At 39.2% G+C, this 242,577-nt stretch overlaps 10 protein-coding genes and 1 pseudogene across 16 annotated transcripts; 5 read left to right on the forward strand and 6 right to left on the reverse strand.

Moving 5' to 3' along the window:
• Positions 1–19,587: 19,587 nt before the first annotated feature.
• On the forward strand, positions 19,588–29,370 carry LOC311619040 (uncharacterized protein). The gene is made up of 5 exons (XM_084876947.1): positions 19,588–19,712; positions 20,538–20,633; positions 21,431–21,514; positions 27,763–27,849; positions 29,174–29,370. The coding sequence occupies exons 1-4, from the start codon at positions 19,631–19,633 to the stop codon at positions 27,828–27,830; spliced, it is 330 nt and encodes a 109-aa protein (XP_084733073.1). The 5' UTR covers positions 19,588–19,630; the 3' UTR covers positions 27,831–27,849; positions 29,174–29,370.
• A 15,990-nt stretch (positions 29,371–45,360) lies between these two features.
• On the reverse strand, positions 45,361–54,347 carry GABARAPL1 (GABA type A receptor associated protein like 1). The gene is made up of 4 exons (XM_084879073.1): positions 53,936–54,347; positions 48,931–49,009; positions 47,771–47,889; positions 45,361–46,632 (listed from the first exon to the last, which is right to left on the reverse strand). The coding sequence occupies exons 1-4, from the start codon at positions 54,023–54,025 to the stop codon at positions 46,567–46,569; spliced, it is 354 nt and encodes a 117-aa protein (XP_084735199.1). The 5' UTR covers positions 54,026–54,347; the 3' UTR covers positions 45,361–46,566.
• An 8,193-nt stretch (positions 54,348–62,540) lies between these two features.
• Positions 62,541–73,661, reverse strand: TMEM52B (transmembrane protein 52B). Its single transcript, XM_084876449.1, has 5 exons — positions 73,030–73,661; positions 70,515–70,558; positions 68,209–68,247; positions 67,356–67,522; positions 62,541–64,624 (listed from the first exon to the last, which is right to left on the reverse strand). The coding sequence occupies exons 1-5, from the start codon at positions 73,306–73,308 to the stop codon at positions 64,380–64,382; spliced, it is 774 nt and encodes a 257-aa protein (XP_084732575.1). The 5' UTR covers positions 73,309–73,661; the 3' UTR covers positions 62,541–64,379.
• A 6,085-nt stretch (positions 73,662–79,746) lies between these two features.
• On the forward strand, positions 79,747–96,368 carry OLR1 (oxidized low density lipoprotein receptor 1). Of its 2 annotated transcripts, none has more exons than XM_084876153.1 (6): positions 79,747–79,948; positions 86,641–86,742; positions 88,214–88,459; positions 93,372–93,511; positions 93,811–93,926; positions 94,165–96,368. In XM_084876153.1, exons 1-6 carry the CDS (start codon positions 79,861–79,863, stop codon positions 94,307–94,309), a joined length of 837 nt encoding a protein of 278 aa, XP_084732279.1. In that variant the 5' UTR covers positions 79,747–79,860; the 3' UTR covers positions 94,310–96,368. The 2 variants fall into 2 exon arrangements, with proteins under 2 accessions (XP_084732279.1, XP_084732278.1); XM_084876152.1 differs by lacking the exon at positions 79,747–79,948 and adding an exon at positions 84,733–85,072.
• A 988-nt stretch (positions 96,369–97,356) lies between these two features.
• Positions 97,357–103,754, reverse strand: LOC311619764 (four and a half LIM domains protein 1-like; annotated as a pseudogene). The gene is made up of 3 exons: positions 103,653–103,754; positions 97,522–98,336; positions 97,357–97,434 (listed from the first exon to the last, which is right to left on the reverse strand). The product of its transcript is annotated as a four and a half LIM domains protein 1-like (transcript).
• An 8,349-nt stretch (positions 103,755–112,103) lies between these two features.
• CLEC7A (C-type lectin domain containing 7A) lies at positions 112,104–128,927 on the forward strand. Of its 2 annotated transcripts, XM_084876695.1 has the most exons (6): positions 112,135–112,345; positions 114,440–114,535; positions 116,461–116,598; positions 117,644–117,795; positions 120,040–120,158; positions 127,795–128,927. In XM_084876695.1, exons 1-6 carry the CDS (start codon positions 112,258–112,260, stop codon positions 127,925–127,927), a joined length of 726 nt encoding a protein of 241 aa, XP_084732821.1. In that variant the 5' UTR covers positions 112,135–112,257; the 3' UTR covers positions 127,928–128,927. The 2 variants fall into 2 exon arrangements, with proteins under 2 accessions (XP_084732822.1, XP_084732821.1); XM_084876696.1 differs by lacking the exon at positions 116,461–116,598 and having other exon boundaries at positions 112,104–112,345.
• Positions 128,928–133,556: 4,629 nt separating this feature from the next.
• CLEC1A (C-type lectin domain family 1 member A) lies at positions 133,557–150,749 on the forward strand. Of its 2 annotated transcripts, none has more exons than XM_084876693.1 (6): positions 133,557–133,880; positions 143,299–143,397; positions 144,741–144,917; positions 146,679–146,830; positions 148,746–148,864; positions 149,614–150,749. In XM_084876693.1, exons 1-6 carry the CDS (start codon positions 133,766–133,768, stop codon positions 149,762–149,764), a joined length of 813 nt encoding a protein of 270 aa, XP_084732819.1. In that variant the 5' UTR covers positions 133,557–133,765; the 3' UTR covers positions 149,765–150,749. The 2 variants fall into 2 exon arrangements, with proteins under 2 accessions (XP_084732819.1, XP_084732820.1); XM_084876694.1 differs by having other exon boundaries at positions 133,566–133,880; positions 148,798–148,864.
• A 6,030-nt stretch (positions 150,750–156,779) lies between these two features.
• On the reverse strand, positions 156,780–169,225 carry CLEC9A (C-type lectin domain containing 9A). Its single transcript, XM_084880182.1, has 6 exons — positions 169,110–169,225; positions 167,050–167,130; positions 161,085–161,231; positions 159,861–160,000; positions 158,517–158,638; positions 156,780–157,257 (listed from the first exon to the last, which is right to left on the reverse strand). Exons 1-6 carry the CDS (start codon positions 169,198–169,200, stop codon positions 157,125–157,127), a joined length of 714 nt encoding a protein of 237 aa, XP_084736308.1. The 5' UTR covers positions 169,201–169,225; the 3' UTR covers positions 156,780–157,124.
• A 4,159-nt stretch (positions 169,226–173,384) lies between these two features.
• CLEC1B (C-type lectin domain family 1 member B) lies at positions 173,385–180,785 on the reverse strand. Of its 2 annotated transcripts, XM_084878462.1 has the most exons (6): positions 180,603–180,785; positions 179,888–179,986; positions 178,580–178,702; positions 178,292–178,443; positions 175,125–175,231; positions 173,388–173,631 (listed from the first exon to the last, which is right to left on the reverse strand). In XM_084878462.1, exons 1-6 carry the CDS (start codon positions 180,664–180,666, stop codon positions 173,487–173,489), a joined length of 690 nt encoding a protein of 229 aa, XP_084734588.1. In that variant the 5' UTR covers positions 180,667–180,785; the 3' UTR covers positions 173,388–173,486. The 2 variants fall into 2 exon arrangements, with proteins under 2 accessions (XP_084734589.1, XP_084734588.1); XM_084878463.1 differs by lacking the exon at positions 179,888–179,986 and having other exon boundaries at positions 173,385–173,631.
• Positions 180,786–187,320: 6,535 nt separating this feature from the next.
• On the forward strand, positions 187,321–194,043 carry CLEC12B (C-type lectin domain family 12 member B). Of its 2 annotated transcripts, XM_084878464.1 has the most exons (7): positions 187,391–187,417; positions 188,623–188,761; positions 189,400–189,489; positions 191,659–191,877; positions 192,380–192,534; positions 192,733–192,848; positions 193,752–194,043. In XM_084878464.1, the coding sequence occupies exons 3-7, from the start codon at positions 189,486–189,488 to the stop codon at positions 193,900–193,902; spliced, it is 645 nt and encodes a 214-aa protein (XP_084734590.1). In that variant the 5' UTR covers positions 187,391–187,417; positions 188,623–188,761; positions 189,400–189,485; the 3' UTR covers positions 193,903–194,043. The 2 variants fall into 2 exon arrangements, with proteins under 2 accessions (XP_084734591.1, XP_084734590.1); XM_084878465.1 differs by lacking the exon at positions 188,623–188,761 and having other exon boundaries at positions 187,321–187,417.
• A 23,526-nt stretch (positions 194,044–217,569) lies between these two features.
• Positions 217,570–232,639, reverse strand: LOC311620642 (uncharacterized protein). The gene is made up of 7 exons (XM_084880183.1): positions 232,483–232,639; positions 231,133–231,234; positions 228,802–228,912; positions 227,112–227,330; positions 225,466–225,572; positions 222,660–222,762; positions 217,570–217,879 (listed from the first exon to the last, which is right to left on the reverse strand). Exons 1-6 carry the CDS (start codon positions 232,571–232,573, stop codon positions 222,682–222,684), a joined length of 711 nt encoding a protein of 236 aa, XP_084736309.1. The 5' UTR covers positions 232,574–232,639; the 3' UTR covers positions 217,570–217,879; positions 222,660–222,681.
• Positions 232,640–242,577: the final 9,938 nt, after the last annotated feature.

A 242,577-nucleotide genomic window follows, 5' to 3' on the forward strand; every position in this document is an offset into this window, starting at 1 on the left:
TACAATTACATGTAAAGTAAGGATATCTCTCCAAGCCCTAGCCTGTTTGGCTCAGTGAATAGAGTGTTGACCTGCAGTCCAAAGGGACCCAGGTTCAGTTCTGGTCAAGGGCACGTTCCTCAGCTGCAGGCTCCCCCTGGCCTGGGCCCTGATCAAGGTGCATGCAGGAAGCAACTAATTGATGTTTTTCTCTCACATTGATATTTCTCTCTTCCACTCTCAAAAAATCAATGGAAAAATATCTTCAGGTAGAATTTAAAAAATATCTCTAAGTCTTCTTAATATATCTATCTGTATAGCATCATCATCAAAGTGAGTTTTATATGACACATAATGTTTAGAGAAAGTGTTTTCCAGATTAGTCAGGGGGGAAAAGGACAAATGAGTGACTCCTTTATTGAGATTTATAAGCAAAAATACCCAAGAAAAAATAAAAAGTGATGAATTAAAGTAACCAGAGTATAGATTATGTTTCTTTGGGGGAAATCTGTGAACATGGTTTCAAAGCAAAAGGTTCAAATTATATTTAATAAAATACAATAAAATCAGAAAATTTAAAAATATGTTTTATTCTTTATATTTCAAGTAAGCACACAAATTAAATAAGTAACAATATAAGTGGTTTAAAATTTATGTGTGTAATGTTTTTTAAATAAAATAAGATAACAACAATACATTTAAACATGCTTTCTTCTGTTAACCTCTTCTTTCTTTTTTTTTTTCTTTTTCTTTTTGAAATGAATATAGATTGACAGAAAGTTACAAAAATAATGCAGCATAGAGAGCTAGCTACCTTGTACCTTTCACTCAGTTTTCCCCAATCATATCTTAGGTAGATTACAATATCAAACCCAAGACATTGACATTACTATAATTCACAGACTTTACCAATTTTATACGCATCCATTTGCTTTTAAATTCTTGTAATCACTACCACATTGAACTATTTTTATATTCTAGAAAATAATTACTAATAATTATTTTGTTACTCAGAAGTATGTTTGTTGAGGAAAAGGCAAGGTATATAATGAAATTTTTTCTGTGTTTACCAACTTTCATTTTATTGAGTTGGTTCCGTAGAGGAGAATTTTAACCTTTATTGAGTACATCATTACATGCCTATTTTAGTCCTTAATGTAAATCTCTTACTAAGCATAGGAGCACACATTAAGTGTATCAGTACATTTAATCCTAGTGAAGTATTTTGGCATGTCACTATTTCACTGACAAAGAAATGTATTAATGCACAGAAATTCTCTTCTGTGCAATACTTTACTTTGAAGATGACAAGGAATACTTAGCAACAGGAAATTCTTTACATGTCTCCCACATCTGAATATTCTTGTCCTACAGACAAAGATCCTGACATTCTCCTAAACTGAGTAACCAGTTTCTTCTTGGTCATTCAGTCCCACGGATGGGCCTTTTCTAAGTCTCAATTAGGATTTTTCTTTATGGGTCTTGCTCTGGCTCTCTAAGGAATAGAGGTAATCACCTTGCAGCTCTAGACAAGTGAGAGAAAATTTGCTATTGGTAGGTGCTGATTTTCAGTCCTTATTCAACACATTATCTTAATTGACCTCTGACATGTTACCCAATATCTTTGCAAGTATAATATGGGATTTAGGTACTGCATTGTTTGTTTTACATGTATGGTAGCATTTCACAGTGGCCGTTTTAACTGACATTTACAAATTCACTCATGGATATTGACCAGAGACATTACACAAAAGGCATGAAATGTACCAAGGGAACTGCTTTCCATCAAAAGAAATAAGCTGACAAAAAGAAATAAAACAGAAGCAGCACCAATTCTGACTGCGGTTCAGGAACAGTTCAATCAGAATCAAATGAAAGAAACAAATGTGAAAGTTTGGGGTGAATTTAGATCTTTCTCAGCACTTGACTCTGCCTAATAGCTACTTTATAAAATGAAATGTCCTCACAGAAAAAGAAGCATTCAAATAATAGTGATCTAATTGGTAATGCACATTTTGGAAAAAAACATTGGCATTCTGAGATTGTTTAGGGCATTGATTTTCAACTTTTTCATCTCCTGACACACAAAAGCTAATTACTAAAATTCTGTGGTGCGCCAATATATATATATATATATATATATATATATATATATATAGGCACTCTGACAAAAAAAAATGGTGTCATTTTGATTCATTCACACCAGACAAGTGTTGTGTTGGATGTTATCATTTAAAAAAAAAAAAAAATATATATATATATATATATATATATATATATATATATATATATATATAAAATTGATTTTTTACAGAGAGGAAGGGAGAGACGGAGAGTTAGAAACGTTGATGAGAGAGAAACATTGATCAGCTGCCTCCTGCACACCCCCCACTGGAGATGTGCCCACAAACAAAGTTCATGCCTTTGACTGGAATCAAACCTGGGACCCTTCAGTACTCAAGCCAACGCTCTATCCACTGAGCCAGTCATTTTTTTATTTTTATTTGACAATCTAAAGTAGGGGTGTCGAACTCAATCAGAGAAGGGGCCAAAATCTAAAATCCAGCCTAAATCGTGGGCCGAATGGTTTACTGAACAGTCATAAACTGACAATGTCATAAACTGACAGCGGAGTGCAGTGATGACAGCACGGTGCGGGCCACATTGCAAGGCCTGGCGGGCTGGATTTGGCCCGCGGGCCGTGTGTTTGACACATGTGATCTAAAGGGAAGGAGGTCAGTGCCCCCTAATTGTCATGTATTGCATGTTTAAAAGTCTTGTGGCACAGGTTGAAAATCGCTGGTTTCGGGTAAGGAGAAGTTTATGAAACCAGAGTGAAGAAAACGTACAATTTGTTTAAAAATGTCTTAATTTCAGCCCTTAAAGCTCCTCTCCTATTTAATGAGTACCAGAATGTGAGACTTGGGTGTAGAAATCTTACCCAAGAGCTTTCTGGCTGCAGCTGCGGCTTGTTGATTGTCACGTAGCTGGAAACATTGTCTCTGTGGTGAGTTATTAGGCTGCTGGGTTCTCACTCTCAACACACAAAATGTGACAACTTTAAAACTCAACTATTTTTAAAATGGCACTGAGCCTCTTTCTTGGCCTGTATGCAAAAATAGCTACTGTACGTTGTAAAGCTCAAGGGTCAATATCTGCTGATGAAATTTGGGCGTAAAGAAGAAACCAGGGAAGTTAAAGGATTCTGAAAGAGGAGTAAGTCGCATCAAAGCCCAAGAAGCAGGGTATTCAGATCAGTAAAAATCTTTCAGTCCAGAGAACTCACTTTTTAACATTTGTACTTAGCTCTTATCTGGTGAGTGTCAATCAATTTACACATTACCAAGTTCCAGTATCCTGAAATAAACCCGAGAAAAAAGAAACAGAAAGGATTGTTGTTCAAATTTTATAGGTTTTCTCCTTATTTAGTAGAAAAGTAGTCTATCATTTATTATACTCAAACATTATGTATAAACCAGTAAGACAATTTTGGGGGGTTACATATACCAGTTTTGTGTTGGAAATTTTAAGCTTCATAACCTATGTTATTAATACTATTGTTTCTTAAATTTCATAGTTGAAGACAGAATATTATAGAGGAAATATAATTAAAGTTAAGTAGCTAGCAGTGGATGAGCCTCACTAAGGTTATCTACCTCTAGAGAACAATATGTAGGGAGATATCTTGGTAATTTTTAGTACTTGTTTATATGTATACTAGAGGCCTTGTGCACGAAATTCATGCATCGGGGGAGGGGATTCCTCAGCTTGGTCTGCACCCTCTGCAATCCAGGACTCTTGGGGGATGTCTGGCTGCCAGCAGTAAGGCATCCCCTTGCAGTGCATGACCGCTGACTCCATAACCACAGATGTATTACATCAAGCATGTCAAACTCCAAGGCCAACATAGTTTATGCAAAACACAAAAGCTTCAATTTTCATAGAAATGTAGGTTTACTTTGATAGAGACATGCTGAATACAAAGGGCTGAAATAAATGAGCGATCGTTAACATAAAATAATAGAACATTTTAATTAAAATTAATATTTTGAACATTAACTTGCCAGACACTGAATAACTACAAATTAATAAGCGGAATGCAAATAAAGATATTTTTCTTGTTCTCTGAAAGTGAAATATTTCTTGTTGCACACACCAAACAAGTCAGTCCAAGATTAATGACATGGCAATCCGCTGCTAAAATATCCCCTGCTAGTATTAGTAGAGAGAAGGTGTGTAAGGGAAATGAATGCAAATGATTATAGTAATCATTTATTAGTGAATGTTGTAGTAATTATTAATAATTATGTAAAGAGGATATTGTAAAAATTAAGTTATGAAATTTTTATTAAAACGTTTCTTACATACTGTTACATTGGCTGGGCCACAAATAATACATATTGTGGGCTGTATACAGCCCAGGGGCCATGAGTTTGACATGCTTGTATTAGATGTATATCATATGACAGTTACATATGTCCAGCAATATACCTATGTCAATGCATACACATTTGATTAGGTACTGCCAGATTGTCTTATGGAGGTAAAACACAGATATGGATAATTAAACCAAGTTGTCACCCTAATGTTATAAAGGAGTGGCTTTTTTACATCTTAGCAAGCTTTTAGTTATATGCTTTATTCCTGGTTTCCCTATTTTCATGTCTCCTGGCTTTGATGAATTATACTTTAATTTTTTAAATATCTATTTATAAACACTAATATCAATTTGTGACTTTTATGATGCTTTCAGATATAAAATAATTGATGTGAATAGGATATTGACAACGAGGTTGATGATCCTTTTAACAATTTATTTGGATTTCTTTAAAGTTAGATTTGAGGAGGGGGTGATTTTATCTTGCCATCTCCTTCTGTTGTTTGTGTGTTTTATATGTGTGTGAGGATGTGTGTGGTGTGTGTGGTGGGAGAGGTGAGAAATCTTTGACCAGGGAGATGTAAATGGAAAATAAGCATTGTAATTCGGCCATAGCAATATTTACTATTCACTGTAAGTGAGCATTATTCTTTAGTAGGTAGGATAAGGGTCTCAAGGTCTCAACAATTCTTACTAAATTATACTTTGCCATATTGTGAGAATAAACAAGTCATCTTTTCTGTCAAAGAACAATTTAGATAGCTGCCATTTTGGACTGTATGACTTGGCAGCCGCATGGCTTGCAGCTTCCCTGGGAGCTGCCATCTTGAAACTGCAAAAGCCAACCCTTCCCTTTGAATTAGCCAATCGTGAAAGACTTTGCGCCTGAGCTCCAATCAAGAGCAAAGGAAACCTCATGGTATTATAAACCCAAGCAGCTCACCTGCTTGGTGTGCACACACTTCCAGACCATGTGTGTGCACCCTTCTAAGTAGAAGTAAATATGTGTGCATTGCTGCCTGTTTCCTGAGTGCTTTGTATTCTACCAGAACCCCTGACTTGGGGGGCTCACCTTATTTCTAACAATGTTAACATGTGGCATAGTATTTTACAGATCAGATGTAGACAGGAGGAACCAAAACTGGGATAAATGTAGCCAACAGCAAACTTTACTATTATAAAGATGTTTATAATTAAATTATTAAGATTACCCCACTATTATGGTAACAAAGATTAATACTGGCTTTGAAAATATTTCAGACTAAAATTAATTTATTTAAGAAATGATTGCTGGTTATCTACTAAGTGCAAGACACACACAAAAAAGAAGAAAAACCTTTTTTGTGGTGGTTTTACTCTATTACCAGAGTATATGTAAAAGAGTTTATCAGGAGAAATATAAAAAAGGAGGATTTGAAAAACTTGGAACGTATGATGTGTAATAAAATTTTAAGTCTGATGGTGAAGCCTCATTGTGAAAAAGAGAATCGCATGCGGGCGTGAAGGGTGACTGGCGGGGAGAGAAGCACTGAGTGCTCTGTGGCTTTCACACGGAGGATCAAGACTCACCTGGCTTCTTTTGAAAAAAAATCTCAAATGTTACTGAAGATTGTATATTCCAATCCTAGACGGGCTTTCTTACGCTAACCCTAGCTAAACCAAGACCACCGAATGGCCAAAAATTTGCCAAGAATCCTGAAATATTTTATTTTTATTAGCTATTATAAGGTAGATTTTTAGTTTGTTTCCAAATCTGATAGACCTACTTTTAATGAGAACTATCCAACATCTGTACACTGTTACAGATGTCCCCATTTTCCACTCTTTGCTCCCCTCCACCCAGTCCTCGCTGTACTTTCCCTCTGGCCATCACCACACTGTTGTCTGTGTCTATGTGTTATGCATATATTGTATGTTTTTTGGCTAATTCACCTTATTTCATCCAGTCCACCATCCACCGTCCCCTCTGACAACAAGTGCTGGCAAGGATGTGCCGAAATGGGAACCCTATTGCACTATTGGTGGGAAAGCAGACTGGTGCAACCACTGTGGAAAACAGTATGGAGTTTCTCGAAGAGAATCTCAAAACACTAATTCGAAAGAATAAATGCACCCCAGTGTTTACAGCAGTGTTATTAAAATAACAAAGATCTGAAAATAGCCCACATGCCATCAACAGAGGAGTGGATAAATAATCTGTGTTGCATTTACACAATAGAATACTACATAGCCATACAAAAGAAGGAACTCTTCCCTTTACAACAGCATGGATGGACCCGAAGATTATTATGTAAAGTGAAATAAGGCAAAGACAAATACCATATTTTCTTCTTATAAGGATATTGAATTTGTATGTTTAGCTTAATGTGAAGTAAAAATTGACAAAAGTTTAGAAATAATTATGATGATAAATGTGAAGGTTTTTTCGGTTGGCTGGGATGCTTGTTCCCCTCAGACCTTTCCTTGTCTAGCATTAGACATTTTCTATTCCTAATCAGTGTCATTGGTTTAGTATTGTTACTTTTGTTTCTGATATGTAAATGTTATATTATTGATAGATGCAGAAAGACAAAACTTAAGTTAATATTGTTCACTCATATGTGAAATCTTATGAACAAAATAAACTGTGCTCAATTTTTTTGACAGGAAATACATTCAACAACTTTCTAATAACAAAATATCACAAGCAAAATAAAGAATGATTGTGGAGGAGTTGTAAACTACAATTGATATATTTCTAAACTAAAAAAAAAATTTTTTTTGGTGAGTTTATTTGAGCCAAACTGACGACAATTGTCAAAAAGCAAAATCTCAATAGATTAGGATACTGCTTTGGAAAATGGTGGGTATGTACCTTGTTTTTATAAGTTATCATCAAAGGGGAAGATGTAAGTGAGTTACTTGAAATCCATTGGTGATAGATTAAGAAGATGGGACACAGAAAAGGGGAAAAACCTCTGGGATTGGATAAAAATGAAATGATGGAAATATGCTTCTTTTACATAGTTTGATACAGGATAGTCAACATAGTTTACAGTTGATGATTAACATGATAACAATAACAATGAAGGAATAGCCAGACATTTCACAGGTATGTTATCTTAGCTGCAAGAAGACAATAGGCTCAGTAAAGTTCGAAATTGATCTACAATATGTCGGGAAAAATACTGGCCTAGGACATGACTACCAATATAAACTGATTTTAGTTAAATATTTAATTTAAGACCATCCTTTGTGGTTACTTTAGGTCTTTGAGTTTGTACAACCACCGTGCTGGCCTTCCCTAAACTAGTCAGATTAGCATGTGGACTTTTTCTCTCTCATCCATATATCCCTCTTTTGGTCATAAATCAATCCAGAAGATACATTGATGACCAACCTTTCTGTTGGATAATGGAGTCACATGGTTCAAGCAAGATTCATTCCTAGGAAGTCTGGTGTTAACATTTGTCTTGCTGAAAAGGGTGGACCACTGTGGGTGGGGCAAGGCCATAACCACAGATGGCATTCAAGGTCAAAAATTTTTTTTAAAGGAAGGTAAATGGGAGGCAATCAGATCCTATATGTCCTTGTTAAAAAAATATTCTGGATCATTTATAATTTTTGAGCCACCATGATCCGAGTCTTTTTGCTGTTAGTCTTAAGTTTTTTTCTTTCTGCATCTAATATAACATTTACATATCAGGAACAAAAGTAACAATACTAAACCAATGACACTGATTAGGAATAGAAAATGTCAAATGCTAGACACGGAAAGGTCTGAGGGGAACAAGCATCCCAGCCAACCGAAAAATCCTTTACATGTATCGTCATAATTATTTCTAAACTTTAGTCAATTTTTACTTCACATTAAGCTAACCATACAAATACAATATCCTTATGAGAAGAAAAGTTCATAGCCACAGGATGATAAAGTTTCACTCAGGAGTATTGCCTACAAAAGTGGTAAAGGATGGAGTAGGGCAGCCTATCCATACCTGAAGTACAAAGAAAGGGAAGTTTATTCCCCTGTTAACCCCCTTTCTACTTCCCAGAATAGATATCTTCATATATCCCTGATGGAGGTCCAGCATGCCTCTCAGGGAGACCCGGGCTACTTGTCCTTTATTCTGCCTGAAGCACCGATTGGGAACCTAGGAGTCACTATTCTAGCACTAAAGGAAATTTCAGGAGATATAAGAGAGTGGCTGCCCATGAATAAGAACTAGGTCCATGTTCTCTAATTTCAGGGCTGAAATACAAAGAAAACACAGACATACATGAACAAAGGTAAGAGTGGCCTTCCTGGTCTGAACACCCCATGCCTTCTTGAAGCACAAAAGTGATTCTAAATTGGAGCTCATACAGTTGTGTGCCGTGTCCACCCACCGTGGTGAGCTTGGGAAGTATTCTGTGAAACACAAGCAAGGTCTGTAGTGGCCACTGTTACATGCATTTGCATGCTGGCAGGGACAGCAATGCACTGGGGTCGGGTGACAATGTCTAGCAGAACTGGGAGCTTCAGTGGTCCCTTTCTCATTAAGGACATGGTGTCTTCAGTCTGGTGACAAATGGAATCTTGAAATAAATTTTCAGGTCTCCTTTGTTCTTCTTCCTCCCTTAAGACATGTCATTTTGGAAGGACTAATCTTTCCTCTTGGAGTCATGGTATTGGCTCTTCCAACTGTTTCACTAGCTGAGATTTTAAACAAATATATTACCTCAAATTTCTATTTTTCAGACATCCTCTGGTCCATGATTCTGTAGTCTCAAGATAATGATTCCTATGATCACCTATCACTGACCATCCCATTCTGCTGAATGCTCTACCAAAAGGAAATGCCTCTCATTTTCAAACAGGATGCAAACAAAACAAAACAAAAAAACATAAAACAAACAAACCAAAAACCAAGTTTATTTTCACATATCAGTTTACATCATTTTGAATATTTTTCAGCTCCAAATTTAACCTTTGATATATAAAATCACTATTTTGTGTTTTGTTTTTTGAAAACTCCTAAGTTATGAGAGAAATTATCTATTATAATTTATACATTTAAAGAAATGTTTATTCTTAGGGTAAGAATAACTTGTGAGACTAGTTTAATGTACAATCATGCAAAGTATATAATACCTAATTAGTTATCAGAAAATCTATGGTGTGTGTGTGTGTTTATATATACACACAAACATGAGTTCATATGTTAGAGACTATTAATTATAGTATATCTGAAGATTAAACTTTACTGGAAATGTCATCTGAATTCTGATATGGCCCCGGCTCCTTTGGTCAGACCTCATCAACACTCAATGCACTCGGTGTGGGTAAAAGGTCTACTGCACAGAACAAAATATTTCCAACCGCAGGCCTACTCAATGCTGCTTGAAATAACCTTAACACCTACAGTAGCCTTGATATGACCATACGATTTGAGGGATGAGGTGAATTGGTATGGGCAGAGAAAATAGCATGCGTGACAAAACAAATACAAAACAAAACAAAAAAGACCAAGAAGCTACCTCGAAACAATTTACCTGGTCAAGGAATGAAAGCTAAAGACTAAGAAAGACCAAAAGGGAGGTGTACACCCTAGATGTGGGTGGTCGTTATCGCTTTAACAATCATTGTCTGCATCCTTATTGTTCAGACAAACATGACCACAGGAAGTCACACTAAATTAGAAGTCCTAACAGCTTTTACCCCTGAGAGAGGAAAGCAAAGAGAAAAGCTTGTCAAACAAAGAAAAACAACATGAGGAGCATAGAGCATTGGCTAGACTGTAAAGACTGGAGTTATATTCATATGAGGATTTCTTTTACCCTCACACCTACAATGCGACCTTACATCTCACAGCCTTGGCACCGTTTGTACGGCTTCTCTCCCAAATAACTTTGAGTCTGGTTCCTTCATTTCATTCAGGCTTTCAAAGGTCACCCCCATGACTACTTCTCTGATCACTCTTTTTAAATGTGAAATGATGCCCATATCATTCCATATGACCTACAATATTTCCTACTAGGTTTCCTCATAAAATCAACAACTAAAGTTTCCTTATAAAATCAACAACTAAAACTCAAAGTCTAAAATGACACAGTATTATAAATATACTGCTATTTGTGGACTTTATAGTAAGTGTATTTTTATTTGGTATTTTTGACTTTATGGAGAACATACCGCTTGTTACATAATGCTAAGATTTACCAAGATTATCAACAATGTTAAAGGAGTTAGAAAATTAGATTTTAATAAATGCAGTGAAGAATAACAACATATAATCATCAGAGGGCTTGATTCTCAAATCAACAAGAATACTAAATAATCAGAAAGATGAAAACTAAAAGAGGTTATAGATTACTGATATTTTTAAGTGAATTCAGGTAAAAGAGATATATTTGTGTGGTAATAATTGTTACTCAGGATTCCAAAATCCTATTCATATAACCAAAACAATTAAAATAATTCAGATAGTTTGTTGTATTAATTTAGATTCAAGGTTTCTCTGAATTTCCCTTTAAACCTGAATGCAATTTTGTCCTTTACCTGCTTTCCTCGCATCCACAATAATGTATGCAAATTTTCATATAATTCTATTTTTTCAATCAGACTCAGTCACAAGACCATGTCATTTCAGCAATTCAAATTTCCAATTTGACTATATTTCAAGGCCACGTGGAAAACCCAACCTATTCTTTTTACCTCAAGATTCTTACCCTCATCACTTCTGCAAAGTCCTTTTGCCATACAAGGCCCTATTTACAGTATCTAGTGATTGTGACCTGGATATTAGAGGAAGGGGGCATTATCCAGCCTACCACAGAATCCAGGAGGCCTCCAGCTTGCCCCCTGCCCTCGTGGGCCCCTGTTAGCCCACAAGAAATACTCAGACATAGTTGATCCCAGCGTTGCAGACATGTGATATGTTCCCCATGGAGCTTTCACTACTCTGTCACCATAGGCTATGCTGGTGGGTATGGCCATGGTAACTTTTATTATAAAGTCACTCCCACACCCATCCTCCATGCTTCTTGGCTACATTCCATGGTCTTGGAAGCTAAACTCTGATAACTGCTTCCCTCAAGCTTCCTTGCCCTCTGGCTTCTGGCTGGTGTCAGCCATTGGGAGACATTGGCAGGAGATCAGAAGGTAAGAGGAGAAAGCAGCCTGTTTACTTCTCCAGATCCCGGCAGTGACTAGAATCTCTCCTATGAGTTCTTGGCATCTTCTGACACTCACAGTGGATCACAATGTGGTCATTATCTTGTGATGTCCTATACAACAGTGCCCAGAGTATGTGTAGTTTAAAATCTATTTGCCTTATTGTATTTCATAAGAAATTTTTTTTAAAAAATGTGTTCTGAGAAAGTTTACTGTGGTATTTTTCTAGAATATTGGCTGCTAAAAATATATAAACAAACCATCTATCTTTTGACATGGCTAATGTTGTTGTTGTTGTTTTCAGAAAGAATATTAGATTTTTTAAGCATCATGCATCTGGTCAACACACTAGGTAAGCAAAGGTGTTGCTGACATATCTGCTCTCTGTGCACTCCTCTGTGTAGTACATTTCCAACCACAGTGTTGCCAGCACTTGAAATGGCATTTAGTACCTAGACCTCTCGATATTATTGTAATAATTCTTGGAATCTAAGAGGGGGTGGAGTGGTTATTGGAAAGGAGAATTAAATTCCTAATGAAAAAATAAGTTTCTACTGTAAAAGATACTAGAAGCAAAACCTCTGTAGCTGGCTAACAAACAGTAGGTTTAGATTAAAGGAAGATAATGAAATAAAAACTGAGACTTACAAACTTGGATGTGGGGATCACTACCACTTTATCTGTGACATTAGTGTAATTTATCCATTGGACATGCAGAGTCACAGTTAATAGAAACACTTAACCATGTAGGATAACATGAGGCTGAAGAATCTTTTATGTAATAAGAACAAGAAATAAGAACAGGATGAAAAATTCACTGACTGTATAAATATCAGAGTCCTGTTCTAAATATGTATTTCTTGGAACCTTTTCTCTTGCTCAGCTATTTTTAAGTAACATATTTTGTAAACAGAAATAATGGGCCAGTAAGTGCATATTTGAACCTCTATCATACAGCCTTTATATGTAAAACAGAATCTTTTTAAAATCTTGAACTACTTAAAAAATAAAATATGATGGGGTGAGAAAGTCTACAAAAATCACATTCAGTCACTCATATTAGAGACACAGAAATCTAGATCATGAAAAAAATAATTTCTGAAGTAATAAGTGAATATACCATGATTTGAAGAATGTATCGAAAAAACAATTTATTTTTATCACTCAGTAGCAAAAACTCTATGTGTTTAGTGGTAATTTTAATGAGAACATAATTCAAAACTAATGAATTATTTTTCAAATAGTACCAAGTGTTATTAAATCTATAGTTATAATGAAACACAGCCTATATGGAATAAACAAGAGAAGCAACAATGCCAGAAAATGAAGAGAAATCAAGATAGCTCTGGTTCAGAGATTGTTCATATATATATAGTATGGACCAAAAGAAGCCAATCAGAGAAAAACAAATACCTATGGTCTTACTTATAGTATGTGGAATCTAATGAACAACAACAAAAAAAAAGCAAACAAACAAAATAGAAACAGAGTCATAGATAGATACAGAAAACAGACTGACAATAATTAGAGGAGAAGGTTGTTGGGGTGCTGGGTAAAAAAGGTGAAGGGATTAACAAAAAAAAAAAAAAGAACACCAATACCCCAAAACTCATAGAGACAGACACAGTACGTGTGGTGATTACTAGAGGGAAAGGGCTGGTGGTGGCAGGTAGAAAAGGATAAAGGGGAGATCAACGGTAACAGAGGGAGACTTAACTTTGGATGATGAGCACACAATGCAATACACAGATGATGTATTATAGAATTGTACATCTGAAACTTATGCAATTTTTCTTTCTAAAAAAATATATTTTATTGAGTTTTTACAGAGAGAAAGGGAGAGAGATAGAGAGTTAGAAACATCAATGAGAGAGAAACATCGATCAGCTGCCTCCTGTATACCCCCTACTGGGGATGTGCCCACAACCAAGGTACATGCCATTGACCAGAATCGAACCTGGGACCCTTGAGTCTGCAGGCCAATGCTCTATCCACTGAGCCAAACCAGTTTTGGCCTGAAACTTATGTAATTTTATTAACCAATGTCACCTCAATAAATTCAATAAAAATTATAAATAAATAAATAAATAAATAAATAAATAAATAAATAAGGAAGTGAGCAAGAAAGAGTCAGACATTTATTTTGTGTATTTTTGAGAAGACTATACCAAAGTTCAACAATACCAATACCTGTGGATAGTAGAGAGCATGGAGATCTATCAAATGCCTTAATTTTAGCCATTTTGAGTGGCCTTACAATAAAATGTGCACCATTATTAGACTGAAAATGCTCTGGAAATCTAAAACCTGACACTGCCAAAGAGACGGGTGCTACTTTTTCAGGTAAAGAAAATGCATTGCTAAAACCAGGCCATCTCTGCTCTTGAATATAACAATCCTATTTAACCAAGAAAGCTTGTTGTGTCCTCACACTGTTGCTGGTTCCAAGTTATGTCACCTCATAATGGAAATGTCAGGCCAAGGAGTCCAAGGCTCCATTGTTCATGTTCTGTTTTTAAAAGAAAACTTGATTTAGAGCCAATTGGTAACTGTCTAGCCAAAGAAACATCACAGGTTGCCATATTAAGGAGACAACCAATCTCTGTCCGTAAGAGACACTTCCAGGTGGAGGCTTCCTTCCTTTGTCAGAAGACTCCTTCATAAAATAATCCATTGCAGAAAGTTGTATTCCCAGAGGATAGTAAGATTATCAAGCCACAAAGGTGGAAAACATGCTACACCTTGCCAGACTATTACCAACAACCACCCAAAGTACTCCGACTTGCAGGTTAACCCATCAAAGAGTACATATGCCCAATATTTTCTCCAACACCCAGTAAGATCCTAGGCTTTCTTGTTGGAGATGGAAGATGAAGGTGAAGAGACAGCAGAATTTATTTGACTTCTGGAAAAGTTAAGTATTATGAATCAACCCCATGTAGCCCCAGGAGACTTTCCTTGGAGAACAAACTCCTGAATTCTGTAAGGATTCATCTCCTCCTGCCTTTCCTGGCTGAGGTATAATACCATAGGTAGCCAGGCCTGATGAGACCAAGGGTTCTGACTTTCCCAACTAAATAGAGCATTTTCTATGTAGTGAGTGCTTTGGACATTGGTGGGGAGAGCAATCCCTATAAATCCTGACACTTGCCTCCCCACCCACACACACTGGTGGCAGATACCAGGGAGTTTGTACTTCTATATGGTACTGCTCTATGTGGGTCTCTTCTGATCCATTAAATCCTTCTGGTACACATGGAATGAATAAATATAAGATGGGTCTCTCTCATCTAGAAGATATGTAAATTTTGGCTAGCAGGGATCAATGTGGGGAAAGAGAGACGTATATAACACTTTCAGCAATAAAAATTTAATTTAAAAAAAATAAAAGAGCTTTGCTTTTCTGCTACGGAGATTGCCAACTCCATCCGCTAAATCTAGGACCTATCTTTTCTCTATGAGATTGGATAAAAATATGACATGGATGACTGTATCAAACAGAGCCTTGTTATATTTTAGAAGCCAGGTGCATGAATTCTGGCACAGGTGGGGGCCAGCCCACCACGATGGGGGCTCATTAGGTCAGGCTGGCAGGATGGAGGGGCAGTGGGTGGTTGGCTGGCTGGTCCCACCCCCAATCGGGGTGGGTCTTGGGGGTCCATCAAGGCCCAGATAAGGCCGGTTGACTGCTGCAGTGTAGGTCATAGCCACCAGTCATTCTGGTCATTCTGATTGTTCTGCTGTTCTGGTCACTGGGCTTTTATAGATAGATAGATAGATAGATAGATAGATAGATAGATAGATAGATAGATTATAGCTAGATAGATAATTGACTATAAACGAAGACTATTTTATTTGTTTTTTGTGTTAATGAATTTCATTAAGAGACTTTCTTTGGAAAAGGGAGGATATTTACTACTAGAGGTCCGATGCACAAAGATTTGTGCAAGAATGGGCTTTCCTTCCTCTGGCTGCCAACACTGCCTTTGTTTAAGCTTGGAGCTGCCTTTCTGCCTTCCCATGCTATCCAGAGACCCAGAGCAGCTGGAGTGGTGCAGATTAACCCAATATCTTTGTTGAGTTAATTTGCATGCTCATTCCTGATTGGCTGGTGGGTGTCACAAAGGTATGGCATCGTTCTCTTTTATTAGTGTAGATTATGTCTTTCAAACTAAAGCCACTCATATTAAATAAACTCTGAAAATTTGAAGATTCTGATTTTTTATACATGTAGGAATCCACAATGAGTAGGCATTTGCTATGGCTATGCAGAGATATGTGAGTTTTTTGTTAATTTACATTTTGTCTATTTTTTATTTTTATTTGATTTTGGTTTTAGTAGGAATACAAAGAATTTTGCTTAAATTAGTATTGTAAATTAGGCAGAAAATGCTTCCAATTGGCATTATTTAACAAAAAGAAGAAATGGATGAGTGAACATAAAAATCAGAGTTAAAAGTCTAAAGCCATAATATTGAATATTTGTTTAAGGCATATTTTGATACATCAAACTACATTTCTGTCAATGCTAAAGGACCTGAGATGTGGCTAAGGAGTGCTTAGCAGTATTTCTGCTCGTCTGGATTTGATGTACCATTGGCAAAGTGAAGGTGATGGTCAAAGATATGTGCTCTTGAATATAGAAATATCCCAATCAGTGTGAACTATGTAAAACCAATGAATTGTGTGTCATAGACATCACCAAGAGAATAAGGATTAAAATTGACAATCTATAATATATGAAACTCTGGACAATTCCCTTCTCTGTAACCCTAGCTTTCTTGGGGAGTGATCAGTAAAACACATATCTCAGTTATCATCTATTATACTTGCTTATGCTACAAATTTCTTTACCTTCCCTCAGATTTAATTGATTCACAATTTTTGTGGCGGAACATGGGAATCTAAATTTGGGACATGCACCCCAGGAAATTCTTAAGAATAATTAATATTGAGAAGCACGCCTCTGCTTCTGTAAAAATTCAATTACATTCAATGAATGTTAACATGATTTTCTAACATGAAACCATTTAGTCCACACAGATTAAGCACCATCTTTTTTTTTTTTTTTTTGAATAGATATTTATTTTCTAAATCTGGATACCCTAATTTACTATTTTAGGATAAAGGCAAATTTAAGCCAAATCAACTTCCTTCAGATTACTGGAAGGAAAATGTTCTTCCTGAAATAGCTCCCTTGAAGACAGGCTTCATAGGAACTTTTCAAACTGCGTTAACACCTCTCTGGTTAAAAAGATCACCAAGCGTCCAGCAGGCCTGGCTCAATGGTTGAATGTTGACCTAAGAAGCAGGAAGTCATAGTTTGACTGGTCAGGGCATATTTGTGGGCTCAATCCCCAGTTGGGGGCTTGTAGGAGGTAATGGATCAATGATTCTCCATTATAATTGACTAGAGGCCCAATGCATAAAGATTCATGTTAGAGTGGGCCTTCCTTCCCCTAAATGCTGGCACCACCTTTGCTCTGGCCAGAGGGCTGCCTTTTTACTCCAGCCCAGAGCCACCTTTCCGCTTTCCCATGCTGCCCAGAGGCCTGGAGCGGCTGGGGTGGTGAGGAACGCCCCCCAGCTGCTCAACGCCTGCAAATGCAAATAAACCCTCCATCTTTGTTGGGTTAATTTGCATACTCACACCTGATTGGCTACTGGGTGTTGCGCAGTTATGGTCAATAGCATGTTACTCTTTTATTAGTGTAGATGTTACTATCTCTCTCTCCCTTTCCCTTCCTCTCTGAAATCAATAAAAATATATTTTTTAAGTTATGTAGAGAGAATTAATTGGAAGACAGCTTTGAAATCTTTCTTCAAAATACAGTATATAAAGACAGATAGAAATTAAACATGAAGAGATTTATATAAATACTTAAAGGCAGCAGATGTGGTCTCTGTTAAATTAATAACAAAGACTTTTTTAATCCATTGGTAATGAGACATCAACCCACAGATTTATGAAGACTACCGTAACATTAATCAGGGGAGCAGTGGAAAGAAAGAAAAGTACGCAGTATAGTAAAAACCAAAGAACACCAAGAACAATAATAAATTTCCCAAATCAGCACTAGGGAAATGGTAATTACTACAAAGAAGCATCTGATTTTTTCTTTATTTTGGGTTTGTTTGTTCTTTGTGTATGTGTGTTTTTTGTTGTTGTTTTGTTTTTTTGTCTGGTTAATATATCAGAGCTATGTTAAAATTTTCACAAATAAGCCTAACTGGTTTGGCTCAGTGAATAGACCATTGGTCCCAGGTTCAATTCTGGTCAGCTGCATGTACCTTGGTTGTGGGCACATCCCAAAAGGGGATGTGCAGGAGACAGCTGATTGATATTTCTCTCTCATCCATGTTTCTAATTCTCTATCCCTTTCCCTTCCTTTCTGTAAAAAATTGATAAAATATATTTTTTTAAAAGAAAAAAAGTTGCTGAGTATAGAATAAATAACAATAATAAAAAATTTCCACAAATATTTGTTTTGTTATTTCTCCTTTTACATATACCATTTATCCTTACTATATGTTAAAGTTATAGTAAAAGATTATATTAAAATGTTGATAAATTCCTGTTGAATTAAAACCTTTATTATTAGTAGTAAACCCACCTAAATACTACATTTTATGTGAAAGTGCATTTTGTCATATATTAAGGCCTGTTTTCTTTGATTTCATGCATTTGCATTATATCACATATTTTAATCTTTTATTTTAAGCATTTCACATCCTTATCTATTAGATGTCACTATGATAAATAACACTTAACATTTAAACCTGTGTGATAATTATCTTTTTACTGGTACATTTTGAGGGTTCATATATTTTGTAGATATCTTTTACTTCTAATTAATATCATAATTCTGTGCTTTCTATTTGTCCTACCTCTTGTTGGTTTTTCCTCCCTCCTTCCTTGTTTCTTTTGGATTTATTTATTTTCCTCAATTTATGTTTTCCTCTAAAATTTTTGAAGTTATACTTTTTACCTCTTAGCATTTACTTTGAAATTATTGTAGGTGCACTAAAATTATCTGAAATTTACCAGTGACTTTACCCTTTTCCTAAACAATATGAGACCCAATAGCACTATAGTCTCTCACTCACTCAAATTATGTATTTTTGGTTTGAGTATTTTTATTCCTATTGATCAAAGACAAAGTGTGGAGCCCTGAAGTCACTGTGAGGTTTATATCTCATAGCACACATTAGATTGAAGATAAAAATAGTCATTAAAAATAGTAATACAAAAATACGTAAACCACATCTGTAAAGTAAAAATTTATCAAGTTGGTCACTTAAACATTTTTACATTGCAATCTTAAAATACCAGATTATATGCATCTTATATTACAAGTGCATCCAAAACAGCATTTTTCTACCAAATATAATATAAAATCATAGTATACAATAATTTGTACCCTTTTTCTACTTAATATATTATGGAAAATTACCCACCAAGACTTGTTGAGCTCTCTCATCTATATTTAATGACAATATAAATTTTATTTTAAGAACCCATTATAATTTATTTGATCAACTAATTTTTTGATAGTTGAATTGTTTCATTTACTTTTCTATAGAAAACATCCATTGGTCACTTGGACAAGTTAAAACGTTATGGATAATTATGTTAACAGTAGCTATATTGAGGAAAAAGGGTTATATACCATTTTTATTTTCTACAGGGTAAGTTATTGTTTGAATGATTTATAACTGACATGGATTTTTAAAACAACAAATTTCTAAAAATTAGTATCTGTTATAATCTTATCACTTATGATCTGATCTTATAAATAAATAGATCATTTATTTGCATAAAAATATTCAAGCCTTCATTTTTTATTTATTGTTTTTGAAAAATGGCAAGGCAGAGAAGAAGTCATGGGTATAATTTTAAAGTATAACTTTGGAAATAAAGAAGTATTTCATTATATATAGATGACTAACATTTAATCTGTAGGTGATAAATTACATTGCCTTTTATTTTCTTAAGTGGAAACAGTAGTTTACATATTAAACTCAGGGGTAACATCCTGTCTGATGTTTCAATATTAAGAGATCTGCTTCTTTGATCCTGTCTCACTCTGGGCCTCTGCTAATCACCTGATCTACACAACCTAACCTACTGGTAAACTATGGAACCAAAGTCGCCGGCACTGTGCAGCTCCAGTCTTGATCTTTATCCTTTGCCAATGGAATTTTATGAAATAACCCCAGGTAAAATCAAATACTGCTGTTATTACTAATCCCTTTATGTGATGGTAAAAATAAGGCGATAAGCAACAAAGTTCATGGCCAGATACTTTTAGGAGATGAAAATATTTTGTCTCCAGAGATGAATTTAAGATTTTCATTAATAAATTGAAGGGGATTTAAATTTCAGACAATCATTACTTAGTGCAAAAATATTTACAATGAGCTTGGATTTACCATTTTTTGGGAAAATGTTACAGATTGGGTGGCTATGACTTCTGCTTCACTTGCACTGAAGAAATGCATGCAATATGTTTGCAAAGAGAATGTACCTACCTAATGAGAGTTAGATTATTTTTGTTACGCTCCTTTAATTAAGATTAGATTCAACTATAGAAGAAACATGAGAGGTGTTCAAAATAAGTTTATATCTTTACTCTTGCTTCTACAACCAACGTTACTTCTCATACTATTTGGGCAATCTATTTTTATAACTAGTGTTCCACACTGCTACTATTACTGATATTGCAAAAATAACTTATTGTATGATTATTGTTTTAAGCACTATGTTTTTGATTTTATATACATTAATATAATCTTCAGAGAACATCTATGAGTGAATATAGTTGTTATCCTTATTTTATAGATGAAGAAACTAAGAATTATTTTTTTAAACCTGCTACATTTTACAAAGCAACTACTTGATTGACCCAATCCTAAAACTTTCCTATAACCATAAAATATAGCAATTTTAGATAATTTCTAAGATGATTTTCAATTATACATTATTTATCATGTACATATATATTGATTATAGATATTGCCTGCAATTTTTTATATATTTCCTAGAGTCTTATGAGGAAAGGATAACATATGCAGAATTCAAAAGTGATGGTTCTTCAAATAGCCAGAAGAACAAAATAACTAGGATTTTGAAGACAAAAGGTAAAAAACCTTTAAAACTCTACATTCCCTTTTTTTGCTTGAATATTTTAATGAACTAATCATAAAAACAAATATTCCTGGACTAATCTCAGTATCAAAATTCATCTCTTATTCCTGCACTACTTGACTGGTCATATTGAGCTAAAGTGCTGTGCTAATAACAAATGAGAATGAACAACAAACCACAGACGGCTAGAGTGGCTTAGAATAATATATCATGGATATAGAACAAAGACTGTTTCATATCTAATTTCACTGTTTGATATTTTAATCTTACAAAATGTAAATGTTCCTTTAATGCCTTTGCATTTCTAAGAACAACATGGAGCTAATGAGGTATTTCATGGTAAATGAACTTTTATCAAGACTGTCACAGAATATTTGTCTGGGCCAATACTTAATATAGGTGTTTTATTTTTACATAATTCTGCTACAAAATAGAGGAAATCATTCCTTAAAATTTGGGAGAAGGTGATAAATTAAATTCCTAGTAAGATTTCTGAAGTGTTCTTTTGTAGTATTTGAAAGATTTCTTTAATAGTACCATTTGATAGTTCACAAATAACCCAGTTTTACATAAAAAATATTTGTATCTTCCCTGGCTGTAGCCAAATCTGCAAAATATTTGTTAGAGTTCCCCTCATAGGCAAGGTCTATTTCCCCACAATGTGTTGCTCCCATAAGCTCAGTCCAATTCAAGTGGGTTGAATATTCCTGACCAAAGTTTGTTCTAATTCCAATTTCTAAACCTTGCTTCCATTGATCATTTTAGTAGCCACTTCTTTCTCTTTGGACAGAGTCTCCATGGTGCCTTGCTGCAATAGCATTTGCCTTCCTTTATTTAATTGTTCTGGTAATAGCTGCGATCATGATAGCTAAGGGTAAGTATTTTTCAGAGCTATTGAATTCATTTGTTTAAATTACTAGATTATAATTTTTAAAAGCCTTCCAAATTTATGCTGGGGATTTCCTCAAGGTTTTCTTTTTTCTCATTTGTTATTTTAATTATACAAGAGTAATTTTATCAGATGGGACCTGGAAGGGGTTAATGGTGGGAAAATGGAGGAGCTTCCTTTATTGTTGTAATACTTTCAACAATAAAGATTTTTTTAAGGAGAAATTTTATCAATACAATTTTTTTTACTTGAATTTTCAATACTAGCTTTGGCCCAGGTGGTCCCATCAAAGAAATCAGTAGATAACTGGATGTTTTGAATTTTAAAAAAAGGAAAATAATAGCAGCATTCTATATTTTATCATAGTGTTATTGACCTTAGATTCACCAACTTTGGGATGTAACAAAACATGAAAGTATTTATAGAATTCATTGATGGGTCAAGTAAAAATTAAGTGTTTGGGGATTAAGTCAAATAATTTGAAAGAGAGAATTTAATAGACGAAAGAAAAGCAGGAAAGATGGAGGGCATGTATTTATCAAAAATGAAACAAAATAATCAGGATATTAGACTGTGTATATACATTGTTTGTGCTATATTCTGTAGAAAAATAAACTAATAAAAATGTTCACCTAAATAGATACTTGACTAATAATTTTTAAATATGTTTTTATTGAATTTCAGAGAGAGGAAGGGAGAGAGAAGTATTAATGTGGGAAAACATAGATCAATTGCCTTCTATATCTCGACCAGAAATTGAACACACAACCTGGGTATGTACCCCAACCGGGAATTGAACCAGTGACTTTTTTTGGTGCATGGGACAATGCTCAACCAACTGAACCACACCAGCAAGGACTTGACTGATAATTTTTAAAGAATGAACTTTAAAGTGTCTTAGTAACAAAAAATTGACCCCTAGATAAATTGTTTAATAGCTAGCAAAAGATTGACGATTCCTACCCAAATCAGTAAGATGAGCATAGTATTATTCCAAATTATCCCCATATACAGGAAAACACTTTAGGACAATATCACTTACAAATATAGAAGCAAAAATCCTTTAGAAAAGAGGTAACATAATACATACTGTACTAAAAGAATGCTATGTGATAACCAAATACTGATTAAAATCGGGGATGGGTTTGGACATTTATCAAGAGATTTGTCAATATAGAGGAGAAAAAGAAATAGCTACAAGTAAAAGAAAACATTTAACCTGATTAAGACTATTCATGAGAACTTTCAACAAATATTATCTTTCATAGTGAAAACAGAATCATTTTTCAATAGAATCAGGAAGACAAAAATGAGTGATGTAACTCCTGTAATTCAACATTTCTGTGGATGCCCTAGCCAAAGAAAAGGAATAATACAAGAAAACCTCTTTAGATATAACATAAATATTACAAAATAAACACTGAAATTATCCACAGATGGTGTGCTTTCTTATCCAGATATTATAAGAAAATATGCTGGGGGGAAAAAACCATTAGAATAAAAGCACTTTAATAAGGAAGCTTTAAAAAAGTCAACAGTTTTAATATACACCAGTGAGTTATATATTAACATCCAATATTTAAGTGCATATTTAAGTCTATTGGCAGTTCTTCTTAGGCAGCTTAAAAAACACCTAGCACACAACGTTTCCAAACAGATTCTATCCTTACCAATATCAAGAAAAAATCAGATATGTTAATATGGTTTTCTTTCTTGGAACTTGATGTCTAGTGAAATGAACCTAGGGGTCATCTGTGATATCAGTCGCTATCTCAACTTAGTGACTTACTACACTTCTCTATTGCAACCCATCTAATACAAGACAATAAACTCACCTTTCCTCACTATATTAACTATATTCACCTTTGGCTTCTTCAAATCAATTTCCAGAGAAACATCTTCAAAATAGAAATTTGGTAAACTCACTATACCTTTTCAGGCAGCTTCCTAATACTCTAAATTTAATACATTTAAAAATCCTTAGCATGGTTTATGTATGAGGTCCTTCCTTGCTTGGTCCATGGCTCTCCACCCAGCGGATACCACACACTTTCTCACTCTCTATGTCCCCCTCACAGTTGTTCTTCAGTTCCCTGGGGCTCATGATTAGTCACCATATAACATCATAACTTTAAGAATGAGAGTAGACAGTATTAATAATTATTCTGGGACAGCAAGCACAAGTCTGGACTCCTCTGGGCAGACTGGTATAAATTGTAAGATCCCCCTTGAGTATATGCATAGACTACTCCTCTTACCTGAAGCACCTTCCCTTCTACTTTTCCCAGGTAACTAAGTCCTAGAGTAATCAATAAACACAGAATAATTAATATTATGTTATGATTAGGCCAAATTTCTCTGTTACAATGTCTTACCTTCATTTATAGCATTTGTCAATGTCCTCTGTTTAATCATTTGGTGGTTATTTACTCAATATTGTCTCTCCCACTAGGTTGCTAGCTTCAGTAGAACAGAGTTCATGTCTGTATTTGCTCTACATTTTATCTTTTCCCTTTGAATACTGTATAGACACATTATAGGTACTTAATGAATATTTTGAATAAACAAATTCATACACCTAACAATACGCCTAATAATGTTTATGGTTTATATGAAGGAGATTATAATACATAGTTTGTTAAAAGGCAGAGAGAAGAGCATTAATAATAATAATAAAAAAAAGAGCACTAAGGAATTAAATATATATTAGATGTGCCTTGGTGGGAAGACTAATACTGTGAAAATGATAACACTATTCTGTATTCATCTAAGATTTACGTAATAACCAGCACAAGTATATTTCATAATAAATAAATTCATTATCAATTATTCATAAATTATACTTAAAAGTAAAAACTTATAAAATTAAGAAAATACATATGAAAATTCAGTATATTAACAAGAGAAGTAGGGATCTAGCCTTTTCAGGTATCTAAATAGTTTATAAAGCTACAAGTACTTTCTTATTATAGTACTGGTGTAATATCAACAAAAATAAAACAGACTGTCTGGCTGGCATGGCTTAATTGGTTGAGTGTCAGCCCATGCACAGAGATCACTGGTTGGATTCCCAGTAAGGGCACATGCCTGTGTTTCAAGCACAATCCCCAGTAGGGGACATGCAGGAGGCAGCAGATCAGTGATTCTCTATCGTCGTTGATATTTCTATCTCTATTTGGTGTTTCTCTCTCCCTTCCTCTCTCTCAAAAAAATCAGTAAAAATATATTTTTTAAAAATAATAATAAAACAAACTAATAATAACACTATATGTATGTGTGTATCCACAGCATATATATACTTAGTATGTAATATAGTAGTCTTCTTAAAATGACAGATATTTAAGAATACGTTTGGATTAAAATGTGGAAATTGGGCACTCATATACAATTGATATATGAAATTATTCAATTTATTTAAAAAAATATATATATACACACATACATGTATATACACATATAAATCCACACAAAGAAGTAAAATCAAAAACAAAACACAATGTGTGCTCATGTGGCAACAAGTGTCAATATCTGTAATGTGGAAGATGGTAGAAATAAAGAGAATTTACACAAGAATATAGTAATTTGAAAACAATAAAAAATGCTTAATAGTAATTTTCTTTGCTAAAGTAAATGATATTAAAGAGACTATGAATGGGAGTGGGAATCTTTTCTACCTTTTATATATGGCTATAATAATAAAAGGGTACTATGCTAATTAGACCACACATCATTCAGGACATCATTCTAAACCAAGGCCAGCAGCTGGGGGAAGAAAGGCCTACTCTTGCACAAATTTTGTGCATTGGGTCTCTAATATATATATTAGAGACCCAATGCACAAAATTTAAATTTTTAAATAAACAAATTTATGTATTAGTTGTTTAAAAGAAGACAGCATTATATTCTAGAAATAAAGAAGCTATATTTGGATATGACACATAGGATAGTAATATCAAAATCAAATATAGCCCTAGTGGATGGAGCATCGAACTGTGGACTGAAAGGTCCCAGGTTCAATTCTGGTCAAGGGCACATCCCCAGGTTGCAGGCTAGATCCCCCGTAGGGGTGTGCAGGAGGCAGCTAATCAATGATTTTCTATCATCAATGAAGTTTCTACCTCTCTTTCCTCTCCCTTCCTCTCTGAAATCAATAAAAATATATTTTTAAAATTCATTTAAAAAAATAAAATAATAGGCTCTACTCAGTTTGGCTCAGTGGATGGAGCATTAGCCTGCAGATTCAAGGGTTCCAGGTTCGATTCCAGTCAAGGGCATGTACCATGGTGGGGTGTGCAGGAGGCAACTGATTGATGATTCTCTCTCATCAATGTTTCTGGCTCTCTCATACTCTCCCTTCCTCTCTGTAAAAAAATCAATAAAATATATTTAAAAATAAAATAAAATATAGCTTAGAATTCTAATGGATATTCCTCTATGATGTTGTGCTGTTACAACCTATTTTAAAAGTATTACTACTAAGTGGCCGAAACCGGTTTGGCTCAGTGGATAGAGTGACAGCCTGCGGACTGAAAAGTCCCAGGTTCAATTCTGGTCAAGAGCACGTACTTTGGTTGCGGGCACATCCCCAGTAGGGGGTGTGCAAGAGGCTGTTGATTGATGATTCTCTCTCATCGATGTTTCTAACACTGTACCCCTCTCTCTTCCTCTCTGTAAAAAATCAATATTTTTTTTAAAAAGTATTAGTAAGTAGAGAAGACTATTTTATTGTGAAGAACAAGCTGTGTTGTAGGGCTGCCCGTATTATTTTTATCAGCACACCTTGGTAAAGTCTTGAGCACACCAATATAATTTAAAGTGTAGAACACTTACTTGTTAATAAAATAAATCAGTGCAATATCCTAATCAACTGTTAGCAAACCTTGTCTAAGTAAGTGAGAGAGGAAAGAGAAGCAATTGAACAAACAGAAGTATTTCCTGTGTCAAGTAAGCTAACCTTATTGTAAATTACCCATTAGAGGAGAGAGCTTCCTGGTTAGTATGGCCATGGTATATATGAACCAGGAATGAGTAAACAAGTGGCGGAAAAGGAGGAGATATTCCATAAATAAACAAAACAGTTTTGAGGTAATAATTTTAGTCAGACACGACTTGCTTATCTAATAATGCTTTTAGATTTAGCTGGATTATTTAGCTTCTCATTGTAAGGACAAAACACTGTGAACATCACTCACTCATAGGGTTGCAAGAACTTAATGTCATGGTGAGAGGTGTATACACTTGACCAAATTGAAATCCTTTGTCCAACAACAAATTACATGACTTTGTAGTTGGACTGGGATCAGGTTTTGATAAAGCAGGCATGCAGACAGATTTTCTCTTCAATGTGTGTAAGGTCTCCAAAATCCCTAAGGGGTAACCATAGACCATTCAGATTAAAATAAATGCATGAACATTCCATTTACTCTTTACTTGAAAATTCTACTTGTGCTACCTGGAATTCCAGATCCTTCCAAATAAAACAGAACATGTCCATGTGAAAGGATGTGGGCTAAAGGTTTCATATTTGAAGGAAGTTAGAAATAGAGCTGTTAGAAAAAAAAGTGGTAATTTTGTAATCTTTCAATTTTAATGAGTTTGTATTTTAGCATATAGACAGTTGATAGCTCTGAAGATAGTTGAAAGGGTAGCATTTTCCAAGCTGTGCACTGGAGCTATTAACTCTATAGGCATTTTGAGGAAAATGTTGGCAAGTAAGAATGAGACAACTTTTTCCTCAAACGGACAGAGAGCTGGTAGAATATTAAAACAGCTCAACATAAAAATAATAAAATCTGAAATGGGGGAAAGGTTATGTTATTGTGAAGAAGGGAACAGATATAGGAAGTATTGCAGTGATAGAATAAATTCTTTTTGATTGATTGGATGTGTGCTATATCAAAGATGTTTGTGTCAAAGGTATATTCAGTCATTATGTCCTAACTTTTCAGGTTTACTAATTGCTTAGATTGGCATCAATCAGATATGGAAACTTGAAATTATTAAAGCACCAATTTTAAATTCATAAATATCCATCATCAATAAAAGCTAAATACTTTAATATCAGCTAGATGTAAATGAAAATTTATAATTCATTCCCCAACTAATAATAAAAATGATAAATACATTTGTATTTTTAAAAATTTAGAATTCTATTTTATTTAAACTCCCAAATGCTTGAAAGAGCTAATATCCTTAAAATATGTTTTCTTTTGCAAATTTTATTTGACTTTCAGTTAACTATCTAAAAGAGATTCTGGAGGTACAGAAAATCAATGAGCAAAATGAGACTGCATGTCACTAAATGCTATAGCAAAACAGAGGTACGTATTGAATTGTAACGAGAATCTTATATCATATATAAGCTATTTAAATATAGATGCATATATACAATTAATAGATATGAGATCAAAGTTATATAACTATGGTGTACTTATCAGGAACATTTACTTAGAAAAATTCTGATGTATAAGGTTTTCTCTTGAAGTTATGAAGGATAATTGAAAATAATAATGCAAAAATTATAATACATTGAGTAATCATGGGTGATAGGTTGTCTTTATGCATGTAATTTTCAAAATGTTTCTTATTAAATTTGTGCACTGGGGTAGGGGGGTGTCCCTCAGCCCAGCCTGCACCCTTTCCAATCTGGGACCCCTCAAGGAATGTCCGACTGCCTGTTTAGGTCTGATCCCACTGGGCCCACTGGGATCGGGCCTAAACAGGCAGTAGGACATCCCTCTGACAATCCAAGACTGCTGGCTTCCAACTGTTTGCCTGCTGCCTTCCTGATTGCCTCTAACCTCTTCTGCCTGCCAGCCTGATCAGCCCCTAACCACTCTACTGCCAGCCTGATGGATGCCTAACTGCTCCCCTGCCAGCCTGTTTGCCCCCAGCTTCCCTCCTCTGCCAGCTTGGTCATCCCTAACTGCCCTCCCCTGCAGGCCTGGTCACCCCTAATTGCCCTCCCCTGAAGACTTGATCACTCCCAACAGCCCTCCCTTGCAGGCCTGGTCCCTCCCAACTGCCCTCCCTTGCAGGTCTGATCCCTGTCAACTGCCCTCCCTTGCAGGCCTGATGCCTCCCAACTGCCCTCTCCTGCTGGCCATCTTGTGTCCACATAGGGGCAGGATCTTTGACCACATGGGGGCAGCCATATTGTGTGTTGGAGTGATGGTCAATGTGCATATTACTCTTTTAGGGGCAGGATCTTTGACCACATGGGGGCAGCCATATTGTGTGTTGGAGTGATGGTCAATGTGCATATTACTCTTTTATTAGATAGGATGGTTCACATACAATATTATATAAGTTTCAAGTATACAACATAATGATTTGACATTTATATATCTTATGTGTGAGCCCCATATGTCTACTATCCATCTGTCACCATACAAAGTCATTACAATATTATTGACTATATTTCTGGTGCATTATGCCCCCATGGCTTGTTAATTTTATAACTAGAAGTTTGAAACTCCTCTTCCCCTTCACTTCACTTTTTTCACTCACCCCCGTCCTCTTCCCTTCTGGCAATCATTCACTTTTGTCTGATTCTTAGTCTGTTTCTGTTATGTTTTATTTGTTTAGTTTGTTTAGATTCCACATATAAGTTAAATCATATGACCTTTTTGTTTGTTTGTCAAGGTAACTGGTTCTTCTTTGAATAAAATTGATATAATGCTTCTGCTGAAAATAAAATCTTGGCAGCAAGAAAATTCTTCTGAACCACTGAGCTCCAGTCTTTCAAGACAAATAGCAAGGAAGAATTGGAAGCTTATGGCATGCTATTCATTTCTATTGTATATTTTCTTATACAGAAGATAATCATTGAGATGTTTTAATATCTGTGCTCCTTCAATCATGTAAAGATCAACATGTAATTGGAGATCTCTTAATAAAACAAAAATTATGGGCTTAAAATGATTTTTAAATGTGTTTACATATAGATATAACTACTAATACATAAAAAATTTCAGACTTTGGTAAATGGAGGAAAATATCACATAGGACATACATATGAAGGGGAATCTGGTCATATTTGGCACCTAAGATATAGTTACTATTTATTAATTGATTCTAATATTGTTAGCACCAGTACTGCAGTGATTGCATGCATTAAAGAATATACTGCCCCAGTATCCTATGAGACAGTAATATCATTATTGTTTTCATAATACTAAAGAATCTAAGGCCCAGAGAGGTTGAGAAAGTTTGCCAAGGTTGTATAGCTAGTAAGGATTAGAATCAAGATTTAAGCCAATGTAGTCTTTCTCTACAGACCAGGAGCATCACCATTATGGTACGCGGACCCCAGAACAATAAACTGTATCAAACCCAGTTGTAAGAACATTGCTTCTTTGGAAACAGTCAGGGTTGTTTGTACAAACAGGTTCACATTTTTCTCCCCTGAATGTACCTTTTAGAGAAGAATAAATGAGAAGAAACTTTAGAGACTCAGATTTCATAACAGCTCTGAATAAGAGGTTACTATTTTTATACTAATTCTTCTTTGGAATATGTAGAAAAGAGATTAATAGAAATGTTGCCCAATAGACTCTTGCAATCATAAAGAATACATGTCTTCTTTATGGTTTAGTTCTCCACTACATGGCTGCTGCCTCTATATTGTTTCTCTTTCTTCACTGCATTCAAGTTCTGTTATTCCCCTCAATAAAGACTTCACACTGTACCTGTGATGGTAAATTTATGGCATATATGCCAGCAATTTCCCTTTGGTGCTCTTGCAAGGCATTCCTCATAATTCAACATTCTTCTCCGCTGAGCCCAGACTCCACTTTGAATAAGTTTCAACAAAGTACATTTGAGCCCTAACTAGTTTGGCTCAGTGAATAGAGCGTCAGCCTGTGGACTCAGGGGTCCCAGGTTTGATTCCGGTCAAGGGCATGTACCTTGGTTGTGGGCATATCCCCAGTAGGGGGTGTGAAGGAGGCAGCTGATCTGTGTTTCTCATCAATGTTTCTTTCTCTCTCTCTCTCTCTCTCTCTCTCTCTCTCTCTCTCTCTCTCTCTCTCTCTCTCTCTCTCTGCCTCTCTGTAAAAATCAATAAAATATATTTTTAAAAAGCACATCTGAAAGTCTTCCCCAGTTGCATTGCTGTCTACGTACTATGCTTCAAACTGAAGCTGAATATATGGATCATCAGTGAACTCATTCAGAAAGAGCAAGTCAAAATGAAAATATATAAAAATAAAGTTTAAAATATCATATAGTCACACTGTTTATTTAAAGAAATAGAACTAGAAATGGGTGCCAAATGTCTGCTATATATTATTTTAAAATTAAATGTATTGTGGTAGCATTGGTTAACCACATTATAATAATTTACTTTTCTAGTGCCCTAACCTGGAATTGAACCATGACCTCCTGGTTTGTAGGTCAATGCTCAACCACTGAGCCTTGCTGGTCAGGCAACAATTGAGTTTTAAAGCAAAGCTCTCTGTACTGCATGTGCACCTGTGAGTCTAAGTAGTTGTCTCAGAGTCATCGTGTTATGGAATAAGTTGGACTTTTTAATAGTAATCAAGTTGAAAATTAATTTTCAAACGTTAAGGAACAACTTTATTTATTGTGAGGTCACAGATAGCCTTGCCCATTGGCCAACAATCTCCTAATGTTGTCCAGTAATTTTTTACTAGATCACCCCAGCTCTTAAGAACTTTTCCACCTTGTTTTTCCTGAGCTGAATTCAGTATTTCTCCCTTATTACAATCGTTTTGAATAAAGTCTTTCCGGCCTGTTTAATTCTGTCCAGTTAAAATTTGAGGTATCTGGGTTAAGATACCACTGGGACTACCCATTAATTCTTTGCACCATTCTTTCAACTTTTCTATAAGTCTGAAATTATTTTTAATGAGCTTACTCGTTACTTTAAAAACTAGTAAAGAAAAGAATCAAATATTTCTCCAGCAAACTGTTTCCTGTATAAACTATAGCATAGAGTAACCTAATAATTTGTGTTAACTAGTTATAAAAATATCTCAGCAAATAAATGGAAAAGAGAAGGCTGGAATTAAAATACCACTATTTTTCCATGTGCTATGAATTAATGGATGTCATTAATGATCACCAATTGCTGCTAAAATTATAAAAATGAAGCACTAAAATACAAAAAAAAATTATACACTAGACATTAAATATCTCTGAATACAAGTACACAGCCCTTATTATAAAACAGCAGGGCTTTATTTCCTAAAATGAATCCAATTTGTATCATATTAAGTATCTTATAATAGTATCAATAAACAATAAAAATAAAAAAACAAAAGAACATGTCCAATAGCATTACAGTGGTGCCATTAGCAACCCAGGAACCATAGAAAATCCTAAGGACAAACAATTGAGTTCACAATAATGAAAATGTGAACACTGATAAAATAGCTGATGACATGAAGGAATAATTGAGGTTATGTACTAAAAATGCATTTGCCTTGCAGAGACTTACACTAAAAGTTCACAGAAGAAATCATATGGTATCTGGAATTCCAAACTCATCTGGACTGGAGAAATTATGTTTGTTAAGCTGGGTGATGGGCACAGGGTAATTCATTAAACTATTGTCTTAATGTTTTAAATTTTTCCATTAACAGAAAGTTAATGAATATAAAAACACTTTTCTCTCCATTAATCACTGGGTACTATGGGATTGGAGACTTGTTCAATTGAGCTAGTCATCGTAAGAAGTAAGATCATGACATGAAGCTAAACAACAAACAGAGAAGAAAAAAAGAGACATTTATGAAGTAGAAATAAGCATCCCAGAACACATTGATGGTCCATTGTACTTTTTCTCCTAAAGAAGATTACTATGGTGAAGGCAAGCAAGGAATTTAGCGTTGGGCATTATGTTTTAAGAAAGAAAAGAGGGACAAAGAGATCCCATTGAAAATGAAATATATATAATAATAGAAGTGTAATATGCTAATTAGACCAGATAGCCTAAAGATCTTCCAGACGACATTCTGGACGACCTTCTGGATGAAGCCACAGTGGCAGGGGCCATAGCAGAGGCAGTTAGGGGCAATCAGGCAGGCAGGCAGAGTAGTTAGGGGTGATTAGCCAGGCAGGTGAGCAGTTAGGGGTGATCAGGCAGGCAGGCAAGCAGTTAGGAGCTATCAGGCAGGCAGGCAGGCCAACGGTTAGGAGCCAGTGGTCCTGGATTGTGAGAGGATGTCCGACTGCCGGTTTAGGCCCATCTTCCTGTGGGATCGGCCTAAACCGGTAGTCGGACATCCCCAAGGTTGTTCCAGATTATGATAGGGTGCAGGCCAGGCTGAGAGACTCGCCCCCTGCACAAATTTTGTACACCAGCCCTGTGGTTTAGTAATAATTAGGTGAGTAAACAAGACTACACTCTCAAAGTTTTGAAGGCTTGAATAAGTGGATGAACTAAAAAACACAATCTTTGATTTTTATACATGCTAATGTAAGGAAATGTCACTATCCTATATAATAAAGAGCTAATATGCTAATTGGACCTGTCAGCAGAATGACCTTCTGGATGACCTTCTAGAATGACCGGTGGGTGAGGGGCAAGGCCATGAGGCAGCTGGGGCTCTGAGGGCCAAGGCAGCAGCTGCGGCTGCTGTGAGGGCTGAGCCCCTTGCATGAATTTCATGCATCGGGCCTCTAGTAATAAAATATTAAGGTTAGCCTAACCTGTTTGGCTCAGTGGATAGAGCGTCAGCCTGCAGACTCAAGGGTCCCAAGTTCGATTACAGTGATAGTCGATCAATAAATTTCAGCTTTCATAGAAACACTCTCAGAGACGTAAAGGCTAAGATAAAACATCAAGCGTTTTCCTTTTTTCTTCCTATAAATTTTTATTGGGTCTCCCCCCTCCTTTTTTCTTAAAAACCTCATCTGGGTTTTAAGAACTAATATTTTTCTCGTTGATTTTTCAGTGAGAGTGAAAGGGAAGGAGAAAGGGATAGAGAGAGAAAAACATCCATGAGAGACACCAGTCACGTGTTGCCTCCTGCGCATGCCCTGACCAGGGCCAGGGCTCGAATCTGCAACCAAGGCACATGCCCTGGACCAGAAATTGAACCCACAATGCTTTAGCGCATGAGGCCAACTCTCTAACCACTGAGTGAAACTGGCCAGGGGTTTTTGTTTGTTTGTTTGTTTGTTTGTGTGTTTTTTTTTAACCTGTCAATTAAGGAAACAGATCTGCTTTATTCTTTTTTTTTTTTTTTAATATGCTCTTACACCTTTATTGGATATGCCTTACTGTTAATTTTTTTAACAGAAGGATTTCCATGTGTCTGAGATGTGTTAGAATTTTATCTAGATTATGAGACGCTAGAAAAATCAGACAATTAAAAATGTGTAATGCATCTCCCCACTTTTAGAAGATTTTAAAAAATGACAATCAATGAAGATATTCTCTCGTATTTCCCGCTAGTTGTAAGATTCTGTGGTCTTTGTTTACAGAAAGGTGACACCTTTATTAGTGGCAAATGGGAAAATGATAGTTATAGCCATATATGAAGTTGCATTGTTATTAAATGGATTGGACCGCCACCTTGTGGCCATAGTGTAATGAGCATAATTGTTTGAAACATCTAGCTGTGACAGAGATGGAGGGGAAGAGTCAGGTTTGAGGGCTACCTTGTAAATTAGCTCATCAAAGACTTTCAGTCAGACTAAAATAGCATCAAAGTCATTTTGGACAGCAGATAGATGGCTATTAAACATGTGCAAGATGCTGGTCTAGCAGAAATCTAATCCAGCAACTGGGATTATTTTAGATTCCACAGCAGTGCAAGAGTTGATGAAGAATGAACTGTGGATCTGGGAAGACTTATTCTAGGTCTGTTACTTAATAGGAAAAAATGCAGTAAATTCAGAAGAGAAGCTCCTATTTCCAGCACTGGAACAACGAGCATACAGTGGAGTTCTTTACAACCCTGACTCCAGAAACCACTTGAGAAGTTTGTAAAAAGTCAAGATGCTTAGCCCCTCTCTCATGTCCTTCCCAAGAGTGATTCTGTGGTTTTCAAAAGCTAGCCACTGATGCTACTGTGCAGCCAGTATTAGAAACAACACATAGCTGAATACCATTCCATAGGCTAGATGGTGACTTTAAAGTGACTATAGTTATAAAGACGCAGGCTATCTTGTTGAAGAATAAACAAAACCCTCTTACATTACAGTAGTAGTATGCACAGTATAACACACCAATATTATCCAGCTTTAAAAATGATTAGAAAATTAAGTGAAATCCAAAAGATGATTTTGATTTTTTTCCTTGCATAAGTCTCAAAAAAAATGTGCTCTCCAAAAATACCCCAAATGACAGTCTTCTGGTCTTTATTTCTTCTTAGGACTAGATACACTCTATTGCAGACATTGTTAAACTCATTGCGAAGTTCTCTCATTATTTGGCAAATGTAAAACGTTACTTAGTGGTCTTTTTCCATTATGAACAACTGTAAACCTACTTTTGCCCATCCATGTATTTATGTCTTTCTCCATAATTTTATTGGTTCTGTTTCTTTGGAGAATCTTGACTAATATAGAGTGACAAATATTCTAGATAAATTCTTAGAAGGTTTTGAGTTTATAAAAGTCTTGGTGAGTTGGAGGAACTTACAGAAGCTACAGCATAGAGAGCAAAGGGCACAGTGACGTTAATTGAAGCTGCATAGATTATTATTGTTTTTTTTAAAATAAATTTATTGATTTTTCACAGAGAGGAAGAGAGAGAGATGGAGAGTTAGAAACATCAATGAGAGAGAATCATCGATCAGCTGCCTCTTGCCCACCCCCTACTGGGGATGTGCCTGCAACCAAGGTATCGGGTCTAGTAATAATTAATGTCGTTTTTAAACATTCGTTTAAAATCTTGCTTGGCGTTGACTTGTATTGACATAACCTTCAAACACGTGGTATCTACAGAACGTGGGAAGTGCAATTAACAAGTTTTGCTTGAAAAAGTTTGTGTTTGGTTTGGTTTTTGTTGCAAAACTAGGGCTAAGAAGATGGCGGATGAAGAGCATATTCGGCACTGCATGCTTTACGAGTTCCAATTAGGAAGAAAAGCAAGTGAGGCTGCAAAAAACATCTGTAGTGCTCTTGGTCAAGATGCAGTTAGCGCCAGAAAATGCCAGCGTTGGTTTGAGAAATTTCGCGAGAGAAATTTTTCATTAGATGACAAGAGTGGTCGAGGCCGTGTGTCCAATTTTGATCAAGAAGCTCTTCAAGCTCTTTTGGTGCAAAATCCTCAAATTACCCAACAAGAGCTTGCGACAACCTTAAATTGTTCACAAAAAACAATTTCCAATCAATTGCGTGCACTTGGCAAAGTCCAAAAGTTTGGAAAATGGGTTCCTCATGAGTTGACCGACAACAACCGTAATCAAAGAGTCACAATTTGCAGTTCGCTCCTCTCTCGTCAAAACCGTTTGCCGTTTTTAGAGCAAATTGTTACCGGAGATGAAGAATGGGTGCTGTATGTTAATTTGAAAAGGCGGCCTCAATGGTTGGACAAAAATGAGGCTCCGCAGCCCACGCCAAAACCTGACTTGCATGCGAAAAAAGTGATGTTGTGTGTTTGGTGGAATTTTAAAGGAATTCTTCATTATGAACTTTTACCATCTAACCAAACCATTGCAAGTGCAGTGTATAGTGCCCAATTGGAAAGGTTAGCCCAAGCTTTAAGAGAAAAAGAACCCGCGCTGATTAATCGGAAGGGCGTAATTCTTCACCACGATAACGCACGACCGCATACTGCAAGAATCACTGCTGAAAAACTGCGCCAGTTGGAATAGGAAGTTCTCCCTCAACCTGCACATTCTCCTGATATTGCCCCTTCTGATTACCATTTGTTTCATTCTTTGCAAAACTTTCTTCTTGGAAAAAAATTTAATAATGAAGAATGCCTCAAAAATGCATTGACCGAATTTTTTGCATCAAAATCACAAGAATTTTACAACAGAGGGATTAAAATGCTTCCTGAGCGTTGGGCACAAGTAGTAGAAAACAATGGCAACTATATTGTTGATTAAATTTTGTTGTATTGTTTAAATAAATTCGATTTTAAAAAGTATTAGAAAACAACATTAATTATTACTAGACCTAATACATGCCTTTGACCAGAATCGAACCTGGGACCTTTCAGTCCACAGGCTGATGCTCTATCCACTGAGCCAAACCGGTTTCGGCAGATTATTGTTATTTAAAATATATATTTATTGATTTCAGAGGAGAAGGGAAAGGAGAGATAGAAACATCCATGATGAGAAAGAATCATTGATTGCCTCACTCCTGCATGTCCCTATTGGGGATCACATGCCCCTGTTGGGAATCAAGCCCGTAGCCCAAGCATGTGCCCTTGACTGGAATGGAATCTGGGGCCCTTCAGTCCACAGACTGATGCTCTATCCACTGAGCCAAACCAGCTAGGTCTGAAGCTGCATAGATTATGAAAGCAAGTAGGAAACAATAAGGGAGTTACTTATCAAGTTACATTATATTCTAGTTGACTTTGAAGGCTCAGTTTTGCTTCCAAGGATGTCTTTCCTGCCAAGTAGAGAAGCTTGAGATTTGCACTTAATATGACAGGTATGAAAAATGTCCTGTCTGCTTTAGTCTTTATTGCTGCATTGTACTGCACAGTTGTTTTAGAGTCAATAAAAATGTACTGAGAGCTGGACACAGGGATACAAATATGAATTAAACATAATCTAGGTCTTACAGAATTCAAGATAATGTAGAGAAATTTCTAAATGAAAGGTTATAGTATTTTAGGATTAATACACACACTAATAGAATTATGTACAAAATGATGTCATTCTGAGAGGCAGACATTATTATTTGTAATGTTCCAATGAGGAAACTGAAATTCAAAGAGGTTAAGAAACTGGTATATTGATACAGAGTTGCAAGTAGAGCAGGAAAATCTAGTGTTTATTTTGGATGGCCATGTGCCTGGCTATTACAATGGGAGAAGAGAAAACTGGGTTCTGGGGAACAAGCCATCTCTCAAGACTCAACTCTTAAAATAATAAATACTTGTAAGATCCTTCCAACCTTTAATTACTTGTGCTAGTTCCTGTGGTAGTTTTCTAAAAACAAATAAATATAATTGCCTTTTTAAGAGAACTTTTACAAATATACTCACAAAGTATAAATCCTATATAATAAAGAGGTCATATGCAAATTGACCCTCATGCCCTCACACAAGATGGCCACCCCCATGTGGTCAAAGATGGCTGCCACATGATGGCTGGCAGGCGATGGCAATTGGGAGTGACCGGGCTGGCAAGAGAGGGCCATTGGGGGCGACCAGGCCTTCAGGGGAGGGCAGTTAGGGGCTAGCAGGCCAGCAGGAGAGAAGTTAGGTGTTGATCAGGCAGGCAAGAGAGTGATTAGAGGGTGATCAGGCTGGCAGGTTGGGAGCCAGCAGTCCAGGATTGTGAGAGGGATGTCTGACTGCCGGTGTAGGCCCAATCCCACAGGTATCCGGCCTAAACTGGCTGTCAGACATCCCGTGAGGGGTCCCAGGTTGGAGACACCTCCCGCCGCCTTAGTGCATGGATTTCGTGCACTGGGCCTCTAGTACACCAATAATTAACTTTCCAAAATAGGTTGAAAATTAAAACTGGGAGCATTGTGCAGATCACTTAACCTCTATCTCAAACACTTTAGAAGCAAAAGGAAGGATCAAGATTGAGATTCAAGCTACTCATTATACTTAATACCCACCCATCTCAGGTCTGTTGTGACTCTTTCTGGTTGAGGTAGAAAATGAAAGCAGGGCAATAGCCTTATATTCATTAAAACAAATCAATCTCTTTTTATTCTAGTAATAAAATTGGTCCTGGGAATTTAAGAATGTTAATGGTGTTTTATTACTGTGCAACTATAAATTAAACCCACTCATTAATTTATAATTACATCACAAATACATTTTAAATTTATTTTATAGTAATATTTCCCATATTACGTTACTGAAAACGATATCATTAATGAGATAAAGGGATGCCTAGTTGCTTGGGTAAGCAATTAATGCCAGAAATTTCTAGATTAAGCTAAAGAGCTCAGGTTCTAAGAGTTAATAGTGTCTACTAAAAAATAATATCAACTAGGCATTTGGTCATCAAAAAAGGATTTACTCAGGGGAAAAACCAAGGATTGCAACTCAATGCATGCAGGAATCTCAAGCCAAGTGCATATTCTGGCCTGTGTGCCAAGATGAAGGAGTGTTTTTTAAGGAAGGGGTGGGGAACCTTTTTTCTGCCAAGAGCCATTAGGCTATTTTTAGCAGCATTCACTTAATATAAATTTATGTTGCTATGTGAAAAGCTTCCAGATTTATTGAATTTCCAGTTCCAAGGACAGTTTCCTTGGCAGGGCCAGACCAGATGGTTTCCCGGGCCTTACCCAGCCTGCTGGCCGGATATCCCCCACCCTGGTAGAAGGGAAAGGAAGTTAATGGAAGGGGAAGTTAGAACCACAGAGCTTTATTATAAACATGAGTTCTTCCTGTAAGGTCCTAGAGTGTCGTGTACTCATGATTAGAGTACAGGAATTTCCATAAATTCTAGCTCCTCCCATAGGGCCCTCACAACTGATTGTTCCCTTAAAGTTCCAGTTAGGCTTCATCAACAGATAAATCCCATGTTTTAGTATAAGCATCCAGATGCTTATTTCTTCATCCCTTCATTCAGTAATCATTTGCTCCTGCTGGCTATCAGGGATATAGAGACAATTAAAATATGGTTCTAGCACTTGAGACACCTAAAATATAATTTGGGAAGCAAGATCTGTTTAAAACAAAATAAACAATACAAAAAATAATAGTGAAATGTACGGATATTTCCACGGAAGCACAGAGATACAGAACATGGTACTTGCACCGAGGATTATGTTGCCAAATTTCTGAGAATCAAAGCAGTGTTTGGGAGGTGGTTCACAGAAGAGCATCTTTGTATGTTCTGCTTCCATAGCAATGAAGTTTTGAGCCGGGCAGATGCCCATCTAGGATAAAGACTAAATTTCACAATTTCATTTAAAATGAGGCATGGCCAGGTTAATAAGCTGCAGTCAGCAAAAAATAAGTGTCACTGTTCTGAGTGCCTAAGGGAACCTTCCTTAAGAGAGAGCTGAACTTAAATGTAAGAGATAAAAATAAAATAAAAACAGAGAGTGAGCTGACTTGTATGCTGTCCTCTTCTGGATCTCTTCCTCCATCTGATTCCACGAACAGATGATGCCTTTGAAGGATGACGACCACACCCAATGTGAGAGTAGCCTGGGCCTGGGCAGACTGAGCCAGGATACCAAACCTGAACGTTTTACGAGGACAGAATACATATCTTCCTTAAGCCACTGTTGTTTTACAGTTACTGGTTCTTGTACCTAATCCTCACAAAGGTGCCATTCCCGGAGAGTGCTCAGCCAGGCAGGTAGGACAGGGAAGGGCATTACAAATAAGCGATGTAAGGTGAGGCTTGGAATGTAAAATTAGCTAGTACATTTGTAAGTAGTAACAAGCAGAAACAACGCAGTTATAGGACAGGGGACTATTACAAAGAGAAATTGAAATATTTTGCAGCTTCAGCCTTCAGTCTGATCAAACTACACATGGAATTCCCAAAGGTTCTGACCTGCTTTTGTTATAATGCTAGAAGCCTGGTGCACAAATTCATGCACAAGTGGGGTCCCTCCTAGTGGCTTGCAAGGATCAGGCCCCAGTTTGCTCCCAGCCTCACAGCCCTGTCTGGCACCCTGCCTTGGCCTAATGCCACCCCACCTGCTCCACCATCCCGCCTGTGAGGCCATCAATTGGGGCCGAGGCCCCCACCTGGCTCCCTCAGTGCCTAGGAGCCAAATGGTGGCCCCACCCCTGCTGCTGCCACTGGTGGCCATCTGCGGGTTGATCGGCTGGTCTATTGGGCCCTGACTCACAGCCGCCTTGGCCTGCTGCTGCCCGCTCACCTGCTCCACCATCCTGCTGCGATCCCACTCTCCTCAGGGCCCATCAGGGCCAGCAGCGCCTCCACTGCTGCCCACTGCCAGATCCACATTGCCAACGCCCTCCATGTTCTGTGTCAGTGCCTGGTGGTCAGCACACATCAAGGCGAGCAGTCAAACTCCCAATCAAACTCCCAAGGGGACAATTTGCATGTGAGACTTTTATTATATAGGATAGTACAAGCTAGGAAAACTACAGGACAAGCTGCACAAAGAAACTGAGACAGAGAGTTTGCAGCCACCTAGTAAATCCTATCTTCCCCAAACCAAGGAAACTTAAGAGTAAACGGTTGCACTGCTCCCCAACCAGAGGGTAAACAGCTTAAAACATCCTATTCAGGGAGACAAATAGAAATCCAATCAGTGCCATTTCCCAACCACACCAAAGGACAGACAAATTAAGAGAATGAATCTCACTTTGGTACATCAGCATAAGGCCGATGAAAATTCTATTGATCTGTCCCTAAAACCTCCCAAACACCCAGATTTTAAAATCCCTGAAAACAAAAGTCCCAGTACCATCCGATCTCCCTCTGGGGAGCATACCTATGCCATTCCCTTCCCCTATCCTTCCCACACAGGCTGGTCTCCCCTGATCTCTAAGCGACTCCATAAGACTTGCAGCCAGGGGCAGCAGCAGCTCATCCCAGGCTCTCCCCGAACCTGTCTCCATGGCCCCCTGGTCTCTGACTTCCTGGTGAGCCAAGGCCGCCCAGCCGAGGCTCTCCTGGTGCTTCTTCTATGCCCTCCTCGTTTCCTCTCCTGAGCATGTTTTTGCTGAGGTCAATGAATGCTTGCTTGCTTTTCTATGCTTTGTCTCTTGATTGAAACCTTTCCCTCAGGAAGACACGAACCAAGGTCTCATGGTCTCCCTGGTAACACTTTGACCTCAGGGAAGGCCCAGCTAGACCTGGGCTTGAATCTTAACTATGCAGAGCTCAATATTGGCCATTTCATCTTGAAAAAAATTAACCTTTCTTTTCCCTATTCAGCAGCCAAATTGGATGAAAATATTCACTACGGAGTTTATTTTCCAAGATTCGGTGAGACAACCATAAGAACCCAGCCCAATGATTTATATACATAATGGGCCAAGGACGGTTTGTTGTCTGCCCTGCCCTTTTTTCACTGCTTTCATTCATTTTCTTGCTCACTTGTGAGTAATTAAGAAGTGTGGGTCCTTGAGGGATTGTCATTTGGGGATTAGAAAGTTGACTAAAAGAAGGCAAAGGGAAAAAGAGGCCTAACTTGCCACCAGCACCAGTCGTCCCCAGCCTGGGCTGCCCTCAGGAGGGAGAAAGCACTTCCGGCCACAGAGCTGTCTGGGCTGCAGAGGCCTGAGCCCAGCATGTCCTCTTTGGAAGGCAGTTTTACACACTTCATTCTGCTCGGGGTGGTACAAATGGAGGGGAGTTGTATTTGTTAATGTGTGTAGAGCACAGCTTTTGACACAGGGTCTCTAATGTGTGTTTTGTTGTTACTGTTGATTTGTTTATGGGTTTTTTGGTTGTTTTTGCTTTTAAAGCATATATCAAAACAGCTGAGAAAAGCAAGGTCTGCAGCCTGAGTCATTCCCCTGACACTACGCCTCCGGCTGTGTTGACCGAGTAGCCCTGGCACTGTGAAGCCAGGGAAACACAGCGGTGGGTGGGGCGCTGGGCTGCAGGCAAGCTCTCTCAGGGACTCGGGGACTCTCAAGGACGAAATGGGCCGGTTCCTGAAAATGACTGGTGGCTTCATGCAGCACAAACAAAACCAAACAAATATTGATGAATGTTTGGGGCTCGTTCAAATCTCTGAGTAAAATTATATCTGAAAGAAAACACAGCTAGTAATAGTGGGTTACCAGTCTTCTCTAGAGTGAAAACTGGCTGAAACTGGTTTGTCAGCTAGTTTATTTTCCAGAAATGATTGCATTTATTTTAACAGTTAACTTGGTGCTATACTCAAGGGCAAGTGGACAGTATGCCTCAGCCCACACACAAAACCTCAAAGGTATACCATTTGGTGGTTAATGACACGAATACAACAAATAACAGTGTGCTTACTGACGGTAACATTTCCACAGCAACTGGTACATGGACAGTATTTGTAACCAAGAGGGGCAGAGGGGGGACTGTGACAGCCAGAGGCCTGTGCCCATGCTGGGAACACCTTCCACGCTGCAAAGCCGTGTGCAGCCCCTGGAGCTCTGCCAGGCAGTGCACCTGCCTAGTCACCTCTCTTCAGGAGTTAACCACCATTTGCTTTGCTCTTTTGCAATCTTGACCTCTGATTTCACAACACAGTCTATGAACTTTTTTAAATGCAGAGCTTTATAGGAAACCAGTTCTACAATACATTGGGGAAAACACAGCAAGCAGTCTGCTATTCAAGGGTGGCCTTTTTCTTGTTTCCACCCACAGGGTTAACAGCTGTGGAGAAGGATGTATCTGGATGGCAGACATTCTCTCTCTCTCTCTCTCTCTCTCTCTCTCTCTCTCTCTCTCTCCCTCCCTCTCTCTCTCACTCCCCTCCAAGGTGGTAATAAGCTTCTCACTCCCCTCCAAGGTGGTAATAAGCTAAACTAGAGGCCCACTGCATGAATTCGTGCATGGGTGGAGTCTGGCCAGCCCGCTCAGATGGGGACCCATTGGGCCAGGCTGGCAGGAGGGAGGAGCAACTGGTGTTTAGCCAGCTGGCCTCACCCCCAATCTGGGTGTTGTGGACCAATGGGGGGAGAGGAGGTTGGCCAATCGGGGCCCAGAAAGGTTGGTTGGCTGCTGCAGTGCACGTCGGTCATCCCAGTCATCTGGTTGTTGGGCTTTTACATAGATATAGATATGACAGTGAACTTCTGTTTGCCCATTGGGGAACTCGTGACAGTGAAATAAGAATAAATAAGCCAATCAGGGCAATAGGAATAAATCAAGATGCTCCTTGCAAAACTAGATGTGCCCTCTCCCTCTAGAGATATGAGATCTACCAAAATATCTGGTAAAAACTAAAAACTCACTCATCTCTGATAGTGACTTCAGACTGGATTCTATGGGGCAAATTGGACTATTTGACACACCATTCACAGTTGATTCCCCGGAAGAAGTATCAGGATGTCAATCAACCTTCCATGGAACAAGAGGCCCCCAATAGTGAAAAGACATTCCCTGAGCTACTTTTACTCAGAGACTTAATTACACAATAGCCACAGGGCACCGAGAGGCTTTGGAGCTGGTTCAGCAGGAAGCATGGGAGTGGCTCTGAGATACTACTGATTGGGAAGAAGCATCTGAATCGGAGCCCTCAAACACCCAGCCTGCCTTTGCCCCTGAACTGAGCTGTTATTTAACTTTAGGGATTTAAGACAGTGGAGAGCTGGTCTAAGGCAATACGCAATGTCCCATCCAAGTATCAATTCTCTCCAACAGAAAGACCCAGAGACAGGTCAGGCTGAACTAAGCAAAGGTCTCCCAGGGAGACAGAGGTTCTCAAAGTACCTCTAAGATTTAGTGATGGGCCGCTGTCCCATGCACTCCAGGGACGGCTCATCATGTACAGGGAACTGGGATCTGCCATATACTTGTTTCTATTTTTACCTTTTTTTGCTAATCCACACTCCAGGTTATTTTTTCTATTGGTTTTTTAGAGAGTGGGAGGGAGGGACAGAGTGCGGTAGAAACATACATTTGTTGCCTCCTTCATGCACCCTGGCCAGGGCCAGGGGATTCAAACCTGCAACCCAGCTATGTGCCCTTGACTAGGAATCGAACCTGTGATCCATAGTGCACAATCTGACACTAACCACTGAGCAAAACCAGCCTGGGTTGTTTTAAACGTTTATCCCATCTCATTCTTAGGCAGTGACTAAGTCCACTATCTTAAAAATATAACTCATATCTTAATTCAAATATTAGCTTCCATTTGGTTTTATCAGAAACACCTAAATATTGTTCTGCCAGTAGTGACAGGTGTCTATTCCCAGCGCTTTGATGTCAACATCAAAATTCCTTGCAGCTTTTAATTTTCCTCATGTGGTGCTTGCTGGGTTTGGGCTCCCTCCTTCCCTCAATCCTGCCTGAACTTTCTCAGCACACTGGGTGTGGTTTGGTGGTGGGTGGAGTTGTGCCATGGATCTTTCATAACCACCTAAAACTGCAGAGGTAGACACCACTTGGGGATACAGATGCAAGATAAGAATATCAGAGACAAGTTCTGGAGTTCTTTAAGGAATCATGGTCTACTAATCTTTTTTTCATTGTCTCCTAACTCGCACCCCAACTGCTCACTCGTATATTAGTCCCTGACAGAGTGGACTCAAATGGTCAGAAGATCCAAGCGTGTGTGACCGAGCAGCCTTACCTATGTGCCTTTTCTGATTTAGCCTCACTCTGACCAAGATGTGGAGAGAATATGTTTAGCTGGGACTTAAGAGCAAAACCAGGTATACAGAGCAACGCCTCTCCAGCTTCAGTGCACAGCAGAATCATGGGATTAAAAATGCAGGCGCCTACGCAGAGATTCTGAGTGGGTACAATTTGGAACAAGGCTTAGGCATTGCACATCCCCAATTCCACCTACATTCTGATGTAGGCGGTCTTCCCCCTTCAGTTTAGAAAAATCACATAAAACAGTGACAAAGCATTCACCACACACACACACACACACACACACACACCTTTGCACCGCACTGCCCCACATTTGGACGGTAACTCCTGGTCAGCAAACTTGTACACGTCTGACGACATGTGAGCAAACTGTCAACAGTCACCCACTCAGATGTTCTGCTCAGAGACTCCACCTGCCATCCATTGTTAATGCATACCAAGCAAAGGCAACAGTTCTGAACTCACGGTGAGTTGAAGGTATACAATGACTTTATTTCCTTGGCCTGACAGCATAAACATTACACAAGGACCTGCAGCTGACAGAATCAACACCCAGATTCCCCCCCAGGAAGAACCCTTTTCATGAGCAGAGATGAGCTGAAATGTCATGACTGAGTGCTCCCCACCCCCACCCAGAAGAACCCCTAAAGTGAAAATAATCAGAATCAACAGAAGCCCCACGAATTACTACAAGTCACCCTCTCCAACTTTCCTAACTAGCAGCTGCGGTAAATGGAAACCCCAGGAGGGAAGCAGCTGGCCATCACTTAGCATCACTGTCTTAGAAGAAACAGCAGGGAGGGAGGAAATCCATGGAGTCTGTTAATTGGAAATGGCTGAGGCTCATTAAAGTCCACGGCAGGGGTGGGATGAGGGGCACTAGAGAGAGAGAGCAGGTTAGGCAGAGATGTTCAATACTTCATCAATTCCAGTTAATGCTATCAAAACTACCTTCATTGTCACGTCCTTCATGATTGGCTCTTATTTTCCTAAAGTGAGCTCCATCTAAATTTCTATCTGACATCTATCCCCATCACTGGGGTGGTGCTTGATGTCTTTGAGATTATGACTGGGATGGGGGAGATGTGGCAAGGAGGAGGAAGAGGAGAAGGAGGAGGGGAAGGGGGAGGGGGAAGAGAAGGAGGAGGAGAGATGGGGCACAATGTTTGAATTACAATGTGTCTCCTTTGGTCCTCAGGAATGGTCCACTACCAGTAATTCTAAATCATTCCCTTCCCTTCCCACCTTCCCGGCTGTCCTGTGCAAATGTCAAAGAGAAGGGAGAGCTGAAAGGTGATGCTACTCCACAATCATCTCTGCCCCCAACTTGCCCACCTCCCGACTCTTCTAAAAAAACAAAGAAGCAAAGAAATCACACAAAAATTAATTCGCAGCAACGCTATGAAATTATATCCTCTCCATTCCTGGAGTAAAGCTAATCCAACAGCTCAGTCCTGACATGCTTTCTCCCTGGGCCGAGGAAGCAGCAAAAAATATCAATTGAGCAGGTGAAAATATGACGACGACGATGACGAAGTGTACGGTTGTAGTGTTTCCAGATGTCTTCACCTTCTGTCTCCTCTCCATGGTGGGAGCTATCGATCTCTTCCCCACATCCCACACATATCCCTCCCCCTACCCCCGAGTCCAGGCTCCCATCGGCTGGGCTGCCGCCACTCACTTCCCGTACACACTCTCGTCGCTGTAGGCCACATACAGAAAGTAGTCTTCCTCGTGGTTGTCCTAGGGGAAGAGATGAGGACCGGTTAGAAAACATCGTCCCATTCATTATCTCCACGACCAGGGCATAATCCTTATCTTTTAAAGCTCATTCTCTCTAGCATGGAAAACACAGATACAACAAAACACGAACACTGAGATACATACTAATAGGGAATATATGCTATGGGGTAACCATTAAGACTACATACATTGGTCTGGCCAGTATGGCTCAGTGTTTGAGCATGGACCTATGAACCAGGAGGTCATGGTTTGATTCCCAGTCGGGGCACATGCCCAGGTTGGGGGTTCGATCCCCATTGTGGGGTTTGCAGGAGGCAGCCGATCAATGATTCTCTCTCATCACTGATGTTTCTAGCTCTCTCTCCCTCTCCCTTCCTCTCTGAAATCAATAAAAATATGTATTTTTTTTTTAAATCACATACATTATTGTCTCCAGCTAAGTTTACCTATTAAAACAACTTAAAAGATTTTGTCTTAATTATAAATTTCAGTTTATTTGAAATTTTTACAATCAAAAGCCATAATCCTATGTTAAAATATTCTAGGCAAGGCTGGCTGGCTCTCTAGTTGGGTGTCGACATACAAGCTGGGAGGTCACAGTTCAATTCATGGTCAGGGGAACATGTTCAATGCTTCTCTCTCATCATTAATATTTCTGTCTCTCCCTCTAGGACAGGGGTCCTCAAACTTTTTAAAGTGGGGGCCAGATCACGGTCCCTCAGAGAGCTGGAGGGCCGGACTATATGAACTACTAATCCCTACTGTAACACCTTGGCTGCGCTCATGCCCAAAAAACCTGGCGGGCAGGATCAGACTCCCCTGGGGGCTGCATGTGGCCTGCGGGCCGTAGTTTGAAGACCCCTGCGTCTAGGAAGTCAATAAAAATATATTTAAAAAAAAATGCCAGGCAAGGCCAAGACTGAAAGAAGAATGAAAAGCAACTGAATTCAGTAGCTGCTCTATTCCTAAAGGGCAGAGCTATCTCATCTCGCAGAGCCTCACAGTGCCTGCCCCGAGTAAGAGGATCCTGATAGACAACACCCCCTGTTCCACTTTCCCAGGTGTGTTATCAAAATGCACGAGAACAAAGGCTGGAGAACACCAGAGCTGCCCGCACTGCTGTCACCTGGACCATTACCTCATACAGCTGGCCCATGGTAGCGCTAGTGGGGGGGATAGTGTTGTTGACAAAGAAGAATAAGGCGTCCTCAGGTCTCAGGTGGATCCTCTTCCGGATCAAGAAGTAGAACTGGCCAACTGCAGGGAGGAAGAGGGTTTTATGAAAGAAAGGCAACAGTACCGAACACAAGGGACTAGGAGAATTCTGCTCTGCCTGCTCCCCTTAAAGCTCCTCCTTTCATACCATCTGAACACAGCCCATTACTGTCCCACGGCGATAGAAATAAAGTGAAACTCAAAGACTTGTACTCCCTTGTACGGGTAATATGCCACTGAGCAGTGTATTCCTCAGTAAACAGGTACTTGCCTTCGTTTACTCAAAATTAGACCAGATGCTAGCATATACCCACGCTAAGCCTGAGGACAGCTTGGAGGGAACACTCTATATCCAGGCTATAATAGCCCCCTCATTGTCTAAATCTGATCTGGAACACACTTCCATCCTAACACAAACTAGTCAATGGGAAGAGGTCTTCTTGACTCCAATAATCTTAGCACCGCCACTCACTCCAATGCTGGGACAATGAATGGAGTTCAACGCTTTCCCTTTTACTGAGCACACTGAAGACATGTTAGAAGGCTGATGTTTAAATCTAAGAACTCCAGAGCAAACATATCTAAAAATCTTCCCAGTGTCTGCTAGATGCAGTGATAATTCCACTAAGGATCAAGGTGACAAATGACTATATCCTCTGCATTTCCAAACGTTAACCAAAGCATATATAAAATGTTAACCAAAAAAAATGGAGTTTGGGGAGACAAAGACATCATTTGAGAATCTCTAAAAGACATCATTTGAGAATTCTCACAAGAAACTAGTCTGGTTTTCCTCTTGGAATAAAGTGACATCATAGTAACAGAGATGATGTTAAGTGCTTTAAGTAACAGACATGTGATCTCTTTCAATGTCTTATACTTTGCTGTGCCTGCATCAAACGAGGCACTATGATGCGAATTGCTTAAGAGACTGGTGATGGGGAAGGATCATGTCACCATTTTGAATAACCTAACTTTCTGAAGAACCCTACTTTCTTCAGCCTCCTTCCTCAGTCTCACAATCTCATGCACGCAGGCAGGACTGGGAGCACTTTGCTATGGGAGGGTCAGGAAGAGCATTACCAGTGAGGTCAGAGGGCACCAGGTACTTCCTCTTGTCCAGATCAGGCACCCTGGCCTTAGGAGCCTTCTCCACGATCACCTGGCAGGAGAGTCCAAGAGCGGGGAATGAAAACTACAGAAACCAACCTAGTATTTTTCCTTCCACATCTTAGTTTCCCGATTTAAAGTGAGTCTGTCTGGTCCCAGTAACATTTTTCTGTTACTTAATCTCCCGCCGGAAACCTATTCTTGTCTCACGAATAGAAAGATGTAAAAGCTTGGTCAACCCTGAAACTCTGAAAGGTCAGAGCCAACCACTCCCTATCTAATGGAGACCATGCTAACTGTAAATCCTTACTGATATTATAATCCACTTATTACCTGCCTAAGGACTATGGGTGCATCCCATAGTCTCAATAAAAGGGATAGCAAGGTCAGGGCCTAGCGGTAATCCTCCCTCTAGAAGTGGGACTCCCGCGTGGCTCCCCAATTTCCCCAAATTAACTCTTTTCCAGTTGTCTTTACATTTGTGTGCAGCCTTCTCCTGAAACCAGACTCTGAACAGGAATCCTGAACCACGCGGGATGTGACAAGGGATCCCACAATCTCCCTTACAAATATGTGGGGAGATGGGCTTTCTTAGAAAGGTTGTTGTTTTAGTCTACGGCCATACCACCCTGAACACGCCCGATCTCGTCTGATCTCGGAAGCTAAGCAGGGTCGGGCCTGGTTAGTCTTGGATGGGAGAAAGGTTGTTGTTTTATTACTGCAATAGCAAGAGGATGGCCAGGGCATGTGATCTAAAGTAAAAAGAATCTTGATTTTAAGTAATTACAAGTTACCCATCAGGTATACTATAGGATAGATTCCTTCTGGTATTTAATTAAAGCAGGAAGGCTGTCTGGGTCTTCTCAAATGGTCCAGAGTACCTGTTAGTTTTCTTCCTTATAAAGGCCACTTATTAAAGCTATAGATGATGTGGTTTAAATTTTATATTTTGTCAAATTTTTTAAAAAGTACCACACAAAGAAAGCTTAAGACACTATTTTATTAAGCAAAAGAGTAAACAGTAAAATAGTTCTTACAGTGTAATATTCTGCGCTATCTCAGTACAATAACCTATTTATCAATATTATGCTAGAATTTCAAGCGATTTTCCAATGTCTATAAGTATTTCTATAATATTTGAAAGTTTAGAAAAACCAGATTTCTGTAATGGAAAGAAAAAAATTAAGCTATTTAAAAATTAAAGACTTGCCCTGGCCTGTATGGCTCAGTTGGTTGGGCATCAACCTGTGCACCAAAAGGTTGTTAGTTCCATTCCTGGTCAGAACACATGCCCAGGTTGTGGGCTGGTACAGAAGGCAGCCATTCGATTGATGGATGTTTCATTCACTCTGACATGATGCTTCTCTCTCTTTCCCTCTTCCTTCCTCTGTCTCTAAAACAATCAACTTAAAAAAAATAAAAATTTTTTATTCATGTAAATTTATAAAATAGAAGACTTGTAAATATTTAACATTTTAAATATTTAAATAATATATTTAAATTTAAATTGCATACTACAAAAAGTATATTTAATATTTATAGATTTATAATTCATGCATATTATATTTTATATATTTACATTTTAAATATTTGAAATCTATTATAAAGCCATGAGATTTAGACTTTTTGTTTAGAAAATATCATTACCCTAGATAGAGGGTTTGGAAAGTATAGGAAAATTGCAGAAGCAGAAATAAACACTGGCCAAGTATCCCTAGTAGCTGTTCGATCTTCAGCAAGTCACTTAACCTCTCTGAGCTTCAGCATTCCAATGAGTAAAGGGAAGATGATAACTTCCCAACATCTCCTTTACAAAGTTATGGTACTGCTACGGTGGACGTGAGTAACCCTTGAAGTTCTATGTGAATCTAAGCTTCTAAATTTAAGGAGATGGATTAAAACAGTGAAGAACTGCTCTGACTGGTGTGGCTCAATTGGTTGGGCATCATCTCATACACCAAAAGGTTGCCGGTTCAAGTCCCCCACATGCCCAAGTTGAGGGTTTGATCTCCAGAAGGGGGCCTGCAGGAGGCAGCTGATTGACCAGTGGGGGGGGGGGTGCGTGCAGGAGGGGGCTGATTGATGGTTGACGGATGGTTTTCTCTAGTCATTGATGTTTCTATCTCTTTCTTCTCTGAAATTATTATTTTAAAAAAATAAAAGAAGGAAACCACAAGGGAATAGAAAAAAACTGCAAAGGAGACATGGCGGGGAGGGGGAGGGAGAACTTAGAGGAAAAGGAAGGGGAGCAGGAAAGCACAGCTTTACCAGAAATGTGTAGGTTTCCAAGAACCCAACTCTGCCACCTGCCACTCTCTTACACTGAGCTCTGGGCCAGAGGCTCCGCTCGTCTGTTTTCCTCATCGTGAAATGGAACGTGGCTAATACTCCTTGGGCTGTTCATGAATTTAAAAAAATAGACAATAAAAAAAGATAGACAACCTGTGCCTAACAGTTTCCTGCAATGTCACAGGTTTCCAACACACGGTAGCTATTAAGATCACTTTAAGAGCCCATGAAACCCTTCTCTCCCAAGGCACAGGCACAGCTGCCCAGGGGTGGCGGCTCCAGAGATTCTGCAGGGGCTAAGCTTGAGTTATGTGAGCAGTCAGGCAGGGTACGTGGCTGCTTTACCACCACTGAAAGGGGGTTTGCACATAATTTACTCTCACCCTCTATTTGGTGAACAGAGCACTCTAACAAGATTCAGGGTCCCACCCCAAACTGGAATCACACCTCAGAGCTCAGCAAAGCTCTTCTTCCTGCGTCCCAGCTAGAAAGGAGGTCACAGGCCGAGCTCCTTACAAGCTCCTTGGGAGGCTCTTAACTGGTTAAAACTTTAACTGGAGGGACTGTGAGGTCAGAGTGATGGTCCAAACAGTTTACAAATTATACAACTTTGTAAAAATGTAATACCGAACTCAGCAGGAAGGGACTATCGAGAATCAGCTGAAATATCCTGGGGGAATGCATGTAAATGGAAATGGGATCAATCTCAATTTTAAGGAAACATAGGAAATTTAACTAGACTTAGGAACAGGTATAGTTTTTAACTTACACAGAGCTACTGAGACAGAGCTTCATTCTACTCTGGACACTTGATGGAAGCAACAGTTTATTTCTCTATTTCCAATACCAAATAGTGTACACTTAATTCTCATAGGACTGCATGAAGGACCCAATGCAGGGCTGCAATCCAAGATCTGCAACAGACCAGTTGTGTGAAACCTTTAGGAAGTGACTTCATTTATCTGTGCTTCAGTCTTCCTCTGACAATGGGGATTATAACGGCGGGCGGATGATTAAGACAGAGTGAATAGGCAGCATATGCTCAGGTACAACTATCAATCAAGTTAACTGCCACTTCTACATGTTATTACAGGACAGTGGAATATCACCAGATTCGGGAGAAACTTTTGAAGCCAAGATCCAGAGACCAGCGAAGCAATAAGTGAAGGGTCCTTTTTGTGTGCCATTTCCAGAGAATGGCACAGCCCTCGTGTCTCCTCTTCCTTAGGGGAAAAGGACTGTCCTTATAGGGAAAGGATTATCCTTATAGGAAAAGGATTGTTCCGGTTTCTACCAGATTGCTCTGATAGCTGTGTGAGATCAGGACACTTAGATAAGGATCGGAGAGGAGGCCTGGGTGTACCTGCTGGGTCAGGAAAGCACAACAGATCATCGGGATTCCTTTAGCTGTAAATTATGTGTAACATGTATCCTAACGTCCCTGCCCGAAGATAAAGGTTACAATCTAAACTTTCTGCTCCTTCATCTCCAAAATATAAGAAAGGTTGTTGCTCTCTCTAGCACAACCTTAAGAGTCTTCTGCTTTTCCAATCCGGTTGTGCAGCCCACAGGAGAGAAAAACCAGGCAAGTGACAGGAGTGGGGGGTTGGGTGGGGGGGTGGGGATGGGGAAAAGGCCCGGATGCAGAGAAGATTTATATATATATATTCTCCTTCTCCCTCTCCCTCCCCCTCTCCCCCTCTCCCCCTCTCCCCCTCTCCCCCTCTCCCCCTCTCCCCCTCTCCTCCTGTCCCCCTCTCCCTCTCTCTCTCTCTCTCTCTCTCTCTCTCTCTCTCTCTCTCTCTCTCTCTCTCTCTCTCTCTCTCTCTCTCTCTCTCTCTCTCTCTCTTCCTCCTCAATGACATGAACCAGGGTCCAAAAACACCGAGAGAACAAGGCCCGGGCCCTCCGGACTGTGTCTAATTACAATCTGATCAGAACAAGTAGCGGAGGGAGGCAGCCCGCCCGCCCCCACACAGCCCGGGAGCCAAGAAGGAGGCAGCCCCGCTGTGGCGCAGGGAACATGACCTTGTTTTCCGGGCCAGGCCGGTCTGGTGGCACTCCCCCCCCCCTCCCCCCAACCCTAACAGAATGGGGAGGGGGGGGGGGTAAAGACCCACTGGCTTCCTAACCTTTGCCTCCCAAACCCAAATGCTAGGAGGACCAAAGTCAACCGGATTAAGGGAGAACCAGCCACGGCAGACATCGATGGGTGCAAAAACCCAGAGATCCCCCCGCTCCCCCCACCAAATCAATGTCCCTGCGACCTTAAAGGAAGCAAACAGCCGGGCCCGACCTAGCCGATCTCGCACCCACAGGGCCACAGGGTGAGCGCCTCCCACCAGCACCCACGGCCTCTCCGTTCCGCTGAGTCATTCAAACGCAGGTTCGGCTGGAGGGATGCGGGCGGCTCCGGAGACGGGCACGAGCCCCGGGAGGACAGACGGGTTTTTTGGGGTTTTTTTTTAGGAGATCCGCCGTCAGAGCACCCATCCCCTCGGCCCTCCTCGCAGCGAAGGGAAGGGCGTTCGGGGTGAAGGAATGCGAGGGACCAGCGCTCTGCGGTGCCTTCGGGCAGCCATCACGCCTCCCCATTCCCCCCACCTCCACCTCCACCCCCACCCTCCCCGCCTTCCTAGCTCCCCCTTCCCTTCTTCCCAGCCCCCCCGCCCCCTCCCCCGCCACTCACAGGGACCCTGTCCGGGTATTTCTTCCGGATCTTCTCGCCTTCCTTTTTCCGATACTCAAAGGGGTGGTCCTCCTTATACTGGAACTTCATGATGAACCGCAGGGTTTCCAAGATCCCCGGACGACGGCGGGGGCCTGCCTCCAGGGCTGATGATGCCTGCGTGGCTGGCTCTCGTTCGGGCTTCTTCCTTCCCTCCTTCTTCCTTCCTTCCTTCCGCCAAATCTCAAGACGCAGCAGGACCGCTTTCGGAGATGCAGCTCCGGAGTGCACGCCGCTGAGGCCGGGCTTTGGGCAGGGGGATCGGCGAGGCTCGGGGCTGCAGGCGGAGGAGGACAGGAGCAGCGCTGGCTTTCCCCGAAAGCTGGGAACGCGAAAACAACGCGGCGGCGCCGGGGCATTGTGACGTCACGACGTCCCGCCCCGGCCCCGCCCCCGGCCCCGCCCCCGGCGCCCCGGACCCCGCGGGGTGGGGGGGGGAAGGCACGTGGTTGTCTTCCGTGTGTTCTCTTTCTAGCTAACCCTTCCTTAAATATAATTCATTGCGAACGGAAGCAGGTTTTAAACTTCTTTTTCTATGCAGAGTGTGACATGGAAAACGGTTTTGAAGCAAAGAAAAAGAATGTTCTACAGAGGCGTTCTTCCCTCTTCCTCGCTGCTGTTTTGGTTGGGTCCAAAAAACAAACACACGGGGAGACAAACCAGCTCTTCCGAGCTGGCGGGGGTGCACGGGTTGCGTTGGCCAGTGCAGCAATGCCCCCTGCGCGTGCACACTTGCCCTTAGCTTCTCCAGTGGCACCGGGAGCCGAGCCGGGCACCTTGGGAGCTGGGCTTGGCTTCCTTAGCCGGGGACACCCCTCCTTCGCCGCCGCGTTGGCGTCATTTTGTTTGTGTTCCTGCCGCAAGTTTGCTCCCTGAGCAGGAACATAAGAACATAAACAAACCGTGACTCAGGAATTCAAAGAAACGGATTAGGTGAAGGGCATGAAGTGTAATCAAGGTCCCCACAGGGCTGTCAGTCTTGACGCCAAGGGCTGCATGGCTTGTTCAAATATAGAAATGATTCACTTTCTCCTGTCAACTCAGAAGACTGGAGAAGAAAACAGCAAGGTTGAGTGATGAACTCATTAGTTCTTCCCAAACAGTCTTTTTTTTTTTTCTTATACAGACATTTACCTGGAGGATAGAGAGTACTGCTGCTGAAGTGTCCCCAATGTGAATAGAAAGTGCCACCAGAAAGGGTGCTGTGTCTTCCCCTTACCTCACCAAGAATCAAAGGGACTAGGGCTTTTCCAACCTTTATAAATGGGAAGAGCAGGGGAAATTATAAGAAGCGTGAGGAAGGGCTGCTTTACCCAAAACAAGCTCTGGAAGTTCTGAGAACTGTTTGAGACAACCCAACCAGTGTGGCTCAGTTGTTGAGCTTGGACCTATGAACCAGGAGGACAGGGTTCCATTTCTGGTCAGGGCACATGCCTGGGTTGTGGGCTCAATCCCCAGTAGGGGGCGAGCAGGAGGCAGCCGATCAATGATTCTCTCTTATAGTGATGTTTCTCTCTCCCTGTCTCTTCCTCTCTGAAATCAATATATGTATATAGTTTACAGCCACCTAGTAAATATTATCTTCCATAAACCAAGGATAGTTAAGAGTAAATGGTTTGTACTTCACCCTGTACTTAACCACAGGGTAAATAGCATATTATATATCACTCTTACTCAGGGAGACAGATATCAGAAACCCAATTACTGCCATATGCCAACCACACCCAAGGACAGACAAATTAAGAAAATAAATCTCATTTTGGTACATCAGCATAAAGAGGATGAATATTCTATTGATTCTTCCCAAGACCCCCCCTAAGCACCAGCCATTAAAACCCCGGAAAATGAAGGTCTCAGTTCTCTCTCCTTCTAGAGAGCAGGCCTGTGTCATTCTCTTCCCCCTCTTCTTCCCCAACAGGCACATATTTCCAAAATGTCTAGAGACCTCAGGAGCCAAAACCGGTTTGGCTCAGTGGATAAGTGTCAGCCTGCAGACTGAAAGGTCCCAGGTTCGATTCCAGTCAAGGGCATGAATCTTGGTTGTGGACACAGGTGTTCAAGAGGCAGCTGGTCGATGATTCTCTCTCATCGATGTTTCTAACTCTCTATCGCTCTCTTTTCCTCTCTGTAAGAAATCAATAAAAAATATATTAAAGAGAGAGAGAGAGAGAGAGAGAGAGAGAGAGACCGACCTCAGGAGACCTGCAACGAGGGGAGCAATAGGCAGTGGCAGGTTGATCTTCCAAGGCTCACCCCTTGAACCTGTCTCCAAGTGAGCCTTTTCTCTGACTTCCTAATGGGCCTAGGCTCTCCTGTTACTTCTATGCCCTGCCTAGTTTCACTGTCCTAAGTGTTTTTGTTATCCTCAATAGATTCTCGCTTGCTTTTCTACATGTTGTCTCTTGATTGAAATCTTTCCTTCAAGAAGACAAGAATCGAGGTCTCATCAACTTGCCTGTAACACTATTTCAATGTGTCATTTCTTTTCTTAATATCATTCCATGGTTATGGAGTCTTTGTAGTCCTTGGGGAAAAATTCAATAGAAACATTAGAATCAAGTTGAGGAAATTTCCTAGAAAGTAAAACAGTAAGACAAAGATGGAAAGAGGGCAAAGGGATGTAAATTCAAGTTTCAGCATTCAAAAACTAGGAGTCTCAGAGAGAATTCAGAAAAATGGGGAAGGGAAGTTAGATTTTATTTGTAGCAGCTAGATAATGCCTTAAAAATCCCAAGGGAATTTTGTGACAAGGTAAATTATCATTTAAAGTATAAGGGTAACACATGACATTCCCTAGACATGGAAACCAGAATTTCATTGCTTGTGTATCTGTTTTCAGGAAGCACCTGCAAAATTAGTAAGTAAACCAAGAAAGGAAAAGATATGAGATATAGGAAACAGGATTTGACACGCGAGAGAGCAATGACGATAATCTCCAACGTAGTAAAAGTGGTTAATAGTTATTAATGTTTTAAAATACAAGCTTTATGTATAGTATGTGTATATTAGCATACAGTCCTCACATAATAATGTAATATACTAATTTTATCCCAATTTTACGGCAAGAAACTGAAATATAGAACTATTAAGTAACTGCACCATGATCGATTGGACAAGGAGTAAGGGAAAGAACCAAAATTTTAACCCATAAAGCCTGCTTCCCATTAAACTCATATAATCAAAATCTCTGTTATAAAAATCCGTGGCCATGACGCCGTCACACCATAATGACCCAACGCCAAAAGGCACCTGCTGAACATCATATGATTTCTTCATGCAAACAAGTAAGTGTTGCTCTGTTCAATTCCCGTCTTCCAACAAAGGTCAATGTAAGTGCTCCTGAGAAGGAAAGGTTAGGGCAGGAAACTATTCTTATCTCCGTCCACAGCTGTCTTCCAGGTGGGCACGCGTGGGTGGGTGGAGACTTAATGCTGGTCCCACTGCACTCGTGGTTTGGGTCTCACGAGATTTCGCGTGGTGGGCCTCTAGTTGTGATATAACTGTGTTTAGAAGATAAGAGGGCACAAGCAATGTTCAGATGTATTATGGTAGTGTGGGTGTCCAGAACAAGCCACCCCAAGATGTGCTTCAGTGGAAGTCAGATTACTTTAAGATTTTAGATTAGTCTCCAGAGAAACGTGCATCCCTCTTCCCCGTGACTCTCTAGAGGAGTTTGAATTAGAGACCTTGCCCATAAGAAATGATCAGAGATAACTTTCTGTATAGGTCAAGGCAAATTACTAATATTGAATGTCTGCTCTTCTTATCATCCTGCAATGCCCTTTGGAAAGCCCCCAAGGCACCTTACCTCACCACTAGCTCAGGATGTCTTGTAGACCTCAATCCCCCTTTCTATCTCTGAGCCTCTCTTGTACTGCAGGCTCTCTGACTCGCTCCCGTGGGTGGGGTTCCTGAGCACAGATTAACTTTGATTTTTCTGTCAGCCTGCCTCCTGTTATTTTGATTATTCCAGCCAGCCAAAAAGAACCAGAGTGGGGAAGAAGAATGTTCCCCCTTCCCCATAGTAGCAAAGATAGGGGTCACGGTAATGAAAAAAAAATGGCTAAATTTTCATCTTCTACAGGGCAACATATGCATAGCATTTGGAGAAATGTAGAATTTACACAATCAGCTAAAAAGGAGGACGTATGTATGGGATGGGAAAGTGCTACTTTCCTTCCAAAGCCTTGTCGCTCTTTGACGTTTAAATCTCTATTAATGTATACATTTGATGAAAGGGAAACACACACACACACACACACACACACACACACACACACAACACACACACATTTAAAATTAACTGGTTTTTCAGTTTGTTTTTTAAAGTCTTAGGAAGCTGAGTGTAAAACCAGCTCAGACACTCTGCTCCCTGCAAATTACATCACTGCTCTGCAATTTAGCCTCCACCACATGGAGTTTGAAAAGCCAAATGGTAGCCTGTGGGCATTCACATGGTAATGTGTACTTGCCAGTCACTCGACTTTTAATAACTTTTGTCCCTTTTGAATTGAATTTGCATTTATCTGCTTTGGTATTTATTGAGTTTGAATTTACAAACACTTTTGAGAGCTGGAAAGGGTAGTTAGTACTCAGCTTTACCACCTGTGATAATTAGTATTAACACCACAGGGGAGAGAAAATTCTAAATCTAGTGCAAGAGGGGAGTAAGAGAGATCCTGTACAGGCAAGTTAGATATACAAACCGATTCTCAGGAGACGTCTAGATACTTGGAATAACTACTGAAAGGAGTGGAAAATTTACTAAAGAACATCTAATGAAGCATCCATCTTGTATGAAAACTGCTGTTTGAAATTTTAACCCTGATATTTGGCTTCTGTGGATTTAACCTTCCCCAGACAAGGTCATCAGTGCTGGTGCCAGGCCAGGCCAGGCCTCTGGTTGAGGTCTCAAGGCCCCGGTACACACTGGCTCTTTAAGAACTTGCAAAAGGGGGCTGGAAACACTCCATATTTGGGAGACAAAGAGGGTAGGGTCATATAAATAGGGAGAATTCCTGCATGTTGGGGCCCAGAATTTGAGATACATTTTCCTCTGGACCCGCACGTAATAAATGTAATTTCATCTCTCTAAGTATTGCTTTGTTCTTTTTTGGTTTTCTGTAACACTAGAAGAAATGGTAAATGGTTCAGGTGTGTTGGAAATCATTAATATCACTTGTTCAACAAGGACTGTAATCACCACCAAAGGGCAACATGAACAGTTAAACTCAGCATGAGTACAGTAAAGCTGAAATAAAGAGGTGTTCAATGTAGCCCGCCTTATTTCATAGCTTTGCCTATTAAGCTTTTATGAAAACAGTTGAAGAAGTAGTATCTGTGAGGCAGATAGTTCAATAGCCATAAGAGTCTCCTTGTCTTCTACATCTCACAGCTCTTCTCTCCTGACAGCCAAATCATCTTACAAGCCACATGATCTCTTTCCCCCTTCCAAAACGTAACAATGGCTTTCAGAGCATGCAGGATCAAGATCAAACTGCTTAAGTTCCTATGTAATGCCTTCCATAAAAAAATGCCAACCTATCTTTCCAGATTCATTCTTATTATATCACTTAGCATTGTGAACACTCTCCATGATTCACATTCTCATTATTTCTATCTTGGCTCCTCGACCGAACATGCTCATATACTATATATCTAGTGTTTAGAATTCTAATTTGTCAGGTTTCAGCTCAAACACTACCACTTTCATTTCAAACTCTTAAAATCATGAGGTGATTTTTCCAAAGTGGGAAAGGATAATTCTGGCTTCAGCAAGGTGAAGGTGCCAACATTACTCAGAGACCAACATGCACAATATTTCCCACAGTTGAACTCTCAATATATCTTGGCCAATCCATAAATCACTCAAATTGTTTTCCAGTCAGACAGCCTGCTCAAGGGCAGATTTCCCATTATGGCCTCTTGATTACCTTCCAGACAATCTGCTTATCCGAGGAAAAGAAAACACAGCTTGCTATTCCCAGACTTTGTAATTGTTCTCACCGTCTCTTAAATTGGTTACATAAACCCCATTTTTGCTTTATTCCCATATACCCATATATAAGTAAACACTGTTTTTAAAAAAATGTTTTGTTTTGTTTTTTTAATTTATTTCAGAGAGAGGGAGAGGAAGAAAGATAAAAGCATCAATGATGAGAGAGAATCATTGATCAGCTGCCTTCCTGTACACCCCCTTCTGGGGATTGAGCCCACAACCCCAGGCATGTGCCCTGACTTAAAATCGAACGCTGACCTCCTGGTTCATAGGTTGATGCTCAATCACTGAGCCACACCAGCAGGGCAAGGGTCTCATCACTTTTAACTAGGACTTTTACAATAGGCTCCTAGGTGGAATTAAGACGGGACTTCTTCGCACTTCAGCTAAGATCTCAGACTTTTACCAGAATATCTTTCTAAAACACTGATCGCATTATGGAACTCTCCTGCTAAAAATACATTAAGTAGCTCATCATCTTCTAGTTCAGTGTCTGAATTATTTAGTACAGGCTTAACAATGTGCACTTTTTTTTCTCAGCTGTATACTCTCCTTCCATTTTATAATACATAATTCATATAAAATTTTTGTATTGTACTAGTAAAGGGAAGAAGCTAGTAGAAAATGAACAATTAAAGAATAAGCAAGAGGAAGAAGGAGGCAGATGGAAAGTTGATTATCTCATTCATAACCACATACAAGCTTTATCTTACATTAAGTTGGCTTATATTTTACCAAGTTTATGACACGCCTTTTCCCCATTTTAGAAATCACTGTCTTGAATTCACTCCTAAATCTGGTCTTCTCTAGTCTTTTCCATCATAATAAACACTAATACCTTCCATGTATTGGCTCAACTCAATGATCTAGGAGTCAGTTTTCACTCATTTCCCTTTCCAACCTATCAGCAAATCCCGAGGATGGTATCCCAATATATCTTTCAAATCCTTACAGTTATCACTACTTTCATCTCTAATGTCACCATGGTAGTCCCACCCATAAGCATCTCTTATCTACTCTTCTTCAGCAGCCTCTCATCTGGTCTTTATGCTTTCATTCATACTCCAGTCCCTTCTCCTGTAGCATTCACTCACTGCTAACATTCAAATTGCATAAGTGACTTACTATTTAAAATGCTTCAATGATTCTTGATGCATGTAAAATATCATCTATACTCCTTGCCCCCAAGGCCCCTTGTTTCTCTCAGACTCAATTTTTGCACCTCCCTTCTAAGCTCACTAAATCAGCTACTCTAGTCTTTTTTTAGTTTCTCAAATCTACCAAACTATATCACATCTTTGAAAATGCTCTTTCATCATTTCATTGCTCTGCCTTTCTCAACGGTTCTTTGCACTCTTTATGTAATTCTCTCTCTCTCTCTCTCTCTCTCTCTCTCTCTCTCTCTCTCTCTCAGCCTGGTGCATGAAATTTGTACACAGTTAGGATTCCTAGACCTCGCAGGTGATCAGGGCTAATCAGGGCCTTCTGGCTGCAGCCAGGGTCTCTATTCCCTGGCTGCTGGTAGGGCCTTCCTTCCCTGATTGCTGGCTGCCAGCCAGGGCCTTCCTTCATTCTATGCTGCCCCCTGGTGATCAGTGCACATAATAGTGAGTGATGAGTCTTCGGTGGAACTCCTGTGGGGGCAATTTGCATATTAGGCATATATATATATATATATATATATATATATATATATATATATATATATATTTGCTTTTTTCTTAAGCTCTGTGAGGACTAAGAGTCAGAGGCCCTGTGTTTCTTGCACACTTTTATACCTTCAGTTGCCTCAGCACTATTCTTGGCACATAATTTCCATTGAATCAAATGTAATACAACACACAATTAGAAATATTTTTATTGGGAACCAGGAAGGATGTCTATTTCATTTAGACAGAAGGAAAAAGGAAAGGAGAGGTTCAGAGCCACAAGGGTTATAGCTTACCTGAAAGCTTTGATTTCCTCTCTAAACTAAGAGGACAAAAATCCCCTGCCTAGAATTAATGAGTAGGTTGTGGGGTGTGAGGTTTGAAGAGAGATATTGAAATTTGAGTAACTACTGAAAGGAATGGGAAAATTACTAGAGAAAATCTAGAAGAAATGGTAAATGGTTCTGGTGTGTTGGAGATCATGACCTTGTCAATGACCTCAATCAGCATTGTTGGGAGGTTTTCTGCAGCTCTTCTGTTCAGCAATGTAGGCTTTCAGGAGAGATCAGTTAGCTTCAATGAACCAAAGTTTAAAGTTTGAAGGTGTGAGGAAAGTTTAAAGGGGTTAAACTTTTTTGAGAACAGAGGTGAAAGTGATTGAACTGATTAACAGATATCTCAGAGCAGATAAAGAAGTGAAGCCACTTGGGTGCTACTAGCTTATGACAAAATGGAATGGTGACAGGAGTGAACTCCATGTGACTGCCAGAGGGGCAAAGGGGCAGGGAGAGATGGGGCAGAGAGATCTCTTTAGAATATGATAGGATTTCTCCCAAGATCTTGTTATACCTGACAACATTTTAACTTAAGACTATGGCATCTTGAAGGACAAATGAGGCAAAAATATTTCACAGGATGTGTGATCATAAAGTGATTCATTTGGCAGCGGCAAAACAAGGCCACCCCAGGTGCTATTAACAATTCATGCATTTCAACAATTTCCAGAAGCAATTTGATAAATGACCCAGGAAAAACGCAGATCACCAGCAGGTGCTACTCAGAATAGTTTCCCTCTGGCGGGGCTGAGTGAGCATTCCTCCAAGAATGTTCTTAATGAGGCAGTGATGGCACTAATCAGCCATCCCTGGCTCTGTAATATCTCCCTGAGCACTGGAGCTACTTTCCAATAAATGAGTTTGTTCAAATGTCCCCTACCTCTGCACAGAGCATATTAGCAGGAGTTGCATATCTTCAGTTCTTTAGCTCACTTAACAAATATTATTGATGAAATAAAGCAGCTTCAGGTGTGACTTAGCGCTAACACAGCAAAAGGAGAAACCAGAACATAATTTTCAGTAGGATCATGGCAGGCAAGTGAAAATCAGACATCTGTATCAAGAATAAAAACACACACACACACACACACACACACATGTGCATTATACTTTACAAATCTTTCATATATCCTTAGTTTATTTGATCCTCACATCAAACTAGTGAGGTGGTTTTATGGCCTGTCTATAGTACAGATGAGGAAACTGTGCTTTAAAGATTCCATTGGGTTATCTAAGGTCACTGCTGAATATAAATCACCTTCTCCATTTTCCAATAGTAGTACACTTTGGAGGTAGTGTGCTATGTGGGCAGTTAAACAAGACACAATGGGATGGTGCTTTGGGAAGGACCTCCTTTAGGCTTGGTTCAGTTTGTGCTCCAGGAAATGGAGAGGTGTGCAGATAGGAGAATGCATTTCTATCATGGCGCCACAAGGTGGCAGTAAAGGCCACCACTAGAGACTAGTGCTTGCCACTAGAGTGACTAGACACTTGGTTTCAAGTGGTCAACAGGAAGGAGAAAAGAAGCAAAGCAATTCTATTCTTTCCAAGTTAGAAAAGGGTGAGAGTGTGAGTGTTCAAGCACGTGAGTGCATGCCTGTGTTCACAGGGCAGAGGAACTGAAAATTGAATAGAACTGTTACTGCACTCTGTGCACTGTTCAATACCACTGGTAGGTAGCACCAGAGTGAAAGAAAGACCTTTATATCTGGCATTTCGATATATACTGTGTTCTCCTAGCCCAGTGGTCAGCAAACTCATTAGTCAACAGAGCCAAATATCAACAGTACAATGATTAAAATTTCTTTTGAGAGCCAAATTTTTAAAACTTAAACTATATAGGTAGATACATTGTTATTAACTTCATTAGGGTACGTGGTATTTTGTGGAAGAGCCACACTCAAGAGGCCAAAGAGCCACATGTGGCTCATGAGCTGCAGTTTGCAGACCACTGTCCTAGCCCATACTGCAATCCCACTCATGAATTATGGATGTCCAGTTAGGTACTGCATGATGTCCAAGATTATCATTGTCATTCAGTGAAAAAGTGCGTGTTCCCTCAGGAGGAAAAGTGAATTTGGTATACCTTATGGCTCCTCAAGTGCATTCTACCCAGGAGCTGGCAGAGAAGAACAACTTGCATTATCATGTGGGTAAAAGAACTCAATAGTTGAAGGAATTCAAGAAACCTTTGAAACATTGCTAGAGGTGAGTTGCACATTTTGGTATTGGAGTTCTCGATTAGAACATTTCATATCAGAAAATATATATCACTTGGAAATAAAGAGTTGGAGTCCATGTTTTCCACGAGATGATGTTTAGATTCATCCTAAATCTTCTGAAAGGTAGCAAAAATGTTCCGTGTGTCCATTGTTAGCGACTCTGCGGATACCCCCACCCCATTTCTGAAACCGAAGTTCCCGTCAATTTGAAGCGTGTTCTCCTTGAGGGGACACCTTCTCCATCGGAGGCAGCTGCTTCTCTTCTGGCACCGAGGGCAGGTCAGGTGCTTTCGGCCCGCACCTGGCAACCGTGAAGCGACTCATGTGAAGAGCTTCCTCGTACCCTGGGAGGGTGTCCACGGCGGAGGGCAGCTGGCCCAGGGGGCTGTGGGAGTGGGCCACCGCCAGGATTCTCCGAGCCGCAGGGCCGAACACTGACTGCAGGGCTGGCGAGGGGAGGAGCAATAGAGCTAAAGTAAATGTGACATCCTCAGAAGTCAGACTTACAACACTCCAAATTTCCCTCTGCCTCACATCTGACCAAACTCTCTGTCAACTCTGTTGTTATGAAATGTTATGAAAACCCCGTGAAGCTCATTTAGAAACCAACTTCACTTTCCGCTAAAAGACCCTGACTTCTCTGGTGCCCTCGGATAATCTAAATTGGGTTCCCATATCCCACCGTCGTTGGCAGGTTTTGAACCCTTTAGACCAGAGGTTCCCAAACTTGTTTGTGCCGTAGACCCCTTGCCATGTTTTTCGGTTTTGGGTAGACCCCCTACTTACCTGATATTGATTTTTTTGTAAATTTCTAACTGTAGTGAAGTTTAGTGTTAAAAACTTGAAATAAAAACACATGTTAAGTTTTATATAGTTATTTATTGAATTTAAATTAAAACTACTCAAAATAAAATTTTGTATCTGTTATATAAAATATACGTAACAAAATTTAATAAAAAATAATGTACCTACTTTTCTCCGGCATTCTCAAATAAAATAACACTGATTCACTATAATTTGTATGATAAACTACCAGTTTATATTTTTTTAAATGTTTTCTCAGCACTTTCCTATTCAAGATTCAGGAAACGAATGAACATATTTTTCTCACATTCATATTTATAGAGTGACGAATTGAACAAGTCGGTGCAAGTTCGCGAAGCTTTGAGACAAAAATTGGCAAGAATGTTTACTGCGCGTATGCTTGTAACAAGATGATACTGGTATATCATTATGTGCAGGTTTTTATCCTACAACTTGCACAATTTTATAAACATATATAATAAATTTTTTACTTCATAGGTACTTTTATAAATAATTTATATGTTTTTATATTATAAGATAATATGATGTAAGTAAATAGGTACTATCAGTGTATGTTGAGATCCACTATCGTGGACCCCCATTTTCATTTCATGGACCCCCAAATTTTTTTTTTCGCTGACGTAGACCCCTTGCAGGTTGTCATAGACCTCTGGGGGTCGATATAGACCACTTTGGGAATCACTGCTTTAGACCGACCTACTGATGTTGCAAGCTCCTTAGGAATACTTATTTCTGTCTTATTTATCTTTTCTCAAAATGATTGGGTGGGGGCAGGAAAGGTGAGCAACAACACACCGCATTGTGCTCTTTGCAAAATAAAAATCACCGTGTTTTACCACCTGTCCTTCTGCCTGGTATTCGCACTCCAACTTTAGTAAATACTATCCTATAAAGAAGAGAACAGAAGAAAATGGAGGGGCTCATACTTTGTGTATCACGATTTGGAGAATAGATCCCATCTGCGGTAGACAGTGCGATAGATACGAGCAAGCGTGTTGGGCCAGGTCGAGAAGGTCACGTGGGTGTAAAGCCCCAGGTGCCCAGCAAAACTGGGAAAACAAGCACCTCACCCCCAGGGTACATTTCCTCCCCTTGCATCTCTCTGATCCTGCCCTTCAGACCCCTGCAGGTCAGACTGACCTCTCCTCTCTTGGCATGTTGCTAGTTATGTGGGTTAGGACTCCCCCTCCCCCCTTTCATAGAGGGAGAACAAAGAAGGGAGCCGGAGAATAGCCCTGAAGCAGTAAGCTCCATGACAGAGTTTTGATCAGCATAAAACACACCTAGGCCTCAGCTGTGATTCAGCCCCAAGCCCAGAAATGCAGCAGAACCAGACAGGAGGCGCCAGGGCTGACATCATCAGGACCAAGTGCATTGACTTATGACCCCTCTCCCCTCCAACCCCTCCCCTTCACTGGTACCAACCAATCAGAGGAGTCTAGGACCCCGAAAGAACACTTCTGAAAAACTGACGAATATGCTATTGAGATCGTCCCCTGAGACCTCCGGAGACATACCCTCAGGAGAGGCTCAGAGCCGCTCTCTATGGAGCATCCTGGGCCTGTCCCCACCCCCTCCCCTAGGTGAGGTCTCCATGCCTCTCTCTTATCCTAAGCAACAAGGGTCCTTCTTTTGCCTCTGTGACACTTGTTTCCCGAACCCATTTCTTCTACAGATCACTTCCTCTACCTCTACCTCTATGACTTTTGTTTTTAATCCCCCCACCCTTTTGTTGTTGTTGTTTCTTTCTTTTTCTGACTTTCTAAATAAACTTTCTCTTATAAAGAAAAAATGCAAAAAGACTTGGAGAATAAATAACGGAAAGTACACATGACAAATGTCTCTTAATATATAAACATTCTAGATAGAACATGTGGTTTTTTACAAAATCCAAGACTTTTTGTTGTTGTTCCTCCTCACCTGAAGCAATTTTTTTTCCATTGCTTTTTAAAGAGAGTGGAATGGAGAGGGAAGGACAGAGAGACAGAGACACACAGCCAAACTAGCGAGGGCCCGAGACATTTTTGAAAAAGGCGCATGCTTAGAGCTTACACCAGTTTTATTCATCTCCGCTATTTATGAATTAGGTAATAATTCTCACAAAACGTTTCCAGTGTCATCTTCAGCATCTCATCTCTTCCTGCGCTCTCTCCTCAGACAAGAACCACGTTTGCGAATACAGTGCTGCTGCTGACAGCACAGGCCACCGCATCACCAATGGCTTGTGGCCATTAAATCTACTCTGAGTTACAGCTTCTTTGCTATCCAGCCAGCTGCATTCACACCCTTGTACCATCCTGACCGCGTGTTTTAACCCGGCTCCCTTCCCATGTCAACAGCCAGCGTACTCACAGGTGATGGTGCTCTGCAGAGTGCTATCGTGGTCAAACGCGATGACTGTCACTTCGTAAGGTGGCCGGCCCTCCTCTTCCCCGTTTTGCTGGCGGCTCAGGCAGCAGCGGAAGCACACCGAGGTCAGGCCGCACAGGAGGAGCAGGGCGCCAATGACCACCAGCAACCTGCCGGGGCCCCCCAGCACCGACAGCTCTGGGATCTGCCTCCTTTCCTAACGCTGGCCTCCTCAGCCTCCCACGTCTGCACTAGGATTCTTGTGTGGATCTTAGATGTTAATTACAAGATATTAATTCCAGGGCTTTCACTTCACATATTACCCTTCTTTCCTTTGTCAGCAGGACAGAGTCAATTTGTTAGAAAATGAGCCAGAGGTTTAATGTGATTTGGAGGGGATTTGGAGGGGCTGCTTTTTACCTTCCTGAAGTAGGCTATGGTAGAGCTATGGTAGAGCTATGGTAGAGCTGATTTATTTCACTTAGCGTAATGTTGATGTTGGCCGGGAAGGTGGTATTGAAATAGGAAATCCTGGCGCATTGTCACACAGGGTGGTGATGAAGTAGAGAAACTACTCCGTGCGACTGGCTTATTTCACTTAGCGTAATGTAGGCTATGGTAGAGCTGATCTGAGAATGTGGACAATGATCTGTTGATGTTGGCCGGGAAGGTGGTATTGAAATAGGAAATCCTGGCGCATTGTCACACAGGGTGGTGATGAAGTAGAGAAACTACTCCGTGCGATGGTATGCAAGTAAGTAGGCTGGTGGTCTCACATACTCCCCCCCCCCCCATTGTCAAATATATTTAAACTAAGAAACAAACAATAGCAGTGGTTATTACAGCTGAAACTTACCATATATACCAGAGATGTACCCAATCTGTGGTCAGGCAACTATGAAGAAAGAATAAAGTGTTTGCAATAAAAATATAGTCAATTCATGTTATGATTCCAGAATCAAAACAATGAGTTACAATAATAGGTTCCCTTGTTATGATAAAAGCATCCCAGGCTACATTAACTCCCGTGTAACCAGCTAAATCTATTGTGTAATGGGAGGCTTTAGATAGTTTTATACGACAAATGGCAGTATGTAAATCATTTTGTAAATCATTAAAAGATAGACGAAAGTAAGTGCTCATGAATTAGTATTCATAGAAGAGGTAGCCCTGACTATTGAAAATCGTTACGATGACAGTTACCGAGAAAGGACTTCCAATGCCAGTTTAAAAGAGTCTGACCCTGGCCATCGTGGCTCAAAGGTTGAGCATAGACCTATGAACCAGGAGGTCCCGGTTTGATTCCCAGTCAGGGCACATGCCCAAGTTGCAGGCTGGATACCCAGTGTGGGGCATGCAGGAGGCAGCCAATCAGAGATTCTCTCTCATCATCGATGCTTCTATCTTTCTGTCCCTCTCCCTTCCCCTCTGGAATCAATAAATATATTTTTAAATAGTTTGAAAGTTAACATTTGTATACATTTGAGATTAATAAAATTTGGACATAAAGAAAATTTCGGTTAAAAGCATGAAAGCAATACAAGGAAATTTGTAATCTATGTATTGCAAGTTGTTGCAGGAAGGGACACCATAAAAACTCCCATTATAAAAAGGGCCCTACATTTTCACACCCAGAATCAAAATATGATATACATGATGGCTGAGGCCAAACAAAGTGGGGAAAATGTAGAAACCAAATTCATCATGGTGAAAGCTAATTAAATATTCTGAATTAACTGGGACAGTTATACATTTTCTCTATTGGGATAAAAATATAGATTGCATGAGAGAAGGGGCATGAGATAAGGCTCTGGAATGGGAAGGGGAAGTGAAGGAAAATGTTTATCTTTAAAGACAAGTAAATTTAATATTACTTTCTGATATATTCATCTATTGAAATGCACACTCTATCCTTTCTGTGGTTTCGCGATTGTGGAACTTACCATTGGCATTTTCACTGAACAATGTCTCCTCCACATTTTCTCACATCTCCCCACCCCTTTTCTCCTATTGTGTTCATCAGTTTATTTTGCTCTTTAGATTCCACATATACGTTCCATCATGTGATATTTGTCTTTCTCTGACTGGCTTATTTCACTTAGCGTAATAATCTCCATTTGAACATTCCCCTTTTGTTCAGAGCCCTTTATAGTTCTACGTTGCAATTCTGATTCTACTAAAATGACTCTTCCTATGCTGATGTCTAAAACCTCAGAGAGAATGTGAAAGTAACCAGGGCCATCACCATTTCCCTTGGGTGTAACATATTTGTTATTGAGAAACAATTCCCATGGCTAAATATGTGTTTTCCTTCAGTCTGAGCAAATCTTTGATAGAAACTGTCATTGATTTTTTTACTAGTTTACCTCTAAGTGGAATGAATCTTTTCCTTTTTTATCTTTATATCCTTTGTGTCTACATGAGACCTAACTGTGATAAGTTTAGATTAAGGGGTAATTATCTCAAAGTAATAGCTAAATAAAGGCTGCAATAAATATTAACATGCCCTAAAACAGTGGTTCTCAACCTTTCTAATGCTGTGACCCTTTAATACAGTTCCTCATGTTGTGGTGACCCCCAACCATAAAATTATTTTTGTTGCTACTTCATAACTGTAATTTTGCTACTGTTATGAATCATAATGTAAATATCTGTGTTTTCTGATGGTCTTAGGTGAACTCCTGTGAAAGGGTTGTTCAACCCCCAAAGAGGCTGTGACCCACAGGATGAGAACCGCTGCCCTAAAAAATAAAATACTCCAGGTTTGAAGCAGTGATGTACCTTTGGAAATCACCCACACATATCTGCCTGTGACTAAGATATTGAATCTAGTCTGTCTCTGTGAGTCACTAAAAATCATGAGTCACTAAAACTCTACTTCAAATCTCTATGACTGCAAAAACTGAGATGATTAAGTTGGCTGATTTTAAGACTGGCTTTGGGGAAAATGCTGTCAGCAGTGTTATTCTGGATGACAGAAATGCATGTCTTTTTTTTTTTTTTTTTTTTTTTTTTTTTTTTTGGATAACCCATCTGTGGGCTAAGTGCCCATTTAAGTAGAAATAAGGGAAGTCACAGATATCTGATGACATTTTGACCTTCTGTGTATTGATGTTTTTGTCTGTCTCTCCTTCCTCCGCAGTTGGACTCCCACATACTTACTGTTCAGGACTGACACAGTTCTCCTCACATCTTGCCCAAGGAAGCTGCGGGAAGGGAAATAGTCTCAGACAGGGAAATTGTCTGGTCTTCTCTGCCCACCCATCTATGACTGCTATGTTAGATTGGTTGGTGAGAGCAGGGTAAACGTGAGGACAGGGTCATAGGGTCAACCATGGTTCGGGCTTTTTGTTTTCGTCTTCCCTATACCCATTCAATTACTACACTCGAGGGGGGAGAACCTGGAAGAACAAACACCTAATCTGTTTGTTTTTTTTTCTTATGGTGGTGGCTGAGCATCACTGCCTTCTGGATAAGAGGCGGCATTTATACCAATTCGTTTTTCCTAGAAATTTCCTGACCTGTCCCTCAGGATATTGTGACTGTCTCCCCAACTCTTTCCCAATCCAAAATGAATTCTGCCCCACTGCTCTTTTTCATTCTCTTGGTACATTCACAACTTTCTTTAAAAATATATATATATTTTATTGACTTTTTACAGAGAAAAAGAGAGAGGGATAGAGAGTTAGAAACATCGATGAGAGAGAGGCATCGATCAGCTGCCTCTTGCCCACCCCCTACTGGGGATGTGCCCACAACCAAGCTACATGCCCTTGACCGGAATCGAACCAGGAACCTTTCAGTCCTCAGGCCGACGCTCTATCCACTGAGCCAAACCTGTTTTGGCCGTTCACAACTTTCCATTCAAGAGAAGAAGAAGAGGAAGGGGAGGAAACTTATTGAGTAGCTATTATATGCCAGTGAGGTGGCTAGTAATTTTTAATATTTCTTAACATTTCATCATGATAACCATGTAGGTGGATATATTTAACCTTATTTTAAATAGTTAAGGATCTAAGGCATAGGGTTTGAAGTAACATGACCAACAGCACACACTTCTTGATGAGGCCATAACTCAAATGAAACCCAAATGAACCAGGGGCAAGTCTGCTCTAACAGCTTCGTGGCATTGTTAGCCAGTCCCTTCCACTCCTTGTAAAGAAAGAAACTTCCACTCCTTCTCCTACCTTGCATTTTGGCTGACTTTCTCCTTCAAAAACCTCTCTAGGTAAACGTTTGTTCTAGAAACTTGCTTTCTTCCAATAACTTGAAAGACTTGGTATTTCAGGAAAGCAACAACAAACACAAAAAGGCCCTCTAAAAAGGGACAGAGATTTACATTTACTTGGGGTTTTATGGGACAGGGATGGGGGGGTAAGGGTTAGGGGGTGGGGGAGGGGAGCACACACATACTCCTAATGCATCAGGAAAGGGTTTTGTAAAAGATTTGCCGAAACCGGTTTGGCTCAGTGGTAGAGCGTCGGTTTGCAGACTGAAAGGTCCCAGGTTAGATGCTGGTCAGGGGCATGTACGTTGGTTATGGGCACATCCCCGGTGGGGGGTGTGCAAGAGGCAGCTGGTCAGTGTTTCTCTCTCATTGACGTTTCTAGCTCTCTATCTCTCTCCCTTCCTCCCTGTAAAAAATCAATTATATATATATATATATATATATATATATATATATATATATATATGATCTAACAGCTGCCTTCTGCTGATAACGTTTGCGACACTTCTGGTTTTGTTTCCATTTCAAATAGTTGACCACTAAGGATGACAGAGTGTGCGTTTCTTCAACCCGGTTTGGGTACTTTTGTTTCATTTTCTTGAATAAAGGCTAGAAACTCCTGAAGTTCTCAGCAGATAAAATGCCTCTTTCAGGCCTGTTGTAAAAAGAGAAGAAAAAGAGAAAAGAAGGGAAGGGAAGGTCAAGGGAGAGAAGAAGAAGCAAAAAATGAAAATACAAGAAAAAGAAAAGGAAATGGATTTTCAGACATTAATTTAATTGTGATACAGGAAGCAAAATAGACAGCCCATGCCCTGCTAGAAGTGGTACAGGAACCTGATGGTAGGCAGTTTCTTCATTTGCCCTCCTTAACGGATTTCAAAGCTGGGTAAACTTCCCCTTGATAACTGTTCAGAATCCCTTAGACCAGTGACCCCTCTCCCAGCTAAATCAGTTACTCGGGGGCTTCTGAATTTCAGTGGGGAGAAAAATGAAAGATCCAAAGTATTTTTTAAAGAGTTTTCCTTCTTTTAACTTATTTCTGATTTGGAGGCCCCTTTAAACTCCAAGAATGATATTAGGGCTGATATGGGAAAGTCCTTCTAGGAGAATTACATGCCTAGTTTTGACCATTTGCTTGGGCATTTGAGGGATGAGTGATAAGATGTTAAAAGAGAGAAATATGCACACAGGAGAGGTATTTCTAAATTGCCACACATATCTGCCTTGTATCTACGGCCGCCCTAATGTCTGTCCCCTATTTCACTGATGCTGTCATTCGTCACACCTGCTCTATGTCACCCTACAACACAAAGGAAACATTCTAGTTATTCATTTGCCACTGCCCCTTTGGTCTTCCCCCCTCATTCGTTTCCCCCCAGATTCTTCTGAGAGATGGTTTATCCAAGAAACAAAAAACAAAAGCCTTATTCCTGGGTTTTCCCAACTTACCTGGATGAAATACACCAGGGTCGAGGCCAACACGGTGTGGACTCTCAGTCTCCTGGGGCTGAACTCCTGGGTCTCCGGGATCACGCCCTGGGTGTCGGTTCCCTCCTTCCCGTGTTCTGCTGCGTCCTGTCCGTGCTCTGTACCTTGTCTGACTTCTTGACCTGGAGGACTTAGGAGAGAAACTGTTCTTAGCAATAAATCACTGTTTCCTTTTCTCTCTGTCTCTCTTCGTGTTCCCCTGGGCTTTTTATTTTCTGTGGTCTTTCCCTTCCCGTTCATCCTGGCTTTTTTCTCTTTTCTATTCCTGGTTTTAGGGTTTCCACATTGGCTTCCCTTTGTCTTTTCTTTCCTTCCGCTATTAATCCTTCTCTAGATGCCTTTAGCTTCCTCCCACTGCCCCCAGGAGAAAGACGTCGGACGAGGACACATCAGTCCTCGGAATTAGGAATTCTTCTAGGCAGTGATGAGAAACTTGACTTGGAGGAGGATCAAAGAGAGATGGCTCTTCTCCATCAGAAAGGAAGTGACACTCTTGGTTCTTCACCACAGCACACCAGGTGGCTGTTGAAGGTTGAAAGTCACCCTGCCAAGCTCCATCCACTCGCCCTCCACGTGATTAGGCCTCCTCTCTCGTTCTTTGAAACCCTCCCCTTCCCTATGTTGATAATCAACCCTCCTGGTTCTGGATCATTTATTCCTCACTATTGGAGGAGGACTGAGAGGTTGCCAAATGAACTGGAAAGCCATCCCATCTTTGGAGAAAGCAGATTTGGAGATTAGAATTTCTGGGTCATGTCCATTAAATTCCTGTCCACACTGACTTCAATTCCCATTGAAATAAATAGTCAGTCAGACAGACTTAAAAAACAAACTGGGTTCCAAAACTACTTCTCTCTCTCCCTCTCTCTCTCTCTCTCTCTCTCTCTCTCTCTCTCTCTCTCTCTCTCTCTCTCTCTCTCTCTCTCTCTCTCTCTCTCTCTCTCTCTCTCTCTCTCTCTCTCTCTCTCTCTCTCTCATAAAATCTTAGGTAAAAGTAAAAATAAACACATATGGAAAAAAACATAGACTATTTGTAAAGAAACGTATCTACAGGAACAAGTGAATACTGTTTACATGAGTTATACTTAAGTTGGTATTCACTTACATTAAAAAAGTATTTCATAAAAACATTAGACATTAGTTTATGTATCTATTTCATAAGAAATGAGTAAAACCAACTTTCAGACCCTTTCTAACTCTGAAAGTCTGACTTTATTGAGTGATTGTTCAGGGGAACTGTTGAGAAGGATTGAGTCCAAGAGCCCTCATACCACGTGACAATGTGATATAAGCGTGGAGAATATAAACTTATTCTTTTTTTAGCTGAGGAAATCAGTGAGATAAAAGTCTCATATGACACTGATGATTCAAAACTAGTCAGTTCCAAAATTAAATCAGCAGTACCTCTTTTTGGTGTTAGGATGAACAGTATTTTCCAAATTTCAGTGAAAAGCTTGGCCAGGTAGGATGGGAACAAAAGAGCAGGACTCTAATCCAGGCCCTCCACTGAGTTATTAAGTTGTTTCCCCAGTCCTTAATTTTCTCATTCATATAGGGTATCCCCCAAAAAAATGTATACACATACTTTAAATAATTAAAAAGGCAGTGTTTATTAAAAGACATTTCATTTTCAAAATTAAATTATCAGCTGATAAAGTGTATACAGTATACATTTTTTTAGGGGGCAGGGGGGGGCAACCTATATAATAGGAGTGGAATATCCACTTTGCCTGACCCAGATCTTGTTTCATGGAGAAAATACAATCAGAGAGACGAAGGCATTTTGATTATATTTCTTTCCATGAACATGGGTAACACCATTAACCCTTTATTTATCTCTTTTTTTTTTAAATAGAGAAAACACTCTTTTTTAAAAATATGTTTTTATTGGTTTTAGAGAGAGGGGAAAGGAAAGGCAGAGAGAAACATTGATCGGCTGCCTCCTACACACTCCCTATTAGGGATCAAGCCGGCAAACTGTGCATGTGCCTTGACTGGAAACCTCTCTGGGTACCGGATGGCACCCAATCAGGGTTCTTTCTCTTTTCCTTGTCAGAAAGAAAGTATTGGATTATGGCTAGGAATCCAGGTAGATTTTCTGGGATTAAATACTTGCTTTGTCACTTACTAGCTGTGTTATATTGGGCAAGTTATTACGTCTCTCTGTTGGTTAAGTTTCATTCCATATAAAATGAAGCGACAATAATAATGATGACGTTTCTTCATAGATTTATAGAGATTAAATAAATTAATGTGTCTGAAGTGCATATAATTATCCCAATAAAAGAAGCATTATAAATGTCAACTATAATGACCTTGATTTCCACTCACTTTTACCAATGACCTTCACCTTCATGGATAACTGATGTCCACCATGCTTCTCATTGTTAACATGACCAAGTTTTACCGATTCTGTCATTTCAATTCATGAATAGTTTCCCTTGCTATCCTGGCCATCTCTTTTCTCAATCATTCCAGCCTTCACCCACAAGAACAGGTTTGCCAATTAACATGACCTTTTTTCCCTCCCAGAGCTCTTTTCTGTCATGTGATTACCATCACCTTTTTGCCCTACAGCTACTTAACAGGTTTCAACCAAATGGGATTCTGTTAATGACCTCCTAGCTACTTGTCCTTTTTTAGAATTATTATTGCCACTTTTTTTCCCCCTTACTGGATTATTCCCTGGAGAAATAGAGATTTGTGTTTATCCTTGTGAGGTCAGCCCCATTGGAGAGGAAAGAGGATTCAGGAGGAAAGATTGAAGAAGGAACCCAATGGCATGGCAGGCAGCTGAGATAAAGGAGACTGATCTCATTACAATCCTACACAATCTTGTAGTTCCATTAAGCTTGTGAATCATTAGCTTAGACATAAGTTGTTAGGGACGTGGAGTGGAACAAATAGAGGGCACATGTACACAAGCTTTTAATCTATGCTTCAGGGAATTGTTATACAATAGCTGTAACAAGTGGGGTTAAAGAATTACTTATTTCTGGTTCCTTTGATTATTCTCCTTTTGACCTTGTCTAAGTCAGGTGACCAGATTCTCTTCCTCCCTTTGCCTCAGTGAAATAGAGGCCGGGTCTATCATTACTCCGAAGCATCAAGCATGAATTACAACGAGCTAAGCAATAAGCAATCGCTATGGCTTCAAAAATGCATAACATGGAAGAAGAACCCAGTTTCATCTTGTAACCACTCCATTAGGACTTATCTCTATGGAATGAACCAAGATTATAGCCTGAGTATTCAGTGGCAACCTCAAAGGCATTGAAAGTCAGTGATAAGAGATTAAATTTAAGGAGAATAAACTTTATCACAAGATTATTAGTTTTATATACCATGTAACACATTACCACAAATTACATGAACAGCAATATAAAACAGCATTTATTATCTCACATTGCCTGTGGAAGTATGGGCATAGCTTAAGTGGGTACTCTGCTTAGGGTCTTACAGGCTGCCATCAAAGTGTCTGGTCTACTGGGTTCTCATATGAAGGCTCAACTGGGGAGGAATACACTTCCAAACTCTCTCTGGCAAATTCATTTCTTTGTGGTAGTGGGATTCAGGTAAGTTTTTAAAATCTAAATTTAGGCAGAGAAAGAGAAGAGGGAGAGAAAGTTTAGGCTCTATTCCTTTTGTGATCCCATACACATGGTCACATACATACTCCAGGCCACAATTCCCACCCACATTCAAGGGTATGAACATTGGGAGGCAGGGATAATGAGACCCACTTAAAATCTGTTAAATCTGTCCAGCTATCTGCCCCACAAGGATTATAGAAATTATCCCCTTGGATTTTTACAAACAGGAGAAACACAGATATCCATCAATAGGTGAATGGTTGAAAAAATGTGGTCTATAGATATGATGAAACATTATTCAACCTTAAAAAGGAAGGAAATTCTGACACAGGCTACAACTTGGATGAACCATGAAGATATTACATTAAGTGAAATACCGTATTTTCAGGCATGTAAGATGACTTTTGAAATGAAAAAAAGCCTGCTCAGATTGGCCAGAGTCAGAGAGGCGGTCTATTAACAAAAGAACTGGTGTTGCCTAGGAAGTGGGGGGTAGTCTTAAATAGCGAATATAGGCCTAAGCCTATGTTTTAACTATAAAATTAGGGGGGTCGTCTTATACGCCGGAAAATACAGTAAGTCAAACATATGCTTCTACTTATATGAGATACCTAGAGTATCAAATTTATAGAGACAGAGAATAGAATGGTAGTTTCCAGGAACTGGGAGAAGAAAGGCATTAGTTAGGGTCTTCCAAAGAAACAGAACCAATAGGATGAGTATATTGAGAAAGAGATTGATTATAAGAAATTGGCTCATGCAACTGTAGAGGCTGGCAAATCTAAATGTGTAGTGCAGGCCCAGCAGACTAGAGACCTGGGAAAATGATGTATGTAGTTCCAATCCAAAGGCTATCAGAGGAAAAAATTTCTTATTTGGAGTAAGATCAGCCTTTTGTTCTATGTAAGCTTTCAACTGATTGGATGAGGCCCATTATGGAGGGAGAGATGCTTTACTCTAGTGATTAAGATATTATCACCCCCCAAAATTCAAAGAAACACTCAGAAGAACGTTTGACCAAATATCTGGGCACCCCGCGGCCCAGACAAGTTGACAGATAAAATTCACCATCATAGGAGTTATTGTTTAATGAGTATCGAATTTCAGTTAGAGAAGATGAAAAAGTTATGGAGATGAAGTGTGGCAATGGCTGCAAAACAATGCACTTCATGCCCCTGAACTGTACACTAGAAGTGGTTAAAATGGTAAAAGTTTCATGTACGTCTTACCACAAATAAACAAAGGGAGGATCTGCTTGTTTCTATCAGGTTTGAATAGGAAAAAAGCAAAAAAAAGAAGCTATGCTAAGGAGCCAGCTCACCCAGAAGACTGTGACTGATCTAATGTCTAAACCCTCCATGCTGTGGCTCCTCAATGTGAGCTTCTAGGTTGAGGGAAGTCAAGAAAAAATATGAGGGTAACCTTCATGTATGTGTTCTCTATCTCACACTGTACTTTCGGAGTCTTCTATGGAGTGGGTAGTCTCTGCCTTGGTGATCTGAAAAATCTCTTACTGAATTATTTCAGGAGATGTTCATACTGAATCTATCTCTCATCTGTCACCTTTGTTTTTTTTATTAATTGGCATCATTGAAAAACTTGTGAGCCGAGTTTTTGTCTGGCATCTGATAGAAACGAGACATTTAGCAATCCTAAACTGTTTGGACTTCAGTTCCACTTCCTCAAAATAAAATAACTAAGACAGACTTTTGCTAAATTAAAACCCAGCTTATGCTGTGTATGTGTTTATAGCTAAGAACCTCACCTATTGATTGTCTACTTTTTGCAAACTATTGCACAGTTTATATGGTATGCCAGTGTAGTAGGAAAGAATGAATTTATCAATAAAAAGGGATCTCTCCTTACTTTTAAAGGACTTTCATTTTGTTGGTGAGGTGGAATAAAATTAACAGAATTGAATTCAATGCATACACTGTGAGACATATAAAATGAGGGGAGAAAAGAAATTAATGATGGTAATTTTACCTGTAGAGAGGATTTTTTTTTTTTTTTGGAGGAGATTTTTTTAAATAAAAAAAAGAACTGTTTGAAGGATTTATAGGACTCATTACCAGATATTGGATAGCTTATGTGAACTTCCCATGACTATTGACCCAAAAGAAAATGAATGATTATGTTCTCCTGGGACTTGGTGAATTATGGAGAAGAATGTCTGAGAGATTTAGCTCAATCTTAGGCCTCTTCTCAAGAATACAGTTTTCTTAGCATAATATTTTTCTTTTATGGTTAAGAAGTTATAGAGGGACAGGAGGTAGGAGTTCTATCAGTAAACACATATAGACATCCTTATAAGGAGTCAAGTCAATAACATATAAAACAAAAATTTTTGACAAGAATTCATCTGTGTTGAATATTACTATTATTGATATTAATAATTATTAATAACTGGATTATCATTGTACTTGAAGTACAAAGCTTAGCATTTTCACCCAAGGTTTCATTTGAATTTCAATAACATGTCTCAATTTATAGACAAAGACAAAGGTTCAGACTGTTAAGTAATTCCCCAAGATTACAGATCAAAGGATTAGCCAAGGAAATATTTGAAGCTAGCTCCATCTGACTTCAAAGTTTTCTCTGCTCCTATGCTATTCTGTCACTATCTGAATAGTACCCTTAATTAAATTTTAAAATCACTTAGGTTACCAGGTCATTATGGCTGATGGCATGAGCCATACGTGATAAATTCAAGAATTCCTGTCTTATTGCCAATTAAAAGTCAAAATTAAAAAGGAAAATATGAGACTTATAAAAGATACAGTGTTGAGATAATCTGCTACAATGCAAAAGGCAAGCAAACACAGACATTGGAATCACACTGCTGGTCTACATGCACACTTTCCCACAAATTTAATGTCTTACTAATCTGAGTTTCAGTTTCCTTGCCTGAAGAGTGGGTACAAATTCCTCTCCTCTAATGCTCTTGGAAAATACAGTTTTTCCTTTCATAAATTACTTAGTGAAATATCCTGAAACACTCAGAATCACCACTTTCCCCTCCTGCAATAGAAATAACCCAAGAATTTGCGTCAGTAAATATGAAGCAAAGCCTCCTCTTCCTCCTACCAATGATTGAGTCATTCTATTAGATAGCAGCAGCTATTTAAACACTCCAGCAAAACCTCAGACATTTTTACTTTGTAGAAGTCCTTGACTGCTTGACTTTCTCATTCTTGGAATGAATTTGGATATGACTTTTGATTATTTCAAGAGCAAGACTATGAAGGATCAACCTGATCAGGGGACAAATGGAGGGAAATCTAACGGTAAGGAGAGGGTGAATAAATTTCAGGATTTAAAATGTAAATTATGTTCATATAAGATTAAAGAGCTAAAACACTTAACTATAGAATTAAAAACAGTTACTTAAAAGAAAAGCAGCCCTAACCGGTTTGGCTCAGTGGATAGAGCATTGGCCTGCTGACTGAAGGGTCCCAGGGTCAATTCCAGTCAAGTGCATGTACCTTGGTTCTGGGTACATCCCCAGTAGGGGGTCTGCAGAAGGCAGATGATCAATGTTTCTCTCTCACCGATGTTTCTAACTTTCTATCCCTCTCCCTTCCTTGCTATATATATAAAAAAAATCAATAAAAATATTTTTTTAAAAAGAAAGAAAAGCAACTTGAATACAATGGAGATGATAAAGACGAATAATGAACTAACCTGGTTTGCATGATGATGTAGTAGATGATGATGATGATAACTAACTTTTATTGATCATTTACTATGTCCTATGATATTCACTGTAGATGCATTATTTCTCCAAATCTTCACTCCCTGAGATTAAGACTATTATTATTTTATCTTCTTTTTACAGAGGATTAGCTAGGGAATTACTCATCTTTATGCAGCTGGTAAATGGTAAAGTTAGGATTGTATTACAATATTCCATTTATTCAGAACCCAATGCATCAGATGGTTCAAAAAATGTTAATTCACCCAGAGTATTCAGTGATAATTTTAAAAAAATATATTTTACTGATTTTTTTTTTTTTTTTTAATAGAGAGGAATAGAGAGTTAGAGAGTTAGAAATATCTATGAGAGAGAATCATCGATCAGCTGCCTCTTGCACACCCCCTACTGGGGATGTACCCGCAACCAAGGTACATGCCCTTGATCAGAATTGAACCTGGGACCTTTCAGTTTGCAGGCCGACGCTCTATCCACTGAGCCAAACTGGTTTTGGCAGTGATAATTTTTATAATATCACTTAAGGCATTGCAAAAACTGGATACATTTTATAAATTATCCAAGTGAATAAAATAATATTCGGTATGAGTATAAATTATGTTTTATTGTATATCACTGTCTTGAAAAATTATCATTTGTTTGATATACACAGTAGATTAAATTGCTTAAGTAAACATAAATTCACAATCCTAAGCCCACAGACAATCTACGTAAATTGCCTTTTATTTTATATCCATTCTTAGAGAAAGGAACAAAATATAAAAGAGGGAATTCATACAAATGAAGTCATACAAATTTAGATAAGAAATTCCAGGACATGTTTTCATAAACAAAACATAAATTTATCTCAATAGCAAAAATAAGTGTGAACATGGAATAATTTAACATTTACACTGATGAACTTAACCTGATAAGAAAATAGTACTGGCATGTATAGGTAAACCTGCAAGTTAACAGTAGTCATTTGCTCATTCATTTATTCATTCATTCATTATTCATTGTAGTAAATACTGAGTACCTGACTTGTACTACAATTATGAAGTAAATTCTTCTTTTAGACTCTGTGTAGATCAGTTACTTACTTTACAATATCTGATTGCTTTCTGATTATAAAACTAGTACTCTGAGAAGGGGTTGGATGAACAGTCTCTACCTACCAAGGAGACAGGACAAAGGGTGGAAAACAGAAAATGGGGACATGTGCCTTCCCTGCCCTGGAGTGAACTTGTGACTTTTAAAAATTGTCACATACTTGATCACCTATACTGTATACCTTTATAGAACAGATACTGACCAAGGAAAATGTTGGTTGAAAGATTTACACAGATATTTGCCCCTGAGGGTAGGATTAGGCAATTATTTGCATAAGACACAATTATTTTCTACTTCTTCTCTGCTAACTTGCCACATACACTCTAGGAGCTTAAGAAATGAACCATATTCCTTCCTGTCAAAATTGCTGTCTTGTTTGCGTTATCTATAGAGCCTAACAGAAATGATTTTTATTATTTATCTTTATTGTTGAAAGTATTACAGATGTACCCTTTATGTTTTCTTCTCATTGACCCCATCCACCCTGCACCTGCCCTTCTGAGGCCTTCACCACACTATTGTCTGTGTCCACAGGCTATGCATATATGCATATAAATTCCCTGGTTAATCTCTCCCTACCCACTACTCCATCCCTACCTTCCCTCTGGAGTTCATCAGTCTGTTCCATGCTTCTATGTCTCAGTCCACCAATTCATGAACACGGTTTATTCTTCCACTTGTTTATATCTTCCTCTACCTATTTTTTTCAAATTTCTGTATTTTTCTGAATATAAGCCTTTTACCTCCTTGGTTATGTTTATTTCTTTGGTTAAATTTTTTGTTGCAATGGTAAAAGGGATTTTTTTAAATTATTATTATTATTTTTTAGTTTCTCTTTCTGAGAGTATATAAAAATGCCATAAATTTCTAGATGTTAATTGTGTATACTGCTACATTGTTGAATTCGTTTATTTAATCTCATAGTTTTTTTGGTGGAGCCTTTAGGGTTTTCTGTGTACAACATCATGTCATCTGCAAATAATGATAGTTTTATTTCCTCCTTTCTAATTTGAATGCCTTTTATTTTTTCTTCTTATCTGATCACGGTGGCTAGAACTTCCAGAACTATATTAAATAAGAGTATTAAAAGCAGATATGCCTATCTTATTCCTGTTCTTAGGGAAAATGGCTTTATTTTTTTTTCCCCATTGAATCTGATGCTGGCTGTAGGTTTGTCATATTAGGCCTTTATTATGTTGAGGTATGATCCCTCTATTTCCACTTTGTTGAGAGTTTTTATTAAAAAAGAATGTTGGATTTTATTAAGTGCTTTTTCTGTATCAATTGATTTTTGTCTTCCAATTTGTTTATACAATGTATCTATAACCATGTGATTTTTGTCTCCCAATTTGTTTATGTGATGTATCACATGTATTGATTTGAGAATATTGTATCAGACTTGCATCTTTTAAAAAAAAATCCCACTTGGTCACGGAGTATGATATTTTTTAATGTATTTCTGGATCCAATTAGCTAATATTTTGTTGAGGATTTTAATATCTATATTCATCAGGGATATTGGCCTAGAATTGTCTTTCTTTTTAGTGTCTTTATCTGGGTTTAAAATTAGGCTAATGCTGGTCTCATAAAAAGAGGTTGGAAGTGTTACTTCCTCTTGGATTTTTTGGAATAGTTTAAGGAGTATAGATGATAGTTCTTTGAATGTTTGGTAAAACTCCCTTATGAAACACCCATCTGATCCAGGGCTTTTGTTTGCTTCAAATTCATCAATATTTTTATTATTGCTTCAAATTCATCAATAGTTATCAGCCTATTTAGGTTTTCTCATTCATTTTTTCTGTTTCAGTTTTAGAAGATTATATTTTTCTAGAAATATGTTCATTTTGTCCAGGTTGTCCACCTTATTGGAATATAATTGTTCAAGCATTTAAAAATATTTTTATTGATTTCAAAGAGAAAGGGAGATAGAAACATCAATGATGAGAGGGAATCATTGATTGGCTGCATCCTGCACATCCCACGCTGGGAATCAAGCCAACAACCTGAAATCGATCCATGACCTCCTGGTTGATGCTCAACCAGTGAGCCATGCTGTTTGGGCATGTTCATAGTATTTTTTGCATGATCATTTGTATTTTTGTAATGTCAGTTGTTACTTCACCTCTTCATTTCTGTTTTTTATTTATTTATTTGGGTCCTTTCTCTTTATTTCTTGATGTGTCTGACTATAATTAATCTTGTTTATCTTTTCAAAAACCAGCTTTTGGTGTCACTGATCTTTTGTATTGTTTTTATTTTAGTCTCCACATCATTCTGATCTTTATTTTCTTCCTTATACTTACTCTGGGATTTTCTTGTTGTTCTTTTTCTAATTATTTAAGTTGTTATCAGAAGATTTTCTTGTTTTTTGAGGTAGACCTGTAATGCTATGAACTTCCCTGTCATGACTGCTTTCACTGTGTCCCATAGATTTTGGGTTGTTTTGTGTTCAATTTCATTTATTTCCCAGAAGTTTTTTATTTTATTTTATTTCTTCCTTGATCTTTTTGGTAACACATTTATTGTTTAATAACATGCTATTTAGCCTCCATGTGTTTGAATGGGGGAGAGAGGGGAGAGGGAGAGAAAGAAAAAAAAAGGGGAAATGCTATTCATCTCAACAGAATTTAGTGCCTTCTGGGATCTCCCTTTGGATCCTGTTCTTCTGATGATTGACTGACTGCTCTGTCTGCCAATTCTGCGCTTCCTGGAAGATACTTAGGTACTTGCACTGTCAGAAACTGTCCTCCGTTGGCTTTCACCAACCTGCTTGAAGTTCCAAGTGACACACAGTTTACAGTTTATGTCTGTCTCCATGGGACTTGGTTGCATGCAGAAGGGGTCAAGCTGTCCCATAAAGTAGGTTTGTTAGTAGCATGGGGTGCAGGTCTGAGCCAGTAAGCTTCCTCAGGTTCTCCAGACTCTGCCTCTGCCTGCCTTTGCTTGACAGCCTTTATTCTTAATCACTGACAAATCTGTTTCTGGAAGGGCTTTAGGCAGAATCAGGAATCTAGACCTCTGGGTCTCCCATGAGGGGGAGGTGCTGTTCATATTCAGGGCAAGCGGTAAATGTGTGTCACTGTCCCAGAGCTATTCCCCGGGGAGTGGCTCAGAATACTACTCTTTGGCTGGGCAGAGAGCCTTGTATGCAATCCAGTGAGATCAGCTGGAAATCTGGAAATCTGGAGTTTCCATCAGCTCTCCCACGCGGGGAAGGCACCAGTCAGGTTCTGGGGATAATGGGGCAGATGGCCCCACCCCCAGCCCAGTCACAGACACTCCTTGTGACTGTTCAGACCCGCAGGCTAGGGCCTCTGCTGCGTTCTCCTTTGCAAACGTCAAGCTGCAGGGTGTGGCAGTCAGGGCTCCTGGGGGTGGGGCAGGCTATATCACCTAGGGAAGAGTTTTTCCTTCGCCAGAGCTTCAGGTATTGGAAGCAGCTATCTTCTCTCCGGGGGGGAAAAAATGGCCCGTTCGGGTTGGGAGCCTGTAACGGAAGGCAGCACTCCCGACTGTTGCTTCTCCATGTCTCCCCCCACTGCTTCCCACTCCACCCTCTCCTTAGTCATCTCGAGTCCACGCCGCAGTCCCTGCACCAAAGCCTTGGGTGAGTAGCTACAAATGAAAACTGGAGTTTGGGGGGAGTATGGAGGAGACAGAAACCGAGGTTTTTCTCTTGGACTGGCTCTGTTCTATGGGCTCTGGTCTCTGCTGCAGCCCATAGCTCTGCCGCCTTTCACAGCTGGATGCTACATGGGCTGCTGGTCTTGAGTGTGGTGCTTCGAGCTGTGGAGCCCAGACTGGGTTCTGGGCCTCTGTCATCTGAGGGAAAAGACCCTCCAGTAGTGATCCTCATTCTTGGCCTGCTGCAGGGCAGCTGGGTCAGCCCCTCTCAGGACTTGGCCCTTCCTACTGGTCTCCAGGTGTTTTCTGTCTCCTCAGCTGGACCTCAGTTGGTAATTCCAGGTGTATGTTCCTCACTTTAGCTTTATTTCCATTCTGGCCCTTGGAGGAGGTACAAGAAAGGTCTGCCTATCCATGATTCTCTTCTCTCATTGATGTTTCTCTCTCTCTCCCTCTCCCTTCCTCTATCTGAAATCAATTAAAAAAAAAAAAAAAAAAAAAAGGTCTGCCTATTTACTGCAATTTTCTCTCCTCACATCATCCAAAATTGATTTTGACACATGAGAGAGCTTGTGAATATATTTGATCATTGATTGATTGATGTATATCATTACATGTTTATACTGGATAAAGACCTAAGTTGGGATCTTAATGTCTGTGTGATCTTAGCAAGTCACTAAATTTTTCAGTTTCCTCATTTGCATATACAAGGTAACATTGGTGCCTTATTTATCTCACATAATGGGAAATCCAAATACATTATATAAGATGTTTCCTGCTGAACCAAAATATCTGTGCTTTTTTAGTGGTAGAATGCATAATTAGTCGTACACAACTATGTGAGTTACATAATTTTGCTTCTATATTAATAGTGAGTATTTTTCTTAAAACAATAGGGCCACAGCTGATGTAAGTACTATAGAACATGGCATTAATTTGAGTCAAATGAATATTGAGGTTTCATTTCTAGTTTTCTTTGCCCAGTAATCTCAGTTTCAAGATGTACTTTTAAGGAAGAGTTGAATAGCACAAAATTATGCTGTAATTCTTTGAGATAATACCAGTTTATTGACTAAAGGTTATTTGCTTAACATCAGATATTCGTATATATGTTATGTTACTATAAGACACACTGTGTGTGTGTGTGTGTGTGTGTGTGTGTGTGTGTGCATATGCGTGCACACACTGATTTGGTCTACATTGAAAACAAGTTGATCAGACCAAGCTGGACCGAGAATTTCATTGTCATGGGGAGTAGACAAAGTATAAGCTTTAGAATCAGATACTGAGAGTTAAATATCTGGTATTGAATCCTAGATCTTCAATTGTGTCAGTTGTGTGGCAGTGACTAAATTATTTAAGCTCTTTAATTGTCCAGAGTTTTCATCTGTAAATATGGATAATGCATCATTTGCAGAGTCTTTGGGGAGGACTAAAAGTAAGTAATGCAAAGTACCAGGTATACCAGTAGACAAGATCCAAAGAATGGTTTGATTACTTGTTTCTATCTTTTTTGTTTTGTTTTTCTGATTCTATTCTCTGTCATTCTAGGTCTTCGTTGTCTTTATTCTCACTGGTGGTGCCCTGTGGCTGTGACGCTGGGGATCCTTTGTGTGGGTTTACTGGTGTCCATCATATTGCTGTCAGTGCAATGTAAGTGCCGACACAAGGAAGCAATGGAGGGAAAAGATGAGAGTTTATAAACATGGTTTGTAAATTGGTTTCAGAATACCTATAAACAACCTTAACTTAGATATATTTTAAGCAAACTCTATTTTAGAGTGAGTGGGAAGATGAATGGGTATATTGTGCTAGTCTCTCAAATTGTGACATAGAATGAAGATTATGAATTGTAGGTTTTTGTTTTGATTAATTTTCATAACTTCACGGACAGAGCCTTCATAAATCCTAATACAATGAGAATGAAAATAATTTGAAGCTAATTATCCACAAGATCATCTGAGAGAACCAAAATAAAAGAAACCTCATTTAGCTCATGTTGAGTTTTAATAGAGATGATTAAATGCCAATTTAAAGTTAAGAACTGGAAACAAAATTTTAATAAGTACAACATTTTAATAAAATACTTCAGGAAAGAGGTTATTTTGAGGGGAAAGAAATGAAAGAAGAATGAAATTGGCCATGAAAGAAAGAAAATCATGTCGAGTACCCACCTCATCCACCTGTGTATTGAGATTGTAGATCAGAGTTATTTTGGCTCTCTAGCCCAGGTATTAAGGCTTTTTCAAGTGCTATTTGTTTTTCAATTGTTGTTTATGGTCACAACCATTTATTTTTCAATTGATGTAACACTAAGGGCTTACCTGATGATGGGAGAAGTGTCTTTGACCAGTGGTGGTGATTGGAAGTCTTTCTCAGAGGCTCTGATTACTTTCCAATAAGCTCAAACTTGGCTTGCAAGGCAAGGAGACTGCTTTGTACTGAAGCATCAAGCTTCTAGAACTGAGATATTTGGCCCTTAACATATTTTTGCCTGCTTGATTTCACAACTGTTATTGCATCTCCACCCTTCCTAAAATATGCTGTGGCAAAAAAAAAATAAAAAAAAAATGTTTGAGACTCTTGTGACACAGCCACTTAAAATAGTCCTGCAGGAAGGTTTCTTAAAAAAGGGGGGCATCATAGTTTTTGAATAAAATCTGGAAGTCTGAAAATGTAGAAAGAGACGACAGAGGAATGAAGACACAAATATAGTACATGATTAATGACTTTCCTGCTAATAGTCATTAATTCTGGTTGGTGAGTATTTGTAGATTATCTACATTTTATTAGTGCCATTGGTACTTATCTTGGGATTGCTTTTAACTTGTAACTGTGCATAACTTGTGTGTAATTTGTTTGTAACTTGTGTGTAACTCTCAGTAACACATAAAACCTTGATAATTTTTTTAATCACAAGTGTCTGTGACAGTTCCTGATATATATAAAAAAATTCTAGGAATATCAAAGAACTTTCAAATCCATAACATTTTAGTAAATTTTGGTCATTCTCCAGCAATTTATCTGTTATCAAAATATTATTATTTGATTTAGTTCTTTTATTTATTAAATATCCAGTGGAGGGACTTTTATTGAAGTCTTTCTTAATCCAGCTATCATTTAGTATCCCAGGTGACTGATCTTCTAAAGCAACAGCAAGCAAACCTTACTCAGCAGGAAAATATACTGGAGGGACAGAGTTCAGCCCAGAAACAGGAGGAAAAGGCTTCCCTTGAATTACAGAGGAAACTCAAGGGAACGATTGCAAACCTTACCCAGGAGTTGGATGAGACATCCAAAAAACAAATGGAACTTCTTCACCAGAACCTGAATCTCCAAGAAGATCTGAAAAAAGCAGCAAACTTTTCAGGTACGAGGTTGGAAGCTCCTCTAATTAATCTTAACTCTCTTTTGGAAAAGCCTCTAGGCACAAAATTGGCATATTGATATATGTATCATCTCTCTCTATATAAAAGCCTAAGTGATTGGCCAACCATTTGACCATCTGCTTGGTAACTAGAATGGGCACTGACCAACAGGGCAGATGATCAACATAGGAGTGGAAATGACAGGCATGGAAACATGGAACAGACTGATGAATCTTAGAGGGATGGGGGAAGAGGGAGGAAGAGATTAACCAAAGATCTTCTATCCATACTAGAGGCCTGGTACCTGGCCTGCACCTTCTCACAATCCAGGACCCCTCAGGAGAGCCAGTTTTGGCCCGATCCCCACAGGCCAGGCCGAGGTGCATGGGGCCTCTAGCTATTTATATAATGTTATAACTTCATTTCATAAGTTCTACACCAGAAGTTCTCTAATTCTGTCATCCCCACCCTATCCTCCCTCAAATTCTTGAGATATCTGATTCCATTAAGTACACTTTTGGTGAATTTAAGTTTGTTTTCCTCATAAGAGTCTTCTCCTATTTTAAAATTCTAGTTTTGAGATTTTTCTGGATGAATTCTTCTTCCCTTATCCCTTGCCACAGATTCTTATCTGCTTTCGTTCCAATGTATCTCAGTCATTTTTTTTTCTTTTCCTAAACAATGTCCTTTGTCCCTAGAACTCCTACCTCTGCATTAGCTTTGTTCTATGGAAAAATTTCTTAAAGTATATTACATCATTCTAAATGGAATCAATGAAGATAGACTGGCTTGGAAGTGTTGGGTTGATACTTCAAATTAGACAAAAATATAATGAGCCCAGGAAGTTAGTTTATATGAGAAGAATTGAATTGATCTAAGCTATAAAATGGACTCAGGTAGAGGTAGTAGCATCTATAAGAAAGAGACAACAATGTGAACTCAGGTTGTTATTGAAATTACCTGATTTATTTTGCCTTCTTATAATATGTCATTAAGTCATATGCTTTTAGTCATAAGAGAGTTAGAGTGTGTGAAATGAAGTATGTTGCTTCCTTGGAGGCATTGAATGAGTCCCACTCTAAGTATTAACCTGTTCACCAGGGAATTCCCTTTTTAATTACGCAACATATAACGGGCGAATACTCTTTCACTAGAATGTGTCAGTACGTCACGCCCGGAGGATGTAATTTCATATTATTATTATTTTTTTATTTATACTTAAAATAAATGAAAAGACTATGAAATATATATTTTTTCGTTTATTTATATATAAAGCAGAAAGGAAAATACAAAATTACAAACAAATAGAAAAGAATACCAACAAAAAAATGGAAACATCGAATTAAAAAATTATAAATTTTACAAACAATTATAAAGATTACAAAAATATATATTTTTTATTTCAATACACAATAAAAATATTAAACTATCTATGAACCAAGAAGTCACAGTTTCTTTCCCAGTCAGGGAACATGCCTGGGTTGTGTAAAGGGGGTTGCAGGAGGCAACCGCTCAATGATTCTTTACTGAACAATAAACAAAAGCACACAAATAAAATAGAAATATTGAGTTTAAAAAATTAAAATATAGATGTAAAAATTCAAAACTCAACTTCTGTGTGATATATATTAAAACAATTGTTGATACATAGTGCTACCTTACAATCCAGACACCAGTATGTAGATTCTTTCCTAACACCTTTTTTGTAGCAAACTCGGCATTTCCTGGATTTAGTTTTTCCTATATCGCTTTTCATTTGTTCTGGAAAATGCCTTTCAACTAAGCGTGATGGTTTAGATGTAGAGCTGCTTGTTGATGTCTTTGGATGGGTTTTCACTATGTTGTTATCTACCAATTTCTCTACACACTCTATCAAAAAGTGTAATCGATCCAAATGACCTTTATCTTTTTTTGTACATAATATATGCATTGAAGCAGCGCATATCAATTAATCGTAGAAAAAATTTTTTTATAAAATTTTTTTACCCTATTTCAGGCAGCCGTGTAGGCCACCATAACTCCATCTCCCTAATCTACGCCGCCCATATTCTTGTTATAATCCAGGACAACATTTGGTTTTTCTTGCCTTCTTCCTTTCTTTTCAATCATTGTCTTTTCATCATTATGAATAGAACTAAGCATCAATATGTCTTTTATTATCCTTCCATTTTAAAACCATAAGTTTGTCTTTGAATCTTACTATATGTTCATTTTTCTGTAATTTTTTTGTTTTTATTTCACTGGGGATTCCGACTCTGTTTATCCTCATTGTTCCAACAATGTCTGTATTGTTTTGACACAAGAGTTCAGCCAAATGAATTGACCTATAGAAATTATCTAAGTAAATCCTATACCCTTTATTCAGTAAGTCATGTGTTAACTCCAAAACAATTCTTGTTGAACACGTCCACCACTCTCACTAGCGAAATTATACTGATTCCCTTCGTGTCTTAAATTCATGTCGAGACATGTATGGATGACTAATACCTTTGTTGTTCGGAAATATACGTCCCGCCCGTTTCAGGGCGCAACATATATTTCAAGGACATATTCATATGTCCTAGCCGTACCCGAAATTGTTTACGTTTGACGTATTTATACGTCCTGCTTGGTTAACAGGTTAATTAACTATCACTAGTAAAAAGAGATATCTCCAGTTCTTTTTTTTTTTTTTTTAATAAATTTTATTGATTTTCCACAGAGAGGAAGGGAGAAGAGAGGGATAGAGAGCTAGAAACGTCGATGAGAGAGAAACATCAACCAGCTGCCTCCTGCACACCCCCTACTGGGGATGTGCCCGCAACCAATGTACATGCCCTTGACCGGAATCAAACCTGGGACCCTTCAGTCCACAGACCAACGCTCTATCCACTGAGCCAAACCTGTTTTGGTGATATCTCCAGTTCTTGCTTATAAAGTTCATTTAATCTTAACCATGTGATTTCTTTTGGATATTAAGTAATAAGAGTCCACAGATAACCACAGATTTCTTTATGGTATAGATGAAAACTTTAAATACAGATAAGTTAAATAATAATAACTTGTTTTGTATAAAATTTTGCAGTTTATTAATCCATTTAACATTTATAAGGCTATTTAATTTTTAAAAATATATTTTTATTGATTTCAGAGAGGAAGGGAGAGGGAGAGAGAGATAGAAACATCAATGATGAGAGAGAATCATTGAGCAGTTGCTTCCTGCAACCCTCTTTACACAACCCAGGCATGTTCCCTGACTGGGAAAGAAACTGTGACTTATTGGTTCATAGATTGATGCTCAACCACTGAGCCAGGCTATAAGGTTATTTAAACTTCCAAAATCACCAGAAATTTTTAGACAAAATTAGCTTTCGTCAAACATATTTAATCTTTTTAATAAAGGACTTATCAAGGATATAAAGAATATCCCATGTCAAAGAAGGCTTAAAGGAAGAAGGCTAGTATATTAAGGAAATGAATGTTTACATAAACAGACATAGCTACATTCCAGCCAAAGATTTATTTCACAGTGGATCTGTAAAAACAGTTTGTTTTCATCAGTTGCATGAGATTAAATTTCATCAGGGTCATGAAGAGCCATCTTCCAGAGATGCCAGTCATGGATAACTTAATTTTCTATCCCTCTCTCCCTCTTATTTCCTCTCTCTGAAATCAATTTAAAAAACCTTATTTAAAAAATATATCCAGCCCTAACTGGTTTGGCTCAGTGGATAAAGTGTCGATCTGCAGACTCAAGGGTCTCAGGTTTGATTCCGGTCAAGGGCATGTACCTTGGTTGCGGATACATCCCCAGTAGGGAGTGCACAGGAGGCAGCTGATCAATCAATATTTTTCTCTCATCAATGTTTCTAACTCTCTATTCCTCTCTCCTCATCTCTGTAAAAAAAAAAATCAATAAAATATATTAAAAAATACAAAATATATCCATAAACATATAGACATTGGCAAATATTGCCTAAGTCCTCAGTTGAGGTTTTCATCCTCTGAGGATTTTGCAACAGAAACATCTGTGTTTCCTGAAATATTACTAAAATTAAGTTGCTCACTTTATGTCAATATAGTGTTCTCCCTGCCTAGAACATTTTTATTTTTATTTAAAGTGTAACTTTTTTATTTTTAAAATATATTTTTATTGATTTCATTAAGGGAGAGAGAGAGAGAAATAGAAACATCAATGATGAGAATCATTGATTTGCTGCCTCCTGCATGCCCTCTATTGGGTATTGAGCTCACAAACCAGCATTTGTCCTTGACCTGAATGGAACCCAGGACCCTTCAGTCCACAGCTGACACTCCATCCACTGAACCAATGTAGCTAAAGGTGAAATAGTTTTTGAACACTAGTCAGTATAAAAATTATTAATGGGTTATTTCATATGATTTTTCATACTAAATTTTCAAAATCATGCCTGTGTTTTACACTAATAGCACATCTTAATGCAGGCTAGCCACAATTCAAGTACTCAAGAGCCACCTATGGGCTACTTACATATTCAGCAAGTGTCTTAAATAAGGAGGCATGGTATTTAAGCCTAAACCCACTATTCAAAGACATGAAGTTTTAAAACACATAAGCATACCTTATAATAGCAGAATAACTATTAAGTATTCATTTCCCTAATGTTCACTTCCATTATTCCAAACTTATCTTTAAAAAAGTAGAGCAGATTCTAAAATTACATCACAACCCAAGCTTTGCTTTTTAGCCACCTTACTTCTAATTTAGTCTACTAAAATCAGAATGCTTTTTTTTTACTTCAAGAAAAGGGGGGTATTTGCAGAGTCTGGGTATAATCTATGAAGAATTCTGAGGGGAGACTTGATTTAAGAATTATAGAAAAAAATGTTTTTAATGAATTATAGAATTTTTTTCTCAGGCATAACTCTACTGATTATATATTCTACACTTCCTAGGTCCTTGTCCCCAAGACTGGCTTTGGCATGAAAAAAACTGTTACCAATTTTCCTCTAGTTCATTTAATTGGGAAACAAGCCGGGGGAACTGCTTGTCTCTGGATGCCCAGATGCTGATAATTAATAGCACATATGATCTGGTGAGTTTTCATGGATGTGTGCTAAGGTGGTGTATTGGTTCAGAGGGAAATAAATCAGGTTTAGGCCCCGGGTGGAGGAGCCCTTGTTTGAGAATGAGAATACCTATGTACTAGCCTAGCCATGAATTCCATACATGACCTTTGATGGACAGGTTATGGAGCATCTATAGGTTTCAGTAAACCTTTTTATAATACCATGGAGACAATGTCAAAGATATCCTTTGGTTCTTTTGTTCTGTGAATCTGTGAAACAACCCCACCGAACTCCAACACCAACTCAGAAATGTTGCTCCCCACAGGAATTCATCAAACAACTCACTGCTCATTCCAATGCCCCATTCTGGACGGGATTAACTAAGAGGAAACCAAGCTCCTCATGGCTCTGGGAGGATGGCTCTCCTTTGATGCCCAACGTGTAAGTTTTCCCTTCTTTGCTGAACCCACTAGAGAAGTTACCGCAGCATTCCACACACTGTGCTCTTCTTGCCAGAGAGAAGCTTGGGGATTTCTGAGAGTCTCCTCTCACAGGGGGCCCTACCCTTCTCTGGAGTTTTCCTTCCCACTTTCATTAGAGATTTGAAAGTCTGAGACAATACTACATTCCTACCACTAGGTGGCAGTAATCTACTTTTCTTTTGTGTCTCCACCTACAGGTTTAGATTGAGGGGAGCTCTTTCCCAGAATAATCCTTTGGACACCTGTGTGTATATACAAGGTGGAAACGTTTTTGCTGAGGGCTGCATTTTAACTGCATACAGTATATGTCAGAGGAAGGCGACTTTGTTGAGAGCTCAGTGAATTTGAAGGCTCCAGAAGAGAGAGAAGAGGCCATCTTTGAATTCTCTTCTGGAATTTAAGCTGTTCTTCCTCACTTGGTTGCAAACTGTGAGACGCCCAAGAACAGGTGTGAGCTGACTGTAGAGCTCTTTACAGAAAGTGGACTCCAGCTGCCTGGTACCTTTATAACAAAAGTTCTGACCACATTTTTTTCACTTAGCTTGTCTGAAGCCTCCCAACCAGCCTTTGGTCCCTCTTTTTTTTTTTTTTTTTTTTTTTTTTTTTTAAGTTTTGTTCCTCTGCAAACCTTGGGAACGCTCTCTACCTCAGTGCCATCATCCCTTCGCCCTCCTAAAACTGCATAGAAGATAGAACAGAGAAGAGTTGCCCAACTGCAGATAGAGGGCAATAAAGAGGAAGCATGCATGGGAAACAGCGCATGAAGAAACAGAAAAGGGGAAAGGTCATACTGGAATTCAGCAACACATGCTCTCAATGTTAAAAGCAACCATTTGTTGGTCTTTGAAATTGTGGTCTCTCTCCAGACTCTCTTGCTTATACACACACACACACACACATCTTCATGTTAGAAAGTAATTAGAAATTGGGTGGTCTTTTCTGTGACCTCGTCTACAATTAAGTATCAGTTCCTGAATTAGTTATTTCTTCATCTTTTCTCTACCAAAGGATAGCTTAATACATTTAATATGTATTTGTTAGATTCACTAGTAGGATGGCCCAGAGGGAAAAATAGTTGTGCTGTTTTTTTTTTTCTCACTAAAGTACATACCTTTTATTGATAAACTCTTCTTAATTCTGTTATACTGTGCTATAATGCAGAAACATACAGAACCAAAAACGAATGACAATCAATTATAAAACAAACTGAACCAGGTATGGAAATATCACTGAACAGAAACAAATAGAATTAGAAATATTTCTTCTATTTTCCGTGTTTTTACCACTTTCTCCCACTGTTTAGCCTTTTCATCCTCTGACACATAATCTAGCACCAATCTTATTTTTTAAAAAATCTCTATCATTACTAGGAACACAAGAGACATTTTCTTATTAACAGACTTACAATAAACTGAACATATATAAAGTGCACAATTGCCAGAGTCTTTCTCAGCATCTACTAGGCTTCAGGAATCTAGAAAGGGGACTGTGCATAAGTGAATGAAGAGGATAGAGAAGAAATATGAATTTAAAAGGCACGGGGGACAGAAACTTAGTTCTAGTGACTAAGCTCCCTGAATGTCTGGATCCCTAGCTTTTTATTAACACATGATGCCTTAAAGCAAAGCAGATATACATATCAAAGGTAAAGTTTGGTAAACAGTAAAAGATTATCAGGTTGGGGGAATTGCCCTCAGCTGTCTGGCAGCAGGCAATAAATAATATATATAAGTCTTCAGTCCTGCTGAAGCCCCAAGTTCCATCAATCTTTTGATGAACTTCTTACATTTATGACCTGCTGGAATTAGCCTCCAGCACACAATAAGTTTTTTATTTATATGCTACTTTTATTTCTGCAAGGATATACTGAAACATTAGATGATATTAGCTAATGATAAAATGTAGAAATGAGGCATCAGCTTCTCTAACCATAGCTACAAGAATGTGAATATGTATTATCATATGTTCACTTTGATATCATCTCATTCTATTGTGTAATATAACAATTAGATAGAAACGATAAGCAGGTGATCCGGCATCTCAGGTAAGCACTACATGGAAATCTGCCTTTGAGGATGGTGACCTCCCACTCCCCCAGAAATCAAGCTAACCTCTTGAGGAACAGCCCTACGAATCACAAGAGACATTGGTGAACCTCTTTAACAAATCAACAAAAGAGCAGCAACTACTGCCGAAACTGGTTTGGCTCAGTGGATAGAGCGTCAGCATGCGGACTGAAAGGTCCCGGGTTCGATTCCGGTCAAGGGCATGTACCTTGGTTGCGGACACATCTCGAGTAGGGGGTGTGCAAGAGGCAGCTGATCGATGATTCTCTCTCATCAATGTTTCTAACTCTCTATCCCTCTCTCTTCCTCTCTGTAAAAAATCAATAAAATATATTAAAAAAAAAAAAAAAGCGCAACTACTATGTTACAGGGGATTCAACTTGCCACTGTTTGGAAATTTCACATCCATATCAATGACAGTCCTGATGCCTGCTCAGCTACCTCTAGAGATTTATGGCTACTTCTATAGGATGATGTCAAACTGCAGGAACGTTTGTGGGGGCTAAAATATTTTCATGCAAGTCTCCAAACCCATAATCTTGTCGCTATCAATTAAAACAAAATGTTATTAATTTAAAAACATACCTGACAGCCGGGTTAGTTTTGTTAAGCTTCCAGAAGTATTCACAATGATGATGTTCCTCTGAAACAGGCTCATTCTCTCAGATCTGCCTACACGTAGTTCCACATCACCTGCATGTTCCATGATTGAAAGGAGGAACATTCGGAAAATATGGCACACGGGAACTCAAATGTTAGTACAGGGGAAAGGTCAGTTCAGAATCACAGCTAAGTTCCAATGTTAATTTTCTGGAAATATTAGTTGATCAAAAGCACAAAAGAACAGAATGAAGGCTTTGATGAGGAAGATACACCGTGCATTTTGGTAAATTCCCTTTCTGCTTACAGAACACAGGGTGAGCAGCGAGTTGAAACAGCCACTACAACTCTTATGTGTCGTGTGATGGCACGGTGGGTGAGTCACGAAGGGCAGCTGAGTCACGAAGGGCATCTCAGTGGAGGGCATTATTTCTTAGGCTTGTTCCTTACATTCCTAAGCGGCTAAATGGTTAGCTCTTTTCTGCTCTATGATAAGCATGCAGAAGAGTCCATCTGCATGTTCATTTTTTTTTAAATGCAGCCATTGCAAAATTACTTCGCTGAGGAGTTGGTTTTGCCCTTATTTGAGTAACACTGTAAAAGATAGGAACAACTTTGAAGAGGTGAAAGGCTGCTCTTTCCCAATGGATGGTATGGGGCAGAGGGTGAGGACACAGATAACAAGACTCAATTCCATTTTACAGGACAGGAGCTCCTGTCACTTTACAGCTTTGTGGCACAGTCGGGACAATACACCTGCTCCTGATGGAAAACAAAGCGCTTGTTGGCCAGATTCACAGAGCATATATATATATATATATATATATAAATATATATATATATATATATATATATATATTTATATATATATATATATATATATTTTTTTTTTTTGCAGTGGGAGCAGTAGTGGTGCCAGGATTGTCCTTCATAGGCCACCACACTGGAGCCTTTACCAAACCTAGAGTTGGTGTTCTTGCATCCAGCACACTTCTTGGCCACAAAGTTCTTGTAGCAATCCACACAGTAACGCTGGTCCTTCACAGTGGGAAAACGCTGCCTGGCCAGCTTCTTAGAGCAGGTAGCACACAGAGCACTCGGCATGCCAGGGCTGATCCTGGTGAGTGAGTCCTCCAGATGTGCTGGCTTTGTTGCACTTGAGGCAATGCTTGGCAAGTTTGGACTCATGGCAAGCCACGCAGTAGAAGTCCATCCCTTTTGCGAAGAATCTTCCAGAGCTGATGACTTGCTTGCAGTGGCTGCAGGTGAAGCAGTCTTTGCCCGCTTGTGCTTCACATTCTGATCTCCTGCCCCAATTGTCTTGAAGCAGCCCTTGCACTTGGGGGAGGCCTCCCAAGTGGTGCACTGGTTGCACAGGACCTGGTTGTCCTCTGTGCACCTAAAAGTTTCTTTGGCCCAAGGGTGCAGGCACTGGGCTCAGTGGAAGCAGGTGTCGTGCCAGCAGCGGTTCTATAGTGCACCTCCTTGGAGTCTGCACAGGTGGGCCCGCGGCATTCCACACAGGTGTTGGCGCACAACTTGTCAAAGGACCTCAGGCAGCGATGGTGGCCATCCTTCTCCACGCCCTTCTTCCCCTGCAGGGGGTCCCTGCGGTAGTCACACTTCTCAGCCCTGGTGCCCACGTTGTACCTGGAGGGACCTAACACGGGGTAGTATTGCACTGTGCTTTTTAATCCACTCACCTGTAGATGGGCACTTTGGCTGTTTCCAAATCTTAGATATTGTAAATTGTGCTGCTATGAACATAAGGGTTCCTATATTATTTCTGATTGGCGTTTCTCATTTCTTGGTATTTATTTCTAGAAGTGAGATTACTGGGTCAAATGGAAGTTCCACTTTTAATTTTCTGAGGAAACTCCATACTGTTTTTCACATTGGCTGCACCAGTCTGCATTCCCACCAGCCGTGCACAAGGATTCCTTTTTCTTCAGATTCTCTCCAGCACTTGTCGTTTGTTGAATGGTTGATGATGATAGCCATTCTGACAGGTATGAGATGGTACCTCATTGTCCTTTTGATTTGCATCTCCCAGATGATTAGTGACTTTGAGCATGTTTTCATATATCTCTTGACCTTCTGTATGTCCTCTTTCAAAAAGTATCTATTCAGGTCCTTTGCCCATCTTTTTTTATTGCATTGTTTATCTTCCTTTTTTTAAGATGTATGAGTTCCTTATAAATTTTAGAGATTAGACCCTTATTGGATATAACATTAGCAAATGTGTTCTCCCATGCAGTGGGCTTTCTTGTTGTTTTGTAGGTTTATTTTGTTGTGCAGAAACCTTTTATTTTGACATTGTTGCATTGGTTTATTTTCTCCTTGGTTTCTATTGTCCTAGGAGTTGTGTCAGTGAAGATATTTCTATGACATATGTCTGATATTTTGCTGACTATGGATTCTCCTAAGATTTTTATGGTTTCCTATCTTATATTTAAGCCCTTTATCCATTTTGAGTTTATTTTTGTTTATGGTATAAGTTGATGGTCTAGTTTCATTTTTTTGTATGTATCTGTCCAGTTTTCCTAACACCATTTATTGAAGAGACTGTCTTGACTCTATTGTATGCTCTTGCCTCCTTTGTTATATATAAATTAACTAGAGGCCCAGTGCACAAATTCATGCATGGGTGGGGTCCAGTCAGCCTGGCCACCATCAGGGCCAGTGCTGGGCCTGTCAGGAGGAGGAGATGGTGGGAAGTTGGCCAGATGGCCCACCCCAATCAGGGCTGTAAGCGGGGAGGGGTCACAGGCAATTGGCAGGTGGGCCCCCTGATTGGGGTTGGGGCCGACTATGGGGAGGGTCTGTAGGCCAATCAGGGTGGTAGGGGCCCATCGAGGGTGGGGCTGGTTGGGGGGAGGGGCTGCAGGAGATTGTCCAGCCAGCCCTGCCCCCTATTGGGATGGGGGGTGCAATCAGGGGTGGGGCTGGCCAGGGAGAGGGGCTGCAGGAGGTTGTCCAGCCAGCCCTGCCCCCTATTGGGATGGGGGGTGCAATCAGGGGTGGGGTTGGCCAGGGAGAGGGGCTTCAGGCTGATTAAGGTGTTGGGGTATCATTGGGGGTGGGGCTAGCTGGGGAGAGGAGCCACAGGAGGTTGGCCAGCCGGCCCCACCCCCTGATCAGGCCAGTTTGCCCGCCACAGTGGGCATCAGAGCAATTGGTCATCGGTCATTCCGGTAGTTTTGGACATTGGCTTTTTATATAGAGAGATCATAAAGGCTTGAGTCAATTTATGGGTTCTCTGTTCTATTCCATTGGTTTATATGTCTGTTCTTGTGCCAGTACCAGGCAGTTTTGAGGACAGTGGTTTTGTAATATAACTTGATATCTGGTGTTCTGATTCCCTTCAACTTTGTTCTTCTTTTTCAGGATTGCTGTGGCTATTTGGGGTCTTTTTTTTATTCCAAATAAATTTTTGGAGAGTTTATTTTTGGTCTGTGAAATATGCTGTTGGTATTTTAATGGGGATTGCATTGAATCTATAGATTGCTTTAGGTAGTATGCACATTTTAAGGCTGTTGAGTCTACCAATCCATGAACATGGTATATTCTTCCATTTACTTATGTCTTCCTCTATCTCTTTTTTCCATGTTCTGTAGCTTTCTGAGTACAAATTTTTTACCTCCTTGGTTAAGTTTATTCCTAGGTATCTTAATTTTTTTGTTACAGTAGTAAATGGGATTTTTTTTCTCTTTCTGTCAGTTCATTATTGGTGTATAAAAAAGTCATAGTTTTCTGGGTGTTACTGTTGTATCCTGCTATGTTGAGCTGAAAGGATCCCTGGAAAAAATTCTAGCCCAACAGTGGAATATGATTTTTTGCTCTGTGTCTCTATTTCTAAGTTGATGACAAAGGTTTTTTTAAATTTTATTTTTAATTTTAATGTATATAAACACCTTATTTATATTGATTTCAGAGAGAAAAGGAGAGGGAGAAAGAGAGATAGAAACACAATGATGAGGATTGAGCCCATAACCCAGGCAAGAATTTAACTGTGCTGCCTGTTTCATAGGTCAATGCTCAGTCACTGAGTCACACCAGCTAGGAAATTCCATTAAAATATCTGATCTTTACTCATAATATTACCAAATATATTTTCTTTGTACCTACATTTACTTCCAAAATCCTCTCAACCTTCACCCCTCCATGATCATTTATCCTCATTCAATGGTGTACAGGTCTTAACATGTGAAGAATGTACAAGACTTAACATGTGAACCAAAAATTGATGGACTACTCCTTTCCTGGAAGCAATTCTTTTAATTGAGAGAGGTGTAAGTTTTTATAAGAATTTGAACAGCTGGGAAACTCAGAAATCTAAGTAGGAGTACTAGACATCTGACTTGTACCTGGACCATAAGAAAATTGAAGTGGCTTTGAAATTATTAAATTGTTGTATTTTTTAGGACACATTTAACCAAATTAGTTTATGTTATATTCTAATGAACAGTCACATGTTTCACCTCTTTCATAGTTATTTTATTATGTAAGAGAACAACTGACTGATAATTTACAATTCTACGCTTAGAGAGTGAAAAATAATAATATAATTTAAATTCAATAAAGCATCCTATAAAATTGACAGCAGGCATCTACCTCAATGGATTCATAAACATCAAATCATCTGCCTTTGCTAAGCTCTTTTCTATGTTTAGATAGCACTACATTTTTTAAAAAATAGATTTTTATTGATTTCAGAGAGGAAGCGAGAAGGAAAGAGAGATAGAAACATCAATGATGAGAGATAATCATTGATTGGTTGCTTCCTGCATGCTCCACACTGAAGATCGAGCCCACAACTGGGCTTGTGCCCTTCCAGGGAATTGAACCCTGACCTCCTAGTTCATAGGTTGATGCTCAACCACTGAGCAACACTGGCTAGATCATAGCATTACATTTTTTATTTACAGCAAATCCCAAATATTTTAAAAACACTAAATAAGAAACCTTTTATAATATTAAGCATGCGTGTTGTATTTTGAAAAATGCTTTAGGATTCTTAATATAAAAATTTTAAATACCTTATTATAGTAATGAATGGTATAACAATGTTTCAGTCAACCATGAACCACGAGAGTCATAAGATTATAATAAACTAAAAAATCCTATTACTTAGTTACATCATGGCCATCACAATGTTGTGCAATGCATTACTCACATGTCTGTGATGGTGCTGGAATAAATAAACCTACTAGGCTGCCAGTTTTATAAAATCACATACAATTGTATATAATACATAATATTTGATAATGACAACTAGGTTACTGTTTATGAGTTTACTATACAATACTTTTTATTGTTATTTTAGAGTAAATTTTTCCTACTTGTTGTAAAACAGCAGGCCATGTGATACTGCTAGCAAGAGCATACATCTTGTGTTTACTGTGTTTCCTGATTGCATAATTTCCTCATGTGCTTTATTTAATCTCATGTTGTTTTGTTTATTGTGGCTCCTAAGCATACAAAATCCACTGCTGATCTTGCCAGTAAGAAGCCACATCAAGTGATTGATCTGAAAATAAAACTAGGACTACAAAAGTGGAAAATCTGAGATGGTTTTTGCTCCCCAGTTAGGCTATGATCTTGAAGAACTAAAACAAAGTGACAGACACTGTTAGAACATCAGCTTCATTGGAGGTAATCAGGCTAATAAAAAAAATTTGAGAAAGGCCTATATAAGCTATGGAGAACTTCTAATAATCTGATTGAAGATCAGGCACAGAAGTATATCCCTCTCAGTATTATGACAATCACAGCCAAAACAAAGATATTGAGAGAAAGGCTGGGCCCACCTACAATGTTGAATTTCCTGCTATTTCTGGGTGATTGAAACAATTCAAGAATCATTATTTATTACTCTATCGGCCCAGTGCACAAATTCATGCACCAATGGGGTCCCTCAGCCTGGCTTGTGGAATTAGGCCAAAACCAGCTCTCTGACATGCCCTGAGGACTCCCAGATTGTGAGATGGCACAGGCTAGGCCAAGGGACCCCATTGGTGCATGATTGAGGTAGGGGAAGGATGTGGGAGGTTGGCCAGCCAGGGAGGGAGTGCAAGGGGGTTCAAGGGTGTGTCTGGCCTCTCTCGCTCAGACCCAATCAGCCAGATCCCAGCAGCAAGCTAACATACCAGTCAGAGTGTCTGCCTCATAGTGGTCAGTGCATGTCACAGCAACTGGTTAACTGGTTGACTCTCTGCTTCCTAGTGGTCAGTGCACGTTGGTCAGTAAGCAGTTGAGTGGCCTTAGCATATCATTAGCATATTACCCTTTGATTTATTACACATATTAGCTGTCCTGACAACCAGACACTTAGCATATTAAGCTTTTATTATATAGGATAACTTGAAATTAAGTGGTGAATCTCCAGTTCTGATGTGAAGGCAGATGAAGAATTTTTAGAAACTCTAGATCAACTGATTGTGGAAGAAAAGAACTTGCCAGATTAAATATTCAATATGGAAAAAATGTCCCTATTCTGGAAACAGACACTTAAAAGGAGTTTCATCCATAAAGAGACGAAATCAATGCTAGGTTTTAAGGCTCTTAAGGTCAGAATACCAGTCTTGCTTAGAGATAATGTTGCAAGCTACAAATTAAAACCCTTTGTAATCTGGCTCAATGATAACTCCAGGGCCTTGGAGTATATTAATAAGCACACACTGCCAGGGCACTACAGGAGCAGTTAGTCATGGATTACCCAGCTCCTCTTCTAAGATACCCTCTTGAATTGCTATGCCAGTGAAATGTAGTACTGTTTGGAGAAAAACATAGCTTTCAAGATTCAGCCTATTGTTGATGATATTCCTTAAATCCTCCTCTTATTGGTAATCTTCATTCCAATATCAAAGTGGTATTCCTACCTTCACATACCATCTCTTTGATTCAACCAATAAATCAAGAAGGTATAGCAATTTTTAAGGCCTATTGCCTGAAGAGGACCTTCGTTCAGGCTACTGTTGCTACTGAGAAAGATACTGATGTAATTCTGGAAAGATTACAACATCTATGATGTCATCAAGAACCTTGTTTGGACTTGGGGTAATGTCACCAAGAAGTGTATGAATGACATATGGAAAAAGACACTCAACAGGTTCCACCATGACTTCAAAGAGTTTGCCAAAGATGGGGAAGTTACAAAAATCAACACGGCTGCTATTGAGATGCCAAACAATTTTAACCTGGGTGTGGATGAGAATGACTAAAGAGTGCCTGAGAAAAATGTCTTATGAGAAGTTGTTGGAACTGGAGCAGGAATGCATAGCTCAAGAGGCAAAGGAGCATGGACTCCCACACGAAAAGGTTTCCATTGTTAGAGAGAAATGTTCATGGTGCATTACCTACTTAAATCTATGACTAAAAAAACCACACGCAAGTAAACCATCATGGACATATTTCTAAAGAGTAATGAAATCTCTTCAAGAAGAGCCTCAAGCAGGTCCTTCAGGAGGTATTCCAGGAGAAGGCATTGTTATCACAGGAGATGGCAGATGAAGATCTTCCAGTAAAACAGGATGTGGAGGTGGAAGACAGTGATAACGATGATCCTGACCCTGTGGACACCTAAGCTGATTTGTATGTGTTTTGCTTTTAACAAAAAGTTACAAAAGCTCTAGCCAGTTTGGCTCAGTGGATAGAGCATTGGCTTGTGGAATGAAGGGTCCCGGGTGTGATTCCACTCAAGGGCACATGCCCTGGTTGCAGGCTTGATCGCCAGTAGAGGGCCTGCAGAAGGCAGCTGATCAATGATTGTCTTTCATCATTGATGTTTCTATCTCTCTCTCCCTCTCCCTTCCTCTTTAAAATATATATTTTAAAAAGTTTAAAAAGTAAAAAAAAAAAATTTAATTAACAACAGGAAAAAGCTTATAGAATGAAGATACAAAGAAAGAAAATAATTCTGTACAACTGTACAATGTGCTTGTATTTTAAGTTTTATCACAAAAGTAAAAAAACATTAAAAATATTCTATAGTAAAAATTTACAGTAAGCAAAGGTGAACTCATTACTGAGTGATAAAAATGATTTTAATAAATATAGTGTAGCCTACCTGTACAATATTCACATAAAGTCTACAGGCATGTGCCCTGATGTCCTAGACCTTCACACCCACTCACCACTCACTCGCTGATCTATCCAGAGCAATTTCCTCTCTTGTGAGCTTCACTCATGGAAGTGCCCTATACAAGTGTACCTTTTTATTTTCATTTTTTTATGCCATACTTTTACCATAACTTTTCTAAGTGTAGGTATGTTTAGGTACACAAGTACTTAACTTCTTATACAATAAAAGGCTAATATGCAAATCGACAGAACAGCAGAACTAGTTGCTATGATGCGCACTGACCACCAGGAAGCACCTCACTCAGCCAGAAGCCAGGCTCACAGCTGGTGAGCACCGCGGGCAGTGATGGGAGCCTCTCCCATCTCTGCTACAGTGCTAAGGATGTCAGACTGGGCGTAAGCCATCAGTCAGACATCGCCCGAGGGCTCCCTGACTGTGAGAGGGCACAGGTTGGGCTGAAGAACAAGTGCATGAATTTTGTGCACTGGGTCTCTAGTTGTGCCATAATTTCCTACAGTATTTACTACAGTAACATGCCATAGAGGCTTATAGCCTAGGAGCAATAGGCTATCTCATATAGCCTAAGTATGTAGTAGGATATACCATCTAGGCTGTGTAAGTGCATTCAGTGATGTTCACATAACAACAAAATCACCTAATGAAACATTTCTCAGAACATATCTCCATCATTAATCAACATTACTGGCCGAAGCCGGTTTTGCTCAGTGGTAGAGTGTCGGTATGCGGATTGAAAGGTCCCAGGTTTGATTCCGGTCAGGGGCATGTACATTGGTTGCGGGCACATCCCCGGTAGGGGGTGTGCAGGAGGCAGCTGGTCTGTATTTCTCTCTCATCGACATTTCTAGCTCTCTATCTCTCTCCCTTCCTCTCTGTAAAAAAATCAATAAAAATATATTTAAAAAAATAACATTACTGTATATACTTCAGTAACTTAAATACCAAAACAATGGTATAAGGTATCATGGTTTCTCCAAGTTATTCTAGTTACTTTGACAAACAGATGTGCATTAGACATTTTTTTACTTTTTAAAAATTAATTTAATAACTCTATCAAATGCCTTCTTTCTTTAGTGCTAACAAGGTACTTACAGTCTAGTGTGGAGGAAGGAAATGAACAATTAAATTATTAGTTACATATACACTATTTTATTCACTCAATACATGCAAATGGTATTTTTTTTTTAATTCCCATACTACAAAATATTTTATTTTCACTTCTAATGTTCCCTTCAAGTGGTATTCTAAATGCTGGGAACTAGTAGTGAACAAAGACAAGTTCCCTGCCCTCTGGAACTTATGATATGGTGGCAGAAATTAAAAATAAAATAAAGACCTTTTCCGCCTGCTCTCTCCTCCCTCCGAGCACAGCAGCAAGTCCTAGCCATAGCAATCAGACAAGAAGAGACAAAAGGCATCCAAATTGGAAAGGAGGAAGCAAAACTGTCATTGTGATCATTTTTGGCACCTCATCAGCCATGATGAGATCTTCTCTGATAGCTACAAGATCTGGGAAATTATGACAGGCTGTGCCTGGAGGAAGAGAGGAAGAAGGTCAATAGGACAGAGGTTAACATTGACTTACTTATTGGTGGAAATGCTTCTGCTGAAGGCCCTGAGGGTGAAGATATTGAAAGGACAGTAATCACTGGTGTTGATATTGTCATGAACCATCATTTGCAGGAAACCAGCTTCACAAAAGAAGCCTAGAAGAAGTGCATCAAAGGTTATATGAAATCAATCAAAGGGAAACTTGAAGAACAGAAAGAATAAAGCCTTTTATGGCAGGGGCTGCAGAACAAGTCAAGCACATCCTTGCTAATTTCAAAAACTAGCAGTTCTTTATTGGTGAAAACATGAATTCAGATGGCATGGTTGCTCTTTTGGACTACCCTGAGGATGGTGTGACCCCCATGTATGATTTCCTTTAAGGATGGCTTAGAAATGGAAAAATGTTTACAAATTTGGCAATTTGGATCTATCATCTGTCATCGCAACTGGCTGACGCTCTTCATCCCCACGCCAAGACAAGGACAAATAGGACTGATGTTACCTTGAGCTATTCATTTATTTTGACCTTGATTTATCCAGAGTGGAGGTATTGTTTTTAAGAAAAATCATGTCATGTAGGTTGTCTAAAAATAAAATGCATTTAAACTCAAAAGAAATAAAATAAAAAAGAGATATGGTAATTAGTAAAGGACTCCAATGGCTTCTTATAATCAAAGATAACTCTTAACGGCCACAGTTCCTTAAAGATGAAGATATAGAGATGCCTTCAAGCAGAGTGAACGTCACATGTTTACCATGAATCAGGTCCAGCCTGCAGAGATTCTTCAATTTTACTCACAAGTGTTATTAAAGCAGTTCAACTTCCTCCAACTTGCCTTGAAATTTTTAATACAAAGCAGCAGATGGCACCACTATATCATTCACTCCTGCCTGATTTTGATAAATCTTCTTGACTAATTCATACTGATTTAGATCACACACCACAGGAAATCTATTTTCATCTTTCAGTTATCCTGTTCCTCTCTTATTCACTGTACAGATGCCCCAACAGAGATTTAAGACCCATCATTATTTTACTGGTGAAGAAACAAGTAGAGAAAATTAAGTAACACAGCTAAAGTTACTCAGTGACAGAATTAGGAACAAGGCAACACATGCATTTATTACCGGTAGATAGAACATGGACTCTGAATTTAGAAATTCTGCCAATAACAAATATTTTTTTCCCTTATGCATTTCCCTTATGCATTCCCCTTTCCCCCTCTCATTTAAAAATGAATGGAATATAACAGGTGAATTCCTTCCAAATATTTTGTATGTCAATTGTTTTTTACCTAAATAAAATTATGAAATTCCCAAAACAAGCAAAATTAGAGATGCTCTAGCCGTATCAATACTGGGAAGTCTAGAGACTTTTCTGTTTGACCTATCTTGCATCACATTTTGCTATATTTTCCTTCCTATTAGAAATGATTTTGAGTTAAAGGAAATAAGTCAAAAAGAAATATAGCAAATATATTCAATTAACCAAAACATGGATGGCTATTGAGTGACAAAAGCAAATGCAAAGAAGAAGGAGGGGCCACTGTGGGCGGAAGAAAGGATAATGTCACATGCAACTTAAAGCAAACAAACAAATATACATACAAAACACTCCCCACTTCAAAATGACACCAATCCTTCTTAGTCTATCCCTTGCTTTCCAAAGGCAATGTAAGGACAACGTGGTAAAGTACAACATAGGTAATATAGTCAATAATATTGTAATAACTATGTATGATGCCACGTGGGTACTGGAAATAACAGAAAGAACATTTTGTCAAGTATGATTGTCTAATTGTTATCAGTGAGTGTAATCTGTGTCCTCATCTATGGACGTGGAGTTCTTGCGATGTTGCAAGGAAAGGGATTTCCTGAGACTCACACAGGAGGATGAGTGATCTTTATTTCCATGGAATTAAACCACTGGGTCTCCAATGTTACATTTTCCTGTGTTCTGCATGGAAGGAGTCCAATCTTGTCTTCAGTAGGGTAAGAATTAAGACCACTTCCCAGTGTCTTCACTTCATATTAAAGCACAGTCCAGTCTAGCATTCTACATATAGATTCTGCACTGCCCTGGGCCACGGGTTTGCTTAAGATTACATGGCTATGGAGAGAGAGCAGATAATGCATGAGATGAGTGTGGGTCACAGAGCAAGAGCATCAGAGCACAAGAGCAGAACAAGACGTGTAAGAGGGGCAACAGAGAGGGTGTTCTTTGTCTGGGGATTATAACCAGAAATGTAACCCATTAACCCTTCAAGATTGCATGTGCTTGCAGTGGCTTCACCACCCATAGTCAATTGCCTTTTGCCCAGGTTAGACTGACAAGCAAGCACCTTCTCTATGTCATCCCAACTTCACTGTGCTTAAGTCCATCTCCCCTTTTGTTGGATTCATTCCCCTAGAGATCTGGAGGAAATGGACAGGTGATTTTCTGGGGAGTGTGAAACTATAGCTTTTTGGTAATGCTGCCCAGATGGTCATGCTTATAATGCCTGGCCTCTCATTTTCTCTCTTCCTATCTTATATAATAAAAGCCTAATATACAAATTGATCAAATTATGGAAAGACCAGTGGAATGACTGGTCGCTATGATGCACACTGACCACCAGGGGGCAGATGCTCAATGCAGGAGCTGCCCCTCGCTTGCAGGCCCCAGGCCAGCCAAAGTGGGTGCCAGTGAGGGCCCTGCAATGGCCCTGCCAGTTGCCCCGCAGAGGGAGGAAACCAGTGGTGACAGTGGGGGTAGGGCCAGCAAGTGGGCATGCCAGGCTGGCCAAAGTGGGTGCCAATTGAGTTGCCCACCCCCCTACTCCCCTGATGGCCCTGCCGGTTGCCTTGCAGATCGGCCCTGATCGTCAGTCAGGCCTAGGAACTCTACCCATGCATTTTGTGCATTGGGCCTCTAGTTATTAATATTAATAACTAGATAATAATAACAATTATGCTATGCACCAGAACCTAATAGAATATAATATTGGAATATAAAAAATAAATATAAAGGAAGAAAGAAAGAAAAAAAGAAAGGAAGGAAGAAAGGAAGGAAGAAAGGAAGAAAGGAAGGAAGAAAGGAAGGCAACTTCATTGTGATTTGGGGCTAGAAATTGGAATTACCTAAAATTTATTTCTTAGTTCATAAAAAGTATAAATATGTTTGTTTTCTGTCCATCTTCCTCATTAGAGAGTATATTGAGGCACTATGCTAGACATCAGACTCAGAATACCAATAGAGATAGAACACTTGTCCTTTTGGAGTTTATCAACTAAATCAGACAATAGAATTTAGTAATTTTAGACTATAATATTAATATATAAAGGTACTTGTATATATTTCATATAGTATTACTTTTAAAGTATTTCCTGTTACTTACATACATTCCTTTATACATCAACCCAACATATATTTATTGATAACCTACAATGAATCAGAAGCTAGTCTAAGTTCTTTGAAACTAACAGTGACAAAGACAAGCAAGATTCTTAATTCATGGAGTTTACAAACATGTGGATGAGTGAATCTAATCATAAACAGATGAGACATATCCAAGTATTGTAAAGTGCTTTAAAGAAATAACAAACAATTGTATGATATGATTCAGACTGACATGATTCAGGCATCCTGGTTGTATTCTGTTTCAGACTAACTAAGGAAGACCTATTGGAGAGGTGATATTTGAACTGAAAACTGATTATCAAGAAAAATTCCACCAGTCACAGTTCTCAAAGCAAAGCACTTCAGCCAATGTGGAAGTTCAAAGTTCCTGAGACAAAAATAAAATTGGTATGTTCCTGTGATTTAAAAAAAGAAGGCTGGTGTTCTTACGAAGGGAAGATGGTTAGGAAATGAAGCTAGAATGGTAGTCAGACATTATATCATTTAGATCCTTTTAGGGAAGAGACGCTATCTCAAGAAGTGTTCATTAGGCAATAAGTGGTGGTGGTGAATTGTCTGTAGAGAAGGAAAAAAATAAAGTGTACTGAAAGTCAGCCTGCTTTTTAGTATCACCATTTATCATACTAAACAATGTCAGTGATAAAATATTCCCTGAAAGTATATTTTATCGGCCAAAACTTTTAAACAATTATTGTGGTTCCTGTTAAGTTTTAAAACTATCTGTTTATCTAGTAGTCTATACAGTCAATTCTTGTTATTCATGGCAAAGGTCTATGAAGTCACAGAAAACCCTGAATAACTATTGCTTCGGGTTAGGTTCCTATAAGCATCTAGTCATATTTTTGTCAACAGATTAATATACAAACTTGTTTGGGGAGCGGGCCTAAGCTGGCAGGCAGACATCCGCCAAGGGCTCCCAGACTCTGAGAAGATGCAGGCTGGGCTGAAGGACCCCCCTTCCATGCACAAATTTTGTGCACTGGGCTTCTAGTACAATTATAAATTATTTACCTGCTCTTTAATATGTAAAATCTACCACCCCAAACTTTCTTCAAGGACCTTAGAGACAGCTCTTTGAAAGCATTCAGTGAGTTAGGGAGATAACGCTTGCTCTCCCAGTCCCTGTGGGAGGGAGGATAAGGGTGTGTAACTTCAGTGGAAGCGCCATTCAGCTTTAACAGGCACCATGGCTTCCTGTCATAAGGACAGACATTTCTTTCTCTTTTGGATAAGTAAAATGAACAAATCCTCATGATCTAGTCACATGGATTAACTTCCCTTAATGCCACTCAGAGACTTTTCCTTAGCACACTCCAGCCTTTAAAAAGTCTCTAGCCTTTTGTTTTGGGGAAGTTGCATACAGTCCAAGCTGGTCATCTTCTCTATTTCTTTCAGTAGGAACAAAAGATTACTGAAGGAAATCTGTCCTTACTGCTTCAGTGTTACATGCCTCCTTCATTCTACTTGCTTCAAAGCCTTGTAAATGGGTTGGATACATCTCTAGTTTCAAATGATGGTAAGTGTTTTGGGGGCATTACTATGGCAATTGGAATACTGAAAAACAAAACAAAACAACACAAAACACATAGCATAATATTTCAGCCCCAGCATTCTCTATAATGTTACTAGCAATATAAGTGTATGAAATGGTGAATGAAGCAGTGTACCAAGCAGAAAAGATCATACATTTTCCAGCAAGAGTAGATGTTAGTTTGATTCCTTGCTTCAGTATTTTTACTATCTTCTTAAAACTGAGCAAGGGACTAAAATTACTGTGTTTTAACCTTTTCATTTAAAAATAGGAAAAATAATACCCATCATATGGTCTTGTTGGAAAATTAAGATGGAGTGAGAAAACATGCTCACTGGCTAGTACCTAGCTTATAGCAATTGTTCAATAAATAATTACTCCTTTGTATTATCAATCCCTGGCAAATCCCAAAGAAATTTGTTTAGTCTCTGTTGTTAAAACAATGTGTCTTTTTATAGCATCCTTCATATACCTATCTGTAGGTTTCCACTATGAGAGAATGAGTTTCTTCATTTATCCTTGTATTCCCAGCTCCTGCCATTTCAAAAGATGGGCATTCAATATATGCTTAGTGAATGAGTGAGTACATGAATAAATGAGTGAATGTATAGTAAAACAAAGTAATGATAAAATTAAAGTACCAAAATTGTTTGATAGTTTACATAGGCCAAACCAATTAATGATGTAAAATTTATTTGTGAAAGTAATGAAAAGTGCATAAAATATTAATCTTTTTTACGTTTCTTATTTTTGGTCTGAAATAAAGACCTGTCTATGGTGCTGTCTTACAATTTTTTTAAAGTCATCAGTCTCAGAAACAGGATCTAAAGATACAAATGGGAACTTACGGCATAGTTTTCATTTCCTGCTTTTGGATAACTGGTCCTACTACTTAAGCTCAACTGGTTCTACTACTTAAGCTCATTAAATGCATAACCCATATGACTTGCTTCATAGATCCTCTTTGGTCCACAGGCCATTGTCTTAGAAGAGAGGGAAGAGCTCTCAAATGCTGTGTCACTTGAGGAACTCAATGGAATAATGGCATACCGATCTGATCTAGAAAATTTGGATGAAGATGGATATACTCAATTACAGTTCAGCTCGAGACCTGTGTCCTCAGAGAAAGGTATTTTTTTCTTTCTGCCTTCCACATTTTCATTCTCATCAACTAAAAAACTTAACCAAGTGGAGAGAATTTGAAAGACTTGTGAATGTAAGGGTTTTATTAATATACATATATTATTTTTCAAAAAACGTTTACTTTTTAGAACAGTTTTAGATTTAAAGACAAATTGCAAAAACAGTACAAAGTTCAGAAAACCTTTTAAAATATTAGTACATTAGAACATTAATATAAGTGTTTTAAAAGGTTTTACAAAGTAACTGAAGATAAGACTTTTCTTGTAGCAACCATTCAATGACTAATTATTCATATTTAAATTAATTATGAGGATGATAGAAAGTACAATATCTGTTCTACAGAAATAGATCAGCAGCGAGGAACTGGTAATAAGTATGATAAGCTGCAAAGATGAAAGAATTTCAATAAGAGTGACTAGTTCGATAGAAGTAAATTGTAGAATAGAGGTCAAGAAAACTGAAAGAAGTATATACATAAACCATATCAACATATTAGAGATAAGAAAGAGAAGAATGAAAAGATGGAAGATAGGTGAGAGATAAAAACAAACTTGTGGTTTTGTGGAAAAGGCCAAAGGGAAGTTGGAAGTTATAGGCTTTAGAATACTGAATCTGATTTTTTTTGTGTATGTGTGTAAGAGCTTGATTTGGATTTTTTTAAAAAACAAAAGGAATTTTTTTGTAAACCAGTGAAGAAAAATATATGTGTTAGATGAAAAGGTCCTATTAGTAACACATGAGTCTTAAAAAAAATGTGAAAGAAGTGGAATTTGGAGAAGAGCAATAAAAGAAGAGCATTGTTCTTCCATTTAGTCTCCTCCATAATTCTCCTAATCTGACAATTCTCTGAAGTGCTCTTAACTACTTATTCTTAGTCAGAGGCAAAACTATATTCTTAGAGGGGTGATGCTGACATAAAATGAGTTCCCTATTGTCAAGAAAAGGATTATTCACGGGGTTTGACATCAGAATTTGCTTTCTTCTGCTTTCTGGCCATTCACGTTGCACAATTATTTTGCTCTCACTGCTTACACAATTCTTTTTGGGGGCAACATGTTGGGGAAGAGTGGAAAAACTGGATGATGCAAGAGGTAGGGAGGTAGGTGTGTGTTCATGCATATGTGTAGACACACAGTGAATTACCTATAATCTGCTAGTAGTCTCTAAACTAGGTGCTTTTCCATGTGTTAGCTTGCTTAATTCCCACAAATTATTCTTTGAAATAGTATTACTTCATTTTTCCCAAAGAGAAATTTTTTGAAAAAGAAGTAATTTGCCCAAAGTCATGCAACACCTATATAAAAAGGGAAGATCACCTGTAGCAATCACTATTGAATGAATGGGATTTCAGGAATCCTGATAATGTCAAAACTTATAGATATTAATGTGGGGCTGAAATTAAGAGTGCATAGTTATAAAGGCACGGTGCTCAAATTACAATTCCAGAACTCAAAGAGATATGCTAAAGGTGAGTAAAAAATTAGACTAATCCCAGATGACTAGATAATTAGGATACCAGTGATTAATGATTCATTTCAGAATTTGCCAGATTTGGATGAATTGTAGAGTTGAAGTGTACCACAAGCCATCATCTTATTTCTTTATAAAAAAATATGTTTCTCCCCTAGCCAGTTTTTTTCTTAGTGATTAGAGTATCAGCCTGCAGACTGAATGGTCCTGGGTTCAACACCAGTCAAGGGCACAGCCTGAGTTGTGGGCTCAGTCCCCAGTGGAGGGTATGAAGGAGGGAGCAAATCAATGATTCTCTTTTATCATTGATATTTCTATCTCTCCCTTTCCCTTCCTTTCTAAAATATAAAAAATAAATAAAATATGTGTCTATTGATTTCAGGGAAAGGAAAGCAGTGGAATAGAGAGATAAAAACATTAATAAGGAAAGAGAATCATCTATTGCCTGCCTGTTGCATGCCCCCTACTGGGGATTGAGCCAGGAGGCATTTGCCTTGCCTGGGAATTGAACCATGATCTCCTGGTTCATAGGTTGATGCTCAACCACTGAGTCACACTGGCCAGGCATCTTATTTCTTCATCCAATCCCTGTTCCCTCTGTCTCCATTAGGACCTTGTGCTGCATCTCTTTCTTGGCGTTCCATTGCTGTGACTTTGGGAATCCTATGCTTGGTAATACTGGTGATAGCCATAATCCTGGGTACGGGTGAGTACTACTGTAGGAGATTAACAGCAACATATATTTAACAAGCATTTATAATGTGCCAGGCATGTTTTTAAAAGCTTGACATGCATAAAGTAATTTAGTCTATATATTAACCCTAATTGGTGCTATTAATCCTCATTTTATTTATAAAGGAAGTAAGAGTCTGGGAGGCTATTTTACTTTTTTTTTTTTTTAAACGCATTTTATTGATTTTTTACAGAGAGAAAGAGAGAGGGATAGAGAGTTAGAAACACCGATGAGAGAGAATCATCAATCAGTTGCCTCTCGCACATCCCCTACATGCCCTTGACAGGAATCGAACCAGGGACCTTTCAGTCCGCAGGCCAACACTCTATCCACTGAGCCAAACCAGTTTCAGCCTTTTACTTTTTAAGGATCATAAACTGGTTAGTGGTAGGACCATGATTAGGAATTTGGGCAATGTGTCTAAAAAGCTCATACTCTGAACTACATTGCTTCACTATCTCCCTGGTTTCAAAGCTGTGGAATTTCTGGAACAACCTAATGAAAGGAAACCTGTGGAAGTGAAGAATAAAGTACAAAGTGATGCTATCTTTCTAATAAAATAAATTCCCTAACAAGACTATAAGCTATTCTGATACCTCATGATTTAAGAAAACTGTTTTATATCTCATCTTTAATAGAAATGCTGTTGGGTAACAGCAGAAATTACCTGAGGCACTTACTAAGTACTTAGTAGATATTTTGTAATGGATGAATAAATCCCCTTAGATTTTATACCTCATGCATTCTGTTGTCAATAAGGTACTATTTTGCCTTCAGAGAGTATTTATTAGATTATTTAATTATCAAGTGGTTATCGAGTACAGTCTACTTTATAGGTACTGGGCAGGTTCTCAAGTAGCTCTCATTTTAAAAAATTAAAAAAAAGAAAGATAGAAGATTTGTTATTATTTCAAATTTATCATAGCTCCAATTGACTTTATTCTATGTGCTTCTTTATATTTAATACTCTCTCTTCTTCTCTGCTTTATTTTTCCTTTTTTTTTTACTATTCCACCTTCATGGAAGTTGTTTTCCTCCCAACAATTTAATCTGTCTATCATCTATTTATCTACCAGCTATCAATCTTTACCTCTGCTTCAGCAATGTGTTATCTGTTTATTGTTAATAAAAAATGTATTTCTTTCCTTGGTTCGTATGGCCCAGTTGGTTGAAGTGTCGTCTCATGGGCCAAAGGGTCACTGTCGGTTCCCAGTCAGAGTACAGGCCCAGATTACAGGTTCCATTCCTTGTCTGGGCATGTGTGAGAGGCAAATGATCAAAGCTTCTTGCATCAACATTTCTCTCTCTCTCCTTTTTCCTTTCTTTCTAAAATTAGTAAAACAAACAACAACAAAAACCCATATCCTTGGGTGATGATTGAAAAAAAAAGTATCTCTCTGGCCATCATCAGTCTGCTGTCTATATCTACAAATCTGTTTCTATTTTACTTGTTCATGTATTTTGTTCTTTAGATTCCATATATGCTGTAAGTGGTATGGTATTGGTCTTTACCTGTCTGACTTACTTCATTTAACATAATATCTTCTAAGATTTCATTCTTTTTTATGGCTTAGTCATATTTCATATATGACTAAGAAATATATATATATATATATATATATATATATATATATATAGAGAGAGAGAGAGAGAGAGAGAGAGAGAGAGAGAGAGAGAGAGAGAGAGAGAACAGAGAGAAGGGGGAGTGTCTATTGATGGTTGCTTGGGTTGTTTCCATATTTCCATATTTTGGCTATTATAAATAAAACTATAGTGAACACAGGATGCATACATTCTTTTGAATTAGTCTTTATATTATAATAAACATATGGATTTTGGAGTTTAAATTTTCAAACATAGTAGAATGATCCTTTTGTCACTATTGTTGGCATATAAAGGTATTTGGAGATCCAATTCAGGAAGCAACTCATTGAAGAATGACAATTTTCCATCAAGAAATAAAGAGAACCACAATCAACCCACACAATCATCTTTAGAAGAGACTGTGGATTCTCCCAAGGCTCTCACAACCACAGGCAAGGGCAAACTTAAATAGTTAATGGAATTCTTGATTCAGGAGGGTTAATTATTGGTGTTCTGGCCTGGAAGGGTTGGGGGAGAGAACATTTTTACATGCAGTGATTGTGCATTCAAAGAAAGTACACATCAGTATTATCTCAGTCTAAAATGCCCCTGTCATATAAAGAAGTTATATCATAACTATCCATGTACTTGGCTGAAGTTCTAAGTTGGATCCCCTCCTCCCCCAAATCAGTAACTCATTTATCCCTGTCTATGTGTTTAGGCCACAGGAGATTTTATAATTTGAAATATATTATTTGCCTTTGGGGAACTGACATTTTACAGTGATATAGTAAGAATAAAAAATAGCACATCAGAAAGGAAAAAGGCAAACATGTAGAGATAAAGTAAAGAAGGAAACATGTTGGCAAGAATTAAGAGGCTAAATGACACATATATAGAAGAGATAGAACTAATAGATATGTTCCTGAAAACTCTAGTTAAATTAATTTTTTTATCGCACAATTTCACTACAATTTTATATACATTTAATCTTCTAATTGTATCATAATTGAATATGACAACACTTTTACTTCAATTTTCCTTCTGTGTACCCATCCTTCCTCATGATTTGTATCAAGTAGCTAATATTATGAAACATCAATAATCTGTAGTAATGTGAATAACTGTTCTTATACTTTTTTTCATTTGGAAATTTGCCTTCTGAAATGGATCTCACACCTGTAAAAAAGTTAGCATGAAATTACCATATACCTCATGATTTATTTTAAGAATTATGAAGAAAGGGAGTTCCTAGCTGAATTTGAAGGAATGATGGATAAGAAATAAAGGAAGATTGACTGTCTAAAACACTTTTATAATTAATTCATTTTTAAATTTTAAATGAATGGGGAAATTTTAATATGTCCTATTTTGTAAAGTCATATTCTTATAGTTTGAATTGAAATGGAAATATTTTGATGGCGAATCATTAATTATTTATTGTGGCCTCAGGATGCATGGTACTTGCACCACATCAATGTTATCTTCTATTTCCAGGAGTTCTTTCCAGCTCTTGTCCCCCTAACTGGATTGCACACGAGAGTAGCTGTTACCTATTTGGCATATCATTGAATTCTTGGAATGAAAATAAAAGACAGTGCTCTCAACTGGACTCTTATCTCCTGAAGATAGACAGTTCAAAAGAGTTGGTAAGTATAGATTTCAGTTATAATTATCTGTAGTCTATATTGAGCAGAAAAATAGAGATAGATTCCAGGTAATTATAATCTTCCTTAAGAAAAACTGATATTGCCGGAACCAGTTTGGCTCAATGGATAGAGCGTCGGCTTGGGGACTGAAGGGTCCCAGGTTCGATTCGGGTCAAGGGCATGTGCCTTGGTTGCAGGCATGTCCCCAGTGGGGGGTGTGCAGGAGGCAGCTGATCGATAACTCTCTCTCAACGATGTTTCTGGCTCTCTCTCTCTCTCCCTTCCTCTCTGTACAAAATCAATAAAATATATTTAAAAAAAAAAAAAAAAAGAAAAACTGATATTGAAGGAGAACCAAGATGGTGGCATAGGTAAACACCTATACTTGCTGCCTCTAACAATCACATCAAAATTACAACTAAAAGGCAGAACAACTACCACCCAGAACTGCAGGAAAGCTGGCTGAGTGGAAGTTCCACAAATAGAGAGATGAAGAAAGCTCATTGAGACTGGTAAGAGGTATAGAGCTGTGTTTCCCAAACTTCTCTCATGATGAGAATCACCTGGTGGAGTTGTTAAAACACAGATTCCTGAATCCCAACTAAGAAGTGCTAAACTAGAATTTTTGAGAACATATAGGTAAAATTGCATACCTAACTTAGTGCTCTGTATATAACATCTGTCTTAGAGCACTAGTTAAGTATACAATTTTACCTATATGTTCCCAAAAATTCTAGTTTAGCACTTCTTAGTTGGGATTCAGGAATCTGTGTTTTAACAACTCCACCAGGTGATTCTCATCATGAGAGAAGTTTGGGAAACACTGGTATAGAGGCATAGAAAGTGCTGGCACCTGGATGTGCTGCTCTTTTAATCAGGAGGGAGATACAAGCTCCCACTTGCTCTGAATTCCAGTTCCAGGTGAGACTCTGGGAGACCCAGACACATATGGGGAGAAACTGGACTGTCTGGCATCAGGACAGGAACATGAGGGCGACTTTCTCTCATAAGTACTCACAGCAATCATTGTTCCTGCATAGGGACATGGGATGCAGAGACCTGGGAATCTTTCCAGTGCAGGGTTGACTGGTAGCCATTGTTATTTGCTCTGCCCTGTTGATTTTCAGAGACCTGGCCACACCCAATTTACAACCCCACCCAAGCTATGGGCATGAGCTTTTGAATATAAATGGCTTGTCCTTTATCTGCCTAAAACCTGTCAAACTACAGCTGGGTTAGAGAGCCCCAGAGCTCCCAAAAGAAGGCCCAAGGCCTGGCAGTAGCAGCTGGCCTTGCTTCACAGCTGGACCTCATCTGGGCACTTCCAAAGCAAATACAAAGAGGAGGAATCTGCAGATGTCTCTGTAGCTCCTGCTGGGTGGCCCCAGACAGTGGCTAACCTTACACCTCCTTGGAGATCCAAGAGCCAGTGTACCCAGTGATCAGAGTGAGACCATACTGGATTACAACTCTTCACATCCATAAGAGACACACTCAAAGGGCAGATTTGGTGAGCACCAAAGCCCCACTGAAGCAAGTCCTGCCCCATATGGGTGTCTCCTGCACAATAGATCTTCCAGTGTAGACACATCTGGTCATCATAGCCAATTGGCCTTAAGGTCAGTTCCTTCCAGTGAAACTAACAGCAATCAAGGATTAACTACAGCAAGACTCTGCAAACAGCCCACAAAGGGGTGCACCAAGAGTGTCCACCTCACGTGACTGAGGAGGCTGAGCTACTGGGCCCTATAGAACACCTACCACACAAGGCCACTCTTTCAACTCAAGGAAACTTATCAGCTACATGGGAGGCAACTGATCAATGTTTCTCTCTGTCTCTTTTTTCTAAAGTCAATAAAAAATATTCCTGGCTGAGTATTTTTTTAAAAGTTAAATATTTGGTATTGACAGCAAATGTGATAAGAATTCAGAGGTGGAACTTGCAACTCATCATGAATGAAGTTGAGGACTAAGATGGTCTATAGGAAGGATTAGTAATCAGGAAACATTCTACACTATGAATTTAAACAAATTAAATGAAATGACTGAAGAAATAGGCCTTTTGAGACACTCAGAGGTACTCAAGAATTGGCACTTCTCTCAAGGTTGATGCCAGTGTACACATGCATCCTTCACCAAGGTGACTCACGATGTCTATAAGAACATCTCTCTGTCTTTCTATCTCTATCATCTCTGTTTATCTCTCTCTTCTTGACATGTATTTGTGTTTATGTTTCCCTACAGGAATTTATAACAAAGCAAGTGTCTTCCCAACCTGATAACTCATTTTGGATAGGGCTCTCTCGCGCTCAGGCTGAAGGACCATGGCTCTGGGAGGATGGCTCAAAGTTCTCTCCTAACTTGTAAGTATTTAGAGCAGTGATTCTCAACCTTCCTAATGCCGTGACCCTTTAATACAGTTCTTCATGTTGTGCTGAACCCCAACCATAAAATTATTTTTATTGCTACTTCATAACTGTAATTTTGCTACTGTTATGAACCATTATGTACATATCTATATTTTCTGGTGGTTTTAGGTGACCCCTGTGAAAGGGTCGTTTGACCCTCAAAGAGGTCGCGACCCACAGGTTGAGAACCGCTGACCTCGAGAGACAAATTCTCATACCCTTTCTTAGAAAGGGAAGGACATATCAAGCAGTTAAGAATCTGACTTGCCTCTTCTACCCAGTTCCCATCCCATCCCAGGCCTTTACCACCCTATTGTCTATGTCCATGGGCAATGCATATCTATATATAAATAAAAGGAGTTTGATCATTCGCTATGATGTGAACTGACCACCAGGGGGTAGCGCAGAATGAAGGAAGGCCCTGGCCTGCAGCTGGCAGCCAGCAGGCAGCAGCCAGCAACTGGTGAAGGAAGGCCCCAATTGGCCCTGATCACCCGCCAGGCCTAGGGATCCTACCTGTGCATGAATTTCTTTCACCAGGCCTCTGGTATGCATATAAATTCTTTGGTTAATCTTTTTCTGCCACCCCCACTTCCCTCTCAGAGATTACAGATATAAATTAAATCTTATGGTATTTGTCTTTTTCTGTCCGACTTATTTTACTTAGTATAATATGCTCAAGATCCATCCATGTTGTCACAACTTATAAGATTTCAATTTTGTAAATTTTTTTAATTTTATTTATTTTTTTATTAAATTATTATCTGTGTACATATTTTAACATTGCCCTCCCCTCATATATACCCTCCCTCCCCAGAGTTTTGTATCCATTGGTTGTACTTATATGAATGTATACAAGTCCTTCGGTTGATCTCTTATCTCCCCCAGATCTCCCTACCCTCCCTGCTGTAATTTGACAGTCTGCTTGTTGCTTTACTGTCTTTATATCTGACTTTTGGTTCATCAGTTTATAATGTTCTTTAATATCCATAAATGAGTGAGGTCATCTGGTATTTCTCTTTCATTGACTGGCTTATTTCACTCAGCATGGTGTTCTCCAATTCTATCCAGGTTGCTGCAAATGATGAGAATTCCTTCTTTTTTACGGCAGCATAGTATTCCATTGTGTAGATGTACCATGGTTTTTTGATCCAATCATCTGCTGATGGGCACCTAGGCTGTTTCCAGATTCTAGCTATTGTAGATTGTGCTGCTATGAACATAGGGGTGCATATATTCTTTCTGATTGGTGTTTCTAGTTTCTTGGGATATATTCCTAGAAGTGGGATTACTGGGTCCAATGGGAGTTCCATTTTCAGTTTTTTGAGGAAACTCCATACTGTCCTCCACCAGTCTGCATTCCCACCAGGAGTGCATGAGGGTTCCTTTTTCTCTGAAACCTCGCCAACACTTGTCGTTTGTTGATTTGTTGATGTTGGCTATTCTGACAGGTGTGAGATGGTATTGCATTGTTGTTTTGATTTGCATCTCTCGGATAATTAGTGACTTTGAGCATTTTTTTTCATGTGCCTCTTGGCCTTCCTTCTGTCTTCTTTTCAAAATATTCTATTTAGGTCCATTGCCCATTTTTTAATTGGATCATTCATTTTCCTTTTATTTAGTTCTATAAGCTGTCTATAGATGTTGGAGATTAAACCTTTATCAGTGGTAACATTTGCATCGATCTGCAGACTGAAAGATCCCAGGTTCGATTCTGGTCAAGGGCATGTACCTTAGTTGTGGGCACATCCCCAGTCCTATACAGTGGGCTTTCTTGTTGTTTTGTTGATGGTTTCTTTTGCTGTAAAAAAAGCTTTTCATTTTGATGTAGTCCCATTTGTTTATTTTCTCTTTAGCTTTCATTGCCCTTGGGGAAGTATCAGTGAAGAAGTTCTTTTGGCATATGTGGATGCCTGTGGATGCCTCTAGTATTTTTATGGTTTCCCGACTTATGTTTAAGTCCTGTATCCATTTTGAGTTTATTTTTGTGTATGGTGTAAGTTGGTAATCTAGTTTCATTCTTTTGCATGTATCTGTCCAATTTTCCCAACACCATTTATTGAAGAGACTGTCTTGACTCCATTGTATATTTGTGCCTCCTTTGTCAAATATAGTGATTTTCTTTTTCTTCATAGTGATTTGGGTTGATATCTGGGTTCTCAATTCTATTCCATTGATCTATATGTCTGTTTTTGTGCCAGTACTTCTAACAGCTTGAAGTCTGGTATTGAGATCCCTCATACTTTACTCTTCTTTCTCAGCATTGCTGTGGCTATTTGGGGTCTTTTATTGTTCCAAATGAACTTTTGGAGAGTTCTTTCTAGGTCAGTGAAATATGCCATTGGTATTTTAATGGGGAGTGCACTGAACCTATAGATTGCTTTAGAAAGTATGGACATTTTGATGATGTTGATTCTACCAATCCATGAACATGGTATGTTCTTCCACCTGTTTACATCTTCCTCTATCTCTTTTTTTCAGTGTCATGTAGTTTTCCGCATATAGGTCTTTTACTTCCTTAGTTAAGTTTATTCCTAGGTATCTTAATTTTTTTGGTGCGATGGTAAATGGAAATGCTTTTTTAGTCTCTGTTTCTATAAGTTCACTGTTGGTATATAGAAATGCCATAGATTTCTTGGCGTTAATTTTGTATCCTGCTACATTGTCAAATTTATTTATTAAGTCAATTAGTTTTTTAATGGAGTCTTTTGGGTTTTTTTATATACAATATCATGTCGTCTGCAAATAAGGATAACTTTACTTCTTCTTTTCCAATTTGGATGCCTTTTATTTCCTCTTCTTGTCTAATTGCAATGGTAGTACTTCCAGTACTATGTCAAAGAGGAGTGGCAATAGTGGGCATCCCTGTCTTGTTCCTGTTCTTAGAGGGAATGGTTTTAGTTTTTGCCCATTGAGTATGATGTTGGCTGTGGGTTTATCATATATAGCTTTTATTATGTTGAGGTATGATCCTTGTACTCCCACCTTGTTGAGAGTTTTTATCAGGAAAGGCTGTTGGATTTTATCAAATGCTTTTTCTGCATCAATTGATATGACTATATGATTTTTATCTTTCAATTTGTTTATGTGATGTATCACGTTTATTGCCTTGTGGATATTGTACCATCCTTGCATTCCTGGAATAAATCCTACTTGGTCATGGTGTATGATCTTTGGGATGCTCTGCTGGAGCCGATTTGCTAGAATTTTGTTGAGGATTTTGGCATCTATGTTCATGAGGGATATTGGCCTGTAATTCTCTTTCATTGAGTTGTCTTTATCTGGTTTTGGTATTAGGGTGATGCTGGCTTCATAGAAGGAGTTTGGAAGTGTTCCTTCCTCTTGAATTTTTTGAAATAGTCTGAGGAGGATAGGTTTTAGTTCTTCCTTGAATGTTTGGTAAAACTCTCCTGTGAAGCCATCTGACCCTGGGCTTTTGTTTGCTGGAAGCTTTTTCTTTAATTTTCTTTTTCTTTCTTTCTTTCTTTTTTTTGATATATTTTTATTGATTTTTTACAGAGAGGAAGAGAGAGGGCTAGAGAGTTAGAAACATCTATGAGAGAGAATCATCGATCAACTGCCTCTTGCACATCCCCTACTGGGGATGTGCCCGCAACTAAGGTACATGCCCTTGACCGGAATCGAACCCGGGACCTTTCAGTCTGCAGACCGATGCTCTATCCACTGAGCCATACCAGTTTCGGCATGCTGGAAGCTTTTTGATGATTGCTTCAATTTCTTCCCAAGTTACTTTTCTATCGAGATTTTTAGATTCTTCCTGATTGAGTTTTGGAAGGTTGTATTTTTCTAGGAATATGTCCATTTCCTCCAGGTTGTTCAGTTTGTTGGAATAGAGTTGTTCGTAGTATTTTGTAACAATCCTTTGTATTTCGGTGGCTCTGTTGTTATTTCACCTCTTTCGTGTCTGATTTTGTTTATTTGAGTCCTCTCTCTTTTTTTCTTGGTTAGCCAGGCTAGAGGTTCATCTATCTTGTTTATCCTCTCAAAGAACCAGCTCTTGGTTTTGTTTATCTTATGTATTGTTTCTTTGGTCTCTATGTCGTTTATCTCCGCTCTGATTTTTGTTATTTCCTTCCTTCTGGTTACACTGGGCTTTTCTTGTTGCTCTTTTTCTAACAGATTTCAATTTTTTTATGACCAAGTAATATAGTATTGGATATATGTAGCACTTCTTTTTTATCTTATCATCTGTTGATGGGCACTTGGGCTGCTTCAATATCTTGGTTATTGTAAATAACACTGCAATGCACATAGGGGTGTATATATCTTTTGGAATTAGTGCTTTAGATTTCTTTGAATAAATTCCCAGAAGTAGAATTGCTGGGTTATAAGGTAGTTCTATTTTTTAAAATGTATTTTTATAAATTTCAGAGAGGAAGCATGAGGGATAGAGAGATAGAAACATCAATGATGGGAGAGAATCACTGATTGGCCACTTCCCACATGCCCCACACTGGGGGGGTTGAACCCACAACCCAGGCATGTGCCCTGACCAGGGATTGAAGCATGATCCTCCAGTTCATAGGTCAATGCTCAACCATTGAACAACACTACCAGGGCATAAGGTAGTTTTATTTTTAATTTTTGAGGAATCTCCATAGTAGTTGCACCAATCTGCATTCTCACCAACAATGCATGAGGGGTCTCTTTCCTCCATATCCTCACCAACACTTGTTGTTTGTTGATTATTGATTGTAGCTATTCTGACAGGTGTGAGGTGGTATCTCATAGTGGTTTTAATTGCATTTCTCTGATGGTTAGTGATTTTGAGCATCTTTTCATATATCTATTAGCCATCTGTATGTTCTCTTTGGAGAAATGCGTATTCTGATCCTCTGCCCACATTTTTTTTTTCTTGTTTACTTTTTTAAAATTTATTATGTTATATGAGTTCTTTATAAATTTTGGATATTAACCTCTTACCAGATGCATCATTGGCAAATACCTTCTCAGGATTGGTAAATTGCCTTTTCATTTTCTTGATTTTTTTTTCTGTGTAAAGAATCTTTTAGTTTAATGTAATCCCATTTGTTTATTCTTTCTTTTGTCCCCTTTGCCTACTGAGATATCCTATATAATAAAAGCCTAATATATAAGTGTCCAATCGGCTGGTCAACCAATCAAAGCATAATATGCTAATGATATGCTAAAGCTGCTCAACCATTCACTATGATGTGCACTGACCACTAGGGGGCAGATGCTCTGACTGGTAGGTTAGCTTGTTGCTGGGGTCTGGCCCATCAGGACTGAGCGAGACTGGCCAGACATGCCCTGGAGCCTTCCCACAACTCCTCCCCAGCTGGCTAACCTTCCATGTCCCTTCCTGGCCCTGATTGTGCACCAGTGAGGTCCCTCAGACTGGCCTGAAATCTCTTGCAATCTGGGACCCCTCGGGGGATGTCAGAGAGCCAGTTTCAGCCCAATCCCATAGGCGAGGCCAAGAGACCCCACTGGTGACACAAATTCATGCACCAAGCCTCTCATATTAGAAATAATGCTTTTTTATTAAAATCAAAAGAGGGGTTCCAAATTAATATTTTGATACATTACTATGCCTTGGTTTTTTGGGTGGCTGTAATTTAATCTAGGTCTGTCCATATCCAAACAAACCTCTTGGATGTCAAGTTAGATTTTTGGAGAACACTGGTCAGATTTCTCCCAGAGGCCTTAATCAAAATTGTTTCATGCCTTTAGCCTAGGCCTTTTAACTGAAGAATTCTCTCAATCCTCCATGCACAAGGCCAAGGGGAGACAGAAAGGCAAGATGATGAGTATCAGATTACAGTTTTTACCTTGTGGCTCAGTGATGTCCTGGTAGCTTGAGTAATTAGTACTGCTCGTTCAGGAGACTGAAGAGCAAATAGAGCAGAGTCATACTACTTACCCAGGGTAGTTCATGTAATTGTCTGACATTGTATTCTTTTATTTTTTTTTTTTTACATTGTATTCTAATACAATTCTGTTTTAGGATGCATTGTTTTATATATATTGATATTGATATATTGATTTTTTTTCTCCCTTTCTTTAAATGGCTTTTGCTATCTTTGATTCCTCATTCAGTTCTTGATCCCTTTCAGCAATAACTCTTTTACTTGGTCTACTCACCAATATACCCAATAATAATTTCACTTAACTGTTGCTTTATTTGATAAATATACTTCTAGGATAGAGTTTGAGAGATAAGCAAAGAACTGCTTAGAGAATATTGTTTTGTCTGAAGCTTTATTTAATTTTATGCAAAGTAGTACTATTTCTTAAAATCATAAGCAGACGTTTAGAAAAATTAAACAAAATAAATAAAAACAAAAACATATAAACAGACCCATTACCCATCAATTGGTGAGGGGATAAAAAAGCTGTGGTAGGCCCCTAGCTGGCTTGGCTCAGTGGATAGAACATCAGCCTGCAGTCTGAATGGTTGTGGGTTCGATCCCTTAGTCCTGGTCCAGGAATGTGCAGGAGCCAACCAATTGTCATGTCTCTCTCACTTCAATGCTTCTTGCTCTCTGTCTCCCTCTCTCCCTTCCATTCTCTCTAAAAATCAATGGAAAATATCTTCTAGTGAAGATTAACAACAAAAAGTTGTGGAATATTTACACACTACAATACTAGTCTGCCATACAAAAGAAGGAAATCTTACTTTTTGTGACAGCATGAATGGACCTGTAGAGAACTGTGCTAAGTGAAATAAAGTTGTCAGAAAAAGACAAATACCATATGAGTGCATTCACATGTGGAATATAATCAACAAAATTAATTAACAAACAAAATAGAAGCAGACTCATAGGTAATGAGAACAAACTGAGAGCTGTCAGAGGTGAAAGGGGTTGGGGAGCTGGGTGAAAAAAGTTAAGGGATTAAGCAAAACAAAAGAAACAAACAAATGAAGAGGTGGAATAAAGCAAAAGGGGGGATAAATGGTGGTGGAAAGAAACTTGACTTTGGGTGGTGAGTGCACAATGCAGTATGCCGATGATATTTTATAGAATTGTACATTTGCAACCTGTATGGTTTCATTAACCAATGTGACCCCAATAAATTAAATTTTTAAAAAGTTCAGTCACTTTAATATCTTACCTAGGGACCTGGTGCATGAATTCATGCATAGGTACGGTCCCTCGGCCTGGCTGGTGATCCAGGTCTCCTGGGGGGCTAGCCGGCCGTGGGAGGGACCATGGGAGGTTGGCTGTGGGAGTTAACTGACCACCAAGGGGCAGCTCCTGTGTTGAGTGTCTGCCCCCTGGTGGTCAGTGCACATCATAGCAACTGTTTGACCAGTTCTGATCATTCTGGTTGTTCAGATGTAATGGTTGCTTAGGCTTAGATAAATAGATAGATAGATAGATAGATAGATAGATAGATAGATAGATAGATGAAAGATGGATAATGAAGGATATGTTACCATCTGAGAACTAACACAATCTAAATTCAAGTCTCCTTTTCCAATAAATGTAGACACTTAAGAACTCTTTTTACTAATATCCTCAACGATTTATTTCAGCATTGTGTGAATAGCAGTCTGCGTTCTTTATGTTTGTTCTGATTATCTCATTGCACTTTATTTTAATAGGTTTCAAATCAGAAGCACAGTTACCCAGGAAAACTCATCCCACAATTGTGTATGGATTCACGTGTCAATAATTTATGACCAGCATTGTAGTATGCCCTCATATGGTATTTGTGAGAAGAACTTGGCGAAATAATGATGTGGGTGTTGACAGAGTGAAGTATATAAGCCTAGAGGCCCAGTGCATGAAATCATGTGAGTGTAGGGTTCATAGGCTTAGCCTGTGATCAGGGCCATCTTCCGCATGCTCTCCAGTCCCCAGTCTCGCCCTGTTGCCTCCACCCACCCCGGGTCTAGGTTGGCCGGGCGATTAATTTGGGTGTGCAGGCTGGGGCAGGGACCAAGAGGTCTGCCTTCATCCCTCTTGCCAGTCCCCAGTCCTGCCCTACTGCCACCCACCCTGGTTCCTCGTTAGCCATCAAGTGATCTGAGCCTGCGGGCTGGAAGGAGGGACTGAAAGGTGGTCAATGCACCTCATAGCGACTGGTCAATCAGTTGTTCTGGTCATTACACTGTTATGGTTGCTGGCCTTTTTATTATAGATGGTAGTAAGGAGGGAAGAAACCAAACACAAATGAGAGAGATTTGAGGTCAAAATAAATGCTGGAAATATCTAAAGAGCTCAGCCAACCTTAATCTTAGCTGAGATACAGGATGGATAGAGTGTGATTTCTGTACATTAACTCAATTGGTAGTCCAGTATTATGTTCTAATGGAGCTAGTATAGCATAACTTGGATCTTTATTTTACAATTGACCTGGCATTTACCTAGGATTAATCAGAATTCTTTGGTGTTTCAGGAGATCTTAATTTCTGACTGTAACAAAGTAATTCTTATCCTTAAAAAGTGCTTTATACTTTACCAAATGATCCCGCTGGTAATCTTATACCCACCTGGAACCATACATAGTTATTACAGTATTATTGACTCTATTTCCCATGCTGTATTCTACATCTCCAGGATTATTTTGTAATTATCAATTTGTACTTATTAATCCTTCACCTTTTTCACCCAGCCCTCCACCCCCTTCCCATCTATCAACCATCAGACTGTTCTTTGTATGTATGAGCTTGTTTCTGTTTTGTTTATTTTGTGCTTTTGATTAAACATACAAATAAAATAATTTGGTATTTGTATTTCTCTGACTTATTTCACTTAACATAATATGCTCAAGGTCCATCCCTATTGTTTCAAATGGTAAGATTTCATTTAAAAAATATATTTTATTGATTTCTTACAGAGAGGAAGAGAGAGGGATAGAGAGTTAGAAACATCAATGAAAGAGAATCATCGATCAGCTGCCTCCTGCACACCCCACTGGGGATGTGCCCTCAACCAAGGCACATACCCTTGACCGGAATAGAACCTGGGACCCTTCAGTCTGCAGGCCGACGCTCTATCCACTGAGCCAAACCTGTTTTGGCAGATTTCATTTTTTATAGCCAAGTAATATTCCATTGCTTATGTACCACCTCTTTTTAATCCAATCATCTATTGATGGACACTTAGGTTGCTTCCATATCTTGGTTATTGTAAATAATGCTGCAGTACACATAGGGATGCATATACCTTTTGGAATTAGTGTTTTGGATTTCTTTGAATAAATTCCCAGAAATAGAATTTCTGGGTCATAATGTACTTTATTATTTTTTAAAGATATTTTTATAGATTTCAGAGAGGAAGGGAAAGGAAGAGAAAGATAGATACATCATGCCGAAATCAGTTTGGCTCAGTGGATAGAGCATCGGCCTGCGGACTGAAGGGTCCCAGGTTCGATTCTGGTCAAGGTACCTTAGTTGCGGGCACATCCCCAGTAGGAGGTATGCAAGAGGCAGCTGATTGATGATTCTCTCTCATCGATGTTTCTAACTCTCTATCCCTCTCTCTTCCTCTCTGTAAAAAATCAATAAAATATATTTAAAAGAAAAAAAGAAAGACAGAAACATCAATGATGAGAGTAAATCATAGATCAGCTGCCTCCTGCATGCCCCTGACTGGAGATTGAGCCTGCAACCCAGGCACGTGCCCTTGACTGGAATCAAACTGAGGACCCTTCAGTCCACAAACCAACACTCTACCCACTGAGCCAAACCAGCTAGGGCAAGGTAGTTATATTTTTAATTTTTGAGGTGTTTAACCACAGAGCAGAATTTGCCTCTGTAGGGTCTGGTGCTTGCTTAGACCACCCTTTGGATGTGCCATTTGTGGTGCTAATCAGGTGGTGCTCTGCTGTGGTCTGAAGTTGGCCAATGGGAGTGTTGTTTCTGAGGCCTCTTGGGAGAGCCTCTGGTGCAGGCCAATGCCAGATACTGCCTATGACTGGCCTGGGTATAATCGCTAGGGGCCACTAAGTGATAGGTCTTGGTAGCTGCCTCTGCTGGACCTGGATTTACATGGGAAAATGCACAATGTGAGGCCAGCTTCCACCAGTGACGTAGGGTAGGGCAGCATAGGTCACAAGGCACCTTGAGATAAGCTGCTGTGTCTGTTGCTTATAAGGCTTGCCTTTGAAAAGGCCTGGAGTGGTATGCAAGTTGGACGAAGCAGGGTCTCTGGGAGTCACGAGGGTAGGATGAATCATGTTTACCAGGTTCATCTAGATTGAGATTTGGTGCTCTTGCTGAGCCTGAGGCCACTCATCAAATGTCACAGTGTACACTGAGGCCAGTCACCCACTGCCTGGGGCCTACAGACCTTTGTGGTGGGTTGGAGACCCAGGGAGTCAACAGGTTGGAGCAAGTTTACCAGATTCAGATTCATGTGGAGGAGGGCTCCCTCACCCTAAAGCCACACAGCTCAGTTATCTTCCTGTATGTCTCTGGTACTCTCTGAGCTGGACTGGAATTCCTGGAGAGTTTTGTATGTATAGGTGTGCATTTTTAAAAAATATATTTTTATTTATTTCAAAGAGGATGGGAGAGGGAGAGACAACTAGAAACATCAATGATGAGAGAGAATCATTGATCGCTGCCTCCTGTATGCCCCACACTGGGGATCGAACAGAACCTGGGCATGTGCCCTGATCGAGAATCAAACTGTGGCCTACTGGTTCATAGGTTGACACTCAACCACTGAGCAACACTGGCTGGGCAATTGCAGTAATTTTAAAAATAGTTTCCCAGAATCCACCTTGTCCTCTGTTTATTTTCAGACATACCAGAGTGATTCCATTAAATTTAAAGCAAAGCATATCAGCCTTCTACAAAAACTCTATGATGTCTCATATATCTCAGAGTGAAAAAAATAAAAATAAAAGGCAAAAAACCTTTAAATTGTCCATAAGACAATCACTGTGGACTACTTTATTCTTTTGAGTCAAGCTATTTTTTTCTCTAAACTCATTCTTTAGGACGCTGATTTTTTTTATTGTTTCTCAACTAGAGCTGGCATACTTTCCCCTCATACCTATTTAGCTCCCTGTTCTCTTTAGCTAACTGTTACCCTAGAAATTTCCAGGTTTCTCATTTAAGTCTACAAAAAATATCATTTTCTTAATGTGGCTGACTCTCCTTCATTTAAAATTAGCAACCCTCCTTCCTGTATATTCCTGATCTCCCTTTATCCTCCATATATTTTTCATAACTCTTATCAGAATCTAGTAAGCTAGATTATTATTTTCTTGTATATCATCTGCTTTTCTCCAAAGGATGTAGGTTCTAAAAGGAAAGATAATTTTATTTTATACTGATATGTCTCAGATAATAGTACCTGCAATCAAAGAATATTTTTGTCATTGTTAAAAAAAATAATTTAAAGACAAGTAGTAAAATGCTAATGTATACAGTTGGGCAACAATTGCCAAAGATCTATGTGACTAACTGAAGTTTGGAAAATAGTTTTCATTGACATTTCATTAGAATCGTAATTATCAACATCTCCTTAATGTATATTTTTCAGGCCGCTGTTTTGATTTCTAATATTCATCTTTCTGCTTCATTCTCATTTGTGCTTCACTTACCATTTCCTTCAAATTTTTTTATTGCCTTCTCTTCTATAACCTTTTCTAATATATCAACCCAATGAAAATTACCAAATGATTTTTGATTTCCTACTTTTTACAAGGCATTATGCAAGAGAAAGGTCTTTTTACATTTGCTTTATTTAGAATAACTCAGTAAACAATACATAGGTTGAGATGCATGATGAATCCACAATATATAATTTCTGACCCATCCCTCATAGAGGTTGGTGACCCTAATCCAAGCATTTTCCACACCCTATATTTAGTGTGCTTAATTTAGCCAAGCTATCACCTCCAAATATAGATATATATTAGTAGAATAATATAATTCTACTAGTGGCCTGATGGACAAAATTCGTGCATAGGGGGGAGGAGGGAAGGGTGTCCCTCACTCAGCCTGGCCTGCACCCTCTCCAATCTGGGACCCCTCGGGGGCTTTCCAACTGCCCATTTAGGGATCGGGCCTAAATCGCCAGTTGGATATCCCTTTCACAATCCGGGACCACTAGCTCCTAATTGCTCACCTGCCTGCCTGATCACCCCAACCACACTGCCTGCCATCCTGATTACCCTCAAGTTCCCCCCTCCAATCTGATCACCCTTAACTGCCCCCTTTTCTGGCCTGCTCGACCCCAACTGCCCCCCTCTGCCGACCTGCTCACCCCTAATGGCCTCTGCCTCAGCCCCACCACCATGGCTTTGTCTGGAAGGACATCCAGAAGTTTCTCCCAGTCTAATTAACATATTACCCTTTTATTAGTATAGATTATACTGATTTGGGAAGAATTTTTGGACACTATCTAAAACAAACTTCTCATTTCCTTCTCAGCTCAGGAAATGTAGGCACGAATTGTCACTAGCTTCCTAAAGTCACAGGTAGTTAGTAACAATTCTAAAAGTCTTTACTTCCAGGAAATTGTGTTCATTATCATGATGCACCATGTGATATAAAATGTTAAATTGAGTCTTCATATTGAAAGAAGAAAGATTATTGAATTGAAGTGACAACCAGAAAGTTCGTTCTTTCTTTCTTTCTTTTTTTCTTTCTTTCTTTCTTTCTTTCTTTCTTTCTTTCTTTCTTTCTTTCTTTCTTTCTTTCTTTCTTTCCTTCCTTCTTATTTCCTTTATTTTATTTTATTAATTCTTACCCGAGGATATGTTTAGAAAGAGGAAGAGAGAGAAAGAGAGAGAGAGAGAGAGAGAGAGAGATCTTAATCTGTTGCTTCTCTTATGTGCCCTGACTGGGGATTGAATCCACAACATTTTAGTGTGTGGGACAACACTCCAACCAACTATGCCACCCATTCAGGGCCAAAAAGTGCTTTTAAGGCTAATTCTGTCACTAAGCAGCTATGTGACTTTAGAGCAATTTCTCACCTAGCTGGGCTTTAATCTCCCTTTTATAAAATAAAAGAATGGAATCAATTAGATATCCTCAAAAGAACTCTTTTGTCCTGACATTCCTTGTATATGATGCTTTACACTATTGCCTTGGAGAAAGGAAGAGGCTGGTCCTGTAGTCTCTTCTGTTTTCTCAAGGGCACAGAGAGGTTAAATTTGCTATAAGTGCCTCACCGAGTGTATGATGGGTAAGAAAGTACATAATATATCCCTCTGACTGATTATTGTTTTGCAGAGTCTGAAAATTGTAATTGACTCTGGTAAGGTCAATTGCCTTCTTTACGCAGTTAAACAGGAAGTATAAACAGATGAACAAAAGAGATCTGAGAAGCACCACCGCTTCGGTAATTGTTCAGAGAGAGACCGCCCAAACAGAAAACACACGCTATTTCCCCTCTGCCTGACCAATTTGGCATTCAGAGTACAAGTTTACAGGGGAGGGGTTGGGCCTCTCCAGGCAGGAACTGGAGTCAGACGCTTCCCTGCTACTTGCTGGGAGAGAAGAGCATTAGGAATGCCTTTCAGTGCCTGCGTTCCTGAACTGTCCCATAGAAGCCAGCCAGCTCTGGGAAATCCAGCCACTGCTCGCCCTCCACTTTGTAAGAGTCCTGATGCAGGCCAAATACTTCAGCACGAACAACATGCTGGCTGATGAATGGGGCACCACCTTGAGCCTGCATTCGCAAACCTCCACTCCATCCCAGCGCCCAAAGCAGGGGCACACAGGTACTCACTCTGTCCTCCTGAGTCCAAACGGGCCAGGCCCTAGAGAAATGCATGAGATAAGCTATCTCTCCGAGGAATGTACAAAATAGGGGGAAAGCGGGTGAATGTTTTCAAGATTTACAATCATGTGAACTATTCACTTTCCACCACTTGTGTTCCACTTCCTTTAAGAATATCTGAAAAAAATTAAACTCAGTATATGCAGACGTTTGTTGTTCTAAGATTCTCTTACTGGCAGAAGGCTTTGCAGTTGAGGGTGTGTTGTTTTGACCAGTTAGGTATGTCCTACAAAGTTGAGATTGTGTGTAAGAGTAAAGCATTGTCCCTTCTCCTTCCCGCCATCCCCTGAGGGCCAACTCCAATGCTGTTTTATTTACAGTCTGTGATTTTCTCTGGAAAGTTAGATTTTTAAAGGCTACCTTTCGGTTAGTTTTGCACTCATGGCTTTGGAGGGAGTTTTCCAAGCAGATACACCAAACCTGATATTTTGCTATAATTGTTCTTCATCGTGTAATGTGAGGCCTTTGTAAAGTCATATCAACATCAACTGTTTGGCTTTATCATCTATGGAATGCAGGGGCATTAAAGCAAATGCCTTTTAAGGCACCTTCAGCTCCGACATTCTGTGATTCAGGGATTTAAGTGGTGTCCTCAGTGGTGCAATTAGATCCTATTTCTTCCTACCCTTTGTTCTATTGAGTTCCAGAATATTATCGAGATGATTGAATTGAATTATAAAAATATTTAGTTTCAGTTACGTTTAGCTTCCATCTTATGCTTTTATTTCCAATAATTTACCCTGTGACATGTTAATAAAACATTTATTTTATTATAACATATATTATAGTTAATATATATTTTTCAGCCCAAAGAAGAGATAATTCATATATGTAGAGAAGAATATTTTTTGTTATTGTTATTAATCCTCACCTGAGTTATTTTTCCATTTATTTTTAGAGACAGCAGAAGGGAGATGGAGAGACAGAGAGAGAGAAACACCAATGTGAGAGAGACACGATTGGTTGCCTCGCACACTCAGGATGGCCAGGGCTAAAGAAGGATCTTATTTCCCAGGCAGCTCAGCCAATCTAAGGCTGATATGTGTCTTAAGGTCTAGTGAAAAGGTCTCATACTGGCATGGAGGCAGGACTAGATTCTAATACCTGGAAAGTCACTTACTAACTGTGTGATATTGGACATGTTATTTAAGTATTCTAGGCCTCAGTTTCTTTATTTATAAAATGCTAGTGATGATAAATATGTATACTTTGGTTATTATGTGCCTGGCATTGTTTTAAGTGCTTTATACCTATTACTGGTATTTTATATGGACTTATAAGCATATAACATGGAAGTAGCAAAACCTCTCTTATAAGGTGGCTATTAGTACTAAGGTTGATGAGCTATGCAAAGTCTTTGGTACACTGCAGGCATACCAAAAATGTGAGTTGTCCCCCCCCCCCCCCCCCCCCACACACACACACACAATTCCATTCCTGGAGAATTCCTAAAGTGTTTTGTTTTTGTGTCAGTCTGTATCAGAGAGATCCTCACTCAAAGTCTCTATCTGAACATGTCCTTCCTCTCTTGACCACACCCAGGTTTTCTTCCCTTTGGTGAATCTGGGCACACACCTTTCCCCTCTGCTCTTCCATGTCTCTCTATCTAGGTTTTATTCCTTCCCCCTCTAACATTTTCCATTCACACTCTATTTATTGACTGATCTGCCTCCTGAGACTCACTGATGTGGCTTCCCGTAACCTGTGAGGGGAGACTGGGGGATTTCCAGGCTCCTTGATGAAAAACAAAGTGACAACTTTGGGATGTGAGTTTCTGCAGCCACTAGATATGTGCACTAGGATATGATATGTTTTCCTCCAACAAATCCTGCCAAGAGATGGCCGTTAGGGCTGTGGTTTTTAAGTGGCTTGTGTATAACTTAATTTTTCACCTTTGACAAGAGCCAGGAACTCTCACAGGATTAGCCATCAGCATAATCAGGAACAGGGTGTACAAGTAAATTCTGTTGAGCTTGGAGGGTAGAGAGGGAAGTGTAAGGGATAAAACACTACTGAAACATCTGGCAACTTTTTGTGAGAAGTGGAAATTAAAACACTAGGAATAGAGGCTAAAAGCATTGTCTTCCAGGAAAACATCTGAAAATAGTTATTTTACCCTACGTGTATGATGTCTTGTTTTCACCTTGCGATAATGCAGATATTTAGAGCAATGTGCCTATGGCAGTCTAATTATTTCTTAGGAAAATAGATCTGAAATACTTTTGCTCTTAAAAAAAAAAAAAAAAAAAAAAAAAAAAACTAAAAAAAATCACTCTGGTATTGTTTTATTTTTATTTTTTTAGCAATGCAGATTCCACATAATTTATGGCAGAATTATAACTGGAATATTTTAGAATTAACAAAAATAAACAATATACATTTATTTTATAAATGTCCATCTTTTCAATATAAAGTTATGTATGTTTTGCCCCCCTAAAAATTAGAAAGATAGAAAGCAAAGATATAAGATAATACCCTCATGCCTTCTTCCCACAAATTATATTGGGAGTTATGCTACCCTAGGCCTGTTGCAAAGTACAGAATATAATGCCAAATATGATATGATCTCTGTTTATGAGGAAACTTAAAGTCTAATACAGTTCTCAACTCAGTAATAAATGTGGTAAGTGCCACGATGAAAGCATGGTACAATGGAGACCTTGGTTACTTCTATCTGGTAAGGGTCACAGGGATCAGGAAAGTTTTGAGAGAGGGAGTGACCATTGAGTTGAGTTGACTTTAAGATGTTCCTCATGATATGGAAGCAGAAATGGAAAAGTTAAGAGGCTGAGGGCCTTACAGGCAAACAGACACATGAGAGAAAAGCCAAGGAGGTCTTCAATAACTTTGTTTATCAGAGAACTATAAGCAATATATTATTATTCAGATGTAAAGTTGAAGGGGGAAGCTCCATCAGAGGTTAAGTCTGGAAAGGTAAAGAGGACCTATTGTGTCATAGGGAGGTATTTTGATTCTATTCAGTAGGTAAAATGAGTTAACTAAAGGATCTAAACAGGTAGAAACATAATCAATTATGTGTTTTTAGAAGATCATCTAAGCTATACTGAGGAGGATAGATTGAAGGAGTATGAAACCGGATGAGCTGACAGAGTTTGCACTGTATGAGCATGGGATTTGAGAACCTGAATTGAGGTGGTATGGGAATGAGGAGGTAGAATCAGATATGAAAGATGTGAAGGAGGTAGAATTTAAATAACTTGTGACAGGTTATAAGTGGGAAGAGAAAGGGAGAGCATAGGTTGACTAGGTTCCATCTGATAGTATGTTGATGATGCTGCTGTTAACTGAGATGGAAACTACAGAAAGAATAGGAAAGATAATGAATTCAGTTTGAGTTTGAGATGCCTATATGAGAAGGGACATGCAGTTGGTATTGCCCAAAGACACTTGTACTAGTATACACAGCATGTAGATTGGAAGCAAGGATTCCTGCTGAAGATTAAAGATAATAGCCTGTTTCTCTGTGAGTCCTGGTTCACAGGGATGTAGACAGTGTGGTGTTAGGCATGACAATATAATCCTGGCTCTGCCACTAGTTTGCAATGTGGCTTTGCACACATCTTTGAATTCTCTTTGTCTCTTCCAGCTTTTAGATCCCTTTCATTTTGGAAGCATACTAATAGATCAGTTTAGTAATGTCTGTTTCATTTGTTTTTAGGCCCAAGGAATGGAGGTATAAAATTTCCCCTCTCTGTTGCTTGGTGATGACAACTTGCTTGGTGTGACAACTCACTTCATCCACAAAGTTTCTTATAACTACAAAGGAATTTGTGTTCAAAATTTGACCTTAGCACTGTAGCCTTTTATAGTATAGTTATAGTAAGAGGGTACAGGAAAGGATGTTTTTTCTCTATATATATCTTATTATTCCTAGGGATGTTTATATCATTCCTTGGCCTGTCCACACCTTCTTCTAAACATGCCTCAGGAGACAGCATCAGAGTTCTCTTCCAAAAAACAGAGACACAATGAAGCCAAGTCAAACCGAAGCAACTCCCAAGCAGCTTATTTTTCTTATTTCAGGGTGGGAGTGATCCCTAGAGAGAGATCACATTATAAGCAGCACACTTGGATTAAAACTCAGGAATATTAAAACCAGAGTTAGGAAAAAATACCTTCAGGGGGGAAAAAGAAAAAGTGAAATTTGCAACTTCATAGTCTCTCCATCACAGTCTCTCCATCTAAGGTCTGGTTTCTTAGAAGTAACCATACCTGGTGTGGAAACCCCCTATAGAACAGGAAGATATTTTAAATACTGAGGGAGAGAAAGTGGAAGGGAAGAAGGAAAGAGGAGAGAGGAAGGGAGAGAATCAGTGAGGGAGAGAAAGAGAGAAGAGTCAGAGTAGAAAAATTTCCAAATTATCAGGGAAATATGATTCATTTGAAATGAAATTGAATATCCAATCTAATAAAGAGGGAATATGCTAATTGACTGCCACGCCCTCAAAGATGGCGGTGCCCAGTTCTCTCAGCCCTGTCAGGGCAGCAGGTGTGCAGCACGGCCAGGCCCACCCCCAGGCGGGTCCAGCTGCTCTGTGTTCCTGCTTCCAGAGTCCCCCAGGCCCTTCAGCCCCACATCTGCCCAGGGCAGGCCCAAGGCACAGGCAAGCCCCTGACGTCAGCTGCCCAGCCACCCAAGGCTGGCCCAAGGGACAATCAGATGACTGAACTACAGGCTGTGTGGGGCAACCAGACAGGCAGGGGGTTAGTGATGGACAGTCAAACGACTGAACAAGCAGGCTGTGTGGGGTGACCAGGTTGGCAGGGAAGCTGTGAGGGGTGACCAGGCTAACAGAGGGGGTGACCAGGCTGGCAGAGGGGGTGCAGTTGGGGGCAATCAAGCTGGCAGGAGAAGGGCAATTGGGGGCTATTAGGCTGGCAAAGGGGGCAATGAGGGGTGACTTGGCCAGCTGGTCGGGGGTGGGGGGTGTCAGTTAGAGGAGACCAAGCCAGCAGGGGGGAGGAAGGGAGTTAGGGGCAACCAGGCTGGCAGGTGGGAGTAGTTGGGGGCGACCAGGCTGTCAGGGGGGCAGTTAGTGGTGACCAGACCAGCAGATGGGTAGTTAGGAATGACCAGGCTGGCAGGGAGGAGGCAATTGGGGGCGACATGGCTGGATGTGGAGAGAGTAAGGAGCAATTAGGCCAGCAAGGGGGACCAGTTAGGGGCAACCAGGCAGGCAGGCAGACGAGTGATTAGGAGCCAGTGGTCCAGGATTGTGAGAGGGATCTCCATCTAGACCGGCAACCAGACATTCCCCAAAGAGTCCCAGATTGGAGAGGGTGCAGGCTGGGCTGAGGGGACTCCCCAGCCCCCTTGTGCACAAATTTCATGCACCAGGCCTCTAGTCTATATGATCTTTGAAATCATAATAATCTGGCCACTCAGTGTATATTCTATATAATAAAAGGCTCATATGCAAATTGTCCCCTCAACCAGGAGTTTGACCAACAGGTAGGCTGGCCAACTGCTCGCCCCTCCCCCCCCCCCCCCCCCCCCCCCCGCCAGGCTGACTGAACTCCACCCATGCATGAATTCATGCACCAGGCATCTAACACACACACACACACACACACACACACACACACATACACACACACACACACACTGAGTGGCCAGGTTATTTTGTGTTCAGAAATCATAATAATCTGGCCACTCAATATATATAGTAATTGAGCTTATTTCAACTAATGTCTATGTGTTAAAAGAACAATAATCTTTTTAAAAAAAGAGCTTACTTTCTACCGGAGTTTGACAGATATAAAGCAAAGGAAATAAGATATGTAATATATCTGGTGGTAATACAAGATGTGGAGAAAAATAAAGCCAGCGTGGTGGTTGGTCCACATATGCACATGTATCTCTGGAATCTAGAAACTGAGCCAAACCGGTCAGGTTGATGTTCTTTGGCAATATAGAACTTTAAAAAGACAAAATTTTGGAGAATTTATTTAGACTTGTTCTTTTATGCTCTGCTGCTCTGAGATACTCTTAATGACAATGCCTTGAGAAATCACAATTTCCAGGAAAACTTAGATCAAAGCACACAGGCCAGATCTCTCATATCTGCTCATGATTCAGAATCTCACATGTCAATGATAGAAGCCAGTACAGCTAGGAGATAAATTTAGCAGAGTCTGCCCTCTGCTGACAGAAAGGTTGCTGAAAAGTCAGTTGATTTTAAAAAGTCAACCAGTAAGGTTTAACTTTAGATAATCTTCCCTGGCTTTGTAAATATTATGTAGTTTAAGAAATAGTAGTGGGGTTTTTTTGTTTGTTTGTTTGTTTTTTATAATTTCATTCTTAATTCATTTACTCACTAAATATCCAGCCCTACTGTGCCAGGCACTATTTTCAGTACTGGAAATACACTGGTGAACAAGGTAGACAAGATCACTTTTTAAATGGAGTATACATTTAAGGGGGAGGAGATAGAGCAAAACAAACAAATCCATGAAAAGAACACTTAATAATCTTGGTTTTAAAAATCAGACACAATGGGTTAATGTGCTAGAGATGGATGCATGGACATCTGCTAAGGAAGTGCCATTTAAACTGAAAGCTGAATACCAGGAAGTAGCCTACCCACAAACCCACCTGAGGATTGATTACTGCTGGGGTAGAGGCAGAGCTAGCACAAAGGCATTGTGACCAGATTGTTTGTTTCAAGGATAAACAGAGGCCACTGGAGTAGAGCATTTGCCTGAGGGCTGAGCAGTGCAAAAATGATGAGTCATGTAGGTTCTTAGAGAATTTTATTCTAAGTGCAATAAAGATATTGGACGTCTGGAAATACCATAATCAAATTTCCATTTTTTTAAAAAAGAACAATCTGAGTCTTTATGAAAAGTGATTTGGATTTTATTCAAATTGTAATGCAAACTATTGAAAGTTTTTTTTATGAAGGAGATGATTACTAAGAGAAATTAAGATTCACATTTTAAAATACATCAATGTCTGCTAAGGACATTGATGTATTTTAAAAATACATCAATTTTTACTTAATTTTTACTTAATTTCCCTACTAGATTGTAAGTTTCAAAGGATAGTGACGATATTTTCTATTTCTATACATCTTTACCACTTATCATTCCCTATTTGGAAATAATGTTTGGTACAAATCTCTGTACGTAGAATACATTCTGTAGAGTACTCTTCTAAAGAGGAATTGAAATTATGTTTCTTTAATCTTTTTGTTTTAGAACCTGACTTGAATGCCTAATGAAGTGAAACTCACAAGTCATAAAGAGATCAGTTTGTTTTAGGGTTTCTCTCTCCCTTTGTTTCATTTTAATCTCAATGCAACCTGCACCTTATCAGGGAGTCTTCCTTGCCAGATTCACAGGTTCATTCAGATTGATAGCTGATCTCATTAGGTGACAGGTTTACTTCTCCTAAGCAGAGCCCCTAAAATTACCACATGGTAGCCCTGACTGGTTTGGCTCAGTGGATAAAGTGCCTGCTTGTGGACTGAAGGGTCCCAGGTTCAATTCCAGTCAAGGGCATGTTCCTTGGTTTTGGGCACATCCCCAGTAGGGGGTGTGCAGGAGGCAGCTGATCAATGTTTCTATCTCATCAATGCTTCTGGCTCTCTAATCCCTCTCCCTTCCTTTCTGTATAAAAAATAAATAAAAATTACCACATGGTAAATTGTGAAGGTATAGACAAGGGATGTTGTCTATAAGATTTTTTTTTTATTATTACTTAACTAGAGGCCAGGTGCACAGAATTCATGCACAGTGGGGTCCCTAGGCCTGGCCATTGATCGGGGCCTGCTGATTGGGGACCAGGCCAACCAGGACCAAGCTGAAGAGGAGGTGAAGGTCGCCAGACCAGGCATTTAAGGAATAGACACCAGACTCCAATGTTGCCATTGTCAGTGCCCTGCCACTGTGTGGTTTCTTACCTCTCTCTCCTTCTTCCCTCACCACCACAGCTGATCAGGTCCTACTGGCCAGGGGAGAGGCAGGGCACAGGAGGTTGGCCACCAACCCCAAGGAGGGAGCTAGTCCTCGGCCCCCCTGGGAAAGGGGCTGCAGGGGTCACAACCCATCCCCAGTTCGCAGTCACAGCTCAGGGGCCGGGGAAAGGGACTGCAGAGGTTGGCTGGCCAGGGAAAGTTGGCTATGGGAGCACACTGACCACCAGGGGGCAGCTCCTGCATTGAACATCTGCTCCCTGGTGGTCAGTGCACATCATAGCAGTGCATTCTGTTCATTCCAGTAGCTTAGACTTTTTTATATATAGACTAGATGCCTGGTGCACGAAATTTGTGCAAAGGACTCAGCCCTCGTAACCCCAGCCAGCCCTTCAGCTGGCCCTCACAGTCCAGGCTTTGTCTGGAAGGTCGTCTGGAAGGTAGTATGGTCATTCTGCTATTCAGTCTAATTAGTATATTAGCTCTTTATTACATAGGATTGGCTCAAAATTGAGATAGCTTGGATCTATCCTTGAGAAATTGATGATCATATTCCTTTTTATTTTATTTTATTTTTTTTAATATGTCTTTTTTATTTTTACAGAGAAAGAAGGAAGAGGTGGGGGAGAGAGAGAAGCATCAATGAGAGAAAAACATGATCAGCTGACTCCTGTACACACCCTACTGGGAATTGACCACAACCTGGGCATGTGCCCTGTCCAGAAATCTAACTGGCAACCCAACTGGCAACTTTTTGGTGCACTGTATGATGCTCAACTAACTGAACCACTCTGGCCATGGCAATGATTTGTTTCTCTATAACCTATTTTTTGGAGAGCTATCAATTGAAAGAACAAACAAAATCTTTACAAAAAAAAGGACTTTCAACAACAACAAAAAAAGATCCCTAAAAGAAACAGTAAAATAATTTCTCACTACTGATATGCAATTTGCTTTTTGGAAGAAGCATGTGAAACTTGGGAGGGATGATATTTTGCAAAAGTGACAAAAATTAATTTCATCTCTTCTTTGATGATGTATAAAATGGTTCCTCCTTCAGGCATTTACATGAGATTCTTTTGTAACTCAAATTTTGATAAAAATAAAGTTATACAAACAAAGAAAGATAAAGATAATAGTAAAGCATAACTTGACTCATTACAAAGTAAGAGTGGGTGGGTGTGGGGGGATAGCAATGGGCGGGGCTTGTAAAAAGAATCTAGCCTGGGAAGGTGAGGCTTGGCCCGGAGCATTATGATAATGTTTCTGAGCGAGGGCAGGAAGAATGTTATCTAGTCCCTGACTACTGTTCTGCAGGACTTGTTCTTTCCCAGAACCAACTCCTCTTGCTTGCAGCTGACCTACATCCAAGAGAAAAAACACACACAAAAAAAACCCTGTCTTTTCTTTTGTTTCCTGCAGAGCAGCCACCTCCCTCTTCAGCATGGCGTCCAGTGGCCTTGATCCTGATCATTTTGTGCCTGGTGCTGCTGATTGGCCTGGCCGTACTGGGGTTTGTGTGTAAGTCTGCACTCTGACTTGGGGGAGGATCCTGGCTCCAAGGTTTGTCTAAGATGAGAAATATTTGTACTTCCAGAGCTTATGGATAAACGCAATGTTCCTTAAGTGGTACAATGTTCCAAAGTACCACTTAAGTAGTGAGTAGTGGAAGAAATCAATCGCTAGCTAGATTTTTATGTTCTGTTTGACATAAGTTTTTGTTTAAGTATGCCAATATTTAAAATCAACTATTATTAATAAATGCGTGCTTTAGCTTCTTCCATTTCGCAAAAGATTTGAGGCAGTTGTTTTCACCGTAAGCTCAGTGGGCTAACACAGAGGGAAGACTACCCCCATTCATATTGCACCCCCACAATATAAGAAGAAAGACCAGGTCTTTAATCACTATAATATTTTTCAAAAGGTCCAGGAAGTTATACTATCATTTTGCTAAAATCTATGACAATAAGAAAAGGAAAAATGCATGCATAAAATTCTTTAAATTTCAAATTAGTAAGGACATGTTCAAAAACTTAAAAAAGTGGACACATTTGCTTCATGTGATCATTACAGCATTGTTCCCTGAAACAGTTGAAGAAGGTGGTTCCAAATAAACGGTTACATTGATGAGCAGGTTTTAATGTAAAAAAAAAAAAAAAAATTACAGGAAATCTGCAAACTTTTACTATCTTAAATTTTAAAATAAAAAAAAGTAGTTTCTACTCTGATCCCAAAATTCCTATTTTATTTTGATATAATTAACTATTGTTTTGCAACCACCATTCTTTTTAAGGATATAAAGCAACTTTCATGATTCATAAAGGGTTTTATTTTCGTAAAGGATTTTTGCATTTAGATTGATAGTAGAAACCTGGAGTTTAAATCTGAGTGTTGAACATTTTTAATAAAATGATAGTAACTTATTCTTACTGAGTCAAACCACAAATGTATAAAAACTTAGAAATGATAAGATGACCATTTTAATGACTGAATGAGATAATCTATGGTACATTGTCAATGCTCCATACAATAGACAAAGGATAAATGGATTTGTGGGTTTAGGTTAAGTAATGATTTTAGAATATACAAAATTTTTTTATTAAACAGTAAATATGGTTAAGAAATTTATTCCTGAAATTAGAAAATATGATTCCATATTTTCAGATAAGAAAACAAACTTGGAGAACCTAACTTGCCCCCAGAAATACAATTTATTATGTGCCACAGTCCAAAATTGAATATAGGTAAATGAGAGAGCTCAGAGCCTTTGATCATACACAAGATACTGTTTTATCTTCCCCATATGCAGAAAATAGACATGGAAATAAATAAACTGTCTAGACTAACTTGGTAACTTGGCTTAGTTTTTCAGTTCTACCAGCTATCCAACACCCAGAAAGACAGCATTAATAAACTGGAAGAAAGATCGGGGAATCTCTCCCAACAACTGCAATCCCTCCAAGCCCAGAACAGGAAGCTTGTAGAAACTCTGCAGCAGGTGGCTGAAAAATACTGTCGTGAGCTTTATAACAAAACTGGAGGTGAGTCCTGATCACTAAGCTCCTCCCACCCTCAGGATGTCTGTTAGTACAGTGTATCTGGGAACCAATATATTAATTCATTGGTTGAATTATTTAACGAGTTTTCTGGCAAACTTAATGGTTTGGGCATCGAGATCATGTCCAGTTATTGGAATCATTTAGCTCAGATACATCTGTGTTGCAACACATAAAGGGATTCTTGAAACTCAGACATTTTAGACAATGCAAGAGGCCTAAGAGGTGAATATAACTGCATATTTAAGGAATAATAAGGAGCTTGTGTACCTGGACCAGAGTGAGTGAGTAGAAGACTAATAAAAGATGAGGTTGAGATTATTTATGGCTTAGGGGACATTGTAAGGGATTTGTCTTCCATTTGGAGCAAAACGAGAATTCATTACAGAATCTTGAGCATAAGAAATACATGTGTGACATGAATTTTAAAAGGCTCATTCTGCTACTCTGTTGAATCCACACTGGAAGAGGGAAGTCTAGAAACAGAGAAATCATGTAAGAGATGGCTACTGCAGTAATCCAGGGAAGAGGATAATGGTGGTCCAAACTAGGATATGATCAGTGGAGATGAATGCATGATGTAATAAATGGGCTGTGAGAGAAATAAAGGAGTCTAAGATATCTCCAGAGTTTTTGAGCAATGCAACTAGAAGCATAGAGATGTGATCAAGAGGAATGAAGAAGAATTCTGTGGTTATAAAAGGGAAGGTTAGAAACCAGGAATGACATTTTGGGCAGGTTGAATTTGAAATATAATATAGATATCCAAGTGGAGATATGGATAGCCAGTTTGGTATACAAGAGATAAGGTCTAGGCCATAAATACAAACTGACTTACAAAGAAATATAAATTATTTATTTGTTTAAAACTTTGTTTTACCTTATAAAATATTACTAATATACAGAAAAATACAAACAATAATATAATATCTATTTGCATTGACCACTCAGATTTCAATGTTCACATTTTGACACTGAATTGTCTTGAAAATAAAGACATTTTTGTGGAATTATTGAGGTTCCATCCTACCATATACCAACAAGGGACTTGGTTACAGGTCCCGAACCCTCAAAGGCCAAGGCCATGTTCCCACATAGATATGGCTGTCAGGACTTAGTTCCTATATTTACAACCACTACCCACAGTAGTCCATCTCACCCTTGAACTCTGTACTTAATTCTCTAACTTGGATGTCCATCTTAATCTCTGATACATGGATATTTACCATTCTAATTCATACTTGCCTAAGAATTTTTTTTCTAAAAGTTTATTTGTGTTTAAAATGAGAAAAGAGTTCATACCCTATTGATATATATTGCATTAAAAAACCTATTTGCTATTATATAAGAGGATTTTGAAGAAGAAAATTATCAAAACTTCAATTGTTTCTTGAGTACAATGTATGTTGAGTTTCTGGACATATGCAAAGTTCTGTATGTATTGGACATCCTCTCTGTGTGTGTGCTGAATTGCACAGGGCAAGGAGCAAGAAGTCCCAATCATTCACTGTTAGACTCTATATCCATGAAAGCAGGTAGTGTCTATATTAATTTCTCAGGACCAATTATAATTCTTGGAATATAAGTGGTGCTAGGTAACAATTGTAGTTATTGCATCGGCAAATAATATCTAAGAGAAAGGGAGTTCATTCTTTCTTGGGTCATCAAATACTATATAATTTCAAGAGAGGCAAGAAAACAGATCTATGTAGAAAATAACTTACTAAAAATTGGTTTCTTTCTAAGAGCATAGATGTAGCCCTTGCCCAGAAAATTGGAAATGGCATGGGGACAAGTGCTACCAGTTCTATAAAAAGAGCAAGAGTTGGCAGGACTGTGACTCTTTCTGCACTGCTGAAAACTCAACCATGCTGAAGATAAAGACACAGGAAGTGCTGGTAAGGTCCTGAGTTTTGGTCAATGTTTGAAGTATTCTCTAAAAGATGTCTTTGAAGAAGAATAATCTAAGGAGTCAAGGTCCACAGACTCTCTCACTTATTTCAATCAGGGATTTGTATCAATTTATACATGTATATGTGCATGTATTTGAAAGTATATGTATGATCCCTGGCTGGGTGGCTTAGGTAGTTAGGACATAATCCTCTACACCTAAAGGTTTTGTGTTTGATTCCCAGTCAAGACACATTTCTAGGTTGCAGGTTTGATCCCTATTCAGGGAGCATATGGGAAGCAACAGATCAATGGTCCTGTCTTATATCAACCTTTCTCTTTCTCTAAAAATCAATTAAAAAAATCCTCATGTGAGGAATATATATGCACAAATTGTGTGCCAGTAGCTCGCTGCTACCCTCCTGTAGATCTTTCTGCCCTCCCAATAACTTGCTGTCCTGCGCCTTCCTGTAGCTCTCCACCACCTACTTGTAGCTCGCTGCCCCACCCTCCTGCTGATCCGAGATCTGATCATTGCAGTCGGTCGGTTGTTATGCCTCATGGCATAATGGATAATTAGCATATTCCTCTCTTATTATATAGGATATCTATATAATAAAGAGCCAGGGTTGTAAGACCATTACGACCAAAGGCTAGACTAGACCAGAAGTTATTGTTGGGTTGCCGTGGTGACCCAGCACTGACTGGGGCCGCTGCCAGTGCCTCAACCCAGTTCTGACTGCCTAGGGGGCTATGGATCAGGCCCAAAGAGAGGCCTGCAAAGCAAGAGGCCAGGTATGATTCATAGCCTCTGTGGTATCTGTTGATCAGAACTTGCCTTTTTCTCTCCCACCTGGCCAATAGCAGGGCCTTCATTTCTCTCCATGCCTCCACTGGGGCTGCTGATCAGCTCTGCCTTTCTGATCAGGCCCCATTCATAGGCCCAGAGATGCTGACTGGCATAGAAACTGATCAATCAGAACTAAAAGTGGGTGAATGTAAGGAGCCAATGGCTGCCTAGGAGGCAGAGCTTTTGACACTAACTGGCATAGAAACTGACCCATCAGAACCAAATTGGCTGGCAGAGGAGGGCAGTTGGAGGTGAAATCAGGCCGGCAGGGGAGGGCAGTTAGGGGTGATCAGGCAGTCAGACAGAGAGTTTAGGGGAAATCAGGCAGGCAGCAGGTGAGTGGTTAGGAGTCAGAGGTCTCAGATTGTGAGAGGGGATGTCCAAGTCCAACTGCTGGTTTAGGCCCGATCCCTGACTCAGAGGAACATTGATCTCAGGGATCGGACCTAAACTGGCAGTCAGACACACCCTGAGGGGTCCCTGGCTGAGGGAAACCCCCCTCCATGCACAAATTTCATGCACTGGGCCTCTAGTGTGTGTGTGTGTGTGTGTATGAAAATTTCTCTTTCTCCTCTTCCTAGTCTGAGACATAAGTCATCCTTCCAAAATCTTCTTTTACCTCTTTTAACATTAAATCTTTTCATTATTCTTTCTCTATTTGGTCAGTTCCTTCTGCATATATTTCTAAAAGTTACTTCCTCATTCCTGCATTTTTTTTTCTTCCACTTCCCAGAATCACTTCACATCTCTTTGCAAATCTGCCTCCTGTATTTTTTTTTTTTTAATATATGTGCCTAAGTATTTACCCCATGACTTGAAAATAATAGGTCACTCTTAAATCTTGGTTGATGTGCTTCTTTGTTTCAAAATATCAGTATGTCTCTCATGCATGAACAAATGAACTGACCTTAGCATAGATGCTTTCACTTAAATGAATTATTATCTATGTGAGGAAGGAATCATGTCTTGTTCTCATACTAAAAGTGTTGGATGCTACTGCACGTCACTGTGTATATATGTGTGTGTATTATAATATCTTTAAAAGCTAAACGTTTTCTTGTGTGCCTTTGCAGCAGTTTGCCATGCCTCAGAGCTACTCTGAGTTTTTCTACTCTTACTGGATAGGGCTATCCCGCAACGACAGTGACAAGGCCTGGCTGTGGGTGGATGGAGCTCCTTACACTTCTGAACTGTAAGCCTTCAGAATATCTTGTGGGAAAGGCATGTAATAGAGAGTGACAGACCAACAAATTGGCACTAACTGGACATCTGCTTTGTATTGGATACTATGTTTGTAGGAGGATGTCCTGAGGCAGACAGATAAAAGTGTTAATAAAATTGTAGGAAATAGGAAATATACAACTTAATCATTTTTATTTATTTTTAAAAAATATATTTTATTGAATTTTTACAGAGTGGAAGAGAGAGGGATAGAGAGTTAGAAACATCGATGAGAGAGAATCATCAATCAGCTGCCTCCTACACACCCCCTACTGGGTATGTGCCTGCAACCAAGGTACTTGCCCTTGACCCGAATCAAACCTGGGACCCTTCAGTCCACAGAGGACACTCTATCTGCTGAGTCAAACCGGTTAGGGCAATCATTTTTATCTTACAGTTAAATAAACTGAGTCATAGAGAAGGCAATTTTTATCAGATGGCTATAAAAGTACATTTTAAAATTGGATGATAACATGTACCATAATTTTAAATAGAAATAGTATTGGTTGCTTTGTTTGATTTGATGCTTCAAAGAATGACCATGGAAATGGAGGGGCTGAAATGAAAGTGGTTGTTGACTTCATCTTTCCAGTAAACTCATTCTGGGCATCTCTTCTATAATTGTATCAAGTTAGGAATATTTCCTATGTACTTTCTAAGTGCTTAGTATTTCTTTCTATAAATAAAATATAATTAAGTTAACTTTTTTTCTTTTTTAAGGTTTAAGATTAAAATTGATTTCACCAGTTCAAGAGATGGGGACTGTGTGACCATTCTCAGTGGAATATTTTTCTCAAAGAACTGCCAAGAGTTGAGACGGTGTGCGTGTGAAACAGTGGCGACCCCAGTCAAGTTAGAGAGACTTCCCTAGTGGCTGTGAATCATTCATTCACATGAGCTGATTGACTCTCCAGCTTCGACTACAACTGTGTGCTCCCTCCCTTCAGAGAAATTGAAGATCAGAACAAAAGTCATTCTCTTTACGTGCACCTGTAATAGTTTGGTTTCAAACTATTCTCTCATTTGATCCACGTTTATGCAACAATTCAACAAAAAGCTTGAGCCACGCAAAGTCAATGCCAAGGATATTTGAGACATAGGGAAATGGAAAAAAATCTGAAAAGGCAATTGCTCTGACCAGCACAAGAAGATTTTTCATATTTCCTGCTCAAGATCACCAGTACTTCTGAGCTTGGAAGTTCATGCACATATTCACCAGTCACAAAGTATCCTATCGCCAACTGGGCCCTGAAATCCATGATTGTTGTAATCCACCTTCTTGATCTTGAGATAACTTTCTAGCGTTTCTTCTCTCTCAACATCTAATTTTGTTTGTTTGTTTGTTTCTATGTCTTCCTTAATACTTGGAGTGAGAAACTTAAACAGAGGAACTAAATGTATGTAAGATCCTTTGCTCCAACAGTTAATAAGTCCATGAGAAATTAGCAATAATTTCTTATACTGAGCTAACAAATACAAAGCTAATTCATTTGGTTTGCTTAAATTCATATATATATTTTTTCATCTCAATTTCTCAATAGAGCCCCCATCTGCTCTGGCTAATTCTCTTTATGGGAATCTTAACTTATTACAAACATACCTCTCCCTGTCTATTTAAGATTCTAATGATTGTCTCCTAGGAATTTCTTCTAGGATAGAAATAGTCTCAACTTGGTTCCATATCAGAATTACTATCCCTGATACTCCTTTCAGAGAGATTGACAACCAGAACAAAAATCAGTCTGTTTATGTGCATCTGGAATAATTTAGTTTCAGTTCCTATTTTCTTCCATTTGATCCATGTTTATATCTTTCAGGTACTGGAGATTTAATAATAATAAACAATGTGAAGTGTGTGTGTGATTTTTAGAATGAATTTGAGATTTGGGGGAAAAGTCAATAAGAAAATGCTCTTCAAAACATGATAGAAGTGTTTTGATTGTGCCTTATGAGACATTGTATGGGCTCTACAAGAGTACTGATTCTTTGATTGAGGGAAATAAGAAGTCTTTGAGATGCATTCTGTCTTCAAAAGGATGGTTTTAAGACTTTCTAAAAATGAAATCCTTTGAAGCAAATCTGTCATCAACACGTGGCTCAAGATGAGTAAACCGAATTGTAGTAGGGCAAGTTATCTAACCAGGTCATGGAGAGTGAGAGGCTGTGACATACATGGTTGGCTTTTTGGGGAGGTGTCCCTTTCTCCGGATGACAATATGCACAGCCAGACAGGGGTCATATCAAAGAACACCATCATGAACACTGACTTCATTTGTTTATAGATAAATCCATTTTAGGGCCTTAACACTAGAAAGGATAATTTATTATAGATCTTTATTTTTCAATAGTGGAACCTGGAATGCCTCAGTTTTATTTTCAGTAAACATCTATCTTATGGTGAAATGACATGAAGTTTGCAAACATATGATAAAGAGAAGAGTTTTGTGTTAATTTTCATAAGGCTATGTCACCTATCAATTACTAATTACAGATTTCTCCTTTCAATTTTTCAGTCCATTGGCTAGGAAAATTCTTCATTGTTAAACAATTTTTGTGCTAATTTATTATGTTGTGTAAGAACTGCACTTGTGTTCATAAAATGAGAATTTTTAGATCCCTTTGTTTTATTTTTGCAAAATCACTTATTTCAAGAAGTTTATTTCATTAAGTATAAAACGAAAATATTTATAATTTCTTTACAGTATTATTATTAACCAAAATGAGGTAAATGTGAAGTCACTTCTATAATCTAAATTGTAATATAAAATTTAAGGGATATTAAAAATATGTAAAAAGAGCACAAAGGAATTTAGTGGTTATCTATACTAATAAAAGGGCAACATGCTAATTAGACTGGGAGACCTTCTGGGAAACCTTCTGGATATCCTTCCAGACAAAGCCATGGTGGTGGGGCTGAGGCAGAGGCGGTTAAGGGTGATAAGGCCTGCAGGGGAGGGCAGTTGGGAGCAAGCAGGCTGGCGGGAGAGGGGTGGCAGTTGGAAGCGAGCAGGCCAGCATGGGAGACAGTTCGGGATGAGCAGGCCAGAGAGGTGGGCAGTTGGGGGCGAGCAGGCCAGTGGAGGGGGTGGGCAGTTGGGGGACAAGCAGGCTGGCAGAGGGGTATTTGGGTGTGGAAAGGCCAGCAGGGAGGCATGTGGGGGCCATCAGGCTGGTGGAGGGAGCAGTTGGGGGTGAGCAGGCTGGGGGGGGGGGGCAGTTGGGGGTGATTAGGCCAGTGGAAGGGGTGGGGGTTGGGGGTAATCAGTCTGGCAGGGGTGGGCAGTTAGGGGTGATTAGGCTAGCAGGCAGAGTGGTTAAGGGTGATCAGGAAGGCAGGCAGGTGAGCTGTTAGGAGCCAGCAGTCCCGGATTGTAAGAGGAATGTATTACTGCCAGTTTAGGCCCTAAACCAGCAGCCGTACATCCCCTGAGGGGTCTCAGATTGGAGAGGGCCCAGGCTGGGCTGAAGAACACCTCCTCTTCCCTCCCCCACCCCCGTGCATGAATTTTGTGCACCAGGACACTAGTTTTAAAATAAAGGGAACACAAACAAGCATAAGCAACCTTTCCTGGAGACCTGCATTAATGAACAAATTGTAGAAAGGCACCTACATTGGGGAGCTGTGGATATTACCAAGTATTTTCCATGATGAGTGCACATATTTAATGCATGCAGTTAATGTAGTAAGCACATAATATGAAATGTGGATTAGACCTTTAGTTAGGCAGTTAAGTGTTATTTAAATCTTGCTACTACAGCAAAAAAATACAGTTAATATGAGGAAATCAAATGACTTTGTGGACTAACTTGTAAAATATAGACAGGGCACACAAATTTTGACTCGTGTTCAGGGTTGGATGACAAAAGTTTCTTTAAATGACATTGCTTTAGAAAGTTTACCTGCTTGGAAGATAGGTATTGAATAGTATTCTATCTCCAAATCTGCAACCTAAGGGAAAGTATCACTTTAAGAGGGAGGAAAAGAAAAAAAAAGCACTTGTTTGACATTTTTGGCTGTTCTTGAGCTATTTATCTCTGTCTTTGCCCTCAGTAACCCCCATATCTGTACAATAAAGCCCACAATATTGATCACAATATGAGCAAACATATTAAAAAACAAAAAAGGAGTATGGTGCAACATTCTCTCCACAATTTAAAACAATTTTAAAAATAGCCCTGGCCAGGTAGCTTAATTGGTTACAGCATCATCCCGATATACCAGAGTTGAGAGTTTAATATCTGATCAGGGCACATACAAGAAGCAACCAATAAATGCATAAATAAAATGGAACAGCAAATCGAAGATTTTCTTTCTCAAAAAAATCAATAAATTAAAAAAGAAATAAAAATTAAGAATAGAAAATAATTATAACATAAATTGGAAAATATGATTTGCTGAGATCAATTTTCCATTGAGAATCAGAGAGGGCAGTGCCTCCCGAATTTTTTTTTTTTTTGCAAGAGAAGACTTTGTCTAGGCTCTTGTGTGTGTAGGTAATTCTGAAGCAACTGTAGGAAAAGTCAAACGAGGAACATGGCCTTTCCTGGTAGACCCAGTTCCCCAGGGTACAAAATGAGCTATTTCTTTTCCTGAGGATATTGAACCAGCTCTTAAAACTTATCAACAGGAAACAGGTCTTGGGCCCTATAACAGCAGGAAGTGTGAGCAGTGTAATGGGAGCTTTTTCTTTGGGGATATAAACAAATTATTAAATAAATAGTCTATTAGGTTGCCTCAGGGCTGGCCTTAATATTTGGGAGTCAAATACTTGGTGAAGGGATTCTTATCAATTTTGAAGAATAGGAAAAGCAGCATAATTCAAGTTAAATTGTACATAATTTTTTACGAGGTTCATTGTATGAGTAGACTAATAGACTAACGGTTATTAGTCTTTCAATCTTATTACTCTAATGTTTTGTTCTGTTTTTCTTTTTACTCGGTTAATGTACTTTAATGTACTTAAAAGCCTCTTTACTTTTGTAGGACAGATTTTTTTTTTTTTTACTTTTGCAATCAGGCAGGCAGGCGAACCGTTGGGAGCCAGCAGTCCTGGATTGTGAGAGGGATGTCCAACTGCCTGTTTGGACATCCCCTGAGGGGGTCCCAGATTGAAGAGGGTGCAGGCTGGGCTGAGGGACAACCCTTCCCCCCTTCCAGTGCATGTTTTCTTTTCTTTCCCATTTAAAAAAAATATTTTTATTGATATCAGAGGGAAGGAAGAAGAGAGAGAGATAGAAACATCAATGATAAGAGAGAATCATTGATCGGCTGCCTCCTGCATGCTCCACACTGGGGATTGAACCCGAAACCTGGGCATATGCTCTGATCGTGAGTTAAATAGCGACCTCCTGGTTCATAGGTCGATGTCTCAGCCATTGAGCTATGCTGGCTGGGTTCTTTCCCATTTTTAAAAGCCAACTTGAAATCCATTGAGATGAATCAAGATACTCAATTTGCTACTGGTGTGGCTAGATAGGGTATAAAACTGATTATCCCAGGGCTAAGGCCCAGTCTCTCACCACTGCCTTGAAAAAGGCCTTGACATTCTGAGCCAAAATCAACCCGCAAGAAAACACCTTCCACCTGTAGTACTTGAGTGGACAGCAGTTATCTCCACTGAGGGAATTTAAAGGAGCTCTGCCAGCTGCACTGTAGATAAAATCCTGACTTGTAAATACTGCATCACATACCAGCGGGATGACGTCAGCCGAAGGATGTTTGCCTTTTGCTTCATTGTGCTTTTACCTAGAAGAATTATTAAACACTTCCTATGCTTCTCTAAACATAGCTCATGACAATACTTTGAAAAGTCTCGAAGACAAACAGTCTTCACTACTAAAAATTGCTATTGTTCCTCCTTTATTCCAGGTTATTATAGCCAGCTGCCAGCTGCCAGCTGTGAAAACCAGACACATGCTGTTTTCTTGGCTTGTCTCCTTTTCTAGGTTTCAGCAGAAAATCTAGAGAAAATCCCTCATATTGAAATCCCCACCATTTAAACTGAAGGTTAAGGGTAAATAAAGAAAAACCCACAAAAACATGCAATTCTCTTCCTTAAAGGACCTTACTCTTCAGAGGTCACCTTCTACAATAGACTTACAGGTTTGCTTAAATGATTTGCATCATTTCAGTGAATTAGGTTTTATTTTACTTTATTTATTTAAGTGCTATCTTTATTATAAAGAAAAATGAGAATCTAGTGTAGCTCAGCTACTCCTTGTGAAAATGAAGATTTAATAAAATTATATTGCAGTTAGCAAATATTTAATGAGAATGTTCTGTGTAGTAAGTTATTGTAGTGATGGTAAAGGGTAGCAGAGTAATCTATATAATAAAGATGTAATATGCAAATTGACCCATCTGCCCTCATGTCACAAGATGGCCGCCCCCATGTCATCACAAGATGGCTGCTACAAGATGGCCACCTCCATATCTTGTGATGACAAGATGGCTGGCAGGAGAGGGCAGTTAAGGGTGACCAGGTCAGTAGGGGAGGGCAGTTAGGGGTGACCAGGCCAGCAGGGGAGGGCAGTTAGGGGTGACCAGGCTCCAGGGGAGGGCATTAGGGACAAACAGGCTGGCAGGGGAGCAGTTAGGCATCAATCAGGCTGGCAGGGGAGTGGTTAGGGGGTGATCAGGGTGGCAGGCAGAAGTGGTTAGGGGCAATCAGGCAAGCAGGCCAGCAGTTGGGAGCCAGCAGTCCTGGATTGTAAGAAGGATTCTGACTGCCTGTTTGGACATCCCCTGAGGGGTCCCAGATTGGAGAGGGTGCAGACTGGACTGAGGGACAAACCCCCCATCCTCTGTGCATGAATTTCATACATCGGGCCTCTAGTGTAATAATAACTAGTGAATTTTTCCTTCCCATAGATCATAAGATACTTTCATATCTACTGTCTCTTGAGAACAAGCTAATCCATGTTTGAGGAGGACACAGATAGGACACAAATTATCTACAAATGTACTTTAAGAAATTTATTCACTTTAAAAGAGAAATTCTCTTCAGACAGTTGCTGGCATTTTACACATAAATTTTATCCTTCCAATACTCCTGGGACATGAGCAGGAAAAGGGATAACTTTTACCTGGAATACAACATAAGGCAGATGCCTAGAGATGATTGGCGATTTACTACAAATAATAATAATAATAATAATTGCAAGCACCGACACAGTGTCAAACGCTACCCAAGGCACTGTTCTTAGCAACTTACATATATTAATGATCTAAACCTCAAAAGTATTTTGAAATAAGTTCTCTTATTATTTTACAATAGAGAAATGAAGGCACAGAGGGATACAGTTAGAAGTGCTGGAGAGCTAACCTTTGAGAGTCCTTTGATTTGTGAATTGTGGGGATGGTCAGTGAGAGGAAGAAGGGAAGCCCACAGCTCTCCTTCACCAGAGACAGGCTGGTATTGGCAGTCTGACTATCCCTGCCATTTCTGTGAGTGCTGGTAGTTTATCTCTCTAGCAGAAATCCACAGTTCTAAACAGGGCATTGTCTTACAAGCAGCAGATATCAGCATCTCTTCCTTCCAATTTGATAGTCCATATCCCGGGCTCCTATCCTACCAGTCTGATAAAGATGCATTGGAAATCTATTAAATGCATGAAAGATGTGGCAGCCCTGACTGGTTTGGCTCAGTGGATAGAGCGTCGGCTTGTGGACTAAAGGGTCCCAGGTTCCCAGGTTCGATTCCAGTCATGGGCATGTTCCCTGGTTGAGGGCACATCCCCTGTGGGGAGTGTGCAGGAGGCAGCTGATTGATGTTTCTCTGTCATCGATGTTTCTAACTCTCTATCCCTCTCCTTCTCTGTAAAAATAAAAATAAAAAAATAAATAAATAAAATATATTTTTAAAAAAGATCTGGCAGACAGTGAGTTTTAAAGTCAGCATTTATTTATTTAAAAAATTAGTCAGCTAGATCTGCATCATCTCCCTAGTGACATAGATTTCTGTATAGAGTTTATGGTCAATCTAGAAAGCAAAAACAAAACGACAAATGGAAGTCATTTTCTTCAGTTTGTTTTCAACCTTTCAGGGTTTCATCTTCTGTAGTCTTAAATCAATTTTATTCTTGGCAATTTGAACACTGTCAAAAGGATGTCTGTGAAGCATGCAGGAATATTACCCATGGTAAATGCAAAAATAAGTTTTGAGTCCCACGTAGCTAGTTTAGCTCACTTCTGCACTTGCTCGTTGGCATTTCTTCGAAATCAACTTCTTTCAGGCAGGGGATCTTAACGTGTACTTCTCACAGATAAAATATTTCCAAGCAGTACAGTTAGTGGGGAAAAGAATCTTGTCTCTGAAGTATCCACAGAGCTGGTGAGTTGATTGGGGTCTCTTTATTGGTAACCTGGAGAGAAGAGTCAGTATACCTGAGGTTAGGTATGGGGCTTACGGAGGTATTCTTGTGGGTACGGTAACTTATGAGAGGTGTGTAACTTTTTGTTTTGTTCTATTTTGTTTTAATATGGCACCCTCCTATAGTAGTTTTGTCCCCCTTATTCAAGAACAGAGCTGTTTTCTCTCAATAAAAGTATGTTAGCGCCGAAGCCTGTTTGGCTCAGTGGATAGAGCGTCGGCCTGCGGACTGAAGGGTCCCAGGTTCGATTCCAGTCAAGGGCATGTGCCTTGGTTGCGGGCACATCCCCAGTGGGGGGTGTGCAGGAGGCAGCTGATCAATGATTCTCTCTCATCGATGTTTCTGACTCTCTATTCCTCTCTCTTCCTCTCTGTAAAAAATCAATAAAATATATTTTTTAAAAATGTGTGTTAGCATAATGTGAACAAACTGTATATGTAAGCATACAGATAGGCTCTAGAATAGAATATCTTCCCTAACTCTTAATTCTCAAAATACTAAGAGACTCTGATTTGTTCACCAGTTTCTCTATGGTTTATTTGAAAAGCTAAATATGGAAAATCCTTAATAATTACTATAATCTCTTTCCCTTAACACTCTCTAGTTATTAAATTTACAAAGGAAAATATGTTAGATAAGTAAATAATATTGTTCAGACTCTCAGATGTTGATATAAATGTTTTAGAGCAGTGGTTCTCAACCTTTCTAATGCTGCGACCCTTTAATACAGTTCTTCATATTGTGGCGACCCCCAACCATAAAATTATTTTTGTTGCTACTTCATAACTGTAATTTTGCTACTGTTAATGAATTGTAATGTAAATACCTGTGTTTTTCAACCGCTGCTGTAGAGCCTAAGATCATTGGAAAACACAGATATTTTCATTACAATTCATTAACAGTAGCAAAATTACAGTTATGAAATAGCAACAAAAATAATTTTATGTTTGGAGGTCATCACAACATGAGGAATTGTATTAAAGGGTTGCAGCATTAGAAAGGTTGAGAACCACTGATCTAGAGTGAGGCAGTGAAGCTGAGAGAAGGCTGAGAAGAAGGAAAGAGGAAGATTTAGAAGCCATGAAGCTACTCTTAAATTACTCAGCTTTGATTCCAATCAGAAGTCTATGAAAGGATAATGCTGGGTGTGTTTTCTGAAGGACATCTAAAGTATAAAATAAAATGAACGTTTGAATTTTCTTATGTATTTTCTTCTTGAATTATTGTGATTTTTTCCCTTAGACACTTACAGGTCAGGGGATGGAGTGGAGCCATCTTGCCAAAGCCAAGGTTGGCTGGGTCCATCCTGAGAAAGCCCCACCCAGTAATCCTGGCCACTTTTGATCTTCCTCAGGCTGCCAGCGATGAAGTCCTATAAGAAACAAGACCTGGTGGTGAACTGAGGGTGTGGGGAAGACAACAACAAAATGCCTGAAATATAAAGTGTGCCAACTCTCCTAGACAGAAATGAATGGAACTTTAAAGCTGGAGAAAGGAGGTGGTATATTTAAAAGAAGACATACATTTCATAGATTTTATTTTCTATTGCCTTATGATCAATGTAGTGTTGAAGACCATGGGAAAAAATAGGCACCTGGTATTAAAATTGTTTTAACAGAATTAGAGTTTGGCAGAGCTATTTGTCAAACAAGGTAAGTGTTATACTGAATCCTCATTATCAGAAGTAAAGTATCCTTGACATCATAGACCATGTAGATCATTCTTTCACAGTATACTTCAAAATGAAAAATAGTTTGGAAGATTCCAGAAACAACTTAACTGTAGGTATATTTTTTGTTAGAGGAAATATTACTAATGTTGTCACCAAATTTGCACAGAAAACATAATGAAAACCCATACTTATAGTAAATTAGTTCAAGTTGCCTTGCATTACTGCATATAGTTAACACATGTTCCCTAATTATTCTTGTAAAAATTACTGAATATAACTGCATATACTTAATAAAGTCAGAAATGTGTAACCATGAATTCTATTTCATGCATATATATATATATATATATATATATATATATATATATAGATGGAATGATTTCAGGAAAACTTCATTGTTTGCTTAAGATGTTAGTAAACTGGGTTTAATGTTAATAAAACAATTTATTTAGCAAATGCTCATTTCCATACACCTTTCCATTTCATGACAGTATCTCAATTTTTATATTTCTGATTTTCTTTGATAGTTGAAAAAAATATAGTTTATTATTCTTCCCTACAGCATTAAAAATAATAAACTTAAAACATATATACAATGATAATGTATGTATATTTTAAAGTTGATTAGCATGTCACAGGATGGTATTTCTTTCACTCGTTCTCATCTTTGATTAACAAAGGACATAGAACTTTCATCTGCTAAGTGACTTCAGGATAACAGTTCTGTTTTTTGTTTAGCTTCTCTAGTTAAAAGGACACAAATCATATTAATTCCCACTTTATCCCTTTTAAACCTTTACTACAACAAATATATTACTGTCATAAAATATTAAGGGATTCTATCTTATTTACAGTTAGTCCTTTCTTTTAATGGGTAACATGGGATTTTCAGAATGATATGAAGCCATAAAACAGCGTTTACCATTTCTTCTTTGCTCTCTATTTGTAGAAGATGAGAGCCCGCCTTCAAACAATCCTCTTTACTATTTTTCCAAATATTCCAACTTTCAAAGACACGGTAGCAACTATTTCCATTCTGAATCCAGTTGTCTGGACAAGGAGCTTTGAATAAAACATTTTACTTTATTAAAGTGATTATAAAAATATTGGAAAAACATATCTCAAAAGAACACCTTGAATCATCCCCAGTGTAGCTGACCACTCTAATTGAATGGGTCCTATGTTGTAGTACTTACCAATTTCAGCTTCTCTGAGGCTCACTACAGTAAGATTTATACAATAACTTTCAAGTACAACCGGTCTCTAAATTAGTTTAAGATAAAATTAACTTGGGAATATCTTTTTTCAAATTGTTCCTCTTCTATAAGAATTGATATGATTATTCTATTTTTATAAATATCTCCTTTCCTTAAGTTTACCTCATTTATAGTCCCCATTTTTTAAAATTATTTTTTGCTTATAATTTCCTATCTGTTAATCCTACTGGCCCAGTCTAGTTGGAAATGTATTGGACCATTAGGCAAGTTGAGTAATAAACCTCAAGTTAATGCTTAAATTATGAGAGTTAAACATGAAAATTTTAACTGCCCCCATTGGAGGGGCAGAAGCCAAGCTGGCAATTGGAGGGGCAAAACAGGGGCCGAGCCTGCGATCAGAGGGAAGGAGAAAAAGCAATGGAAACATATCCTCAGGTGAGGATAAAAAAAGAAAGAAAGAAATGTCCTATCCTATGAAAAACACATCTTGAAAGTGCCTAAAGAATGTTGTCATTTTTTTCATGGTGAAGGGAATGGAGTCCGTGTTGATGAAAATATCTTGGTGGCTGTGGTGACTGGCAGTGGCTGCAGCAGTGGGGTGATGAGGCTGGTGCCTTCCCCTAATCAGCCTTGTCACCTCCCACTGGGAGTGGGCCTAAGCCATCAGTAGGACATCCCCTGAGGGCTCCCAGTATGTGAGAGGGGATAGGCTGGGCTGAGGGACCCCTCCCCAGTGCAGGAATTTTGTGCACTGGGCCTCTAGTACAGAAATAAGATTGAACTAGTGAGTGGATCAAATGATGTCTCTTCTATTATAAAATGCTGACTACAATTTTGCAGAAAATAAAATAAATATCACTGATTTGCACTGCAGGGTTGGTGCATACATTCATATCTGCAAAGTGAAAACTTATTTTTATATCAGTTACCTGATCTGAAAGAGTTTTGCATCAAGGTTTGGCAATATCTTATCTGGAAGTCATGGCTTGTCTTCCACTGTGTGAAGTTCAACAGCGCCCTCTCTTGTTGCATGAGTTTTTCTTGCTGCTTCTTTGCAATAGCTGACACCTGGAACACTTCAAACAATAGCAATCATGTCTACCAAATTCCTGACAACGTATAACAGAGTCATCCTTCAACACAGACTTAAACACAACTACCAATTACTGATGGTATTTGTGACATTAGTTGGCATTATTTTGTTTTTGTTTAAAAATTTACATTGTTTAAGAATTATCTACAATTCTATGCTGAACACCTAAAAATAATAAAAAATAATATTGAATTTAAGCTGTAATTGAAAAATAAAATTAAAAAATATATATCTAAAGAAAATGTGGAGAATTTTTTGTTAATAGAATTAATAATTATTGAAAACAAAACAATTTATATAGTTTAAGAATACAAACTAAAAAGGATATGCAGCAAAAAGCTCCTTTGCTACTCGTGTCTTTGTATTCCCCCAATTCTATTCCTCTAAAGCAGTCAGGCTTACCAATTTCCTTTTTATTCTTCCAGAGGTATTTTGACTGTTACAAGCAAATGAACATAAACTGCCCTTCCTTATCTTTACACAAATGATAACAACCTGTTTACATGTTTTTGCACCTTTTAGTACTTAAAATATATTTTGGACAAAATTTTATGTCAGTACATAAAGAACTTTATCATTATTTCATTATAACTATATAGGAGTCCATTGTATAGATGTATCATGAGTTTAGAAAATTTCTATTGACTTTTAGACTATTTATTATTTTTTGGTTTTACAGAAATGACTACTGTAATTTGTACCCTAGTGATATGTAATTTCACGCATGTGCGAGTATATTTTTAAAATAAGTTGCTAGGTCAGTTTATGTGCATTTATTTAAACCATTTATTTAAGTTCCAAATTACCCTCCACATGTGCAAATGGCATCTTAATATCATTGAATTTACACTTCTCCTTTTATGTTTGATGTTGAAACTTTTTTTGCATACAATTAAATGAAAGTCAGTTGTATTTCTTTTTTAAGTGAAGTATATAATTATATCCTTTGTGAATTTTTTCATTGGGTTTCTAGTTTTTTCCTTTTTGTTTCTACCCTGTTTCCCCAAAAATAAGACAGTGTCTTATATTAATTCTTTCTCCCAAAGTTGCACTAGGTCTTATTTTCAGGGGATGTCTTATCTTTCCATGCGCTAGGTCTTATTTTTGGAGGATGTCTTATTTTCGGGGAAACACGGTATGAGTTGCTCATTGTGCTAAGAAGGCTAATTGAGAAGGCCTGGTTGGAATCAGCCTAATCAGCGCTTCTAAAGTTCCTGCATGGAGTTGATCCCTGCACTAGGCATGGAACACATGGAACACTAGGAGTGTAGCTTTGTAGCCATCAGTCTGAGAATTTTCTTTGGAGAGATTATATTAGCTGGTCACTCTTGTTTCTTTCTTTCTTTCTTTTTAAATATATTTTATTGATTTTTTTTTTTTTTACAGAGAAGAATGGAGAGTTAGAAACAACCATGAGAGAGAAACATCAATCAGCTGCCTCCTGCATGCCCCCTACTGGGGATCTGCCTGCAACCAAGGTACATGCTCTTGACTGGGGACCCTTCAGTCCACAGGCTGAGTCTCTATTCACTAAGCCAAACTGGTTACAGCAGTCTTGTTTCTTACTGACAAATGATTGATGTTTCACCCCTGGTTACAAAGAGACCCTGAAAAGTCCCTGCTGATGAGCCTGGTTACCGCGAAGGAATGTGCCTGGGTGGTCAGCAAAATATCAAAATTTCCAGCAAGATTTGGGGCTCCCTGTTACTAAGGTGTTCTGAGTACACATCAGTGGCTCCTGATTCAAGAGAGAAATTGTGTCCCGAAAAGACCTTGCAAGGGAAGAAGAGGGTGCGTGTCTACATCTGGCCTCCCCAGACCTCTTATTGTAGCAGGTGTCCTTATGTTGTTAAATTATATCCTCTTCTTGTAATAAACTGTCAATCTGTAAATGCTTTGACTTTGGGGAACACTGTCCTACAACTCTTCTGTAGCAACCCCCAGATGGCTGATAGTTTTCTCCTATCATTTATTGACTCTTTTCTCTTCATACTCTTTATTCGCCATCCTTCACTTACTGCAAATTTCCATCGAAGTACCTGATTATGCAGTATTTCTATTGTTTTGAGAATATTAAAGTTATCTACTTATCTTTTCATATGTCAGCACCACATGATTTCAGTTACTTTAGAGTTTTACTTTATTTTAATATCTCATAAGACCAACCCTTGTCTTATTTTTCAGATTACTTTTATATTAATTTTTGCTTATTCTCTTCTTATAACTCTGGTTAGCTTATTAAGTCAGTTCTTTTTCAAAAATCATGTTATAAAGTACCTATATTTCCCTATATAATTAAATATTTATCCAAGCATGAATATTGATTTTCTTAATCCTCTTTAACTTTTATAGAATTTCTTGAACCGGTGACATTATGTTTCTAATCAATTATGGAAAATACTTACCCAATAGATCTTATAATTATATGACTTTTGCCCAACTCTCTTTCTTCTACTTTTGGGTTTATTATTGCATGTACACTAGTTAGCTCTGCCTCAAAAAGGGAGGCTGAGCTTTAATTTTGCTGTGTTCCTAATAGTGAATATTGTCATGAAGGGGAAGTTTGTGTATAAAAAAAAAAAAAAGCAATTTGCATTTTATGTTGTTTATCTCCCAATTAACTGGTCAACATTCACAATAAAATATTTAATTGCAATCTCATATGCTGACCTGTCTTAGTCATCAACTGAGAAGGAAATGCTAACTTCGACTGGAGAAAGCAGATGCTTATGCCCCATCCATCTCCCGATAGTACAAGTAACCCAGTTGTCAATGGCTTATTTATTTTCCTTCTGCACAAAAGACTGGATCTCATGAGTGGGGAGTAGGATAGTGGTGTTATTTACTTTATCCTATTTATAACCTGGCACATTGAAACAATGAAAAATAATAAACTTCCTTTCAGGACTTTGAAGTATTAATCTACAGTGTTTAATTTTGATGACTATCTTAGATTCATTATATTTGGGAGGTTATTGTTGCTTTGCTTTATTACTACTTGAAGAGCTTGTACCACATAAAACGGTAATAAAACTGAGAAAAGGAAATGAGACTTTTATTTAGTTTCCCCCCAAAGTGGGAAGGAAGGTACTGCACCTTTATTAGTGCTGGGGTTATAATTAGTTTGGAACCAGTAAGGAATAAAAGATTTAAACAAAATAATTACCTGGAGAAATATGGAACAACATATTTTTAGGAGGAAATAAAAATACTTGTTGTAGGCCTGGCCAGTGCTGCTTAGCAGTGAGGGTTAAAAAAAAAAAGTATTTGTTATGTTATATGTCTTACCTAACTGATGAATCAGGAAAATGAAGAAGAATAGTAAAAACAAATGAAAAAAATCTGATTTCTTAGAAAATGGTTTGCACTATGGAGTTTTTAAAATAGTAAGTCAATTAATATAAGTAATATGTTAAGAGAAAACCAGAAAACACAAAATAGTAGCATGGAAGCAAGAAATTCCTTCCACTTATCTTTAAAATTACCACTCCTTTAATTCCTCCTCCTTCTCCGCCTTGCTTTGTGGTATCCCATAGTGTGGAATTAATTAAATTTCATTAATTTAAAATGGTCCTTTAATCATAGGCATTTGAGTTTTGTTTAATATATTGCACTCCCTATTGCTACACATGCAGGTTTATCTACAGGAAAATTTTTCAAAAGTGAGATTTATGTGTCAAAACCAACCAATACGAGTTTGTTAGGAACATGACTGTCTTTGTTATCTAAACAGATTTTATGAACTATGCGAGAAGAAAAAGTTAAGTATTCATTGGAGAGCAAGTTTTTGAGGAAATGTACAGTATGCTTTCATTAACATATGTAGTATGTACTACATGCTTTTCAGTGATATAAGAATTGCTGATTGCAGAGAATAAATTATTTTTATTAGTTTTTGATACATTTTCCTATATAATAAAGATCTAATATGCAAATTGTTATCTCAGGAGTTTGACCAGATGTTCACTATGAGGAGTGGCTCGGAACATGGCAGGTGTTAGCGTTGCAGTGCTGGAAGTGGACAGCAGTGGAGGCACTGCTGGCTCCGATAGGCCCTGATGAGTGTGGGACTGTGGTGGGATGGTAGAGCAGGTGAGTGAGCAGCATTGGGCTAAGGCAGGTGTGAGTCGGAGGCCCAATCGCCTTGCTGGTCTCCCTGCAGATGGCAACCAACGGCGATGGCAGGGGGCGGTGCGGCTGCTTGGCTCCGAGGCACTGAGGGAGCTGGGTGGGGGGCCGGGCCCCCATTGATTGCCCCGAAGGTGGGATGGTGGAAGAGGTAAGGGGGCGGCACCAAGCCATGGCTGGATGCCAGGCGGGGCTGTTAGGCTGGGGTGCAAGCTAGATATTCAAGGGACCCCACCTGTGCATGAATTCATGCACTGAGCCTCTAATTTTTATATAAAAACAAATCCTATATCCTTTTCACTGCAAAATGTTGCATCTTCATTTAATCTTTTTTTTTAATTGAAAGTGTTCTTTGTATTTTTTTTTCATTTTCTCACCCCAAGTAGTTTACAGCACATCACTGACATTTATTATGTAGAATTGATACTCAAACCACAGCTGTTGATATTTGCAATGTCAGTTAAATACAGCCTATTTTTTTTAAAATATGGATTCTTATAGTTAGAATAAAACTTGGCCATATTTTTACAGAAGAAACTAGATTAATATGTTAATTAACTGTTAGTTCTCTTTCAACTCTGCAAATCTGCTTCCAGTATATCTTCTTTTAAATAAAGACTGGCATTTGATTTAAATATGTTATTTAAATATATATATGTATATATATATATATATATATATATATATATATATATATATATAAATAAAGCACAGAGAGAGGATGAGATGAGATAAAAGTTTTCTTGAAGTTCTGATATTTATCCTAGGCTATGAAATTTTATTTGGGGAGATAGACAGAGTAACAATTACTTTTGAGCTCCTAGTAATTATTAAAGCATTCCTTTCAGAACCACCAGGAAAATGAATTCATAGCTGAACTGATTCAGGTCAAGTTTCCTGTACTTTTGTAGAAGCAAATCTGAGCCCTTCTCTTCCTCATTTCAGAACTCATAATTCTCAGTCACCAGCTAATGCCTCCTAGGGAGAGAAATGATTTGCCAAAGCATGCAAGAGAGAAAAATCTTCTAGACAATAACCTTCATCTCTGTTTCAGCATATTTCTTGGAGGTAGCATGAGTGATAATAAATTTTCTTAGTCATTTTTGTGGAACTTGCAGCTCTGTAATTATCATATTACATAAAAAATGCGCTTGCTAGAGATGGAAACATTTCAAATTTGGAATAAATAAATGTGATTAAATGTGGCCCAAATAAAGTTCTTGGGCTTGTGTTAAACATTAAATTGCTCTTTGTCTAAAGCAAAGTGAAAACTCTTATTAAAATAATCTGCACAAGTTTAGAACAAATGCATATTAGGATATATAGAGCCTTTACTGAAAATTTTCACATGCTAACACGATTCACATAAGTAATTATTTACATTATTTTTCCCAAAGAGACTCATAGCTTTAGATTTGAGTTAAACACCATGCCATTGAACATTAAAAGTTATAACAGCATCCAAGGGCTTAGAGTGTTATATTAAATCAATGTTCCATAAATTACTTAGGAAATTATTATGCTTGACATTTAGATGTTTGTAATTGATTTATTTGTCCATTTGTAAACTACAAAGTTCTATTCATTATAACATACAGACGCAATTGCATGGCAAATGACATGTCATATATAATACATACAGATTTTTGAAAAGATATTCCTTTTGTACTTACACTTAATACCCAGGAAAACGGAGGCAGTTAATGAGCCCACGCAGAAAACACAGGCTATCACCATCATAAGACACCATGGTCCTAAACAGGGAGTAGGGACAATAAAACTGAGTTAGACAAAGTATGTGAGAGGGCCGATGGGCCAGGATGAGACTAGACTGAGTGAAAGAAGGAATTAACCTTAGGCATTTCAACCACAGAATTGTTGACACCATGTAACTGTAACAGTGAGAAGAGAGCTCCAACTCTTTGAAATGCAAATTATAACTTGGAATACATTTGATTATAAAAATGTTAAATGAAACTGGCATTTTTAAGAACATGCTTCTTCTACCTTTATATGTATACGTGATGCCACAAACTGACTAACTAGATATATGTATTCTTTTCCAAAATATTTTTGAGATTGTCACAAATCAGGCAGCAACCTTTTATTTTTGAAAGCAAAGGTAATACTGATATGGTGCATCTCCTCACCCCTTTTTAGTGTCACTTGAACATGATTGGTTCAAAAACATTTTTTTAAATGTATTTTTATTGATTTCAGAGAAGAAGGGAGAGGGAGGGAGAGATAGAAACATCAACAATGAGAGAGAATCATTGATTATCTGCCCCCTGCGGATCGGACCAGCAACCTGGGCATGTGCCCTTAGTGGGAACTGAACTCAGGATCCATGAGCCAAAACCATCCAAGACCAAAGACATTTCTTTTTAAACATATAATTTTGAATGAGGAACTTTTTCCCCAGAGGTAATTTTGCAACTATTAAGGAAGAAAAAAAAAAAAAAAAAGACTTTGTAACTGATGGTATTCTCAACACTAATCAGAGAAAAATAGATAAAATTTATCTTTGTATAGTGGGGTAAGCTGAATAATATACCAGCCCAAGATCCCTGTGTTCAAATTCCTGGAACCTGTAAATGTTACCTAACGTGGCAAAAGAGACCAAAGATGTAATTAAGTGGACACATTTAAGATAGAGAGCTTATTCTGCTCTTCCATCTGGGCTCTTGTAAGTGAGGGGTAAGATTTCAATGGGACAGAGCACAGTGTGATGTTGGAAGCAGACATGATGCTGCTGGCTCTGAAGAGTGAGGAAGAAGCCCTGAGCCATGGGAACGCAGCTCTCAAACTGGAAAAAAACAAGGGAATGGATGGTCACCTGAAGCCTCTAGAGCAGTGGATCTCAACCTTTTTAATGCCATGCATGACCCTTTAATACAGTTCCTCATGTTGTGGTGACCCCCAACCATAAAATTATTTTTGTCGCTACTCCATAATTGTAATTTTGCTACTGTTAATGAATCGTAATGTAAGTAAGCCCAGTTCAGACTTCTGGTCTCTAGTCCTGTAAGTGAACAAATTTGTGTTGTACAAAGCCCCTGGGTCTATGGTAATTTGTTACTTCAATAATAGGTAACTGATATTAAATATTAAACTTAATAAAGACAGAACTGATTACTATAGCAGACAGCTCCAGGCTGATGAGATTTGACTAGTTTTTCAATGTCCATTTTCCCTTTATTTCTTAATATTTATCAGACAATTTATTGCAGAAACTGAAATAATAAAAAACATGATTTTTCTTCACTTATTTTCCAAATACAGGAATTCTTTTGGGGAGAAAGATAGAATTACACATTTGTCAAGTCCATTGCTCTTTCCATTTCATCTTTACTGACTACTCTTATTTTTTATTTCATTAAAAATTTTTTATTGATCTCAAAGAGGAAGGGAGAGGGAGGAGAGATAGAAACATCAATGACGAGAGAGAATCATTGATCAGCTGGCTCCTGCATGCCCCACACTGGGGATAGAGTGGCAACCCAGGCAAGTGCCCTGACCAGGAATCTAACCATGAGCTCCTGAATCATAGGTCAATGCTCAATCACTGAGCCATTCCGGCCAGGCTATTTCATTTTTTAATGTTAGCATAGCCTGCACATTATTATATTCTAAAATGGGTTACCTCATTTAGAAAAATCACCCGGGCTCAATATGTAATGGGAAACAAAACACACACTGCAAAGTCTTGGACCAAATAATTAGGGCAGGTTACCTGAACATTTGGTGGAAGACTGATGTTTCTGGGAAGGGTGTGGTGTTGGAGTGTCCCACTGAAGAGAGGTATAGAGTTCTTCATCCTGCATGTCTGAGGGGCTTTGAGAGATGAGGCAGTCCGCATGAGAAGCCAAGACAACTCCTTTTGTAGTCAGGAGCAGATTGGTGGAAGAACTGAAATTGGCTATTTTTACACACCAGTGGGAAAATATGTTGGGGTTTAAGGAATAGAATAATACATCTTCATCCAGAAAGTAGAAGTTTATGAAGTTTAAGGCATACCACCACTTGCTAAAGAAGGAAATGAGAAAGGAACTGAACTCAAATGGCCAATGACAGAACCTGCGATTGGACTGGTTTGTGAGATGTAGCAGATGTTGAAGGGGATAGCACTGAATTGCTGTTAAAATGAAAAGAAGTGTAAAAAAAAATGTATTTACATTTCTTATAGGACATAAAGCATGGGAATGACCTAGGCAGCAAAGATACAAAGGTAGCTCACTTTGGGCAATCCAGGATGTAAGGAGTCGTCGTCCATCACTGTGCATCCTTAAGTAAGAAAGCTAGGAAGAGATTGCATCCCTAAAATAAATTTGCGCACTGTGCTAGGCTAATGCAGTTGCTGTGAGAAGTGAATCTCAAAATACCAGTTTAATACAATGAAAGTTTATTTCTTGCTCACATAACATTCTAGCTCCAGTAATTTTGGTTACTGGGTAGTTTTCATTGCAATGGGACCCAGATGCCTTCTGTCTTGTGAAACATTAAGTCTTCTACTTCTAGCCATTGGAATGGAGAAGAGAAGATGGCAAATCCGCATCTTAAAAGCCATCCCCTAGAAATAACTTATCACCTCCAAATGCACTATTGTGACACCTGTGTTTGGATCTAAGGCTGGGCCTGATAATTGGAACTTTTGCCTGGCTGGCAAACTTTCTATGACAACTTCACTCTATAAGGAACACATGAATTATTTAGTAGATAGATGGCTATTTCTGCTACATCCTGTGCCTATTGCACTGGTATTGAGAAACTTGATACTTTAATTATCATTGGTCATTTGTCCTACGGCTAAAGGTCACGTCTCAGTAATTTACCATCTGCAAACTCCAACAGTCTGTGAAATTGCAATGTTCTCTTTGGTTTCAGTGTTTCACTGGATCAATCATTGATCTCTGCTACAGAAGGAAACAAATGGCTCTCAAGGGTATTCTATTTCATAAAGATGCTGTTTATGAAGTTTTGATAAGGAAGCCACAGGCCAAATCTACCCTGATGATGCTTTTCATTTGAGTTCTGCCTCCCAAGGCACAGAGCAGGGATAAGAAGAACTCAAGAGGTAAATGAAGACTATCTAGAAAATTCTCCAAGTATTTTATATGATTTTCATGTTACCTGAGATTCTTATGTGAAAAATAATGTGACTTAATCAATGACAATATTTCTACCTTCAGGAGAAAAAAAAAAGTAGAAACAATAAACATACCAAATGTACATTAAGACTAATGTCAGGAACATAATTCAAAGTGTTGCCATTAATCTCTAGATTCTTTTAAATTTCATCAGCACTTTGCATTCTCTAAAACCTTTGGGCTCTCCTAATAGAAGATTAATGTTACCTTTTTGTGTGTGTGTGTGTGTGTGTGTGTGTGTGTGTGTGTGTTTTAAAAATATATTTTATTGATTTTTTACAGAGAGGAAGAGAGAGAGACAGAGAGTTAGAAACATCGATGAGAGAGAAACATTGATCAGCTGCCTCCTATACACTCCCTACTGGGGATGTGCCCACAACCAAGGTACGTGCCCTTGACCGGAATCAAACCTTGGACTTTTTAGTCCGCAGGCCAACGTTCTATCCACTGAGCCAAACCAGTTTCGACTATGTTACTTGTTTTATACTTGATGTTTTTAATCATACTTATTTGCTATTCATTATTTTCCAAGTATTGTTTCAAAGGGCTTTGACATGAATTATTGTGATTGTCACAAATCTATAATATAGGTGTTACTATTAACTTGTTTGTAAATTGAGTCACAGAGAAGTCAAGTTATTTACCAGTTTACTTATGTAGTAAGTAGAAAAGTTAGTATCTGAAACCAAGTGGTCTGATCATAGTACTTGTGCTATTAAAGTCTGTGGTATTCCAAGTTCATGTACAAAATGCTTTTGATATGAGTACCAAACAAGAACAAAAGCAAAAACAAAAACCAAAGAATTTCTGTAAGCACAGTTTTATTGGTCACATTTGTAATTAATTACATTTTTGCCATGCATTGAGATATTAGTCTTTGAAATTTTGTTGTGCCATTGTGATGTATATATATATATATATATTTTTTCATTTGAGGGACAGAAAACGTTAAAGTCAAGACATATGATTTTTAGATAGTTTTTGGAATTGTTAGTTTCTATTTGGTTTCTCTAAATAAAAAGTGAAAATAGAAAAATAATGATACTAACCGGAAAATGCCAAGATCTTGAGACATTTTAAGTGGAGGCAGAATCTGAGGTATTTTTGTTATTCCTCCTTCTGCCTCCCTCCTGCACACCCCCCTCCAAAAAAACAACAACAACAAAAAAACAACCCAAAAAAAACAAAGCAAAACAAAACAAAACAAAAACTTGTTCATTTACAGATAGTATAAAACAAGATAAAGACTTAAATATCTTTCAATGCTAGCATACAAAGCTGTAAAAGTAATACACATTGAGTGTACTCTGCTTGATGCCTTATATAATCACAATAATCCTCACAATTACCTCATGAGTAAGGTAATAATATTAAACTAATTTTATAGGCACCAGAAAAGCTGAGTTTGAAAGAGACTAAGTAACTTACAAAAGCCAGATAGGGATTGAGTTCTAAAGTAATACTAGTTGAAATCTACTGAAGTTGACATATCAGAATCAACTAAGGGAGCTTATTAAAAGCAGGATTGTCTCCTTAGCCTTTTAACATAAGCATTTGTATTTGAACATCTAGTGTTTTCACAAACACCTCAGTTGAGAAGTTTGAGAATCATGTTTATAAATTTATTAGCACTAATTTAAGAAGAAAGTGTACCTTCAGAGAAGCTGTGGCAAGGAAATGCAATTTTTGCCTGTTATATTAAAGCGTGCCTCTCCACACATCTATAAATATTTCACGAGTTACTCAGCAAAAAAACAAGCACAGGACTGTCAGGAAATGAACTAGATAAAGTATTTTTACTTGCTGATCTGTCTCCTAGCCTATGGCCTTGATAAGAAGCATTTACTCATTTTTAAACTCCACCAGGTTTCTGGTGAACTTTATTTCCCTTCTTTGCACAGAAAATTACTGCTGTTGAGTTTTTCAAGAGGTAGGTTTAGAATAGAAGTTATATTTGCATAGTGTTTTACTAAACTGATGCTTTGTAATGAGCTATACACAATGAGAAGTCTCTATTTTTTTCTGTTTCTTGTGAGGCAGAAACTGTGCTTGGTCCTTAGCAAACAGGAAATCCAAAGTGTCTGCCTTCATGGAGTTTCTGATATAGTTAGTACTCTGAAGTTTTATGCTATGTTGTAGAATTGTGAGGTATATAAGATAGGTATTATCCTATTTTAAATATGCAAAAATAGAGGTTAAAGAGACTACATAATTGGCCTATGGTTGTACTTTAGATAATCACACCATCTAAATTTTTCTCTGATTCCGAGATTCATATTTTCCCCACTATCTCATGCTGTCTTTCAAACTTGGATATTTTATATGGCTTTCAAACTTAAATATTTTGCACAGCTTAACTCATCTAAGTCCAAACCTTTCTTTTTGTTTTCTTTATTAAGGTATTACATATGTGTCCTTATCCCTCCAGTGCTCCCCATTCCCCCATTCATGCCTTCACCCCCTACCCCCAGTGTCTGTTGGTTAGGCTTATATGCATGCATACAAGTCCTTTGGTTGACCTCTCTCCTTTACCCTTGCCACCCCATGCTTTCCCTCTGAGGTTTGACAGTCTGATTGATGCTTCTGTATCTCTGGATCTGTTTTGTTCCAACTGAAAATATATCTTAGATCTGAAGATACAGTGAATAATACAATGTTGACATCATTAGGAATGCAAGACAAGCAGAAGGGAAATTAATAGAAAAAGCACAATTGGGAATAAAAGATCAACTCACAGACCAGCTTCTAGATGTATAATATAAAGAAGAGACCAGGTTACCCCTTCATATAAAGAGATATATAAAGAGGGGACTACGTGGTGCTGGTAGGAAACATCATGTTAAGGTGACTCCAGGGGGAATAAAGGAAGAAATAAGTAATTTTATGGCTAGTAATTTCTTTCATCCAGATCTTTTATTATACAATCAATCATTTGCCTGTGACAACCTGCCCATCTCTTTGTATTAAAGTGGTTTGTCCACCTTGGCCATGCCTGGCTTTTTCTCACACATTAAATAATGTCCGTTCTTGCAGGAGCTAGGGTGAATTTTCCCTTTATGAAAATAAGCACAATTCATATTTTCTCTGGCATTTTCAGAAAGCTCAAACCTGTGAATGGAAAAGGTAGACATGAGTTTCTTTGAAAGCCAAATAATCAGCAATAAAACTCTGTGTACAATTTTGTTACATAAAGTGGAGATGAAATTATGGGAAAAGAAAGTTATAAACAACATTCAGATCACCGAGAGACTGCCAGTCTGGTTGGGAGTATAAAGTATGACCATTTGAATAGGTCAATAATAACGTAAAATAGGATAAGATTAAATAGCAAGTGAACAGTAGGTACAATAGTAGTCCATAGGAAGAGATGGGTGGGAATCTGAAGTAATTGGAAAGGCTTTATCTTTTTATCTTTTATAGAAGAGAATACCTTCCTTTTGTCTTAAAGGAAAGGTAGGATTTAGATGAATTTCAGATGGAAAGTAGTTGCACAGGATGGAAATGAGCTCATGGAAAAGTAGGTTGATACAATATTTTTGAATAAAGGTTTATGTTATAAAATAGCAGATATAAAACAGCATGCTATATTGTATTGCCTGTTAACTTGTTTATATTCTCTGCCACACTGCTTATGAGAAGAGGACAAAAATGTATATTTATTAATTCCTCTTCTAAATATCTATGGGATGCCTACTATGTGTCAAAGTGTTTTTCTGTGTCAATGATAGATTGGTTAAGAAAGACAAGATCCTTTCTACTTGGGAATGAGCATAATAGTTGGGGGATACTGATTTATTGAAAGAACACCAATTTGCTTGCAATATTGTGAATGAGACAGCAAGTAATTGGAAATCAAGGTCTATGAAAAGACTTGCTTGTAGTTGAAATATCTTTGTCTCCTACTCACAGTAAATACTTAATATATAACTGTAAATAAACTAATTAAATGTAATAATCAGATTGTATAAATTGTGGTTAATGAGTTTAACTTTTAGTGGAAGAAACACTGCAGTTTTGATATACAAGATAAAAAAAAGGTGTTGAAACTGAAGATTGGAAAGTCACATTAAGTAACTCAATGCAATTGGCTCTTTTGACAGACAGGATTATTTGCAGAGAGATGGAGCCTTATGATAAGGACATCAGAACCACCTTGTGAATGATGATGAGTCTGATTCCTGGAGACCCCCTAGGGTGGAAGAGTAGGTAGATGCTACAAAAATGTCAAAAGAATCCATGAATAACTTTCAACCAAAAATAATTTTCTTTTAAAAATATATGAAGAAAATTAGACCAAGCTAAAAAAGACATAAACTGTTCCAATAGTAAAGTGGTCAGTAGCAATGAATGAGAAAAAAATATATTGGGAATAGAGGTGGATTGTAACTTAGATAAAGAACAGAGGAATGGGATAATACAACTAGAATTGTCTTACTACTAGTGTTCTCTTGTTAGGATTAGGGTGTAAGTTACTCAGCTTCTGCTTATATAACCTGCAGTAGGGTACAGAACTACCTCTCAACTTATAAGTAACTTGGACCCAAGTGGGTAGAGTATCTTGGAAATAAAAATTGCTATATTCTGAGTGCCCAGTGACTCACATATTATTGCAGGAAACTGAGCCATCTTCCCACTTCCAGACTTTATTGGAGTTCTGGCGGGACAGTCCTACCCAACGAATGTATGCAGTCATGGATTTGATAAATTCCTATTGCAAACAGATAAAAGTGATGGTCAGAAAACTTACAGAGTTTTTTTTCCTTCTTCATCATCATTATCTTTATTTTCTTATTATAGCTTCCTGAATTCAGGTGTGTGCCAATTTATGAAAACCTAAACTGACCCAAATTCTTCACCATAGAATCATTTGTTCACTAAAAACAAAACAAAATAATAAAAGAAAGAAAGAAAGAAAGAAAGAAAAAAAGAAAGAAAGAAAGAAAGAAAAAGGCTTGAAAACTTAAAGAAAACAAACAAAAATTTTAAAAGTTCTAGTAACCACCAGCCCAACTTTCCCCCTATTAACCTTCCTTTGAGGGTTTCCTTCATGCACGTTTGTTCCTTCAGCAGCACAAACAATTACTAAATGTTGGTGGTATAAGCCTTGGCCCACTGTGCTGTAACTCCAGCACCAGGAGGGGACCCATGCTCGAAAAACTCCATCAGACCTACTCCCCTGAGACCAGTTCTAGGCAGCTCTGTGCACAGAGCTCAGAGGGGCCCCGGTGGCAGAAGGTTCCTTGACCTGGAGCTCTGGAGTGGGGCCCTGAAGACATCTAGGAGTTCACTTCACCACGAGGCAGAGAGCATGGAAGGGCAGAGGGAACAGCTCTGCAGAGCTGCAGCGGTGGAGAGGACCCATTGAGTGAGGGGAGGGCTGAGGCACTCGTCGGGGCTGGGAGGCAGGCTAGAGGGACTGTCCTAGCTGGAGACAAGCTTGGTCGGTGATAGAAGCCACGCTTTCAGGGCCTTGAATGCCAACCCACATATCTAGTCTTTCTCGAAAAGGCGATGGGAGGCCCGGAAAGTTTCATTTTTAATAAAAAGTTTCAAACAAACAAAATTAGAGGAAATAATATAATGAACACTCACATACCATCACCCACATTTAGTAATCGTTAGCATTTTCCCATACTCCCTTCACTTCTGGTTTATTGCTGTCGCAGTTTTTTAAAGGAAATCACAGATGTGAACAAAGTTCACTCCCAAAGTGTGTCTTCAGTATGGCTCTAATAAATAAGGACATTTTGCTATAGAGCTACAACTCAAGAGTTTCAAAGACACTAAGTTAACACTGATACCATAGGTAATAATCAGTCCACATGTAATTTCCCCCCAAATGTGACTTTGTTAAAACTGGGAGGCAATCCAGGACCACAAGCTGCATGCGTGCTGTCCGCCTAACTTTGACCTCTGACTCGCCCCTTCTTTTTATGACATTGACCTGTGAAGGGACCGGTTGTCCTGCAGCAAATTCCACTTTCCAGATGTGTCTGTTGCTTCCTTGTGGTGTTGCTGGACTTGTTCCCCCATTCCCTGAATTTCCTGTATGCTGAAGTGCATTCTAATGAATGTCCTTATTTATTAGAGTCATACTGAAGTTCGGGCACCTGCCCAGGTTGCAGGTTCTATGCCTGGTCTCGGTGCCTACAGGAGGCAACTAACTCCATAGTTCTTTCAAGGCACAAAGACAACGCTTCATTATAACACCCTGGACCGCACCAAAGTTAGATGACATGTCTATGTCAATATCATAGAGGTTCAGGGGAAGCTTTTGGGACAAGGATATGGGAAAGGTGAGGCTCCCAACGGCTTTAAAACCAGGCAGGATAGGATGGGCAAGTGGGCAGCATCTGGCTTTAAGGGCACAGGAATGTCCCCGGGGTCTCGCTAAAAAGCTGCAGGTCTGTCTGGGAAGGGAGGCCTGGCTGGGCTGCTGGTCGAAGGCCCATACTGGGAGCTCAGAGAGGCGGGAGCCTTGGAAGGGAGAGGAAGGATGGGGAGGAGGGGACATCTCTAATGTACTCATCCCCTACTGGTGGGCTGAGAGGTGGATGTGGTGTCGGACCTGGGACAGTCGATGGAGTCATAGTCTTCATGTCTCCAGTGACTCTCCAGGAAATGGCTTGTCCCAAGGTGCCAGAGGGATGCCCAGCACATCTGAAACCTCAGGGTCCCGGAGAGAGAGCATGTTCCTCGGTAGGCCCTCTGAGGTGGTGGCCTCGGGGGCCCTGAGAGCCAGGCCAGAGGAGCTGAAGTGGGAGAGGAAGGAAGTGGGGAGCAGAAGAGGCCAAGGCTTTTGCCTCCCAGCCTCCAAGGGGACCTCGAGTAAACAGGAAGGCCAGGCGGCTCCACGGTGGGGGGCTCCGGAGTGGTGAGTCCAGAGCAATTGTGGACCTGAGCAGCCTAGAGCATGCAGCTTCCTTGCTGGGGCAGCAGACTCAGAGAGGTAGTCTGGCTTATCCCAAGTCACACAGCGGGGCAGGGGGCAGGGCCAGAGCCTCACCTGTCTCTCCTGCTCCTGCCCGCTTCCTGGGGTTCTGGTGCAGGGTCTCCTGCTGGTGCTGCCCACCATGGTTCAGAGGGTGTGGATGAGTCTCACTTTTGGGGGCCTCAGTTTCCCTTTTTATGAACTCAGAGCCCTTACAACTGACTCAAAAGTTTGAGATTCTTCTGCCTCTCAGGTTGTCTACAGGGTCCCTCAGACCTTGGGGAGTGAATTTTACCAGGAAGGCCAACATCCCCAATAGGCGGCAGGTGCAGGACCATGCCCATGGACCAGGCACTATTCTAAGAAATGGGGCTTTGAAACTTCCGTGGGTGGCTCTGGCCCTGGCTCAGTTGGTTGGGACTTTGTCCCGTGCACAGAAAGATCATGGGTTTGATTCCCAGTCAGGGCACATGCCCAGGCTGCAGGTCCTATGGCCGGTCTCGGTACCTACAGGAGGCAATTACAATAACTCCACAGTTCTTTAAAGGCACAAAGACAAAGCTTCATTATAATACCCTGGACCGCACAAAAGTCAGATTATATGTATATGTTATTATCCATTAATTATATTTGATATTTAGTTCACTTGTTAGAGAATGAAAGATAAAAAAAACACACACACACACATGTTGATATTTACTGAGCTTAATAAAGTTCTCAGATTTTCACAAACCAGAAGGCATGAGAAAAAAATTGTTGTTGTTGTTTTAAGTCAAATTTTTCACTTCAGATTTTTCTCCTTATGATTCAAAATATTTGGCATGGGAATCTCCTTACCAGAATGTTCTGGCTGGCAATCTTCAGTAGAGTGGCATTCAGGTTGGCACAGAACTGCTTACTCTCTTCCCATGTCAGGTTGTGCTTGAAGAATCCATAGCAATTACCTTCAAAATATCTCCAATTTTTGTCACATGTGCTGTTCTTTTGGCCTTCAGGAGAAATCAAGCATAGGAATCCTTTTATTCTATGTAAGACTTACTTTTCCTCTAAATTCAATGTTTCCTACAGATAGCATTACAGAAATACTCTAGGGTAGGAGAGATATGGTTACCAAATCATACTTACTGAGACTGTCTTTTCCTTCTGATGGTTTCATTAAATCTTGGCAGAACTGGTTTGCTAATAATTGTTGCAGAATTCCTGAGAGATTTTTATTCTCAATTTGTAGATAGTTTTGCTGTGTGACAGCTAGATGTGAAAGTTAGTTAATAATTTGTAGAAAGGATAATAAAGGTAATGCAAGGGTCTTTCAATAAACTAATTTCACTAGGGTTATCAATCTACAGTGTTTACTAGCTCAGTGATTTTCAAGCTTTTTCATCTCATGGCACACATAAACTAATTACTAAAACTGAGGCATACCGAAATATTTTTTGCTAATCTGACAAATAAAAAGGGTATAATTTTGACTAATTCACACTGTGATGTTGTCATTGTTTTTTTAATTTGACAATGTACAGGAAAAGAAGTCAGTGCCCCTGACTAAGTCAGGTTTTGCATGTTTTAAACATTCTTGTAGGACACCAGTTGAAAATCACTGTATTAGATACACATGACTAAATGAGTGCTGAAAAGGGATTAAGGCAAAGGGGAGGGGCATAAAGAACAAACTAAGAACTAGGAAAAACTGACTGGGTTATCCCAAATAATAAGCAAACTATTTGGAAAAAAAAATAACATAAGAAAATGCCATGATCAACTCTCATTCCCATAGCAGTTATTTTGAAAGTTTAAATTTCTAAGCAGATTTCATGGAGATAGAATAAACTCTGTTGTTTTGTTTTCTATGTACTACCAAAATATCTATTTTTTTAAATGCATATTAATTTATTTTATGCTAAAAATACTGTGATATTCATATAAATAAAAAATGTTAAATCGAAGATTCTAAAGTATTTTATGAAAAAATATACAGAAACACAAACAACAACTAAAAAGATGATAATATGGCATTGGAGGGCTTTTAGGTTTATAGGGAAAACAGAGGGAATAGAATGAACAAAATCTCAGACAAGGGTCAGGATTTATTTGTAAAGTGGAGAAAATTCCTTGTTGGCAGGATCTTAAGATAGGCAGGAAAGTGGGAAAAAAAAAAGTTCAAAAGATAGCATCGAAATATACTGAGGAGAAACTTAAGAACCAGTCTAAAATCCTTGAAAATGATTTTTAACTACAAATAAGAAATCTAAAAGATGATTTTAATCAGGAGGGAAAGTTCAGAGTTCTCCTTTAATGAGAATATCATGGCAGCTATGGATAGAAAAAATACTGGAGTAGTGACAAACAGACATATACAGTTAGCTCAGTGGCATACACCAGGACCCTCGGGTATTGCCTTCCTCACATGCAATCATTGAAGGAGTCAACACTTACACACAATCCCTAGAGCCACGAGTCCAACAACCAGCCCAATGCACAAGACCACCAGAATCAAAGCCATGACCCGCCACAATGACGAGGGAGCAGGTTCAACTGTGGACAGACAATAAAGATGTCAGGGAACAGGTGTGGGCATAGTTACGGGGCAGCGACCCTCCTGGCCCTGCCCTCTCTGGGTTATTTTTTCAGAGATGGAAATAGCATCATGGGCAGATCCTGCCATGTTCCCTTGGTGATCATTAACCGTAAGCACAACCCACCCCCACTCCATACATCCATTCCCATCCTCAGAGCAAGTCTCTCTGAGTCCATATATAACTTAACTTCCCTCCTGGGTATTAGTCTTTGTTTTGTTTTGTGGTCATCCCCACAATAACTGCTTTAATGAGCAAGACCTAGAGAATCGAACGCATTTACTGACATGTTAAAAAATGGGGTTTCCAAACATTCTCTCTCTCTCCCCTCGTGTTTTCTCATCCCTCTGGCAGTAAACTCTATAAGCGTAAAGTAGTGTTCCTTGCTTGTATCTTTTCTTGTTTGCTTTCCAAACAAATCTGTCTGGATTTATTTATTCAAAGGCTATAGGAAAATAAGGCCATTCAGGAAAATAAAACTATATATGCTATACTAGTTTACAAAAAACAAAGAAAACTAGAGTTGACCCGTATATATAATTAATTTTCAAATGGCCTGCTCTAGGCATTCTTACCTGGGGTGAGAGCTGGCTTGCGAGTTTTAATATTTAAGGTGATGTATCCATCTTCATCCTGCATGGTTTCCTTTGCTCCACAAGTGAGCTCAGGGTCCAATGATTTTGCAAAATGTAGTGTCCACTTTTGTTATTTCAGTGTCTGTCAGTCTGTGATCCTCCTCTCTCTCATAAGGTGGAGCCATGAGTTGGGGATGTGTGGGTTTGGGGTTTGTGTTTTTTTTTTTTCTTCCCTTTTTTTTTTTTTTTTTTTTTCTTTCCAGGAAGCCCTTTCATAGCTGTTTAGGGATACATGAACCTTGAACGTAAAAACAGAAAAATAATAATAACTTGTTGAAAGGGGTAGATAATAGCATTTGTTTCTCGTTTCCTTATCTTCAACTCTAAATGGAGGGATATCCCATCATGTGTATCCTTTCAAAGAACAAAAGTTCATGCTTGATCTTAACCCCAACAGAGTCTGGGTCACATTGTTAAAATAAACTACTTTCTGATGAGAATTCAGGGGCAAAACACCAGTAAATATAGTCTATTCTATTGTGAGGAGAAAAAGCTAATACCAGTTGATCAAATATGGGCTTAGTTAGATATTTCATGATCTTATGTTGGAAGGAGCCATTTTTAATTATGACCTAGAATTCAACTAAATACTTGCATCTTTCTCAAATGAAATTCTTCAGAAATTCATGGACTCCGCATGATGCAGGCATCATATTTCTTAGGTTTAGGCATCAAAGGGCATCAAATAAAGTCAAATAATGCAGAGTTAGTGACTTGATGTGTTGTTACCTTTCAATAATGTTTGCACTTTCAAGCGAATTTCCAGGAATGGAAAAATTCTAATTCAATGAAGTAATGTAATATTAAACATAGTGCTGCTATACTTGAAGAGACATATATATTTGGGGGGGAGAAGAAATGTTTTTCTCATCCTTTACACCATAATATATTATTTATTCCACATATTTAACCTTTGTCCTAACAAAATTTTAATATTAATTATTTCTCAAAAAACACACACACTCAGTTTGATTTAAATTTATTCAAGTCTTATAATGTCATATGAGCAGTTTACTTAATCTGTCCATTCTTTAGTCATTTTTGGAACAAAAAGCAGAATCCTATATAATAAAAACCCAGTGCCCCAACCAGCGGAAAGACCAGAATAGACAGAGACTAGGATGACCATGGCCCCTCGCCCCAGCTGGTCCTGCTCCCCAGCAGGGACCCCACCCCAATCAGGGGCATGGCCAGACTGCAAACCATCTCTGGTCCCTCACCCCCCAGCTGAGACCCCCACCCTGATCAGGGGCGTGAGTGGCCCCTTGCCCCTGCTGGCCCTTGCCCACTAGCAGGGACCCCCACTCCAATATGGGGCCCTCATCAGTGCAGGCCGGCTAGCCCCCACCCATGTATCGAGCCTCTATCTTAAATAATAAAAAAGGTAACATGCAAATTGACACTAATGATGGAATGACCAGAATGACGACTCAACCAGTCACTATGACGCACACTGACCACCTCTCAATCCTTTGCCCCAGCTGGCAGGCTTTGATCGCCCTAATGGTGAACGGGAAACCAGGGTGTGTGGTGGTTGGGGGGGTGGGGGGTAGGGCCAGCTGCAGGTAGCCAGGGAAGATGGCCCTAATTGTAGACTAGTCCTAGGGACCATACCGGCGCATGAATTCTGTGTGCCATGCCTCTAGTTAATAAATAAAAAAGTTAAAAAAAAAAAATGCATGTCTGCTCACACTGATGATATAGATGAGGCTGCTGCTGCCTTCGTGTGACAAACAGATCTCTCCCACACATTTAACTTTATAAAAGGTATTTTTAATTGTCCTTTTAGCTTAATTGAAAGTATTTATAAAAACAACCATAAAAAGCTAGCTGCTGTGCCTACTAGAAAAATATTGGTGAGAGTGCTATCTACTTTGTTACTCAGGTAGTTTTTATAAATTTTTGTTAAAACTTCAGGGCCAGCAAAGCTACTCTTCTTCTGAAACTATTATATTAGGCATTTGTATTCTTAATTATCTCATTTTTACTTTTTCTTCAGTTAACAATATTAGACTTTACTATTCAATATAGCAATTACATAGGATCTCATGGCAGATATTTTGTTTATTCATTTTCTAACTAGCACACCTTATATACATATATTTTTCTTCATGTTATCTCCTTCACTCTGGATTCTTTGTAGATTCATATAAAATAATCTTTTATTTTAAAATGTCTTTCCATACACACCTCAAACTATTTTTTGAGAAGGGGTGTAAATAATAAACAAAACAAGCATGAAAGGCATTGCTGATTTTAAAAACTCAAACTTAGCATGATTTGAGTATTTTCACCAAAAACCAATCTTTAATAAAATATCCCCCTTTAAATAAAAGCCAAATTCAATAATGTTCTAAAAATTAAGTAATTAAAATTTTAGAATTCCCAGACCCATATTTGTCACTGAGTTTCTTATCCTCAGCTATAATATTCAGTGATTCCCAATCCTAAGCAGGGTAATTTCAGATCATTACTCTACCATTTGTCTACTTCTGTTTCTGTTCGAGTAACTTATTTCAGCCTAAGTGGACTCTTCACTCTTCCTAACCTTGGTCACCCCAATCTGCCACCACAGTCTGCGAATGTTTGACTTTCCCTCTCTTCTATTGCCCACATCTACTCACCTACCAAGTCATGGGGTTTTTTTCTCATCTATCTCCTCTCTTTTTCAGTTTTTTCTCTGACACTGCCTTACTGTAGTGTTGTCTCCCCCCCAATATATATAAATATATATATATATATATATATATATATATATATATATATATATATATATATATATATATACAAAAGCACTAAAAAATAATTGTGCCCAAGTGACAGAAAGAAGAGTGTGGAGGTTATGGTTCAAATGACATCTTTTCAATAAAGCATGACTCTGTTCCTTTAATAATCATCTAGGTAACTTCTGAAAATTTACAGTTAAATAAACTATGTAAATGAAGATGGAAAGGCATTTGGAAGCACTTATAAGTCTTGTAAACATTTTCTTGTTCAATTAACAGACACTTTAAGAAAGTATGAAATGTAACAATTAGCTTGCTTTGTCAGGGTTACCATATTCTCTAGGTAATTGGCTTAATTGGCTAATTGGCTTAATTATAAAAAATATTCTATTTATTCCTTTTGTAAACCACCAGGAATATGTTGGTCACTAGTCCTTAAAACTGTACATTTAACACCAGAAGTAGGTAAAGCTGAACTAGGGTAACAGTAAGCCTCAGAGGATATTTATTTGCTATATCTTAGCTTCTGGTTTGTAATTCATATTGTCTTATGGAACTTCAATTACTCTAGCCACAGACTAAGGGTCTTATATTTAGGTTTATGTTTCATTAAAATATATTTGCCTTTATTTTTATTCCCCAAGCATGGCTTTGCGGTGTTAAGTATACGCTAGTTGAGTATAGAGACTCTGAGGGTCAAAGGAACTCCTGATAACATTTAGTCTTATTTCTGCTTTCTTGCTATACATATCCTATAAATACAAGCTGAGTTACTCAGCAACAGTTAATCAGAGAAATGCAGGAAAAACAAGTAGATATAATAACTTCCTCTCCCCTTTTTCAAAACCCAGGGGCTTAGCTAGATATCTCTTAGTTGCATTGCAAAGCATGTTATTGCCATATTTTATTTTTCTGCATCTTTTATTATTCCCTCTTTTCATAGCTCAAGAAACTGGGGAAAAAACACCACCCTGAAAAAATAGTTCTTTAGTCCAAACAGCTTTATGAGTTTGAATTTGGAATAAAAACCTTTATTTGTTTAATATTTTAGAGATTAAGAGGCACTTTTACATAAATCTCTCTCTTTTAGTTTAAAACAAATATTTAAGTAATGTTCATTTTGTTTCAAACACTGACATTGGTGAATATTCATGGAGAAAGCCATGGTAATAGTCCTTATGGAGCATAAAATCTTAGATTTTTGCTACCTAACCTTTATTTTTCAGGATTTAGAACAACTTTCCTTATCACACCACACACCAGCCCACATTCTTGCCCCTACAGAAAAGCCTCACTCCTTTCTGTAGCACTTATAACTGACACACAGAGTGCCCCTAGATATTTAAATTTTTGTTAATATTCCCTCAGGAGTGTATTCCATGACTCTAAAATAGTGACTGACATACAGCAATCACCCAATAGATATGGTGAATGAAAGAAATAATGAATGAATACATACATACATACATACATACATACATACATACACATGTACAATGAGCATTTTCCTTCTACATGTAAAAAGAATTAATTAAGGAATCTTGGGACTTTTCTATTTTTACACTTCTTATAAAAAGTAGCACCATCTACCTCCACAGTCTTTCCTCTACAGTATGATGCATTTTAAATTTAGCCCAGACTCCATTATCTATGCTGATAGCTGAGGAATGAGTACAAGACATCAGGATCACAATGACAAGTTGTAGATCCAATAAGAAAGGAAATTAGTGGAATGCATAACATCATGAATAAGACTGATCAATATATAGTGACTAGAGGCCTGCTGCAGGAAGATTCCTGCAAGAATAGGGATTCCTTTGGTCAGCTCCACTGCCCCACTTGCTTCTCCACAGCTTTGCTCCCTTCTGCAGTTCTTGGCTTCCTTTTATGCTGTCTTTAGTCTTCGTTCTGCACCTGGACATGCAAATTTACCTCCATCTTGGTTGGGTTAATTTGCATACTCACACCTGATTGGCTGGTGAGTGTGGCTTGTGGGCATAGCAGAGATACAGTCAATTAGCATGTTTCTCTTTTATTAGTGTAGATGGTTAGTAGATGTGTAAAAGAAAAAGACAAAAAGGAAATAATGTTGACTACTATGAATGTTATAACAGTGTCTCTAAACTGAAAAATATAAAGAAACTGAGCATTTTACAATTGATGATACATTTTCATGGTCTTTTAAATGTGATTAACCTTTAAGCTAATCCTTCAGTGCATTTATTGGTGATATCCTATTTCATTTCAGTTTTCTGCATTAAAATTATTGGTTCAGCTTTTACTTACTAACTCCTACACAAATTAAATGCAGTTTATTTTTTAATTTTGAAAAAGCTAAGATTTCCTGTTATGAAATCCTGTTGACCTAGGATTTGAATCAATCAGCCTGTCTTCATAGTCCTTTATTTTAATCAGGATATTGTATTATCCTTATTGGAGAATATACAATTCAAAATAAATTCCATCCTAAACTCATCCTCTGGCTCCTCCTTGTGGCCAATTTTTTTTTCTTTTTTTTTTTTTTGCATTTTGCTTTTCTCTTTCTTTATGTCTTTGATGCCTCTAAATTTAATTTTTACTTTTCTTCATCCCTTCTTGTAAATATTTTTGTGAAGATTAATTTTAAAAATCAGGTATGTTGAATGCTGCTTATAGGCTAAGATGAATCCTCAGAAATAGCCTTTGGATGTGTTACTTTGGAGGTTAATGGTGACTTGGAAAAAAAGCATTTTTATGGAAAATGAGAGGAAAAGAAGGATTAGTGTGGGTTCCTGAAAGGTAGGAAGAAACAACGGGAATAGACAGCTTTTGAACACTTTTATTGTTAAGAGAATTAGAGAAATGAGGTGATATTATGTAGAGTGAGTGAGGGAGATGAACTAGAAATTTTCTGCTTATTTTTAAAATAGAAGATATCTCATTTGTAATTTAAGATGAGTAAACCAGCAGGAAAAAAAAATAATGATCCCAGAGACAGAAAATTATAAGTTAAAAATCTTTGAGTAGGTAGATGGAATGGATTTCAATGTATAGATGGAATTGAACATAGATAAGAGTTTGTACAATTTAACTATGGAAAATGGTTGAAAATGATATTACCATGCATAAGGAAGTAAATGTTTTTGTATATTTGGTCAGTGGAACAGAGAAAATGCTTTTCTGATTGTTTTTATTTTTTTCAAGATAATCTTCTTCTGAATATTAGTTGCTTTTTGCAGGAAGATTATTCCATAGGAAGTTAGCCACGCCAGAAGGGAACTCAAAATTCTCCACTCTCTATTCACATCAGTTTTAATAGCTATCCATTTCTTCTCCATGCCCATTGCCAATTCTCTCTCTATATATCTATCTATCTATTTTCTCTCCCTCCCTCCCTTCTCCCCGCCCCCCACACACACTTAAAATTTTTTAAGACATCAGCCAGGTGTGGGTGGTATTTAACTACGCAAATCTCAGTACATGTGACTATACACTCCATCTTGTTTTAGTATGTGTATCTGCTTGATATCTAATATAGGTGAATATAAACCACATCCAATGTGTCCATGCAGAAGTAGCTTACCTTACCTTTAACACATGCAAAGAGGACAACCCAGACCCTTTATTGAAACCTTGAGAATCATAGGATTTCATGCATAAAACCATTACTCCTGCACTGATTCCAATCACCACCTCTTTGTTTCATAGTATGAACAATAAATGAAAGAGCAGTTTGGAATTCACATTATACTGATTTCTAAGGAGAGTATTTGACTTCACTCACATTCTCTGCAGAAAAACAGAGTATCATTCTGTCCCTGCATAGATTGCAGTGGGATGTGTCTTGGGCCAGTTGAGTTTCTGTATAAAACCTCCAAGCCTTGGAAAGAACATCTTGTTTCAGGCCTGAAGACACTGAAACATTAATTACACAATTTACAGTAGTGCTTTCTTCTACAATGTCTGAAGAAGTGACCTATGCGACACTTTCATTTCAGGATTCCACTGGAGCAGGAAATAACCAGAATAGAAATAACCTAAGGAAAAAAGGTAAGGATTCAGGGAAAATGAGACTTGACCTTGGGGGATGGACAGGTGTTCAATGCTTTGATACCTACGCTAAAGAGAAGGGTGCTGTGAAAGCTTCGAAACAGAGACAAAGTTGTGGAATATATTAGTAGAATAAGTGTTCCCAATATTGAGGAAAAAATGGTGTGTTACACTATGTTTCATGAAGCCATGTATTATATTAAAAATGTTGATTTTTGCCAGAGATTGTTGACATGCCAGAGATTGAGGACTAAAAGGTTATTTTTTTTATAGTACTCCTTTTGTAAATGTAAGATGCCAGAGTAATCTTTTAGAAGGCAGATTGGAAGCTTCTAAAACATAGAAGGCAGAGGAAATTTTTCTTTTCAAAGGTACAAAAAACTAAACAGGAAAATTGGAGAATGGGTGAGTCAGAAATAGATGATAGTTTCAGTTTTATAGTACTTAAAAAAATAAGAAATTGGAATTTCCAGAATAATTAGTAGCGTTGAATATATGACAACAGTGTTTTTTAAAATAAATTACTCTCTGTGCATCACATCTTTATTAAAAATATAGTTGTGGCCGAGACCGGTTTGGCTCAATGGATAGAGTGTCGGCTTGGGGACCGAGGGGACCCAGGTTCAATTCCGGTCAAGGGCATGTACCTTGGTTGCGGGCATATCCCCGGTGGGGGGTGTACAGGAGGCAGCTGATCGATGACTCTCTCTCATCGATGTTTCTAGCTCTCTATCTCTCTCCCTTCCTCTCTGTACAAAATCAATAAAATATATTAAATATATATATATATCAATAGTTGTGAAGTGCATGAAGTAATATTAGTGCTTTTGGCAATGTGTTGAGAAAAACGAGGCTGAAAACATTTAAATGATTTAACCAAGTTCATGTGGTGGAGTCCCGACTCAGTTCTAGCCTTTCACTCATCCCCTTATATCCAACTGAAAGAAAGAAAGAGTGGCCTTTGTGGTCAAGAATCCAATTTAATATATCAGACTACATCCTCACTTTCAAAGAGCCATTGACAGTTCAGGTTGTTGTCCTGAATCATCATCTAAAATATTTAAACTATGTTCTTTTCTTTAGTTATTTTTTTTAAATTTAAGTGTGTGTGTGTGTGTGGTTTGAGAGGGGGTGATATAAAAAAGAAGAAGATGGAAATAGACTTTGCATTTGTCTAATAAAGATGGTTATACATTATTTTTTAGAAAAGTTTAATTCTAATCCTTGAGAAAGAGGGAGTTGTGGATATGTTGTATGTAACAGTGCACCTGGAGATTACATTCATCATTCTCAAATATTGGGCTAGATGCCATTAGATCCTGAATTGAGGAATGAGAAAATGACGTAAGAGAACCATTTGTGATATATACAGGGTGGGGCAAAAGCAGGTTTACAGTTGAGAGTATATGAAACACCAAGTTTATTCCTGTATTATTATTTACTGTTGTATTATTTTCCATACAAACTATTTTAAGCCTATATTTGGCCCACCTTGTATATGGAATGTCACATTTTGAAGAATTATTCACTGGCTTTCCGGTCTTTTCTGTGGTTTGTAAGTTAGATTGTACATTCATTCCTTCTTTTACTCAGTATCCATTCATTATCTAATAGGTGATAAATAAAATGGGTACTAGATAAAAAATAAAACCCATAATAACACTTGTTTTGTGGAGGTTTGCAATTTTAAAAACTTGGGATCTCTTCTATTGTTAGGGTCACCCAGGAAACCACTTTCTACATCTTATTCATGAATTCAATAAACTTGAAGAAGAAAGGTGTGTAATGATAAAAAACAAAAACCTAGTGCTTAGAAGACACCCATAAAGGAAAGGAGAAGGGAAAAGAAAGACAGGAAGAACAAAGAGAGGAGCCCTGGCGGTGGGGCCCTCACAACACATTGTTTTAGGTATTTTCTAGATAAGGGCATTAAAGAAGTTCCGCTTGTTCATTCCTCTGTTGGCTTTCTTCATTGTTTCCAGATCTATCCCACACATGGCGTTGGGCAGCCCTGAGTCTGCTGACCCTTTGTCTGTTGCTGCTGACTGGGCTTGTGACCTTGGGGATTATGTGTAAGTATACTTGCATCAAACCCAAGGAAGATAATTAGGAAACATAATTATAAACTATGCGAATTCAGATTTAATAATATGATAAGTGCTATATCCTAAATACTCTAATACTTTCTGCCACTTTCTATCTCTCTTGTTCTCCCTATCTCCAAGGTAAACCAATGAGGAAAAATGTTATTATGAGGATTTTTCCCTAAGTCTATTGCTTTCTCTTGATAAGCTAGACTGGACTATGAAGCCAACTTTTATTTTTCTAGTTATTGGTTGGAATAAGGAGTCTCTTCTCAGCATAGACACATATCCACTTATGATTCCAATGGTGAGAAACAGAAAAACAAGGAAGGTTGGTTCAAGGAAAAGCATACCATTTTATTTACCTCTAAGACTTTGTACAAGACTGGCTCAATCTGCTCACGAAAGACCTTTCTAGAATAGAGAAACATCTAAACAGCAGAAACAGCCTGACTACTATAAATGAAAAAGAGAAACAGGAGGAAGAGTTGCCTGATATTCCTGAGCCAGTAGATAGAAAGTTGAACCAGCCCTGCAGACGTGGTTCAATGATTGAGCATTGACCTATGAACCAGAAAGTCACAGCTGGATCCCAGGTCATGGCACATACCCAGGTTGATTCCCAGTGTGGGGCGTGCAGGAGCCTGTTGATGAATGGTTCTCTCTCATTATTGATGTTTCTATCTCTCCCTCCCTTTCCCTTTCTCTCTGAAATCAATACAAATATGTTTTTAAAATAAAGAAAATAGAAAGTTGAACTACCTCCAGCAATAGAAGCTCCACTTCCAAGCACAGTCGTGAAAAAAAGAGTATTCTTTTTAGTCTGACCCATCATTTGGGCAGTCAGGGCTATTCAGGGTAGGGCATCCTGAACTATCAAAGTGCAAAAACATCCTGAGAACACACACTTTGTAGGATTTAAGTATGTGATGTACAGAGTAGAGCAGTGAGTGAGCACAGTATTCAACTTCAGGGGATGTGTGGTCAAGAAAGTATTTTCCTCTGATATTTTCATTTTTTTTATATGTGTAAAATCTCACGGATAATTAGGATTCAGACATACCTATTTGGACATACAAATAGAAGCTAATGTTGTAACTTTCTCTTTTGAAAAGAAGTATTATGTTTTAGCAGTAGTAACAGCTATTCAACAGCCAATCATTATGAAGCTTAGTAGTCAGTCTTCTACAATGATGTATGTTTTATTTTTAAATTATTAACATTATTACAGATGTTCCCCTGAACCCCTCTTAGCCCACCTGACAATGATGTATGTTTAAAAAAAATTAAGATCCACCCTACTTTGTTTGGCTCAGTGGATAGAGCATCAGTCTGCGGACTGAAGGGTCTTGGTTTTGATTCCATCATGGGCACATGCCTGGGTTGGGGTTGCAGGCTCAATCCTCAGTGGGGGGGCATGCAGGAGGCAACCAGTCAATGATTGCCTCTTATCATTGATGTTTCTATCTCTCTCTCCCTCTCCCTTCCTTTCTGAAACCAATAAAAATATATTTAAAAATAAAATAAGAAAAGATGTAATATGTATTAATTGGTTCTCCATAGAAGGAAGAGTTTTTCTTAAAGTGTAGTGCTTAGAGTGCAATGGTTTTTAAATTTATTCTGCTGGTGAATAATCCAAAGTGCTTATTAAAAATGAATATTTTTATGGATCTAGGATCAGAAATGATCAAGTAAGGCATTAAAATCTGCCTTAAAAACACACACACACACAAATAAACAAATACTCCAAGTGATTCTGACACAAGCTGTCTACAGACCATACTTTGAGATAGCCATTTTCCCAAAGGATTCTGTTTCTATTAAAACAATTATGTGAATGAATTCCAAACAGAAAAAGACAAAATTTCCAACAAGTATATGGAAAAATGACTGGCACTGCCTTAGATGAAATGTCAAAGTTATGTAATCAGCAATTCATTATTTTAATGTAAGCACAAAATAATTAAATATATATAAAGTTATAAGACTGAGCTTTAAATAGTTGTAAATAGAAAGGCTTCTTCCAGACACCTCCATTATTAGGAGTTACTAATAAACTTTAAACAATGTAAGAAACATTTCTGTGTTAAGAGAATTATCCATGGCTAACGTGAGAATGGGAAGCTGTATGAACTTACTTACTATTATGTCTTGGAGTTTTGCAGACCTCTAATGAAATTAACTCAGATCCAGAGAATTTGAGTCCACTTCTAAAAACCGTCCACCACCAGCAAGATAACTTATCCCAGCAGCTGAGCAACGACAGCAACTTTTCCATGGAGGAGGAACTTCTCAAATCACAGATCTCCAATCTACTGAAGAAGCAGGGACAGATGGCCATCAAACTCTGTCAAGAGCTAGTCATTCACACTTCAGGTAATTGGGATCTGATGACCTGTCAGATCAAATCTGTTGTCCCAGTTTAGGTTAATTATGTGCATCGCCTCTGGGAGCATGAGAGTCATGCTGTCCAAAGACCACTAATGATGTCACACTGATTTTACAGAAGACAAGGGAAGATATAAAAGTATTTAATATTTTTGAAACAGAGGCAAATTTGGGGAAGCATCGTGGACTTATATCAATTTGGATACGTCAGCCCCTCACTTTATGATCTATTTTAGGGTGTTATAAGATGTTAAAAGTAGAACTAATCTTTCTAAGGCCAGAAGATAGAGCCCTGAAAAGATTATTTTAATCATCACTGCCCCAACCCATAATTGGGGTGATTTCATTTTCAAAGGCTCCAACAACAATATGTTTTCAGGGTGCTGGGTCTCAAACCCTCTTATCAGATTAAGTAGCTTAGTTTCCAAAACCTTCCCCAATCACTCCAAAATTGTTTAGTTTGTACCTTTAGATACAATTTCTTTTTCAGGCCACAAATGCAATCCTTGTCCTAAAATGTGGCAATGGCACCAAAACAGCTGCTATTATTTTGCAATAAATGAAGAGAAAACTTGGAGTAACAGTAGAAAAGACTGCATGGACAAGAACTCTACCTTGGTGAAGATAGACAGCTTAGAAGAAAAGGTCAGAATCTCCTTTCCTGGTTACAGAAATTGTCTATATAATGTAAAGCAAATAAATAGAATTTCTGATCCACACGGCAGGAATTCAGTACATTTCGAAGGAGAATTAATAAATGGTTTTAATGTATGTTCCCATCTATCTAATTTTGCAACTGGAAAAGTGGTTCTCACATAAGATTTTTCCTTTTCTCTTTCTCAGCATTTTCTGAAGTCACAACCATTAATCAAGTTTTCTTTCTTCTGGTTGGGATTATCATGGGATCCATCCGGCAGAAGTTGGCTGTGGGAAGATGGTTCTAGCCCCTCTCCATCCTTGTAAGTCCCTATTTGGAAAAAATCCAAGCTAATAACACCAAGAAATGGGATTTTGACAAAATGATCTGATTTTTCATTTCCATCATAATTAGTGATGTTGAACATCTTTTTATTTGCCTGTTGGGCCTCTGTAGGTCTTTCTTGGAGAAATGGCTAATCAGATCCTCTGCTTATTTTTTAATTTTGGTGGTGAGTATGCTATAGTATATGTAGATATCAAATTACAATAGTGTACATCTGAAACATATGTTATTACTTAATCTACCTCAATAAAAAGTTAATTTTAAGTATTATAAATTGAGATACAAGAAAGAGTACAACCTACAAAGAAAATAGAGCTTCAGTAACAAATACTGATGTCCTGGCAAGTTTAGCTCAGTGGTTAGAGTGTCAGCCCACCAATAAAATGGATTTAATTCCTGATCACGGGCATCTTCCTCAGTTTCAGGCTTGACCCTGGGCCCCCAGGTTGGGGTGCATGGGAGAAGCAACCAATCAATGTATTTCACATAGATGTCTCTCTATCTCTCTCTTTCCCCATCTTTTCTCTCTAAAAATCAATGGAAAAAAGACCTCAGGTGAGAATTAAAAAAAAAAATACTGAAAGGAGGAGTACCTTCCTTTGTGTGTGTGACAAACTCATGTCAAGACATTGACTCTCATCTATTCATTTAAGCATCCTTCTTAAACAATTCCACATGTAATTATAACTAACTTGAAATAAAGAACTCACATCTGCCAGCTTCAGGGATCCTGTTGTGTTGTGTAAGCATAAATCTCTCAACATTCAGCTATATGACATTTAATAATGGAGAACATTGAACTGCGATCAAATTTAAGATATTTGATGTAGGTCTTAACTTTTAAAAATATATAATTAATTTTGAATTGATTAATTTTCAGATTTAACACTAGAGAATATGTTCTGATCAATGGATCCCAAGGATGTGCCTATTTTCAAGGAGGAAATACTTACACTTCCCGCTGTAGTGCTGAGATTTCTTGGATTTGTGAGAAGACAGCAGCGCTAGTGAAGATTGAAGACTTAGATTAATCGGTTTCTTCCAAATTCACCAGAAAGTAAGGGACTTGTGGTTAAGTTCATGTGAGGAAGGAGACATGAACCAAAAACATATTAAAACAAGACTGTATTGAATCTATCAGGCAAATAAACGTGCTTTATAGAACATTCTCCACCTCATTGTCTGATGCCTTCTAATCTGATGTTCTGGTTATTGCTGGAGTCCTAGGGGCATTAGCTGTTCTAGGGCCCTATTGTTCTGTCACATCATTTTACTGATTTTCCTCTCTCAAATAAAGGACTCTTTCTAGCTCTGTTGTTACATACACAAAAGTGCACTAGGTGCTATGTGAGGATTGAACAGTCAGAGCTGACACAGCCCATCGCCCTGGAGCAAGGTCCAAGAGATCTTGCTGTGAGAGTTGCTGGATCATGTAGAAGGTGAGAGATCCCCACGTAGGGATTCTGGTTTCCGGGCAGCAGCACTATACCAAATGCTTTGAAAATATCTTAGCAAATAGAGTGCCTGTACCTCTGTGTACAGGTCCACATCCGCCTGCAAGTACAACATCACTCGCCCTCCTCCAGTTCCCTATGAAAATACACTTTTAGTAATCTTTAAAATTTAGATCACTTGTAATCTTGGTGAAGTAGCACATCATTTAGGATTTATATCCTCACTTATTTAAATTAGCAATATTGAGGTTATTCACGTGGTAATCTGGGAATTATTATTCAAAGTTTTTTCTCTTATAGTTGAGATTTTATTTCATTGAGAAAGGTTCTAAGAAATTGAAGAAATTAAGTTAGAATTACTAATTTTTATTTTTCAGAATTTCCCTCTGACATAGTTTACCAGTGTCCTCGCACATTACAGGATAAACATTGGAAATTTAGAGGTTAAAAGTTTTTTTAGGACAAAATTGCTGATTTGAGGATATCAATGAAAAATATGGTTCTTATGTTCTCATATAATTGCACAGCTATGTATAAGTTAAAGAGAATAGTAAACTAATTTGTGATACTGATTTTGCTAGAACAAAAAAATAGAATTTACTGGAAAAACTGATATGATCCAAGTTCAAAGCTAGTTGCAATTCAGAATATTTTGACTGGTTTTTAAAAGAATACCTATCATCTGGTAACCTGTTATTCTCTAAAGATTTAAAATTGTGAGCTAATCAACATTTTATATCTGTACCAACAGACAGTCTAGAATAAAGGAATTAAAGTCTAATGTGAAAATTTAGCAAGAATTTCAAATAAAAGCACAACTTATTAGAGATCATTATTTCATCATTGCTCAAGTGAACAGGCTTTACCAATTTTCACATAGGACTGCAATACAAGTTACATATATATGGATTGAAAAACAACTTTGTTTCATTACTCTCTAGTAGCTACTGTCAATGTCATTCTTACAAAGATAATTTTTGTAAAGCTTAAGACTGTGCCCTTGACTCCCACACATTTAGGTTTTTCTTGCTTCCCACAGTAAATATAATTTCTTTTTTTATTCCTCATTTCTAACCGTTGAAATATCTGCTGTTAACAATTAAAATATCTGTGTTGGTTATTTTTTGTTCCTATAAAGAGTAACAAATGGCTGGGGAGGGGAGTGTCAATTGGGGAAAAAGAAGACACATGTAAAACTTTAGACAATAATAATAAAAAAAAAAAAGAAGTTACTGGTCCTTCCCCCTCACCTCCCTTCCAGCCCCACAGATATCTTGTATCTTTGAATTCTTATCTCATGTACACTCCAGCTTTCACATTCAATAGACAAGAACATTTATGTTTCTGACCTCAGAGTGGCTCTGGAATTTGACCAGACCTTATTGCTCTTAGACCTCTTCTGCTGCCCTGCCATGGCCATGCTATCCCTGGCCTCTACAGGGAACGAGTAAGTCCTAAGCTCTTGTTTGGGAACCTCTTATGTCACAATAATTTATCCCTATTGCTTACTGATAACTTGGCTTATGAAACATGATATGTCCCAGGAATTTTGATCTCTCTCTCTCTCTCTCTCTCTCTCTCTCTCTCTCTCTCTCTCTCTCCCTCCCTCCCTACTCAAAATCCCTGGAAGATATATTCCTGGAAGATATCACACACACAATCAAATTTCCTGGTTCCCTTGGTTGTGTTTGTCTTTATTTGGGATAACTTTTATTCCCTCATTGAGTAGTTATGTGGTTTCCAAACCAGCATTCACAACTTATTTATATAAATAGTCTCTTAAAAGTTCACACCTAAGATCTACAGGTTCAGAGTGCCTTAGGGGAGGAGGGGAGCAGGACTAAAAAAACCTGTGAATTTCACAAACTCCATAGATGATTCTTATTAACCTAGCCTGTGCAATGTTTGGATAAATGACCTGAACTTCCTGAGCAAATATGCAGAGGCAAAGGTGCTAGAACCATCTTTAAATTGGATGGCTCTTTCTTTCCTCTCTCTTTTCTTTTTTTTATTTTATTTTATATATTTTACTCCTCCCGCCGGTTTATTGAAATCATTGGCATATAATACTGTATAAGTTTGAGATATATAGCATCATAATTTGATATATGCATGTATTGTGAGATGATTTCCACAGAAAGTTCAGTTGCCGCATTCATCACCTCACAGGAAGAATGGCCCTTTTTACAATGTTAACAAAATTACTAGTTTGGTTTGTGAAGGTCAGGGCAGGTCAAAACTGGGACAGAAGTAACTCCCAATCGCAGCTATTTTATTGTTGTAACTTTGATTAACAACTTCTTAATGAGGGGCAGGAATTGGATGGTCAGAACATACTGGCCATATGCAATTTGATCTGTCTGGTTTTGTAATGGGTCTCAGTGTGTCTGCACACTGAAATTATATGAGGAGCTTTGAGGAAGGGAAAGGGGGAGATAGTAATAGAAATATTGATTATGAGAGGGAATCATTAATTAGTTGCCTCCTTCATGCCCCCCACTGGGGATTGAGCCCACGGTCCGGGCATATTCACTGACCAGGAATGGAACCATGACCTCCTGGTTCATAGGTCGATGCTCATCCAGTGAGCCACAGAGACCGGGCTGGGTTTCTCTTCTTAATCTCTGTTTAAGAGCTGTATAATCTTACTTAGGATTCTTATGAAATAGTACCTATTCCCTGTAAATTTTATGGAGGGAAAAATATGTGATAAAAAGCATGGTATACAGAGTAGCCAATGTCGTTTAGCCGTTATTACTGTTTACTCCCCCACCTCCCACTTGAAGAGTGAATTCTTGTGACCCTGTCAACCCTGTGCTCACTGGTGCAGGGAGTTCTCTGATTCTCACCTGGAGCCTGTTTTTGCTTGTAGGTGCCGAATCTCTACTTCTGTACCTGCAGGGTTTTTTGTTTTGTTTTGTTTTGTTTTTCTTTTATATATTTTTATTGATTTCAGAGAGGAAGGGAGAAGGAGAGAGAAAGAAGAATCAATGATGATAATTATCAATAGGTTTCCTCCTGCCCACCTCCCACTTGGGACTGAGTCTTCAATCTGGGCATGTGCCTTGACTGGAATCGAACCTGGGACCCGTCAGTTCATAAGCTGATGCTTTATCCACTGAGCCAAACTGGCTAGGGCTACCTTCCAGGTTTTTAAGAAATCAATCTTGGTATAAACAAAAAGACCACCTTGTTTCTTACAGATATAAAGTAAGCTGATGCCTGCAACCAAACATCAGTTCATTGGAGTAAAAAGAGCAAGAAGCACAAGGACTATTTTGAGCTTTCTGTGGCCTCTGGGGTGTTGGGATCAGAAGTGAGGTAAACAAGGGAAAGGTCTAGGCCCTTTCATCTTTTAGATTCATCAACATGGAAATTGTAGAAAACATTATTTTTTATGGTAATAGTTACCAAACGAAAAGACCATCATTTTCAGTTCTCCAACTTTCTTTGACTCTAGAAAGAATTTGTTTCTAAGAAAAGTTACTGTCTGTGAGTGATCATGGTGTTGGAAATTCCTTCCAACTCAGGTTTTCTTTTACAAATTTCCTCGCAGAGGGTGGTTACATGACCTGGAGCAGACCAATCAACATGGTCCATATCCCTGGCCACAGTGATTGGCTCAGGGCTGAGCATGTTGACCAATCAGCTCCCCCAGGGTAGCAGTTAGTGTTGGAATCCTGGGGGAAGAGAAGTTCTATTTCGGTTGGAGTGGTGAGGGGATAGGAGACCATATCCTGTTGGCTGTTGGTGGCCACATTGCTTTCATAAAAGGAAGACCCCAGCAGAGAGGGGAGTAGGCAAAGCCAAGTGGTCCGGAGAGATGATTCCTGCTGAGGTTCTCAAGCATCCAGGTACAGCTTTGCCTAAAGCTATCTGCCTTTAGACTTCTTCGTTACATAAGCTATTTTCTCCTCCTTGATGATTTGGTTAAACCACTGTGAGATTTCTGTAACTCTATCAAAAAAAAAAAAAAAATCTGACTGTTCCTTCTAGCTTGGTAAAGAGAATACCTTGGAGCTGCAATGCTATAGATTTAGGATATCTTCAGGGAATAATTTCCAGATAATATTGCAAGGCTCTGGCTCATTCTAAGAGATCCAAATGAATTCAAACAATATCTGTTGAGGACCAGCTATAGGCCAGGCCACTCATGTTACCCACATTAATCCTCATGGGATTAACCCTGATAAGGTATCAACTGATGTCTTCATGTTAGAGGGCAAAATGGAGGCTCAGAAAAGTGAAGTGACTGGACCATAGTGAGGAAGTGTGGAGCCTGACTGCACACCCAGAGCCTGCTGCTTGCACTCTTGGAAGCCACGTGGTGTGGCTGTCCATGTGATAAGAGCTAAGCCCCCCAGCCCCACTCCCAGGGTACTGTGAGCCCCTGAGACTTGGCAAATGCCATTGGCCAGTAGGAGACTCACAGAAGCAATGTGTACCCTCCTAGCTTCCCAGCACTCAGCATCCCTTTCTCATGCTTTGTTTGGCAGTTACAGAATCCTGCTCAGGTGACCACCTGGACAATTCCCCACTCACAGGCTGGAATCTGGAGCTGCTACAGGGTAGGCAAGTAACCTTTACCCCCATCCCATCCCACCCCACCCCACCCCACCCCACCCCACCCCACGATGCCTGGGGACCTCTCCTTCAGTGGGATCTTGGGAGACCCTCCTTCCCACTTGCACACCAGAGGTCTTTTCCAGAATACGCAGAGGACCTTGCTCAGTTTGGAATGGGATGTATTCATCACTGGCCTTTCCATGTCTCCCTTAAAATCCATCACTCAGCTCATGCACACCTCTCCCTGTACTGTGGCCTTCCATGGCTGCTGCAAGAGAGTGATCTGACAAAAAAAAAAAAAAAAAAAAAAAAAAAAAATCAATAGCTCAGCACCTGAAGGCATGTTTGAAATGAGATCTGGCAGCCAGGACCTCACACTTCAGATGAAGAGGTTGTAGAAATCCCAGGGTTCCGGAAGCCGTACGTGGGCCAAGGTGAATCTGCAGGGCCTTTGATGGCTACAGGCTTCTGGCCTTGGGAGGGCATCCCCAGGTGGTGAGGTTTCCGAGGGCCTAAAAGCCCACTGTGTGCAGGCTCACGGTGCACAGAGGAAACAAAGGCAGAGGCCTGCCCTAGGGGTTTCCACAGGCCAAATATGGACATACCAGCCAGCCAGCCAGAGCACCATAGCTCATGAACTGCTTTCAAGGGTGAAGGGAGTGGATGGGGGGACAGAGGTCAGAGACCCAACTCTGCTGAGGAACTAGTTTCCAGCAGCCCACATCCCCAGGAGATTACAATCAGGTGAGATAAGAACAGAGGGTTGAGTGTGCCATGGTAGGGTCAGGAACAAATCCCCCAGAATGAGGACTTCGACATAAGGTGCAAAAATGTGTGACAAAGGGTCAGGCTCTGAGCTAGACCCTAGACAAGATGGGGAAAGGATACAATGGAAAAGGCTTGAGTACATCTAGCCATTCATTAACTAGGGTTGTCAGGGTGGAAGGCCTGCAGTGCCCAACACTCAATAAACATGTGCTGACTTGACCCAAATTCACCCCCTCTTCATGTTAAATTACTGGAATAGAATTTGCTGAATTAACACATTGAAGACCCAGGCTCAGATTAGCTAGAAAAAAACAAAACTAACGATTACAAATGAAAGCCAAATACGGACTTGAGACAAAACTAAGAATTCGCACTAATACCTAAGACTCCACAACCTGAGGGCCTTTGCTCTTGTTATTCTCATATCGACCGGAACACATGGCCCTCTAAATACCTTGTTCCCTAAATACCTTCAGGAATTTCCTCAGATGTTCTTCCTGACTTTGTTTTTCTTCATAGTACATATTCCTGCCCGAGTTTGCTTGTATTTTACTTTTTTTTTTTTTTTCTCAGCCTCCTCCACTAGGCAGTCTGCTGCATGGGAATAGAGACCTCTTCAGCCACTGCTGTGTCCCAGTGTCAGGCACGGGCCCAGCACGCAGTAGGGCTTCAATGAATGGGTGCTGGGTGAGTAAACACTGCAGGTCACAGACAAGACTGTTTCCATAGTGATGAGTTGTCCACTCACTATTTACCGAGGCCCAATTAAATGCTGGGCACTCACGTAGGTTGTAGGCACAGAAGAGAATGAGGAAAAAAACACAAACAAATCCTGCTGCTCCTGTGGAGCTGCCATTGTGAAGGGGAGACAGTGAGCACAGCCTGTTAGAAGGGAGAAGTGCTGCGGGGAAAAGTAGAGCTCAGGGAAATCTGGCCACAGTAAACCAAGAGGGGGCCGAGGGGAAGAAGAGAGAGGTTAGGGGCTCAGATCATGCAGGACCAGCTGGCTCCTGTGAGGACCTTTACTCTGGCTGGGGAAGCTGAAGCTGGGTGCTGAGCAGAGGGCAGGTCCCTGAATGCCATGAAGGGAAGGAAGTGGTCCGAGCTGGGGAGACTGTCACAGCACGTTGCGTAGGCAGGGAAGGCTTCTCTAAGGGAATGGATGACTTTCGAGCTGAGCTGTTGTAGGAATCGTGTTTCTAGCTTCTGCAGGGTAGATGACTTTACCCTGCACCAACAAGCTGGACACACCTTATTCTGAGTCACCTCCACTTGGCCTCCTGCCTCTCTTGTTGGCTACCTCCCTCCTTCCCCCAACGAGTCCTCCTCCTAGGGACCCACTTTTCAAACACAAACAACCAATGAGGTATCCACCCCTCAACCATCTTCTCTTTGGACTCTCATACTCCTGACACTCCCCCTATGCCCTAACCACCCAAGGACCAGTACCAGACATCTTGGGGACAGACCCCATGCTATAGAACCCATGAAATTAATTCAAACCAGCCAATCCTGAGCCTGTTTACCTTACCTCATCTGCTCCTTCCTGCAGAAGCAACAGTAAAGGCTCTTTCCCACAGTTCCTTCAGCTCCCACGGCCTCCTGACCTAACCTGTGCTTCCCCATGCAGCCCTGTGCAGCACGGCTTGCTTTCACTTTTGGAACTGTGGGTAATAAGCTAACTTTTCAGTGGCAGTTACCTCCTGATCTGTTGACCTCAATTAACCTCATATATTCTATTGATGCATTCTATTTTTAAAATATTTTTATTGATTTCAGAGAGGAAGGAAGAAGGAGAAACAGATAGAAACACCAATGATGAGAGAAAATAATTGGTCAGCTGCCTCCTGCACACCCTACACTTACTGGGGACTGAGCCCACAACCTGGGCATGTGCCCTGACCAGGAATTGCACTGTGACCTCCTGGTTCATAGGTGCATGCTCAACTACTTAGCCACGCCAGTTGGTCAATGCATTCTATTTTAAATCAGCCATACAAAACATTTTGTAGACACTTAGAGTAAACAAATTAAGAACAAGTGCACTCTATACTTTTTAACAATATCCTAATTTAATATACACCGAGTGGCCTGATTATTATGACCTCTGAATGCATATATAATAAAAGGCTAATATGCAAATTGTCCCCTCGACCAAGAGTTTGACCAGCAGGCAGGCTAGCCAACCACCCATGTCCTTTTCCCTTGGTTAGACTGGCCGGACCCCACCCATGATGAATTCATGCCCCTGGCCTCTAATATATATATATATTAGATCAGGAGGTAACTGCCACTGAAAAGATAGCTTATTACCCACAGTTCCAGAAGTGAAAGCAAGCCGTGCCGCACAGGGCTGCACAGAGAAGCACAGGTTAGGTCAAGAGGCCAAGGGAGCCGAAGGAACTGTGGGAAGGAGTCTTTACTGTTGTTTCTGTAGGAAGGAGCAGATGAGGTAAGGTAAATGGATTATTATGTGTTGAGAGATCATAATAATCTGGCCACTCAGTGTAAATTAGGATTCTTTTTCTCCATTAAATCTCAGATACCATAAGGGTGGAGAGACTATAGGGAATTGTGTGGATAAGACCAGACACCAGACAATTCCAAGATATCTGTCTTTTTAAACAGAGAGCTCAGGCCAGGCTTGACTAAGTCCCAGGCTCTGCCTTCACAGTGCAAGTGGGATTTGGTTGGTTTTTTTGAAATTAAGCTTTTAAACTTGTCAGTTTAGCAGGGAATGTGTAGCAATAATTAAGTCACACCAGACGTGAGATAGTCTGTTCCCTGAGTTATTGTATGGGAATCTGCAGATATTGGCATGAAAAGAGTCAGCATAGCACATTTCACAACAAGCTGCACCTTTGGAAGAGAGTGGGTGATACACTACTGGGGGAGGAATGAACAAGGCGATGCCTCTGGAAGAGATTCTCTCTGGACTGGTTTAGTTGGGAGCGCTGGCCTTCACAGGTTAGATTTCCAGAGAAGAGCCCTAGAGGAGAGAGGACTGAGCTGCACTTAGCTGTTCCCTTTGGCTCTTTGAGTAGCCTGGCCCTCCACAACTGCTGTCCTGGTTAGGAAAAGGTTCATCTACACGAGAGGGGAAATTAAAAGGTTGCAGCTCTCTTCTGCTCAGTCTGTCCCAGGAGGAAGCTCTCTGTCTCAAGTCTATCATCCTAGAGGACTTTCCCTCATCCACAAATGCCAGGACAAAGCTTCAGCCTCAAAACGCATCTTCCAGCACCAGGTCAAAAGAAGAAGCAGAGAGAAGGGCCCACTTCTCTCTTCTAGGAAATATTCTAGAAGTTGCGCAAATGGCTTCCTTTCCCACCCTGCAGGGAGAGCTTGGTCACACACTCAGCCTAGCTGCAGAAGAGGCTGGGAACTCTGTAGTCATTTTGTTGTTGTTGTTAATCCTCACTCAAATATATATATATATATATATATATATATATATATATATATATATATATATATATATATATATATATTTTCTTTTTAAAGTGAGTGAAAGGAAAGGAGGGAAGGAAAGAGAGAGAGAGAGAGAGAGAGAGAGAGAGAGAGAGAGAGAGAGAGAGAGAGAGAGAGAGAGGGAGAGAGAAAGAAAGAAAGAAAGAAAGAAAGAAAGAAAGAAAGAAAGAAAGAAAGAAAGAAACATTCATGTGGTTGCCTCCCATTGAGCCCTGACCAGGGCTGGGGATCAAATCTGCAACCAAGGTACATGCCTTTGACCAAGAATCGAAACCACAACCCTTTGGTTCATGGGCCAACGCTCCAACCATTTAGCAACACTGGTCAGGGCAGAACTTTGTAGTCTTTAGTGACCATGTAATCCACTGCATAAGTCAGGTGTTTGTTTGTTCAGTGAAAGAAGTGGACAATGGGATTGGGAGACACTTGAACATACCTCTTTTAATGTTTCCTTTCTCTAACCGACCATTCCCTACCTTGGGTTCATGTTTTATGAAAGATGGTGCATCAGACAAATTGCATTATATAGTTCATAAATCAGGGACTAGCTGAAAGTCATGGGCTGGTGGGTACCTTTCATTAGATTTTTTCTGTCAGATCGTGGTGGGATTCCCATATTCCTGATTCTGAGTCTCTCTCTCACCCCAGCCCATTGTGCACGTGCAGCCAGAGGTGTCTTGCCCCGTGGAAGTTGATCGTGTCACTCCCTGCTCATGAATCCACTGCTCTTTAGAACACAGCTCAAAGCCCCTCTCGTGGAACTGAGCTGGGACTAATGAGGAAGATGAGGGGCAGCCACGAGCCCAGCTGGTCAAGGTCAGAGCTCACAGAAGGAGAACGTCTCCTTAGCAGAGCATTCAGTCATCGGAGCTGACTGCTGTCCAGGCTCTGATCTGGGGGTGGGGGGTGGGGGGAGCATTCAACTATGGAGACACAAAGCAAAATGCACCAGTGGGGCTGGTCCTGGAAGCAAGGGGTACTGGTCCAACCCCCTACTCCCCAGCTCTCTTTCTATATGTAAGTAACATCCCAGCTTCCTCCTAACCCCAAGCCTCCTCTCTATTTCCTGTGGTCAAACCCATGCTTCAGGGGAAAGGGAAAGGCCTGGCTCCTGTGTTATAGTGGGAACCTCAGCTGCATAGGTGGGTGACTGCTCAGCCACTTGGGGGACCCACACCTTGCCACTTCTCTGACTCCCCAAATAGGCTGGGCCATAGGATTGTGTTATCATATTTGGACCTTTTGGTCATAAATTAACACAGGACAGAGGACGAAACTTTCTCCACGACCCTTCTGCCAATATTTGGTAACATGAGTGTTAGGAAAGGAACACTTTTGCATTTCTGCCCTGCAGTGTGGCTCACAGCCTTTTCCCACATTTCTTGCTGTTAGGGTTTATCACAATTGTTCTCTTTTTCCCCCTCCCATTTAGTTGCTGTGATTAAGTCCAAGTATTTCATCACCACGTGCTTCTCAAACCAGAGGCTGCACGGGCCCGATTCTGTGCCAGAAGGATGCAGAACAGAGCATCCCACACAACTTTCTGAAGCATCAAGATTATTGCAAGATTTGGAAAAGCCAAGTGCTTGAGTAAGAACTATCCCCCCCACCCCCACCCCCACCCCCACCCTACCAACACGGAAGAAAGGAAGACCATGGGAGGTAAGAAGGGCCTCAGGAAAAGCAATCCAGTCTCTGAAGTTTCACCCAGGTTGGGGCCGAGTGACAGACCTGCCATGAAAGTGGCCTCTCCTCTGATGGTCCGCAGGCCCCAGGCCATTCTCCAAACTCAGCAGGTATTTGGATGTAAAGCTTCTGAAGGCCACGAAGATGCCAGATACCCTCTTGATTTTAACCCCATTCTGAGAACATTGTGGCAGTTTGCATACCGCCGACATCCCCTGAATCAAGTCCTCTCGCCGGGGGGTCTGTTGCACGCACAGTGTGCACTCCTGGTACGTCTCCAACCTCGACTGGGTCCAGGCTCTGGCCAGTCTTTCTCACTTCATGACTGGGGCCAGCATCCCCGGAGCTCAGCATTTGAAGTTCAGCATTTAAAACAAAGGGAGGCCAACTTGACCTCCCAGAGTCTTTGTGGTCCTGCCTTGATGGTCCACATTTTACATGGTCTCTACCCTGTTTTTTTCCATGCTGCTTCTTGTTGGATGGCCCAAAGCAGAACTTTTTTAAACATAAAGTTTAAGAACCTCCCAGCAACACCCCTTCCCTGCTCCCTGTCTGCCTAAACCTGGCTGTGACCAGGGTGAAAAGAAGTCATACCATTAGGCTACCCAGCATAGAAGTAGATTTCCTTGTAGGAAATACCCTGGGGACACTTGGTTCCGTCTAGGGAGCCCTAGACCCTTGCAGGGGAGATGGCCTAGGGTGGCTGTCTTAAACTCTGAACTGGTTGGAGGAGTGTCAGCCTTCTGCCCTGACTCCTGGTGCTCAGGTTGATAATTTGTTGTGCAAATTCAAGTGTGATTAGCTGACTTACTACAGTTTCCTTTTATTGGCCGGGGGGGGGGGGGGGGGGAGAAAGGAGGTGGGCGGAGGTGGCAGAGAACTCTGGCTGAACCACCATGGTTAGATAAAAACTATGAATGGTGATGTGAGGAGGAGGGAAGAGCCTTGCCATGATGGTACAGAGCTTCATTTTGGGTTTCTTGGTACTTAGGACTAGGTGGGTGGCCACCATGTTGTCCTAACTCTTGTTTCTTAATGAATTGAGCATCTGGCTCCATTCAAATCCCATGTTCATTATGACTTCTGTTACTTGGGGGTTCATGTTGTCACAGAGCTGCTCACTATATGGCTTGAGTTCTTCCTCTCAGCCCATATTGAGCCATGGTTTCCTTAATGCCTTTTCTGCTGTTGGATATCAATGTTTTCAGCAGTTAATCGGATTTGCAAGATATAAACATTAGGATATCATATTGTTAGCACAGTGTCCACTACCTAAGGACCCAGAGGCCCTCCCTTCAAAAGACAAATTCCCAGTGAACATCTTCTCTAGATTCACTTCCAAGTACCACTATCTACTCCTGGGCGGTCATAGTTTTGGGCCCAGGAAGAGTTAGGGGGTGCAATCAGGGGGGCTGGCACAGCACTCGCTCAGCTTTTATCTGATAAGCTCATTGCTGAGGCCAAACGCTGTCATGTTTATCGTCACTGCCTTGTGATAGAGCACATTCACTGGCTTCAGGTCCCTGTGGACAGAGCCCTGCTGCTGGCAGTCCAGCACAGTGAATACCAGCTGCTGGAATTTGCCTCAGGCCTCACTCCAGGTAATGCAGCAGTGGTCCTGTCAATTACATGACTCCCTCCATTCACATGCTCCATAATGAGGAACACTGTTTTTTTGATGGCAATCACCTCCAACAGTCTGGCAATGTCAGGGTGACTTATAGGTAGGCATATATATTTCCTATGCATCTTGTGTGTACCAGCCACAATTTTAAAATGGAAAAGATGCACATTGGTTGAACAAATTAATTCTTTTTAAAGGGAGACGGAGCCCTCATTTCCCCCCCCCACCCCCTACAATTTCCAGCCTTGTTGTTGCAGGCAGATGAACCAGGACCTCCCCTGGCAGTGCCCAACATCCCCCAGGCTATGGGCAGTAGCAAATGAGACAAGAGACAAGTAACTGCCCAACAACCTATGTCCCGTTTTTATGTCTGGATGGAAAGTGATAATTTCCAGGGTCCTTAATTTGAGGGTGAGGAAAGAACCATTAAGTAAAGTTGGAACAGAGACCTCAGCTGACTCTTTGGGGTCTATTGGCTCTGAACTGACACTAATTCCAGGAGTCCTAGACGATCACTGTGGCCAGCCAGTAAGAGTATGGGCTTATGGAGATCAAATGACCAATAGAATTTTAGCTCAGACCCCTCTCTCAGTGGGTCCAGTGGATCTCCAAAGCCATCACGTTGTTATTTTCTGGAACCCACATAGGTTCTCTGATATGTGCAATGACTACTTTTATGGTGGGAGAGTCCAAGTAGAAGCTATTTTGTTTATCTGTATTGCAGATCCAGATGGGGATAGCAGGCCTACTAAAGCTTCCTTCTATTGAGGGTCAGAGACCTTCAGCTGACCCTCTCTGGTTGGGCAAGGACTATAGCTATTGGGCTGAGGGGAAGGGCATTATGATGACGATGCAGACTTCCACCTTGGGTTTCTTGGTCCTTAGGATAAGGTACATGACCATCAGGCTATCAGTACTCTTTCCTCTTCATAGTTGTGGGTCTGGTTCCACTTAAATCCCAGGTTCATCATGACCTCTGTCACACAGGAGTCCATGTTGTCACAGAGCCGCTCACTATACGGTCTCAGTTTCTCTTCTTGACCCATGTTTATCCATGGGTCCCTCATGATTTCTTTAAAGTTTCTCTGCTGTTGGATGTTCACAGTGAACATCTTCTCTAGATTCACTTCCAAGCACCACAACCAGAGGGGCTGGCTGGCACAGCACTCGCTCAGCTTTTATCTGATAAGCTCATTGCTGAGGCCAAAGGCTGTAGTGTGTATAGTCACTGCCTCATGACAGAGCACATTCACTGGCTTCAGGTCCCTGTGGACAGAGCCCCACTGCTGGCAGTCCAGCACAGTGAATACCAGCTGCTGGAATTTTCCTCAGGCCTCACTCCAGGTAATGCAGCAGTGGTCCTGCCTATCCATTATATGACCCCTCCATTCACATGCTCCATAATGAGGAACACTTTTTTTTGGCGGGGGGGAAGTTACAATCACCTCCAGCAGTCTAGAGATGTTCCTGTGACTTATAGGTAGGCATATATATTTCCTATGCATCTTGTGTGTACCAGCCACATTTTAAAATGGAAAGGATGCACATTTGTGTTCAACAAAGTGATGGTTTATTATTTTAAATACGGGACAGAACCCTCATATTTTTTTTCCCTCTCCAACATCAAGCCTTGTTGTTGCAGGCAGATGAACCAGAGCCTCCCCTGGTAGTGGCCAACAGCCTCCATGCTATGGAGAATAGCAAATGAGAAATGAGGCAGGTTACTGCTCAACAGCGTGTGACCCATTTTTGTTTATGCCTGGATGAGAGTGATAATTTCCAAGGTCCTTATTTAAGGGTAAGGGGAGAACCATTGGGTAAAATGAGACGTTATCCATTCATAAGGGATCTCAGCTGACCTTTGGGGGGCTGCTGGCTCTGAACTGACACTAATTCCAGGAAACCCAAAAGTCGCTATGGCCAGCCAATAAGAGCAGGGCCTTATGGTGGCCAGATGACCAATAGAGTTTTATCTCAGATCCCTCTCACAGTGGGTCCAGTGGTCTCCAGACCCGTCTTGTTGCTATTCTTTTCTGGGAGGCACAATCTGAATAGGTGAACTATGTGGCAAAATCCCCACATAGAGTCTGTTCTAGTGGGAAAGTTCAAGTGGGAGCTACTTTGCTGATCTGTCTTGCAGATCCAGGTGATAAAAGCAGTCCCACTACAGTTTCCTTTTATTAAGGGGTGGAGACCTTTAGCCCCACCACACAAACTGAGGAAAGACTATAGCTGTTGGGTTGAGGGGAAGGGAAGGGCATTACCATGATGGCACAAACCTCTACCTTGGGCTTCTTGGTACTTAGGATCATGTACATGACCATAATGTTGTTATAACTTTTGCCTTTTAGTGACTGATCTTATTCACACCATATGTTCATAATGACCTTTGCCACGTGGGAAGTCCAGGTTGTCACAAAGACACTCACTATAAGTCTTCAGTTCTTCCTCTTGCCCAATGTATAGCCATATGTCCCTCATACTTTCTTAAAGTTTCTCTGCCGATGGGGGTCAATGGTCATCAATATTTTTAACAGGTACAAAAATTGGATATCATATTGTTAGCACAGTGTTCACTGCAGAAGTTCCCAAAGGTCCTCTCCCATAAAAGACAGGTCTCCAGTGAACATCGTACATAGAACCACTCCCAGGCTCCACCCATCGACTCCACAACCACTGCTCCATGGTTGATTTGACCCAAGGAAGAATTCTGGAACGAAATAAGAGGGGCTGTCACAGAAAGTGCTCAGCTTATAACTGGTAAACTCATTGCGGAGGCCAAAGTCTGTCATGTCTATATTCACTGCCTCATGACAGGGCAACTTCGCTGGCTTCAGGTCCCTGTGGACAGAGCCCTTCTGGCTGGCAGTCCAGCACAGTGAATACCAGCTGCTGGAATTTTCCTCAGGCCTTACTGCAGGCAATGCAGTGGTCCTATACATCATCTGCATGTCCTCTCCGTTCACATGCTCCATAATGAGAAACAATGTGTTTTCAGTGGCAATACCTTGAATGATTTTATAATATCAAGGTGACTCTCAGGTGTATGTATTTTGTGGGCATCTTTTATGCGTATCGGCCACAATTTTAAAATGGGAAAGATGCACATTTTTTTTCAACAAAGTAACCAATTATTATTTCAAACTGGGAGACAGAGTCTTCCCTTGCTCCTCCAACCTCTAGTACAGTTATTGCAGGCAGATAAACCTGGGCCACCCTGGCAGTGCTGAATCCCCTGCGTGCTATTGAAAGTAGCAAATGAGACAAGAGGCAAGTACCTGCTCATCAACCCATTTTTGGTTTTATGTTGATAGGAGTGATAGTTTCCAAGGTTCTTATGTTAATAGATGGTTGAGAGGTGCTAGTCCCCACCTGTTGCTTATAGAATTGGAATTCTTGTGATATTTCACAAAAAGAATTTTCCTAAGATTTGCACAAGAGAATGAGTGATTTTTATTTCTGCAGAATTACATCCCTGAGTTTCCAATGCCCCATTTCCTTTAGTCCAGTCATAGAAGAAGAGTATCTGGGGCTTCGGCAAAGCTAAAATCAGAGCCAGAGTCCATTCTATGTCTGCACCCTCCAGCCCAGCATCAGAGTTGCTCGGTTTGTTTGCTATGGCAGGTCATCAGTCCATTGGGAGTGAGGTCTGTGTGGGCATGGACATTTGGGCGAATGCAAGATAGTCAAGAGCCAATCACAACAAGAGAGTCAAGAGAAAGAAATCCTTTGTTTAGGGGATTATGTATTTCCAAATTTTCACAGAACAGTAATGGCTCAGCCTATTCTAGCCAATCCATGGTTCTACAGGTTCGATAGACCAGCACCTTCCGTCATCACCACAGCTCACTGCATATGCATCTATCTCCCCTTTGTTGGAATCCTTCTATGTATGTTTTTTTTTTTTGTGTGTGTGTGTGTGTGTGTGTGTTTTTTTTTTTCCGGGAATGAGCCAGGAGTTCCCCATAGAGTGTGGAATTGTAGTTTCTTGGTTAAGCAGTCAAATGACCACGTTTACAATTTCTGGCCTTCCTTTTGCTCCTTTCCTTCTGTTAATAAATAGCTAATTACAATGGCATCACTTATTGATGGTGAGGGAAATAACATTAGGTAAAGTGAGAAGTTATCTATGCATATAAGTCTAGTGCATCTTTGGCCTCAGCTGATTCCTTGGGGACTACTTACTCTGAATGGACACTAATGCCAAGAGACCCAAAACATCACTGTGGCTGACCGGTCAAGAGTAGGGACTCAAGGAGGTCGGTAACCAATGGAGTTTGATCTCTGGTCCCTCTCAAAGCAGGTCCAGTAGGTCTCCCCTGTGCCTTTCCTTATCTGGAATGCACAATTGGAGTAGATTTACTAGGCAACTAACAGAATCCAGGTGGGAACAGCAAATTCAGTACCGCTTGTGTTTATTGAGATGTGGAGACCTCTAGCTGAACCTTCTTGGTTGGGGAAGGACAACAGCTGTTGGGTTGAGGGAAAGGGAAGCACCTTACCATGATGGTGTAGAACTCCATCTTGGGTTTCTTGGTACTTAGAATATGATAGGTCCCCACGATCCTATCGCAATTCTTGCCTCTTAGTGACTTGTGGCTCTGTGTTCATTCAAACCCCATGTTCATCATGACCTCTGTCTCATGGGTGTCCATTTGTCACAGAGCTGCTCACTAGGTCTTCAGCTGTCCTCTTGTTACATGTTTAGCCATTGGGCCTCTCATTATTTCTTTAAAGTTTTTCTGCTGTTGGAGGTCTAGGGTCATTTTTTTTCAACATTTCATTCTTTTTTTTTCCTCAAAGATATAGAAAATAAAATGTTATATTGTTAGCTCACTGTCCAATGCCAGAGCTCCCAGAGGTCCTCTCCCATAAAAGACAGGTTCCCAGTGAATACCTCATATAGAACCACTTCTAAGCTCCACTAAGCTCCTTCAGGAGACCGATGCCTCACTTTGCTCCTTCATCCTCTAGTCTGTTGTTACCTGCAGATGAACCAGGGCCTTCCCTGTAAGCCCCGCTTCCCCCAAGGCTATCTATAGAGCCAAATGAAACAAGAGACCCTGTTTGGGGGTCTATCTATAGAGCCAAATGAAACAAGAGACCTATCTATAGAGCCAAATGAAACAAGAGACCCTGCTCAGCAACCTACGTCTCGTTTTTTGTTTTTGTCTGGATGGGAGCGGTAATTTCCAAGGTGCTTATTTGAGGTTAGGGAAGAAACTTTGGGTAAAGTGAGAAGTTACCCATTCATACAAGACAGATGCAAGAGAGGCCTTAGCTGATTCTATTGAGACTGCTGTCTTTAAACGGACACTAATTCCAGGACACCAAAAAATATCACTGTGGCTGACCAATCAGAGTAGGTGCTTATGGAGGCCAGATGCTCACTAGAGTTTTGGTTTTGATTATTCTCACAATGGGTCCAATTGATCTCCAAACCAATCCTGCTATTCTCCTTATCTGAAATGCACAATTGGAAAAGACATACTTATAGTATACACATATGTTCCTCAATCTGTGCAGTGAGTGCTATTATGGTGGGAAAGTCCAAGTGAAAGCTATTTTTCTGACCTGTCTTGCCCATCCAGGTGGGGATTGCAGATCCAGTAGAGCTTCTTTTCATTGAGGGGCAGAGATTTCTGGCTGAACCTGCTGGGTTGCGGGGAAGGGAAGTGCCTCCCATGATAGCACAAACCTCCACCTTGCACTTCTTGGTTCTCAGGATGAGGTACACTGTCATTACAATGTCATACTTTTTTTCCTTTTAGTGAGTCATGGATTTGGTCCCACTCAAAACCCACAAACTCCCTAAGAATAGAGGGAATTTAGAGTCCAGTGCTCTCTGCCATAATTTGAGAAATGCAAGGGTGGTAATTCCCATCCAATCTTCATTTATCTTGCTTATTTGGTTTGTGAAGAAGGCAAAATGTGTTTTTGGAGAATGAAAGTAGCTTATTGTAAGTTAACTGGAGTTGCTCTAACAGCCTAGTTGCATTGCTTGAGCAAATTAATGTCTTTCCTGATAGCTGGTATTAAGCTATCAATCTGGCAAATGAAACCAACCAGAAGCAGTTACTTTCAGCTGTCAAGGTCAACAATAGACCTTTTCTGTTTTACTTCAGGAATGTCAAAGCCCATGTCATTATTTAGTTCACAGGAATTGTGGTCAACTTCTCTTTCCACAGATATCCCACTGTTGCATTACATTGATGACTTTATGCAAATTGGGCCTAATGAGTAAGAAGTAGCAACCACTCTCAATTTATTGGTAACACATTTGTGTGTGTGTGTGGGGGGGGGGGAATAAATTTTACAATTAGGGACATTTTTTTCTCAGTGAAATTTCTAGGGATGCATTGCTGTAGAGTAGGGGTGTCGAACTCAATCAGAGAAGGGGCCAAAATCTAAAATCCAGCCTAAATCGCGGGCCGAATGGTTTACTGAACAGTCATAAACTGACAATGTTAACCAGAAATGTGAATTTAAAATGAGTGGAACAATCTTTTCCTTAACAGTGCTGTTAACCAACTCACATGCTATCAAGCAAAACAGTAATATTGGTATCAAGCAAAACAGTAATATTGGAATGTACCTAAAATGCTCATTGTTTTGTTTTCTGGCTAGATGTCTGACACCGTTTTCCCCGGATCAATGAGTCAATGTTCGGTTTTATTTCTTGGGCTGTAGCAACCCGCAAAACAGCATGGAGGTTGTCATCGGTAATGCGTGATCTGCGCTTGTTTTTGTTCAGATTCATTATTGAAAACATCTGTTCACAAAGATAGGTGCTCCGAACATGGATAGAATACGGGCAGCATGAAGTCGGAGCTCTGGCATTGAGTCAGGGGGCAGTAGAGGGTAGAAGTCCTCAATTTCAACATCCTGAAACCTTGATTTCAGGCCACTGTCAGACTGAAGCTCGATTATCTCCATCTGAAGGTGATGGGGCACATTGTTGACATCAACTGTAAAAGGATTGGCAAAGATGTCAAAGCCTGAGTGCTGTGTTCTAAAGTCAGAGAAGTGCCGCTCAAATTCACTTAGTAAACGGCTAACTTTGGTAGCCAGCCGACTGCAAGGAAAAGTACCAGAAATAGTGGTTGAGATACTCAAACAAACGGGAAAGTGGGCAAGATTGTCCTGTTCCAGTTGGGACTTCCATAGTTGAAGTTTACGCTGGAATGCTGTGATCATGTCAGACATCTTCGTGATGACTTGTTTGCGTCCCTGCAGCTTCAGATTCAGTTGGGCGAGATGCTCGCATATGTCACACATCATAGCAAAATCACATAGCCAGGCGGGATCCGACAGTTCAGGCAAGGGCTTTCCTTTACTTTCCATGAAAAGAACAATTTGTTCTCTGAGCTCAAAAAATCTTTTGAGGACTGCGCTCTCGCTCAGCCATCTTACTTCTGTGTGGTATGGCACGTCTCCATGCTCTGCACCCACCTCCTGTAAAAACTGCTGGAACTGGCAATTATTCAGGCTACGTGCCCGTATAAAGTTAATAGTTTTAATGACTGTGGTCATTATGTCATTCATGTCCAGAACTTTTCCACACATAGCCTCTTGGTGGATAATGCAATGATAAGTAATCAAGGGTGTGTGGCAGTGACTTTTTTGCATTCTTTCCTTCATTAGTCCAACCAAGCCTTTCTTTTCTCCACACATTGAAGGTGTGCCATCGGTAGTTAGCCCCACCAACTTTTCCCAGGGTAATTTAAAATTATTTATAGATTTCTCCACAGCCTCAAATATATCTCTACCAGTCGTCGTCCCATGCATGGCAGCTACATCCAAAAGTTCCTCAGTGACAGAGAGGTCAGTCTTTGTAGCACGTATAAAGATGGACAGCTGCGCTGTATCAGTGTTGTCTGTGCTTTCATCGATAGCAAGTGAAAAAGCGAGATAACTGCATGCCTGTTCGGCCAGCTGTGATGATAGATTTCCTGAGAGTTCTTGAACTCTATCTGCAATGGTGTTTCTTGACAAACTGACATTTTGAAAACTCTGTATCTGGTCTGGGCATACTTGCTCACACACTTTTAGCATGCATTGCTTCAAAAAGGCACCCTCTGAAAAACACCTTGAAGTACGGGCAATTTCTTCAGCCACTATAAAGCTTGCTTTCACTGCAGCATCATTTTTCGCTGTAGCCTTTGTAAACATTTGCTGCTGTGATTGTAGTTTGCCTTTTAGTTCTTTAACAATTTTATGCTTTTCTTCCAAAGTATATTTGCCATACTTAACATTATGTTTGATGTCAAAATGACGACGTATATTGTACTCTTTCATCACCGACACTGTCTCATAACACAATATACACACTGGTTTGCACTCTCTAAGCACAAACATGTGTTCATTTTCCCATTTGTCATTAAATTGTCTGCCTTCACCGTCAACTTTTCTTTTCCTGGACATTTTGGGATCAATATTGGCAGTAAAAGATGTAGTTTATTGGAAATCTGCGTTAGAAGGAAAAAGTTGAAAACTGCACAGGGATAGCTTGATTTGGCAGATGGAGTGGAGAAAAAAAAGGTCAGTCAATAAATGCCTGGCTGGGTACAGATAGCAGATTCTGTTGTGATTTTTATGCCTGCACTTTATGCCAGGAACTGGCAGCTTCTGCTGTGTATTTTTTATGCCCGCACACTCACTCTCTCCTCTGCTCTGCCACCCGCACAACCACATCGGATGCCGGACTCTAGGTCACGCCTCCTGAATCTCACGTGACTTGTTATCTATGCACATGCGTAATAGATAGCAAGTACGGCCGGTGATCACAAGCCTCCTATGTCACCGTGCGTCATTGTGATGGAACGCAGCGGAGTGCAGTGATGACAACGCGGTGCGGGCCACATTGCAAGGCCTGGCGGGCCGGATTTGGCCCGCGGGCCTTGTGTTTGACATGTGTGCTGTAGAGCATATCAAGAAATTGAAGATAAGATTATCTCTTGTATACTAGTGTCCTGTGCATGAAATTTGTGCATTGTGGGAGGTGGGGGGTGGGAAAGGTGTCCCTCAACCCAGCTTGCACCCTCTCCAATCTGGGACCCCTTAGGGGATCACCAGCAGTTCAACATCCCTCTCACAATCCAGAACTGCTGGCTCCTAACTGCTTGCCTGCCAGCCTCATTGCCCCTAACCACCTCTGCCTCAGCCCCGCATCTGGGACCCAGGATTCCCTCTTCCCTCTGGTCAGCCATAGGTGCCCAGACCGGCTGTAGCCGCTGGGGATGGTGGCTTCACCTGGGCTGCAGCCGAAAGTGTTGGCACCCAGGACCGCGGGTTGGGCGGTTTCTCCATCTCCTGGGCCACAGCCAGCCGCAGACACTGGTGCCCGGGACTGTGGATGGGCGGCTTCTCTGTCTACCAGCCTGTAGCCAGCTGCAGGTGCTGGGGCCTGGACTGCAGGCGGGTGGCTTCTCCGCCTTCCCTGGGATGCAGTGTGGGTAACTTCTCAGGCTGACTGCAGCCTGGAATCATGGGACAGGTGGCTTCATTGTCTCTCTCCCAGGTTGCACCCAGCCTCAGGTGCTGGGGCTTAGTTTCCCCGTCTCCCCCAGGACATGGGGCAGGCAGGTGTGAGGCTTCTGCTGCTGGCTGTGGCCTGGGGTCATGGGGCAGGAGGCTACTTTGTCTCTCTGGCTGCAGCCAGCCTCAGGTGCTGGGGCCTAGTCTCTGCATTTTCTCCAGGACCTGGGGCGGGAGGACATGGGCAGGCAGACATGGGGCAGGCAGATATGGGGTGGGTGGCTTCTCCAGCTGGCTGTAGCTTGGGATCAAGGGGCAGGCAGCTTCTACTTCTCCCCAGCAGCACCCAGCCTCAGGAGTTGGGGCCCGGCTTTTCCATCTCCCCCAGGATGCGGGGCAGGCGAACATGAGGTTTCTGCTGCTGGCTGAGAGCTGGGATCACAGGGCAGGCAGCTTCTTTGTCTCCCTGGCCAAAGCCAACCTCAGGCACTGGCACCCAACTTCTCGGACCCCCACAGGCTGGGGGTGGGGCTGCCACCATCTTTTCAGGGTAATTTGCATACTCACCCTGATTGGCTGTTGGGTGTAGAGGAGTGATGATAATTTGCATGTTTCTCTTTTATTAGTGTAGATGGGCTCTCATACAACCAAAACCAGGTACAATGACTAGTGGGTCTCTTTGGATTTTGGAGACAACATATTTCTCATTTGTGTGTTACTCAGGTCCATTTATTCCTAGCTAAAAATAAAAAAATTAAGTATTGTATATATTTCCTATTTAAAGCCATGCTAAAGACAAGGCCTTCAAGAGTAAATATATAACAAAAGGAGAAAATACAAGATGAGGTTAAAGTAGGTTTACAGTTGTGAGTACCTGAAACACTGTTTATTCTTGTATTATTGTTTGTTAATTATTGTATTATTTTCCATACAAACAATATGGGTTTGCCAACCTGGAAACTATTGATGCTCTTTAATCTTATGTTAACCACTATTGTCATAATTCTCATCTTTCCACTAATAAAGACAATTGTAACCAATTAATAAAAAGCGGGACGATAAATTAATTTACTGACTAGGGACCTCAACTGAGTGAGTCCTAGAACTTTCTAATAAAATATTTTCTTGACATTTTAAAAAAATTGTATAACCATATCTATTTCTATTAAATAAATGGAATTATGGAATGATATATATAGTCATGGTCCTTCATTTATTCCCATTATATAAGACCTATATTAATGTACTATAATGAAGAAAAAAAAAGAGCTTTGAGTGCAAGAATAATTGAATTATGATAACGTTTTGGCTTCATAATGTGTTAAATACAACCTTAGACATCAAACCTAAATTGTAAAGTTCAATTTCTTTTTAATTGTGAGACTTAGAATGATAACCTATGCAAATCATAAGGTACATGTGAGACAAAAAGGAAATATCTGATCACTTGTTTTTAATGTAAAGTGCTTTACAAATGTAATTTTTTCATTAGCATCATTTTCTTCTCCATCCTTTGGTGTATTGTTTCAAAGGTACAACATGGTAGAACTCTAGTTATAAAGGCTTAAAATTAGAGGTAGACCCTGGTTTCACCTAATACATGAAGCTAAGCTTCAGATTCAAATCTAAATGAAAAATAAAAGTAGCAATACTTTGAGAAAGGCTGCAATATTAAGCATTTTATTTCAAAGAACACAATAGAACATAATACATGGTAAACAAACTGGGAAAACATGGTCAATACAGAGAATGAAAACTCTTGTTCATTGAATTCACAATTGTACTACAGAAGTTTTTCAGGTCTTATTTCTTATCTTGGCAGGTTCTTAGCAAAGTTTAAAAACATGATTTTTATGCTTCCATCTTTAGTTCTGGTTTAAACTTCAGATTGGCCTTGTAATCTTCTTTCTCATCAGTAATTTTCACATGTTGTCTTCTACCTTTTTTGAAATTATTATTCTATGCCTTATGAAAGAAGGAAGGATAGCGTGATTTAAGGACAAAAGACAAGGTTTTAAATTCAAAGTTAACAATGGAAAATATTTTTTTTTCTTACATTCTCTCAGGTCATTTTTGTTCTGTTACTTCACTAAAACTTGGCATAATTTTTAAAAAATCTGTTATCACTCAATTCCTTAGAAAAAAAGACTTGTGCTGAGCAATTCTTCCGATCTCCCGTTGAGTAGTCATGAATGTAATAGAATTTTTAGATTTATGTCCATGTGAAGCCCCAAAACCCCAACATATAACAGCAGAGAATGCAAATTAAGAATTTTAGAGTAAAAGTTGTGAATTGCAATAGCCATAAAGGAAGAAATGAAAATGACAGATATAATTTTCAGGAAAAAAATAACTGCATATTTTTCTGCAAACCATATCCATGGTAAAATATTTGACCTATTGACGATAAGCTGCTCAATAGAAAACTTAAGTGCACGCTTTTCTAAACCATAAAAAAGAAAAGGAACTAACTTTTTGCAATCACCTACATGAAAATTTTGTATTTTTAGTGTCCAAAAGAAAATTAATTTTTCCACTTACTATATTTGAAAGCAATGCACATTTTTTGGGGGGGGGAGTGGGGAAATTTTGTGTGCATCTTCCCCTTCAATTTAATATTAAATACTCTCTTATTTTCCTCTCCAGTTATTCTAAGTTGCATGCGTAGTCTAAATGGGGAAATTGGAAGATATTTGGTGTGGGGGAAAAAAAGATTGAGTCATTAAAGACTTCCTCTGTGCTCATCTCACTTGAGCAAGGGTGTTTCCTCCATCTTTAGAACATCATTTCTTGAGAAACCAGAAGTCCTTCCAAAAGACTCTACTAAGTCTGAGTGAGGCAAGCTTACAGCAGACATATTTTGGGGCTGAGCAGAAACCCATGCTCTACATTTTTCATTTCTGAGAATTCAATAGTAGCGTTCAAAGCTATGTTCAGATGCTTGTTCACAATCAATAAACAGCTTGCCTGCAATGGTTGGATGATAGGCAAAATTAAAGTATAAAAAAAGCTTACTTATTTAGAAATTAAGAGTGAACTATAATAAAGTTTATGGTTCTCTTTCTTTCTTTCTTTCTTTCTTTCTTTCTTTCTTTCTTTCTGTTGCTGCTACTTCAAGACATCACCACTCTGTATCTTATCTCAACTATTAGCCAATTAATAATTTGACTAAAGTTGATTTTAATTGGTTACATGATTTTGATGTGTTCTACTAACAAGAAATAACCTGCACTAGGTGTGGAATAATGGTTAGGAATTAATCTGGCAAATGTAAAATATAATATTAAACTTGCAAGGAGAAACATAGGCAAAAGTTTTGATGCAAGATATATGTGTGTGTGTGTGTGTGTGTGCGTATTGTGGGTTTGGAGAGAAAGTAATCATTATAGTTATTTTATGAAGCAATGTGGCTCACAATAAATAACATTGGAGATATTTCTCAATATATAATTAAGAGTTTTATGTAGCAGATAGACACACAATGTTCTGGGAGAAGAGAAAAAGGAACAGAAGACATCAAAATTATTTACACTAGTGTTGTAAATGGAATGGAAAGTAGGGAATAACTGAAAAAGGTTACAGAAGTGTGGGTTATCTTAAACTGGTTTACTATTAAATAGCACAAATAGATTAAGAGTAAACGGATCATGTGTTTAGATCATGTACATTTGCATAACACATATTGGGCATAAGTTCTATGTATTAATGTCATGGTGCATAATTAAAGACCTTATAAAAAATGTGCTAAGAACCTGGCTATATCAATGAAAATGCATGAATTAGGGATTGGACATTTTATGATTTTAAAAAGAAATATGATTAACCTAATAAGTAGACATTAAGATGGAGGAGGCCACCTGGCTGTGTTACGCCCAGACTTCGTGATCCCCAAGGACCACCTGGGAGCCGAGTTCGATGCAATAAACAAAAGAGCCTTTTCCATGCTAGCATGGGCTCTGTCCCACTCACGCCGGCAGCATGGTGGAAGAGAGAGCGAATTTCGCCCAGTCCAGGGGTTTTACTCCGGTCGGTGGTGATGTCACTGCCTCGGCTAACCCTGATTGGTTGGGTGAGGGCTAGGGTTCAATTACAGAATGGAGGATAACTCCGCCCTGCCCTCTCAGCTGATGTGGTTCAGTGGCTGGGCATCAACCTATGAACCAGGGGGTCATGGTTCAATCCCCAGTCAGGGCACATGTCCAGGTTTTGGGCTAGGTCCCTGGTTGGGGTTGTGCAGTAGGCAGCTGATCAATGAATCTCTCTCCTCACTGATGCTTCTATCTCTCTCTCCCTCTCCCTTCTTTTCTAAAATTAAAAAATATATATATATTTTTTAAAAAAAAAGATGGAGGAAACATTGGAAAACTGATCATCAGTGATGAGAGATGATTAGAACATAGAGTGAGCTAAATGTGACATATGGAAGAATAAAGTTTCTATATTGGAAATTATTTGGCTTTCTTAGGAAAAGGGGTAAAGTTGTAATAGGAAATGTTTCCCATATTTCTTCATTGAAAAAATAGAAGTTTTAATTGAGTTTGATGTTGTTTATTGTTTTGGATTAATTAGAAAAAAAAAAAAAAAACCTTCCCAATTGGGAAGATAAAAAGTTTGCTCTAGAGATTAAGAGAGAGGAGTACACTTGAGTAACACACTTTATTAAATAAATATTTAATAAACATACACATTGATGGCTCAAAATGTATATCTCCAGATTTTTCTCCTCTCCCTCCCTCCCTCCTTTCTCTCCTGTCATTCTCTCTATTTTAGATTTAATCTTAAATGTTTACATTCATGTGGTAAAAATTGAACTCAATAGAGTTTCTAATACAAATTCATCTCTCAGATGTTTCTTGTCTTTATATTACATTTTATGAAACATATTATCATTCAGTCACTTAAATATAAAGTTGACTTTAATTTGGATTTCTTCTCCTACCAATTTTAATAAAATGGGAATATATCAGATTTATAAGAGAGGGGTGCACATTGTATAATGATGGGCCAGTTTGCAAAGAAATACAACAAACAATGACAGGAATTGTGAAAATATTATTTCCAGAGCATGATGTGTATAATAGAAAAAGGAATTAGATGTGATGAAAAGAATAGAGTAGAAGAGGATAAAATAGAGAACAGGATGGAATGGAATGGAATGGAGGAATGGAATGGAATAGAATAGAATAGAATAGAATAGAATAGAGCAGAGCAGAACAGAACAGAACAGAACAGAACAGAACAGAACAGAACAGAATAGAATAGAATAGAATAGAATAGAATAGAATAGAATAGTTGAAGCAGATAATGAAGGCACTTTTATGCTACGGCAAACAAATTGGGCTAAATTCTTTAAGTAATTGAGAGACAAGAGAGATTTCTAAGCAAGGAGTTTACTAGCCATATTTGTCTTTTCTCAGAATCTGGGCATAACGATAATAGTTTGCTAAGACGTGGAAAAGATGTCCAATCTGTTTAGTCAGAAGTTGTATCCCAAAAGAAGTTGTACCACTTTTCATTCAATTCTTAAAAAATGAAATAAACCACTTTAATTCTAATGTTTCTAATATTTTAAATGATAATGTACTAAGTAATATTAATTTCACTATTTTTATTTCCATATATATGTATATATGTATATATATATATATAAATCATATTATACAGAAAATATAGTTTTTAGTCTTTTGAGACAAAACAATCAAAATTTCCCCTTTGATTCTGAGATTGTTTGTGCATGGCTTCCGCTGCTATAATGCTTTTTATATCCTGTGGTGTTACAATAAGCTATGAGTTTGCATTTACCTAGGATAAAAAAAAATGTGGCATATCTACTTTGTTTTCACAAATATTAGCTACTGGAGTCATCAGATTTTCCAATTATTTCATTTCCATTGAATATGAAATACATCACTGTTTTAGCATTTGCAACATTTATAAGGGTGCCAAACTTATAAATAAATGAATGAACAAAAATGGATTGCATGTTTCCTTTATCTTAAAAAGGGACAATTACTTCATGAATCCAATCTGTTCTATCTATAACTTATTTTTTTTATTTTTTTGTTAGATTATTTAAGTTAAAAAAGAAAAAAAAAGTGACAATAGCTATACCACTGTGAGAATTCACAATAGCCCTCAACTCTCTAAAACCCTCAAGTTACCTCTTGGCCTTCTGTTCCCAGTTTCATCCAAGAGGTCATGAGTAACCTTGGCTTGTTCAGGACACATCTGATTTTATGCCCAATGTCTTGATGTAACTACCTACAGTGCCTCCTTTCACTCTGAAAAGTATTCTGGTTTGGGCGATAAAGCATAAGGCTACCCTCACTGTAAGTCTCTTAAAAATGCTTGCATAATATTTTAATAAAGTATGTAAGCTTATAGTATTTACTTAGACAATATGCAAAGTAGAAACACAGCAGAATTTTCTTGGCTGCAAAGGGACACGTTATTGTGTATCACACAGGGTAACACCCTTGGTCATCATTTGATTTTGCATTTATGCTTTGCACTTCTTAGTGCAAAAGGAAGGGCTAGGAAGTATAGCAAAACTTCTGAATTTCTACCTTCTGTGCTCTTAATTCCAAGGGTCTTCTTTTATATATATAAAAATGCTCCCATAATTTCTTGCCTTCTCTTTTTTCATCTTTGATCATATATGGAGGATGACTGTCAGATAAATATACCCAAAATTAGCATAGCAGACATTCCTTTATTATTGACAAAATAGAAGGGGCTAACTCACAGGTAAAATGCAAAATTTTGATTCATGTCCTCCCTTTTTTCTTGGATACTGTACAATTCAGATGCATCCAGGAGACAGGTGATGGAAGACACCTAATGAACAGCTATACACAAAAGAAACATCAGTTACTGCTCCTTTGTCCCACTGGGAGCTAATTCAACTACAACAGAACCAGACTCATGTCATCCAAATTCCACTCCATAATCATTTTCCTTCTTCTTGGTTCCTTGTCCCCTTTCCCTCAGTGAAACATTAAAACCATCTTTATTCTCAGGTTTTCTACTTAACACAGCCACTCAACCTTCAACATAGGATAAGGAGAAACAGAAGGTATCAGATGAGCTAAGTCCTAGTCTGCAAATACCACCATATCTACAGCTGTAGAGGTTCCAATTTTATTTTCTGCATCCACGGTGGAATGGGTTCCCATTCGTTCGAGATTAGCCTTTCTACTCTTTTCCAACTTACTGCCTCCCTCTCCCCAACTCTCTTCATCTTTCCCTCTCCATTGGGCCCTATGCTGAAGTAAGTAATAATGTCTTTAAAACTCTCCTGATGCCATGAATTTTCTTTAGTGAGATAAAAGGTAACGTCTTCCATTACCCTTAAAGATTCTAAAGAATTCTAAAAAATCTGGAGCTTAAGCTTTATTTTACTGCTTCTTCCTCCTTCAGATTTTAAGCTACCTCTAACATTCTCCTTGACCACTTTACTTCTCATTTTTTTAATATATGAAATATAATTGCATTAAAATAGCCATTTGCATTATTCTCAATTTATTGTTTCGATTCACCTTAGGTCAAAGCTTCTGTAAGATGTATGAAGGAAGGACTTATTATTATTACATCCCCAGAATTTAGTATATGTTGCCGACCTCAGTAGGCACAAGAAATGTTTGAAAAATAATAAAATGTTACCAATAATTAACCCACGTGACTTTATAACACTCTTGCCAGAGACATCTATTAATTGTTAACTAACACGTGGTAATCATTGGTAAATGTTTGGTAAGTAATTAATGTTTAGTAAAATTATGAGTGGATAATTTTTTAAAAATCTCCATTACAGTCACCCCCCCCATTCACTTTCAAGCAAAATTATATTTTATCCATGTGATTATCACATAAATTTGACATATTAGTTTACACTCAATATCAGTTCCAACATAAAAATGCCACACATACACCAGATCATTGTTGGCAGAATGATGAGAATGACCAGAGACCAGAACCAATGCAGCCCCTCGCCTCAGTTGGCCCTGCCCCCCAGCAGGGTGGCACCGGCCAGCAAACCACCTGTGGCCTCTATCCCTGGACAGCCCCGCACACCAGCAGGGATGCCCACCCTGATCAGAGGCATGGCCAACCTGCAAACCTCCCGTGGCCTCTCGCCCTGGCTGGCTCGGTCCTCCAGCAGGGACCCCTACTCCAATTGGGGGCATGACCGACCTGCAAACCACCCCTGGTCCTCACCCCAGCTGGCCCTGCTCTCCATGGGTAAACCCCACCCTGATCGGAAGTGTGGCCTGCCTGCAAACCCACCATGTCCCCTCGCCATGGCCATCCCCACCCCCACTCTGATTTGGGAGCCCCATCAGGGCAGGCCAGCCAGCCCCCATCCATGTATCAAGCCTCTATCATGTATAATAAAAGGGTAATATATAAATTGACCCTAGGAGTGGAGTGACCAGATGACCGCTCGACCAGTCATTATGACCACCTCTCAGTCCCTTTCCCTGGCCAGCAGGCTCGAATCACCCAATGGCAAACGGGGAACCAGAGGTGGGTAGTGGAGGATGTGGGTGGCATCAGTATAAGGCTCCCATTTCACTAGTCACCCAACACACAGAGGGCAACCCGTGGCGGGGAGGGGGGGGGGAAGCAAGTGGGCAGCAATGACTGACTTCTTGGGCCCAACCCCAGCCATTAGGCTCCAATCACTCAATGGCGAATGGGGAACTGGGGGTGGGTTGTGGCGGAGGGCGGGGCCAGCAGCGGGAAGCCAGGGAAGATGGCCAAGCCTAAGGACCATACGCATGCATGGATTTTGTGTGCTGGGCCTCTAGTAAAATTATAAAGAGCAAAAGTCACACAGAGACATGAACTAAATTCAAGTTCATGCTGATAATAAGATCTGTTGGTTTGCAGGATGCTATATATTACAGCAAATTAAACTAGTGACTGTGCTGGGAAAGTTAGGGTTTTAGCATTCCATAGTAAGGAATTTGACATTTTATCAACACTCAAATATTAATAAAAACAATAATAGCAAAATAATCATGGGTGTTGCAGTAACTTTATAGATTTATCTGTATTTTAACTTTAAGAACTCTAAGTAGGGTTGTAACATGTGAAAACAAGATAAATGCTTTGTATCATTATACCAAATGGGTTAGTCAGGACTATAGATTTTCATCAGTGTACCACAGCTCAAAGGAGAAAGAGAATCCCATGATTTAAGTTGTATCAATAGTCCATTAAAATATGCCTCACAACTGAAACTAATTACTCTCTGGTTCTATAAGAACCAAGAATCACAGGGTACAAGAAATACCAAAGAAATACATAGCCATAACTTACCTGTTGTGATATGTTTTATGGGCTGGTAATTCTAGTAATTGTATGTCCTTGCTATTTGAACTTGTGGTATTAGGAATTCTCCATTGACTCAACTCAGAGGGAAGGGGCACACAGAAAGTGCATATAGGCCATTTACCAGGATTAATATTGTCACTCAAATCCTTCTAACCTGTACCTGAACAATGCCAGGAAATTTCTGTGGACATACCATAAATCATAACACAGACCTGAGTTGTACTGCCATTTTTCTCAATGTCACATATCAGGGAGGAGGAATTCTTCCCACTATCTCCATGCCATTTGCATGACTCTGGACATGAGCAAAATTTGAGGTCTGGAAATCAAATGAAAAGACTTTGAGACTGGCACACACATATGCAAAATATGTATTCATAAATATACAATCAATTAAGCATACATATCGGAATTCCAAACGTCTGCACTATTAATATATATTGAAAGGTTACAAATGTTATATTTTTAAATGAGATGATTGCTTAAAATATGAGAGAAGGAAGAGAATGTGTCTGAAATGAAATGGGATTGAATCTGAAACAATGTGAGACAGAAAAGGAATCATAGATACACAGGAAAAAAATGATGAAGGGATTTTTGAAAGCACTCAGATAAAACTTCAGTATGTTTGAATTGCTGCAACAGGACCCTAGTCCATCTCTATTCTGTTAAATTTTCTACAGAAATCTCATCACTCACTGTTTTCAGTGAATATGTATGTATGTATGTGTATATATATATATACACACACACATACATAAAGCCAATGACTGGAATGCCGTAATGACTGGAACAACCGTTCTCTATGACACCCACTGTGGCCAGTGAACCCGCCCGATTGGGGGTGGAGCCAGCTGCAACCTCCTGTGGTCCCTCCCTCAGCCAGCCCTGCCCCTGATCACCCCCCTCCTCCAATAGGGGGCAGGGCTGGCTGGCCAATCTCCGGCAGTCCCTCACTCCAGCTGGCCCCATCCTTGGTGGGTCTCCCTTACCCCAATCGGCCCATAATCCCTCCCTTTGGCTGGCCCCACCCCTGATTGCCCCCCACCACCCCATTAGGGGCAACCTTCTGCAGCCCTACCCCTGACCCAGTCCCAGCCCAGATCAGCCCTCACTACTCTGATGGCCCATGGCCCCTTCTCCCAACTAGCTCCACCCATGACTGGTCCCCGCACTCCAATCAGGGGCAGGGCCAGCCAGCCTACCACCGATAGTTCCTCCCCCAGGCTGCTGGCCCCCTATCCATTCACCCGACTGCATTCAGGGATGGGGCTGGCTGGCCCACTGCCCACAGCCTTTCCCCAAAGCTGGCCCATCTCAGATCAGTCTCCACCACCCTGATCAGCCTGCAGCACCCACCCCCCTCCATCCAGCTCTGTACCTGATTGGCTCCCACACACACTAGTCAAACCTCCCACTGTCTTTTCCTGACAGACCTGCCTGGATCCACCCAGATTGGGGCTGGGCCAACTGGACCCCACCTGTGCACAAATTGGTGCACTGGACCTCTAGTGTTTCTATAAGACCTTGCTTTAAATTATACAATGTTTTCTTATTGTTTCCAGGTTAGAATCCAAACCCTCTCCATTATCTACAGGAACTCAAATGACACTCCAGTTTTATTTCTTATTAACCTTATTTTGAATACCTTGAACTTCTCATGAGAGTGTCATGAAACAAAGTGAAGACAGAAAGTGTGTTTTTTATAGAAGAATTTATAAAATGGTTATCAAATTTCCATGATTTTTTTTTATTTCAAAAATATTTAAAGATGTTGAACCCAGTGAAAAAGCTGAGGAAAATTAGACAACCGTAAGTTATTGATGTGACTATGAAACAGATAAATGATTTCACTCACCATTTTTCTTCTTCTTTACATCTTCATCATATTTTGAGGTAAAGTTTTTCCATGATTTTAATGTATTTTCAACCTTACTTTTTAAAGCCAACTGCTCCGTTGAGATGTTTTTATACATATCCATGTATAATATTCTATCTCTCTCCAGCTGTGCTATTATGTTTTGTTGCTTGTCATTGTCATAAACTGTTCTGTTGCTGGAGAAGAGTTCCTGGTAATCTATAATCCACAGCAAGAGGTTAATTAGATTTTAACACAAAGCCTTTCAATAAATTATATTAATATCAGAATAGTTATTTAACATTTTAATGGAAAAAATAGAATAATAGCTACAAACATGTTGAATACCAATGTTTCATACTTTTAATATTAAAATTTATTGAGATAAAAATGACTTAAGTTACTCAATGGAGCACTAGTTCCTTATTAAAGGAAAGGCCTAAATAAGTTTAAATGCAAAACAAAAAGATCCATTTGAAACAGAGATTTCAAAATAAAAATAAAAAACAGTGTAATTCGGTATTTAGTTTATAAAAATGTAAACCACACTTTTGAGATTAGGAGGGATTATAATATATTGCTGAGCCTATGTATTATGGAATTCAGATTCTTGAATAGATATTACCAAAATTTAAACCCCAGCCTCAGAATTGAAGGGGGGGAAAATTAGAAAAACAAAGATCATGCCTTTAAGATCTTCCAAAAGATTCAGAAAACTTCGTAATTTATCTATTTTGTATATCATTACAACATAATCTGGCTTTTCTTGATAGACTGATATTAGTTTACCTGGCAGTCCTTCAAATTAATAAAATCTTTCATTTTTCAAAGTTAAGCTTTCTGAAGATTAAATGAGATCTAGAACAGCAAGAAAGGGCATTCAAGAAATGTTATCAATTATTGTCATATTATCCCCTATTTCCTCCAGGTGCCTTTGTAGGAAGTGGGAGAGCATTCCAACTAGCATCCAAGCTTGGGAAGAAACACTCCCAAAATATGAAGTGTTTCAAAAAGTCTTTTAATTCTCAAATAAATAATTAATGGATATTAAAGAAATTATTGCAGGGATTGGGATTCAAGGAAGAGAAGAAAATATGGCTATAGCAAGGAATAGACATCTGAAAGAAAGACAAAAAGATATTAAAACTATAAAGTGTAAAATAAAATGATATATGATCAAATATTTTCCACTGGTCACTTAATAACCACACAAAATTTAAAAAGTACTTTGGGCTGAAGCCGGTTTGGCTCAGTGGTAGAGCGTCAGTCTGCGGACTGAAAGGTCCCAGGTTTGATTCCGGTCAAGGGCATGTACATTGGTTGCGGGCACATTCCCGGTAGGGGGTGTGCAAGAGGCAGCTGGTCGATATATCTCTCTCATCGACATTTCTAGCTCTCTATCCCTCTCTCCTCCTCTCTGTGAAAAGTCAATAAAATATATTTTAAAAAATTAAAAAAATTAAAAAATAATAAAAAAATAAAAAGTACTTTGGGCACTCTGGCCCTGGAAATTGAGGGGGAAAAATGTAACTATAGGATATGGTTGGGGTAAAGATTGAATGAGATTGCATGTGCAGAACTTGAGAAAACATTAGTACCCAAAATGTTAAGTATAAGTAATAAAATGTATCAGTAATGTAATGTGTCTGATAAAACCAAGGGACAGCCTCAGAGAAAAGTGGAAACTTACTCATTATGATCAGGGTTCCCAGTCCAGCCAGCACGGCCAAGTTCAGCATTAGCAAAATGAAAACAACAGGGCACCACACTTTCAATGGAACAGAATGTCCTACCGGGAGGCCTGAATTCAGGAAAACGACATGAATTTTAGAAAGCAGACACAACAGCTGCTATACTAACTTTGTGGGCCCTTAGAAACTGTGCATCGCACTCAGCATTGAGGAAACAAAAGAAGCAACCTGATGCTCACGAAAGAACCCTCCTCTCCCCCAAAGCTTCATGAATTGGTGTTACCTGTACTTTCCATGTAGAGCTTTAAGGAACCTGAAAACTGAAAATGTACCTAAAAAACTATGTAAGATACAGGTAGAGTCCCCTCACCCTACGTTTTCTCCCTCATCTCATACAATTGAGTTACCTTCTCTCTTGTTTTTTTTTTTTTCTTTATTGTTTATATTACATATTACTATATGTAATATTACATATTACATATGTCTCCCTTTTCCCCCACTGACCCTTCTCAGACTACCCTCATCCCCTAGCACATACCCTCACCCCACTAGTGTCTGTGTCCATTGGCCATGCCCATATGCATGCATACAGGTCCTTTTGGGTTACTTTCTCTTATTCATGCTCATTAAACACTGTCTGTCCCAATGTATTGGAGGATTCATCTCCAGAGCCATTAACTGGCCAAGAAGGGAGGAGGGGTGGCAAACCTACAAATACTGACAATGAGTTCTTCAGTGAAGGCTACAATTTAACAAACCCATCTCATATACCCTGGGGTCCCACAAATTTGATTTGGTATCACACTCTTAAATGTTCCTTATAAAGTTAAACATTCCCCAATCCAAGCTAGAATTCTACTCCTGGGTCAAGTAGAATTACCTAATGGAATTTCTTAAAAATGCCTACACAAAGACTTGCACATCAAAGAAGCTTTAATCATACTAGCCCCAAGTTGGAAGCAAATAAAATAACCACATACAGGTAAATAGATAAATACTGTGGTATATCTATGAAATGGACTACTACTACTCAGCAATGAAAAGAAATTAGCTACTGATTTACACAACAAGGATGAAGCTCAAAATCATTATGCTTATGAAAGAAGACAGTAATGAAGAGTATATGTTATTTGAATCCATTTATATAAAATTCTAGACCAGGCATGATAGTTCAGGATGATAGAAAGTAGGTCATTTAAAAAATAATATATATATATATCAATATATTGATTTCAGAGAGGAAGGAAGAGGGATAGAGGGATAGAAACATTCATGAGAGAGAGACATCTATCAGCTGCTCCTGCATGCCTCCTACTAGGGATAGAGCCTACAACCCAGGGATGTGCCCTGACTGGAAATCAAACCATAACCTCCTGGTACATAGGTTGACACTCAACCACTGAACCACACCAGCCTGGCACACAGGGGTCTTTTGGGCAGTGGTATATAGGTATATGTTTGTTAAGTCCAATGAACTATACATTTAAAGTGAGAATATTATTTTGTATTTAAACTCCAATAAGGTTGACTTGAAAATAAAATTTTTTTAAATAATCAGAAAAGTAAGATTTTTCATATACACAAAAAATAGAGTGTTATAAAAAGAAGCCTTTAGAAAACAAAAATTTGTTGAAATAAAATACCAAAAACATATTTTTGATAGAAAAATTAAAAGAGAGCTTAAGAAAATTACTCATAAATTGTAACAAAAGGATAAAATGATTTTTTTTTTTTAAAAAAGTGAGGAAATAAGTACATGAGATTTAATGATATAAAAATAGGAAAGGTCCAGAAAAGGTCATGAAAACTCTGGGGTAGATAGAAAAATCATTAAAAAAAAAAAAAGAAAAAGAGATCATTTCCCATAACTAAAGGACATTAGTTTATCCTCACTTCATTTCTTGAAAAATTTTTATCTTTTGTTTTTAAAAGTAATCTCTAGCCTGGCTGGTGTAGCTCAGCTGTTAAGGGTTGACCCAGAAACCAAAAGGTTGTTGGTTTGATTCCCAGTCAGGGCATATGGGGTTGTGAGCTTGGTTGGGTTTGTGAGCTTGATCCCCAGTAGGGGGCCGTGCAGGAAGCAGCTGATCAATGATGTTCCTCTCTCATCAATGTTTCTATCTATCTATACCTCTACCTTCCTCTCTCTAAAAATTAATAAAAACATTTAAAAACAATAAAATAAAGGCAATCTCTAATTTTTATGCTTCAACATCTCCACCTACCCCCTCCACACACACACACACACACTCACACACACACATACACACACTCTTATTACATAATTTTTTTCTGGAGCCAGTAGGTCTGTTTATTCAAATGTGTCTTACCTCTCACGGCTCTGTTTTCTGGCAACACAGCTGTGCTCTCAATACTCGTTGGTCCATTTTCAGCTGCATTATTCAGCTCCAATTCTGGCATTTCATGGTTTTCTTTTCAGGGGAAAAGTTGAAGTGTTTTTAAAAAACCACTCCTGGCTCTGGTCTCTTTTTTTCTTTCTAACTATTCAGATATCTCCCGTGTTTCTACTTGATTCTGATGATAGATATTTGTAAATAGACAAACCATTTGTGAAACTTCACAAAAATGAAATTCAAGCAACCTACCCAAATGTATGTAAAGAATAAAATTCTCATTTTTTTTTAATAACAATTGTTAATCATTGGGAAATATGTGACTGAACACGAATTGCTTCTCCAGTTTTATAAGCTCTTGATGTTAGTTGCCTATGATATTGCTTGGATGGAGATGATATAATACTTCTCCCTAAATACATACGGTACCTTCATCAAACATCATGGAGAAGATGACTCTGTTTGGACATTTGACTCTAACACATAATCTACCAACCTGATATTTAAAATTCTATAATCAGATTTGTTTGCATGGAGTGCCTTTTCTTCATCATTTGAATATAAGATACTTTGGGGGTAAATTAGTAAATTAAAAATTCCACATATTTATAGAAGATATAATTTCATATGAAGAGCAAAATGAATTAAAAATATGCAGACATATTGAAATATGTAAATAAAGTATAAATAACAAAAGTAGTCTCAAGAATATACAAGAAATCATGTGTCCCATTAAAGACACTGCAGTAAATACTATTCTGATATTTTCCAAAATTATCTTCCAATTGCTTCAGTGCTATCTCTAACTTTCTAGGGGTTGAATTGCTGAATAAAACAGACTGGAATATACTATGTTGAGATAAGGACCTTTCAGTCTTATTCCTTCTCAGAAAGAAAAAAAAAAATGATACCACAGCATAGAGTGAGATGATCCTATGAACCTCATAGCATATGTCTATTTTATATCTTTTAGCAGTTAGATAAAAATCCTGGAGAGTTATCCTCATGCTATTCCTTTTTCCCTCTTCCCCTAATAGTCTATAATCTCTTAAAAAAAAAAAAAAAAGTATAAGAAATGCTATCGTGGTGCATCAGACATCTGCATTCCCAGAGGCTTAGACCAGAGTCTTTTTTTACACACTCATGATCTCACAAAGTAAATACACTAAATAAATAAATAAATAAATAAAAGGCCCTAGCACAGCGATTTCTCTATGAACTAGCACTTCATGATGGAACCTTAGAAGAGATTGAAGATGAGAGAACCCACAGTATAGGAGAATGATCTCTTCTCTGGTCTGTGAGATCCTGCATAGAGGATCTTACCTGTTCTCTCGAGGCTGCAGCTCTCCAGAAGTTTCTTTGACTGAGAAGTATTTGGAAATTTGAGGGTAGCATAAGTCACTTCCTCAGGCATTACTGAACTAATAAAGCACAATCCAGTCACTCTGTGTGCTGTGTTTTCGGGAGCTGCTGCTGCTGGGTGATCAAGTTGAGTGAACTAAGTTGAGTGAACTACCTTTGTAAAAACCAAGCAAAAAAAAAAAAAGTGTCAAAAACAGAACTGTCACTTCTGCATGCATCATATCACTCTTTTTCTAACTTCCTCCAGTAAAACACCAAGTGGAAGACATGGTTTTAAGGGAGAAGTATAGGTCTTAAACATAAACAAGTTTGTTTTCTTTTTAATTTGTGGAAAAACCATAGGGATCTCCAGACTTGAGAGTACCCTGTGAAAATACAAATACACACACACACACACACACACACACACACACACACACACACATATATATATATATATATATATATATATATATATATATATATATATATGTATATAATTATAAATTTTATTCAAAGTCCAGTTTACGGGATCAATCTCTGTATTACCTCAAACACAACCTGAAGCGTGCACTGGTAACCCCATCTCCTGTTTCTATATCGTGTGCATGGAGATATCTCATCAGCGCCTCCTCATTTCCACAGGCCTTCTGGAAACACAGGTATATTTTCTTCTCCACATATACTAATAAAGTTGTTAATCACATTGTGCCCATGGCAACAGTGTTATAATTGCACCCACTATGAATTCCCAGAAAACCACAGGTGAGTTAATGCTCACCAAAATGTTTTTGTTACTTTTCACTTCCTGTTTTTCTGGATTGAAAAGAGTCCTGAGAAGTTAAAAACAGGATGTTAAAGAGCAATAGAAAAATAAAGAAAGAAAGAAAAAGTGGTACTAAGAGAAAGAGAAGAAAAACTGGGAATTAAAGTAATTCGATATCCTCTCTCCACACTCCAACATACTCACACACACACACACACACACACACACCAGCCTCTGAAACAAAGGGAGATATATTTGAAAGTGGCAGTTCTTTCTTTAGAGGGTACCTATTAGGTTAGGATCTGAATTCTAATTGCTTGAATTCTGACAGGAAGGTAGGACGAGTATTTATATGAAGCTATTTTAAATAATGCAGAACTGAAGCAAAAGTCCAAGCGCTCTGCTTGAGCTCCAGCACAAGATCAGTCAGTGAAGAGCATGCTCACTGTGTCCTCAATACCTAGCGTAGTGACAACCATGCGACACATGTTCAAGCACTACCTATCAATGAATAAATTAATAACTCATTCATAAATAATCACAGTTCTGCTCAGTGAAAAACAACAGTTAAATATTCTTTTTAAAAAATATATTTTTATTGATTTTAGAGAAGGGAGAGGGAGAGAAAGGTAGAAACATCAATGATGAGAGAGAATCACTGATTGGCTGCTTTCTGCATGCCCCCTACTGGGGATTGAGCCCACAACCCAGGCATGTGCCTTGGCCAGAATTGAACCTGGAACCCTTCAGTCCGTAGGTTGATGCTCTATCCATTGAGCCAAACCAGCTAAGGCTAAATATGCTTATTAATAAAAACACCTGCATTGACTTTCAAGAAAGATTGGGCACCTTGCGATAGGTGCCCACAGAATTAAAAACAAAAAGAACTTAAATGAGTAAAAATAGATCCAGAGACAAATGTCAGGAGAGGTTGGGGCGGGGGGGGGGGGGGGGGGGATTAGACAGCAATCTATGGACTTGTATGCATGCATATTAGCATAACCAATGGACACAGACACTTGAGCAATGGGGGCTTGCCTAGGGTGGGAATGGCTGGGGAGGGAGGGGGTCAATTGGGGCAAAAGAAGACATATGTAAAACTTTAGACAATAAAAAAGAAAAAAGAACTATAAGGAATAAATTTAGGAAAGTTTGTGTTGTGATAATTGACACAGGGAAAATGATATTACCTTTTATTATAAAGCTTGAAACATTTTTTTTTCTTGAAATATGTTTTAAAATCAAAGCAGGTAAGACACAGTAAGAAATATTCATAATTCATTGCAATTAAGTACAAATGTAGTGAGACTTTCCTTTGCCAGAAGAAGAAACTGTATTCTGACTGGGGGTGGGAGTGGAGGCAGAGAAAGGGGCAGGAAATATATGGGTAACATGAGCTTTAGTGCTTTCTCTAATATTAAGGAAATTAGAGAAGTCTCTAGGCCTTACTTTACTTATTTATTAAAAACTAGAGGCCCGTTGCTTGAAGATTTGTGCAAGAATAGGCCTTCCTTCCCCTGGCTTCGATCCTGGCTGCCCAGGAGTCTTCAAGTCCTCCCTCCTGGTCATTATTGGGTTAATTTGCATACCCACTCCTGATTGGCTGATGGTTGTTGCTGAGGTACAGTCAACTTGTATATTTCTCTTTTATTAGTGTAGATGAAGAGGACTGATCTAAAGCTTTTAATTTATTTTTCTAAAGTTATATGATACTCAAATTCTTCCTGCAAGGATAAATCTATCCAATGTTTCTTTGAGGTCTTAGAGCAGGGGTCTTCAAACTACAGCCCGCGGGCCACATGCAGCCCCCAGGGGAGTCTGATCCTGCCCGCCAGGTTTTTTGGGCAGTGAGCACAGCCAAGGTGTTACAGTAGGGATTAGTAGTTCATATAGTCCGGCCCTCCAGCTCTCTGAGGGACCGTGATCTGGCCCCCACTTTAAAAAGTTTGAAGACCCCTGTCTTAGAGTATGCAGTTTCTTTGAGCCAGTAATTTGACTGTTTGGACTTGACACAGAGATACACAAAGGTCTGTGCACTGCAGTCACCTCATTGCTATTTATAAAGGTGAGAAATGAAAAAGAAGAGATAAATATTAAACAGAAGGAAAAATTGAAATTTTAGACTATTGACGTAATGAAAATATGATGTTTTGTTTCCCTCTTCTTATGAGAAAATATTATATTAATGATGGATAATGTTTAGATAAAATGGGGGAAATAAAAATCCTGCAAAGAAAGAAATGGAGAAATACTTCACCCTGTTGGGAAAGACAATATCAATATATTCTGATATACCATTCTCTGATATGCAAACTCTGAAGAAATGGAAAAAAACTAAAGACTCTCACTATGAACCTTGGAATTTTCACTGACTTCAATGTGCTCTGGAACAATAGGTGTTTCTACCATCCTCATAAATGTGCTGTATTAGCAGATAATTGCCCAAGGAAAAGTCATTCAATAGTCTAATCTTTCTGAAACCTCAAGGAGTAGTTTACCTCCTAAATCTTCAAAGGCTTAACTTCTTTTTCACAGATATTTTCATCCCATCCTTGTCCAACCATAATACACATTGTCTTCATAGATATAAATGCAATGCCTTTTATTTCATAGGTGGATTCTACCTGTTTAACTTTGAAAAAGAAAAGAAAGATGTTTACTTCTGGGTTCAGCAACATCCTCTTATTTATTTATTTATTTATTTATTCAACAAATTAATTGTGTTTATATTTGCTATTCACTGTACATTATTCTAGAGCAAATGATTGAAACATTTTTCCTTAATGTAGCTTACATTTTATACTTTATATGCTTATTTGTAAATATGTACTTATATATATATATATTCATGTTTTACATATTTATTCATAAATTAGTAATATAATGTAAAGTGAGAAGTGTTATGGATAAAAATGAAGTAGGGTAAAAGAGAGAAAGAGGCTTATTTTTTTTTTCATCAAAGATAATTTTATTTGTTTATTTATTTGTTTTGTTTTGTTTTTGAGTAGTATTTTTTTTATTAAATTATTATCTGTGTACATATTTTACCATTGCCCCCCCCCATACATACCCCTCTCCCCAAAATTTTGTGTCCATTGGTTGTACTTATATGCATATATACAAGTCCTTCGGTTGATCTCTTATCTCCCCCAGATCTCCCTCCCCTTCCCCCTGTAATTTGACAGTCTGCTTGTTGCTTTACTGTCCAAAGAGGCTTATTTTAAACTAGAGGCCCAGTGCACAAAATTCTTGCATGGGAGGGTGTCCCTCAGCCCAACCTTCATCCTCTTCAATCTGAGACCCCTTGGAGGATGCCTGACTGCTGGCAGTTGGACATCCCTCTCACAATCCAGGACCACTAGCTCCTAATCACTCACTTACCTACCTTCCTGATTGCCCCTAACCACTTCTGTCTGCCAGGCTGATCACCTCCTAACCACTCCCCTGCCAGCCCAATCACTCCCAACTGCCCTCTCCTGTAGGTCCAGTCACCCCTAACTGCCCTCCACTGCAGGCCTGGTTCCCCCAATTGCCCTCCCCTGCAGGCCTGATTGCCCCCAACTGCCCCCCCTTGCAGGCCTGATCACTCACAACTACCCTTCCCTGATGGCCATATTGTGGCATCTATTTTGTGCCCACATGGGTGTGGCCATCTTGTGTGAGGGTGTGAGGTTAATTTGCATATTTCCTCTTATATACGATTGTTTTCTCATGAAATGCCTCTCTGCAGAGTTGCTGTTTGGAAGGTCAGAGAATAACAACAAAAATATCCAGTGGTCTAGTTTCAGTAACTTGACTCTTTGGTGTGTTTCTCTACCAATGATTTTTTTTTTTTTTAAACCTGAAATCCTAATCAGAACTCCATCACTAGCTATATCCACTCTGGCTAATTTATAAACATAGCACTAACTAAAATTAAACCAATCCAGAAAAAAATTAAGAAACGTAAAAGTCACCTGATAGTTGTGAGATCTAATTAATAGTGGACAATCTTCAGGAGAGCAATGACAAATGTCTCAGGATGAATATTGTAACAGTTCTTGCAAAAAACGCTGGTCAAGAATAAAGACTGATAATCCTGACAAAGACTCAGAGATAAGGATACACAAATTTGAAATGACCTTGAAAGATTAGTGAGGCACAATAAGAGTATTTTCTTTGAGTGGTATATTGAAGATGTAGAGAAAGATTTGTAATCACTACATTGGAATTAATAATTACACTATATGATAAAATGATAATATGCAAATTGACCAAAAAGTGGAATGACAGAAACACTTATGCCCCCTAGCCCAGGCAGGCCCCACCCCTAGCCAGCACCTTCCACCTCAATCAGGGCCAGCTGGCCAACCACCCTCAGCCCCTCACACCAGCTGCACTGCCCACAGCCCCTCGCCCCAGCCAGGTCGGCCTGGATGGACCACACCAGTTCACAAATTCATATATGGGGGCCTCCAGTGCAATAATAATATGCTAAATAAATAAATGTATTTAAAAATTTACTCTAAAAATTAGACCAGACAGCCAAAAGACCTTCTCGACGTCCTTCTGGACAAAGCTGCTGCAGTGAGGGCAGAAGCAGAGGCAGTTAGGGCCAATCAGGCAGGCAAGCAGTTACGGGGGGATGAGACAGGCAGGCAAATGATTAAGGGCGATGAGGCAAACATGTAGGTGGTTAGGGGCGATGAGGCAGGCAGACAGGTGAGCATTTAGGAGCCAACAGTCCTGGATTGTGAGAGGGATGTCTGACTGCCAGTTTAGCATGATTCCACAGTTGGACATCCCCTAAGGGGTCTGGACTGTGAGAGTGTGTAGGCTGGGCTGAGGGCCCCCCCAATGCAAAAATTTCATGCACCAGACATCTAGTCATGAAATAATTACGGAGTGTATGGATACTTCAGTACAGTAAACCCTCGATTTTGGGGACCTCAATTTAATGGATTAAGGATATAATGAACAGAATTTCTGGTTTGTATGTCATGTGAAAATTAACACATGCTCATTTTTAAATGCTTTTAACCAATATGTGCTTATAATAAAATTAACATGTTATATTTTGTTATTAATTCACTGCTATTTTTTAAATATATATATTTTATTGATATTTTACAGAGGGGAAGAAGGGAGAGGGATATAGAAACATCGATGAGAGAGAAACATCGACCAGCTGCCTCTTGCACACCCCCGATGAGAGAGAAACATTGACCAGCTGCCTCTTGCACACCCCCTACTGGGGATGTGCCCGCAACCAATGTAGTACATGCCCTTGACTGGGAATTGAACCTGGGACCTTTCAGTCCACAGACTGATGCTCTACCACTGAGCCAAATTGGTTTTGCCTAATTCACTGCTATTTTTATTAATAACAGACTTTAGCAAATAGGCCATATGTTGGAAAAAAAACACTAGTAATTTTGCCAACATAAATACATATAACATATCTACAACTATAGTCTATATATTTAAACTCGAGAGTCACCACTGTTTGGAAAATGATTACCATGTGATCACATGGTTCTCTTATCACATCATATGACTTTCTGCAGCAGTTTTCACACGTGCCAGCTAATGTTCTGACATGTGATAAATCACACCCCAGCCTTGTACGTTTTTTTTTTTTTTTTGGTTTTTTTTTTTACTTGGGATAACTGGTGAATGCTAGACCATTTACTAGACCTACTCTGTCTAAATTTAAAATTTAAAATACATACAGAAAACTTTTATGTGAAATTAAACTTTTCATATATACTTAATTTTAATTATACAAATGTGTCTACTTAAGTACAAACAGGTAAATTAATTTATCAATTTTTAATGTATACATTCAAAAAGCCTACTTTATTATATAACAAACTTTCAGCTTTAATGGATCCTCTTGACCTGAATTAGTCCATTATATTGAGGTGTCACTGTATTACCAGTTTGAAAGTAGAGGTTCAGATAGTAGGATGGAAAGAGAGAAGGTGAGGGCAGAAATGAAAGGTTGGTAACACTGATCCCCACTTCTTACAGAGTGGAGGATTTAAAAATGCACTCGGTGGTTGTTTAAATAAGAAATAAATGTTTAGCCCAGCTGGCATGGCTCAATGGTTGAGCTTAAACCTATGAACCAGGAAGTCAGGGTTTGATTCCCAGTCAGGGAACATCCTGGGGCTGCAGGCTCAGTCCCCAGTGTAGGGCATGCAGAAGGTAGCCAGTCAATGACGCTCTCTCAGCATTGATGTGTCTATTTCTCTCTCCCTCTCCATTCTTTTCTGAAATGAATAAAAAAAATATATTTTTAAAAGAAATAAAGGTTTATATGAAGGATGGGAAACTTTTGGTCAAGATGACAACATAGGTAAACATGGTACTCACCTCCTTCTACCACCATATCAAAATTACAACTAAACTACAGAACAACCATCATTCAGAACTGCCTAAAATAGAGTTGAGTGGAAGTTCCATAACTACGGAATTAAAGAAAAAGCCACGTGAGACTGGTAGAAGGGCCAGAAATGCAGAATGCACTAGTCCAGTGGTCAACAAACTCATTGGTCAACAGAGCCAAATATCAATAGTACAATGACTGAAATTTCTTTTGAGAGCCAAATTTTTTAAACTTAAATTATATAGGTAGGCACATTGTTATTAACTTCATTAGGGTACTCCTAACCTGGTCTTTGCTAAAAACCCGGAGAGCCGCATGTGGCTCTTGAGCTGCAGTTTGCCGACCACTGGACCAGTCCCATACCAACATGTGGCAGATAAAAATTGTGAGGAATATCTTGGCTGTGGAGGTCCCCCCCTAATGAGTGAGAGGTTCCAGTCCTTTACCAGGTCCCCAGCCCAGAGTTCCAGTACCATGATGGGAAGGGCCCATAACATCTGGCTGTAAAACCAGCAAGCATTAAGGCTGAGGCTCCTGGAGTCCTAGGCATTTCCTCTTAAAGGGCCTGCTCATGGACTCACTTGGATTCACTCCCTCTGTGCTCCAGCAGGGAAATACACCAGAGACATCTGGGGGAAAATTGAACTGTTTGGCATCAGAGCAAGAGCTGGAGGGGCAGCGTTTTCCCAGAAATAACTGCTGGCAGAAGCCATTGTTCCTTTAAAAAATAAATAAATATATATATATACTTCAGAGAGGAAGAGAGAGGGAGAGGAGAGTAGTAACTTACTTTTAAGAGAGTATGCAGCCTGACTGGGACTTGAACCATTACCTCCTGGTTCATAGGTTGAAACTCAGCCACTGAGCCACACCAGCCAGGCACCATTGTTCCTTTGATTAGCACTCTTCCCATAGAGCCAGCAGAAGGCACAATATCAAAGTCTCCATCAACCTGGCTCACACTTTTTCCCCCATCCTGGTGAGTCCTTGAGGCCCTGCTCCACCCAACCTGTTTCTAGTGGCTTTCCCATATGAATGGCCTTTCTTGGCTCATGCTTCAGATTTTGCTAAAATCTCTCAAGCAGCATCTAGCTATAGTAAGCACCATACCTCTCACCAAGTGGCCCCAGGCCCAGCACTAGCAGCAGCCAGCCTTGATTCACAGTTTGATCTTGGTTGGGCACCTCCAAATCCATCACAAAAAGCAGCCATCTATCAATCACATTATAGTTTAAGAAGGGTAACATTGGACAGTGCTGGAACCGAAACCTAACATTGTCACTGGTAATAAAATGTAAAAAGAGCTAGCCAGGCTTGATGGTTCTGAATGGTCAGAGCTATTAACTCATTGACTCTAAGTTGAGTCACTGGAGGTAAAATGTATAAAGAGCTGGCTAACCAAAACCAAACATTTGTTCCCTGATAGTAAAAGTAAAAAGAGCTAGCCAACCTTGATGGCTCTGAATGGTCGGAGCTATTAACTCATTGTCTAGTTGAGGTAGTGATGGTTGAGGAAACTTTAATGTTAATCATATGTAAATTATTGTTGATTTTCTATTGTTGGAACTTCCCCCCTAAGGGGAAGTCTTTGTCTCAGAATCTCAATAAAAGGAATGGTAAAAAGCCAGAGCAGGGGTTAGTCTTCCCACTAGAGGGTGACTTCCTGCCTGGCCCCCATTTTTCCAAATTAACTCTTTTCCAGTCTTTCTTCATTTTAGTGTGTGGCCTTCTCCAGAAACTGGACCCTGAGTGGGCCCTGAACCACGTGGGTCGTGTTAAGGGATCCCACAGGACAGAGTACAGATGGTGGCTGACCTTGACCTACACCTCCCAGGAGACTCCAGAGCTGCACAGCCAGTGGATACCTTCAGACCATGTTGAAACACCACCACCTACAAAAATGACACACTCAAGGGATGGACTCAGTGGATTCCAGAGCCCTACTGAAGTACGCCGAAAAATACGGTAATTATTCCTTTGTGTGAGGGGTCCCTGCACAACTGTTTCTCCATGATGTTGGAGGTCAGTGGTCAGTGGTCACAGAGAGTCCTTGCAACTTATCAGCCTGGGTATATTTCACATACTGGTGTTCCAATAGCAATCAAGATTCAATTACAACAAAAGGGTGTACAGCCCACATGGGGGGGGGCACACCTCAAGTACCCAGCTTGAGTTATTAGGGAGACCATGCCACTGGACCTTATTACATTAGGTCATACTACCAAGCCTGGGTTATGTAATAGCTCTACCTAATACATAGAAATAAACACAGGGAGTCTGCAAAAATGAAGAGACAAAGAAACATGTTCCAAATGAAAGAACAGAATAAAAATTTAAAAAAAGAAATAAATAAAATGGAGGCAAGCAATCTACTAGATGCAGAGTTCTTTTTTTTTTTTTTTTTAATACATTTTATTGATTTTTTCACAGAGAGGAAGGGAGAGAGAGAGAGAGTTAGAAATGTTGATGAGAGAGAAACATCGACCAGCTGCCTCTTGCACACCCCTACCCGGGATGTGCCGGCAACCAATGTACATGCCCTTGACCGGAATTGAACCTGGGACCTTTCAGTCCACAGTCGACGCTCTACCACTGAGCCAAACTGGTATCAGCTAGATGCAGAGTTCTTGACACTGGTTATAAGGATGCTCAATGAACTTAGTGAAGACTTCAATAGTATAAAAAAGAACCAGTCAGAAATGAAGGATATACTAACTGAAATAAGAATAATTTACAGGGAATCAACAGTAGAGAAGATAAGCCAAGAATAAAATCAGTGATTTGTAATATATGAAAACAAAAAGCACCCACACAGAACAGCAAAAAGAAAAAGAATGCAAAAGAATAAAGATAGTGTAAGCATGCTCTGGGAAAACTTCAAGCCTACCAACATTCACATCATGGGGTGCCAGAAGAAGAGGAGAGAGAGAACAAGAAATTG

This window comes from Pipistrellus hanaki, assembly GCF_964339955.1.
Source record: "Pipistrellus hanaki genome assembly, chromosome: 3".
Classification (NCBI taxonomy): domain Eukaryota; kingdom Metazoa; phylum Chordata; class Mammalia; order Chiroptera; family Vespertilionidae; genus Pipistrellus; species Pipistrellus hanaki.

Coding starts and splice junctions, on each gene's coding strand:
- LOC311619040 (XM_084876947.1), top strand. CDS start 19,631: ATGGAACCAAAGTCGCCGGCACTGTGCAGCTCCAGTCTTGATCTTTAT. Junction 19,713..20,537: donor ATTTTATGAAATAACCCCAG/GTAAAATCAAAT, acceptor TATATTTCCTAG/AGTCTTATGAGGAAAGGATA. Junction 20,634..21,430: donor TAGGATTTTGAAGACAAAAG/GTAAAAAACCTT, acceptor CTCTTTGGACAG/AGTCTCCATGGTGCCTTGCT.
- GABARAPL1 (XM_084879073.1), bottom strand. CDS start 54,025: ATGAAGTTCCAGTATAAGGAGGACCACCCCTTTGAGTATCGGAAAAAG. Junction 49,010..53,935: donor AATACCCGGACAGGGTCCCT/GTGAGTGGCGGG, acceptor CTCTCCTGCCAG/GTGATCGTGGAGAAGGCTCC. Junction 47,890..48,930: donor GGTGCCCTCTGACCTCACTG/GTAATGCTCTTC, acceptor TCCTCCCTGCAG/TTGGCCAGTTCTACTTCTTG.
- TMEM52B (XM_084876449.1), bottom strand. CDS start 73,308: ATGAACGGGAAGGGAAAGACCACAGAAAATAAAAAGCCCAGGGGAACA. Junction 68,248..70,514: donor AACTGTGTCAGTCCTGAACA/GTAAGTATGTGG, acceptor CTTTCTTCATAG/TTGCCTGACCACAGATTGGG. Junction 67,523..68,208: donor GTACATCTCTGGTATATATG/GTAAGTTTCAGC, acceptor GGGCCCCGGCAG/GTTGCTGGTGGTCATTGGCG.
- OLR1 (XM_084876152.1), top strand. CDS start 84,931: ATGGCCCGTTCGGGTTGGGAGCCTGTAACGGAAGGCAGCACTCCCGAC. Junction 85,073..86,640: donor TCCCTGCACCAAAGCCTTGG/GTGAGTAGCTAC, acceptor CTGTCATTCTAG/GTCTTCGTTGTCTTTATTCT. Junction 93,927..94,164: donor TCTCCTTTGATGCCCAACGT/GTAAGTTTTCCC, acceptor CTCCACCTACAG/GTTTAGATTGAGGGGAGCTC.
- CLEC7A (XM_084876695.1), top strand. CDS start 112,258: ATGGCATACCGATCTGATCTAGAAAATTTGGATGAAGATGGATATACT. Junction 114,536..116,460: donor AGCCATAATCCTGGGTACGG/GTGAGTACTACT, acceptor TGGCATATAAAG/GTATTTGGAGATCCAATTCA. Junction 117,796..120,039: donor TAGACAGTTCAAAAGAGTTG/GTAAGTATAGAT, acceptor GTTTCCCTACAG/GAATTTATAACAAAGCAAGT.
- CLEC1A (XM_084876693.1), top strand. CDS start 133,766: ATGCAGGCCAAATACTTCAGCACGAACAACATGCTGGCTGATGAATGG. Junction 143,398..144,740: donor GGCCGTACTGGGGTTTGTGT/GTAAGTCTGCAC, acceptor AACTTGGCTTAG/TTTTTCAGTTCTACCAGCTA. Junction 144,918..146,678: donor GCTTTATAACAAAACTGGAG/GTGAGTCCTGAT, acceptor TTTCTTTCTAAG/AGCATAGATGTAGCCCTTGC.
- CLEC9A (XM_084880182.1), bottom strand. CDS start 169,200: ATGCAGGATGAAGAACTCTATACCTCTCTTCAGTGGGACACTCCAACA. Junction 167,131..169,109: donor GTCTTCCACCAAATGTTCAG/GTAACCTGCCCT, acceptor CTCCCTGTTTAG/GACCATGGTGTCTTATGATG. Junction 161,232..167,049: donor CGTTTTCCTGGGTATTAAGT/GTAAGTACAAAA, acceptor TATTGTTTGAAG/TGTTCCAGGTGTCAGCTATT.
- CLEC1B (XM_084878462.1), bottom strand. CDS start 180,666: ATGCAGGATGAAGATGGATACATCACCTTAAATATTAAAACTCGCAAG. Junction 179,987..180,602: donor CAAGCCAGCTCTCACCCCAG/GTAAGAATGCCT, acceptor GTCTGTCCACAG/TTGAACCTGCTCCCTCGTCA. Junction 173,632..175,124: donor TCAGTTTCCTGCAATAATAT/GTGAGTCACTGG, acceptor TTCCATTCACAG/GTTTGAGCTTTCTGAAAATG.
- CLEC12B (XM_084878465.1), top strand. CDS start 187,327: ATGTCTGAAGAAGTGACCTATGCGACACTTTCATTTCAGGATTCCACT. Junction 191,878..192,379: donor GCTAGTCATTCACACTTCAG/GTAATTGGGATC, acceptor TTTCTTTTTCAG/GCCACAAATGCAATCCTTGT. Junction 192,535..192,732: donor TAGACAGCTTAGAAGAAAAG/GTCAGAATCTCC, acceptor TCTCTTTCTCAG/CATTTTCTGAAGTCACAACC.
- LOC311620642 (XM_084880183.1), bottom strand. CDS start 232,573: ATGCCTGAGGAAGTGACTTATGCTACCCTCAAATTTCCAAATACTTCT. Junction 228,913..231,132: donor AGAAAACAGAGCCGTGAGAG/GTAAGACACATT, acceptor TCCTGAATTCAG/GCCTCCCGGTAGGACATTCT. Junction 227,331..228,801: donor GGGAACCCTGATCATAATGA/GTAAGTTTCCAC, acceptor TGTGGATTATAG/ATTACCAGGAACTCTTCTCC.